At 39.4% G+C, this 288,358-nt stretch overlaps 3 long non-coding RNA genes and 2 pseudogenes across 3 annotated transcripts; 4 read left to right on the top strand and 1 right to left on the bottom strand.

Moving 5' to 3' along the window:
* The first annotated feature begins 67,407 nt into the window (after positions 1-67,407).
* On the top strand, positions 67,408-156,300 carry LOC147995661 (uncharacterized). The gene is made up of 3 exons (XR_015683756.1): positions 67,408-67,730; positions 152,380-152,591; positions 154,810-156,300. It is a non-coding gene; the product is annotated as an uncharacterized LOC147995661 (long non-coding RNA).
* LOC147995660 (uncharacterized) lies at positions 123,413-234,106 on the bottom strand. The gene is made up of 3 exons (XR_015683757.1): positions 233,931-234,106; positions 158,365-158,528; positions 123,413-124,380 (listed from the first exon to the last, which is right to left on the bottom strand). It is a non-coding gene; the product is annotated as an uncharacterized LOC147995660 (long non-coding RNA).
* On the top strand, positions 133,948-136,590 carry Eef2-ps2 (eukaryotic translation elongation factor 2, pseudogene 2; annotated as a pseudogene).
* Positions 164,381-165,176, top strand: Rpl7-ps19 (ribosomal protein L7, pseudogene 19; annotated as a pseudogene).
* Positions 192,520-195,267, top strand: Dmdl1 (dystrophin like 1). The gene is given in 1 exon segment (NR_176851.1): positions 192,520-195,267. It is a non-coding gene; the product is annotated as a dystrophin like 1 (long non-coding RNA).
* Positions 234,107-288,358: the final 54,252 nt, after the last annotated feature.

The following is a 288,358-nucleotide window of genomic DNA, read 5'->3' as shown; positions in this document are numbered from 1 at the left end:
CAAAGCAGGCAATTAAGAGGAAAGTAATGGGGCCTGAGAAGATGTGGGAAGTGGGTATAATAAGATGATGAGATAGAAAACCAGAAATGTTCATCCCTTATGGTACTGCTTGAGGGTCACCTGGAGTTGGGACAAGTTGTGGGTTGGATGAGGTTATTAGAGGATGACTATATTAAAAAGACATTATAGAAGTTAGGGCTGGTTCTTCCTCCCAACCTCATGCTCCCAGAATTAAGACTTGGGCTCAAAATATATTTACAAATACCTTGGTCATATTGCTAGACTCTTCTCCGACTAGAATCCTAAACCATTTGTTTTAACCTACATTCTGCTTCCTGTGCTTAGGGATGATATGATACATCTGTCTCCTTACATCTTCCTGGAGAATCTCTCTAGGCTCTGCCCATGTCTCTCCTTCATCTGTTACTATTTCCCAGAATCCTCTCTTTCCCTGCTAGTGTCCCACCTTCTATTTCCTGCCTCAGTTTATTGGCCATGTTGATAAGGGTATCTCTCTACAGGACACTTTCAGAGCATTTGTGTCAGGTTGGAGGCCCAGATTCTGTTCCTTCTCCTCGTGCCACAGTTTACCATTTTTAGCCAAGGTCTGCAGAGCCCAACACCAGCAGTCCATCATGGTATTCATCTCTAATGAGAAGAGGCCAACCAGTTTTCTTCCTGGGAAAGAGCCTTACAATGATAGTAGAAAACAGCCTAGGTAGCCATCACTGCCCCCCCACACTCATAAAAACTTGGGAGCCTACATTGGCCACCCACATACAAAGGTAATAATTTGCATTTTTAAGACATCCAATGATTTCGAGAAACTAACTGAATGTCTTTTTGTTATTGTGAAAAGATTTTTAATTTTCATTGAGCTTAGAAAAACAAGCCCTAAGGAATTGCTTTATATCTGAGGTATTTTGAAATATATGTATATTCCTCATTTAAGCTTGAGATGACGGGATTATGACTTTAATTAGCACAAGAAAGATGACTCAGGGCTTTATAGCTTTTTGTCACCATCTTCACATTGTACCCCAGCATATTATTTTGAGGGCTGCAAAGAAATAATTTTGAATGTGTTTGACATACAATAACAAACATCAGGTTGACAGACATATGGTGAAAAATATGTATGGATGCATATAGAGAAAGTTAATGGCATCATTTGTTCAGTCACAAACCCTTCAGGGAATAGACAATTTGGTTCTTCCAGCTCAGGTAAATTGGTGCTCCATGTGAGAGAAGCCCTCCCTTCACCCTGCCTGGAGTGTCATCAGCTCCAATACATTTCCCTGGAGGAAACCCAAAGGAGCACAAAGAGCTGGCTTGCTGCCTCTCTTCTGCTTCCCAAAAGACTTGGCTGGTCATGGGTTGCCATGTAACCACGGGAGAGCTTCTCTCTAGAGAAATAGCAAACTTACTTCTGGTTAGAAAACCAGAGTCTGATTCTTTTTTTAAATCTGCCCATGTACTCAATGCTATTTCTGATTTATCAATAGTGGATTAATAGCGCTAGGCTTATAAACTTCCTCTATAATTTACATATGTTTGTAACTGAATTTGGGAAATCTTGTTTCCAGAGTAAATACTAGTGCGCTACCCCTGAAATCCATGGTCGCCATCTCTGATTTCCTTCTTGCTCATGGTATTCAATTTGTAACCTTGTTACAAGGTATAACTTCTCTATGAATTTTCATTGGCTAAGCCAGAGTATGGCTCTGGGCATACTATTGTATTTAGAGATTTAATCTCTCATAGAAGTAAACAAGGGTGGATGTCCTATATTAGCATTCGCCTCCATATGAGGAGGTGTGATCCAGAGTGTAGATTCCCACAGAAGCCAGAAAAGGAAGCTAGACACCCTAGAGCTAGAGTTACAGGCAGTGTGAGCTACGTGAAGTGGGTGCTGGGAACTTTACTAAAACTGATCTCAGGTTCCATGGAAAAGCATTACTTGTTCCTGAACCACTGAGCCATTGCTTGAGCCCCAAACTTATATTCTTTTAATCAGTGGAAAAGCTATATTTTATAATCTCCTAATGAATATTATAGTTTAAAACTTATGACAGGCTATATAATGGCTACCAAACAGCATACGGGCTTTTTTTTTTTTTTTTTTGAACCTGTGAATGTTGTCTTATATGGAAAAAGTGGCTGCATCAAATGTTACTGAAGTAAGCTTTTGAAATAGGGACAGTATTCAGTATGAAGGTTTGTTTCATGCTTGAACACAGATATTCTTTCTTATTCACAAAGAGAAGTTGGGCATTGCATGTCTGAAGCAAGATCCAGAACCATTGACTTCAAGAATAGAGGCCAGGAGCCATGAAGGGCAATGGGGCTAGCAACAGCCTATCAAAGCAGAAAGATATGGAGCAGGTCCTCCTCACACAACTCCACAAGGAAGCCCTGCTGACACCATCACTGTAGGCCAGTGAACTGGAATTTGGACCTCCAGAACCATAGGAAAATAAAATTATGCTCCTTTAAGCTACTGAATCAGTGAGTTATCTTTAAGCATCGACAAGAAACTAATATAAACATAAATCGTCTTGTGATCACTGTATTGATGGCCTCTAAGAGTCCACGGCATTCAGCTAGCATATTAGTTGTGTTCCTCATTGTTGTGACAAAAAATGCTTCATCAGATGGGAAAGTTTACTTCAGCCTACACGTGGAGGGGACATAGTCATGATGGGGGACATAGTCATGATGGGGGACATAGTCATGATGGAAGGGAAAGCCCAGCAGCAGGTCAGGAAGCCAGATGGTCACACTGCTTTCAGGGTCTGGAAGAAAGACCAAGCAGGAAATGGTACTGAGCTATAAGAACTCAAAGCCCACAGTCACCCATGTGTCCCCTTTTCCAGTAAGACTTTACCACCTAAAGGGTCTGTATCCTCCCTAAACAGCATCATCAGCTGAGGACCAAATGTGCACAAACTCCAACACCAGTGTCTATGAAGGACGAGAGAGAGAGAGAGAGAGAGAGAGAGAGAGAGAGAGAGAGAGAGAGAATGTAAAATTAGATGGATGGGGAGACAGTAAGGATCAGGAAGGGTAGTTACAGGAGGAGAAAAAAGCATTATCAGAACACATTGTATGCAAAAAAAAATTTATTTTAAAAATGAAGAGGAGATAGAAGCAACCAACCTACTTTTGGGAAATAGAAGTCAGCATACAAAAATGACGACCTTCAAGGAATCGTGTATTCTTTTTTGGATAATGTCCAGATGCTCTTTCAAACTGAAATAGGGCACAACTCTCCCTACTATTAGGTCTCCAAAAAAGAAAAAAAGACATCAACTGGTCAATTTTGTATATAAATATGAGAAACAAAATAGGATATAACAGCAGCAACAACAACAACAAAAATACTTCAAATACACTTATTAGTAATATTACATAAGCACATCTATCTCCCTGTTCTGAAGTGTCCTTATTAGTCATCTGTAACATCAGTGGCATCAGATCCTATCTGGACTGGATTCTAGCTGAGATTTTTTTCTAATTTTAATATGCATAATATGCATATGAATCACCTGGGGATCTTGTTAAAATGCAAATTCTGATTCTGTAGGTCTGAGGCAGGACCCAAAATTCAACACTGTAATAAGCTCCCAAGTGAGGTGGAGGCTCAGGTCTGTACCTACACCTGAAGTAGCAAGATGCCAGAGAACAATCTGGAAATGCCAGAGTCTAAAGCAGTACCAAATCAGAAGCACCAACACCAAGGCAGTGTGCAATTCCCAAACTTTTGCCAGCTTACCTTGAAATAGTGATTCTGACTGTGGTGCTGTCTCTGTAGTTTGCACTTCTGGTCCTGTGTTTATCTTCTAAGGAGTTCCTGTGTGCCTCAACACACGTACCACCCTCGTGTCTGCCGTGGCCTTCTAAGACCTATTCCTGATGGTGAAGGCATTAGCTTTATAGAGACTCTTTTGTCAGTGATGACGGCAGCCCCAGTACAATCCTTGTTCGCTCTCTCACCTGTTCCCTTCCATATCCTGTTAGCATGCCTGTTTTAGGTTGCAAAGACTTCCTCAGCTTTTAGATAAAGATTTTTCCTCTTGATTTGGTTTAGAATCTAGGCAAAAGACCCTCCAGGTTATAGGTCTCATGAGTAGTTAAAAGACCCAGCTTCCTTCACCCCACAAACTGGCTTGCTGTTTGAGGACTTCAATAAATATCTGAGCATATGTCCATTGCTCCTGTTCGAAACTGACCCATCTTATTCAGTCCCCCACTGATCTCAGCTTCTCGTTTGAGTAATGATTCCGATTTCAAACATTTATGGAGCAAAGATAACTACATCCTTTGCTCACCATAAAGGTTCAAACATTTCCTCCTTCTGCGGCTGCCAAGAATTCTCCAGCTCAGCCGGATTTTTCTGCCCTGTGGAGAAACTCTTGCTAGCTCTCTGCTGCCCTCTCATGGTATCTGCTAATACAGCGTTCACATCTGCCCTGGAATGATCCCGATGGACTCCAGGGATGCAGCAGATCAAACTAGCATGGCCAACTGGATGTCTACCACCGTTTTTACTATTTTCTTTCAAATACAGAAGACGAACAGCCCTAACAGAGTTTTGCTTCTAACCTTGAAATTCATAAAAGCACAAAGGAGGGGAACTCTGGGGCATGTTTTAAAGATGAAAGAAAAGCCCATTTGGCTAACCAGTGCCTGCAGCCTAGCCGGAAGGATTTCAAGAGATCTTGTTCCCTAGGCCCTACTCTAGCTCAGAAGAATATAAATGTTTAAGGGTGGTCCTAATGGCTTATATTTCATCGGCATTCCTGGGGATTCCAATGAATATGACGAGTGCCTTTGTGGGACTGTATATAAGCATAAGCATGCTGGGAAGTGAATATGTAATACGTGAAGCTCACATATTACAGAAAGCTGGTCATATTAGATTTGTTAAAAATGGAAAAGAAAAAGGAAACCAACCAATTTTCATGAAACATTCCCCAGAAAAGACCAGAACAAAAAGAGATCTTGCTTTGTGTCTAGCAGTTCTTCCACCTCAGGCGACCCTCTTCCCCTGTACTGTTCAGACTACCTCTTTGCTCAGCATTAAATCTTCACGCTGGTGCATAAAGGACAGACTTGCGTGGGTGCTGCCCCTCCACTCTATTCACTTAGGAAAGAAGTCTCTCTCAAAGTCCTGCTCCTCTCCTCAGTCAGCTACTTCTGTGGAGCAGCCCCTGATGTCGCAAGTATGGGCTGGTGAGATAAACAGAGCCAAGGATGCACATGACACAGCTGTATTTCTCAGTCGGCTTGTCCATCCAGCTTTGTTCTCCAATTGGCCTGTCCTGATATGTATCTGCCACATCCAGACTCATAAAACTCATGTCTGTCCTAAACTCTGATCTTTCAGCAGTAACACTCCTCTCCCCACCCTGTCACCAACTCTTGGTTCCTTGGTTGTTTACAGTGGGTTGCATTCAGCATACCATCATTGTCTTTGCGTCAACACATTGGGTTAAATTCCATACCTCACTTATCTAGATTGCACTTCATCTTTCTTCTATTTCTGTGTAGCCCTGAAATGGCTATAGACAATACACTGCATGCTTATGCACAGTGGGGGTTCAGTAAATACTTGCCAAGTGTATTTTCTCCAAGTAGCAACAGTTCATTCCTTGGATATCACATCTAAGTCCTGCTTAGCTGATTCTGCTTCTGCGCCATCACAGATGCTTGCCCAGCATCCCTTACTCCTCTGAAGCCATACTCTTCTAAGCTTCTTGCTTCTTGTAGCACACAGGATCCTTTCAGTTCTGTATGTGACTTTACGCAACCTTTTCTCCCCCTTTGTGTTTACTCTGCTTAGCTGGGAGAGCTCTAGCAACTTCGAATTTACATTTTTAATTAGGCATTGCAACGGATTTCAACTCTGTTATCCTGAGTTCCTCTAGCATTTAAGCTACCAAGGACTATATGAACAGCTGTATGCATATGAATAAGACAGTATTTTTTTAATCTCTTAAGCTTTAACAGTTTATAAGAAGCAATGTCATTTCTTTCTTTTTTCCATGAAAAGGTTGCTTATTATTTTTTAAGGTGAAAACCAAGACTCTCCTCAGGTAAAACCAACTTTATTCTAGGCCCCTTCTAGCAACACACATTATTTAAGTCAGGCAGAGCACTGCCCAGGATGACCTTTCCAGAACAAGAGGAACACAACACTCTATTTTTCTTAGTCCTACTCTGCATGGCTTTACCCCAAGTCTTGCCCACAGTGGCGTCTCCTACTCCCCATGGGATGTTCTTTCTGGGCCAAAATAAATCTCATTCTGGTGACTATTTACTGAGCACCCACTATGCACAAGTGTGCAAAGTATCATCCACGACCTTTCTCAGAAGACACAGAAATAGAAAAAAAGATGAGAGTCGACCTAGTCAGCAAGGTGAAGAACTTACAAAGAAAATGGCAGTATGCTGAGTGTAACCTACTGATACACAAAAGAAGGGACCAACCAGAGAAAATGCTGCCGCAGAAGAAGAAGAAGAAGAAGAAGAAGAAGAAGAAGAAGAAGAAGAAGAAGAAGAAGAAGAAGAAGAAGAAGAAGAAGAAGAAGAAGACGACGACTAGGGTGAGAAAGATCAGAGTTGAAAAGAGAGACATGAGCTTTCATGGAATTTGGACATGGCAAATACATCACTAGTAGGATAAGGCAATTGGAACCAAGTGTCTGGGTTCCTTTGCAATCTAACTAAGCATCTTTCATGGTTCCCTTCCCTACATTTGGATTCTCTACTGCCTCTTCTTGTTCTCTTTTGTCTACGTTGGCAATCTGGGAGTTGTTGGGAACTTTCTCATCTTCCATTGCTGTACTGTAGCAACTCCAAGTCCATTAGCACTGATAAACACAGGATGAACCTGAGAATGATGTAGCAGGGAATATGTTTTATCTCTATTGTTCAAATAAACTGAGAATTCAGAATCACTGCCAACAAGAAACAGAAAGTTGGGGTAGACCCAGCTATGTGAGCAGCTGAGATAGGGGAAACTGTTCTCAGTATTCTTCACCAGCAGCTCTATCGGCAAGCTTACAAATTAGTAAGGTATTTCTCATGCCAAATTATTTAGCTATTTATATTCCACTGTTTATATTCACTAAATGTTACTAGTTATTTCCATGCTATTTTCATTAACAATTCTATTAGAGACTCTGCAAAGGCAATTATATATATTTTCTTTCTGAATCCTCCTAATTATCACAGGAGATAAAATGTATTGTAATCCCATTCTATAGAAGAAAAAGCTGAGGCACTTTAAAAATATTCGTGTGTACTGTGTTGACTGAGATATTAACACAGTGTAGCTAAGTAGTTAGGTAAGTTAGGTAGTGAATGTATAGACAAGAGGCTGGAGGGGCCAAGAGGTTAATGCCAAGATTGGGTACAGACGGACAAACAACTTCAGAGGAGAGGAACTCAGGGTCACATAAGTAGGGTGAGAAACAGTGTTAAATATCAGCTTCCCAAGCTGAAATCTTATTCTGCAATTTCTAGTTGTTCCCAGACACTCACCGTTTCTAATCTTTGTAAAATGAATATTAGAAATAAGGCTAATTCACAGATAAAATAGTTAGTAGAATGCCCAGTAAGCAGTCAGTGCTAGTTATTGGTATTGGCTTCATCCTTTGAGAATCCACATTCTTCTTTCAATAGATGAGAGATGATTGAAATTCACAGACCCTAGATATCACTTAACATGCAAATACAACTGAGTAGAATATTTTTAAGGGCACAATGGAAAAGACAGTTGGCTAGAAGCACAGTGTGAAGATCTTAGAGAGTGCAACAGGCAGAATAAAGGATAGTGCTGGGTGACCTTGCTAGGACAAAGTCCAGGGAGAACTAGTGGGGAAACTGGAGTTTTCTTGTTCTCACCTTAAAAGACACAATCACATACACACACAATCACACACACACACATACACATACACACACACACATGCTATATATGGGTATCCTTATCTGGCTGAGCTCACTGACTGACAGCCTTCTCCTTTAAACTTCTTCACATCTTAAAAGGTGTTCAGACCTTCACATTGACCTTGCAGCTCTGATAAACGTCCTCAAAGTACTAAATAGCAAGCAAAGCCACGCAGGGCATACAGGAGAGCAATGTCCCAACATCTTCAGCAGTATATGGCACAGGGAAAGCCACCATAAAACCAAGTCCTAAGACAAAATCAAGCCCTATCTCTGATGGGTCAATCCAGGCTAGCTCCCCACTTTCTACTTCAGGACTCCCTGAACCACTAACTTTGGCAGGGTTTTCCTTACTCCCTCATTGGTGTTCTGCAGCGTTTTTCCATAAATTCCTTGAAAAGCAAAAAGCAATGTATTTACGTCACATATAGGGGAAGAGGAGATGGTGTTAGGAGTAAGCTTTATATCCTTTGCCATCTCCTCCTTAACAGAGTTCATGAGGAAAGACACAGCTGCACATTTCAGCAAGCAACGGATAAGCTGGGCAGCTGCCAGCCTTCTCGATATGCCTCAAGTAAGCCTGAGGAGGGCTCTGAACATGAAGGGGAAAGAGTCAGCTGAGCGTCCTCTGCCAAAAGACATTCCTCTATTACTTCTGTGTAGAATGTCTAGCTTTCAGATGGCTCATGGGGAATTCCACTATTAGGAAATATGGCCTTATTAGAGTAGAGGTGGTTTTTTTTTTTTTTGGAGGAATTTTATCACTGGGCATGGCTTGAGCTCTTGAAAGCTCAAAGTGCTTTCAAGGTGCCTGTGGAACTGAGGCTGGACCAGCAAGAATGGAGTGCGCATCTCTCACAGTTCAGTGGTCTCATCTTTACACAATACGTACAGTGACTACCTACACTTAACTTCTTAAATTTTATTCTGTGTCTCTCTATCTCTTTCTTTTTCTCTTTCTCTCTCTCTCTCTGCTGTCTTTGTCTCTCTGTCTCTCTGTCTGTCTGTCTCTGTCTCTCTCTGCCTCTGTCTCTCTCTGCCTCTGTCTCTCTGTCTCTGTCTCTCTCTGCTGTCTTTGTCTCTCTGTATCTCTGTCTATCTATCTCTGTGTATCTGTCTCTCTCTGCCTCTCTCTCTGCCTCTCTCTCTCTCTCTCTCTCTGTGTGTGTGTGTGTGTGTGTGTGTGTGTGTGTGTGTGTGTGTGTGTGTAAGCAGGTGAGCACATGAGTGTGATGCTGAAGAATAGAGAAGAGAGCCTTGGATCCCATGGAGCTGAAGCTACAGGCAGTTGTGGGTTGTTTGCTGGTGTGGTTGATGGGAATTGAACTCTGTTCCTTTGGAAGAGTAGCAAGTGTTCTAACCACTGAGACATCTCTTCAGCCCCTGAGATTTTGTGGTTTTATGGTTGTGTTGTACTTGTAATTGTGTGCCTTAGAAACTGGAATATATTAAATACGAATAACCAGTTCTTACTGCCCTGTAAAAGGAGAACTCCCATCAAGACAACTCAACTCTCCTCTCAGAGACCCCCATTCCAAAGAAAAACTGTGACAGAGACCTTTCTATGTGCCAGGTTTGGTATCTGAGATCTTCGAGTTCCCTAAGAAAAAGTCTCATAGACTAAACGGCTTATGAGGAAGAGCAGTTCACTTCCTGAAGTCATGGGGCCAGCAGTCTAAGGTCAAGGCATTGGCAGAAGCAGTGTCTGATAAAGGCCACTGGCCTAATTTATAAAGGGAAGCTGTGTCTTTACATGCCAGAAGGAGCTGGCTGGCTCCCTGAGGTTCCCTTTATACTGATATCCATTGTACATAAAAGGACTCTATTCCTGTGTTTGATCATTTCCAAAAAGCTCCAGTCATAGATACCATGGTTTGGGGATAGCAATTTAAACAGATTCGGGTAGTCCTCCATATTCAGACTAGAATCAGGCTAGAATTATCTGTAAGAATAGCATACAGGTATGGGAGTCTTTTAGGACAACCTGCCTGGGTGGTTTACAGAGCAACCCTGAGGCAGAAGGAGGAGTTGGAAGGCACAAATCAAAGGTCAACTCATACATCTCTAAGCATACCATTTATACGGTAAATGCATTTGAATCCAAGCATTTTCAGGTCTAAATGTTAACAATGGGAGACCATTACAAATAAAACAATTTAATATTCTGTTGTTTAAAGGTAGATATTGTTATTCCTTCAGTGCCTAGACTGACCCCACAGCTTGGCAAATTAAAAATTTGCCAGCATAAACATAGCATGCAGCTATGTCAATAGCAAGCTCTTTTGGCTATGCACCCTAGAGCTGGTTCATACACTAGTTCTATTTTTAGTTTTGGGAAGAACATCTATACTGGTTTCTATAGCATCTGGACTAATTTACATTCCTACCAACAATGAATAAGCACTCTTCCCTTCCCCCAAATAACCATTATTATAGTGGTTCTTTTGTTGGTTCACTTGTTTTCAGAGATATGCCCAGGCTGTCCTCAAACTCAAAACAAACTTCATAACTCAGCCAATTTGTGACTTTTACTTTTGTTTGTTTTGTTTCGCTCTATCTTTCTTTTGAGACTGTTGTGAGCAGGTTTTTTTTTCTAATATCTGCTTTAGTGAGTTTATTATTGGCTTGTAGAAAAGCCACCGGGTTTTGTGTGCTGGTTTTGTGTCTTGTTGCTATTCTGAGAATGTTTATCAGATGTAGCAGCCTTCTAGAGTATCATTCGTTAAGTATAGAATTGTATCACCTTATGGCCAGGATAATTTTACTCTTCCCGTCACATTTGTATCCCCCTGCACATGATTTCCAGGCTTCACAGAGCTTGTGTACAGTAGTAATCTGTATGTATTCAATTTCTACCTTCGACATGGCCTGACCTCTCTGTCATCCAGACCAATGTCCCCAGTGGATGCCCATACCACAAGACATTCCTGAGCTCATAGTGATTCTCAGGATAAGTCTTTCCTTGGCTGTTGGAGATGAAAAGACTTGGGGCCAGTGGCATAAAAATTCACAGGATTCTGCTCTCTGTAACTGAAAGGTTTGACTATAAGACCTTTCTCAAGGTGGCTCACCAACGTAACATGAGTGAATGATGTGGGAGGCCCAGGGTCTCTTCTACAGAAGCTCCATTCTTTGCAAATGATAGATATCATATCTCTGGCCATGTTTTTGCAGAGTTCCAGACAGCATACCCATGAATGTCACTGGGGTTTCCTTTTCTCTTTTGCGTATAGCTCCACTGTGGGGTTTGTTAACCCCTCTCCTGCCGTTGCATCTAACTTACAGTGTGGAATCCACTTCTTCTACAGATCTGAAGTTCAATGTTCTGCATTTCTCCAAATTTCTATCTATTGGGTGCTGTTGCGCTCCTTTGTCTTTTTCTGCCATTTACTTTCCTGCAGCCACCTACTGTTTACTGTTTTGTGCATTGTTTCTCAGACTAGTGAAGCAATGAAAGTATTCGGTGTCTCTACACTGTGACAGTTAGATTTCTCAAGCTTTGATATTCTAAGCACTAATGTCACTATTATCAGTATGCCTAAGCCAGCACCACACACACACATTCCTTGTGTCAGGGTCTTTTACTGAACTCAGAGTTTGCTAACTGCACCTTTTCTAACTTTTCATTTTTGCCTAGAGTCCTTTGCCTTCTGAGGGCTGAAACCATAGGCAGGCTATCATGGTTGCCTTTTACATAGGTTGTAGGTGCCCAAACTCTTGTCTTCATACTTATTCGAGAAGCACTTTATCCACTGAGCCAGCCCCATTCATTCTGATTCATGGAAATAACCTTCAGTAATAAGTTATTGGTTGATTATATACTTATAGGTATGGTATTATATTGTGCATATATAAAAATGTGCCTGTACACAACATGCACACACATACACATACACATATACAACACACACACACACCAAACACAGATACAAACACACACACACACCACACACACCACACACACCACACACACCACATACACCACACACACACCACACACCACACACACACACACACACATCCCACACACCATACACCACACACCACACACACACACACACACACACACACACACACACACACACACAAAATGACCCAGGCCAGGCAGAAACTAAGAAACATAGAAACTTAGACATAGGAGAGTCTCTATCCACATAGCAGGTAAACTTTGTGAAAAGAGAAAGAATAAGTTAGTTCCAGTGGGCTTGAAGGCAGGGATTCTGTCCTAGGAGTGTGGTTTGTGATGTGGTTCTACTGGGATTAGTGACTTAGTGAAACAATGTTTCCCTCTGCCCATCACAAGGCACACAACCCCAGTTGCTATTCACTGGTAAGAGACCACCTGGCTTACCCCTCCCCCAGAGCGCCTGTTCTGAGCAGCAGAAGGTCATCTTTTGTGGACAGCTCTTTCTGCAAACAGGAGTTTCCCATGAGTTCTGTTCCCTCCAAGTGGACTTCTTGAAGGGCTCTTCTCTCCTCCCAGTCAGCTCACCCCATTCTTCCTCATCATAGCATACCATCAGAAACTGCTCAGGGAGGAATGTGAAAGGAGAGTGACAACAGTGTTCCCTTTTCTGTACCCTCCTGTAGTTTTCTTTTTGAATGATCATCCCAGGAAGTAGATCTTACCAGGTAATTCATCACTTATGTTATTATGTATTAGGCAGCAGTTGCACCTGACAATATCTCACATATCCTTTTTGTATCCTGGATACCTAGAGGTCCTCAAACAAGAGGTGGGATTCATATCAAGAATACCAGAAGAAGCTGTTAGAATTTAAGAGAAAAAAAAAACTATCCGATGTACATGCTTTTTTTTTTAATATATTTTTTGAAACTTTATTTTTGCTGAACGAGGTGTCTTGGTTTTCTAATTTAAACCAGGCACATAGCTGCTGCGTGTGTGCAATTAATCTTTTAATATATAATGAATTAATCGTGTATGTGGTGCTTCTAGTCATTGCAGGGCATAATTTGAAGTTCTGCAAGGAATATAAAGAAGAGAGGATATGTTCCTGGCTCACAGGGAAAAAGATGGATCTGCAGAAAGAACTAAGTGGGTCTATGAAAAGAAAATGTGCAGCAGTTAAAACCGAATGCAGCTCAAGTCATATAGAAAATCAGTTCTCCGGGGTTGGGAGGCAGCAGAGGCTGGTACTGTAAATACGGTCTCTAGCTAGGAAGGTAATATTTGAGTCTGATCTGAAAAGTGCTGGTTAGCATTCAAACCATTGATGACTGGGGAAATGGTTCCTGAATAGCCTAATAAAGCAAAATTGCAGAGAGGAAATATGGAACACTTTGGGGAGCAATGAGTAAATCCTTCAAGCGGCAATAGTATTTCCAAGCCATTCTTTAGGTCAAGTTCTAGCTGAGCCAAAGCAATCTGCTCAAGACTTGGTGCTCCTACACGTGTCAGCTTCTAAAGACATAAATAGGTAAGTCCTTTAACTCTATAGTTTGTCTGGTCCATTGTCTTAGATGGGTTTTATTGCTGTAAAGAGACATGATGACCACTATAACTCTTATAAAGGAAAACATTTAAATGGGGCTGACTTACAGTTTCAAGAGGTTTAGTCTATCATTGTCATGGCAAGAAATGTGGTGCTGTAGAAGGAGCCGGGAGTTCTACATCTGGATCCACAGGCAGCAGAAGGAGATGTGGGCCACAGTGGGCCTGGGTATAGCTTGAAGCTTGAGCATATAAGAACTCAAAGTCAACATCCATGGTGACATGCTTCCTCTGACAAGGCCACACCTACTCTGACAAGGCCACACCTCCTATTAAGACCAAGCCTGAATCCACAGGGGCCATACCTACTCTAACCACCACCTCCACCATTTCAATTCTTTTGAATGCAATCTCCAGGCCAGTGTCTCCAAAAGCCCTGAAGGCAGCTATCTAGCTCGGCTTGGCTCTGGGCAAAACATGCCTAGGAATCTACAGCTAATGAGTGACTGGAGAGCAAATGTGAGCAGTGATGGGATAGTTGTCACGTGCAGGCTCACTTGATAATGCCTCAGGGACCTGGTTCTCAGATCCCTGAGCTTTTCCACGATAAGTTAGTTACACTATTTATAATATGCCAATAGTCTAATTATAAGAATGTTTATCTCCTGTATGCGGAAGGTGTGTGCATTGACATAGGAATTGAAACAGGTCTCTGTGCCACTGCTAACTCCCTGTGCCACCTTGAAGAGTCACCTCCTCTGAGCCAAATTGCCTCATCTACAAAAACACTAAAAGGTTGAGAGTCTTTCTTAGAAAGGCTATGGGGGATCATTTTAGGGGAGATACACAAAAATCTCAAACTCTAAGGCGGTGTGTCTTGTCCATCATTTTCATCCTAATTTGTTAAACTCTTCATTCGTGATATTATAGAAATTCAACATTAGCATTCTGCAATATCAATCCCCAGGAAAACAAACCTGAGATTTATCTGGTTCGAAATGTACCAGCAATTGTCATGACTTGGCAAGCACTATTAAAATGGGCTCCCATGGACCATAACATTGACATCCTAACTCCATGACATGGGATCCATTGCCATCTCTATTCTGCTGATAGAAAGGGCAGGAGACTCAGGCAACTTGTGTAGGGTAAGAGCTGGAATTTCAACCCACACAGTTTGATTCTAACATCCAAAATTTGAGCAATATACTTCTCTGAATGGATACAGACACCAAGATTACTCAGCTTCTGTGAAGTTTTGTGGGCCACAAATTCATTTTGCAATGAATAACAGCTCACAGTTACTGTTTTCAGAATTCATAATTCAGTTATACATCTTTCTGATACTACAGCTCTACTCCAGGAGGCATAAATGCAGTCGCTGAATGGAACCTCTTAATCCCTGCTTTGACTCTGCCTCTTTCCAACATGAATACCCATGATCATCTACATTTGGAAGTGTTATGACTGGAGTCCAGCATCCTCCACTGTCCTCTAGCCCAGAAGCTTCCCTCTGTCTCCCAGACAGGTAACTTCTTGCAGAAAGCAGCATGGATGTTCAGAACATGAAGCTCTACCATCTTGAAAAGTAAAAATTATTCAGAGGAATGTTATTGTAATTTAGAAATCAGGAAACCTCTTCAAGAGCTACTATCTTGGAACTCTGTAACCATAAGGAAACTCACTGCTGAGAGAGAGAACGTGGAGCAGCTGTACTGACAGGAGAACAATCTTGGATAGTTGTGTCCAAGAAAACACACACACACACACACACACACACACACACACACACACACACACACTTTACCACTTAGACTTCTTCGGTTTCCTTCCTTCCTTTCTTCCTTGTTTTCTTGCTTCTTTCCTCTCTTCCTTCCTTCTACCTTTCCTTCCTTTCTCTTTCCCTTCCTCTCTTCCTCTCTTCCTCTCTTCCTTCTTCCTCCCTTCCTTCCTTCCCTCCTTCCTTCCTTCCTTCCTCTCTCCCTTCCTTCATTCCCTTATGAAATAAAACTTCTGGAGGTTCCTCAGAAAATTGGACATAGTCCTACCTGAGGACCCAGCTATACCACTCCTGGGCATATACCCAAAAGATGCTCCAACGTATAACAAGTACGCATGATCCGTTATGTTCATAGCATCCTTATTTATAATTGCCAGAAGCTGAAAAGAACCCATATCTCCCTCAACAGAGGAATGGATTCAGAAAATGTGGTACATCTACACAATGGAGTACTACTCGGCTGTTAAAAACAATGACTTCATGAAATCCATAGGCAAGTGGATGGAACTAGAAAATATCATCCTAAGTGAGGTAACCCAAGCACAAAATAACCACATGTGGTATACAATCACTGATAATTGGATATTTGCTCAAAACCTTGGATTACCCAAGATACATCCACAGACCACATGAAGCTCAAAAAGAAAGATGACCAAAGTGCAGATGCTTCAGTACTTATTAGAAGTGGGAACAAAAATATTAATAGGAGGAAATAGGAAGGCAAAGTTTGGAGCAGAATCTGCAGGAAAGGCCATGCAGAGACTTCCCCATCTGGGGATCCAGCCCATACACATACAGCCACCAAACCCAGACACTATTGCTGATCCCAAGAAGTACAAGCTGACAGGAGCCTGATATAACTGTCTCCTGAGAGGCTCTGCCAGAGCATGACAAATACAGAGGTGGATGCTTGCAGCCAACCATTGAACTGATAGTGGGGTCACCATTGGAGGAGTTAGAGAAAGGATTGAAGGAGCTGAAGGGGTTTTGCAACCCCATAAGAACAACAATACCAACCAACCAGAGCTTCCAGAGACTAAACCACTACCCAAAGAGTACACATGGACAGACCCATGTCTCCAGATGCATATGTAGCAGAGGATGGCCTTGTTGGGCACCAGTGGGAGGAGAAGCCCTTGATCCTGCCAAGGTTGGACCCCATAGTGTAGGGGAATGTCAGGGTGAGGAGGCGGGAAGGGGGGATGTTTGGGGAGGGGGAATACCTTATAGATGAAGAGGGAGGGGGAGAGGATAGGGGAGTTATGGATGGGAAACCTGGAAAGGGGATAACATTTAAAATGTAAAAAAAAATCCAATTAAAAAAAAAGAAAAGAAAGAAAGGAAACTTAAGCAGTTCAGTTCTTAGACTACCATAGCAGGCCTGGGTGCTCTGCTGTACACACACGAACCTTGGGAAGAGCCCCTACGGACCACAGGAACAGCAGAAACTCCAAAATAAAAACTCCCATTCTAGAAACTTCAGATTGTGTGAGATTCATTCTTACATAGTCTTTGTAGGAAAGAAAAGGACAGATTTCAAGAACATAAAACACAGCATCCAATCTTCTGTTCCCTAGGACAAAAATTACTGTGATCCAGGGTGTCAACTTTTCAGCTTGACAACATTTCCCCAGGTGAAATGAAGAATATGTCAAATAAGAAATTGAATGGCATTTGTGTAAGTGTTCTCCCTCATTCTCACTCTTCCTTCTTGAAAAGTGTTTAATAGTTCAAAAGAAGACGTGCATGATGACTGGGCTTTGGCCTGAGGAGTACGTGGACAGGTAAGGGAGAGGTTCTTACCCCAGCAAGGATGAACAAGGCAGGAGACAAGATATATTGGCCTCATCCGAAAAATAGCAATACCTCCACTATTACATCCTTCCATCCTCCCAATCACTTTAACGAGGTGATTTCTAATACTGAGAAACTCAGCACAGAATCTAAATGTTTTCTCCAAGGTGGTATTTCTAGTCAGAAGCCATGTTTGACACCCAAACACTCTGCCTACATTCTCCAAATAAATTTACTACTTCTTAACAAACAATTATTAATTTCTGGGTGTAGGCATAAAATTTTTGCAACCTATATTTAATAATGTGTTAAACCTCTCCTCTAGTCTACTACCCAGCAGAGGTGGTGGAAGAGAAAAGTTATTATGATATGGGGGGAAGTGGACCTGTTTAGCAATAGTTCTTTGGGGGCCAGCTTGATCTTTGGCAGTAGTTCAGTCCTGTAGCAAATACCAAATACAATTCAGTAGCTGCAGACCCGTCCCCTGGGCAGGCAGACCCCAGGCACAAACCAGCAGCTACAACCCAGTGCTTTGAGCAAGCAGACACCAAGGAGCTGTAGTTGAATCCTGAAGAAACTGCCAGGCTCACCAACCAGCTTAAGGCAGGGCTGTGGACACAGAATCCTCATGAGCAGTTCTTGGTCGTTTCTTTCGATGGCAACATTATCGCAAGTTGAGCTCAACACTATGTAAAGTGAACCAATGCATGGGTGTCTTTAGTGAAGAATAGTGAGGTAGAGCAACCCAAACCAAAACTCAGTGCTTGTCCCCCATTTTCTGTGAGCTCATATTTATACTCCTTCATCACGGGTTCTTCCACGTGTCTGCTATATCCAAGCATCCTTTCACCTGCATCTGTTTCAGGAAAACATTCTTTGCTGTGTCTGCTCCAGCAAAACACCCTTTCACCTGTGTGCCCCAGCAAAACATCATTTGACATAGCTACCTTTTCAAAGAACTAGTTTCCACCCCATCTGGATATGGTAAATCAAAGAAGAATTGGACCTTTAATGGATACTTCCAAGATGAAGTAACATTTAGTGACACTTTATTTTTGTTCATTTTTTTTTTTGGTAGAAAAGGTAGGAAGGTCAGAGGTTAAGAAATTGCCAACAGCCATTTTGCAGAACAACGGAGACATAATTTATGGTCTACCTGAGACACTGATACCAACATTAACAGTAAAATTGATGATTCTTTAAGAGGGTTTTGTTTGGTTTTTAGTGGCAGGTGGACATCGTCTTGGAAGAGGACTGAATAGTCAGCTGTGGCAAACATCTGGCAGGACTTCCCATGATCTACTCTCAGATTCCCTTGCTTTGACCAAAATTTTTAACTTGCCTTTGAATTTGGGCTTGCTGAGCTTCTTAGCTCTTCCCCATATTGTCTGTAAATCAGCCTTCAAAACTGTTAGCTTACTTTTTCCTTCACTCATTAGTTGATCTCCAGATATCCATTTACATGCTGCCACTCATGACTGCAGTCAGAGCTAGACACTGCTCCTGCCTTGTATGTATGGGCCAAGGGTAGAAAGCACTGTATCTGGAAGTACAGAGTCTAACACGAGATTCAGAATATGCATTCGGTAATTTACTGATAACAATGTCAAAATCACCTGCAAAAACTAGTGCTTGCAGTGTTATACACATATTAACTATTTACATGTAATGCATACTAATGTTAGCCTGTGTTAAAACTGAACAAAGAGTCAGGGTGTCCAAAGGCATTTAACGTAACTCAAACTGCTTTCTAAGAATGCGATGAAGTTGAGCCTTCCTCTAATTGACAAGCTCCCAAAGTAATGCAACCTCGCAGTGATAAGAATTTCATTTTCCAAGATCCAGGGGACAGCCAGATATCTACCAATGAAGGTATTTGAATGCTAGACTTCAGCAGGTGATATACAGAGGACGCCCACATGGGCAAAAATGTATATTCTATGACCTGTAGAGACGAAAAGAGTCCATTGTTTCTTTCTGCAGCTGACACTGCAGTAACATGGCTGAGAACATAACCTAGCCATGTCTCTCTCTCTCCTTCCTGTCTTGTCACACAATCACATCATTACCCTGAAAAGAATTTCTACTTTAGGGAGCAAACTTGCTGGGTGGAAGCTACAGTTTTAAAAGTCCCTTAAGGTTTCAGTTTGAAAAGTCATCTTAGGCTTTAGACTGACTTTCTAGAGGAGAAAGTTTAAGCCTTGTGCATTTGGGAGAACAAAGGAGAAGCCTTGGGAATCCCAAGGCTTCAATCGCCAACTGTCTCACACTTCTTGCTCTTTTTTTTTCTTCTCCCCAGCAAGATTAAGATGAGTGAAATAATTTTTCTTTCTAGTTATCATTGAAATGTTCACGTTTTCCATTACTGTCAATTTCTTAAAACTTGTCTCATTAGCATTTTTAGAACAGTTTTTAAAAAGAAAGCAAGAAAGCTTTCATCGAGAAAAAATGAATGTGCCTGATCTCTAAATGCAAGAGAGTCATCATGGGATGTCACTGACATCAATTTGTCCTCTCCCATCTTCAATTCTGCTCTCTCAGTTCCTCTTTTGATACTGTGGAGCCTGGGAACCAAACCCAAGGCATCTTAGAAAAGACAGGAAAAAAAGGTGGTCTATGTTAAGGCATCCTGGAAGCAGGGTATAAGAAGGGATTGTGGGCTTGCTTTGTGGCTCATAAAGCTTTCAGATGAAGCAAGCAACACCCACAAGTCATGATTTTCATGTCTGTAAAGGTGGTGAGGAGAGAGCAAACCCAAGAATCCCACTTCTCCTTCTGCCAGTATACCTAGCAGGTAAGGGCCCTCAGAGAGAGACGAAGACCTAATGGGCTCCCTATTTCTTACAACTTGAAATCATTTCCTGTAAATGCATAGATTAGTGCCAAGGAACTAACTAGTCATTTGGAATCATTTTTCCACGAAGGAAAAAAAGTTCCAAAATCCAGAGCAGAAACCCATTTCACAACATTTCTAGAAGTCACCTCAACCAACGGATGGATTTTCTTGGAAAACCTGGACATTGTCAGTCAGTAACTGTGGGTTTCATTGATGGCAGCAAGCAGAGGCAGAAGACAGGCAGATCCCCTTGGAACTGAAAAGGTAGTGTTGGCCTGATCTGGAGTTCCTAACCCTTCATCTCCATTTTCTACATATTTGCTGTCCATCCTTTTGTGTGTGCTCCAGCAGGATGTGGAAGACCAGTGTTTCTATCGTCAACTTCTACCTGCTATAAGAAAGGGTAAAACACAACATGGTCATTGCCCGGAATTAGAGAACGGCAACTTGCTAGCCAGTGCTTGCTAAGTATGGCAAACATACTTGGGGCCCTGGCCTTAGGCCACAGTCATTTCACAAGCCATTTATTCACGAATGTGAGTACTTCATGTTACTTAGGCTTTTTCCATTAACAAATGTGTTTTCCACTAAAATCCCCTATGTGATTTCCCTTACTTTATAAGGCATTATTTTGCCTAACAATGTAAAGTACCCTTCTGTCACTCACCGTGCACTTTTAAACTTCTTGTCCTTTATTAATTCAGAAAATAACCATTCAGCTCTGTTGCTACTTCAGCCATGGCTTTCCAGACCTGGGGTGCAATTCATTAACAAATCTAAGCAAGTCTCTGCCCCTATAGAGCTTCCAGGCAAGGGCAAATTTAAGATAAATTATTAAAATGTATAGTGAATTAGAAGGTGATAGACATCACAGGGAAATGAGCCTGAAAGGAAAGCAGGGAGGTGGCACATGGAGCCCTCATGTGTGTTCAGTGCTGTCCTGTAAGGGTGCCGTCTGCCAGGGAAGCAATTCAGCAGCCACCTGCAGCCAGGGTGACCCCAGCAACAGGATCTTTAGAAGAATCTTGTCTATAACACAATGCATAGGATGGGGCTGGGGGGACATGAGTAAGAGAATTAGCAGGTACCCTGGTCACGATGGATTTTCCTAAGACCTTGACTTTTTATCTGAAGTACAAGGAAACCCTTGGAGGACTTTAATGTGGGAGTAACAAGAACTACTTTAATGGTTTTTAAAGCCGTTTCAGATTCCAATATTGAAACAAAACTCTGGAGGACAGAGGTGAAGCTAGGATTTTGTATTTTTCCGACCATTAAGATAAAATACATTTTTGTAAAATAAATTGTGAGCTGTAGGGTGCAGACTGTAATTATGATATACATACATACATACATGCATACATATAAATATATATCAGATCTTTTTTTAACCAAGTCACCCCTTGCTCTCTCTTTGAAGCCTTTGAAGCTAGATCAGTATTCATCAGAGTATTTTAGGTGTAATGTTCATTGCTTTGGGTGGTAAAGTGAGAAGAACTGATGACCTTAGGTCTGTTTTCTTAATGTGAAAGTATTCTATGTTTTAAATGCAAGTTTTTCCAAATGCCTAAAAAGATAATAATTTTGAAAATGCTACTTAATATCACAATAACCTTGTAAAAAGAAAGTGTCTTAAATTACTCCCAGCAAAAAGTTTCCAATGAACCAGATACTCTAATAAGTGTGCCTATGGCCATAGTTCTGTGTACAGGAAAGTGACAGACAATCGAGGGACCTATCTCATTTACAAAGGAGGAAACAGCTCTAGCTTACACAGTTACAAAGCACCAGAGGTGGGATTTTGCTGAGCTGAGTAAAAATCTCCTTCCATCACTCTAAGTGGGGTTTTAGATGGACTTTCCTACAGGAAACATGTTAGAATCTGAATTATTTTCTTCCATGTTCTGTACTCCCTTAGAATATATTTCTGGGTTCGGTCCCCAGCTCTGAAAAAAAAGAATATATTTCACCGTCTTCAAAAGTTAAGTAAAAAATATTTTATTACTGTGAAGAGGAGGTGGAAACTGGTCAATATGAATCAAGTTCTAGTGGTCCGTCTCGATCCATTGATTTACAGCACTACTGTAGGAGCTACATGTCAGGTCCCATCACCCAGTGGTCAACTGAGACCTGGTGAGCCTCTGTGTTTGTGCTTACTGATGCTGCAGTTTGTTGGGTCTCTCTCTCTCTCTCTCTCTCTCTCTCTCTCTCTCTCTCTCTCTCTCTCTCTCTCTCTCACACACACACACACACACACACACACACACACACTACATTTTCTTTATCCATGCTGTGGTTTAAATGAAAAAAAGTACCATAGGTTCAAACATTTGAACACTTAGTTCTTAAGGGTGGTCTTTGGGGAGGCAATGGAACTTAGGAATTGTATTCTTGCTGGACATACATCACTGGGATGAAGACTTGGAAAAAGTTTTATTGAGTGCATTTTTTTCATTAATTAATTAATTTATTTATTTATTCACTTAATATCCAGATTACAGCCCTCCTCTCTTCTCTCTTCCCAGTCCTATCTTTACAAATAGCCCCCATCACTTGCACCCCTTTTCCTCAGAGAAAAAAAATTCCTCCTTGAGATTACCCATAGGAATGGCGAAGATCAAAACCTCAAGTCACAGCACATGCTGTCCAGGTTGTGAAGCAAAGAAAACACTCCTCCATTGCTGATGAGAATGCAAACTTGCACAGCCACTTTGGAAATCAATTTGGAAGTTTCTCAGAAAACTGGGAATAGTTGCACTTCGAGGCATGACTATAACAACTCTGGACGTAGACCCAAAAGATGCTTCACCATCCTACAAGGACACTTGCTCAACTGTGTTCCTAGAAGCTTTATTTGTAATAGCCAGAAAGTAGAAACAACCCAAATGTTCCTCAACTGCGGAATGGATAAAGAAAATGTGGTAAATCTACACAATGGAATACTATTCAACTATTAAAAACAAAGACCTCATGAAATTTTTTGGCAAATGAAAGAAGCCAGAATATATCATTCTAAGTGAGGTAACCCAGGACCAGACTTGCACACATGTTACATACTCTATAGAACATTCAATTTAAGCTTATCCATGACTAGCTTAAAAGTAAATGATATTCAGACTATGGTTATTTTATTTTGGCTTTGACATTACTGGGGCTAACCACTAATCAACTCTTCTAACTGCTCGACTGGCTATCTCCCCAGTGGTGAACCCCAGATTCTTACTGTTTCTCCTGGCCACGTGCTCATTGTGCATCTCCCCTCAATTCCTCTCTCTCCTCTTCTTCCTCCTCCTCTCTCACTTCTCCTCCAACCAGATCACACCAAACCCACCTACCTATAACCACTCCAGTAATTGGCTAGAACCATTTTTATTTAACCAATAGTTTTAAGTCAAGGAACATGGTTTGTAAACATGAGAAGACACTCATAGGCCTAGACATTGAGTATAGAATGTAGCTTTGCAATACATAGCAACAGACAGACCCTCAACAATTTCCCTTTTTGTCTATATAAAAAGCCCCTTTCTCTTATAATAAACACATTCTAAGAACAGTTATGAAATTATTGTAAAAACAATTAAATAAAAGTTACATTTGAACAATCCTGTCTGTACATACTTGGCAACTCAGAAGGAAGTATTTTATTTTCTATCCTATCCTGGTGAGTTTAGAGTTCTGTATCTAAATCAATTTCTATCCTATCATGTATTACACGCCTAAACTCACCTTTTTAGACCCAGAACGCCCTTTTAAATCCTAAACAACTTAAGCTTAAAATAAGACTATGAGTGTTTAGTCTTCAACCACATTAGAGATCTGAGAAGGAAATAAACATTACCTGAGTATTCAGGAAACACGAGGACATGCTTCCAAAAATATAGAAATGATACTCAGACCATGGCTATTTTATTTGGCTTTGAAATTTACTGGAGGAAACCCCTAATTGACTCTTCTAACTGCTCTCCTGGCTATCCCCAGTGGTATATCCCAGATATTTGCTGTTTCTCCTGGCCATGTGCTCATCGCCCATCTCCCTCTCACGGCAGCCTCCTCTCTCTCTCTCTCCTTCTTCCTCCTTCTCCCTCTTTTCTCCTCCTCCAACCAGGTCACTTCAAACCCACCTACCTCTACTCCCTCCAGTAGTTGGCTGTAGACAATTTTATTTAACAAACAGTTTTAAATCAACGAACATGGTTTGCACAACAAAACCTCATAAACATGAAAAGACAATCATAAGCCTAGACCTTCGAGTATATAATTTAACATTACATTGCATAACGGTAGGCCAAAGCTCAACAGTGTTCACTTATGAGTGCACAGTAGCCAGAAAGTACCATATAGCAATGCTGCAATCCACACGCCCAAAGAAAGTAAGGAGTTAGGAGGGCCCAAGGGAGGATTCGTGACTTTGAGAGTTTTATGCCCTTTCCCACATGCTTTCCTGGCTTCTTGAATGACAAAATGTAATCAGCCAGCTTCTTGCTTCTGACATCTGCTGCCATATTTTCAACATCATTATGGCGTTCCAGTTCAGAGCAATAATCCAAAGTTATTTTTTTTCTTCCTTAAGTTGCTTTTGGGCCCAGTGTTTCATCACAGAGACAAAAAGTAACTAATAGACACATGTTTGTTGATGAATGGTAGGTTGTTTTTGCAACTTAACTATTGTGAATGGTGCTATAATTAACAACGATGTGAAAATAACTCAGCAATGGAGTATTTACATATCAGGAGTGCTATAGCTCAATCATTTGATAGACCTATTTTTAGTCTTAGGGGGAACCTCCATACTTAATTGTCTAGACTGGAATTAATACCAGTAGTTCATAAGCATTTCCTTTTGTCTGCAGTCTTCATGCTTTCATGTTTGGTTAATTGGCTATTTGGTTTGGTTTATTTGTTTCTTTGTTTGTTTTTAATTTGTCTACTATTTTGACAAGGATGTGATAACATTTCAATGTATCTTTGATTTGTATGTCTTTGACAAATAGTGAAGTTGAAGATTTTTGTGCATCTCTTAGCCATTGTTGGTATAGAGAAAAGCTATTGTGCTGGCTAGATTTATGTCAACTTGACCCAGACAATAGTCATATAGAGGGAGCATCAATTGAGAAAATACATTCATAAGGTTATGGTCCAGACAAGCCTATGGGTCATTTTCTTAATTAGTGATTCATGTGGGATGGTCCAGTTCTTTTTGGGTGGGGCCGACCATAGGCTGATGGTCCTAGAAACCATAAGAAAGGCAGGTTGAGAAAGCCAAGAAGAGCAGCCCACTAAGCAGTACTCCTGCTTGGCCTCTGTATCTGTTCCTGCCTCCAGTTTCCTGCCCTACTTGAGTTCCTATCATGACCTCATTCGATGATAAATAGTTATATGGAATCCTAAGCCAAATAAACCTGTTTCTCCTCAAGGTATTTTGGTGAAGGTGTTTCACAATAGCCATAGTAACCCTAACTAAGAAAGCTCTTGTTTTTATATGTTATTTCATTTTCTGCTAGTATGTGAAAAGATGTGTCAACTCTAAGAAGAGTTTTCTAGATTCTTTAGGATATCTTATACAGAGAATCATATCATCTGAAAGCAAAGAATACTTATCTGCTTTTCCTATTTGTACTCCTGTTCCCCTTCCCTTAAGGGTTCAAGCACCATTAGAATAGAAAATGGAGACATCTTTGCCTTGTTTCTGATTTTAGTGGGAATGCATTTATTTTATTTTGCTTTGTTTGTTTTTTCCATTCAGTATGATGTTGATGTGAATGTTATCTCTGCAGACCTTCATATAATGAGCTGTCTTCTTTTTATTCATATTTTCTTCAGAGATTTATCATGAAAGGTATATTTGACACTGGTAAAAGCCTTTTCTGTGATCATTGGACTTTTGTCTTTGAGTTCACTTCTGTGATACACTATATTTGTTAATTTGTATATGTCAAAACATCCATGAATCTCTTGAGTAGAGTTAATTTGACCATGGTTGATGACCATTTTAATGTGTTTTTGTGTTTAGCTTGGAAACATTTTATGGCAAAATTTTGTGTCTATGTTTATTAGGAAGCTTAATCTATAATTTCCTTTTATTGTCGCTTTCTTATCTTGTTTGGATGCCAGGATAAATCTTCGTAAAAATGATTTGACAACATTCATTTCTATTTTATTGAATAGTTGGAATGGATTAATGTTAGCTTGCCTTTAGATGTCTGATGTAATTCAGCAGTGTATCCAACTGAAGTTATTACAAAAGGGAGAATTTTCATTATTATTTTAATCTTTTTGCTTGTTATAGATCTGTTTAAATTGTTGATCTCATCTTAACTTACTAGTTCATACACTTGAATGCAACCATTTTTTTTACAAAATTTTAAGTTTAGTAGAATAAGTAAGTCCTTATAATATCTAGAGTTTCATTGATGTCTTTTGTAGTGTTTACATTTTCTTCATGAGTTTTGTGAGCTTAACTACTCTTTTTCTTTTGATAAGTTTAATGAAGTACTTGTCAATCTTATTTAGTTTCCCAAAGAAGCAGTATTTAGTTCATTGATTCTTTATATTTTTCTTTGTTTCCATTTCATTAATTACTGCTCTTTTTTAATGATTTATTTCTATCTACTGATTTGAGATGTGCCTTGTTCATTTTTCTCCTGAATTTGTGCCCTCTTTGATATTTTTAAACATAATCATTTTTTTAAATTCTTTGTTGAGATTTCATCTAGTTTGGTCACATTGGAGGACATTACTGTGACATTTGTACTTTCTAGTGGAGTCATATTGCTCTGGATTTCTGTGTTCCTTTTATTCTAATGATGATACTTGTGCAACTTTGATGAACTCATTGGCTTTTTTCCCCTATTAATCTTAGTATTTCAGAAGAAAGGTTTACAGTGTCAGAAAGAGCCAAGGTTTGGTGGGATAAAGCATCATTTTTCTGTGCTAGACTGGTGTTGAAGCCAACCAGGCTCAATATCCAGTTCGCCCTGAATCTGCCACTCATGGACTCATTTAGGCTAGTTAGCCAGTAAGCTCCAGGGATTGTCTTTATCTCACTTCAGGTTTACATCCACACACTGCTATGCCTGGCTTTTTCACATGGGTGTCAGGGCTGCAAACACAAATCTTCATGCCAACATGGCAAGTATTTTAGCAGCTAGCCATCTCTCTAGCCCCCGTTCTTATGTTTGAGCATTTGTTATTGTTTTTGTTTTTTTGTCCACCTCAATGTGAAATAAATACTGATTGGGGAGATAGTCCAATTTTTCTCTAAAGCATTCCAGTTGTTCCTGAAGGACTTCTTTCTCTGTTTCCAGAGCATCTTCAATATTAGGAGCACAAGGAAGTACAAAATAGCAGTATCACTGAAATCCTGCCCATCTCAAAAGAAGACCTTATGCAAGATACATCCCCCAGGCCTACCTCAGTCAACCTTCTACTTCCTACATACCTCATCATAAATTTCAAGTTAATTTGTCAGAATATCAATAGGAAATCCTTTTGGGTATTGTGAGGAAAAAATTAATTTAAATAGAAAATAGTGATTATGTCAAGAAGGCCACTAGGCATCACAATAGCCATCTTGTTACCTGCTGCAAGTTCATGCGTCATTCTTCAGACTGGTTTTCCCACTGCAGAAAGACACAAAGAAAGCAAACCCATGCAGACAGCTGCTAGTATAAAACCAGTCACTTTAGGAAAAAAGATCCAAAAATCTGGAGCCAGAGCCACAGGTTGGAGTTCTCTCAGAGGTCTCCATCAAGACTACTCTCACCAGGACTGGGGTGGTTTCAAAGATGACAGTCTTGTGGGAGATGAGGCAAAGATGTTACCTGACCAAAAAACTAACTTTAAGTCTCAGGTAGACAGTTTTGGGATGATATTAGGCAAACCAGACTGTTGGAAGCTAAGATCATTAATGCTACTGGAGCAAACAGATAGCAACATCCTTGTCATGCTGCCACACAGACCTGCCAGCAAGGGGATGTAAGCTTTACTTATCCTTAAGAATGTGACGTGTAGCTATTTTCTGAAAAAAATTAGGATGGTGATTGATTGCTCAGTTTTTATCCTCTGAGACTGGCATCTATGCACACAAAGTATTTTCATTTTATAGATAACAACAACAAAAATATATGCTGCTCCCTGACTCCCCGGCTGCCACTGCAAACAATCTTTTGAAGATGAGAGTTTTTCTTTTCTGTTAATGTGTAGAATGAAGAACTAAAACGATTAATGTGTTGCTTTACTCCCAGGATAGGTAAACTGAAGGGAATTAACCAGGATTGATGTAGGGATACCAGGTATTACCATGCTCTGGAAGTATTTCCAAAATGGAAAGATCCCCAACAATGCTGGTATAAGGAGGGACAGAGCAACTGTCAAGAACCAAATACTCCACAATTGTCAAGTTGACACCTTTGGTTATCAGCTCAATAGGTAAGCCTCCCTGGGTTTGCTACTGTGCTGGTTTCAGTTCCGTTGCTGTGATCAAACACCCTCAGAAGGTCTGGAGAGATGTCTCAGTCGTTAAGAACACTGGCTGTTCTTCCAGAAGAAAAAGGTAGCTCTTACCTGTAACTCCAGTCTCAGAGGATCTAATATCCTCTTCTAGTCTTCATGGGTTCAAGGCGCATGTGGCACACAGACATACATGCAGACAAAACACCCATAAATAGGTCAAACTTTTAAAAAAATCTGAACACAAAATACTTAAGGGAAATGGGGCTTATTTTAGCTCACACTAAGAGGTGCAGTCCATCAGAGCAGGGAGATAAAGGCAGCAGGCATGCACAGCATCTGGCCACACCAGGTCATACTGCTGCCACAAACCACATAGTAGAGACCCTGGAACCCAAGCTTCTACTCCCAAGCAATCAATCACTATTCTATTTTTTTTTCTGCAGATAGCTACACTTCACCTTCTTAAGGATAAGTAAAGCTTAAACCCAAGCTTTACTCCCTTGCTGGCAGGTCTATGTGGCAGCATGACAAGGCTGTTGCTCCATTGCTGTACAGCCCAGGATCTCCGATCCAGAAATTGTCCTGTTCACAACTGAAATATGGGTCTTCCCTTCAGTTTCCTTCCAGGGCGCGACCCCCACCCCCACTCCCTGTATGTTAACCATGCTGTGCCTGTGGCTCTGTACCCATGTGAATATGGGCAGTCTAGTTGAGCTTTGTGAGTTATTAAATTAAAAAGGGCATATAGGTGGGAGGGGGTTAGATGAATGAGAGCTAGATAATGAGTAATTAGGTGGAATGATGGGTTGTGAATATAGCAAGAAATGCACTATATGCATTTATGTAATTCTCAAAGAATTGATAAAATACTTTTTAAATGTGGGTCTTCTCACATCACATAATATGATCAAGATATCTCCTATAGACATGGGCAAAGGCCATATCCCAGATGATTCTATATTCTATACTGAGTAACAAAGCATTACTATGCTTATTGATAGTAATGTAAGTGAATATATAACCCTTTTAACTTGAGACATAAAAAGATTAATGTTTTAAACTTTCACTATACTTTTATTTATTCATAGTGTGTAGATCTGTCTGTGGTAGGGTGGGGAGAGGAGAGAATAAACATGCCATAGAAATTGGTAGTGTAGATGAAAGAGAAACTTTTGGAGTTGGAATTGGTTTCTCCTTATAGCGCCCCTGGGGGGGTATCCAACTCAGGAGGTTAATCTAAATGTAAGTCATCTTTGTCTGCTCAGCCATCTTGCTGGCCCAGCAAAAAGTTTTAAAGATGATAGACAACCGGGGTGATAATTCCTGGTACCTGACCCTAATGGAATGGCTGAGTGCTTTTCTTTGCTACTGCACTAATGCATGCAGATATTAAGCAGAGCTCTTTTGATACCATGTGCAGTGACTCTAAGAGCTGACACACTTGACAGTATGTGGGGTAGCTCATCTTATAATCACTGGCTGAAAGGCAAGAAAGGGCTAAACATTGGAATTGATTTCTAATCATTCAGATACCAAAATAAAGCCAGCCAGCATTGTTTTCCACTGTCGTGTGTCAAATCCTGGCGACCTTGAGATTCTGATTTGACAGCTGCCTAGAGCCATTCCACCAGGTGGAGAGAAAATAAAGTCCACCTGAGAAAAATACAGTGGAACCCTCCACATTCAACTGGAGGGCCAAAGGTGCACACTATCATCCGATTATGAGAGTGAAGACTACCTCATGTTTCTCGGGTGAGGAATAACAAACCAGTGTGTAAACAAGTTTCCCTTGAGGATATGTAACCACAAGCTCGTTTTCACAAATATTTGTGGTTAGAAAATCCTCAAGCCAAGAAATCTATGTTATTTAAGCTGTAGGTTAAAAATTTCCTAGCCCATATCAGAAGGCAAGGTAACTCCTCTCTGGGGATGCTTGACATCAAACTAGTCCTTCCGTGACTCCCACAAATACTGTGCCAGGAAATACACACCTGAGTCAAGACCACAACAGGTCATAAGGAGTCTGCCAACCAGAGACTTGAAATGACAAGCATCGGAATCCCTCTTTCCAAAAGGAGGGAGGGAGGGAGGGAGGGAGGGAGGGAGAGAGAGAGAGAGAGAGAGAGAGAGAGAGAGAGAGAGAGAGGATATAATAAAGTATAAGAAATAATGAGCAACACATCTAAAAATGAAGAAACATGAAATCAAGAATGAGGAGCAAATCTGAAGAAATATGAAATCAAGAATTGGGAACAAAAAGTTATGAATCAAATAGGGTGTGGTAAGTTGGCTCAGAGGGGTAAAGGAGCACACATCAGCAAGCCTGGCCATCAGACTTTGATCACCAGAATCCACATGATAAAGAGAACAGAGTCCTGCAAGTTGTCCTCCAACCCATAAGTTCTCTCTCTCTCTCTCTCTCTCTCTCTCTCTCTCTCTCTCTCTCTCTCTCTCTCCTCCCTCTCTCTCTCCCTCCCTTCCCCTCCCCTTGCTTTTCCCCTTCCCTTCCCCTCTCCCTCCCCTTCGATTCCCCTCCCCTTTCTCCTGCCCCTCCCCTCTCCCTCCCCTTCCCCTCTTTTTATCTCTCTCTCCCTCCCCCTCCCCTTCCCTTCCCCTCCTCCTCCCCTTCCCTTCCCTTTTCCCTTCCCCTTCTTTTCCCCCTTCCCCTCCCCCTTCTCCTGCCCTCCCCTCCCTCCCCCTTCCCCTCTTTTTATCTCTCTATCTTTCTCTATCTCTCTGTCTCTCTCTCCCTCCCTCCCTCCCCCTTCTTCCCCCCTTCCCTTCCCCTCCCCCTTCTCCTGCCCCTCCCCTCTCCCTCCCCTTCTTTTTATCTCTCTATCTCTCTCTCTCTATCTCTCTCTCACACACACACACACACACACACGCATGAGCATGCAAGCACACACTTTTGTATGAGCACACATAAACATACACATACACATATACACACATACACATACACAACACACGCTGTAATTTTTATAAGTATAAAAATAAAGCGACATTATTAGAAATGAAAATATACTGAAATAAAACAAAAACAATGGGCAGATTCATTGATCAGGTGAAACTGATGAAAAATGTCAGTATAGTGAAATTTAGATCTGAATGTGTTATTTAGAATGAAAATAGTTGTGGAACAAAATTTGTGGAAAGATTAAGAAATATCGATGACAGGGGGAAAAAGTGCTAACATATGTCAAATTGAAGCTTCAGACAGAAATGACAAGAATGTTGAAGAATCAATAGCTTTAGACATGTTTAAGAGTTTACAGAAAGTTTAGAAAGTTTGATGAATTTGATATAAAGGATGGAATCCTCATCTAGGGTTAGGTCACAGTGGTAGATGACTAGAACCACTCTGTGTGTCTATCTTCTGAAATGACGGAAACAGATGAATGCTATAAAACCTCTTCAGGGCAGCTTGCAATACTCCTAGTTGATAATTTATGTATATTTTTATTATTGTTGTGTGTACATGTATGTTTGGGGTACAGATACTGCCGTATACCTGCAGAGGTCAGAGGGCAGCTTTATGGAGTCACTTTTCTCCTCCCACCCTTATTTGGGCTCCGAGGATCAAACTTAGGCTGGCAGGCGTGGGCAATCAGGGACTTAACTCACGGAGCCATCAAGTCCCTTTTTCTTCTTCTTTTTTTTTTTCTTTTTTCTTTTCTTTTCTTTTCTTTTTTTTTTTTTTTTTTTTTTTTGGAGCTGGGGACTGAACCCAGGGCCTTGCGCTTGCTAGGCAAGCGCTCTACCACTGAGCTAAATCCCCAACCCCCCCTTTTCTTAATTAAGAAGTATTCTATTGTACTTTTTATATTTTTCATTTATAACCTCCCCCTCTCCCTCCTCCTTCTCCTCCTCCTCCCCCCTTCTCTCTCTGTTGTGTGTTTTTGGTATGGGAATGGGTCCAGAATAATTCAAGAGATAATTTGATGGGGAATGATCTGCTCAAGGTCAAGCCAGGACTTCTCCAAGGCACTGCTCCTAGATCAACAGAGCACACAAGGTCCTCAGAGATTTTTTTTCTCTTCCACACTGCGAGTGAAGAACATACAACCTAGCTAAAGATGAGAAGTCCTTTGCCATTCACCTAAATAATTAGCATAGAAACACACCTGTGTTTTCTGGGTGACGCCATGTTCTGCTTGAAGCACCCTCTTTCTTTCACTCTTCTGTAGCCTGATGGAAGCAGAGCCAAGGGGTCTCTTCCTGTTAAGCATCCAGAAGAACCTGAAGCCAGCCAGCCAGCAGCCCTTTGCCACGGTGCTCAGTGAACTCATCCATGTCTTTGTCCTTTCAAGATTATGCTAGTCTCTGCCTGTTGTGATGCATGTTTTAAAATTAAAAATTGTAAAATATAGCCTTATCAAACCATTATGCATGGGTAAGTTACCTTCTAACTTAGAGAGACTAGAGGGAAAATAATAAATTCCTGAGAAGAATTTAACAGGTAGGAAAAGAAATGGGATGCAAACTATTGTTCAACGGGAAGATAAAATTGTCATTTGCAGCTTCAGTGTCAAGGAGCGTGTGTTTGCTTCATAAATTAATGAAGTCTTTGGCATCTACTGTCTCCTTTAGGATGTGTAACCATCCTTGAAATAGTTATCATATGTTCTTTCTTCACAGATGAGGCAAAATATTTCTTGCAAATAAATACAAAATCATTCTCTATGAAGGTGTTTTAGAACTAGAATATTATGGCTCTTTATAATTTGCCATTTGTGAATTTATGCAAATCCTTTCATAGCACGGGGACCTATGATAAAATGAATCCATGCCAGCTAAGTATGTGAGTCCACAAAAATAGTCCGAAATAGAAACAAAACTCCGTCATGTCATGTCCCTCCCTGCTTTCCCACTTCCCCATCCTCTAGTTTCTCTTCCTTCTTTCCTGTTTACCTGGAGAGGGTGCTGACAGGTGTTCAAGGTGTGCTTCTGATGGCCACTATTTCTAAGAGTTAGGAGTTAGATTGGCTTAGACTGACCTTTCAGGAAGCAGGAACTTTCGTCATTTAAATTACCTAAATACATCCTGCCTGTCATTTTCCTCTCATTAATTAAAGGATCTCACTTTGTTTCCTGACTTGAGTCAAAATGGTCCTATTGACCTAGATTTGTAGAAAATTCTCCTCAAGTGCTCAAATCTAAATCTTCATGAAAGGGAATGTTTCTGATAATTGTTAGTGCCATTTTGACAGATGTTCAATACGTAATAATGATCTACTGCTCTGAGTAAAACACCGAAATCAACACAGCTTCAGACAGAATCCAAAGGCCAGTTTGGGAACAATGCCAATATTCCAAGGGATTTTAACAATATAAATCTTTGCATGAAAAAAAAATGAGGATGTGTGTGAATCGTCAGGCCATTTCCAATAGCCAAGCAAGCATAGCACCACACAGCAAAAATACCAAGCAAAATCCAAAGCAAAACAGAAATATGACTAGCATAATAGTCCCCAATCCCAACGTTTACCAGTTTGTGTACCATCCGAGCCATTTCCTTCCATCAGATATGTGCATGGCTCTTTTACTCTCTGCAGACATTATCGCCATGACAACTTTATCAGACTAAACACTGAAATACAGCTTTTGGGGCGATCTCAATTTGGACATGGATTAGGATGCTATTTATAATGCTCTTCTTTCGTCAATATACTCAGTTTGCCTGACAGAGATGAGAACATTTTAAAATGATGATTAAAATCACAATAAAAAATGTAAAACTTTACAAAGAGAAAAGGAGTGAGTCATTAGGCTGAAAAATGGGCAATCAAAGGAGCCACTGCGCTCGGCAGCTGGAGAGCGGCAGGTGCTGTGGTGTGACGGGACCTTGCTTCTCATCATGCATGCTCTACAATGATGCAGGCTGACAGCGAGGGGAATTAATGTGTCAAAGCAGGTACTTCCTGTCCATTAGATGATTCCCTGTTGGTCCTCACAGACTGCTACCCGTGGCTTTTTGATAAAATGGCTTGTAGTCTACAACTCCAAAATTTGTGTGGAGAAACACAGCTGTGAATGGTGCTGCCCACAATACCTTGGCTTAACCCGATGTGAATAACCAAGTAAATATTTCTGCACCCCACACTGGGAGGGAGGGTTTCAGTCCATGAATAAATTATTCGCCTACAGATGCTGTGAATACATTAAGATGACCCAGGGCCACAGGGTCTCAGTATGGGGGGGGGGGTGGAAGAGGACAAACTAGCTCCCAAGCAAATGAGAGTTATCAGAAGTCCATGAGAATATATCCCTCCCTCTGATCTAGAGGGAAACATGCCAAATTCTGAGTCAGCGGCCTGAATCAGTGGGCCAGCTTAGACGACGCAGCATCCAGGACAGCAAGCGCTGGACCCTTGTCACCTGTCGGCTGCTTCCCTCTCTGGCTCAGCACAAAGTCTTTCCTTTCCTTTTGGCTTTTGTTTACTAATCATTATCGTTGTAGTCCTCCTCTTCCTCCTCCTTCTCTTCTTCCTCCTCCTTTTCTTCCTTCTCCTCCTTTTCTTCCTTCTCCTCCCCCTCTTCCTTCTCCTCTTCTTCCTTCTCCTCTTCCTCCTCCTTCCCCTATTTTTCCCCTTCTCCTGCTCCCTTTACATTCCTCTCCACTTCTAATCCTTCTTTGTAGTCCTACTCTTACTTTTCTCCTCCTCCTCTTCATTTGTCCATGTTGAATTGTTTTGTGTGCCAGCTCTCTAAACTTACCTGTCTGTGCTAGCTTGTTTTTGTTTTGTTTTGTTTTTGTTTTGTTTTGTTGTCAACTTTAGACAAGTTAAGTTCATCTATGATAAAGGAACCTCAATTAAGAAAATGCCCCCATCAGATTGTCCTGTAGTCAAGTCCATGGGGACATTTTCATGATTCATGATTCATGTAGGGGGACCCACATACACCATAAGCAGTATCACCATTGTTCAGGTTGTTCTTTGTTACATAATAAGATAGGTAGAGCAAGGCAAAGCAAAAGAGCCATCAACAGTGTTCCCCCATGGTCTCTGTTTCCGTTCCTACCTCCAGGTTCCTGTCTTGAGTTCCCACTCAGACTTCTGTTCATGGTTGACTGGAGGCTGGAAGATGAAGTAAACCCTTCACTCTCAAAGTTGCTCATTGGCCATTTGTTTGTTTGTTTGTTTGTTTGTTTTGTCCTGTTTTGTTTTTGATTTTTTTTTGTTTTTTTGTTTTTCGTCACAGCAACAGAGAACAAACTATACCAGTGTGAAATTTTGATTTAGTTTCAGATAAAAATAGAGTTTAAAATTCTGTTAGTGGGGTGGAATGGCTCAGAAGTGAAGAGCACTGACTATTCTTGCTGACAGTGTGGGTTCAGTTCCCGCACCCGTCTAGAGAAGCTCGCACCCATCCGGCTCCAGAGGATCTGATGTCTTCTTTTGAGTTTTGTGGCACCTTCGTTGCAATGCACACACTCAAATATACATACGCACGCATATACATAATTTTAAAATAAAAAACAAATAATTTTAAAATTTTTTAATTAATTAATTAATTTTAAAAGCCTTTTAAAATTGCTAAGATTTGCTCTTTCCAGATCTTTATCTAATTAATCAGACTGCTGGATCATTCACTAACTTTGGCTGAGATGAAGAAATGGCTGATTTGATTTTTTTTCAGCTAAATTAAAAAATAACTAAGGCTAGCTCTCCCACTCATTATGTGTAATTAGGAGAGAATGGAAGGTTAAGATAAGCTGACATTTATGTTAAAGCCTTGGAAATCAAGCTCATGTTCACACGTATTAACAGGTTCAGGAGTCAATTCTCGCTGTCTTCATCCACTAATTTCCACAAAGGACATGTTGTTCTGTCTCAAAAAATTTCTTCATGATTTTATGCCTGGTGCTCTTCAAATGCACTTATGAATAATTTTTATGTATTATCTAAAACTTCCACTAAAGAATAAAGAGATGTAAGATATGAGCAAGGGGGCAGGAATATCGTTACTATTGTATCCTCAGCAAATTCTCATCACATGGTAGAGGGTCAGAAAGCCATGGGGCAAGAAGGGTTTGGGAGATTGGTCAGTAGATAAAGCACTTGTCATGGTAGTTAGAAGACCAGAGTTCAGATCTCCAGTGTCCACAGAAGAGTCAAGCAGGCATGACAGTCATCAGTAATACCATCACTAAGGCATAGACAGGTTCCCTCCCTCAAGCTGGCTATTTAGAATAAGAAAAGCATAGAGCTCTGTGTTTATCAAGAGGAAGAGAGCCTGCTTCTGTAAATAGAGTGGAGAGCAACCAAGGAAACTACCTGACAATGACCTCTAGCGTAGGTATGCACCCACACGCGCGCGCGCGCGCGCACACACACACACACACACACACACACACACACATACACATGCATGCATGCACGCACATGCACAAACCTGCCAAACCTAACACAACCATATCTTCAGATCCAAAACAAATGTATAGAGCAGTAAAGATAAAGGAAGGAAGGAGATAAAATATAAAGAAAAAGAATGGTCCAAAATGTGGGAAATAGCCTTCATCATCTCTGTTCTTTAATGCCCCCTTTAGAATTGTGAACTGAAATTTCAAAAGGAAATAAACCTCCAGCACAACAAAATATCCACTTGTTAAAACTTATTCAAGGCTGGTTAATTGGTAAAACTGTTAGTGTGGAACATTGGAGAGTTACAGATAATACTGGGGTATGTTTAAAAACCTCCATAGCTGTCCCTCATCTACCTCTGTGTATGACCCCATGTTTCTTCAACTACCAAGGGAAAGCTTTGGGAAGCATTAACAGATCATTAGCTTTTGCCAAATATATATGGAAGTGTGTGTGTGTGTGTGTGTGTGTGTGTGTGTGTGTGTGTCTGTGTGTGTCTGTGTGTGTCTGTGTGTCTGTGTGTCTGTGTGGGTGTCTATAAAAAATCATGAGGTCACTTTCAGATGGCAACATTTTATTCAGAAAATTTGAATTCCCATTCCCAGGCTATGGTCACTCATATTTTTATTTTCGGAATGAATGAGCTGATTCCGTTTGATATGTGTTAGTTTTTCAACAGTAGAGCCCTCTATAGAAGTGTTACATTTTCTGTTATGCCTAAAAGAATTCTACACGGGGAACATCAGACAGAGGAATAGTATATAGAATATACAAAAACTGAACATCGAGTAAATAAGCAATGTAAATAAGAAATGGGGTACAGAACTAAACAAGTTCCCCAAAAATAAAACACAAATGACTGAGAAACATTTTAAAATGTTTAACATTCTTACCTATCAGGAAAATTAAAATTAAAATTACATTGAGATTTTACACCACCCCAGTCAGGATAACCAAGATGAATAAATCAGATGCTGCTGAGAATGCAGGAAAAAATAACACTTGTTCATTGTTTGCGGGAGTTCAAACTTGTATGAGCATTATGGAAATCAAGGCAGAGGGTTCTCAAACCGCTGGAAATAGACCTACTGTAAGACCTTTCTACACCACTTATGGGAATACACCCAAAAGGCTCAACATCTTACTACAGAGCTACCTACTCACCCATGTTCATTCCTTTTGTAATTATAATAGCCAGGACTCAAAACAGCTTAGATGTCCATCAACTGATGAAGGGATAAGGAAAGCACAGTGCATTCCCATCTCTTAAGAAAAACTGAAGTTAAGAGATTCACAGGTAAATGGATGGAGCTAGAAAGATTCAGCTCGAGTGAGGGGACAGAGACCCAGAGAGGCAGACATTGCATGTGTTCTCTTTCTTGAGAATGTACACCTTTAAGTATCAGACACGAAGGCTTCATTTAGAATACCCAAAGAGACTGAGGAGCTAGGAAGGGTCAAGGAAAGAGGAGAGATCTTCTAAGGAAGGGGAAATAAAACATTGCTTTATAAAGGGGAAACTATTGCAGGAGGATTAGATGGCGAGTGATGGGGTGGTCAAATAAAGAAGGGAATGAAAGGAGGGGAAAGTAAAACTGTAGGCCTCTGAAAAAACATGTGGAAATATCCTATTTTATAAGCCTCCTAAAGTACACACAAACACACAATATATGTATAATATATATAATATACATAATAAAAGTATATATAGGAGTTACCCTATAATGAGGAAGAAATGTCCCAACTATATATCATATGCTACCAAATAAAAATCCCAGTATAAGTCAAGGATTACATTTTTCTGTCATTGAGAATACTAGCTGCACAGTTGCTAGCCTCTGTGCCATGGTTATTAAGCAGTACAGACAGACAATATTAGAAACTCTTTCCAGCTTATCAAAACTCTCAAGAGAGTTAAATGATTCACAATCTGCTTAGACAGGAGGCCCCAGAGCTCTTGTATCTGATTCAGACACCATCACACCGTGTGTTTGCCAAATTAACCACAAGCTGCAGTTGACTCTAAGACCTGAGCCTGAGGGCGTGTGGTCCCTCTGAACACACTATGTCTGGGTAACCAAGGGACAGAGACTTGGTATGATACCAGAGCATCCATCTAGCAGCAGCAGCGTCCCAAGGTGCCAGGCCTGTGAGGGAGGCCAGAAATATCAGCCACCTCCCGAAGTCTCCAGAGAAGCTGGCTCTCTGGCTTTGTGTCATTTTAGTTTCTGTCAGTTTAAAAGAGACAAGCTTCTGGGGCTGAAATTGATGTACTCGTGTGCCTATTCCTGTCTGTTGAAATTGACAGTCTGGAAGTGAGGAAAGTAACCAATTTTTCAATTTCAGCAGAGGACAGCTTTGCAGGTGGGGCTTCATAAGTCTACACCTTTCTGTCTGATCAGAAAATTTAATTTTCCTCTCTCTTTAAAAAAGTTTTGTGTTCACTTTCAGAAATTATTTTGGACTCTTCTCTAGACACAACATGAGTTGGCCCAGCATGGAAACAGATGGTCAGTGCTGTCAAAATGCAATCCCATGCATTGTTCAGCAGAACTTTGCTCCACACTGGATTGATTGATCAATTTACTCAAAATGGATTTTGTTGTTGTTCTAAAACAAACGCAAAATACAGAATCACTTTCAATCATGTGGCTGGTGAATTTTGATGTGTTTCACAGAAAATCCACCTAGTTTTGATTAACCAGTCATAAGCCCCGTCAGATTACTCCACAAGTCCCTACTGCATCTTTCAAAGACTTGACTTTGAAAGGCTTTTGATTGATTACATCAAAATGGTTTGTAGAGGCTTAAAAGAATTTCACAGGAAGCATTGGAGTTAGAAGTTCTAAGGTCTACTGTGAACTAATTATATGACCTCATCCAGTTCCCAGACTTTCCTCTGTGAAATGAGGAAATTGAACCATAGCAGTACTTTGTAACTGTATTCTTTATAAAAGGGTCTTTTCATAAGCTACAAGTAGCTCTAATGACTGTGCCATATTTAAATAACTTTGGAAAACACTGAGTATGGTTATTTATGGCAGGACTTGACAGAACTTTGCTCATTCTAATAAGGCAAAGTGTTACACATCTTAGTCACCAATGGTGTAAGATAAAATTATTGGGGCTGGAGAAAAGGCCCAGTGATTAAGAGCTACCCTTCCAGAGGACGTGGCTTCAATTACCAGCGCCTACATGGCAGTTCACATACCTCCAGTTCCAAGGCATTAGGGTCTTCCTCTGGCCTCCACAGCCACAAGGCACACCGTTGGTGCACAGACATATACGCAGGCAAAATACCCAGACACATAAAGTAATAAAACAAGTGTTCAAAAGAAAAATTCACTATTATTTCCTGACTCCATCTTAAATATTTCGAATATTCTGTTGAGTAAGGCTAATGCTGTAGTTCTAGACTCTTTCTGAGGCTTAAGATGTCCTTAGTCATCATCCCACAGTGTTTATTTCTAATACTGTCTACATTAAAGAATAGTAAGCTTTATTTATCTATAAGTGGTAAAAATTTGAAAATAATTTAGAATTTAGACCATGTAGGGAACTTTGGCTCTACTGAAACTACACTTGTTTGCCACTACTCAGTGCTATGATGGGAGGCATTGCAAAAGCAACACATGAATATTTTCCTTTTGCAAAAAAATGTTTTAAAAGGTAAGGGAGAGCTAGAGGTGTACACACAAAAAGCAGAGTGGACTAAATTGCCTTATGGGATGGAGATGGACTCTAGTCTTCATAAATACTCCATTATAAAGTATAAATACTTCACAAATACTTGGACAAGAAAGCTTGCAAGGTGGTGGACAGATGGCTTTATCTCCTTAGACATATCAGATCCATTCCTTCTTGAGATCTTAGCATTCCATCATCTCTGTTTCCAAAGCCAAGCACTGGTTTGTTTTCTTCTGAGACCTTGCGACTCCACAGTGTCTAACATAACCGAGTTTTATCATCTTTACTTATCAGTATTCATGGGGAATTTAGTTTAATATCACATCTTAACCATACCTCTCAACTTCTTTCTCTAGGTTATTTCTTCTTCCAACCTCATATGATTCTTTCTGAGATGCTGAAAATAGAATTTGTTTCAATGGGGGCACAGGAAACCATGGGATGGGAAGAGAGCAAGTAAATCCCTCAGCAGTCATCTTTATCATGTGCACTTGGAGTTCCCAAATGCAGCAGAGCATCGTCCCAGTGTCTCGGCCTTGGAACCCTTTCCATGGACATTTTGTTTGTCATTGGATACAGGTTTGTGTGTCAGTAGCCCACAAGATGGTTGAGGTTTCTTACAGCCTTATTAAATACTCATTAGCATCTAGCATCTAGCGTTCTACAGAAAGAACAAAGTCAGATGTGTATATCTGCATTTCACTCACAGTCTCTCATTCTTTACTTCCAATAAACACTTTTCTCATATATAATTAACTTAGGGGTATTTTGTAGGAGCAAATAGCAAGATAGTCATAGTCATAGTCATGGATCGCCTATGCCTTTCATATACAGTAGTATAACTAAATCATTGACTATTTGTGTGTATGGATGATAAATGAGTGTTTTTTTCTTCATGCTAACTATATAAGCATTAGTCCCAGTTTCTTCTATAAATCACTTCTTCATTTAATTAGATGGGTAAGTCTGTATTGCTCAAGATTATCTCTAACTAGATATGTTATATGACCATTGGGATTTCATATAAGCCATTTGCCCATGTCTAAAAAAATACCTTCAACCTTTGAAAAAATAATATAAACTTAGAGGCAGTCTCATTCTGAGATCTCTAGTCATTAGGCATTTTTGGCAGTGTTTCTGTCTCCCATAGACAGGAACAAAGTCCTGTGATGACTCTTATACTATCTTAGAATTCAAAAAGCTGACCACATCCCACTTCAATTTTGTATGATTTTACTACTAGTTCCAAATGTCAGTTTCTTTTGACTCCCAACACATAGTTTGCTGATTCGTTCATTATTCATTCTTTTAGTATTTAATGTATGCCTAGAAAATACCATGTGTTAATAAGATAGAGGGTATGCAATATGAGCGAGGGTACAACAACCTGACCTCTGAGTAGCTTAATAGGAGGAGAGGTTCCAGAAGCAAACAAACAAAAACACACAGAAATATAATTCAAAGTTCTACCAGAAAAGTGACTGACCAGACTAGTATATCCATTTCTGCTCAACATTCCACATTGAAAGACTTCCCCTTTCTTCTATTGGAAGTACCTCCTGGCTATAGCAGGTAGCCAATTCAGTCTCCATATCCCAAATTGCTTGGTGTCTCCTTTAGGGTCACCTCATGGACTCCTGGAAACTTCCCCCATGACCTATGTCTCTGGCTCTTCCTAGAGATGTTCTTCCCCCACCCCAATTTCTCTTCTCTTTCCCAGCCTACTTAGGAGGTAGGAAGGAGTCACACCATAGTTTATGATGAGAAAAAAGATTAGATCACGTTCTGGGTAACTTATCAATCATTATCTGATGTTAAAAATATTTTTATTAAGCCTCTATTTTGTGTCTAACATATCCATAAAAACATTAATGCAATCCTTTATTTTAAAAAAACATGATCAATTGGGGAAGCCATTCTTTTTTTATTTTTTCAGGGTTAATTAACTGTATAAATTAATGGATTTCATTATGATATCTCATCTGTTTATAATACACTTGACATCTTTAGTCTACTATTATCTTATCCACCTTTCTTTCCCACTGCTGCTTCTCTTACTTCCTAGCCTTCCTTCTACAGTGTTACTCAGATAGATAGATAGATAGATAGATAGATAGATAGATAGATAGATAGATAGATAGATAGATAGATGGTAGGTATGTGTGTGCAGGGTGCATATAGGTTTTGTGTGTGCGTGTGTGTATGTGTGGTCTCTGTGTCTTTGTGTGTGTCTGTGTAAGGTCTCTCTTTCTCTCTGTGTGTATGTGTGTGTCTGTGTGTGTCAGTGTGTTTGTGTGTTTATGGCTAACCGTTGGGTTTTGGATGACTACTTAGGGGACTGGTTCTTCTGTCTCAGCAGTCATCAATTGCCTATAGTTCTTCATCTACAGGTAGGACATTGGGATGTTTCCCCTCTACATGTTGGTATGTGAACTGATGTCATTGCTTGGGTCGAGTTTGGGCAACCGTACTGATGAAATTTTATGAGGGCAGATGGCCCACAAAGATGACACCATCTCAAGGCAGATATTCTGGTGATAGCATTTGGTGCTTACAGTCTTTCCATAGTCATACAATCTACTTTAATGCAGTCATTCAGGTGCTAAAATAAGTTAATGGGAAGGAAAAAGTGTCCAGAAGTGAAGTAAATGCCTGGACCTATTCTAGCTTCTTCAGGAGTGTTCAAGCTTTTGTTTCAAAATCTGCAGTAGTCATTGCATTTGACCGCTGCTTAGAACTTCCACTTTGTGCTTTCATTTATCATCCTCTTCTGCTCGTGGGATCTGTGTAGATGCTCTTTCCAGACTTCATTCCATGTTCTCCCCAGATATAACCTTTTGATTTACATTTCTAATCTTACTCAGCATGCCTAGAGCAGTATAAAGGATGCAGAGGCATCTTACATACTCCAGAACCATAGGCTGTGCTCCTGAGTGAAGGGAAACACATCTGTCTTACTTAGGCTTCTACTGCTGTCATAAACACTATTTTCAAATAATTTGAGGAAGAAAGGGTCTATTTCTTCTTCCAGCTTATAACGCCATTACTGAGGGTAGCCTGGGCAGGAACTCAGGGCAGGAACCTGAAAGATAGGCTGTGGGGGAACAGTGCTTACTTGCTTTCTCACCATGCTTCGCTCAGCTTGCTTTCTTATAGCATCCAGGATCATCAGCCCTGGGTGGCAAGGCCTACACTGAGATGGGCCCTCACACTTTCATCAATCGAGAAAGTGCACACTCAAGCTTTCTCACAGGCCATTCTGATGAGAACAATTGCTGTTGTTTCCTTTTCCCAAATGGCTGGTAGCTCATATTAAGTAGCCAGTACAACATTCTTATTTAAACTCAAAGCATCCACTGTGCATATGGGGTGCAATCACAGACTGATGTTTAAAACTTGCAAGCTGATTTCATAAAAAAAGCCTTATATCTAAGAGTAAGACATTTGATCAGCTTTCATTAACAATACTGTAAATGAGAAGGAAGCTATTGACAGACATTTCTATTTCATGGAGTATACACACCATCATAATGAGGAGAAGTGTAGTTAGTAACTAATGTGTCACTGGACAGGAAAATCAGAATTATATTTCATTATTTTCCCTTGTGGAAAAGGACCCTCATTTAAATGTTCTGAGATTGTTCCCTACTGAGTCCAAGGAAGAGAACTGCTCTACAAATTTGCCTTTAGATACTATGATAATCTTTCAACTGGACACCAAATAATTGTATTTATTAAAATGTATTATTGCAGGATAGAGTTCAGTACTATCCAGGAGGTCTTCCAGCCATAACTTCTCATCCCAATCTCACCACCTCCATATATTTAACATTTAGAAAATGCTGTTTAAATGCAGATGGCTTTATAAATTTCCACTCCTAACTTGAAATATTTCCAGCAATATTGGATACGACTGATTTGCACTTTGGAGTGCCCATTTTTCCCAGAATGATAGGCTCTCCTCTGAAAATGCAATTCCCTCTGCCTCTCTCAGAGTAGCATCTCAGAGCAATGCAGAGCAACATCACGCAGCAATGCTGGACATTTCATCTTTATTCTTTATCACAGTTGAATTTTAAGCCACATGCAAAAGTTAGCAAACCTCTTGGTTTGGGAAGGTCATTGTCCTAGAGTTCAGAAATTCTGTCATTTTTCTCTCTCTTTTTCTTTATTATTATCAAAGGCTAAGCTCAGTGTCCCTGACTATGTTCATCACTGATGAGTGTTGACAAGCCACAAAACTGTCACTAACAGTAGTTAAAAATGTAGCTGGGTTAATGCTGACATACTGCCGCCTTCTGATGTGTGTTCATTTATAATCTAATTGCGTGTCCGCTTTTAAAAATCAGCTCCTAGTGTGGGATGGATAAAAACACAATTACCAAATGATACGTGTAATCACTCAGTGTTGTTAGTCCTGAAAGGTGATATTGCAATGACATTGGGGAAATTAGATCTATTCTTCTCACAATTGCCTAGCTACATGTTCACACCACTGTCATTCTAACTAGAAAGAAGCTGGGTGCACCACAGTCACAAATTATCACCAAGCAACTGGTTTTTTTTTTTTTTCGTTTTTTCCGGGGCTGGGGACCGAACCCAGGGCCTTGCGCTCGCTAGACAAGCGCTCTACCACTGAGCCAAATCCCCAACCCGCAACTGGTTTTTTAAGAAAAGACAATCTGCAGAATGCTCTGATAGTCCCTAATGCTCACAGTTGCTTCCACAGAACTGAAAGCTTGTTTTCCTTCTGCAAAATTGAGTTTGCTGCTGAAAGATGACTAGAGACTGCAGTGAATGTGAACTATTTAATCTGTGTCTGTCTGCAGAGAAAAACATTCATGTGAACATATGCCGCTTCTGAAGGATCCCTCAGCATGTGAATACCTGAGCCAAACTTCATAACAAAATGTGTAAGCCACACAAACATTCTCAGTGGCTGATGAGTTGAGAAGAGGAGGTGGTGGTGGTAGAGGAGGAGGAGGAAGAGGACAGTGACAAGGAGGAGGAAGAGGAGGAGGAAGAAGAGGAGGAGGGAGAGGAGGAGAAGAAGGAAAAAGAGGAGGAAGAGAAGGAGGAGGAGGAGGAGAAGGAGGAGGAGGAGGAAGCATATGAGAAGAGAGAGAAGAGAGGAAGAGGAGGACCTAACATGTGTTAGGACACGACTACATCAGTTGCCTCTGTGGACAATGTCTCCAAAGATTCTGGTTAGATTAGAATCACCTGTTTTAATTCAGTTGTTCAAGGCAATGGTGTTTTGATATGTGTATATTTATTCAAGATTCCCTATCCTTGAGAACATGTACTTATTTAACAGAAGGTATAGCTTCAGTGCCGTTAGAGCCGATCAGTTATTCTACTATCAGACTGAAAATACTAAGAGGAGCAAACTTGGTTGCTACACAGAAAGCATTGAAAAATAGCTCCAGACAGTCTGGGATGATACGTTCCCATTACATAATTCTAATATTTATGAATTTCTACTCCTTTACATCAGTGAGCATAGCCATGGCTGCTTTAAAGTTTTTGTCAACAAATTCTAGCATCTCACCTATTAGATATGACAGTCTAAGTCTTTATTGTCTATATTCTTACTTCAAAATATGCAACATTATCTTCATTTTAATATTCTGTTTTGTATCTGGAAATCGTGATTGCTATTTTAGGGACTCTGGATTTTAGTGTGTTTATTCATGCAAAGATTATCTAGATTTTTGGTTATTCTTGTTACTTAATAAGAACCTTGGCCTGATTCACACTAAAATTCTCTCCTGATTAATAAAATATCATATTAGTTCCATTAGAGGCTGGCTGCCTTGCAAACTGAATGCAGCTGGTGCTGTAATCACAGAACAACCTCGTTACCTTTTCTGGCCCTTTAATCAGAACTCTGCCTACCCTTTCTAATGACCATGTTTGCTCCAATTCTGTCTTTTAGTTATTGATGCTAGAGAGACCAAGTTTCCACAGTCATTTTGTTTCCTGATATATGTTTATTACGTCCCACATTTGAGCCAAAGGTAGCAACAGATAGGAAGCTCACACATGCCATTTCCTTCACCCACTGTCACTGGTATCACTTGAGAATCTGCCTCCCCTTTTCACTCCCCATAGTCTTCCCAGTTTATAATTTTTATCTGTAGGAAGGTTTTTTATTTTTATATTATATTTTACATGATAGAAATTAAGTTAAAAGAGGTTGTAGGGTTCATCTGAGGTCACATAGGTAGCTTTAATTCTCTAGTCATGGACACATGGCCATGTCCCTGGTCCTGAAGATCCTATCTTAAGATTCCTTTTAGCTGAGATTATTCTCCTTTGGGTCAGGGAGCCTACTGTGAGAGATCCATCTCAGATTAAATTTGTGTTAGGATAAAATTTAAAGATCTCTCCAGTGTACTCCCACAGCCTGAAGGGTGTTTCGTCTTGTTACTGGAGCTTAATTCCATAACTATAACCATGGTTTCCAAATATCCAACCAACAATTATTGGCCACAACAAATGAAGATATGAAGTGACCATGTGACTGACCCAGATGTTATCTCAAACAGCAAAGCAATCACACCTTTACCTTATGAATTTAAAATGTACTAATCAATATAATATAATAAATGTAATTTCTTCAGAATTACTAAATCATCACACTGAGAAAGTTATGGCTCTTATTTCCTCTTTAAAAGTGGAAAACTGGATTAAATAATATAATACTTTAGATCTTTAATTTAATACTTCCTCAAGCCTATAAATTTTCATTCAAATGCTATCTTTGGGCTCTTATATCCCAATAAATTTCTTCGGTACTATTCATAGATTCTGCTAGTGTCTGCATTCTCAATTCAGACTATAGGTCTAGAAATTGAAGATGAAAGAGAAAGAGACAAGAGAACTGAAAATGTTTGGTGTGTTTCAGGACAATCAGCAAGTAATCTTCTAATTAAATTACCTCTTTTCAAGATGCAGTGGACTGGTATACAGAAAAAAACAATAATCTTCTTGTTAATGTTTGCTATTGCACATATAAGCTTAGTCTTATTAGTGAATTGGTGAGCTTACTATTGTATAAGAATTTAACTGTCTCTGTGTGTTTCACTAAGAAGCAACTTCTGAATTGTTTCTGTTGTTATGCTTGAACTTTTATTTTATTATTATTATTGTTTTACATTCTATGAGCTTCTAACATCTTTTATTGGAGGAGAACTAACATATACATTAACACTAGAAATAGATCAATCTTTCAGCAATTTATATCCCTGTACAGATGAAGACATAGTAAAGGGCCCCATGGCTTGTATATAGTGCATCTCTTTGAAAGTAAAACGTTCAATCCTTAGTAAATGATTCAGAATAATCCTTAAGAAACAAAGGTAGGATATAATCACTAAAAGGTACTTTTGTGAAATGTTGTTGCTGTAAAATTATAAAAAATGCACTAGATCTGGCACCATAGTGCCCCAAGATATCTAGTAGATATCTTCATCTCGGTTATCAAAGCATCTCACCCGATTTGCTCCATCCCACTGCTGATGGCTACTCTCTGAGACTGGCAACAGTCTCTCTACCCATCTAGTCCCCAAGTCAGGTTGCCAGCATGCCAGACATACACATTCCAATTTTGTGGCGGGCTAGTGTGTCTAGCCACTACACACTCTCTTGAACTTAAATCACCACATGACAGAACACACAAAACAATAACATCTGATCCAATTGATAAGATATAATTGCCCACCTAGACATGCAAAGCCCTGTACACATCCATCCCTTAAGAATATTCATAACAACCTGTAAATGTGCAGAGAGGAATCTTAACATCCGCCTCCATGTTCTCTAGGCTGTTTCTCTCTTTCTCTCACTCCAGTCTCCTCCTCCTCCTCTCTAAAACTTTTCTCCCACCCATCATTCATTCTTGTCCAATGACAGGCCTTGTTCTATCTTGTACTTGCCTTCACCTGCATAATGACATCATCCTACAAAATGTAGCATTAAAATAGACACTGCTCATGAAGCCACATTCTTTCCTTGAATTTTTCATGAGTTATTCACACGACAACTCCTTTGAATATAAGATGCTGCCATCTTAGTTTTTAGAAACAAACAAACAAACAAAAAACCAAGCAAACTTTATGAAGTTTTTGTGATTTGACCACGGTCATTTGTTTGGTCGGTATCAAAACCAGGAATGAAATCTCATTTTGTGGACGACTAAGCCAACACACCTTTCAGCTTTGGTTCTCACAAACCCTTTGAGGATAACATCAAAATCAAAGGAAAGTAATAGTCACAACTGGTTGCTTTCTACAAGTCAGAAAAGGAAGATGTTTCTTCTTTTCTGGTGACTGCTGTTTAGGCTTCTGGAAGAACTCAATCTTCTCACAATAATTCTTTGCATCCCAAGTGAACTCTCAATGCTAAACTTCTCTCCGCATCATGGACAAACTCCCACAACATGTGAGTGACCTTCTTACTTGTAGGCACTGAGTCTTATCCTGTTCAGCCTACAGCTTTGGAGCATGTCTTTAGGAACATTGCTTGTCCTAGCTGTTTGCCTCATTTTCTGTTGTTCATTTGCTGGGCTCTGTCCCTTCTGCCTTAGCTCAAGGGTAGATTCAGTGATCATGGTGACTCACGCTTCAGATCCTATAAGAAAGCAACAACTCCAGTGTGACCCAGCCTGGTCAGACCAGCCCTAAAACTGTAACTTCAATTTCATGTCCATACTGCCAGACTAATCCTTCTTACATGACAATCACAGCTTGACCAGTAAGCATGTCAGCTCGTTTGTGAAACAAGAGGGATGAACTACATGATCTCTAATATCATATCTTTTCACTTCTCCTAGTATCTATAAGGATACAGGGTGAATGAGACTCCAAAATATATTCTTAAATACTGTCTTTGAATAAAAGTTTGACAAAAAAAATTCAGCCAGACAAATATGTCACAGTTTGGTTTTAATACAAACTGTTTAATCATCAAAGTACTTTAGTCCATTGATGTAAGTTATACTATATACTCTTTGTACTAGAAAATAAAATGAAGTGATTTTTTTTCTCTAAAGATATTTCCTGAGCTTAGGGTCCCCATGGGGAATGTAGAGTTCCTTGTAAAATGCAAACACATCCCCTTTACTAGTGTTCAGTTTTGTTTCCATTTTTAAGATTACCTTAGTGACATAGTCCTCCTTCAAATCTTGTCTTGTTATGAAAATGTTATCATTTTTTTCAGGGATTAGTGACTACAAGAAAGTGACTCCAGAACATGACATGACTCCAATTCACTGAAAATTCTGCTCTTCCTTGGAAGTCAGCTTATCCAGGAACACTGTCCTCTTTATCTAGCTAGTGAAGGTCTTCTGGGACTTGTGTCTTTGTGGTTAAACTACTTAACTGTCTAGGCACCATAGATACCTTCCCATATGCTGATGTAAACCTCCCAAGTGGATTATATTTTCAAATGCATTTGATATTTATGTCAGTGTTCTTCATTGAATTAGGTTATTGCACATGGTTTGCCTGTGTGTCATAGACAAATATCAACTTAATCAGGTTAATGACCATACATCTGCATAGTTGCCAAACCTAAAATTTGTGCTTGATGGCTACCATCGATTGCCACCTAGACTGAATCTAGACCCATCTAGAAGACAAACCTCTCTGTATTTCTTTAATGTAGATTCTAGATTTAGTTAACTGTGTTGCAAAAAGCCGTCAAAAAATGTGGTATCACGATTCTATGGTTTGGGGTTCCCAGATAAATGAAAAGGAGAAAATGGCTTGTGCATGAGCAATTACTGTTCTGCAGCCATTTACTGTGTTCTCAATGTGGATGTGGTATGACTGACTGCCTCATGATCCTGACTTCTTGCCTTCCCTTCTATGACAGATTGTGCTATCAAAGGGAAGGGAAAGGGGGACAAGAAAAGGGAGATGAAGATGCCAAATTAAGTTTTCTTGACATTACCACACCAACAAATCCTATCAGATAGTTCTTTTAAATGAAGAGGCTTCTTGGTGTGGTCTATGAATGCAGAACAAGCTGAAGGCCCAAAGCAGGGCAATCCTAGTGTTCTCATTAAATACTTCATTGGCCCCATACAGGAAGGGTAGCTGATGATGACTTCAAAAGTGAGCCGTGAACAGCATTCCTCTATGATTTTTTGTTTTGGGTCCTACCTCCAAGCTCATGTCTTGAAATTCAGTCTTGGTTTCCTATGATGGAAGGCTACCTCCTGTAAACTAAATTAAGCCTTTTCCTCCCCTAGTTATTTGGTTCATGTTTTATCACAGCAATAGAGAAAACAAACTACAACACTCTCAAGCTTGCACGGTGGGGACTACATGGGTGCGGCTGCCAAGATCTACTACTACCTTGGTGTCTGGGCCTTTTGGATCACATCTGCTGCAGCTCTCTGTGCTAGCCTTGGGGAAACACTTCCCTAGGCAACTATTTTCAGGAACAGAAAATTCCTTCAGCAGCATTTCTAAATGATGCTCTCTACTTTCAAACGCATTTGTTTTGATGGGTTGGTTCTTGCCCTCAGAAAATCTTTGCTGTTGTTTCAGTGCAGAACATCAGGCTTCTCCTCAACGGTTCTAATCTCTTTTATAGTCATACCTGCACTCAAACTTGCCCTGTCAGCAAAACTAACCATGCCCGTAATCTTTACACCATCAATGTACATGGTTCATACATCTTCTACTTTTTGTTCTTCTTCATTTTGATATCAAAATCACTAGACATGGCACAGACTGAATACTTTCTGAAGAATTTCTCCACCAAACAAATCAGTCTATTATCTCCATATTAAGGTTCAATCAACTTCTCAGGACAGGGGCAGAACAGAATACAGTACAGAAAGACAAGTCCCACATGATTTTAGTTATCTGCGGAACATAATAAAGTTGGTATCTGGAAGCTGAGAGTAGAGTAATGATTTTTCAGACGTGGAAGACATAGGAAGAAGGCATTCCAAATGCATTATTGTGAGGATTATTGTGAGAATTGAGTTTATGTAGGACTAAGAATATTTAGTGTAGCACTACACAGCTGTTAACTATGAATAACAACAACCTAATTGTGATTCTCACAGAGGTAGAAGAAATACACCAAATATTTACACCATAAAGGCATGGTAGATGTTTGAATATATCTAGCAATATATCTAACATAACTGAAACAGCACATATGTTTAACATACAGGGCATATGTACATCAAAATATCTATGATAACCCATTCATGAACATAGGGTTTTTTTTATAAATATCAGTTTAAAATGTGAAACCTAAAACAATGTTTTTAGAAGAGTAACTAAATATAAGCCTAGTGTTTCTGAGAAAGTTGACTAGGTTCCTGGCTGCTTCAAAATTACTTCTGTAGGCACTGTGACAAGGAGACACTCAACAGTGCTTCATTTCAATCACAGGTCCTGTTTTCATCAAACGTGTAGCCTGGATATTAGTGCATGGCAAATGGATTTCCACAGATCAAAAACAATGTGGAAGCATAGCACATAAGATGGGAAGCTCTAATAAGAGATGCTTGTGTTGCTGTGTCGCAAATTGTAAAAGAGTTCCAGGAGAAGCCATGTCAGGCAGAAATTGAATGTGAGCATATTCTCTGCCAACAGCCATGTCTAAAACAGAAAAGAGCTGGTTACCATGATGCAACAGGGTCAGTGGTCATGAGAGTCAGGCAGCCCTTACAGATTGTCTCCAGGAAATTATCCATCATATCACTCTGTGCTGATTTTATCTCGTTTTTTTTTATTTTATTGACACTTAAAAATATTTCCTCTTTTTATCTCTCAGTGTGCTTCTACTTGTAGTATATAAGCACTGCCTTTTGTCTTAGTATCACCTCTAAAGCTGAGGTATAAAATCATGTAAGAAGTTTAAAATATTCTAATTCATTTTATTCTATTTACAAAAGTTAGACTCCACAAGGACGAATTATCAGGTTTATAGGTGTGCAAGCACTGTTTGTGTATGTAAGAATATTAAAATGTCCTCAGTAAGTAAGGAGAGGTTCTTTTGAATGTCTGTATTTGTGAAAGATAAAATTTATTTAAATCTTAGTCATCGGGGGTTGACTTCATGAGATGTGATCAATTGGTGTTGAGTGCTTCATTTACAACACAGGTTGCTCACAACACTGCAGTTCTAAACTGGGCGCTAAATTAGGTGCCCTCGATCACACACCACAGGATCATCTGCTTTGCTTACCTCTTGCACTTTGACCTATTTCTTTGTGAATATATTTCATCCATTGAGAAGCACTTACACCCATGCTACCCTTAGTACACATGAGTTTTGTTTATTCTTGCAAAAAATAGGAATGTTCAGATTACCTTGTTGTCTAAAATAGTCCATGCAGTATTCTGCCACGTCTTTGTGCTTCTCAAATAAATATAGTACTAATGTAGATAAATATTAAGAATGCATTATTAACTTTATTATGACTATATTTTCAGGATTTCAGTATTTGGAGGTTATTAATGCTTATGGGTCTTTTGGTATTTCAACATTCAGGACTTGCCTATTCAATGTATTGTCCAAGTCAGTGTCCTAGAAACTGCTCTCACATTCGCAGCACATGTTAGCTTGGTTGCTTCAGTATCTGCGGTATCTGTAACTGTTTTCCATTTGCTGTGTTCTGTTGTAGTGTGGACATGAAATGCACCCCATGGGCTCATTCATTTTTGTATTTGGTTCCCAGTTGGTTCCCAATTGGTGTTGATCTTTGCAGGGGCTCTGGGAAGTGAGATCTATTTGAGGAAGTAGGTTATGAGAGATAGCTTTGAAAGTTATATCTGAAGGCCTGGTTCAATCTCTCTCTCTCTCTCTCTCTCTCTCTCTCTCTCTCTCTCTCTCTCATTCTCTCTCAGGACATGAGCTGTCCCTCCAGGCACCCCTCAACATGGAAGATTTAACTCACTAAACGGAGACCTAGAATTTGAGTAATGCAATCGAAGCCAGCCCATTCTTTCATCTTTCTGCCTTTCATCGTCTGCTTTCCTGCTTTTCCTGCTTATAATTGAACATATTCTAAGAACTTATTTTTCTAATATCTCAGCATGTCAACTTCATGTTTATGTTAGTGATGTTGATACAAGGGCTGTTTCATTATGGCATGCCCTTAATGCTTGCTATATACATTTTTAAATTATTTATGTGCTATCAATAACACCACACAGCTTCACAGGTGGCACAAGAACATTATAACAAAGGCCTCCCAGCTCTCCCTCCATCCCTGACTGGAGCAAAACTGAGTCAAAGGCAACATTTGCATATTGGTCCTCAGACTTTTCACTGCATGCTGAGACCCATCTGCTTAAAAGCCCACCAGGGTCAAAAACACACATCCAATTACTTAATAAATACTGCAAACAAATAGATTTTTAGCTATTTAAAGAAACTTGCTTTGCATATTACACGTGAAACTTTGCCCCCTGTTTGCCAGACATTGACAGAATAGAGCTTTGTGGTTGTAATAAGCTCTGGGACTCTTGGGGGACTCTGGCCTTGGGACTCTTTGCTGACTAAAACTGAAAATGCCTAGGAAGATAAGCTTGTTTACAGTTTCCTGGTCCCCATCCTCTGCAATTACCTTCCTTACCTAGGTAGAGACCCCCTTAGCCTCTGGACTAAGGTTTTTTTCCTCAGAAATCCTGCCAAGCTGTCACCAGTTGATTGTGTGTGGTCCAGTCATTGGAATCACGGTATCTTTCCTGGGCCATGATCCAAAAGAAGTATATCTCCTTCGAACACTGTCATTTGTTCCACTTAATCCACATGCTAAAATTACCCAATACTCCATTACCATTATTAATGTGAATAACTATGTCTTTGATGAATTAGAGTAAGAAAAGCAAAAGGGCTTAATTTCACTTATTCTTCCTGAATGATGTTCTCTATCATGCAGATCCTAATTTCCAACCTTTCCCCAATTTTTCCCCTGCAGAGACCTCTGTGCACAACAAACTCCCTGGTTTTGAAAGTCCCATGATGTATTCTCATTTACTTGTGAGACATGCTGCTGCTGACTACGACCTTTGCTCTCTCCTCTGCTCCTCTGGAGTTAGAGGATTTTCTTTATCTCCAGCTTCCTCAAGTTTCATATCTATGTGTAGGATACTTGGGTTTGATGCTTCTTTGTGTTTTCTGAATATGAATTTTCCTGGCTGTTTTCAAGATCAGTGACTTGTTCTGTCAGCATGGCCAGTTAACTGGGAACCCACTGAACGCTTTCATTTCTAGAACATCCTTTGACTCTTTCCCAGTCTTTTGCCTCTGTTTACATTGACCACTTGTTGCTACATTTTTATCAAAGTAGTTATGGTTATTTATGATTCTGTCAGATGATATCAAAATCTTTGCTAATTTGAAGTTCTTCCCACTGAGATTATGCTGATCTGTTAGCACATTTGGTCATTGATTATGGAAAAGTGAATGAGTCTTTAGCATCAGACTTTATGTTAACCTGACCTAGAGCATGTCTAGCTTTTGCAGGAGTTTTAGAGCTAAGACTCTTAACTTCCCCTTCTGTCCTTAGTTTTTCCTGGAAATTATTTTAAGTAGAAAGTGAGCCTGGAGTTTGTTCTGTGAACTGAATCCGATGCTAATACACTGGAGTTGATGTGAAGAAAGGAGAAGCATGCAGTTTTAGGATAATGATAACCTGTGTCACTTGTTTTGACCTTTCCAAGTATTTTTCATCTTTTATTTTTTTATCCTTGGCAAAATAAAAAAACAAAAGAGGGGACTACAGGTCTCTGTACCCAGATCACATGGGGAGAAAGATGGATTCTCAGAAGTACTGACAATCCTGAGAACACAGGTGAGACCACTACTTCTGCTCATATTTCTGGCCCCAGAGGAACCCTCCTGGACCCTCTGGACACAGGAACCTAGGAGCAGGCTGGGACAAGATACTTAGAGTTTCCAACTGCACCTGGAGCTGACCCTGTGACACAGCTCTCTGTACCCAAATCCACTGGGAGAAAGCCAGATCCACCGGGACGGTCAAGGCATTGTACGAGGCAGCAAGACTAGCTGACACCAGATATAAGCAGATGGCAGGAAGCAAGGGAAAGAACCTAAACATGAACCAAGGCCACCAAGAAAATGTAAAATGCAAAAAGTTTCTAACCCAAAACATTCAGGAAATCCAGGACACAATGAGAAGATCAAACCTAAGGATAATAGGTATAGAAGAGAGAGAAATTCCCAACCTAAAGGGCCAATAAATACCTTCAACAAAATTATAGAAAAAAAACTTCCCTAACCTAAAGAAAGAGAGGTCCATAAACACACAGAAGCCTACAGAACTCCATAGATTGGACAACAAAAGAAATTTCTCCTGTCAATAATAGTCAAAACACCAAATACACAAAACAAAGAAAGAATATTAAAAGCAGTAAGAGAAAAATGTCAAGTAACATAAAGGCAGACCTATCAGAATTATACCAGATTTCTCAACAGAGACTGTGAAAGCCAGAATATCCTGGGCAGATGTCATACCGACTACTATATCCTCTCAATTAATATAGATGGAGAAACCAAGATGTTCCATGACAAAACCAAGTTTACATAATATCTTTATGCAAATCCAGCCCTGCAAAGGATAATAGATGGAAAACTCCAACACAAGGAGGGAAATTACACCACAGGAAAAGCAAGAAAGTAATCTTCTTGCAATGAAACCAAAAGAAGATTGCCACACAAACATAATTCTACCTCTAACAACAAAAATAACAGGAAACAACAATCATTGGTCAATAATATATCTCAATATCAAGGGACTCAATTCCCCAGTTTAAAAAAAGAATTCTAACAGACTGGATATGTAAAGAGGACCCAGCATTTTGCTGCATACAGGAAGCACACCTCAGTGAAAAAGACAGACATTACCTCATAGTAAAATACTGAAAAACAATTTTCCAAGCAAGTGGTCTGAAGAAACAATCTGGAGTAGCCATTCTAATATTGAATAAAACTGACATTCAACCAAAAGTTATCAAAAAAATCAAAAAATTATCATATTCATTAAAGGAAAAAATCCACCAAGATGAACTCTCCATCCTAAATATCTATGCTCCAAATGCAAGGGCATTCATAAAAGAAATCTTAATAAACATCAAAGCACACATTGCACCTCACAGAATAATTATGGGAGACTTCAACGCTCCACTCACAGCAATGAACAGATCATGGAAGCAGAAACTAGGCAGAGACATAGAGAAACTAATAGAAGTTATGAAGCAAATGGATTTAAGAACTAGCTATAGAACATTTCATCCTGAAACAAAACAATATACCTTCTTCTCAGCACTTCATAGTACCTTCTCCGAAACTGACCATATAATCAGTCACAAAACAGACCTCTACAGATACAAGAAGATTGAAATAACCCCAGGTATCCTCTCAGATCACTATTGTCTAAGGCTGGTCTTCAATAACAACAAAATGACAGAAAACCCACATACACATGGAAGCTGAAAAACTCTCTACTCAATGATAACTTGGTCAAGAAAAAAAATAAAGACTTTTGAGAACTTAATGAAAATGAAGGTACAACATACCCAAACATATGGGACACAATGAAAGCAGTGCTAAGAGGAAAATGTTTATCTCTGAGTGCCTCCAAAAAGAAACTGGAGAGAGATTACACAAAAAGCTTGATAGCACACCTAAAAGCACTAGAAAAAAAATAAGCAAATCAAAAAAAAAAGAGTACACTGCAGGAAATAATCAAACTCAGAGCTAAAATCAACCAAGTAGAAACAAAAATAACTGTACAATGAATCAACAAAAAGAGGATCTGGGTCTTTGAGAAAATCAACAAGAGATAGAAATCTTAGCCAGACTAACCAGTGGGCACAAAGAAAGTATCCAAATTAACAAAATAAAAAATGAAAAGGGGGACATAATCAACAGAATCTGAGAAAATTCAAAAAACATCAAATTCTACTACAAAAGACTATATTCAACAAAACTGGAAAATTTGGATGAAGAAGAAAATTTTCTAGACAGATACCAGGATAAATCAGGATCAGATAAACCAAATAAACAGTTCCATAACTCCTAAAGAAATAGAAGCAATCATTTAAAGTCTCCCAACCAAACAAAACCTAGGACCAGATAGGTTTAGTGTAGAATTCTATCAAACCTTCATAGAAGACCTAATACCAGTACTGTGCAAACTATTCCACAAAATAGAAACAGAAGGAACACTACTCAATTTGTTCTATGAAGCCACAATTACACTTAGAGCTAAACCACACAAAGACCCAACAAAGTAAAAGAACTTTAGACCAATTTCCCTTATGCATATCAATGCAAAAATAGTCAATAAAATTCTCGCAAACCGAACCCTTAAACACATTAAAATGATCAAACATCATGATCAAGTAGGCTGCATCAGAGGGATGCAGGGATGGTTCAGTATATGGAAATCCATCAATATAATTCACTATATAAACAAACTAAAAAAAAAAAAAAAACCCAAACCACAAGATCATCTCATTAGATGATGAGAAAGTATTTGACAGAATTCAACACCTCTTCTTGTTCAAAGTCTTGGAAAGATCAGGAATTCAAAGCCCATACATAAACATAGGAAAAACAATATGCAGCAAACCAGTAGGCAACATCAAACTAAATGGAGAGAAACTTGAAGCAATCCCACTAAAATCAGGGACTAGACAAGGCTGCCCACGCTCTCCCTACCTATTCAATACAGTACTCAAAATCCTAGCCAGAGCAATCAGACAACAAAAAATGTTCAAAAGGATACAAATTGGAAAGGAAAAAGTCAAAATATAACTATTTGCAGATGATATGATAGTATATTGAAGTGACCCCAAAAATTCCACCAGAGGACTCATAAACCTGATAAACAACTTCAGCAAAGGGACTGGAAATAAAAGTAACTCAAACAAATCAGTAGCCTTCCTCTATTCAAAGGATAAAGAGGCTAAGAAAGAAATTAGGAAAACTACACCATTCACAATAGTCACAAATAATATTAAATACCTAGTTGTGACTCTAACCTAGCAAGTGAATGATCTGTATGACAAGACCTTCAAGTCTCTGAAGAAAGAAATTGAAGAAGATCTCAGAAGATGGAAAGACCTCCCATGCTCATGGATTGGCAGGATTAATACAGTAAAAATGGCCATATTGCCAAAAGCAACCTACATATTCAATGCATTCCCCATCAAAATTCCTACTCAATTCTTAATAGAGTTGGAAAGAGTAATTTGCAAAATCATTTGGAATAACCAACAATCTGAGAATAGTGAAAACTATCCTCAATAATAAAAGAACTTCTGGGGGAATCACCAGCCCTGACCTCAAGCTGTATTAAAGAGCAATAGTGATAAAAACTGTATTGTATTGGTACAGAGAAAGGCAGGTAGACCAGTGGAATAAAATTGAAGACCCATAAATGAACCCACACACCCATAGTCACTTGATTTTTGAAAAAGGAGCTAAAACAATCCAGTGGAAAAAAGATAGCATTTTCAACAAATGGTGCTGGTTCAACTGGAGGTCAGCATATAGAAGAATGCAAATTGATCCATTTTTATCACCCTGTACAAAGCTCAAGTCCAATTGGATCAAGGACCTCCACATAACATCAGGTACACTCAAACTAATAGAAGAAAAAGATGGAAAGAGCCTTGAACACATGGGCACAGGGAAAAATTTCCTGAACAGAACATGAATGGCCTATGCTCTAAGATCAAGAAACAAGAAATAGGACTTCATAATATTCCAAAGCTTCTGTAAGGCAAAGGACACTGTCATTGGACAAAATGGTAACTAACAGATTGGGAAAAGTTCTTTTACAATCCTACATTTGACAGAGGGCTAATATCCAATATATACAAAGAATTCAAGAAGTTAGACTCCAGAGAATCAAATAACTCTATTAAAAATGTGGTACAGAGCTAAACAAAGAATTCTCAACTAAGGATTATAGAATGGCTGAGAAACAAGTAAAGAAATGTTCAACATACTTAGTCTTCAGGGAAATGTAAATCAAGACAACTCTGAGATTCTACCTCACACCAGTCAGAATGGCAAAGATCAAAAACTCAGACAACAGATGCTGGCAAGGATGTAGAGAAAGAGGAACATTCTTCCAATGTTGGTGGGATTGCAAGTTGGTACAACCATTCTGTTCATCAGTCTGGAGGTTCCTCAGAAAATTGGATATTGAACTACCTGAGGACCCAGCTATACCTCTCTTGGGCATATACCCAAAAGACACTCCAACATATAACAAAGTCACATGCTCCACTATGTTCATAGCAGCCTTATTTATAATAGCCAGAATCTGGAAAGAACCCAGATTTCCCTCAACAGAGGAATAGATATAGAAAATGTGGTACATCTACAATACGGAATACTACTCAGCTATCAAAAACAATGACTTCATGAAATTCATAGGCAAATAGATAGAACTAGAGCATATCATTCTGAATGAGGTAACCCAATTACAAAAAAAAAACCATACTTGTTAAGTACTCGCTAATAAGTGAATATTAACCCCAAAGCTCAGATACCCAAGATACAATCCAGAGACCACATTAAGCTCAAGAAAATGGATGACCAAAGTGTGGATGCTTTAGTCCTTAGAAGTGGTAACAAAAATATTCATAGGAGGAAATATGGAGACAAAGTTTGGAGCAGAGACTGAAGGATAGGCCATCCAGAGACTGTCACACCTGGAGATCCAGCCCATATACATGCGGTCACCAAACCCAAACAATATTGCTAATGCTAAGAAGTGCATGCTGACAGGAACCTGAGATAGCTGTCTCCTGAGAGGCTGTGCCAGAGCATGACACATACAGAAGATGCTCACAGCCAACCATTGAACTGAGAAAGGGGTCCCCATTGGAGGAGTTAGAGAAAGGATTGAAGGAGATGAAGTGGTTTGTAAACTCATAAGAACAACAATACCAACCAACCAGAACTCCCACAGACTAAACCACCATCCAAAGAGTGCACGGGGACAGACCCATGGCTCCACCCGCATATGCAGTAGAGGATGGCCATTTTGGGTATCAATGAGAGGAGAAGCCCTTGGTCCTGTTAAGGCTGAACCTCCAGTATAGGGAAATGTCTGGGCGGGGAGGTGAGAAGGGGTGGATGGATGGGTAGGGGAACACCCTTATAGAAGAAGGGGTAGGGGAGATGGGATAGAGGGGTTTATGGACAGGAAACTGGGAAAGGGGATAAAATTTGAAAGGTAAATATGTCAAAAATATCCAATAAAGAGAGAGGGAGAGAGAGAGAAGAATAAGAGAGGGGACTATGATAGTGATTTAGTACTTAAGAGCACTTACTGCTTACTTTTCCAGAGGACCAGCAGTCAGTATCCAGCGTCCACATGGGCTAATCACTTACACAACTCTAGCTCCAGGTAACTGGAAATCTCTAATCATCATGACTACCTGCACATATCTACTCTGTCACATACAAAGCACATAGACACACAGAAACATTGTCCCTCCGCACCCCCACACATACATGCACTTATATTAAGGGCTAAGGAAGCTGGAACAAACTAATATCACTACTGTCATTGCTACTAAGGCTCTGGTGATGTCTCTTCCTTTGCTCGTCTGATTTTCTTCAGAATGCTCTAGTCAAATTTCCTCATGTTTCAAATGTCCTACCTTTCCCCTCCCCTTGCAGAAACAGGTTTTTCTCTAGCACTGCCAGTTGATCCTCCTGGGATAAGCTCCCCTAAAGCGTCCCACTCTAAAGCAAGATCGCTTTCATCTTCCAGAATCCTTCAGCGGTGGCCCATCAGTTTCTGGCATCATCAACCTCTGCTCCACTTAGGCTGGTCTCAGATGCAATCCGCTGTATTCACCTGTCTCTCCAAATACCATGGAAGCAGCTTGCCCTGAAATCTCAGTTTTCTGATGAGTCCAAGAAAAGCCATTGATTTTTTTCAGTTTGTCCAGCTTTTCTAGTCAAAAGGACTATACTGAAAATGTCAGAGCCGGAAATAAAAGTTCTCTTGACTTATTTCTGAATGATGAAACAATCTTGCAATTCAGGCATAAAGCCTTTCTTAATTATGACATATTACTATTTATTTGTATTACAGGATTAGATTTGCTAAGGCATATTTAATAAGATTTGCTTCACAACGGATACAATTCATGGTTTCCTTTTTGTGCAATATCCTCCTCTTCTATTGGAGCTGTGGGTTATCACCACGGGTTATCAGCTCTCGAAAATTAGTAGCTTGCTGTCCTCCTTAGTTCTGCGAAGTAGTTGGTATAGATTTTATACAAATTCCTCCTGAAATGTCTGTAGTATTAACTAGTAAATAATCTGAATCTGGTAGGAAGCATTTACCATAAATTCAGTTACCACCATATATACATGTGTGTACCAGCATTTTAAATAATATGGCCCCCACTCGTTTTATTTCTGTACTGTTAAGTATCTATCTCACAGCCCTGTGTTGTGTGTATGAGGAAAGTGCTTTACCACTGAGCTACACCCATCCTTCTAGCAATTTATTTCATTATAAATCTGTTTTAATAGTTTGCCCTCCCCTAGAATTGACCTCATTAAAATTAATTTATTGGTACCCAGGTGTTCACAGTCCTCCCCTTACTATTTCTTTCAGATAGATAACATTTTTATTCTCAATCCTAATACTGGTATCCTCTGTTTCCCCCTCTCCCACCCCTTCCCCCAGTCTTTCCTGATATGTGTTGCTAGAGAGTGAAGACTGCATTGGTTTTGTTCATTTGACTCTTATCCATTGTTCTGCTTTTGCTTACCTTTTGTATGATTTCTACTCTTACTATTTCCTTTCTCTCATATGAGCATTAATTTCCTCCTCATTTTGTTCAGGTACATACTGAGGTTGTTGACTTGATCACTTTTCGCTTCCCTGTACAGACATTTAGTGCTATTCACCCATGTACTGCATAGGTATCATACCTAAATATATCCTCTTTTTCCATTCAAAATATTTTCTATTTGCTTCTTTAAGTTCATATTTGAACCAAATATTTAGAAGAGTTATACTTAATGTTCAAATAGTTTTATTGTGGTAGTTTGAATAAAAATGGTCTCCATAGGCTCATAGGGAGTTGCACTATTAGGAAGTTGGACTTACTGGAGTAGGTGTGTCTTTGTTGGAGGAAGGACATCACTAGGGGCTCGACTTTGAGGTCTCAGAAGCTCAAGCCAGATCTCTTCCTGCTGCCTTCAGCTCTAGATGTAGAACTCTCAGCTCCTTTTCCAGCACCATGTCTGCCTGTGTGCTGCCATGCTTCCTGCCATGATGATACTGGACTAAACCTCGGAAACTTTAAACCAGCCCTAATTAAATGTTTTCCTTTATAAGATTTGTTATGGTCATGATGTATTGCTTAACAACAATAAAACCCTAAGGCATTTATATTGCCAACATATATTTACTATTAATTTAAGTTTCTTTATAGTCAGAGAATAGAGTTGACATAATTTGCATAATTTGAGTGTTTTTTTTTTAACTTATTGAGACCTGTTTTATGGACCAGAACAGGGTTCATTTAGGTAAAAATTTCCCAGTACACTAGAAAAGAAAGTGAAAAAATTATTTGATTATTTTTGACATAGTGTTCTATAAGTTTTAATTATTACTAGATGGTTGACAAGGATCTTAGTTACTCATATTACTGTGAAGAGACACGATGACCAAGGCAATTTATAAAAGAAAACATTTAATTGACTTACTTAGAGGGTTAGAGTTCATGATAATTTTGTTGGAAAGCATGACAGCAAGCAGGCAGACATAGCTGAGAGGTAATATCCCTATTGATCCACAAACAGGAAGCAGAGAGAGGAAGAGAGAGAGACAGAGACAGTGAGAGACAGAGACAGAAACAGCAGTATTTGGGAATGATTTGGGATTTTGAAACCTTAAAGCCCACCCCCAGTGACATATCTCTTCTTACAATCCATCGGTCTAATTCTTCCCAAACAGTTCTGCCAACTGGGAATCAAAATTTCAAACATATGAGCCTACAGAGTGAGGCCATTCTCATTTAAAATACCACAGTCCACTTCCTGACACTAAGACCACAAGTCTCAGAATGACCCTACCCACAATGAACTGGGCCCTCCCCCATCAATTACTAATGGAGAAAATGCCCTCCAAGCTTGCTTATAGGCAACTATTATACACAAGTGTTTTCTTATTTGAAGTTCCTTCCTCTCAGATGACTCTAGCTCGTATTAAGTTGGCATATAGTCAGGATACCGGTGAATGGTTTCATATAATGTGGTATTTAATTGGTTCCATCATATAATGTTGCTTCTATAGAACATTATGTTATTTTCTTACTTCAGAGATAACAAAATTAAAGATTAGGAAAAATATAGTTTTCCAAAACTCATTCTGCTATGCCCCTCAAGCTTAGCCATACCTGAGAATATTCTTCAATGAGAGGACTCACCCCTTATGAGGGAGAAACACAACTTCAAATTCAGTAAACCTGGCCAGGTGACTGGGAGGTTTTGAAATCATAGTATACCTGATGGAAAAACAGAAGGACTTTCAAACTAGAAGAGAATCGGCAGCACCATGAAAACCATCCAACTCAAACTATGTGAAGTAGACTCATGTAAGGGAGAGAATCTATTTGTTACACTCTACAAAAGCTTATGACAGGAAATATTGACATAAGAGTAACAAAATTACAGGGCATCTAAGAGGATATCCTCTATCAAGTAGTCATGTCCTACCCATCAACATTCAAGTGTTCAACAAACTTGGGTTCAGCCCAGCTGTTGCAGAAGGAATTCCAGCCCAGATGCTGCTTGCATTGGGTAACAATTAGGTTTATCTTTAAACAATCATATTTTAGAGCTTGCTATGCACTCAATCTTTCCTGGACAGAGATTTTTCCAGTACAGGACTGAAAAAGGTACTGAGAGTAAATGCAAACACCTTCAATTACATAAGAGTATCTTGTATGGGTAAGGAAATGGTTGAAAATCAAAATGCTTGAGTTCCCTGCATGAAGCTCAGGTAATCTGGATGAAATGTACTGACTTGCAGGGAAAAACAAACAAACAACAAAATCCGCTTGGTTACTTGGCAGCAGAATGAGCAGTCCAATGAGAACCTCTCTAGCTGATTCTGACCCCCTGCCAATTCTAGGTGTAAGTGGGTTATTACTCAAATAAAGACAGACCGCAAGCCTAGTGAGTCTCTCAGCATGCCAAGATGTGGTGAATTAGCTCTGCTTATCTATGACTTGCCTTCTGTCAGTTAACTCTCACCTAAACCTTTTTTTCCTGACACACCATAAAGCTAGGAGGAAAATATATACTTCTTCCTTCAGCCTTTGAGTTCCCACTGGGCTAAGATCAGAGAAAAGGTTGAGTAAGCGGTGTGAAAGGAACAATGCTTAAGACAGGCTCAGGGGAAGGAAGGAGGAGAAGACCAGTCCATCCTGACCAAAAGATTTCTTCAGCGTGTAATTTTCATCTTGCCCATGGGCAGTTTTCCTCAGGTGTACATTTAGTTTCCAAGAAAATGTGAAGCTTGAAATTGCAGCCCTGTTCTGTGGCTCCTGTTACTATGGCTTAAATTTAAGATGGAGAAATGAAGAATAGTTTGTTATTCTCCTGGAGTAAGACCCCAGTATTCTTCTATGGTTGTACAGAGGCTAAAAATCAACAGTGGTACAAACTACTGACAGCATGTGGGACAGATGGCATTTGATATCCATTTAGGATGCTTGTATGATACAGGATTTTTTTCATATGGCATAAAGGATAGATTGTAAAAGTTGAAAAGCTTAATACTTCAATATTGTTCTGAAAGTGGAGAATGGCATGAGGAAGACTGGAAAGACAGTGGAGAGGTGTCTTCAGGCGGAGCTCCAACCTTTTCCTATAATGACATATAATTTTAGCCACTCATCTTTTACCAGAAAAACTGCAGACTCTTCCCTGGCCTTTCTGACTTCAGATCCTTTACTCACACACACCCCACACCATTCTCTCTACCCTACACCCAGTGTTCCACCAGCAATGGTAAAATGATGGCATTGTCTTTGGTTAAAAACCTTTTGATATCACTCCACAAGATGTTTGACATGGGACTGAAATGCCCAGCATGACTCCCCAGTCTCCTCCACCTCCCCCACTTTTTATCTTGTTCATGATACATAGCTGCCCCTCTATCCTTGGAAGTTTGTGGGAAAAGCACACTCTCTCTGAGCATCTGCTATCTTCCCTCTAAGCATGTTCTTTTCCTGGCCCTTGCTCTACCAAGTTCTGCATTCATTGCTCACTTAGTGAGGCACCACCTATTTCCACCTCCTTGCACTACCCCTTCATCCTCCTGTCTTGATGAATGCCCATCCATGATGCTTTCAATGTGAGAACTTGACTGCCTGTCATTAAAAATATACAATGGTGTGTGTTCTTTCTCCATTCCTGTTACTGGAACTCAGGTTTCTCTTTGTATCTCCAGTCTTGCTGCTTATTATATGCCTAGCGAATGAATGAGCAAATGAAAATCCATTTTTATTACTTTAACAATACATTAATAATATTTTGCCAAATAGTCAAGCGAGGCAAGTGTAAATAAATCACACAAAGGAAATATTAGTGGGAGAAAATGTCACTAGCAATTAAGTACCTAAGTGAAAGACCGCGGATGAGCAATCAAAGGTATGTTTCATATTCGGTGATGGTTATCCTCTAAGAAGCTTCATTACTTCACTGACAACCACTACATAGACACAGGTTGAGGATCCCATAAAATGATGGTTCTGATTCAGTGCTATTACAATTTCTAAGACTCTGAATCTAGTATACTCTCACCTAATGTTAATATTCCTGGTTTTCAGGCCTCCTTTTATGTAACAAGGAGAGATGAGTGGACACTTAGTCAAGGGCGCCACCTCCCTTTTCAGCTCAGCTTCTGGTAGAAAACATCAGAGATCAACAGGCCCCATTGTGCTGAACTTTCATAAACAGATATGGCAAAATTTTGGAAGATGGCGGCACTTACCTTGGAAGATCTTCCTAAGCAACAGATACCCTCATTGCTCATCTCTTTTACTCCCGTGGCATAAAGTCTTTCTTGTGTTCTGAAGGATTTCCCAAAGACTGACTTGCTGCCCTTTCACTATATAATATGCCTCAAGAATTTTCAACAATGCTGGTTTGCTTGTCACAAATTGCTTTAATTGTGTTTATATCAAAAGACTCATTTCTTCATAGATATCTTACTGCCTAAAGATATTTCTGCTTTTGTTTGTGAGATGGCATTTTTTCCTTACTGATTTTGGTATTGTCTTAATTTTTTATTTTTGATATCTTCACTGAAGAAAAACCTTCAGTCAATGAGGGAAAGATGTCAACTTCTTCACCCCCATTGTGACAATTTTAATATACATTTCTAAGACTCTTGGAAGTTCACAGTAGACTTGATGTGCATGGTCAGTGTTCATAGACCGTTTACTACATATGTTTTACTGACTTTGTTTTTCTTCATTTCTCTACTCAGGGATCTGCCTTAATAGTTTACTTTACTCAAATTCATGATTGATATATGGTTTCTAGAGTAACTTAATTACTCTAGAAAACAGACTGTTGGAGAATCTAAAATCGCAGCATTTCCTAGCAGTTAGTCAAGTTTTCCATTGCTAAAGAGGGACAGTGGTAGATATTCACAGCACAATACCCTGTTGAGAGGCTCCCTGTAGTAGACTAAGAGAAAACAATAGCTACATATAGTTTCAACACATGCCTATGAGGGAAATGATAATCAGTGACAAGACCTGCGTTGTCATGACACTAAGAATGGGGCGTAGGCCTGCGAGATTTAAGAAGAAACATATACTCAGGTCATCCATGTTAAAAGAACACCCTCTCGGCTTTACTGAGATCTCCTTATATACCAGAGGGAAACGTCGTGGAAAAACAACAAAGCAGGTGAAAATCCCCAACCAGGGAAACAGGAAAAATCTGTGTCCTGGAAAGTCCCCACCCCAAAACAGGGGCGTAAACAATTTCTTAATAACAACAAGCTGAAAGACTCAGTGAGGGAGAAGGTGCCATGGAAAGTCCCTGGCCCAAATCAGGGCTGAGAGCAGCTGCCAAGGGTGTAAACAACTTCTTGCTATAGCAGGCTAAAAGGCTCAGAGAGGGGAAGGGAAACACCCCAAGACAGGGCCCAACAAATCAGGCTAATTCTGCTTTTCTTTAAATCTTAAAAACAAGCCATATTACCCAAATATTATCTTTGAGAATGCTGTGAAAGATGGAAGGCTCTTGACTGCATTTGTAAAGATTCATATTCTTCAGCCAGAAGGCAGAACCTGCTCAAAATCAAGGTAAAATCAACCATGAGGATGGCAGAAGGTAAGAAGAACTTGAACTAACAGCCATGGCCAGCATCCTAGACTGGAATGGGGATTTGCATAAGGATGAGAGAGGATTATGAAGTATGGGAAAGAGGTGTTTACAGGGAGCTTCTGAAATATCCAGAACTATCTGGGTCAAAAGACCTCAGGCTCTTTGGACGAGAAGAGCAGACTTCCTCTGCTCAGAAGGTATTAACAAGTGTAATGCTTACAGTCACCAGATGATTTTGCCCTCTCTAAATAGGAAATGATGAACTAAACCCAATGTGATAAGGTAAGTTTGGTGTTTCACCTCATTGACTATGTCTAACTGGCTGGAGCCAGTTCTGATGCCATGCCATGTGGAGCTTTTGATGTTTGGAATTGTTTTCACAGCAGCTTCCTTAGTCAATACGTCCAGATTCTTATAGATCCCAAACAACCTACCAAGAGTCCAGCAAGGACAACTGTTCCCAAAATAAATTTTGCCTTTGGGGTTTTCTTTGTTCTATTTTGCTTTATTCTGTTTGCTAATAGCACAGAGACAATGATATATACTTTACTTTACCAAAAGATCAGGGCAATGGCACCAAGCAGGGGTAATACCTTCCCATGCTAATTTTCAGAGACAGCTTTCATATGGCTATTGTTAGCAAAGCAGTCACAATTATTATTCCTAAAACTGAATCTTGAATGCACTCTGTTGTAATATTTCACATGTAAATGAAAATACAACATACTAAAATATGCTAGTTACCACAAAGAAAATTCCTTCTGAGTTCATTTCCTTTAAAGCTGAATATGCTCTTTTAGTGAAATAAAATTCTCCTTGAATTAACAGTCCAAAGACAGATGGGAGCTTCTCAGACTTAGTTGCCTGGCTATTGTTCTGTCAAAAGTCAGCAAAATAAGCTCTCCATTTCAAAGAAAGGGAGGAAAAGTTAACACTTTTTCCTAATAAGAACTTGAGGTTTTAATTAAAAGTGAAATTGTGATGGGTTTGTCTCCACACTTTGAGATCACTTCCTGCTACTGAAATGCTTTCTACAATGAGGTTACTTATATTAACTTAAATAATATGAATGAATAAATATTGTCAGGTAAATAGCATCAACATTTAATAGTTCTAATAACTTAGTGTGCTAAAATGTTCTGAGTGATCATTGCCTTATGTTTCAAGTCCATAGGAGGCAACAGAATTGACTGTTAGCACTTGATAGATCAATGGGTTTTAACGTAACATACATTCACAGAAGTCACTTCATACCTTCTGTCACAACTCTATTATAGGGATTGCCACTTGCTAAGTTTTAGTATACTGTTAAAGAATGGCTACAACTAACTGATAAGGCACCTTTTCCAATTATCGATTTTGTGAAGCCAGGTTTTCTGCATACACTTGAATCAAAATAACATATATTTTAGTTGAATTCATAAGCAGAACAGGACAAAAGAAACAAACATAGGGAATGGAGCCCAGGAAAAGTCACAGGAAAGCGATGATATATATGCAGAGGGCCTCTCATGCACACGGTCAAGGAACACACAAAAACACTGAACTGGAAGACATAATATAAATGCAAAGGACTTGTAGAATAAAAATAGAGAAGAATATATATATTCATATACGATTTTAAGACAAGGAACCTTGAAAGACGATGTTGTTTTGAGTTCATTTTCCCCCAGCCATCTACTGCTGGGCACTCAGCCTACCCTTAAGAGTACCTAGGTTCCCCAGTGAGACTTCCTTAGAGAAAACTAAATTTTTATTTGCAAGAAGATATCAATTGGAGATTGCTCCTTGGTTAGGGATGGGACATGTGTCCACTTTCCTTTCAACTCCAGGCCCCATTTGGTGCAGGCACAGGCCCTGTATATCTCTGTAAGTTCATATGGGCATGGGCCCTGTTGGTTTAGAGCCTTGTTCTCTTGGTTTACTCTGCCCACTCTAGATTTTACACTCTTTCATCTCCTCTCAGGCAGGGCTCACTGAGCCATAAGAGGAGGGATTTGATGAAGACCTCCTCTTTAGGGTCGAGTGTTTCAATGTTGCTCACTCAGCATAATGTCTGGTTGTGGGTCTGTGTATGGGGTCCCATCTGGTGTAGAAGAAAGCTTCTGTGATCATGACTGAGCTAGTGAGTGAGGCATCCATCTATGAGTATAGCAGAATGTCACTAGGAGTCATTTTATTACAACATTTTGTTTGGTTTTGTTTTGAACAGTAGTATTTGGTTTTACCCTAGGTTCCTGGCCTAGTTAGTCTCAGGGTTTTTTGTTTTGTTTGTTGTTTTGTTTGTTTGTTTGCTTGTTTGTTTGTTTTTGTCACCAGAACAGTGTCAGCTTTGGGTTCCATCTTGTGGAATGGGACTTAAGTCAAATCAGATATTGGTTGGTTACTTCCACAAGCTTTATGCTATCATTGCCCTACCATATCTTGCAGGCAGCACACCATTGTAGAGCAAATGTGTTTATAGTTCTCCTTTTCTAGCTTGCAGATTATGTTCATGTACCAAAGATGCTACTATAGCGTATAGGGTTCACGAAAGCTCTATATAGATACAAGCTCAACTTCTCCATGGTCAATGAATTGTAAGGGTGTTGTCTTAAGCAATGGGGTCTTATGATCAGCTTGTGGAAAGTAACTTATAGTTTTGGCAAACTATACGACCCCTTTGAGCAATAACTCAATTAGATGTAACCCAATCCCAGTATTGAACGTTTAGTGACAAGAAATGGCTAATTGAATCTGTCGCCTCCAGTTTGGGCAGTTTCATTTAGATCACCTTCATATTTGTATATTTTAGGAAGTTTCTGCTGTATTAGGTTTCCATACTACCCATCAAATGGCCCTTAATTTTACCTATCTCTATTCAAATTCTTTCCCCCAATCCTTACTTCCTCTCCTCCCAAATTGGTTCTCTAGCTTCGGTCATCCCGATCCCTCTGAAACCACACATTCTATTTCCCTTTCCTAGAGTAATCTGTCTACACACACACACACACACACACACACACACACACACACACACACACACCACACTCACATCCTTATTCTGTACAAAACCTCTGTGGTTCTACAGTGTATGCCTTGCTGATCATTGAACTAACAGTTAATATCTACATATAAGTGAACACACACCATATTTGTCTTTCTGGTTTTGGGGCACCTCACTCAAGATGATTTTTTTCTAGTTTTACCAATTTACCTACAAATTTCATGATTTTTTTTTGCTGGATTAGGAATGCTCTGCTATGTAAATGCACTACATTTCACTATTATTCTATTGAGGGACATATAGGTTATCTCTAATTTCTGGCTATAATGAATAGCGCATGTGAAACATCCTTTGGGTATATGCCTAAGAGTAGTAGAGCAAGATCTTGAGATAGATTCCCATCTACCTGAGAACCTGCCACAAGGATCTCCATAGTGAATGGAAAAGTTTGCCGTCTCACAAACAAAAGGTGAGTGTTCCACCTATTCCACACCCTTGCCTGTGATTTGTCACTTGTGTAATTGGTCTTAGCCTTTCTGACAGGTCTGTAAGACAAAATCTCGACTAGCATTTCTCTGATGACTAGCTATGTTGACTATTTCTTAGTGTTTCTCAGTCATTTGAGTTTCATCCTTTGAGAATCCTCTATCTAGATCTGTACTCCACTTTATTTGGGTTTTTTGTTTTCTCAATATCTACTTTTTTTAATTCATTATATATTTTGTATATTAGCCCTCTATTGGATGTAGAATTGGTAAAAAAAAAAAAAAGAAAAGAAAAGAAAAGAAAAAAAGAAAAAAAACAAAACAAAAGAAGTTTACCATTCTGTAGGCTGCTGCTTTGTTCAGATGATGGTGTCCTTTGCTATACAGAAACTCTTGAGCTTCATGTGGACCTGTTCATTAATTGTTGATCTTAGTGGCTATGTTAACAGTGTTATGTTCAGAAAGTCTTTTCCTTGCCAATGAATTTAATGGTTTTCTCAATTTTTTCTTCTATCAGGTTCAGTGTGTCAGTATATCTGGCTTTGTGTGAGGTCTTAGATCTATTTTGGAGTTGAGTTTGTTCAGGGTGGTAAATATAGATCTATTTGGATTCTTTTACATGCAGCTATACAGTTTGACCTGCACCAGTTGTTGAAAATGCTATCTTTTTTTTCCAATATGTATTTCTGGCCTCCTTATCAAAAATATTGTTGCACAGGTATGTGGATATATGTCTGTGTTCTCTCTCTCTCTCTCTCTCTCTCTCTCTCTCTCTCTCTCTCTCTCTCTCTGCGCGCACGCGTGTGTGTGTGTTTGTGTGTGTGTGTGTGTGTGTGTGTGTGTGTGTGTGTGTGCGTGTGTGCATGCTGGGTTTTCTTTTTGTTGTCTTGTTCGTTTTTACTACAACTTTGTAGTACAATTTGTAATCAGGGATGGTGATGCCTCCAACAGTTTGCTGTTGTTGTTTTGTGGTTTTGTTTTTGATTTTTACTATTCCAGATTGTTTTAACTATCTTGGGCTTTTCATGTTTCTATATAAAAGTGAAAATTGCCATTTAAAGATCTATGAGGAATAGTGTTGGAATTTTTATGGGGATTGCATTGAAGCTGTAGATTGCTTTTGATGGGATGACCATTTTACTTTATTAATCCTGCTGATTCATGAATATGGGATATCTTTCTATTTTAGATCTTCTTTACTTTATTTCTTTAATCTCTTAAGGTTTTTATGAAACAAGACTTTCACTTGCTTGGCTAGAGTCACCCAAGGTATTTTATATAATTTGAGGCTATTTTGAAGGGTATTTATCTGATTTCTTTCTCAATAAGTTTCCCATTTGTATATAGGAAGGCTACTAATATTTGTGAGATGATTTAGTGTACAGCTACTTTCTTGGAAGTGTTTCTTAGCTGTAGGAGTTTCTCAGTGACATTTTAAGGTTCATTTGTGTATACTATCATATCACCAGCAAATAAAGATACTTTAATTTCTTCCAATCCAACTTAATGTCTTCGATCTCTTTCATCTGTCTTATTGCTTCTGTTAAGACTTCATATTAAAGTCCAGTGAGGTACTTAATATAGTTCTGTAAAGTACTAAATTAAAGACATATGGAAAGAATGGACAACTTAAAACTGTTCCAGATTTTAGTAGAATTACTTCGAGATTCTCTTCATTTAAGTTGATGTTGGCTATGAGTTTGCTGTAAACTGCCTTTATTATGCTGATGAATATCCCTTGTATCCCCTAATCTCTCTAGAACTTTTATCATAAAGGGGTATTGGATTTGGTCTAAGGCCTTTCTGCATGTATTAAGATGACCATGGTTTTTGTTTCATTTTAGTTTGTTCTTTCAGTTTGTTTATATACTGAATAATATTCATCAAAAATTTTAACATACGCTGAATGATCTCTGCATTGGAATGAAGCCTACTTGATCATGGTAGATGATCTTTCCAATGTGTTCTTGGATTCAGTTTGGGAATATTTTACTGAGTATTTTTGTACCTATTTTCAGAAGGAAGGATAGTCTGTAACTCTTTTTCTTTGTTGGGTCTTTATAATTTGTGTTTAGGGTAACTATGGTGCTACAAAATAAGTTGGGCAATGTATCTTCTGTTTATATTTGGGGAAATAATGTAAGGGGTATTGACTTTATCCCATCTTTAGAAGTCTGGTAGAATTTTACATTCAAACCATCTGACTCTGTCCTTGTTTGTTTGTATGTTTGTTTGATTGTTTGTGTCTGGTGTTGTTTTGTTTTATTTGGTTTAGATAGTTGATAGATTTTCAATTGGTATTTCTACTTTTATAGAGGTAATAGGTTGGTTTAAATTACTTGTCTGATTTTTATTTAATTTTGGCAATTGATATATATCAAGATAACATCCATTTGTTTTTGATTTTCGATTTTGATGGAATACAGATTTTTAAAGTATTTTCTTATAAATCTGTATTTTCTTAATATTTGTCTTTATGCCCCCCCCCTTTCAACTCTAATTTTGTTAATTTAGACATTTTTAGTCTGACTTGTAGGTAATTTGGATAAGGATTTTCCAATCTTACTAATTTTCTCAAAGAACCAGCTCTTTGTGCCTTGATTCTTTCTAATTTTTATTGTCTATTTGTTTGTTTTATTGATTTTATCCCTGAGTTTGATTGTTTCTTGCTGCCTACTCTTTTTGGGTATGTTTTCTTCTATTCTAGAGCCTTTTGGTGTGTTTTAAGTTTGCTAGTATGAGATCTTTCCAATTCTTTCATTTAGGCACTCAGTGCTGTCACAACCTTCATTGTGTTCCATAAGTCTAGAAATTGTTGCATATTAATTTTCATTCAATTCTAGAAAATCTTCCATTTCTTTCTTGACCCATTTTCCATTCAGATGTGAGTTGTTCATTTTCCATGAGTTTGTAAGCTCTCTGTTGTTTCTGCTGTTATTAACACCCATCTTTATCTGACATGGAGGTCAGACAGGATGTAGGATGTTATTTCAATTTCCCTGTATCTGTTGAGACTCACTTTGTGGCTGAATATGTGGTTAATTTTGGAGAAAGTTCCACAAGGTGCTAGAAGAATGTAAATTCTTTTGCGTTTGGGTGAAATGTATTGTAGATATCTGTTAGGACTATTTGGTTTATAACATCATGTACTCAGGCATTTCTCTGCTTACTTTTTGTCAAAATGATCTGTCTATCAGAGAGAATGGAGTTCTGAAGTCTCTTACTTTAAGTGTGTGAGGGTCAATATATGATAATTTTTCAATTAACTTCAGTGCTCTTGTGTTTGGTGCATAGATGTTAAAAATTAAAATGTCTTCCTGTTGAATTTTTCCTTTTCCTATCTCTTTTAATTTGTTTTGGTTTGAATGCTATTGTCTGACTCTAAAGTGGATGTACCTGCTTTCTTTTTAATAATTCTTCTTGGAATATATTTTTCCACCCTTTTACCTAAGGTGATGTCTATTCTTGATGTTAAGGTGTGTTTCTTGGCTGCAGTAGAAGGATGGATCCTGTTTTCACATCCATTCTATTAGTCTGTTTCATTATATTGGAGGAATTGAGACCATTGGTGTTGAGAGATATCAATGAGCCATGTTTGCTTATTCCTTTTATTTTATTGCTGTTATTGTTGATGTTTTTGTTCTGATGGTGGGTGATTGTGGTATTGGTGGTGATGGTGGTAGTGGTAGTGTTGGTGATGATGGTGGTGGTGGTAGTGTGTGTGTGTGTGTGTGTGTGTGTGTGTGTGTGTGTGTGTATAGTGTGTAGTGTGTTTCCCTTCTTTTGATTTGCTGGTCTAGAATTATTTATTCCTTGTGTTTCCTGAATATGTTTAACCTCTTTATTTTTGGAGATTCCCCTTCTAGCACCTTCTATAACCTGGATTTTTTGATAGAATATGCTTGAATTTGTCTGCCCTCCATGTAATATCTTATTTTCTTCATCTGTTGGGATTGAAGTTTTTCCCACGTACAGCATTCTGAGCTGGCATCTGTGGTTTCTTATAACTGATTAGACCTTTCTGGCATTTAGTGTCTCCATTGAGAATTCAGGTATTTTCCTAATAGATCTGGTTTTATATCTTACTAGGTCTTTCTTTTTTCCTTTGTGGTTTTTAATATTCTCTTTGTTCTCTATAGTACATTTAGTGTTTTGATTATTATGTGTCAAGGGATTTTTTTCTGGTTCATTCTATTTGGTGTTCTGTGTGCTTCTTGTGCCATTTTTTGTTTGTTTGTTTGTTTGTTCATTTTTTCACTCCAGATTTTATTCCCTCCTCGTTCACTCCCCCTGAGAGTTCCACATCCCATACCTCCTCCACCCCACCCTGGGATTCTTCTTTGGCTAGGGAAATTTTCATCTATAATTTTATTGAGATATTTCTACATCTTTGACCTGGGTTTCTAACCCTTTCTTTACTTATATTTTGTTTTTTCATAGTGTCCAAGTTTTCCTAGATGATTTGTGGCAGGACTTTTAAGTTTAATATTTTCTTTGAACTAGACATTCATTTTTTTTATCATTGTCTTTCTTGCCTAAGATTCTCCATTCCATCCCTTATATTCTGTTGATGAGGCTCTCCTCTGGGGTTCTTGTTTGATTTCCTAAAATTTCAATTTTCAGATTTCCCTCAGATTTGTTTTTCTTTATTGAATCTATTTCCATTTTCAGGTCTTGAATTGCTTTATTTATTTCCTTCCACTATTTGCTTATGTTTTCATAGGCTTCTTTAAGGTGCTTTTAGTAGATAAAGTAATGAGTAAATATTCAAGAAAAATGAATTTACCATAGGAAGCTCACAAATCCCCAGCTAACTGTGGGTACTAGGAGGGCCCAAAGGATACTGTGCTCACTAAAGCAATAGGTAGGGCCTAACCCAGTGATGCAACTGATCACCTATAACTACAACAGCCCAGTCCATATTATAACCTTAATCACCATGGGGAAAATGACCAATGTTACTGTGGTAAACTAGAAGAATGACTTAGCCACTAGGGGTTCCTGACAGTGATCTTCCTTGTAGCTAAGGGACTCTGAAATTTATAGGAGAAAAGCTATGAGAAATTTGATCACAGTATTTCATGACTCATGCAATTAAACAATTTTGAAATTGATAACAGAAGGTTGCAATCAGTTGATACAACCTACTTTCTATATTTTCACCAGTTTTCAGATGTGGAGCTCACCAATTAAAGGAGAATGCATATGTAGAAAATATTCCACCAAACTACAAACAAAGGAACCTGCATCCATTTAGTTAGGAGACATAGGTCAAATAGAAAAGTTCCTTTCTTATGGTGGCTAGTGAGCACAGTACACAAAATATAAGGTCACCAGTTCTGCAATACTAATCTTGTTCAATTACATGAATGCAGAATAGAAGATGTATGACTAAATGGAATTCTGGGCTGGGTATACTTATGTTTATCTCACAGTGATCCTACTGGGCCATCAGTCTTTGTTCACTTCTCTTGTCCTTGAATGAGATAAGTATAACTTAGGAACTAAGTATACCCCCCTAGTTGATTTCCCACTACACAGAATATAAGAGCCTTTATAACAAAATGGGCTGGATGGAAGTGGTTGAAATTCCATTTCCCTTGTAAATATACTAAATTATACTACATATCACAACCCCGCTGGACCTGTAGAGAATGCTGCAGTCCTTAAGGATTAGAGGATATCAGGTTGGTGGTCTGCACAATATTCCTGCTCGATTCATTAGTATGGCCCTGCACCAAACAGACTGGTATGGCAGATGGTGACAGACTGTAGTAAACTTAATAAATGATTGCCCTAATTATAGATGTTGTGCTGAGGAAAGAATCTTTGCTATGGCAGATAAATACAGCCTTTCGTTTTCAGTAGCTCTTGGTTTCCTCAATGTATTCATTTTGATACTCATCAGAAGGGAGACTCAAAAATACTTTTTATTATATACCCATAGCAAATAATAATTCATTTTCACTGTCTTGTCTCTCCTTTATATCATAATGTAAAACAAGGGAAATTAGATCACTTTGGTACCTTTCAGGTCATTACAAAAGCCCTGCATATTGATGTCATACAAAATTGGCCCTATCATCATTGTAATGACATATACACTATTTGATCTGCTAAGGTACAGGCAAGCTAGAAGATGGAAATAATTTCTAAGGAATTCAAAGAGATTGATGAATACTTAAACATTTTTTAAAAGTAACTTGAATATGCCCTTCAGAACTCCTTTAAGAAATCTGACTTTAGACAGTACAACGGACCACATCCAAACTACCACCATCCAGTTCTACCAGGGCATCTGAGCCAGGGCTGTGTTACCCCACGTTGTTCTCAGTAAGTGAGCACCACAGAAGCACAAATACCAGAGCATTTCTACATGAAGTGCCCTGACTGCTTCATAGGTTACTTTGAGTCATAATATCCTTAAGTCAATACAAAACTTTCAAGATGTGTGCGCACTCAAGAGTCCTGCTTCATCGCTGTTGACTTCTCGTGTCCTGAGCATCAGAGATGCATCACAGCCTTGGGGCTGAATTTACACTGGCATCACCCTAACAAATTTCTTGCATCTTTAACGATATCCTACATGGCTGCTTCTCATGGGACCTGAGATAATCTGAATTCAGAGGCTTGAGACATATTCAGACTTTGTACCAGAATAAAGGATAATTTATTGAAAAATTTATTGCAACTTTGTACCTACAATCACAATGAATAAGATCTGTGTTTGAGGAATTATTTCTTCTTTGACAGAGTGTCTATATCACAAATGAGATATTCTTTCAACTCATGTAAAGTGCAGTAAAAGGCTGTCAATTTTCAGGGTAACTCCACGCAAACACTGAGTGACCATCTGCCAAGTATTAGTCATAATATGAGTATTTTTATGTCTAGAATCCACTAATATTGGACAACAGCCCACCATGTATTCACAACAGGATATTCAGAATCCAAGGGATACAAATATGTTATTCAAAGAGGTGCTCTGTGATTGTGGAATAGCATCTTCCAGACAGACTGTGGCCCTTGCTTTCTTTTAATATCAGAAAAATTGATTACCCAGATAAAGAGTCTCACAAGACTGACCCATTAATATCACAGATGCACCAGTGTATTCGTGGTCATACAAGAGGGTCTACAAAGACTTCAAATGGTACCTGGGGGAATGAGTGGCACATGGGGTGAAGTATGAGACTGCAGGCAAGGGTTCTCATGATCTCCCTGCTCCAAAGAGAAGCGAATGATCCCAAAGATGAGGAGATCATAGTTTCCATATGCTTGCAAGCATCTCCTCATCTGTGTTCCTATAAGTAACCTTAATTAAGTCCATTGGTGCACCTAGCTAAACCTGGGTAGAGTCTTTTCTTATGTCTGCCATTGGTGACATGTTCACAGTTATTGATCATTTATTTATGTATTTCCAAGAGAAATCAACACAACGTTCAGACACAGGGGCTCTTCACTTCAATTGCTGGATCATTTACTTCCCTGACATTTGTGGTGGCATTGGGATTTACTTATGGCCAACAGGTACAGAAAGAAAGAATGTACCTCAGGTCCATTGATGATGTGGCTCTGTCTATTGATATCAGTCCATTGTAGACTGTGGCCACACTGTAGTTACACTCAAAAGGGTATCTATGTGTCAGGATCCAAAGGGAAGAAACTAAGACGATCCAAGACCAGTATTTCTAGTGATGGGAAGGTCAATATGAGAAGGAATGAGGTGTGAGGACATATTTAATGGTCACTTGTCAATATAAACAGAAAAAAGGTACAAACAACCAATAGAAAGAGGTCATGCCACATGACACTCACCACTTACTCCAGGGCATACAGAGCGGATCTATGGATGCAGTAGCAAAGGTAATAAAAATAAGGGTTACTCATGGCTTCCTCAGCACAGTAAAGCTAACCTGAACACTGTCACCACTGTGTGTTTAAGCTAGAAGCAATGATATCTATGGGAATCTATCAGTCTGGAGTCATACAGGACATTTAGTCACCTGATGATAGAGTCAGGTGCAATGACTTACACTACCTGGAAGTGGCATGTCTTCTGGTCAAGGATTTAACACTCCTTATCACAACTATCTGAGGGCTTGCATGCCTTCTTATTTGTTAATAATAGAATCTCCATGCAAGACTGTTTGCAGAAAAACACCAACTGCCCTGCCACAGGATATGTCTTTCATAAATCACATCTGAGGGCTGATAAAACTTTAGCATTGCCCTTTATGACTTACTTAAACTATGATTTGGGGTACTAGCAAACCCTGCTTGCTGTGACTATTTGTCATATATAAGATAGGGAATCGGGGTGAGGAAGAAAGAAACAGGAGGGTATAGGCTCAGTCTAGATACCATCAACAAATGAGTGCAGAAAGAAGTTTTAGCTTAGGCACACAGTGGAATATTATTTGGCCATAAGGAACTGAAATTCTCTCTTCTGCATTGAATCAAGACGGAGTTGGAGGGCGCTGCATTAAGGAAAGCGAGCCATACCACAGGACGACAGACAATGCAGGTTCTTTTCCACCTCTGTAACAAGGCAGTCGAGGAGCAGTACCTACTGGACACTGGGGAGGGAAGTGCACAGAAAGAGCAGATGGCTTTGTCCACGATATTATGAGTGTGAATATGGCTATATCATCGTGAGCATACAGTCATGTGTGTTAATAACAGAAAAGGTTCTAACAGGAATAGATTCTACAAGGTTAGAGTTTTCTCCTTCCAACTGTATTGTACATGATAAGTCAATGGGCATTTTATAGTGTTCTAAAAATCCAAATAATATAGGCCTCAAATTACAGACTAGAAGAAAAATAAATCCCTTTACTGTTGGTGTAAGATGACCTTTGGAGAGTTTGATATTTCTATTCCAAATATATTCTCAGCTGCATTTTTTCTCTTTTATAAAATTCATTTTCTTTTGTTAGCATTACTGCCAGGCTCAGTAAGTATTCAACTAAACTTAAAACTATGAATGCCACCATCATGGTTTCCTTATGCCCATGGTCTACCTGACAGTAAGTGTTTTTTTTTTTCTTTAATTACATTTATTTATTAAGTGTCTCCTTTCCTCAGCCAAGTCCCCAGTATGCGTGATGGTACTGCCAAATAGATGTGTCTTTCTCCTCCTTGTGAAAGTCCTTACAGCCATAGCCAGACTCATGCCTCCCCATTTCCTTGACGAAATTACCCATCGCACTTTTTTAGTCTCGCAGATGTCTTCTCTTGTCTATACAATATTTACCCACCTCTTGCAGCAGCACCACTTTTGCAGAAGCTCTGGTTGAGAGAGAATACAGTTTCACTTTGTTGTTTTCTGGCTTGATCTTTATAAACCATAACTGCCTTCCCATGCTGTACACGGAAATCCCATTATTTCTCTTCTAGCCATGAGAACAACTTTCGTTAGAGACTGTCAGCTTATAATTAAATCTCTTTCTGAGACTTCAACCTATATTATTGCTTTGCTTATCTTTCCCAGCAGAAATGATATGCTTTCTATGCACAAGGCCAGTGTTCTCACCTCTCTCATGACTGCAAATAATAAGTAAATATTCAGATTTATACTCAAATTTCACAAGTTTGTCAAATCGGACCAAAGTGTTAATTGAGGTTTCTGCCAGTAATATAAAGGGGTTCTCTTTTCCCACCCCCAACACTTATTATAAATTTAAAATAGCGATCCCACTAATGTTTGAAATGATGGCCCATTGCAGTTTTTTCTTCTGTCTGATCATATTGTTGATCACATTGTCATGTACTTACATAGCATTCGTATTTCACGTTGGAGAAAAGTCTGTGCAGGTTTTTTTCCCCAATTACTTTGTAGGTCACTTCACTGATATGCTATTGAATTTCTTTTTCAAGTTCTCATGGAGAGAAACATACCAGCCTTTCCCTCCCTCTCTCTCCGTGTGTGTGTGTGTGTGTGTGTGTGTGTGTGTGTGTGTGTGTGTATGTGTGTGTATGTGTGTGTGTTGTTTCTGTTTCTCTTACTCTGTGTGTGTATATGTCGTGTACATGAGTGTGTGCATGCATACATGTGTATATGCATACTAAAAAATTTTCCCAAATGCAATCTATCTAAAGCAGCCAGATCAGCATCTTGAACTTTGCTACTAAGGAAACTGTCATATAAGACTGTGTACTCTCTAGAAATCATGAAGTCATTTCTATGGATGCTAACCCAGAAGGTTAATAATAAGTGGTCAATGTAATACTCAAACTTTAAAAAAAAAGACTCATACAATTCTTCACACCATGTTCCACCCCCAAAATTCAAAGTATTCATGTATTTGTGTGAAGACTATATCATGCCACCAGCAATAGAGCTTTCAGTCTTGAGAGGTTTTCAAATCACATAAAGAATGTATATGCTATATGTGGTTTTCCTAACCCCTCAAATGACAAAACCATAGGAGGCTTTGAAATTCACAGTGCTCGATCCAACTGTGCCACATGCTTAAATAGTTGACTTCCCTCCTGAATGTCCAAGAGCGCAAGGCTGCTCTTACAGTAAATACCATAAGCCTGGGAGAACTTGAAACGTTTTCTCAGTTGTAGGTTCAATTAACTTGTGAAATACATCCTAGCTATACATGATGAAAAATGATCAATAACTTTTAAGCAGCAGGGGCTTATTTGATGGAGGGCATCAGAGTTTCCTACATGTCATGACCTCAAGCACACTCCTTCCCTATCCACAACAGGAGTGGGAGGTGGTTCTTGACCTTAGCTAAACATCAGAGTCACTCGGGGAATTTAAAAAATAAACACCAATGCAAATCTCCTAACCCACACCAGTGAAGGAGGCTCTTTGTACAGGGAACAATTCACTTGTGGGAGAATGAGCACATAGCTATAGCCAGGCAAGGTTACAGTCTCAGAATCAAGGAAAGACACAGGGCTGGTGAGTGAAGTGTCAGGGAATGATGCTGAAAACTGTGGGAGGTAGAATTGATGTGCGGCACCGATAACATGTAACAAGTGCTGACTTAGGAAATGCTGAGGGGGTAGTAAGAATTTATAGGAAGATCACCAGTAAAGATAAAAAGAATCCTTGGTGGGATAATAAAGTCTGTTGTGATTAATCTATTTTGTTAGAGACTAGCCAGGAAAGAAAACAAGGACTCACAAAGAAAAGAAGAGAGGAAAGAGAATACAGCTATCCCATGGGAGTTCCCGGAATTGAGGTCCCATGAGAAGAGACTGGAGAGGGTTAAAGACTGTAGAAAACAGTGCTCCCAGATGAGAAGATAGCCTCCTGTGAAGGAAGTGGTGGAGTGCCTTGAGAGCACGCCAAGGGAGTCAACAGGGAGGAATTGCAGAGAACACGCAACTGCTAGCACACATCGCGGCATGAACCAAAATTGTGATGCAGCAGACATCAGAGCAGATTACGTCCCTGGAAGCACCTGTGTGAGTGGAGCTTAATCAGAAAGCTGTCCAGAAGCACCAGCAACTCCAGACTCGCAGGAGGGCTAAGCAGGCTCACTGCAGAGACAGTTAAATGCCAAAGGCTTGAAAGAGCCTTGTTAAAGCCCAGAGGGTCTAATTTAGTTTAGAGAGACGAACATGGTTAGAAGTGCCTGGAGGAGCCCTGCCTTCTCCTACCCCAATCTTTATGGGTAAGGAATCTTGTGGGAAGGACTAGGCATCCATTGGCTATTTGCTAGGGAAGATGTTCTTCCAAGGTAGCTAAAATTTCATCTCAAGAGAGAGCTTCTATCATGCCTGGAATGTATTTCAACAGAAGTGGACATTTGTAGGTAAAGTATTATTTTTAGCCATGAATGATATTTTTTATAGAATAATTTGAGCTTTTCAACCACCTAGAAATGAAAGTGGTGTGAGCTGAGACTCACTTTTATTTCCTCCTGGGCTTGGCTACCTCCCTAACAATGACACAGTAACTCCTGTTGTCCACACGGTGGTTCTTTATACTAAATATACCAAACGCTTACCTCACCTCTAAAAATTGAGGTCTCTGAAAACAGCAGGCTCTTGTCCTGCTGCCCACATGAGGGGCATCAGAGCATCCTATAAGTGGCCTGTGATGTGGGTCAGTGCTTGTGCACTTTGCATGCGAAGAGAATCCATAGCTTTTTTTTTTTTTGTCAGTTCAGTAGCCTTTGGCCATTATTTTACTAAGTAAAAGTATCCCAGGTTTGTCTGAATAAAATTCCAGAAAATGCTTTATGAGAGTAAATAGGTTGAGCTCCTGTTACATATGAAATGAAGACTGGTTGGAAGCCAACAGAAACAAAACAAGTAAGAGACTCCCAATAGAATGGGCCCAGCTTCATGACTTTACACTTTCACACTATTGAATTTTTCATTCACAGAGAAAGTTTTTCTTACTTAACAGATCACATAATTTTGTCAGTCACATGGCTGAGATTAAACACAAGCTCTCTTATTTCCATCTTTATTACTAATTTAATATTCACTCTTATATCACAAAATACATAGTAAATGCTCTCTACATAGCTCTCCTCATGATCCAAAAATCTGATGCCACAGAAATAAACACAGATTAGCATCATGGCTTCACTCGTGTAAGCTTACACTAATCAGAAAACTGTAGTGTATGTGTGGTGCTGTGTGTGTGTCTGTGTATATTTGTGTGTTTGGGTGTGTGTATTAATGTATGCATCCATTTGTGTCTGTATGTGTGTGTGTCTGTGTGTGTACCAGTGTGTAGGCATGCATATGTGTATGTATGTTTGTGTGTGTGTTTGTATGTCTGTGTGTGTGTGTGTGTGTGTGTGTGTGATGTTACAGGTAATTTAAAAGGCTTCAGCACAGTTTAAAATTTTCTGAGGTGAGCTCATAGAAATGTAAATAACATCTGTTATGATGAGATAAGAAACCCAAAGGAGCTGGAAGAAAGAAGCTCTCTCTGTAGAATAAGGCTTCTGTGGATCACAGGCTTGAGATGATAGGTTGATGGGGGCACATAGTGGTGACAGATGGCAGGTTGGTGGGAACTGCCAGCATCCCAGTGCTGAGCACGTGGCTCTCGATGATGCTCCAGCAAGGAGTCCCACCCTTTCCTGGTCTGGTTTTTGTGATAAGTTCTTGTGCCTGTTTTCTCCAATGTGATTTTAATACACCTGTGTCCAGATATCCTCCATTTTCCCTGATATAAGCATTGCTGACACACATTCTGCTTCCAGAAAGAAGTCATTTAACAGTCTGTTCTGCAGAGCTGAGGCTGGACAGATGGTGTGTTTCACCTGTCCAGCCTAGCATGGAGTCATTTCTGTCCTCAAAAGGGAATCAAAGATTGCTTGTAGAATGGAGTCTGCATACAAGACAGAGCCTGAGAGACCACTGTGGTGTGCAGCGTTGAGTAGCATGAAAAGAGCACAGTTTGATCTCAACAAACAGTCAGGAAGCAAAGACAAAGAAAAAACAGGAAGTAGAACCAGGCTATACCATTGCAAATCTTAACCCCAGCAAATCACCACCCCATGAATGGTTCACAACTCCCCCAAACAGAGCCACTCACTGGGAAGTTCAAACACAAGAACCTCTGGGAGACATTTCCCATTCAAACCAGAATGAAGAACAGACAGTCAAAGCCTGTCTGTAAAATTAAGGAATTCACATGAACATCTTCTCTAACCATCCTCAGAATCCTAACTCCCCACCCCAATCCCCAATGCTTCTGCATGTCCCTCTAGAGTATCTTCACCCTAGTCAAAGAAACCTCTAACCTATGTCACTTCTTGATTACTACAATGTACACTTCGGGAATCAGTCAACAGGGCTGACAGCTACTCAAATTGGTCATTCGATAGATATTTCAACACCATTTCTTCTATTATGGCTTTGGAAATTTCACCTAATTTTTAGGACACATGTGTTAGTATCATTACTTTTATCAAATATATAATATAAATTTGAACACATAGTCTTCTGAATTACAACTTGGATTATGTTTCTTGAGAAAAAAAAATGAGCAGCTTGTACCCAAGCCTGATGTTTATTACATGCATTCACCTACGTGTCTTACCCTGAATGCTGCAGGGTGGGTGACACAACTCAAGATGTCTCTAATACTCAAGGGTACTCCTTTCACAGTCACAATTCCATATAGTCTAGCATGATGTATAATCCTTCCAAAAAGGAGGAAAAGGTGGAAAGTAGGGAGCAGGCAGGGTGGTAATTATATCCCCACAAAAGGCATCAGGTAGGTGAATGAGCCTCTCCAGGGCCTGCCCTGTTATTCACGCTCTAGACACACAAACACACACACACACACACACATATGCACACACACACACACACACACACACACACACACACACACCACCTTCTTATCTCTAAAGAACTGTATCTTTCAGATACACTGGTCCTCTTGCTATTTTGTCTCCTGTAGGGATGATTCCTATGTGCCTAGACTTGGGATAAAGGCGTAGTGGAAGCATAAACACAGGACTAATTATTCCAAGGGGATGAGAATAAACCACTTTAGTTCTTGTGTGTGTGTGTGTGTGTGTGTGTGTGTGTTTTAAAATCTTTGCCTTGTACACTTCCTTAAGGTTTATCTCTATTTTCTGTATGAATGCATATCTGTATGGTAGTCATGTATACCAGAGTAAAGGTACCCACAGGCCAAAAGCGTTGAATGCCATGGAGCTGAGGTTCTGAGCTCCCATGTGGCGGCTGGGAGTCCCTCACAAGCACAGTGCACTCTTAATCACCGAGTGTTCTCTACAGTTCCACCTTACACACCTTCAACCTGAGCTCATATTTTTAATAAACTCCAATTATACAAAGTCATCAATGTGTAGCTTTTTAGAACTTGTATTTTTTCTATTATTTGTACTAATATTGATCAAAACATGCTATTTGTCATAAAAAGTGAAATATACTCATACTAGCTCAGAAGTCACTCAATAAAATTATATTCATAATTTGTAGACCTCCTATGCACATTCGTTTTTGTCAGTACTATTCTTAGTATGTTCTACTAAAAAAGAAAGTAAGCAAGGAATTTAATGAGGTAACCACACTTCTAATGGATTCTAGGAAGCCTATATGCTTTACACGTTGCTAGTATAAAACAACAGACAATAAGAAGTCAGGGATCTTGTACCAAAATCTGAGAAGGTGAAGTGTAACTGTGAAGCTAATGGACAATCTACCAGAGCCTTGTTGAAGGACAAAGTCAGAGAAATAGTCTTTTCTAGATTTATATGGATAACAAGTTTGTTTCACAGATCAAAGTGTAATTGTGAAATTAGCTACTTGTTATATCAGACTCCTGCTTAATCTGAATATCTGAAAACTTTGTAGAAGTTAACATAGTTGTCTCATTTGCAGTCTTCTCCCAGCAATAGATTCCCCTGAGCATGTGCCAGATGTGGTAGGCAGTGAACACTGTAGGCCAAACCTAAATGAAATCCAGGCTCAATTGTTAAACTCACAACCAACATCAGCACACAACTGACAATCGAAAGGTAACTATAACTCCATATATACCTTCTATCCATATATATGTATATATATAATTATATAAGTATATAATTATTTATAACATAAACATAATAATATGTTTTTTACTGTCAAGACCAGGTGAAGAGCTGGTACTCAGGGCTCACTTGGACTTGGGAGGAACTTCTAGCTTCTCTAGTCTTTCTTTTTTTTTTTTCTTCTCTTTTTTTTTTTCGGGGCTGGGGATCGAACCCAGGACCTTGTGCTTCCTAGGCAAGCGCTCTACCACTGAGCCAAATCCCCAACCCCTTCTCTAGTCTTTCATTTACCAGTTAATCCATCTATATAAGGTAAGTCAAGGCAGGACATATTTGACACTTATTTCACTTGGAATTGTGGAGGAATTTTTTTTTCTTTTTGTTTATTCTCCTTTGCAGACTGGACACTGGTTAAAAATCATTTAGTGGCATCTCCATGACATTACTGAACGAAAGAACAGCTCACTTCTACAATTACAGGATACTTTGAAAGATGTCCTACAGTCCACTGTGACTTAGTTAACCTTTGTAGAGCAAGGAGGAAAATATTCTACCTTTTAATTCCTCTGACCACATTAGTATCATCAGTTTAAACATTCAAGAACTGTTATTAAACATTCAGGAGTCTATTGCTCCAGTTTTGTATTTTTAACTATTGCATAATATTTAGCTAGAGCAGAAATAAACACTTTAAAGTAATCCTTGATTAGACATATAGTTCTACAACCATTACTTGTAGTGAGAATTCTGGAATTTTGGTTTCTTTAAAAACACAGAAATAATATAAGAATATGTCTTCATTTTAACACCAGGTGTGTGATATTGGGCTGATTCAGACTACCTATAGCAGCTGACTATGGTTTGCTTTGTACTCTAGCAGAACTATGATTTTTTCCAGCTGCAAAGAATTTCTGCAGTTTTGTGACATTTGGAGTTCTGGGAAATGTTTAGAGGTAATAAATTTTTAAATCCCTGATAGGTGGGTTTGATGGTTGTTGGTTCTGCAAGGGGGGGGGGGAGAATATGGTTTGTTAGTAGCCATGCTCAAAGAACAAACAAGGAGAAAAAAATTAGATTTGAAGATCTCTATTTCCCCCACACCACACCCTGCTGCCATCCTTTTTTTCCTATCTAGTGATAGGGGGAAAACCAGTGGCATAAGACTTGGAAAAAGAACACATCACAAGAAGTATCTAAATCAAGCTACAATTACATAAATCTCATCTTTTACAAACCTTCAAAAACTTACGTAGACCCTCGTCCCATTTTGAAAAATACATCTAGTCATTTTAATCTTTATACACAAGTTTTATTTTAATGAAAATATTTTTACTTTTATATTCCAGCGTTTTACTGTTTCTTTAAATACGATGAGACATAATAACACTAATAAATACATTTACCATCTGTTGTGAGAACTTTTTGGGTAGGATGAGGTATTAAGCCATTTCTATGTTTGTGTGCTTTTCTTCTCTTTGTTTTGTTCCCAAGACGATTAGTTTCTTGCTTCTTCTATGGTATAGCTTGCTTCCTTATCTTGGGCTTTACCATTTATTATCCTTTGTAGTGCTGGATTTGTAGAAAGATATTGTGTAAATTTGGTTTTGTCATGGAATATCTTGGTTTCTCCATCTATGTTAATTGAGAGTTTTGCAGGATACAGTAACCTGAGCTGGCATTTGTGTTCTCTTAGTGTCTGTATGACATCTGTCCACGATCTTCTGGCTTTCATAGTTTCTGGCGAAAAGTCTGGTGTAATTCTGATAGGTCTGCCTTTATATGTTACTTGACCTTTTTCCCTTACTGCTTTTAATATTCTTTCTTTATTTTGTGCGTTTGGTGTTTTGACTATTATGTGACGGGAGGTGTTTCTTTTCTGGTCCAATCTATTTGGAGTTCTGTAGGCTTCTTGTATGCCTATGGGTATCTCTTTTTTTAGGTTAGGGAAGTTTTCTTCTATGATTTTGTTGAAGATATTTACTGGTCCCTTGAGCTGGGAGTCTTCACTCTCTTCTAGACCTATTATCCTTAGGTTTGATCTTCCATTGAGTCCTGGATTTCCTGTATGTTTTGGACCAGTAGCTTTTTCCGCTTTACATTATCTTTGACAGTTGAGTCAATGATTTCTATGGAATCTTCTGCTCCTGAGATTCTCTCTTCCATCTCTTGTATTCTGTTGGTGAAGCTCGTATCTACAGCTCCTTGTCTCTTCTTTTGGTTTTCTATATCCAGGGTTGTTTCCATGTGTTCTTTCTTCATTGCTTCTATTTCCATTTTTAATTGCTTCAACTGTTTGATTATGTTTTCCTGGAATTCTAATTCTTTCAGGGATTTTTGTGACTCCTCTCTATGGGCTTCTACTTGTTTATTTATAATTTCCTGGAATTTTTCAGGGATTTTTGTGACTCCTCTCTATGGGCTTCTACTTGTTTACTTATGATTACCTGGAATTATTTCAGGGATTTTTGTGATTCCTCTCTGTAGGCTTCTACTTGTTCTCTAAGGGAATTCTTCACGTCTTTCTTGAAGTCCTCCAGCATCATGATCAAATATGATTTTGAAACTAGATCTTGCTTTTCTGCTGTGATTGGATATTCCATGTTTGCTTTGGTGGGAGAATTGGGCTCCGATGATGCCATGTAGTCTTGGTTTCTGTTGCTTGGGTTCCTGCGCTTGCCTCTCGCCATCAGATTATCTCTAGTGTTACTTTGTTCTGCTATTTCTGACAGTGGCTAGACTGTCCTATAACCTCACATCCAAATATGAATATAACAGGAAGCAATAATCACTATTCCTTAATATCTCTCAACATCAATGGCCTCAACTCCCCAATAAAAAGACATAGATTAACAAACTGGATATGCAAAGAGGACCCTGCATTCTGCTGCCTACAGGAAACACACCTAAGAGACACAGACAGACACTACATCAGAATGAAAGGCTGGAAAACAACTTTCCAAGCAAATGGTCTGAAGAAGCAAGCTGGAGTAGACATTCTAATATCAGATAAAATCAATTTTCAACTAAAAGTCATCAAAAAAAATAAGGAAGGACACTTCATATTCATCAAAGGAAAAATCCACCAAGATGAACTCTCAATCCTAAATATCTATCCCCCAAATACAAGGGCACCTATATACGTAAAAGAAACCTTACTAAATCTCAAAACACACATTGCACCTCACACAATAATAGTAGGAGATTTCAACACCCCACTCTCAATAATGGACAGATCATGGAAACAGAAATTAAACAGAGACGTAGACAGACTAAGAGAAGTCATGAGCCAAATGGACTTAACAGATATTTATAGAACATTCTATCCTAAAGCAAAAGGATATACCTTCTTCTCAGCTCCTCATGGTACTTTCTACAAAATTGACCATATACTTGGTCAAAAAACGGATCTCAACAGGTACAGAAAGATAGAAATAATCCCATGCGTGCTATCGGACCACCACGGCCTAAAACTGGTCTTCAATAACAATAAGGGAAGAATGCCCACATATACGTGGAAATTGAACAGTGCTCTACTCAATGATAACCTGGTCAAGGAAGAAATAAAGAAAGAAATTAAAGACTTTTTAGAATTTAATGAAAATGAAGGTACAACATACCGAAAATTATGGGACACAATGAAAGCTGTGCTAAAAGGAAAACTCATAGCGCTGAGTGCCTGCAGAAAGAAACAGGAAAGAGCATATGTCAGCAGCTTGACAGCACACCTAAAAGCTCTAGAACAAAAGGAAGCAAATACACCCAGGAGGAGTAGAAGGCAGGAAATAATCAAACTCAGAGCAGAAATCAACCAAGTAGAAACAAAAAGGACCATAGAAAGAATCAACAGAACCAAAAGTTGGTTCTTTGAGAAAATCAACAAGATAGATAAACCCTTAGCCAGACTAATGAGAGGACACAGAGAGTGTGTCCAAATTAACAAAATCAGAAATGAAAAGGGAGACATAACTACAGATTCAGAGGAAATTCAAAAAATCATCAGATCTTACTATAAAAGCCTATATTCAACAAAACTTGAAAATCTGCAGGAAATGGACAATTTCCTAGACAGATACCAGGTACCGAAGTTAAATCAGGAACAGATAAACCAGTTAAACAACCCCATAACTCCTAAGGAAATAGAAGCAGTCATTAAAGGTCTCCCAACCAAAAAGAGCCCAGGTCCAGACGGGTTTTGTGCAGAATTCTATCAGACCTTCATAGAAGATCTCAACCAATATTATCCAAACTATTCCACAAAATTGAAACAGATGGTGCACTACCGAATTCCTTCTATGACGCCACAATTACTCTTATACCTAAACCACACAAAGACCCAACAAAGAAAGAGAACTTCAGACCAGTTTCCCTTATGAATATCGACGCAAAAGTATTCAATAAAATTCTGGCAAACCCAATCCAAGAGCACATCAAAACAATCATCCAACATGATCAAGTAGGCTTCATCCCTGGAATTCAGGGATGCTTTAATATACAGAAAACCATCAACGTGACCCATTATATAAACAAACTGAAAGAACAAAACCACATGATCATTTCATTAGATGCTGAGAAACATTTGACAAAATTCAACACCCCTTCATGATAAAAGTCCTGGAAAGAATAGGAATTCAAGGCCCATACCTAAACATAGTAAAAGTCATATACAGAAAACCAGTTGCTAACATTAAACTAAATGGAGAGAAACTTGAAGCAATCCCACTAAAATCAGGGACTAGACAAGGCTGCCCACTCTCTCCCTACTTATTCAATATAGTTCTTGAAGTTCTAGCCAGAGCAATCAGACAACAAAAGGAGGTCAAGGGGATACAGATCGGAAAAGAAGAAGTCAAAATATCACTATTTGCAGATGATATGATAGTATATTTAAGTGATCCCAAAAGTTCCACCAGAGAACTACTAAAGCTGATAAACAACTTCAGCAAAGTGGCTGGGTATAAAATTAACTCAAATAAATCAGTAGCCTTCCTCTACATAAAAGAGAAAGAAGCCGAGAAAGAAATTAGGGAAACAACACCCTACATAATAGACCCACATAATGTAAAGTACCTCGGTGTGACTTTAACCAAGCAAGTAAAAGATATGTACAATAAGAACTTCAAGAGTCTGAAGAAAGAAATTGAAGAAGACCTCAGAAGATGGAAAGATCTCCCATGCTCATGGATTGGCAGGATTAATATAGTAAAAATGGCCATTTTACCAAAAGCGATCTACAGATTCAATGCAATCCCCATCAAAATACCAATCCAATTCTTCAAAGAGTTAGACAGAACAATTTGTAAATTCATCTGGAATAACAAAAAACCCAGGATAGCTAAAACTATCCTCAACAATAAAAGGACTTCAGGCGGAATCACTATCCCTGAACTCAAGCAGTATTACAGAGCAATAGTGATAAAAACTGCATGGTATTGGTACAGAGACAGACAGATAGACCAATGGAACAGAATTGAAGACCCAGAAATGAACCCACACACCTATGGTCACTTGATTTTTGACAAAGGAGCCAAAACCATCCAATGGAAAAAAGATAGCATTTTCAGCAAATGGTGCTGGTTCAACTGGAGGGCAACATGTAGAAGAATGCAGATCGATCCATGCTTATCACCCTGTACAAAGCTTAAGTCCAAGTGGATCAAGGACCTCCACATCAAACCAGACACACTCAAACTAATAGAAGAAAAACTAGGGAAGCATCTGGAACACATGGGCACTGGAAAAAATTTCCTGAACAAAACACCAATGGCTTACGCTCTAAGATCAAGAATCGACAAATGGGATCTCATAAAACTGCAAAGCTTCTGTAAGGCAAAGGACACTGTGGTTAGGACAAAACGGCAACCAACAGATTGGGAAAAGATCTTTACCAATCCTACAACAGATCGAGGCCTTATATCCAAAATATACAAAGAACTCAAGAAGTTAGACCGCAGGGAGACAAATAACCCTATTAAAAATGGGGTTCAGAGCTAAACAAAGAATTCACAGCTGAGGAATGCCGAATGGCTGAGAAACACCTAAAGAAATGTTCAACATCTTTAGTCATAAGGGAAATGCAAATCAAAACAACCCTGAGATTTCACCTCACACCAGTGAGAATGGCTAAGATCAACAACTCAGGTGACAGTAGATGCTGGCGAGGATGCAGAGAAAGAGGAACACTCCTCCATTGGTGGGGGGATTGCAGACTGGTAAAACCATTCTGGAAATCAGTCTGGAGGTTCCTCAGAAAATTGGACATTGACCTGCCAGAGCATCCAGCTATACCTCTCTTGGGCATATACCCAAAAGATGCCCCAACATATAAAAAAGACACGTGCTCCACTATGTTCATTGCAGCCTTATTTATAATAGCCAGAAGTTGGAAAGAACCCAGATGTCCTTCAATAGAGGAATGGATACAGAAAATGTGGTTCATCTACACAATGGAATATTACTCAGGTATCAAAAAAATGACTTTATGAAATTCGGCAAATGGTCAGAACTGGAAAATATCATCCTGAGTGAGGTAACCCAATCACAGAAAGACATACATGGTATGCACTCATTGATAAGTGGCTATTAGCCCAAATGCTTGAATTACCCTAGATGCCTAGAACAAATGAAACTCAAGACGGATGATCAAAATGTGAATGCTTCACTCCTTCTTTAAAAGGGGAACAAGAATACCCTTGGCAGGGAATAGAGAGGCAAAGATTAAAACAGACACAGAAGGAACACCCATTCAGAGCCTGCCCCACATGTGGCCCATGCATATACAGTCATCCAATTATACAAGCTGGATGAAGCAAAGAAGTGCAGGCTGACAGGAGCCGGATGTAGATCTCTCCCGAGAGACACAGCCAGAATACAGCAAACACAGATACGTATGCCAGCAGCAAACCACTGAATTGAGAATAGGACCCCCATTGAAGGAATCACAGAAAGAACTGGAAGAGCTTGAAGGGGCTCGAGACCCCATATGCCAAGCAACCAGAGCTTCCAGGGACTAAGCCACTACCTAAAGACTATACATGGACTGACCCTGGACTCTGACCTCATAGGTAGCAATGAATATCCTAGTAAGAGCACCAGTGGAAGGGGAAGCCCTGGGTCCTGCTAAGACTGAACCCCCAGTGAACTAGATTGTTGGGGGGAGGGCGGCAAGGGGGGAGGATGGGGAGGGGAACAACCAGAAAGAAGGGGAGGGGGGAAGGGGGATGTTTGCCCGGAAACCAGGAAAGGGAATAACACTCGAAATGTATATAAGAAATACTCAAGTTAATAATAATAATTAAAAAAGCCATTTCTATCTACTACTCATAAAGTCTCAATGGCAAGCCAAGTTTGCCTTTCCTTGGGGGACCATTGAGTATGTAAAGCTTATTTACAGGGCAGAGGTAGCGAGTAGAGGTAGCGAGTTACTGGCGAGAGCATCCCAAGGGCAGCCACACTGGGAAGTCTTTATTCAGTATTGATGATGGCTGTGCTATAAGTACATAGGTGGAGCCCCCTTTCCCTAGCATATATTCTTTAATTCTTCACCAAGACCACGCAACCATCTGCAAGTAAGGCAGAATTGCATGCTCTCTGGGAGGAGTGCCTGGATTCTCAGGTGAGGATATAAAAATCTCTTCCCTCCTTCTGGTCAGGAACATTTACAGTTAGCAAGTTCAGTTGTGATGGGTCTGGAGATGATAGGCACAGCTGAATTCATGAAGATGACAGTTGTGTGTCTTGAAAGATAATATTTTATAAAACTTCCTGAATAAAGTCAAGTAGGGTCTAAGCTACCTATGGAGAATAATATAAGGAATTGGGATTACATGAGCATATAGAAAAAATAAATGTTAGCAAGCATTGTGGCACATTATCAAAAAGACCTTGATGCAAAGAAACACCCTATGTAAACAAGGAAACACAAAATCTTTTTATGTTAACTCTGTAGTTGTAGTCTTAAATGGTAGAAGTCATTTACTTCCTCTGCTTTATCAAAGATAGATCAATGTACAGCCAATGACCAGGGAAGAAATATCACCTTCTCTCCCTCTAGTCCCATCATACAGTCTATCAAGGGTTTCTGGTGCAAACCCAATGCCAAGAAGTCCTAACTCCCCTAATTTCAAAGTCTGAGGATAATAAACTTTTACAGTCCAGAGAATGGTTGTCACAGACCAGCTTTTTGTTTTGAATGAATTCAATATCAGATAAAGAGAAGCACCAGGTGTACAGGGAAACTTCTTTCAATCCATGTTTACAACTTCCTCTAGAATAAACTTAGGAATCCCCATTATTATATAGGAGTTACTGGTTGGGTGTCTTCACATGCCTCTGTGGTTGAGCACTCCATTAACTGCTTTACCAATAGATAGCGCTGTATCATGAGATAAGGCATAATAACCTATGTTGGAAATACTTTACCCATTTTCTGTCCTTAAGGGCACAGTATTCTTACTTTCAAGACTGTTATGTTTTCCTTTCCTTGTCACAGAGTTAAAGGGCCAGTCTGACTCAGGACAGGGGTTTTGGAGGACATCTTAAGACAAAAATACTTGAATGTGTTATAGAAGGGCCATATGGAAAGCCAAATCCCATTGCCAGAGCAAGCTTCTCATTGATTAAACAGCACAGGATAATTTTCTAATATAGTATGTATATATGAGGCATTTACTTCTTTATAAAACTAAACTTAGTGGCTAACTGACAGGAAACTTGCTCTTGAGTCCTGACACCTGGCTGGACCCAAGCATTGGACCTCCTTATGACCTCCAACCAATGCTTATCTGCTGGGTCTTACTTTGGAATCAGGGGATAACAATTGATGGGAAGTAGTTTATTTCCTTTTAGAGGTTTTTAGAAGGCTGTAAGGGACAGAACATTTGATTTTCACCTTCTGGTTTCTTTAATTGTATAAGTCCATGGGTATATGATAGTCTATACTCATGATCATGATGACAGAGAGATCTGCCTTTACCTTGAGATCCTTTCTGACTAGCCTTAGGGTGACCGACTGCTTGTAATTCTCCACTTACAGCCAGTATGTATGAATTTGTAATGTGTATGTGGTATGTGTGGGGGGGTATCTGAAAATGGAGGTGGGCAACCTGAAAAAAACTTTCCTCATATGAAAAAAAAAGGACTGTTCATTTGCCCTTTCTTTGAGTAAAAAAGGAAATAAATATTTAGAGACTTAAGCTTTTGAACTTCTTGGGAGGTCAGGGTATTTCCCCAAGGGTATTTCTGTGAACAAAAATTTTTAGAGATTTTTTTTTTAATTTGGTATCAGGATTTGTTAGGATGTGTTTGTTCTTTCTGCAAGTTTTAAGCCACTTCTGGAAACCAGTAAGTACATAAAACAATGAGTCAGAATCAAAACAAAACAGAAAATTAAAACATTGCAAAACACAGGTTGGAGGCCTGGTACTACCTCCTTAGTCTGGTACAAAAAGAAATATAGTAGTATAGACTCCAAAAGGACAGGAAGCTACACAGGGACCTCCCTTTCCTTTTATGTCATATGGTTACACTAATCAAAATGGAGATGAAGTCATAAGGCATTTGCCCTTTAATGTTATCACTAGCAAAAATGGCAGCCAAGTCACATGATTTCCTCCATCTCAGTAAGGTAACTAGCCAATATGGTTGCTTTCTGCTCTTGGTGATTTCAACTCCACAGTAAAGTAAGCCCAGTCAGGACGCAGGTGGTATCCACATACTTCATAGACTAAATGTGAAATGTAATAGAATTTTATTTAAAAAAACATACTTTAGTTAGGGTCATAGGGCTATAGGAGGGATGGTTACTATAGCCCAGGCAAGGAGGTGAAATATAGCAAAATAAAGAAAAAAACAGAAGGAATTCCATGGTCTTAGATCACATAAGTAGTCTAGACATAGCTGTTTGAGTGTTTTGTTTTGTTTTGTTTTGTTTTGTTTCTTTTTCAACCAGCGTGAGGTTTCATCTCAGCTCACAGAGAAGGAGAGAGAAGAAATGACCCCATCCATGAATTTTAACTCACACTGATGCTTTGAGGAATCCAAAGATTAGTCAGACTCCAGGTGGAAAGTATGTCCCTGAATCTCCCTAGTGAAATCGCCTCCTTCTGGCCCCTGGATCAGGCTTTACTCCCACATTATGAGGGAGCATCATTGCTGACAGGCCCCAGGTTAATGTGCATTCTAACTTCTGTGCAGAGGTCTATAATCACTAGTTTTACATGCTATGGTTCACAGACATTAGAGTTAGGAGAAGTATCTATGAGGATCTTCCCTGATAAAGAGAAGTTAAAATCATCTGCCTGTTTGCCTGTTCTAGGGTGGGGAAAAGGTGGTGGAAGCTCAAGGGCCAGCTCTTCACATCCTTCCAAGGTCTGGCCTGCTTCATTGATTAGCCAGTAAGTCCTCAGAAGAAATCACAAAATGAGGTCCTCAAAAAATTACCATTTTAAGGTTCTTGATGTGGTTTGTTTTTTTTTCTGCCAGTTAAACAAGTAAAAGTCAGGTGAAGTCTGCATAGAGGGTAGCAGTGGGGGAATTCTCAGACACAGCAAGTAAAATCATCCAGTAAGGAATGAAGGAAAGGCTTCATTAGTTATGACTTTACATGCACATACACAGCAAAACCAACACAGAAAAAGATCTTCTAGAAAGTATGTGCAAGTGGGTGGGATGGGGAGATTCTAGTAGCTGGAGGTCATCGACTTTATTAATTTTTAATTGATGAAAATTGATCTTTAAGAATTTCACAAATGTACATAATACAGTCTAATTACTCTTACCTCCTAAGCTCTCTTATCTCCCAGTCAAGCCCATTAATCCCCCCACTCTTATCTACAAATCCCTTTCTCACATTCAGATACTTTTGCTTGGTTTTGTGACTCAGTGGGTTTAACAAGGGCAGCTAGGTAGCAATGGATTTGGAGCTATTCACAGAGGCAGAAACTCACCTTTTGACACAGAGTCCCTCAGTAGCTATCACTCATCATTTTGGGATAGATAGCCTGGCTGGCCTGAAAATTCTGAAGATGGCTGAGGTTTCAGGACCACACTGCCACACATGGCTTTTAAATGCTTCTAGGTATCCAAACTCAGGTCACCGTGCTTACATAGTAAGTGTTTCCCTCTAAGCCTCCTCGCCCCCAATCTGTGTATCAAAACCTTACCTTTAAAGCAGTGGAGTTGGGTCTTAAACGCTACACATCCCTGTGAGCCACACTCCCAGACATAGTGAGCAGGGTGCTTTGTTCCCTCCATTCAACATAATCAAGTTTCTGAGGTAATGTGACAAAGTCATGAGCAACTGGCAAGCAGGTGCTGCCTCTTGTGTGTCTGGTCCCATTATGGGTGTGTCCCCAACCTATGATTCCCTATCCATTTCCTCTGATCTATTTTGTGGCTCACTCAAAAGTTAGAGGAAGAGAAATCCTACATATTCTCTCTCTCTCTCTCTCTCTCTCTCTCTCTCTCTCTCTCTCTCTCTCTCTCTCTGTGTGTATTTTATTTTTGTATTTACATTTCAAATGTTATCCACTTTCCCCCCTTTCCCATCCCTCCTCCCCCTGCTTCTATGAAGATGCTCCCACTCCCACCCACTCATTCCCCTACATTGGGGAAGTGAGCCTTCACAGGATCAAGGGCTATTCCTCCTATTGTTGCTGGACAATGCCATCCTCTGCTACATATGTGGCTGGACTCATGGGTACCACCATGTGTACTAATTTGTTGAGGGTTTGGCCCTGGGAAGCTCTCTCTGGTGGGGTCTGGTTGGTTGATACTGTTGTTCTTCCTATGGGGTTGCAAACACCTTCAGCTCCTTCAGTCTTTTCTCTAGCTCCTTCATTGGGGTCCACTTGTTCAGTCTAATAGTTAGCTGAAACCATCCTCATCTGCATCAGTAGGGCTCTGGCAGAGCCTCTGAAGGGACACCCATATCTGTTTCCTGTCAGCAAGCACTCTTGGTATCAGCAGTAACTACCTGGTTTGGTGGCTGCATATGGGATGGAAGCCCAGGAGGGACAGTCTCTAGATGACCCAATTCCTGCTCCACTCTTTGTTCCTGTATTTCCTCCCATGAGTTATTTTATTCTCCCTCCTAAGAAGGAATAAAGCGTCCACATTTTGTTCTTCCTTCTTGAGCTTCATATGATCTGTGAACTTTTTCTTAGGTATTCCAAGCTTTTGGGCTCATATCCACTTGTCAGTGAGAGCATGCCATGTGTATTCTTTTGTAACTAGGTTACCTACTCAGGATAATATTTTCTAGTTCCATTCATTACATAAGAATTTCATGTAGTCATTGTTTTTAATAGCTGAGTAGTATTCCATTGTGTAGATGTACCACATTTTCTGTATCCATTCCTCTATTGAAGGACATCTGGGTTCTTTCCAGCTTCTGGCTATTATAAATAAGGTCTCTTTTGATATGCCAAGGATGTTCACTAAGTGTCCACTGGTGATCTTTCTCCAGAAAGCTCCCTGACAGCTTCTGTGTGCTCTGAACTCAGAGGATTCTGGAGCACTGAGAAGATACACCCAGAAGACCACATGATGCCTACTTATTTCATTTCTAACAATATGCTAGTTATACCTATGCTCTTTCTGAGCAAAATGTTCTGCACTATTCACCTGTTTTCCTTCTGTGGAGTGGGCAGAAGAGCTTCCAGTATCTCATTTTCTACCTCTTAGTACAAAATTCAGTAATTTCATTTAAGAATATGCCCATCATGTAAAAAATACAATGACTCGCAAGAATGTTGTTTCTTAATTGAAAATGGTGCAAAGGCATCTGATGGTTTATACAAACTTCCTTACGAATAAGGAATCATGGACAACTGCCAATTCAGCAGAATTCAATTTATAATTTTATTCTTTGCTGCTGTTTTGGCTGCTTGAACAAAAGAATTACATAAGCTCTTGACTCCACATAAAACCTGAAATACTCTGTTTGTGTTAAAGGCTTGTTAAATTCTTCCTAATGGTACTCTAGCTTGCAGGATTTCATTTTTATTAGAATGAAAGTATTGCAAAATATCCGTTCCTTTAATTGGAAATAACAATAACAAAGCATGCTTCAATTGTAGCTATGTAGCAGTTATGTAGCTACATATATGGATAAAGGGATGCTGTAACATCCTTACTTTCAGCTACTAAGCCCCTAGGATGCCAGCCTTATTCTAGAGCTCAGTGATATATTAGACCCTTGCTCCAGACATAATCATGTTCTACTCTCCATGTTTCTTGATGCCACCCAAACAATTTTCAACTGGTTCAAGAATGATTTCATTTCCAAATCCCTGAAGATACTGTGGCAGGAATCCGGTGCTTTTAAAAGCCAAATACCAACAAAGTTCCAAATCATTAGAAGCATTCAAGTGGACCATTTTATTTGTATGCAGCTTTATTCAAATTGAAACAGGTATTTGCAAAAAGAAGAAAGGGTTTATTGTAGATGAATACATTGTACTATTAAACCCCTATAATTTTATACATTTATGCATTGCACTGAACTAGTCTGTAGCCCTGCAAGTTTTAAATTATATTTTAGTCATGGTAATAGTAGCACATCATAAGTCATTTCTAGACTCTTAATGATTTCTCAACAATTTTTCTGGAAGACCAATAGGTTTTTAGATTTCCTGACATACAAGACCTATGTTTTCCCTATGCCCTCAAATAACTAGATGGATATATATATTAGTTGATCATTGCCATAAGACCACAGAGGAAACTAACAAAAACTTCTTTTTAATCAGGATTTGAAAGAAGATACATCCAATCAAATTTTCAGAACCATCATAAATTTGATTTCTAACATGATGCATGATGGACAAGTGTGTGAAAAGGTATTTGACATTACTAATAAGAAAGAGAATATAATTAAAACACAATGAAAAAAAAACAAGCTCACATCTCTTAGGATAGCTATTATCAAAATAAAGAAAAGATTACAAGTGGTGGTGTTTTGTGAGGCTGTGAATAAATTGGAGCCCAGGTGCACTATTGTTGAGACTATAGAATGGTTCAAGCCACTATGAAAACCAGTACAAAAGTTTCTCATCAAAGTTAGAACTTTGTATTCTACCGTATTAGAGGACATTATGTTAAATGAAATAAGCCAGGCACAGAGAAACAGGGTATTCATGATTGTCCTAGTTTGCATTAAATTGCTATTATAAAACACTATGAACTTTGAAGATTACAGTCCATTGTCCAGGGAAGCCAACCAGAAATCAACTAAGGAGTGCTGCTTACTGACTTTTCTTATATACCTGAGACCCAGTTGCCAAGGAATGATTCCTCCCACAGTGGGCTTGGTCCTCCTAAATCAATTAGTAATCAATAAAATTGTCTCATGGGTCAGTCTGATGGAAAAAAATTTCAATTGAGGTAACTTCTTCCAAATTATCTTAAGTTTGATGGCCAATACTATCAACTGCAGTGGTTGTCTTGTATAGAGAATTTGAATTGTCAAACCCACAAAAACAGAGAGTAGATGAGAGGTTACCATGGACAGGAGATATGAAAAACAAAGAGAGTACATGTTTGCAGTTATGAGTCTTGGAGATCTACTGCACAACAGGGTGATATATATATATATATATATATATATATATATATATATATATATATATGTGTGTGTGTGTGTATGTACATACATAAATATATGTATGTATATAATAAAGGTATATATATGTATGTGTGTGAGTGCATATCCTTGAAATTCTAGATCTTAAATGTTCTTATAACATACAATAAAATTAGTATGCAAATGAGGTGATGTTTATGCTAATTAGCTTAATTGTAATCATTTGGCAATGTATACGCAGATTATAATACTATATTTTACCTTGACTACATATGCTTGTGCCAACTATATTGTAATAAAAGTAAAAAGAGTGGGAGTCTTCCAGCAGCCATTGTTTTCTAATGTATCACTTTAACTGAGTGCAGAAGCACAACACCACCTGGGAAAACATGCCAAATCTGCACCAAGGACTTAGTAGTTTGAACAGGATGCTGATGCCTAAGGCTACTTTTGATTACTCATTATGAAGATTTTGGCTCTGACAGTGGTTCAGCTCAAATCTAAAAACCAACACCATCCTCATTCTATGTCCCTGGCTTGTCATTCCATGCTTTCTATGCCTCAAGAAATGTAGACATGATCATTCCCTATACTCTCTACCAATCTTTCAATTGAAAGTACTTCAAATGTATAGTCTTCTGAGTGAAAGGATTTTATTTAAAATCCCCCAGCTAAAATGGGATTGTCTTGGCTCTGCTAATACTCCAGATTTCAGATTCCTGTGTTAATCTCTGTTGGCAAAATTTTATCACATCCCATCTGTCTTCACTCTTCCAACCTACAACTGATGACACAGAAGAGTGGCACTATTGGATGTGGAATATTAACAACCACTGAGTTATTAAAAGGCATGTTGTTTTATGTCACCCAGTGTTTCCTTATGTAGCTTTATCTGAAACTACTGTGGGAGGATGGAACAGAACCAATTCCAGTTTAAGTGACTTGTAAAGGTCTTGAAAATCTCCCACTCCAAATACTTCACATAGTCCTGAAATTCCCTACCAAAATCTTTAGACCCTAAATTACTTCTGCTGAAGAAGAATAGTGTTTTGGTAAGTAAGATGAAGAATCCATTCCAACCCCAGTATTAATAAGACAAAGTGAATAATACAAATGAATAAGAAAATTCAATACTTTACCGAATTCTTCAAAAACATAAAGGGTATCAACCAACAGTAAGAGGAATTTAAGACTGAGGATATATCTCAGTTGACAGTGCTTGCCTTAACACCTACAAAGCCCTGTATTCAAACCTAGCACCTCATAAACCAGGTGTGACAGTACATGTCTATAATCCCAGAACTTGGGGAGCAAAGGCGGGATTTAAGATCAGAAAGCAGACAAACAAAAAAGGTTTTAAAAGAACTGAAGAATTAAGTACAAATTTCATCAAAATGAAGTCTTTGAAAATTTAAGGTGACAAAAGTAAGCACTATAATGTATACAAAGAAATAAAACTAAGTTAAAAGAAATTGTGTAATGAACATGTAGAATAACCTAAGAATGAATTTAGCAAAGGGGACTAAATGAATTTAGTAGATTGACAGTGGGAATGTTGAATGAATGGCAGATAACAAGGACATTTGTAACTGCTGCTCCAATCTAGTTTTCTTCAAGCCAGATCTTGGGAAACTTAACTAGATCCATGGATAGGCCCCAAAGCTTTGTACAGTTGGGTCATTTTGACCTTCTGAAGAGTTTTTCCAGTTTCTTCCCAGCAGTACAATGTCTTCAGGGCAACCCAGACATGTTCCTCTTCAATATTTAGACAGTGCTGAGCCTGAAGTACTTCCTCTGTGTGGATGAATATGGTTCTAGATCACAACTTCAGTCCTCCATGTGTGTGTGACACATCCATTTGCATGACACATCCATGTGCATGGGTATCCATACCTAGGTATGTTCACACACATGAAAACATACGACACATACGAATACACACCACAATCCACGCATACCCATGAAAATGGAAGGGTTTGAAGCTATGTATGTGAATAGACTCAAGCAGTGGAAGCTAGACAAAGGCACAAATTCCATGGAGTCCCTATAGAGAAGAAACAAACCTAATAATGTGTCTTAGTCAGGGTTTCTATTCCTGCACAAACATCATGACCAAGAAGCAAGTTGTGGAGAAAAGGGTTCATTCAGCTTATATATCCACATTGCTGTTCATCACCAAAGGAGGTCAGGACTGGAACTCAAGCAGATCAGGAAGCAGGAGCTGATGCAGAGGCCATGGAGGGATGTTACTTACTGGCTGGCTTCCCCTGGCTTGCTCAGCTTGCTTTCTTATAAAACCCAAGACTCCCAGCCCAGGGACAGCATCACCCACAATGGTCTGAGTCCTCCCCTCTTGATCACTAGTTGAGAAAATGCCTTACAGCTGGGTCTTGTGAAGGCATTTCCTCAATTGAGGCTCCTTTCTCTGTGATAACTTTACTTTGTATCAAGTTGACACATAATACCAGCCAGTACAATTGACCCCTTGTCAACTTGACACACAAACACATGACTATTAAGCCTCAACCCTTTCTTTCTAATTCATCCCCAAGGTCTAAATAACTTTAAGAGTCCCATAGTCTTTATAAATTCTTACATATTAAATTTTCAATCCTGTTAAAATATCCAATCTCTTTTAAAATTCAGTCTTTTTACAATTCAAAGTCTCTTAACTGGGGCCTCCACTAAAATACTTTCTTCCTTCAAGGGAGAAAAATATCAGGGCACAGTCACAATCAAAAGTGAAATCAAACTCTAACTGTCCAATATCTGGGATCCACCAGAGATCTTTTGGGCTCTTCCAAGGGCTTGGATCACTTCTCCAACTCTGCCCTTTGTAGCACACATCTTGTCTTCTAGGCTCCAGATGCCTGTACTCCACTGCTGCTGCTGTTCTTGGTGGTTAACTCATGATACTGGCATCTCAAAACACTACTGTCTTCCACTGCAACTAGGCTTCACCAATAGCCTCTCATAGGCTCTCTTCATGGTGCCAAGACTCAACTCCTTTGCATGATTTCTTTAGTCCTGGACCATCAATTGCAACTGAGGCTGCACCTTCATCAATGACCTTCCATGGTCTCTCCCAGTGCTCAGCCTCAGTGGCTCTTCATGACCCCTTCATGCCTTCAAAATCAGTACCACCTGGATGACTGTTATACATTACCAAGTCCAGCCATAGGATGAGGTACAACCTTAGCTATCTCTGTAACACAGCTCTCAAAAAAACACTTTCCAGAAGATTTCACCTCAATGATGCTGATCTCTTTTTAATCACCAATTATTTCTTAGCTCCAGCTGACCAGCGTTAATTGTCTCAGTAATGCAAAGATTTTGCTTTAGTAGTTCTGGTATCTTGTTAATCACAGCTGCTTCTTCAGCCCCAGCTAACCAAAATAACAGTATCTTCACAATTAAAATAGCAACATCCCCCAAAAGATTTTTTAATAATTCCTCTGGAATTTCACAAACCAGGCCTCCATCTTCTGCACTGTTCTCAACATTATCTTCCAAACTCCCACAGAACTTCCCACAGAACTCTTAACAGCCCAAAGGTCTTCTAGATCAAAGTTCCAAAGTCCTTCCACAGTCCTCCCCAAAACACGGTCAGGTTGTCAAAGGAATATCCAACTATGCTGGTACCAATTTGTCTTAGTCAGGGTTTCTATTCCTGCACAAACATCATGACCAAGAAGCAAGTTGGGGAGAAAAGGGTTTATTCAGCTTACACATCCACATTGCTGTTCATTACCAAAAGAAGTCAGAACTGGAACTCAAGCAGGTCAGGAAGCAGGAGCTGATGCAGAGACCATGGAGGATGTTACTTACTAGTTTGCTTCCCATGGCTTGCTCAGCTTGCTCTCTTATAGAACCCAAGACCACCAACCCAGGGACAGCACCACCCACAATGGACTGGGTCCTCCCCCTTGATCACTAGTTGGGAAAATGCCTTACAGCTGGGTCATGGAGGCATTTCACCAACTGAGGCTCCGTTCTCTGTGATAACTTCAGTTTGTGTCAAGTTGACACATAAAACCAAATGGCACTTGTAGTGACCTCTGGAGTACAGGTTAGAAAACAGAGGTCACACGAAATGTGTTTAGGGCCTTGGGAGAGAAGCACCCTGGTGATGGAAAGACTTGTAATGTAGTTGGTGGCTGCAGGAGAAGTGATAAGAAAGCACCAAGACTACCAGTCTTTCCTGTCAGTTTAGAGCTTGCCCTATTACTTAGTTTGGGGAAGAACTTTAAACAGAGAAAGTTGGGAATGAAACTTTTGTGTCAGAAGTCATCAATAGAAGCTGAAGGCAACAAATGGTTTTTTAACCTTATCACCTTGAAGCAAGAGGGAATAAGGGAAAATTCTAGAAAATTGTCAATCTATGTTTTAGATTGGAAGCAAGAGAGGGTGTGTGAACATACAGCTAGCTTGAATATTTTCTTCAGGCTCTGAAATGTAGAAGCAATTCCAGCTCCTTAGCACATCTAGATGTGCTAACTAAAGAGTAAGTGGTTGGGACCTGGGCATGAGAACACTCTGAGCCCAGTAGTGGAAGTGGTTGTGGGTGTGAGCTTAGGTGTGGTTAGCTTTTGTGTATGAAAAGCATGGATCTTATTAAGTTGTTCTCTATGTCAAGGATCTGAGTTGCCCTAAGAAGGTAGTATCCCTGTGATCTGTAGGATTATAGATTTTAAAATATAAAATAAGGGGCACGAGTGTTACAAAGGTAAAAAGAAATTTAGTATGAGACTGCTTTAAATCTTCTTGACACAAACTTCAGTACTAGCCAACCATGTTGATGTATTTTATCAAATGCAACTTTTGGCATCCACATGATATGCCCCTTACTCCCATTTGGTATTGGCAAGGCTATATATGAAAGATGACTTTAAAAACTCATTTCTCAACTCAGACATGCATCTGTTTTATCTTTAGCATTGCTCACTCCCAAGGCAACCCAAGAAGCTATTTTCTCATAGATAAACCCTTGCTACTTGTCAGTGAGTCCACAGAGCATCCCAGTACTGCTCATGACAGGGTTGGAGATCATGTCCAGAGCTAAAAGCTCCCAGCTTCTACTTTATACTGTTCACTCTTCTGTACTGCTGTGACTGGTGACAAGGAGAGATAGGACATCCTCAGAATGGGGTCATGCTGGTCTGCATTGGATGGGAATCTAGTACTCCGCCTTAGAATAAGGAGGACTTCGTCTTCTTCTATAATTACAACAGAAAAGATCCTCAGAATGAATTCACTAAAATACTTAGTCTTTAATGTACTACTACAGGGACAAAAGGATCTCTGAACTGGAAGAAACCATACTAAGAGGCCAACAATATGAAGTGAATAAAATCAGAGGTCTGCCTCTCTGATTAATAGACAAACTCCAATGCTTCAACAATATTAATTTTCTAAAGAATGGAAATCATGCCAGTGCAACAGACTGAAAATCAGTATTATAAACTCATCCTGAGGGAGGCAGCTTTCAAGACATGTCCAGCTCAGTTCCTCTGAGTACATTGTATGAAGTACTCTGTGAAGTACTGTGCTGAAGTCTCAACATTATGGACTTTACTTCACACCTCTAGGAGGCAGTGATAGCCAGTATTATTTAGGGACTTCCTTGGTTCCCCTGGCCAAAACCTCAAATGGTGGTTTATCATTTCTGTTTCTAGAATTTTGGTTACATGGTCTACAGCCCTTAACAGCTGTCTACTAAGACTTAATGCCTATTTGAAGGGAAATTGTGCCAGCTTAACAGAAGGGAAATAATGCCTAGTACTGTAAACCTAGCCAATTACCCCTGCCTAGTGAAGCCATGGGACTTAGAGGAGAACATTCTACTGCCACATTCCTAAACCAATATAATTCATAACTGCATTCTAAATATGTATACCCACAGCTCTCACCCGTGATCAAAGAAATTTCAACTTGTAGCAGAAAGACATCATCATGAAAAGCCACAACTGGTCAAAAATGCAAAGAACATTGGACCACAGAGCGTCTACTCCCAGCTGATACAACTACAGAACAATCCTTATACCTTAAGGGTGTAGGCAACATTATGGAAGGAGTGGTAAGGTTGTTAAGAACCAGGAAATCCATTGCAAAATTCTGTCTTTGGTATGTTACAGAGAAGCTACAGCAATAAAATTTTAACATGACTGTCTAAAAAAGAGCTGAATGATGACAACATCTGTTGAAATATCAATATGCATGGGAAATCTCATGGGGCAATAATGACTTCTGAGGAAGGGAAAATTAGTCTTCTTTAGGAGTGAGCCCTCTAATTGGTTATCCAACATCAAGTGGTTGATTCTAAAACATACGTATACAATCTGTACTATACAGACTCAGCAGGTTGTATTTATATATTTATTGATACATGTAATAATAATTAATGATAAAGAGGCCATAAATTTGATAGGGAGTGGAGAGGCATGGCAGGAGTTGCAGGGAAAAGAGGAGAGGAATGAAGTAAATAAAATTAAAAATAAATAAATGAAATAATTTTTATAATAACCAGAGTGGGAAGTCTTTGTAAGCATAGGACAAAAGGCACTTGTCTTAAAATATTAATTTGATATTTGTTGGCACAAAACAATCAAAATGAAAATAACAAATTCAATTCATGGAGCAGTTCCTCTTGTGGTTTTAGAAGCTTGAAGACTAGAGCCTAGATCTGGAAGGAAGGTGAACTTCATTAATGTCTTAGCCTCTTTTTATGTTGTTGTCATAAAATATTCTGCCAAAAAAAGACCCATAAGAGTGAAAAGATTTATCTTGACTTACAATTCAAAATACAGTCCATCATAGTCAGGGAAATCAAACATGGCAACAAGAGCTTGAAGCAGCTGGTCACATAGTGTCTAGGATTAGGAAACAGAGAGAGATGAATTCATGCTGCATTTTAGCTCTCTTCCTCCACTTACACAGTTGAAGATCCCAGTCAGGGAAGAGTAGAATAAAGTGTAGGAGATCTTCCTTTTTTATTTGTAAAATCAAGATAATTCCCCACAGGAATGCCTAGATGAACAACTCCCATGGGATTCTAGATTCTATCAATTGACAACACTATCACTATTGACCAAGGTTTGACAAAGTCAAACATTAGTGAGTTTACAACTCACTTGTAACTCAGTGCTGAAGGTAATGTGCATTTTGAGAGTGGGCATGTGCTGGGTGAGGAAACCTAGTGAGGGGTGTGTAGTATTCAAAGCTGAGTTAGGATTTTTATAGAAGTGATGATAAAGCTACAAATGGCAGACCTTTCATGAATTACATCTTCAAGAGTCAAAACAAAACAAACAAAACCAACCAACAACAATAATAGAACACATAAACATTCCTACTAAAGATGCAGAACAAAGAGAAAATGGACAAAACTGAGTCCTTCTCTAGAAAAGAAAGCAGTAGTGTCACAAACAATAAAGCACTTAAGGATAAAGCTAACTGGTACAATAGACTTGTAGAGACTTGTGTCATTTTATCAGGCTTTCTGATGCTTTCCTGTTTATGGTTTGACAGTACTTGTGGTAGCTTACCACTGAGCACACCAAACACCATCCTTTTTCCTGCAGCATGAACTGACTTTTGGTCTCTGTAACACTTTAGTAATTCTGAAAAGCTTTTAAGGAGAAATGTTATGATATTTGTTGTAGTGGTTTATAATCAGTGAACCATGATGGTTACAGCATAGGTGTTTTGGAGGTTTCATGAACTGATAATAATTTGACTGCTAAATGCATATCTTTTGAGTTTGCTCCTGGAGTCAATCCCTTCTGGCTCCAATTTTTTATGCTTCCTGACTCCCAAGAACACAATATTAAGATAGGTCCAATTAATAACCTTATAATGACCTGGAACTGTTCAAGTAAAAGCTGCATGCCTTTCATGTTAAATCAATGCTCAAAATAATTAAAGCTAGTGAAGAAGATATACTCAAAGCCAAACTGCCCAAAGGTAGACCTCTAGCACCAAATACTCATTTTGCAACAGTTCTCAAAGGGAATTAAAAGCATTAATTGCGAACACACAAAAGCTTAAAAAGCACAGTAACCTGACTGCTGACAGGCAGAAAGTTTCGTTCAGTGTCCTGAGTAAAAATCAAAGCTGCTTGAAACCAAGCAGGGACCCTGGAGGTGAGGAGCCTCAGAAGAAAGCTTTGACACTGGCAGAAACATCTTTGTGAACCAAAAGGGAAGAAGCTGTACAGCACATAAAAATGCAATGTGTGACAGCAGGTATTGATGGAGAATCTTAGGCAAAGGACACAGAGTTTCTCAGATAATTAATAAATATAGCTATACATGAAAACACATTCAGAATAAGAAAAAACTATATTAGATATAGATACTTTCTTCAACTCAGTTAGAAAGAAGTAAGGGTCTGGGTTAATTTTATAAAAGCCAATTCTCTTACAAAGGCTACTACAACTGTTTACATGGTAACCAATGTTCCTTTGCCACCATGGAAACCCTCCTATTCTAAATTATACAAACTCCACTCTACCAGTGTTTTATAAATGGAAAAAACATGGATGGTGGCAGCATAAGTGTTTACAGCACATCTTAATGAAAATTTCCAGCCCACTTTTGAGAGCTATTGCTTGAAAGAGAAATAAAAACTTCAAAAAAAGTTACTACTCATTGGCAATGTCCCCAGCAACCCAAGAATTACAATGGAGATACACAACAGAATTAATAATATTTTTAATGCCTGCTAATATTTGCTTTACATCCCATGGGTCTGGAAGCAGTTTTGATTTTCAAATCTGTATTCAAGAAATATATTCCATAAAGCTGCAGGTACCACATAAATAGTTATTCCCCTAGTGAATCTAGGGAAAGTGAATCTAACACCTTTGGAAATGGCTCATATTTCCAGATGTTGGTTACCACGCTCATGGGTTTTGGGAAATGACTTTCCTTAAAGTGATCAGCCAGGATAGGAGACTGCAAACAGGTGGATGCCCCAAGCTCACCAACGAGCCAGCCTAGCATAATTGGGGAGCTCAAAGTTCATGTACACAGGCACTCACACACTACCTGCACATACATGAACACACACCAAAACAGCACTTATGATTTGTGGGAGGTCAAAAACATAAACACTGACAGGTACATGGAAGCAGTTGATCCCAAACCTCAAGGATGATTAAGAATTCAAGTCTTGAGTGAAGGAAGTAACTATAGATACAGCAGGAGTAGCAGGAATTATTCTAGGTGAAGTAGGACTCATTTGTAACTGAATTGCTGAAACATCAAGACAAACTTTTATAGAAATTGTTACATTTATTTACACCCCCAACTCTCCCTCTCCCCCTCCCTCCCTCCCTCCCCCCCCGTGTGTGTGTGTGTGTGTGTGTGTGTGTGTGTGTGTGTGTCCTCTTGCTAGCACCAAAATGAACTATTAATGGAAAAGGAATTGCATCTGTTTCATTAGCTTTCCCTAGCAAGACGTGAATATTTATTCATCTGTAGTAGAGCACCAATGACAGACCAAAGTGTAATTCTACTGAAGTCCAACTTGTTGAATTAATGATTTTATTTTTACTTTGTTGAGAAGAGTGTGAGTCACTCATGACCCCCAAACTGTTACATCCTGAAAATTTCTACCATATCATGGATAACAACTTCGTGGAAGCTACATCAGAGAGTCCTCCCATCAATTAGCCTTCCATCCCCTCTGGATCTTAAAATCTTCCCACCTTCTCTTCTACATGATCCCTGAACCTTAAGGGGAGGAATTTGATGGAGACATTCAATTTAGGGCCAAGCATTCCAAGTTCTCTCACTCTCTGCAGTTATGAGTCTGTGTTATTTATCATTTTCTGCAAGAAGCTTCTCCAGAGACTGAAGGGACAGAGGTAGCAAAACAAGTTTCATTTTGTTATTAATACTCCATTCTAAGTTAACTTGCCCTTGGAGAGACATGGCCAATGAAGAGATGAAAAACGATGGGACAGTTTCCATCTTGTCCTCCAAACTCTATTTTAAGCTACTGTTCTTAGAGAAAGCTAATGTCTAGAAAGCTACTGTCTGCTGTCCTTGAAGTGATATGACCCCCAACCTTAGGCTCTGGGAAAGAGACCAACATTCTTTTACCCTTCCATGTAAAGCCAAGGCTTAGAAAACCCACTTGCATTATTTTTCCTTTATAAACCACCTTCACATAGAACTGGGGCTCATTCTCCTTCCTGTTCCATCAGAAAGGTATGTAGCCCAAGCTTAAGCTTGAATGAAGGCTCTGGGGTGCTTGGGTAGGAGATGTTGTCCAGGGTGGTCTCTTGGGGGGGTCTCATGAACTGGGCATAACAAGATGGTCGATCTGACCTATCAGTAAACCAAAAATGTCTCTATGGTCATTTAACAGAACAGTAAGTTTTCCTCTAAAGTCCATGGCCTATATATAGTCTTAGGCTCTTGGACTCATTAACAATACCAGATGTGGGTTCCATCTCATGGAGCAGGCCTTGAATCCAACTCAAAAGTAGCTGGTTACTATCATAACAGTTGTGCCACTTGAAACGGTGTATCTTGCAGGCTGTGTGCTGGTATAGTTAAAAGGTTCAGGTTTGCAGCTGAGTGATGATTATTCTCTCCTTTAATAGTTTATGTAGTATCTTACAGCACTATGAATGGTAGTCAGTAGGGTGAAGATTCTAGTTGGGTACCATCCTTACTTGTCTAAGTTTAGTGACAAAAGTGGTGTGTTCTCTCCTCCATTGTTGGTGGGATTGCAGACTGGTACAACCATTCTGAAAATCAGTCTGGAGGTTCCTCAGAAAACTGGACATTGAACTACCTGAGGACCCAGCTATATCTCTCTTGGGCGTATACCCAAAAGATGCCCCAACATATAACAAAGACACATGCTCCACTATGTTCATAGCAGAACATATTTATGATAGCCAGTTCATATTTATGATAGCCAGAAGCTGGAAAGAACCCAGATGCCCTTCAACAGAGGAATGGATACAGAAAATGTGGTACATCTACACAATGAAATATTATTCAGCTATCAAAAACAATGACTTTATGAAAATCATAGGCAAATGGATAGAACTGGAAAATACCACCCTGAGTGAGGTAACCCAATCACAGAAAAACACACAAGGTATGCATTCATTGATAAGTGGCTATTAGCCCAAATGCTTGAATTACCCTAGATGCACAGAACACATGAAACTCAAGAAGGATGACCAAAATTCGAATGCTTCACTTCTTCTTTAAAGGGGGAACAAGAATATCCTTGAGAGGGAATAGGGAGGCAAAGTTTAGAACAGAGGCAGAAGGAACACCCATTCAGAGCCTGCCCCACATGTGGCCCATACGTATGCAGCCACCCAATAAGATAAGATGGATGAAGCAAAGAAGTGCAGGCTGACAGGAACCAGATGTAGATCTCTCCTGAGAGACACAGCCAGAATACAGCAAATACATAGGCGAATGCCAGCAGCAAACCACTGAACTGAGAACAGGACCCCCGTTGAAGGAATCAGAGAAAGGACTGAAAGAACTTGAAGGGGCCGAGACCCTTTATGAACAACAATGCCAAGCAACCAGAGCTTCCAGAGACTAAGCCACTACCCAAAGACTATACATGGACTGACCCCAGGCTGCAACCTCATAGGTAGCAATAAATAGCCTAGTAAGAGCACCAGTGGAAGGGGAAGCCCTTGGTCCTGACAAGACTGAACCCCCAGTGAACGTGATTGTTGGGGGGAGGGCGGTAATGGGGAAGGATGGGGAGGGGAACGCTTATAGAGAAGGGGAGGGTTAGGGGGATGTTTGCCCGGAAACCGGGAAGGGGAATAACAATTGAAATGTAAATAAGAAATACTCAAGTTAATAAAGATGGGAAAAAAAGAAACCAAACAGATATGCTTTTTGAGAGGAGTCCTAACTGGCACCCCATGTGGTCCTGGACAAAGGTCTCTTACTGTATTCACAGCTGTGGGGATTCAGATGCAGTAGGCTGGTGTAGTTTTGGTGATGCCTTATAGGAACCCTATAAGAAGCATTTTTTTCTACACCAGTGGTTCTATACTTTCCTAATGCGACCCTTTAACATAGGTTCTAATGTTGTGGTGACCCCCAACCATGAAATTATTTCACTGCTACTTTATAACTGTAACTTATGAATTTAATGTAATGAATATCTGATATTCAGATATCAGGATATCTGATATCAGACTCACAAGTTGAGAACCACTGTTTTGCATGGTGTTTGCAAAATAATGGTGTGCTAGGGTTCTTCTGCTATGAAGAGACACCATGACCTCAGCAACTCTTAGAGAGGAAAGCACATCATTGTGTTGGCTTACAGTTTCAGAGCCTTGTCACCATGGTGGGAAGCATGGTGGCTTGCAGGCAGACATGAAAAAAAAAGTGATGTGTTCTGCATTAGGGCCTTACCCTCAGCTTGTAGAGAGTAAACAAGAGCTTTCTCAATAGCCTATTCGTAATGTTTGAATGGATTTACTCAACCCCTTTGACCTATGACTGAAAAATATAATGTCCTTCATTCCTGGCACTGGGTTTATGTTATCTACTTGAGGTATTATCTCCTTAATTATATGGTAACTCCATTTAAATCTCTTTTATACAGTTTAGACTGTTTCTAAAGTAGTAGGCTTCTATATGGCTTTTCAAAGGGCTTTTGGTGTTCGTTGTCTCTCCTCCCTTTCCCTGCTCTCCCCCTCCCCATTTAATCTCATTTCATTCCCCCTTTACCCCTTTATAACACCATATTTTATCCCCCGTCATTAGAAGAACCTGGTCCTTCTGTATGAAGTACTTAACCTCTGTGGTTATTTGAATTGGAACTCACATTTAAAGCTTAAAAGCTAAAATCTGTATATATAAGATAAAACATGGACTGTATGAGTTCTTGATTCCCCCATATTACAGGGATATAAAAATGAGTTAAAAATGGTTGGGTGGGAGGGACTCTGACCATAAGAATTGCAGGAAATGTGGATATTAAGACTGTCATCTGCCTGAAGGCTGTGCAGAGAAACCCAGGACTGCAGCTTTTACAAAGTATGAACCATGTGGGGTGAGAGGGGTATTTCAGTGGTGCAGCTCCTTTTGACACATTCTCCCTGTAATACTCCTATTAGTAAGTAAGCCTAATAAAATTTCATTGGCTCACCTGTAGTGAGCCATATTGGATTTGGGCCTGGATAGCTCAAAGTGGCTACGTGACTCTTGGCCACACATACTCCACGAGAGCCTCTCCCATGTATTTACGGCACAGGAAGAAAAGACCAAGTAGTAAACACCCGGTGTCTCCACTGCATGACCTCTGCTGAGCCCGCCTGAAGCATGTGGAACGGACACACCTGGACTACACCTGGGTGGTGGTCAATTTACTTCTGCCTTTTACTTCCTCAGCTTTTATCCTTGAGATTTAGGCTGGTCTTCTCGGATTTCTCCCTTTCGGGTCTCGTAGTGGGTCATGAGCCAGGGTTTCCCACTGTGCTTCCCAGATATTTTCTACCTGGGGAACTTGGGTATATAAGTGGTGAATAAAGTTACAGGAGGCTCTCTCTCTCTTCCTCTCCTGGCTTGACACGAATAACCTGTGTGTGTGTGTGTGTGTGTGCTTCTTTCATCCCGCAGGCTTTTGCCCGATTCTCGGTACCAGGTCGGTGCTGGCGCCAACACTCACCAAGTTAAACATTAATATATTTGTTATTTTTGTCGGTTGTATGCTCCATTTTTAGAGTGAAGAGGTGTGTGTGTGTGTGTGTGTGTGTGTGTGTGTGTGTGTGTGTGTGTTATATCTCCCTAGAGAAAGTCTATCACACAATAGTCTCTATTAGACTCCCCGCCCCCGCTACTGCATGGCATTAATAACAGATATCCCACTTCTCTGTCACTATCAAGCAGCATGGGTCACTCATTACTAGGCCCAATTTACCTACCTAGAGAAAACCTGACCACTGTCATGTAAAAGGAGTCACATGTTAACTAAGCCTGTTTTTTTATGGTACAGGTCCTCCCCCTCCCTTAACAAAAGGCCTTGTTTTGTTTCATGAGAGAGGAGAATAGGGGCTGAAATTATCAAAACCCTGTCATAGTGCTACTGTAAACATTAGCAAACCTCTGGCCTGAAGGATTATTCAATTGAACACCTCTCTAAGACCTAATAACTACCTAAAGTGATCTACGATCAGGTCAAACTTGTCATAAACCAAAGACATATTTTACAAAAGTAGGAAAAGAAATCCTAAAATTTGCATGAACTCTTAAAGGGCCGTGAACAGTCAAAACAATCTTGGAAAAGAAAAATCTGCATGACTGAAATTCCCTAATTCCCTATATTAAAAAAAACAAAACAAACAAACAAAAAACTTGATTTTGGTGTGAAGACAAATAGACAATGGACTGGATCAAGAGAGTCCAGAAAAATATCCTTATATCCACAGTCAAATAATTTTCAACAAATGTGCTAAGGCCATCCAATGGGAAAAATAGCAATGTTATCAACCAATGTTCTTTGGCCAACTGGATATGTACTTGCATAAGAATAAAGTTGAATCACAGTAAATACAATCAATACCACTAAGTGGTTAACTAGGGCTGGTGAGATGCCTTAACAGGCACTTGCCAAACAAACCTGACATACAGAGTTCAATCCCCAGGACCCACATCATGGAACAAGAGAACTATGGCCTACAAGCCATTCTCTGACCTCCACATGAGTGACAAGGTGTCAATATGGATTTTGTGATCCATGAGAATAGTGCCTTGCTTGTTTGGACACAGTGTTATCCATAGTGAGGAACAAACTTACAGTTGCCTTAACAAACATTCCTGTCTCGTGATGATGTAAAACACTTTTAAACATAATTTCAGACTTGAAGAGTTTTGGAAATATGATAGAAATGTAAGCTGGTATTTGTCATGCATCAGAGACAACCCAAGGACTGCAGATTAAATGGCTTCCCAGTTTAGTTAAAAGCTGTGATTTCCTGGGTGGCAGCAAGTACCTCTGGGAATTCTGAGGCAGTCCATCATGCTGAGCTAACGAGAGTGCCTTGCTCAACTTCATTAATTTGGATTAAAATGGGAAACATTTGGTTTATCAGCAACTATGCCTTCAACCACTCTGGGTAGAGACTTCCAGTTTTGCAGAGAAGGGGACAGAGGGTAAACCTAGAAAACAATGGAATGCAGAAACTAGATAGAGCTATAAGTCAGGTGAGTGTGGATGGCATGACTAGACTGCAAGTCACAGGCTGGTCTCCCACGTCAGACTGACTGGGCATCCGTAGCATGAAGGCAGGTAGATTTAAAACCACTATACAGTTAATATTTGCCTGTTATTACAGGAATAGCCTTTGTTCAGAACCTTATCTGTGCCCCAGCACCAAATTTTAGCTGGAACTTTTAAAATTAAATTGACTAAACTAAAATTGAAAATAAGTGAAGCAATCAGGAAGCAAGGAGAGAGCATCTACTCAGGACAGAGAGTGAGTGAAGCCTGGCTTCACTGTACCTCAGGGAATTCATCATTTAGGTAATCCTCAAGAAAGCCAGAGGGTGAGAACAGAAGACACAAGGGGTGGGGGCTGTGTAACTTAGAGGCATTAAAAAAGAAGCAAGGCAACAATGAGACCAGGATGCAAGGAAATGCTTGCAGACTTGGTTTCAAGATCAATAGAAGCAGAAAGAGTAAGACAGAGTAGTGGTGGGGTGGAGGATGGAGAGAGGGGAGGAAGGAGGGAAGAAGAAACAAAGAGACAGATAGGCAGACAGACAGACAGACAGACAGGCAGGCAGGCAGATAGACAGAGAGACAGGCAGGCAGAGAGAGAAGCAGGCAGGCAGGCAGGCAGGCAGACAGAGACAGATGGGGCGGGCTATGTTTGTGGATGTTTGTGGCAAACAGTGTCTAATATTGGGGAAACCTCTGATATTTAGGGGTACTAATAGCCATGAGCTTGTTTTAAAAAACAAGTATCTTCATGTGGCAGACAGCTTTATTTCAAACCTCAGTGTTAGGCTGTTAGGAACAGTGTTTGCTGCACTGTGGTTAAGTACCCAGAAGCTGCCCAGTGCTGCCAGTCTTTCAAATGAACCCCATTCTGTTTCCTGCTTCCTCCCATCCTTTCTGCACTTCTTTGTTTCTCTTTTCTTCCTGTCTTCCTGCCTCTCTTTCCTTTCTTCCTTCCTTTCCTTTCTGTCTACTTCTTGTCTTAGTTTGCTCATATTTTTCTGTTTTGTGGCTGCTGGCAGACCCTATGTTTTCACTTAGGAATGATGCTCGAATGCCTTTATGACACCTGTGAAGCAATGTTTCATAGTCTGATGTAATCTTTACACACAGATGATGTCATGTTTGGAAAGTGACATCATCTGTCTATTCTCTGTGCCTGCATCTGGTCCCTTTGATCCTGTTCCCCTGTCTCTTGTCTGTTCCGGAGTGAGGCTCTCACTTCCACTCCTATTCCATATATTCTTCTTACTTAAGGAGGGACCCAACTATTTCTGGATGTCTCTCCTTGGCTCCTTATACATTCTGGAGATACTCTCCATGGTTACCTTCATGCTGTCCTTCAGGACAACAGGAAACAGAAGCATTCTTATGCATAGCTACCCTACACTGGTGTGGACTCCCTTTGGTGACTCAGCTTTCCTCTTCTGAACCCCACTATAATAGAAGAGAATGACTTCCCACAGCTCCAAAAAGAGAAAGCCTAAGAGACAGAGATATGTTAAGCCTGTCAGGAAGTCACAGTAGTCCAAACACCTCACTGCATTTCCACTGCTATGAAGAATAAAGGGGGATTCAACAGAATTGGCTACCAAGATGTCAACCACAAGGTTTTAACAGTATATACAAATTGAATGTCGTTTATTTACATCTTTATTTTATACTTTTTATAAGGCTTGCTGCTTCCACAGAACTGATTTTCACCTCTTTGAGGTTCAATGATTCCTACTGAGGATGCACTCTACATAGACAGCTAAAATACTCTAATATCTATTTCTTCCAGCTCACTATTTGAGGGCCAGTATTCCTGAGTTTCTCTAAACTGAAAGCTCTGAGTAGGCCTTGACTGTTTGGCAGTGGACTTTGCAGTATGTATAGGCTGTCTCATGTTGGTTTGCTAAATGTATTCTTGAACTAAATAGACATTCTAGAGTGCTTAAATCATTTATCCCCAGTTTCTTACAAAAGAGGCTAAAGAGATAAGAGAAGAGGTGTTTCCAAAGCAGGGTGAGATGTGATGGTTTATATGTGAGCTGTCTCTCCTAAGTTCATGTGTTTGAACACTTGGTCCCCAGCTGTTGGTATTTTTTGGGAAAGGTTATGTGTGGAAGTTTCAAGAGGCAGAGCCTGCTGAATTGGAGGAAGTGGGCCACTGGGGACATACCTCGAGGCTTTCTACCTCATTTCCACTTTCTGTTTGTTCTTGGCTTCCTGACTTCTGATGCAATATGACCTCCTACCCTTCCTCCCAATGATGGATTCCATCCCACGGAACTGTAAGACAAAGTAAATTCTTCCGTTCTTAAACTGTTTCCTGTCAAGTGTTTGCTCTCAGGAATACAAAATAAAAAAACACTAATACAGAAACAGAAGACAAGCTAGAGGCAGATTATTTGCTTTGATTGGTTTAAAGTCCAGAATCTACTCTGAACAGATGAGATTGCCCCTAGTTCTTTCATATTTGGCTCAGCTCTAGCTGCTGTTTGTGATTGGCTTAGTTCTCCTTGGTCTCCTGGAACAAGTCTGCCATATTTCCTACATCACTCTCCCACATGATGGCCCTTAGCTCTGAGTAGGAAGGGCCTGAAAGAACTGGGAGAGTACAGAAGAACTCTCCACAGAAAGACCCAAGTACCTCTGAAAACCTTTCTTAGGGCAGTTGGATAAGGACTATGTCCAACAGCAAACAGCCACAGCCCAATGACTTAGGACAGCAAAGGGAAGAAAGCCCCAGACTTGTGAACTGTGCCCAGGCCCTGCATGTTCTACAGGCCAGGTCATATCAAAATTGTATGTCCTAGGGTTCTTGGATTAGGAGAAATAGTCTTTTGAAGTTTAGGACTGCTGTTCTGAACTTCCTTGTCTCTGATATTCCTCTCAAAGATAAATGCTATTTTTGTTTGATGAAATCACTATTAATCTATAGCCATTAAGTGACCAAAAGTAAATTGTGAAGTCAAATTAAATTCAGAACTGACGATTAATGCTTTCTACTTCAACCTAATGCCATTATCTGGCAAACTTTTTAGGTGATATGAGCAAGTGATTCTATAGGTCAAAGGGGGTGTCTACGCAGTGATGATGACATGATCCAGGGCTTACCTACAATGAGATCTCGTCTGTGCCTGCAAAAGACAGAGTTAACTAAAGCAAAAACTTGTTTCAGAGACAACTAAAATTGTTCACTCCTTAATGTCCACCTTGAAAGCTATTTAAAACCTGTCCAAAATCATGGAAGAGCCTTGGGCATGGATAGGACCACAGAGACACGGAGACAGCTAGAAGGAAAACAAGAGAAGATGATGTTACACAGTGAGATTGTTTTCTTTTAAACTGGGTGAACATTTCTCACCATAATTCTGTCATTTGAGCTGTTTTCTCCCTCCTGGACTCAAAGTCTATTTTGGGGGATGATGCACATTTTTGCTGACGATGCATCTTTCCATGATATTGCAAGGGTGCCAATGACTTCATTTCCTTTATAACTTTAAACCAACACCTTAGAACTAACTGAAATTCAAGTGATTCCAGTTTATCCGACAGTTGAATTTTCATTGCTTATTAAAAAAAATAGATCCTGAGATGGTAAATTTGAAAATCATACAGCAAAGTGTTTTGTAGTCACTCCTGAGCTACCAAGGCAGATAACTGGGAATGACAGGAGAGCCTTATCCAATCCCATACACGAAATGAGCATCACAGAACTTGACCTTGTGCCATTCACTACTTTTTATTATTATGTCTCCACTCATTCCTCAAATACCTTGGCAAGCTTCTCCTGTCTTTTTACAACTCCCCCTTGTCTATGACCTGCTACCTACAGTATATTCTTCCAGAGCTCTGCTTGGAGGCCATTCCTGTGTTCTTAATATACCAATGCCTCTAACCAGCACTGACCTCCAAGTGACAATTCAACCTTTTTCCTTTCTCATCCACACCTACTTACAGTTATCCCTGCACTAGCAAACCATGACAAGGAAACTCTCCATCACTGCAATGGGGAAGACAGAAACTTAGGCTCATGCACTCGTGGACAGTTATCACTTCCAAGTCTTTCATGAGGATGTTATCCCTAGAAGATCCAAAGATTCTTTGGCTTTGTTTACTATCTTTTGGTTTCTTCCCATTCCTAGGGTCAAGGGTAAGATAGGAGAGTCTGTGGCATCAGCAGGTACTAGGGCTGCCTGAAAAGAATGAGGGAAGGTTGTCAGCATCAAGGGGCTAACAGATGACAATTCAGGAATATACATATAATAACACACAGCATTGCTGTGTACTAAGGAAGTCTAGAACTAGTCATTCACTTGTTTGGGGATCTTGTGGTAAGGAAAGCCTCCAGCTAGCTCAAGGTATTTCAAGTGTGGAGAAAAAGCTACCTTCAGGTTACAAGAATGAAAATAAATCTGCCTCAGATAGGTTTATCCCTATGAAGATATAGATTATAATAGCTCTCCTTCTGGGTCACTGAAGTAGCTCTACCTTAAACAATGCTCATCGGTGTGTGGCTCTTGTTCATTGGTAGGACAGATGCAGATGAGCTCAGATTGTGTTCAGCCCAGAAACACTTGCCTTTGTTACATATTACACTGTCTAATTGAACACGGCAAGGTCAGCCGAGTTCTCGTGTATAAAGCCAGAGACGTGCTTGCATACTGATTTGAATTTAGTCTCCAGGGTCTACCAATAAAGTAAATGTCCACAACTAGTGCTTCATCTATCATGTATCATATTTTAACTGCCTTTGCCACAGGTTAAGGCCTGTTGCAGGCAAGAAGACCGATAAGTCAGCCTGTGGAAGTAGAACTGAAGCCCAGAACATATGAACAGGTAATCATGGCCTTTCACAGACTACCAGGCTTGGCTCCCAGCACCACAGCTCCTGTGAAGACAGGTGTCAGCATTACTTCCTCATGAGGAATGAGAAGTGCAGGCTTCTAAGCATCCTCACCACTATTCCCTCAGTCCTTAGCTTCCTGGCTATAAGTACACAATCTCAGCGGTGATAAACGTGGTTACTCTTTACTAGTCAACCCTCATGACACAATGTTATCACAAAGAATTATAAGCCAAGCAATGCCACCCAGATCTCCTTTAATCAGACTGTAGAACAGTATACAGAGGATTATAACCATGCCACTTTAGCACTTTGGACATTCCTCATTTTCTCTAGAACTGTATATGATACAATACATTGCTATGTGTTTTTAAACATAGAATTAAAAAAAAAAACGGTGATTCAGGTTTATTTGATGAACCATTCAGTCGTTCCACAAGAGACACTTTTAGATTCTAATGAAAATTGTAGGATTTTCAAAAGAATCTTCTGAAACACAGGTGACAGCATTACAATGTTCACCCTCATGTCTCCCTTGCATCTTCTGGATTCCTCTCGCCCCATTATGATTTGTATTTATTCAAGTTCCATCTCCCCAATATTGGGCATTTTGTTTATAGTTTTATACATGTAAAACAGATATCAAGCCCAGCCCCGTCTTTCTCTGCCTCTTGTTTATTTTTAATTAAATTAATTTTTAAATTATTTTAATTATTTACTTCCCAAATGTTGCCCCCTTCTAAGTAACCCCCAAATTCTTCACCCCATTCCCACTCCCCTTTGCCTCTGAGAGGGTGCTCCCCCTTCACCTTTGCCCCTGGACATTCCCCTTCCCTGGATCATCAAGTCTCTATGGGATTAAGCGCATTCTCTTCCACTGAGACCAGACAAGGCAGTCCTCTGTGACATATGTGCAGGGCACCTTGGATCAACCCTGTGTATGCTCTTTGGTTGGTGGCTTAGTCTCTGGAAGCTTCCAGGGGTTCAGGTTAGTTGAGACTGTTGGCCTTCCTATGGGGTCACAATCCCCATCAGCTTCTTTAATCCTTCCCTTAACTCTTCCTTGGGGGTCCCCAACCTAAGTCCACTGGTTGTGTGTATCTTCATCTGTCTTACTCAGCTGCTGGTGGAGCCTCTCAGAGGACAGCTATGCTAAGTTCCTGTCTGTAAGTACAACATGGTATCAGTATTAGTATCAGGGTTTGGTGCTCACTCATGAAATCAATCCCAAGTTAGACCAGTCACTGGATGGCCTTTCCTTCAGTCTCTGCTCCATTTTTGTCCCAGCATTTCTTTTAGACAGCAATAATTCTGGGTCAAAAATTTTGAAAGTGGGTTGGTGACTGCCCACCCTCAAACCAGGGGCCCTGTCTATCTACTGGAGGTAGTCTCTTCCCCACTATTGGGCATTTTGGCTAAGGTCACCCTCCCATTGGGTCTGGGAGCCTCTCACATTCCAGGTCTTTGGAACTTTCTAGAGGAACCCCCACCCCAACCCCTGCAGCTTCATATTTCCATTTGGTTTCCTGACCTCCTGCGCTTCTTTCCTGTTTCCCCTCTTGCCTGATCCTGTCCCATTTTCTCCTCCTCCTCCCCACTTCCACTCAGGTTCCTCTCTCCCTCTGCCTTCCATGACTGTTTTGCTTACATTTCTAAGTAGGATTGAAGCACCTTCACTTGGGCCTTTCTTCTACTTAGACTTCTTATGGTCTATGGGTTGTATCATGGGTATTCTGTACTTTGGGGCTAATAGTGTGATACACACACACACACACACACACACACACACACACACACACACACCACACTGGTGCAGAAGGCTCAACAGGACCTCAAAAGTAGTAAGCAGGTGTTCTACATCAAATCACATCTCCAGCTATTATGTAATATCCTTTAAAAATTCACTTCTATGTCCATACTCTATTCTAGATCTGTCCATCTACAGCAGACATAATGAAGTTTTTATTTGTAAACATGTGCATAAAGCACTCCATTCATAACAATTCTGTTTATATATTTATATTACAATGTATGTGGATTGATGAATCTGCTATATAATTCAATCATAATAGCAATATTTTGAACACGATTTCCACCAACTTTATTTACAAATATCCATATTTTAAAGTATACAATTTGGATATGTGTGTGTGCATCATGTGTGTGTGTATGTGTGTGTATGTGTGTGTATGTGTGCGTGCATGTGCACGCGTATGATGTGTGTGTGTATGTGTGTATTGAATAACTACCATATTAGAATCAATCTCATTCAAATTTCTATCATCTCATATAATTCTGTGTGGTGAGAACATTCAAAACCTAATCTTACAACAAATTCTAAGTATTCAGGAGGATTCGAATGTATGAGTTCATTCTAGGCATTAGACTTCCAGAATGTTTTCATTTTACACAACTGAAAGATTTTCTGTGTAAATCTTTTTCCCCTTCTCTCACCCATCTCCTGGCAACCCCTATCACAGTCTGTTTTTCTGTGGCTTTGACTTAAACATAGATTCCACAGGTAAGTGACATAAGGCGGCATTTGCGGTCCTGTGCCTGGTTATTTTGTTTAGTAGAACATACTCCTTGTTAAAACAAAGCCAGAATTCTCTTCTTTATTAAGGCTAAGCAACACCAAGTGTGGGATAGATAAATAAAAATGCAGATAATTGCCCATGTTCTGTGCCCAATTCCCCATCAGTTGACACTTAGGTTGATTCCAAACCCTGGTTACTGAAAATACTGTTGCAGTGAACACTGGCTTTATTTATTTGCATTCATTTCCCTCATGCCTTTATTTTGATCTTAGTCATTTGACTTAAGCAATTCTTATAAAACGTATATAAATGAGTTTCATTTTCTTAATCCAGTGTGGCAAGAACCGAGTGTAGCATATTTAATGGAATGAGTCAGTAGTCTCAGCTTTACTCTGCATTCTTTTCATTCTTTCCTTGGTGTTTTCTGGTGTCATATCTTACTACCCATTAGTTACTTTTCCAATTTAGTAATATTTGCCATTCCTTTCTTCTCACAGTTGAACGATTTCTCCTACAGAAAAAAAGAAGGAAAGAAAACTTAAGAGAACAAATAGATGATTCTCGAGCTCAATAAGGTCTACAGGACAGTTCTTATTTTTAATTTCTTTTGTCCTTTCTTCCCACTGAATGCCTTTTTACCTTCTCACTGTGTCCTCCCTCCTTTGATGCTTCTAGATTTGTCTGATGTGGCTCAGTGAACAGTCAATAGCAATTACAGTTTTAGCTTTCCTGATTCGCCATTCATTTTGTTTCAGGTGACCTATGAGCTATTTAATTTAAATCCGTTACATTTCATTTTTCACTATTGCTTCCTGTATGCATCCTTTCCATCTTGCTCAGAGGTTTGAGGATTATTTTCAAATATTTTTCTTCCCAGACATGAAATGTATGTGGTGTTAGTGGGCATGTATGAATTCTGATATATCTTCCTGTTTTCTTATGAGATGAAACGATTGTAAGCCGAGAATCCTATATAAACAAAGAATGCCACATTAAGCCTGTATATCCTTCTGCCTACCCGGGAGCCCTGAGAAAATAATAAACAAAAGCTGCATGGCAGTTTCTTCTAAATAGATGCCTATCTTTCCTTTGTGTTTCTCAAGTTTTCTAGTCAAAGTCCTTTGAATATGGGTTTTAATGAATATGGATAAATAATGTATAAGTAGGTGTTTTATCATCAAACCATGCTTGAATTGAATAATCCTCAAACACTTCCAATCTTGATTTCATGAAAATCTTCCTCTATTAGTATTGCTTTCCCTATATATCAATAGTATACACCCATCTCTTTATAATTAAGACTTGAGCTATTCATTAGTTAATTCATAAATTCTACATATATATATTTCTATTAGAATATTATGTTATCTGTAAATTAAATTCATATAGTTCATATAAATAAGTACATGCATCCTCCAACGCTATTCTTTTCCTCTTAGGATGTCTTTCTTCTTGTATTTTATGTCTGTGGTTTAAAAAAAATTAGTACATGTTTACACCTTACATGGAGGACCAATCATCAGATTTATTATCACTTACTCAAGAGTTTAGATAGAAAATCATGGCTTTAAGTTCCAGAGAATGACTTTGTGACTCTTGAATATTCCTGAGAAGAACAGACCTGAGATGACTTAATGATTAATTTGCCATCATTCTCCTCTAGTAGCATTGATTCACTGAAGTTTTAAGTCACTCTGGTGGAGTAGAACATATGACAGCATGGAGCTACATGCTAATGACCCTCCAAGAAATACCTTGCACCATGGAAGGAATTACTTAGAATTGCCTGCAGAGGTCAAAGCAAGGCCATGTGCTTTCTGGGAAGCTGCCAGCCATTGCCCTGATGTGACAGGAGTACTGAGTGTTGACCGTGACAGTTTTGCATTCACCATCTGGATGGTCTCAACCCTTGCAGTGGAGAAAGACACTCTTAAGAGTTGCATCCTGGGCAGTTGCTTGTCCCTGCATTCGTCTTTCCTTTGATTCCCTTTTACTGTGGTCTGAAGTATTTCAATTTCTCTCACAGCCTTCTCTCCTTCTTATTTTTCTCAGCATGTCTATCTCAGAAGACAGGAACCTAAAGCATTGGTAATGGTAGAATTTTGAGAATTGAGAAAGTAAGGTAGAATATGAAAATAGTTCATAGCTTTTTGTTTCTTTTGACTTTAGAGTTTTGCCAGAGTGGTATATATGACCTTGCCCTGAGTGGAATGTAGAGCATAGATGGTCCTTGGTATATGACTGAAGCTGTATCAGCAAGAATTTTACTCTAATTAGTTATAAAATAACTAATGTGGTTGCTGGTATGATGCTTGTTTTTGCATTTTTGTGCACTATTCTCTGTATTTTTAGAATTACATACGTGTAACCACAAAAATAATAAGATATACTCTACAAAAGACTGATAGAATGTAGGGTAGTTGAAAATGGTTAAAGTCTAATTGAGGGCCCAGGAAGATCCTTCTTAAAATATTCTCCCATGGTGGCAGGCAGTGATCACTGTAGAGAAATAAGCTAAGGATCTGGTAATTGTTGAACTTCTAAGAAGGCAAGACAGTTACACTAAACTTAGAGTCCTGGTTAGGAAAGAACTGAAATTTGCCATAAAGAAGAGGCATTAGTAAATATTCCTGAAAATTGTGACTCTGTAGACTTCCATAATCCTTTAGAGTATTCAGAATTAGTGCATCCTCTGTTTGGAGCTGATTCTCACCCCTAGTGTGGATGAACTCACCTCCATGTATGGTGTAGAACCTGCAATCAGAAACTGCAATCAGAGTTGTGGCATCATAATGGCCAATCTCTCAGCTGTCAACTTGACTTCATCTGGTACCAAGTAGAAGATAAGCATCAAGCATTTGGTGCATGTGTGAGGGATTAAGGTACTTCAAGCAGAATAAACCACTATAAATGTGGACAAAGCCTTTGAGTGGTTTCCCAGGTATAGAACAACCATGGTAAAATCGTAGGCGCTTTTGACCTGTTTGTCTTCACATCATACTAGTGGGTTCATCTGCCCTATTTATATAGCTATGACTGCTTGTAACATTCTTTGGTGACATCAAAACCTAACTTCTTTAGCCTTCCAATCTGAACACCATAGTTTAGAATCCATCCAAGCCACGAGCACTAGATTGAGACTTCTGATCATCCAGGATGGTGGACCTAGCAGTTACTGATTCTCATCCACCCGTGTTATAACAGCCATCAACCAACAGCCCCAGACCACATACTGTAAGCCTCCTAGTATATCCTCTTTTTTTTTGTCACTCCAATACTCACATTCCTCATGAGCATTTATTTATATTTGTTTCTGTTGTAGGTATTTTATTTTTATTTTTTTTGGAGACAGGGTCTTGCTGTGTAGCACAGGCTATCTCAGACTTTGAAGTGTTGCACTTAAAGGAGTCATATTTAATATCTGCTCACAGATGCATTTAAAAAATATTTGAAGTTAGCATATATTAATTATAATAGGCTACAATATAATATAGCATTTCCATACACATACATAATATATTTTGATCATATTCATACCCTTTGTTACCGTATCTTGTTCCCCTTTCCACTCCTTTGTTTTTTTTTGTTTTTTTTTAAATTTAGAGAATACTTTATTAGTTTTTGTAATCAAACCCACGTAGATAAGACCGTACATATTTAATACAGTGTGTTACCCCTGTACAAATGGAAAAAACTTAAGTTCAACATTTCTAGACCAATATGGCTGTTAATTTCTGTACAGTGCCAACTCAACACAATAAACGGGGATACTTTTTTCCAAAGTTGACAGCACAGCTAAAGTTTCAAAAAATTCAAATTATATATCTGTATATATATATATTTATATTTATATAAAAAGACCAATAATAGCAGTGTGTTATGCATCAACAGCAGCAACAGCTTTTCCAGGTTCTGCAGTCATCTGAACAAAACTGTAGAGACATCCAGCACACTCCATTAAAAAAAAAAAAGTAAAAAAACAAAACCCGAGAAAACAGCACAGTTCTGTTACTCTTGTGGTACCTGGCACCATTTTTTTTAAATTAGCTTCTCAATCATCATCTGGAAAGAAAACATTCTGAGCAACATCATTAAAAACAGCTCTGATAAAGCACGGTCACTACTACGTATCATAAAGCAGGTACAAGCTATTTTACATCCACAGAGGTATGATACAGTACTGTCCTACATCTATAATACTAGAGGATACAATTTAAAAGGCATTATTTGAGACTTGATTCTACTTTTCCAGCAGAGGGCCCAAAGGATGGTGTGACACAGCTTTGTAAAGAAACATACTCTAGACAGGATTTCCTTTCACTAGTGGCACAGTTCTAAGGATTCATTCTCTCCATGAATGTCAGCTAAAACCGTTATAAAAAAAATGAAATATCCCTAGAACAAAACCGTATAACCACCGGATTCACATGAAGATGACCTAGTGGAGACAAGCTGGACCTCACCTTACCAACAAGCTATCAAACCTGTTATGTTTAAACAGTGAGACCTCCAAGGAAGGAGATGCCAAGTAGTGCTTCAAAGCTTCGGACCACAATCAAACACAGCATCCTTTTCAACAGAAGCAGAAGCTCATCTGAATATGCTCAAGAATGCTGACATCAACATTTAATCATCTCCTCACTCATCCAGGAAGAAGGGGAGATCAGTTACTACTGTACTTTATTGTGTTCAACCAAATCACCATGTTACAAAAATAGCAAGCTGCCATAATAAAAAATAAGGCTCCTCTATCCAGCACCAGATAGCATCATTTTACTTTCAAGCCTAGAAATTGCACACTTGTATATAAACCAACCGAAGATGAGGATTGAGAGTTCATCTTGGTGGATTTTTCCTTTGATGAATATGAAGTGTCCTTCCTTATCTTTTTTGATGACTTTTAATTGAAAATTGATTTTATTTGATATTAGAATGGCTACTCCAGCTTGCTTCTTCTGACCATTTGCTTGGAAAGTTGTTTTCCAGCCTTTCACTCTGAGGTAGTATCTGTCTTTGTCTCTGAGGTGTGTTTCCTGTAGGCAGCAGAATGCAGGGTCCTCATTGCGTATCCAGTTTGTTAATCTATGTCTTTTTATTGGGGAGTTGAGGCCATTGATGTTGAGAGATATTAAGGAATAGTGATTATTGCTTCCTGTTATATTCATATTTGGATGTGAGGTTATGTTTGTGTGCTTTTCTTCTCTTTGTTTTGTTGCCAAGATGATTAGTTTCTTGCTTCTTCTAGGGTATAGCTTGCCTCCTTATGTTGGGCTTTACCCTTTATTATCCTTTGTAGTGCTGGATTTGTAGAAAGATATTGTGTAAGTTTGGTTTTGTCATGGAATATCTTGGTTTCTCCATCAATGTTAATTGAGAGTTTTGCAGGATACAGTAACCTGGGCTGGCATTTGTGTTCTCTTAGGGTCTGTATGACATCTGTCCAGGATCTTCTGGCCTTCATAGTTTCTGGCGAAAAGTCTGGTGTGATTCTGATAGGTCTGCCTTTATATGTTACTTGACCTTTTTCCCTTACTGCTTTTAATATTCTTTCTTTATTTTGTGCGTTTGGTGTTTTGACAATTATGTGACGGGAGGTGTTTCTTTTCTGGTCCAATCTATTTGGAGTTCTGTAGGCTTCTTGTATGCCTATGGGTATCTCTTTTTTTTAGGTTAGGGAAGTTTTCTTCTATGATTTTGTTGAAGATATTTAATGGTCCTTTGAGCTGGGAGTCTTCACTCTCTTCTATACCTATTATCCTTAGGTTTGATCTTCTCATTGAGTCCTGGATTTCCTGTATGTTTTGGACCAGTAGCTTTTTCTGCTTTACATTATCTTTGACAGTTGAGTCAATGATTTCTATGGAATCTTCTGCTCCTGAGATTCTCTCTTCCATCTCTTGTATTCTGTTGGTGAAGCTTGTATCTACAGCTCCTTGTCTTTTCTTTTGATTTTCTATGTCCAAGGTTGTTTCCATGTGTTCTTTCTTGATTGCTTCTATTTCCATTTTTAATTCCTTCAACTGTTTGATTTTGTTTTCCTGGAATTCTTTCAGGGATTTTTGCGATTCCTCTCTGTAGGCTTCTACTTGTTCTCTAAGGGAGTTCTTTATGTCTTTCTTGAAGTCCTCCAGCATCATGATCAAATATGATTTTGAAACTAGATCTTGCTTTTCTGGTGTGTTTGGATATTCCGTGTTTGCTTTGGTGGGAAAATTGGGCTCCGATGATGCCATGTAGTCTTGGTTTCTGTTGCTTGGGTTCCTGCGCTTGCCTCTCGCCATCAGATTATCTCTAGTGTTACTTTGTTCTGCTATTTCTGACCGTGGCTAGACTGTCCTATAAGCATGTGTGTCAGGAGTGCTGTAGACCTGTTTTCCTGTTTTCTTTCAGCCAGTTATGGGGACAGAGTGTTCTGCTTTCGGGCGTGTAGTTTTTCCTCTCTACAGGTCTTCAGCTGTTCCTGTGGGCCTGTGTCTTGAGTTCACCAGGCAGGTTTCTTGCAGGGGAAAAGTTGGTCCTACCTGTGGTTCCAAGGCTCAAGTTTGCTCGTGGGGCACTGCCTAAGTCCTCTCCGTGGCGGCAGCAAACGGGAAGATCTGCGCCGCTCTTTCCGGGAGCCTCCGTGCACCAGGGTTCCAGATGACGTTTGGTGTTTTCCTCTGGCGTCTGGATGCGCACAGGGTGCAGTCTCTTCTGGTCTCCCAGGTGTGTCTGCCTCTCTGAAGGTTCAGCTCTCCCTCCCACGGGATTTGGGTGCAGAGAACTGTTTATCTGGTCTGTTTCCTTCAGGTTCCGGTGGTGTCTCAGGCACAGGGGTCCTGCTGCTCCCGGGCCCTCCCCTACGGGAACCTAGAGGCCTTATACAGTTGCCTCTTGGGCCAGTGATGTGGGCAGGGTTGGGCAGTGTTGGTGGTCTCCTCCGCTCTGCAGTCTCAGGAGTGCCCACCTGATCAGGCGGTGAGGTCTCTCTCCCACGGGGTTTGGGAGCAGAGAGCTGCTGCGGGCCAGGATCCGCGGGTGTATATCCTCTTTTAATATGCCCTTACTATATTGTTTATGTTCCTCTGAAGAGTCCCTGACTAATATACCCCTCCAATATGCCTGGAAAATCTGAGGCAGAGGGGAGAGATTATGAACATTGGGAGTTGTGACCAAGAGCACTCCTGTAGGATTGAGTTGTAAGAATTCTTGGTCATGAAGACTAGCTAACAAGACTTAAGAAGCAGAAGCTGATTGATTGGGTTGCATAGTATTTGGACAGTGTTTTCTCCATTCCTAGGGGACAGGGCAATCTCAGAGCTAACATGGCACTTAGAAGCCACAGGAAGATGATCACCCTTGCTGAGCAAAGCTGGATTGCCTGAGTTGCCATGGTAGATTATGGGCTGTCTCATTATGTTCTGCAAAAGATGGATCTTCAAAATGACTGTAGAGTGCTGAAAACTTAGCCAAGCAGAAACTATAATTGTGCTTGCTGTGCTGAAGAATCTTTGCTAGAGCAGACTAATGGGTAAATTATATGCAGCCAGACCTTATGGTTGTGTTTTTGGTCTATGGGACCCGGGAAAGCATATAATACACAGCCCTGGGTAAAATTCCATTCACATGGAGTAGACAGTAATAGGCACTCATGAGGTGTGACAACAGATCTTCATTGCCAAAGGATAATCAAAAGGCAGAGCCATGTGGCTATATGAAGAACTTATTCATCCACTATATCCATGTCAACAGAGCTAGGCTGTGTTAGAGGTGGCACACTAGGGGACATAGAAAACAAAAGAGGAGTCCTTTCAAGACATATGCATGTGCCTTTAATAGAATATCTGAGGACTTAGTGGCCACAGGATGCTGGAGAAAAATACATTTTGTATGCACCCCTACAAAAAAGGAAGCAAAACAACTTTCAATTTTTATAACTGTGCATTTGTAACTTGACTTTCATCTGACCCATAAACTCATACAAAAGCCTAGCAGTTTGAAGTGGTCCTTACAGCAGAAATGTGTTCTTTGCAGGTCTGGCCTGTGATGCAAGCAACTTTAGATCTTCCAACCAATGACTGTGCAGACAGTTGCAGAGAGTAATGTAGCATTTTCCTCTGAATTGAAGCACTCCATCCTGGAAAGAAGTTTATTAAGACTCAGGAAATAAGGAAACTTACATGTTTCAGGGAGTTCAGAAAATAAGAATCTTTAGGTGTCTCCCCAAGGTTACATAAGCAGTAACATCTGCTGCCAAGGATTCTGATCACTAGATTTGCCTGTGTGGAGATCATCCAAGGTTGCAGCTTTCCTGAGCTGTGACTCGCCATGTCTTTGTTTTTTCTGTGATGCAGCTACAATTTGATTCACCCATGCTGTATGTAACTCCTTACCCATGTTCCTGTGACTTGTGACAGTAAGGCCAATGTTTTATTCACCTAGACATGTATAGAATTCTTCCTTTGGTGTGTTGTTGGTGCCCTGTGGATGGTAGATGGGTATTTGCTCGCGTCACTCAGGGAAAGCTAAAGAACACAATGGTATGAATTGTTTCATTGTAGAATTTATGAAGAGCTTCTGAGGTTCTAAAATTACCTCATGTTATCTTCAGTTGATAATTAAACACCTTAAAAATTAATTCCTGACAGAACAGGATGCTTATCAAAATATAATTTTAGTCACAGAAGTCAAAGCGATGTTATCACATAGAAGGGAACTTCAGCTAGTTCTCAAGCTTTAGATCACAACCCTATGAAGGTTGCATATCAGATTTCCTACATATTAGATATTGTGTTATGAAGTAATGACAAGTAATTTTATGGTTGGTGGTTGCCACAAAACATGAGAAACTGGAGTAAGGGATTACAGCATTAGGAAGAGTAAGGTGCACCTTAGAGGAATGCAACCAGGACAAACACACACACACACACACACACACACACACACACACACAAAGAGGGTGGGGCAGAGGGAGAGAGATAGGGAGATGAAGAGGGAGAGGGAGACTGACTCCTTTCTGTCTGGGATTAGAGAGATGTATGTCAACAAGCACATTGTTCTGTGGGAGTCTCTATATGATTGTTTATCCCAATAAACTGTGAACTTTCCAGGCACTTGCCTCAGCATAAACTCTGTGGTGCCCTTTAACCTAATCTAATAATTCCAAAGTTCTATACCAACCTCCTTGTAGTATAACTCCCCCCACTCCTAAAAGCTGAAGTTTCACTTAGACTCTGAAGTGCTGTTGGTGACATTAACAACCCTTTCACCTGAGAAACAATCTGATTTCACCCTTCTCTCAAACCATATCCTTCTCTACATGAAACCTAGCAAAAGTAATCATTAGTTTCAGGACTGTTGTGCCAAGTTATTTCTAACCCATCATAGTCACAGTTAGTGAGTGCTGTTTGTCCAACATTGCAAAAATGAGAATAGTCACTTTAAAACTAAGCCTGAAATGTATTATACACATGATGTGGCCCTCAAGGATGTTGCCTTCAGTCTCATATACTGCCTCAGAGAAGGTTCACTGAAAACTAAACATCCAGCCTCCACTTAATCTAGTTACCCCACCCCCAATTATCCAAACACAGTCAATAAGAGCATGTTTCTATAAAAAGATTTCAATCAGTATGTGTCTATCAGTTTTGTCATAATAAGCCAAATATGAAAACAATCCAAATGTCCATCAATGGATAATTTGTTAAACAGATTATAACATATTTACATAGTGATATTATTTAGCAATGACGAGGAATAATCTGTAAATATGGCAACATGGATAAGTCTCAATGTGACTTCACAAAGGGACTCAAGAGATATGCACAACTTTCCACTCAGCAGCAGCAGAATACAGATTCTGCACATAGCAAGCAGGGATGAACAAGCAGGGATCATGTTCACACACAAAACAATTATTATCATGTTTATCATTGTCAAAATATTTTTAAATTTTCTAAACATGATAGCATGAATCAGTTATTGTTAATAGCACAATTGGAAAATGCCATAAATATATGGAAATAAACAGCACCCTGGAACAAATAATAAGTCAGGGTAAAATGGAAAAATATTTAAAAGAACTAAAGTGGCTCTTCCACTGTAGCTGCTGCCATCATTGGCACACTTCCCTGTTCACCTCTGTCTCTGAGAATCCAACGCCATCCACCACCATGGTGAACTTCTCAGTAGATCAGATCCATGCCATCATGGACAAGAAAGCCAATATCCAGAACATGTCAGTCATCACTCACGTCCACACTTACAGACTTCCTTATGTGCAAGGTGGGCATTGTCACCTCTGCTCAAGCCGAGCCGGGGAGACATACTTCACTGACATTTTCAAGGATGAACAGGAGCGCTGCATCACAATCGAGTCCTCCACCATATCTCTCTTATATGAGCTCTCTGAGAACCACCTGAACTTCATTAAGCAGAGCAAGGACAGCTTAGGCTTCCTCATCAACCTAGTCGACTTTCCAGGCCACATGGACTTCTCCCCAGAAGTGACCGCTGCCTTGCATGTCACAGATGGAGCTCTGGTGGTGGTGGACTGTATGTCTGGTGTCTGTGCAGACAAAGACAGTGCTGCAGCAAGCCATTGCTGAGCGCATCAAACCTGTACTGATAATGAACAAGATGCAGCTGCAGCTGGAGCCCAAGGAGCTTTACCAGATCTTCCAGCGCATTGTAGAGAATGACAATGTCATCATCTCCTCCTATGTTGAGGGTGAGAGTGGGCCCATGGGCAATATCATGATCAATCTTGTCCTGGGCACCGTAGGCTTTGGCTCTGGCCTACATAGCTGGGCCTTCACTCTGAAGCAGTTTGCAGAGATGTACATGGCCAAGTTTACAGCCAAGGGTGAGGGCGAGCTGGGTGCAGCTGAGCAGGCCAAGAAAGTAGAAGACATGATGAAGAAGTTGTGGAGAGACAGATACTTTGACCCAGCCAATGGCAAGTTCAGCAAGTCAGTCAATAGCCCAGACCAGAAGAAAGTTCCCACACCCCTTCTTCCACATCATCCTGGACCCCATCTTCAAGGTGTTTGAAGCCATCATGAACTTCAGGAAGGAAGAGACAGCCAAGCTGTTCGAGAAACTGGACATCAAACTGGACAGTGAGGACAAAGACAAGGAGGGCAAACCACTGCTCAAGGCTGTGATGCACCTCTGGCTGCCCATGGGGGAACGCCCTGCTACAGATGATCACCATCCACTTGCCATCCCCTGTCACTGCATAGAAGTACCGTTGTGACCTGCTGTATGAGGGGACACCTAATGACGAGGCTGCCAAGGGTATTAAAACTGTGACCCCAAAAGCCCCCTTACGATGTACATTTATTTCCAAGATGGTACCAACCACTGACAAAGGCCACTTCTATGCCTTTAATGGAGTGTACTCTGGGGTGGTGTCCACGGGCCTGAGGGTCCAGATCATGGGCCCCAACTGTACACCTGGGAAGAAAGAAATCCTGTACCTTAAGCCTATCCAGATGACCATTCTCATATGGACCGCTATGTGGAGTGGATTGAGGATGTGCCCTGTGGAAACATTGTGGGACTGGTCAGAGCCAGTTCCTTGTGAAGACTGGGACCATCACCAACTTTGAGCAAGCTCACAATATGTGTGTGCTGAAGTTCATCATCAGCCCTGTTGTCAGGGTGGCAGTGGAATCCAGCTGACCTGCCCAAGCTGGAGGAGGGTCTGATGCAGCTAAGTCTGACCCTGTGGTGCAGTGAATCATTGTGGAGCCTGGAGAGCACATCATTGCTGGTGCTGGTGAGCTGCACCTGGAGATTTGCCTCAAGGACCTGGAGGAGGACCATGTCTGCATCCCCATCAAGAAATATGACCCTGTCATGTCATACCAGGAGACAATCAGTGAGGAGTCCAACATGCTGTGTCTGTCCAAGTCCCCCAACAAGCACAACTGGCTGTACATGAAGGCCAGGCCCTTCCTTGACAGCCTGGCAGAGGACATCGATAAGGATGAGGTGTTTGTCTGCCAGGAGCTCAAGGCATGTGCCCGCTATCTGGCCAAAAAGTATGAGTGGAATGTCGCTGAAGCCCTCAAGATCTGGTGCTTCAGACGTGATGGCACCAGTCCCAACATTCTCAGTGACATCACCAAGGGTGTACAGTACCTAAATGAGATCAAGGACAGTGTGGTGGCTAGCTTCCAGTGGCCCACTAAGGAAGGCACTCTTTGTAAGGAGAACATGTGTGGTGTGCTATTTGATGTCCGTGATGTGACCCTGCATGCTGATGCCATCTACTGAGGAGGTATCCAGATCATCCCCACAGCATGCCACTGCCTCTATGCCAGTGTGTTGACCACACAGCCCTGATTCATGGAGCCTATTTATTTGGTGGAGATCCAGTGTCCTCAGCAAGTGGTGGGAGGAATCTGCAGTGTCCTGAACAGAAAGTATGGCCATGTATTTGAGGAGTTCCAAGTGACCGATACCCCAATGTAGGTAGTTAAGGCCTACCTGACTGTCAATGAGTCCTTTAGTTTCATGGCTGATCTTCAATCCAACTTTGATGGCCAGGCCTTACCTCGGTGTGTATTTGACCACTGGCATATCCTGCCTGGGGTACCCCTAACAACAGCAGCTGTCCCAACCAAGTGGTAGCTGAGACCCACAAACGCAAAGGCCTGAAGGAGGGCATCCCATTGGTGGACAAATTCCTGGACAAACTGTAGTCAACCTAGTACTGCCACACTCTGCACAGTACCTGCCCATCAGAAAACACCTTGGGACTGTCCCCACAGTGCCGCTCTGGAGGCACTCACACTTGGTACCAATTCTATTTATTTCAGAATTACAAGGCAGTGGGAATGGTTCTCTGCAGGCTGGACTGGCAGGTCATGGGGTGGGCCTGCCATGTTTCAGAGGGAAACATGCAGATGTCCAAAAGTCTAAATAAATGCATTCAGAGGTTTCTGGGGTCCATAGTCAAATGGAGTTCCCCCAGAGGGGTAGGTGGGGTAAGTGCCTCCAGGAAGGCAGCTTGCCTTAGACTTGCAATCCGGCTGTGCAAATCACTGGAGTAATAAACTCTACTTCAGTTGAAACAAAAAAGAAATAAAATGAATACAACTTACCAAAATGTATGAGATATATTCAACGCAGAATTTTGTAGGTAGAAATGCCAGATTAGGGTAAAAGGAAGATCTTAAGGAAACAACCTAAAGATGCACCTCAAGAAAGTAAAACAAAATTAGCCCCAACACATCAGAAAGTCAGAAACCACCAAGGTTTCTGCAGGTACTAGAAAAATAATTGAAACAATCAGATTAAGTCTGATTGTTATTTAAGATGAACAGAATTTACATTATTTTTAGCCTAGGAACAAGAGACTCAAATAGATTATAAATGAAAGAGAGGGCAATTCAATTCTACCAATATCACAAATATTAGGATCAAATTAAGTACTATAAAAGATTTACCTCAACAAAATAAACCACCTAGGAGAAATGGTCAATTCTTATAAGACATACAATCTGACAAGGAATCACTATAAAGAATGCAACCATAATAAACAGATAAGGAAATTTAATCAGTAATCAAAAATCCCTCAAAGAAAATCTCAGGAACTGATGATTTCACCATTGGATTATAATAAATATTAAAGAAGTAATATTAATGTTTTTCTTTTGAGACAGGGTCTCTGTGTAACCCTGACTCTACTGAGACTTACTATGTAAATCAGGCTTATCTTGAATTCCAGAGATCCATCTGTGAGTTTGGGGCTTTAGAGGGTAGAGTTCATGATGGTGAAAAAAACAAAAACAAAAACAAAAACAAAAACAAACAAACATGGTAACTGAAGCTGAGATCTGAGGGCTAACATCTTGAAATGTAAACAGGAAGAAAGACAGCAAATTAGAACTGGTGGAGTCTTTGAAATATCAATTCCCATCCCAAGTGTTCTACTTCCTTCAGCAAAGCTTCCCTAAACAGCCACCAATTGGGGACTAAGTGTCCAGTGCCTGAGCTATGGAACACATCTCATTCAAACCACGATACTTCTAATATCTTTCATCTGCCTAAATTTCCAAATTATCACTTCCAGCACTATGTTGGAAAAAAATAGTTAGTGGTCTTGATTTTAGGAGAAACTCTCATTTCTGTGCTGTTGAATATTAGCCATGGGAAGCCCTTGTCATGTATGGTTGTTATTAAGCTCAAGAGCTGTTTTTCTGTGCTTTTCCTCTGTGCATAATTGGGTGAGTGTTTTTAACATAAAAGGGTGTTGAATTTTGTCAAGTGCTTTCCCTGCATCTACTGTAATAATCATGCCAGTTTTTCCTGTCTTCTGTTAATATATCACATTTATTTATGTATGTTGAATCATCCTTGCATCCTGGGCATAAATCTCACCTAATCACTGCTTGTATTACTTTTGTCATATGCTATTGAATTCACTTTTCTAATATTTTTGAGGATTTTTTTTGAATTTGCACTTATCAGGGATAATGGCCCGTGCTTTTCTTTCCTTGTAATGACTTTGTTTGGCTTTGGGTATCAGCTAATGCTGGTCTTGTAAAATGAGAATGACTGCTGTTTGCTTTCTGGTGCTGTGATAAACACCATAGAACACACAACCAAAAGTAACTTTGGGAGTAAAGGGCTTATTTCATTCTTTAGGTTAGAGTCCCTCATCCAGGGAAGTCAGGCAGGAAATCAAGCAAGGAAGAAGCTTGAAACAGAAGCCATGAAGAATCCTATTTCTATTCTCTTAGACTCGCATTCAGCTTCCATTATTATATAGCCCAGGCCCACCTACCCAAGGTTGATCCACAATGATCTGCTACTCCAGTCACCATGCTTTGTTCCACTACCACCGACTCTAGAACCTCAAACTCAAAATAAGCCCTTCCTTCAATAAATTGCCTCGGCTATGGTGTCCACAAAAACAACAGAAAAGTAACTAATCTGGGTATCCTTGGGGTTAAGGCCTTCTGCACTTTTCCATCCCCTTTGCTAGGTCTACTGTTCTTGTCTTTATCCCACTCATGTTTAGGCACTCTTGCTAGCAGGACTTTATGAATGGAACTTCTGATGTCCCTAGTAGTCACAATCTCACAACAATTTCCCTGTTCCCCTGGCTCTTAAAATCTTTCTGCCACCTCTTTCACAACGGTTCCTTGAGTCTTCATTACAGGAGTTGTGTTGTAGTTGTGGTGGGACTGGGATCCACACTCTCTGTTTGATTGATTATGGTTTACTACAATGATCTCCATCTGTTACAAAGAGAAGTTGTCTTGATGAGACTCTTATCTGTAAATACAAGGACAAATATTTAGAATACAGATAAGAAGTCTTCTGGTATATAACAGTGGCAATTATAGATTCTCCTCCAAGATCCATGACTTCACTTATGCTATACAAGGAAATACAGTCATCTAATGTTGAAAGCAGGAAAAATAGTCTTCCCCATGAAAGAGCATACCAACTGGTAAACCAATATCTACTTGTCAGCCTGAAAAGTATGTGAAAACAGGTAACATTATACAGATTGAACAGGTTACATTTATATACTATGAACACATTAACAATTAAAGAAAATGAAAATTTAAAAGAGAGTAAGGCAGGGGAAGGAGAAGCACATGGGAGAGTTTAGAAGGAGGAAAAAGAAAGGGGAAATGGTAAAATTCTATTATAGTCTCAAAAATATTTTAAAAGAGACAACATATGGGATGATAGAAAATACTTTTATGTCTCATCTTAACTTTCAATAAGTATAATAAATTCCATGTAAATGGCCTGCCAGTATATGACAAAACTCAAAGCACCATTAGCCATTGGGATATTCAAAATTACTAATGAAATATTGCCTCATACATGCTATGATAATAGCCAAAAAACAAAAAACAAAATAAATGTAAGCAAGGAGATAAGAGGAGTATTTTGTAGAGTGTTGGTAGGAATGTGAATTCTTATAATTGCTATTAAAGAAGTATGGAGAATCTTCACAAATTAAAACTAAAGCATATATATATGTATATGTCTACATATATATATACACATACATATATATACATATATATGATCTGTCAGTAGCACCTCATTAAGGTGTTTACCAAAGGACTTAAGACAAGGACATCCGATATCCCACTGTAACATGACAAAATTCACAAGAGCCAAAACATATAGAAATATTTTGTTTATCAACAGATAAATATATAAATTGTGGGAATGAGGCATAATTTTCCAGAAAAAATAAATAATATGGATAGATATGTGATATCCATCTATCTAGAGATTCAGATATATGCATTATTGTTTGAAAGTTCTTATGTCATTACAGAGTCTGAGGAGTCTCTTCACAGGCCATCTGTAAGAGAAAGAATAGGGAAGTGTCATAAGTCTGTCTGTGTTCAAAGGCCTGAGAAAGAGAAGATCTGGTCTAGCTGTGCAGCTTAGCCCAAGGTGCAAAGTGTAGTGGTGAAGCTGGCCCCAGAGTGTGAAAGGAAAGAGAATTCTACTGTTCAAGTGTGAGTGAACAAGGATGCAAAGAAATCTTCCATTCTATGGAGGAAATATGGACACAAAGTGTGGAGCAGAGAGGGAAGGAAAGGCCATCCAGAGACTGCCACACCTGGAGATCCTTCCCACATACAGTCCCCAAGCCCAGACACTATTGCATATGCCAAGAAGTGCATGCTGACAGGAGCCTGATATAGCTGTCTCCTGAGAGGCTCTGACAAAACCCGACAAATACAGAGGCAGATGCTCACAGCCAACTATTGGACTGAGAAGGGGTCCCCAATGGAAGAGAAAGGACTGAAAGAACTGAAGGGGTTTGCAACCCCATAGGAAGAACAACAATATCAACCAACCAGACACCCCAGAGCTTCCAGGGACTAAACCACCAACAAAAGAGTACACATGGAGGGGGCCATGGCTCCAGAGGGGAAACCAGGAAAGGGGATAACACGTGAAATGTAAATAAAGAAAATATCCAATAAAAAAGAAGAAAAAAGGAAATCTCCCATCCTTAATGTCTGCTTCGCATGGGACCTGGGAAAAAGCATGAAGCTTATTCACATTTAAAGAGCAGGTTGTATTCAGTCTGCCAATTCAGTGGCTAATTCTCTCTAGAACCACTCTCACAGACATCCCAGGAATGATTGTTTGTGTCAGTGGACTTTTATGGGAAGACGCATGAAAACATTTAATTGCCACAGAAAGAAAAAGAGTCCAGTGTGAAACTGTGAAACGATGCATTGCTGGAGCCTGAGTGGCTGGGGCAGCTGAAACACTGGGGAATCTGACCCCGGTATGAACAATGTAGGCAAAGCTGAATGGCTAAAGAGCTCCACCGGACCAACTTTTTACCTCTTATGTAATCTTGGGAAGGGAGGGGCCTGCTATGTGGTAGAGCCTCCAACTCTACTACAGAAAACCTGCTAATAAGTCAGATCTTGAGAGGGACGCCTGAGAGTGATCACAGCTGCTATGACTCAAGATGACAATGGCCATGTCTAATTCTGAGGAAACAGCTAAAAATAAATTCTCTAGCTACTTAGGTTGTTTTCTTAACCCATGAAATAGCCATGATCTTGGGTGGTGATGATCATGTTTAACCACTTGCTGCAGTCTGAGCAGACCTTCAGAACAGTGTGCCAAATAAAAACACTCAGACGTAGAAAATTAAGCACTATGCTGCTATATGGTGGGAACACCTTAAGACGCACCCAATGTCCATCCTGTATTTCATTCTTCCAGACTGTTTTCTCCTAACAACTCAGCAACACCACCCTCTCCTTCCTTACTGCCTCAGTAAGTTCATATTTCCCCCAAAAGTGTAATATTCATGAAATCTCAGGAAATGAAGCCTTATATGTTCAAAGTGACAGCAGGTATATGGTATTTAGGTTGTGTGTTAGAGAGACACTACGTCATCCCCACTTAACACTGTTAGTATCTGTTAGATAAAATGAAGAATTAAGAAGAATGAGAGATACCCGTTAAAAAGTCTATTGATACACTGAACAAGCAAAGAAAGATTCACCTAAGTGATGGGCCACTCCTTGCCTTGGAAGGCTACCATCAAGTTGAGACTTGTGGATTAAACTTGTGTCAGATTATCAAACTAGCACATTCTTAGAGAAAGTCTGCCTCTCTCTTCTCTTGCCTTCATTGCATCTCTGTAACTTTTGCCTTCTAGGTTCTGAACCAGTGAAATGTAGCAAGTCATTTGTTAGCTAAAATTTCTTTCTGAAGTTCAGCAAGCATTTATTTGACATACAAACTTGTCAAATCTGGAGGGCAAATGAGGACTAGACTAAGGTACCTTTCCTCAAGATATTTTCAGTTTTACAAATGCTGTTACAATATAATTATAGTATTGTGAATGATTTTGAAAAGGAAGACAGTATGAACAGCGAGAATGCTGTTGCCAATGGCTTTATTCTTTAGAAAATGATAAACTGTAGTTAAAATGAAGAATATGCTCACACATATGAATGTATGAAATGTATCATAACAAACCTGAATTTATTCCAGCAATAGTCTATACACAATTTGAGAATCTATTGATGTAATTTAGCACACTAACAGATAAAAGAGTAAAGATTTATTATGTATGTATGTATGTATGTATGTATGTTACTGTATGTGGCCACTTCACATACAATAATCTGTGTATATGAGTATAGTATCTTTATACAGATGAAGAAAAGCAGTTTTTATTTTAAAGGTTAAAAGAGTTTAGCCGACCATATAGCTCAGTGGTAGAGTAGCAAGTGCAAGGCTCTGCATAGTGTCAATCGACAGTACTGAAAAAGAAAACAAACAAAACAAGCAAACAACAAACAACAAACAAAAAACCACCACACTAGAGTCTTTAGTTTAGAGGTTAAAGGAAACAGGAATCTTAAAAAGTCTATTTAACTCTGCATTTTTAAAAATAAGTGCCTGGGTCTTCCTGGATGAAACAGAAGGACGCCCTGCATATGCCAGCATGTAAAAACTTCCAACATTGTTCTGAGCTTTCATAGTTGATATTTCCACTAGTGCTTCAGCCTGAGGGAAGGGGTGTGCGAGCGGCCTGTGTCTGCACAGGTTTCACTTCTTGACGAAATATCAGAGGTGGCTCACGTTCCTCAACCAGTTTGCTGAACCTTCAGGTGACGCCTGCACCTCATCTCCTCCCAAGAGCTCATCAACATCACTAGAGTGCACCATTGCCTTAGACCTTAAATCTGACCTCCTTTTACCCGAAGTAGTCATTGCTATTCAACTGTGATGGCAAGGTGATGGTACTTTGGACATCCACCTCTTCCTCATGATTAAATGTCATCAACCACTTCTGGAAGTTTACCAAATGTTGTTCTTAGCTTTCTCTAATGTGTTTTTCCCTTCTTCCTCTCTGAGCATGTAAACGAGTTTTTGGTTTTGTTTTTTGTTTTTTGTTTTTGTGTTTGTTTTTGTATGTCTGCAATGGGTGAGACAAGAGTTCCATTCTGAACAAATTGCCTTTCCCTGGAGCTTTAGAGGGCTCCTTCAAGCACACATAAAAGTTAGATTCAGTTTGCTATGTCCCTTTCCTTCTGTTATGCACACAGCTGCCCACTGGGACCTTTTAAGGAGCTTAGAGCAAATTCAACCATTCATCCATAGCAAAGTATAAAAGCTCAGTTTTCCTCTTTACCACCCACAGTTGTGCAGCTAGAGAAGCAGAGAATGCACTTAGCCCCAGGCTACACTCCTGGCCATACTTTCAAACATTGCTATACTGCCCTTGCACCCATGCATGTATCCTGCTTTCAATCAATTTTTGGGAGCATGATTGATCTATTTTTCTCTGGCAGACAGACTTTCTTGAAGCAGGTATATCCTTGGCACTTAAGTTCTTAATAAAAATTCATGTTGTTTATAAATGGGTGGGTAAAATGTAATAGGAAGAAGCAACAGGTGTGTGACTTCTGTGCTACCTGACAAAGTAGATATCACGTACCATTTGGATCTGCTAGGCTTTGATTTAGTATTCTCCAGGTGGCAGTCATGTTGAGATTGATGTTCAGGTTATGACTCACTCTCTCTCTCTTTCTCTCCATATACTACTCCATTAGATTAAGTGCTTTCATTTTTATTAGAGAAGGTAATAACTTTATCCAAAGGGAGACATTATAATACTCATTTCATTACTCCCTGCTGCCCCTACACCCTGTTTTCTAGGAAACCAGCCTAGAGCAGATAGGCTTTCAGATAGAAATTAAGAGGGAGGAGGAGTATTGGAGAGGACTTTGGTGGTCCTCACATGTAGAAGGGGTAGGATGCAAATGGGATTGATCAGAGTGGGCTTCAGTGCAATACTATACTCAATACAGAGGAATACATATGTTACACTGGTTGGAAGATGCATCTACAGATAAAGGGTAGCTCAGACTTGCCTAGAGTTAGGGCAATAGGGCTGGGTCTTTTTACTCCTGGAACAATGGATTATTGGTACACTCCATTCTACGTGGCTGTAGAAACATCTGCTCTCTGCCTCAGGAGAATCCTTCCAGAAGGCTGATGACATTGGTTACATTACCCACACTCCAGGACAGGCCCTAGGCCCAAAAGTAGTTGGCCAACAAAAAAGAAACTCTGTGTGTGTGTGTGTGTGTGTGTGTGTGTGTGTGTGTATGTTGTGCATTTGTTTTATTTTGGTATTTTTTGGTTTGTTGAAGTTGTTGTATTTTTTAATTATTTATTTATCTATTTATTTACTTATTTATTTATTTATTGTGAAAGAGACAAACAGTTGGGTGGCTAGAGAGGTGGAGAGAACCTGGAAGGAGATGGTTAAGAAGAAAGAATATGATTGAAATAATATTAAATAATTTTTTAAGGAAAAAGAAAGTGGATGTCTGAATGATCTGTCCCTACAGTGTTCTTGGCAGTTCTTAGGATTAAGTGCTACACCTCTTAGGAATTATGATAGCAGCAGAATACAGTTTATGCCAGACGTACCTAACATGGACTTGCCGAGAAATTTATTTTTAGTTTTCTGAGAAGTTGAACTTATAGTTTGAAACAAAATCATTATGACACTATAAACATATGTGAATACATGAATGGCTGAACATAGTTGAATTGTAATCTCATCTTAATTGGGCTGTGATGTTTGTGTTTCCATGTGTTTTTAATAGACAGAATATTTATTATTATTCAAAGGAGAAAATAATTAACTAGCTCTTTAAACAGTTATTCTTAAGGAACTCATTGGCCTTTAAGTGTTTTTTTTAACACAAGGTCTCACTAAATAGCCTAGAATGGCCTTCAAGTGAGGTCCCCCTACATTAGCCTCCCAGATGCTAGTATTACAATACACACTGATATGTTGAGGTTAGCTATGCCCTTGTAATTCTATGCATACCTTTGTAAGGAGACTTGGCAAAAGACATAGTTTCTGGTGTATTCTTGTGGTAGCAAAGTTGGATCTTTTCTTTCTAATGAGTTGAGATGTGGGGATAGAAACTCAGCACTGACTTGTTTATTAGTCATATTGAATTATAAAGAATGTAGTAGAAAACATTTTATTTAGTTTTGGAATAAAGGGAGTGATTGTTTAAAAAAGACTAAAAAAGAGGAAGGGTTTTTAATCCATGGAGAGGCACAAAATTGGGAAACAAGTGGGATTATACTGTAAGCTGGAGCAAGGCTGAGGAGACTTGGAGCATTCTGAGAAATGACTGGAATCCCCCAGATGTATCAACTTGTAGAGAAATGAAAGGAAACGGCATCCACATGCTCATTTCTTTCATTCCCCAAACAAAACACCAACAACTTAAGAAGGACACATACCTGCTAAGAGAAATACCCTATGAAGAATAACCCAATAAAGTGGGGGATAAGTTAGAGAGTGAGATAGATTAGCAAATATATGATTTCTGGGCAGGAGAAAATGGCTGCATTAATATCAGCAAGGAGAGAAGAGGGCAGAAATAGCACAACATGTATTTTTTATCCCTGTTGATTCTTCTGTAATCAGAGACACAAAAACCTATGAATTATAGTTTTTACTGTGATACACATAGCATGCTAGTACAGTTGATAAGATCAATCCTTTCAAATACTGTTAGCTTACTCAATCCTTTGGGCTTTAGCTTTAGGACATATACCAAAAAGGCATGTAGATAAGGTGTAATTTCCCATCTGTAGCCCCTGCTCCTCTTGCCAAAGGACTGGAAGAAAATATATTCTGAATGTAAAAGGTCAGCTAGGGTATTTAAAATTATGAGTCCACAGGAGAGGAATGACCAGTGGGTACTTTTGTCTCTGCAACTTAGAAATGACATTCCAGTGAAAGCTGAGATTTAATGGGGTCCTCTATTATCTGAAAACAATTGATCTCAGAATTTAAAAATTAAATGTGCTAGGATATTGGTTTTCTACAAATCCCAGTCAGCAAGGATGTCACTTAAAAGCCAAAGCAGGACTGTAAGGGGAACCATTGAACTTTCTCTGACTAATAAGATCAATTTCTTGTGTATTTGGCTTCTAAGTTAGCTCTACTCCAGTATAAAACATAAGACCGTGCCTTTGAGGGTGGCATTCTTTGCTTCTATTTTTTCTGGCTAAATAAACAGACTGAACTTTCCGGGCTTTATTGTCTTGTTTATAAGAGTGAAGATGACATCTGTATCAATAGGAACAAAATGTGTTTATAAGCTATTTCCCATTAGAGCATGTATGGTTTGAACTAGCAGACGTTATGATAAGCAGGTATCTTAGATTGCTTTTCCTGAAGTAAGAAACTAAGAGGATATTGTAGCTGTATATTGGTGAAATAGAATGAACACAGTAACAGCCACATGCCAAACGTGAGGATCCATGATAATGTGTTCTGCTGACAATGTGCATCATGTGAGTAACAAAATGAGAATGGTCCCTCACTTCTGCCATCTTCCTGACATACAGCACTCCAGGCAAAATTTCATGCTAAATATTACATATATCTTAACTGAATAACTTTCTGAAAAAATCTGATTTGTACTCTTCAAACCTAAGGGGCTAACAAAAAAAATAAAGAAATTCTGGCTAGGACTTCAAATACTATATTGATTAGGTAGGGAGAGAGTGAGTAGCCTTGTCTAGTCCCTGATTTTAGTGGAATTGCTTCAAGTGTCTCTCCATTTTGATTGATGTTGGCTATCGGTTTGCTGTATATTGCTTTTACTATATTTAGGTATGGGCATTGAATTCCTGATCTTTCTAAGACTTTTGCCATTTGGTCAAATGCTTTCTCAGCAGCTAATGAGATGATCACAGAGGTCAAAGAGCTACAAATTGGAAAGGAAGAAGTCAAAATATCACTATTTGCAGATGATATAGTATATTTAAGTGACCCCAAACAGTCCACCAAAGAACTCCTAAACATGATAAACAATGTCAGCAAAGTGGCTGGATGTGAAATTAAATCAGTAGTCTTCTTCTACTCAAAAGATAAACAGGCTGAGAAAGAAATAAGGGAAATGACTCCCTTCACAATAGTCACAAATAATACAAAATAACTTGGTGTGACTCTAACCAAGCAAATGAAAGATCTGTATAACAAGAACTTTAAGTCTCTGAAGAAAGAAATTGAACAAGATCTCAAAAGATGGAAAGATCTTCCATGCTCATGGATTGACAGGATAAATACAGTAAAAATGGCCATTTTGACAAAAGCAATCCACAGATTCAATGCAATCCCCATCAAAATTTCAACTCAATTCTTCACAGAGTTAGAAAGAACAATTTGCAAATTCATTTGGAATAACAAAAAAAAATCCAGGAGTATGAAAACTGTTCTCAACAATAAAAGAACTTTTGAAGGAAATCATCATCCTTAACTTCCAGCTGAATTACAGAGCAATAGTGATAAAAAAAAAAAAACAACTGTATAGTATTGGTACAGAGACAAGCAGGCAGATCAATGGAATAGAATTGAAGATCCAGAAATGAACCCACACACCTATGGTCACTTGATCTTTGACAAGGGAACTAAAACCATCCAATGGAAAAAAGACAGCATTTTCAACAACTGGCAGTATGCATGTAGAAGAAGACAAATCAATCATTTGTATTGCTTTGTACAAAGCTCAAGTCAAAGTGGATCAAGGACCTCCACATAAAACCAGATACATTGAACCTAATAGAAGAGAAAGAAGGGGAAAGCTTTGAACACATGGGCACAGGGGAAATTTTTCTGAACAGAATATGAATGGCTTATGTTCTAAGATCAAGAATTGACAGATAGGACCTCAAAAAATTGGAAAGCTTCTGTAAGACAAAGGACACTATCAATACAACAAAACGGCAACCAACAGTTTGGGGAAAGATCTTTACCAATCCTACGACTGATAGAGAGCTAATATCCAATACATACAAAGAACTGAAACAGTTAGACTCCAGAGAATCAAATAACCCTATTAAAAATGGACTACAGAGCTAAACAAAGAATTATCAACTGAGGAATATCGAATGACTGAGAAGCACCTAAAGAAATGTTGAACATCCCTAGTCATCAGGGAAATGAAATCAAAACAAACCTGAGATTCTACCTCACATCAGTCAAAACAGCTAAGATAAAAAACTCTGGTGACAACAGATGCTGGCAAGGATGTGGAGAAAGAGGAACACTCCTCCATTGTTGGTGGGATTGCAAACTGGTACAACCACTCTGGAAATCAGTCTGGAGATTCCTCAGAAAATTGCACATAGTACTACCTGAGGACCCAGCTATATCATTCCTGGGTATATACCCAAAAGATGCTCCAATGTATAACAAGGACACATGTTCCACTATGTTTATAGCAGCCTTATTTATAATAGCCAGAAGCTAGAAAGAACCCAGATGTCCTTCAACAGAGGAAAGGATACAGAACATGTGGTACATTTACACAGTGGAGTACTACTCAGCTATTTAAAAACAATGACTTCATGAAATTCTTAGGCAAATGGATGGAACTAGGAAATATCATTCTGAATGAGGTAACCAAATCACAAAAGAGCACATGTAGTATACATTCACTGATAAGTGGATTTTAGCTCCAAAGCTTAGAATACCCAAGATAAAATTCACAGACCATATAAAGCTTCAGAAGATGAAAGACAAAAGTGTGGATTCTTCAGTCCTTCTTAAAAGTGGGACAAAAATACTCAGAGGAGGAAATACGAAGACAAAGCATGGAGCAGAGACTGAAGGAAAGGCTATCCAGAGACTGCCCCACCTTGGGATTCATCCCATATAAAGCCACCAAACACAGACACTATTGTAGTTGCCAAGAAGTACATGCTGACAGGAGCCTTATATAGCTATCTCCTGAGAGGCTCTGCCAGAGTCTGACAAATACAGAGGCAGATGCTCGCTGCCAACCATGAAATGGAGAACAGGGTCCTCAATGGAGGAGTTAGAGAAAGTACTGAAGGAGCTGAAGGGGTTTGCAACCCCATAAGAACAACAATATCAACCAAGCAGACCACCCCCCCCCAAGAGCTCCCAGGGAGTAAACAATTATCCCAAGAATACACAGGGATAAACCTTGACTCCATTTTCATATGTAGCAGAGGATGGCCTTGTCAGGCATCAATGGGAGGAAAGGCCCTTGGTCTTGTCAAGGCTTGATGTCTGAGTGTAGAGGATGATCAGGGCAGTAAGGTTGGAAAGAGTGGATAGCTGGGAGATAGTACATGAGTGGGTAGGAGAGCACCCTTATAGAAGCAGGGGGAGATAATGGGTTTCTAAAGGCAAACCAGGAAAGGGGGAATTTATTTATATTTGAAATGTAAATTAAAAATATCCAATAAAAGAAACAAAAAGAAATTACAAACAAAAAAATCAAATTAAATTAAATCCAGACAGCTGAAATGAGGAAGGAAAAAGACAGAGACCTGTTTTGCCATGCCACTCAGTGTTTGTTAGAAAAGATGCCCACAGACCTGACCTCTGTCCACAGCCCAGGCAGGCCATAGACACACAGAGTCCTGGTTACCACCATGCAGACCTTTGGACTTCCCTGCCACCCACAGGTCCAGATTCAAGGCTCTGAATTGGCCCACCCTGAAACCTCTATCATATGTGAATGATTGGAACAAGTGAAAGGGCTGGTCCTGCTGGTCCGAAGCTACAGCATCTTCATGACACAGGGAAACAACAGGGTAACCAGGAGGAGTCTGTTGAAGATCCAATATTGATAGTATCACAGAAGCCAGAGACCCTAAACCAAACCAATGAATGACTCATTGCAATGAATATTTACAAGTGAAGATGCGTGGACATAGGGATATACTGTGGGACACACTATGACACAATACAGCGTCCATGATGTAATGTTTTCCTATTCTTTGTTTTATTTTATGTTATAGTGTGTGTGTGTGTGTGTGTGTGTGTGTGTGTGTGTGTGTGTGTGTGTCTGCTATTTTTGGAGGCATGTTGCAAGAACCAAGGGCAGATGAGATGGAACTGAAAGATGAGTGAGATTCGAGTGCATGGTATAAAACTCACAAAGAATAAATAAAAGTTTTATTAAAAAAGTTATAAACTGATTTTGTTAACTTATCCAATAAAGAGCTGACCCAGTAAAATAAATAAGTAAATATGTGCAAATAAATACAAAAATAAAATAAGTAAAAGTGAATATGAATATATATAAATAAATTAGTAAATAAAAATGAAGATAAATCAATTAAAAAATAAAGAAATTCAGAGAAAGTGTCCCAAATGAGAGATGCCAGAGGAGGTAAGACAACAAACTACAATGTGATGACTTTGTCAGAATCATAGAATCATAGCAAAAGAACAGTAGGTAGAAACTGAGAGACTCTTAATAAAGCATGGACTTTAACTGATGTTAATGTATCAGACTTGGTTCATTAACTGAAACAAACAGATCTGAGTTAATGTGAAATGCTATTAGTGAAAATGGATTTAAGACAGATGGGAACACTCTACAATATCTTCACAATTGTTCTTTCACTGTCAAACTGTTCTAGCATAATTTATTTAAAAGTAAAATACAATAGTTCCTTGTGGAAGCACTCCAGGTCTTGTTTAGAATTGCTAAATATTCTGACACACTCTTCTTTCTGGAGGTGCTGCTTCTGCACGGCTTCAGATTCAATTCTTACCTCAGCCCTTCTTCCAGATATGTAAGGATACTAATCTTGCTTTTCACAGGTTTAATTTTATGTATTTATGGTTTCCTAAGAAAAGCCTTGGCTTTCTGTGGCATCACAGAATGAGCTGCTCAAAGGGGCTCTCTGTTGGAAGCTCAGAAGAGACCTTTCAGCAGATGTAGCATGTACTCCTGACTTAGTTAGGATTTCCATTGCTCTGACAAGACACCATCACCAAAACAACTCTTATAATGGACATCATTTAATTGGGGCTGGCTTACAGATTCAGAGGTTCAGTCTATTATCTTCAAGGTGGGAGCATGGCAGCATCCAGGCAGGCATGGTAGAAGTTGGAGCTGAGAGTTCTACATCTTGATCAGAAGGCAGCAATGAGAAGACTGACTTCTAGGTAGCTATAAGGAAGTTCTCAAAACTCACCCCCATAGTTGCACATGTCCTCCAACAAGGCTACACCTTCTAAGAGTACAGATCTCTGGGCCAAGCATATTCAAAGCACCACATTCTACTCCCTGGCCTGCACAGGCTTGTTAAAACATATGAGTCTATGGGGGCCATACCTACACATAGCATAATGCAACTTCAAAATTCCTATAGTCTATTACAGTCTCAACAATGTTAAGAGTCCAAAGTTCAAAGACCGCTTACCTAACTCAGGAGTGAGGGGCTCTGCTCATAAATCCTTACTCTTTTATCCCTTTCTGAACAAGAGACACATCCTGCTTTAGGAATCCTTGCAGATTATACATGAGTTGTCTATGAAGGTGAAGGCTTCATCTATCAACTCCATTCCTCATTGCTTGAAGTTTTTCTAAGAGTATTTTCCTAGCATGTCTAAACTCCTAGGTATGTGGACTTAAGTCTCTGATGGCACTAGCCTCATGGTAGGTATGCAAAGAGATTACTGAATTCAGACATTGTCAGGAAGCCTATAAACTGTCCATCATGGTCTAGCTATATCTAAAGGTTGGCTTGAGGATAGTAGACATGGCTACAGTAGTGTTTGTCCTTCTGGACAGGCTTCTGAAGTCCAAAGCTTCATCTCATATCTCTGGAATCTAACCTTTGGTTTTCAGAGTGCCTAAGATGGGGCAATTGCATGTTATTGTGTGATAGAAGCGGGTAGTTCTAGAGATAAGGAATGGGTGGTAGAAGAGATGAAAGAGACAAGAAAGAAAACAACTATTTACCTCTGTGACCCAGTTGGGTTGTGAGACCCTTTGATGATCAACAGACAAACAAGGAAGTAAACATATAACTGATTGCTATAAATAAATTTCCCCAATATCCATACAAACTATATCTGAGAATTCCAAGTGAGTTGTGGGGAAAACTGGGAGACAGTGTGATATATTGACCAAGGAGGATGAGCAGATATTTGCATTGTGTTAACTCTGTTTTCTTCCAGCAGAGACATAGGACTTCTAAAATGGTTAAAGGAAGATAGCAAAGAAAAGAATACTAATCAAGAATCTGTCGAATGGCATCTGTGTCAAGTCGGTCATACCTCACTCAGAGTAACTGTGGCATCTGTAGCTCATAAAATGGAAGTAAGACTTGAAGGACTTTAGAATGAGAGTCATCTAACCAGGAATCTGAACAATACAGACTAAAGCATTGGTAAGAACATGAGCACTGAAGGGAGAGACACTGAGAATTCTTCCCATCTTTATCCTCTACCCCAATCAATACAAAGTCTAAGATCAATCTCCCTCTAAGTCAATATTCATGTTAACAAATAAAGGATAGCAGTAAATGCTAGCTATAGGATCAATAAATCCCAGACTAGTTGAAAGGAAAAGGGATTATAAAATCCAATCAATCCAAGAAGCCATGACAATAATTAGGGGTGAAAAAAGGTCATAAAATCCATAAGACTGTAGAATTACCAAGTGTAATAATTAAACATAGCTTTAAAAGATCCAGAATCTAACTATCTTCTAAAACTACTGGCTAAGGTCATATGAAGGAAAACTGTGAAAAGAGACTGATGGAAGAGATACATGAAGCAAATGCCAAATAAAAAAAAATCATAATGTTAAAATAGTCAGTACTGAGTGAGCACCTCAATATCAAACTGTAGTATTCATCCTTAACAATAACTTTTTACTAATGGAAAACATATTTTGACTTGTTGCATGTAATAATATGCATACATCAATACTCAAAATAAAGTAAGTCCTGTCAGACTTACTTGAACAAGTGAATCAATAAGTTAAATAGACATACAAATATTAGTATATAATATTTGCCAGTTTCTCCTTATATTTATGCTACAGTTTTTCTCAAACTGATAAAATAATCAGTGAACAGAGATGAAATTTTAAGTATTAGTAAAATTTATTAAAGATATCTAGAAGAAACTTACAGCTAAGGAAAATTTGATATTTGTCCCTTTACTCCCTACCATCTACTTTCCCTCAATAATATATGTGTGAGACAGAGTCCCAAAAAATCACTATGCCAAACTGACAGCAGTACAATTACAATTAAATAAGAGACCCATGACACTTTCTACAGTAAATGTAAAATAGCCTGTGCTATTTGCCAACTTTTATACTTAATGAACCCATACAATGCAGCTTCATTTATTAACTCAAAGCCACTTCTATTTCATCTATATTCTGTTTACTTCCCCAATGCCATATAATTTTAAAGCAAGTCTAATAAATCAACCTTGGACGTACATGCTGAAATATTTATGAGGAAAATAAGCATTATAACCTATAGGGTGTTAGAAATCATATGTATCCCACTAGCTTGCTTTTGCTGTTTTTGTTCATGATTGTGTTGAAGAAGACTCAGATACAAAGAAACAAGCCAATGAAGGGAAAACATATTTCTCTGATTTATGATCTGAAAAACATGTCCTTCTTCTCTTATAACTTATTTTTGTTAGATTTAATTCTTAATTAAAATTTTATCGATTGATTCATCTAGTTAGGAGGGTAGTATGAGTGCCACAGAGGACATGTGTAAGTCAGAGAACAACATGAGTCAGTCCCTTCTTCCTGCCATGTGGGTCTCAGTGATTAAATTCAGATTGTCAGACTTAATGACAAATTCTTCAACTTTATCCACTCAATCATCTCACCAGCTCTACTCTAAGACTTTTAATGAATCATTTTCAACAATAAACACATTGTTTTTACTCAAAATTAAAACTTAAATATAATCACCTATATGTCTAATATTGATTGTCGGCTTAACAGGATATAGCGTCACCTACAAGACACACTTTCATGTGTCTGTGAAAGGTTATCTATATTCGGTCAACTAAGGTAGGTTATGTGCAACATTGTCCCATGGCTTGGATTCCAAATTGAATATAAAGGAGGGAAATGAGCATTAGCATTCATTTTCCTCAACTTGCTGACTATGAATGCAGTGAGATCAGCTGCCTCAACTTCCTGACTTCGTGCATTTTCCACCATGATAGGCTGGAACTGTGGGCGCAACAGTGTAATGGCACAATGATAGGATGTGTAACTAATACTACACTGAATTGTATGTTTGAGAATGCTTATGCACAATGTATATAAATCGAGAGACACTATTTAGTCCACATGTTTACATACTTTCTGTGTAAATAAGCATAAATATAGATTTCTCCTTTGCAGAAGGAATAAAAACACCAAGAAAACCATCTGGAAATACTAAAGTAAATATGTTTAAATGACTTTAACAAGATTATGCAGGGATTTTCTTTTATGAAGCATACAAATTTCCATGTAGAAATACTAAGGTCTCTTAATCCAATCTATCAGTCACTATATAGCCCAGGAAATACAAAATATCATAAAAATGATAGTGACTAAAGAAAAATGCTTTGTTCCAGATGCTGATGGCCATAAACACCAAGAGCAAGTCATTGTGTGCAAGGTCTGAGTGCTAAGGATGGAGAGGGGGCTAGAAGACAACTTCTTTCTTGTCTCCAAGAACTGTAGAGACCAGACCTCAGAACCATCGAGAGCTGATGGTGAAGCAAAGGCTGACAGCTCTTTTACTTTTCATAAAGTGAATAATGAATAATTCAATAGAATTTGTGAACATGGCTTCTAGCCAACAGCAGTTATTTTTCTTGGGAAAGTTGAAGCACAGGATCTTATCCCAGTTGGTATAAACGATAACATAGTCTTGCCAGGGATGTTTTGTCCAGTGGCAGGGTAAAGGGCTATACCAATATGAAGCTGCAAGGTATAGCTAGAGTATAGAGCAGGAGCCGAGAAAGTATACACGGGATGTGATGGTTCTGTATCAAGGGAACCAGAAAACTCATTAGCTAATGAACTCTTCACCTCACCTTTAACATGCAAAACAGCATAACTATTGCCTACTACAATTTATTATATATTTCAAGATAACTGAAGGGTCTTAGAGTTCTCAATGTATAGCAGTGATGAATATTTGAAGAAATAGAAATGTTAATTGTGCCGATTTTGTTATTAGCCATTGTCCTAGTTTCATTTCTGTTGCTATAATAAAATGCCCTGATAAAAAGTAGGAGTTTCTTGGCCCATGAGTTCAGGTTGAAGTCCACAACTACACAGAACTCAAAGCAGAAACTTAAGTCATTGCCTTCACAGTCAAGAGTGGGGAAGAAATAAACTGTGAGTCCTTGCTTGTTTATGCTCATCTAGCTTTCTTCACTCATAGACAGTTCTGGCCCAGCCTCTGAAATGGTACAAACTACAGTGTGCTAGTTCTTTCTACATTAACAATCAAGACAGTCTCCTACAGACCTTCTAACAGAACAACCTGATCTAGATAATTCCTCATTAATATTCCTAGCAAAACCAACAAAGTCAACTAACATGGACCCTTGGGCCTTTCAGAGACTGAACCACCAACCAAAGACCATACATGGAATAGACCTAGGCTTCCTTGCACATGTGTAGAAGATGTGCAGCTTGGTCGTCATGTGGGTCCTGAGCAACTTGAGCAGGAGCTATCCCAAAAGCTGTTGCCTGTTCATGGAATATGTTTTTCTAGCTGGGCTGCCTTGTCTGGACTCAGTGGAGAGGCTGATCCTAGCCCTGCAGAGACTTGATGTGTGAGGTGGGTGGGATGCCCGGGGGGCCACCTACTCAGAGGAGAAGGAGATGGGGGATGAGTTAAAGGATTTTGGGGGGACAGTCAGGAGCAGGGTAGTGAGCAGGATGTAAAAATGAATAAGTGATTTTTTAAAAGGACTCCTTCCAAGGTCATTCTAGGTATGTCAAGTTGATAGACAAAACCAATTAATACACCAGTGTATACATACACTGAATTAACATACTGTGACTCATAGACACATACAAATAGTATAAGTACATTTAAGTGTAAGGGGGAATTATTAAATATATAGAGATACTATTGGGCAGGCCTTGCAATCCTGATATCTATATGTAAATTTGGAACTGCCATTACAAAGTTGTCTGTCTTCTGATCACCTCATGCATGTCATGGCACATGCCCAGCCTGATTCTACCTACAATAATGATAATGTTTGATTTCAATGCATATTTTAGTTGTAAAGATTTTAAATAACTGTATAACAAAATGGGTACCAGGAATATAGCTTAAACTAGTTATGTGGCCCACTATATAAATCCCAGTGCTTGGAGGAAACACTAAAAGATTGTGAATCTAAGGCCAACCTGGGGTACACAGTGAGGGAGGCTTTGTCTCAAACATCATAGAAAAATAGTAACAAACATAATAGAAACTAATGTAACAATAATTTCAGATACACTGGATAAGAACACTGTTGACTTTGGAATAATTTCCCAATATTCATAATTTAACATGTTAGCAAAAATTCCAGGAATTATGGAATATAAATTTGATATGGAATATGAAAAAGCAACAGTGTATTCTAAAGAAGTTCCATAGAAGACAGTAAAAATGCATTAAAAATCTGTGGAATTAGCATACAGACTGGCTATGCTGTCTTCTACTGAAGATCTGCCTAACAGTTATGTTTCACAAGAACACCTGCTACAGACACCATGCTCCAGGCCCAGAAGGAGTGCACAGTTGCAAAGAGCAAAATCCAATCTGGCCAAAAGATTAAGTAGTAACTGTATCTATAGATTCAGAGTGATGTTTGGGAAGATAGTTATAGCACTTTGCTCAATTACACTAACTGGGTTATAAGATCCCAATCAATGGCACTCAAAAGATAAAAATGTATCACAGTAGGAATAATAAGACTGAAGGAAACAATGGTGCCTAACCCACAGGACACTATGAAAAGAATTCATGCAAAGTAGACAGGTAGCCAACAGGGGTAGTTCTCAAGTTGTACCAACAAAGGCAATAAATGATGGATGCCACCAAGTCTCAAGAAGACTCCATCAAAAAGCCATAATCCACTGTGCAGTTTCTAAATCTAAATGGCTTTCATCCCTATTTATTGAAAGTTACCCAAGTCTCAAGAAATGGATGGTACTGAAAGTCCATGCAAGTGTACAGTGTAATAACTCCCACCCAGAATATCTTTTAGGCATTTCCTTTGACATTTCCTAATTTTCATTATTCACACAAATTTTGAGTGTTTTTGGATAAAATGATTTAATGATGAAAGCTGAAGACTAAAAGAATGAGGGTAGTCCTATGTCACAGCTTAGCCATAGGAAGCCAATGGAAGAACCCTTACTACTCTATACTACAGCGAGTCAACACCATACTTTGAATATGAAATATCCCCAACAGGCTCATTTGATGAAGATGTGGACCTCAGTGTACCACTGTTTCAGAGAAAGTAGAAAGTTTAGGGGAAAGGTTATACTGGAAGCTATGGGTCTTCAGGATCTGCCCCATGAGGATTATACCTTGTCCTCATCCCTATTCTCTTCCTCTCTGTGTCTGTTCCCTAACCACCATAAAATGAGCAGCTCCAGTCTACCACATTCCTGCTACTATGGTACTCTGCTTCACCACAGGCCCCAAGAAATAGAGCCAGTCAACTACAGACCAGAAGTATGAGCTAAAAGAAATAAAGCCTTTCTTTAAAATGTGCCCATAGGTATTCACCAAAGCAATAAAAACCATGCCTACCAGAGTTAACCCATTCTGCAGACCACATTCCCACCTCCCACATCACATGGATAGAACCCATTCATTAACACATAGCACAAGTTTCCTAACCGAATCAGTGTCTCTCCTAGGAAATTTATAGTCTTATAAGCTAAATAGAAGCTACTAAAGGTGCCTCCTCACCCCGACCCCTGCTAAAGTAGCAAACATTATAACCTTGGGATGGTCACAATGGATGCCAGTGCCTTTAAAGAGTTCATGTATTTTTAGTTAATTCACTTTCCCATCCCTGCAAACTCTAAACAGATCTTTGTCGATGGCTGTAAGCTATCAAGATCCCTGCTAAGTCATAATTCAAATCACAGCTACTTACCCTAATGTAGTGACTTTTGCTTCATTTCTCTACAAGTCTTTGTACAGTAGCATCTGGAAAGGTCTTTTTGCACAGACTCATACTTTTGCAGAAGGAAAGCTGGAGCTCCATTGAATATTAAGCTACAGTTGGTTCACAGGTACTTTGGCATAGGTACCTAGAGCCTAGCAAAGACAGAAATGAGTCCCAGTCATGGCAGTTGAAACAGATCAAAAGAAAGAAGTAGGGTTGTTTTTACAAGAGTGTTCTACTCTGGGGGACTTGGGGGACACAGTTGGCCACCTGTGACACTCACTAAAGCCCAATTTTCAGAAAGGTGTGATAGACAAGGATTCAAATACATCAGTGGAAAAAGTACTGCATAGATTAACATTAAACGTATACTTAATTCCTACCATGGAGACCCTAGGGTCACTTCTTTTACAACTGTGACCATAACCATGTATTGGTTATTTTTTATTATAAAATTTGGATTCATTATTGGATACCTTGTAATGTTAATGGGGGAAGCATAAACACTGCTTTCTGCATTTATAAACATCATGACTTTTGAAGAGCGGCATGATATATATATCATATCATATCATACTAAAAGGCAGTCTGTGGCACCTTATTATTTAGAAATATGTCTGTTAAGTAAAGAGAATCACAAAACTGAGCTCATGTTTTCAGAATCGCTCTTCTTTGAAGGTCATATCCATACAACTGGAAACTCAACCCTGACATCTGTATAAATACTGACCAGCTGTTTAATCTTCTCTCCAGAGTCAGAAAGTAAGTGCAGGGGAAAGAGGGGGCTGGGAGCCTTTAGATAAACATCATACATTCAGATGATGCCCCCTAATGGCCAATAAAATGTGAGTCCAAATTTTTCCCTGCCCAACCTTTCCCAAATTTTAGTAGAAACTTTGCGGAAGTGCTACTATCCATCCCACACCCATCCTTCAATCTCCAGATCCTTACCACTTCGCAGTATTCTAGTTCCCACCTTACACCTCAAATCTGCACACCCCTGGGCATCCTGAAAACCATACCTCAGACCCACTGAACATGGGCAGTCCAAGGTCATCTCTCCATGGTGTTGGAAATACACAACCTATCCTCCAGACTTTTTTTCCTGAACCTTTGTTTTGTGTTTTACAAGTGCGATTAATAGATGCATTTAATACTCTTTCAAAACTACTCCCTGACCAAACTTTTATATCCTTGAAAACATAGATTCTATTTTGATTAATTTCTCCCTGATTTGTATCATTCTGCCCTTCGGTATATGCCAAATATTCACAAGAGTATTATAATATGGTAATTTTATCAGTGAAATATTGGATTTATAAGGTTTTACTAACTAGGTTTATGGTTCCAAGAAGTATTCGACAACAGAGCCTGTGGTTCAAGTTGAATGGAGTTTGATTGAACAATTCTAATTCACGTGGAGAAAAATTATTGATTGTAGCACTTGCAGAAAGCAACATTCGCAAATAGAGACCACATCTTGTGAAAACAACCTGTCTCCAAGACTTCTCCAACTTCTGTGTAAGAGCGAAGTTCAAGGAACTTAGTAACTTTTAAGATAAAAATATTGATCTTTTAAGAAACACTTCCTGTATTTTAAAACCCAGAAAAGATACAGCTTAAAAACTTTGAAGATGCATTCCGTGTGAATACTAAGTCACAGCGTAATTAAAGACACAGTCTGATTGCTATGCCTTGCGGTGACAATCATGCAAGGGGCAGGTGGCAGTGCAGACACCTAAATTCTAAGATATCTCATGACTTGTGGCAGGCAGTAATCAGGAGTAAAGACACCTTTGGAGTTACTATAGCAACCCCAGGAGCAGACATGTTGGAAAAAGAGACTTTAATACTCATAACACCAATCAGTACTCTCATGAGTCCTGTTTGGTCAGTAAACTCATATTTTCTTCCTAGCAGTTTGTACAGTAACACTGGTCAGTCAGGGTCATCTCCAAAGCCTTGAACCAGCTCCAAGCAAGAGAATAATACCTCAGTGTTAGATATTTTTACAAGTTGAAGAAGCGCCACTTAAATTGAATTATTTAACTAAAACAGGTTAAAAATTGAGGCTATCGTGGGTTCTGTGAGAATTTACTACATTTTTCCTTCTGAAAAGGACTGGACAAAAATGCCCATTTCCCTTCAAAGCGGGTTATATGAAATCTTATTGGCTTATATGTTGAAGTGGTTAATTATAAATGAATACTCTCATTTGCCTTATTCATAATTCGTTAGTAGAACAGAATCTTTTGACCATCCATGGATGTTTCAAACACCCATTATTATCAATTCTCAATGTCTATCAAAAGCAATCTAGCAACTTTATTTTTTTTATGTCCAGATAACTTTATTTTTTTATTAACTTGAATATTTCTTATTTACATTTCGAGTGTTATTCCCTTTCCCGGTTTCTGGGCAATCATCCCCCTAATCCCTCCCCCTCCCTTTCTTTGTGGGTGTTCCCCTCCCCATTCTCCCCCCATTGCCACCCTCCCCCCAACAATCACGTTCACGGGGGGTTCAGTCTTAGCAGGACCAAGGGCTTCCCCTTCCACTGGTGATCTTACTAGAATATTCATTGGTACCTATGAGGTCAGAGTCCAGAGTCCAGGGTCAGTCCATGTATAGTCTTTAGGTAGTGGCTTAGTCCCTGGAAGCTCTGGTTGCTTGGCATTGTTGTTCATAAGAGGTCTCAAGCTCCTTCAAGCTCTTCGAGTTCTTTCTCTGATTCCTTCAACGGGGGTCCCGTTCTCAGTTCAGTGGTTTGCTGCTAGCATTCGCCTCTGTATTTGCTGTATTCTGGCTGTGTCTCTCAGGAGCGATCTACGTCCGTCTCCTGTCCGCCTGCACTTCTTCGCTTCATCCATCTTGTCTAATTGGATGGCTGTATATGTATGGGCCACATGTGGGGCAGGCTCTGAATGGGTGTTCCTTCTGTGTCTGTTTTAATCTTTGCCTCTCTATTCCCTGCCAAAGGTATTCTTGTTCCCCTTTTAAAGAAGGAGTGAAGCATTCACATTTTGATCATCCGTTTTGAGTTTCATTTGTTCTAGGCATCTAGGGTAATTCAAGCATTTGGGCTAATAGCCACTTATCAATGAGTGCATACCATGTGTGTTTTTCTGTGATTGAGTTACCTCACTCAGGATGATATTTTCCAGTTCCAACCATTTGCCTACGAATTTCATAAAGTCATTGTTTTTGATAGCTGAGTAATATTCCATTGTGTAGATGTACCACATTTTCTGTATCCATTCCTCTGTTGAAGGGCATCTGGGTTCTTTCCAGCTTCTGGCTATTATAAATAAGGCTGCTATGAACATAGTGGAGCACGTGCCTTTTTTATATGTTGGGGCATCTTGTGGGTATATGCCCAAGAGAGGTATAGCTGGATCCTCAGGCAGTTCAATGTCCAATTTTCTGAGGAACCTCCAGACTGATTTCCAGAATGGTTGTACCAGTCTGCAATCCCACCAACAATGGAGGAGTGTTCCTCTTTCTCCACATCCTCGCCAACATCTGCTGTCACCTGAGTTTTTTATCTTAGCCATTCTCACTGGTGTGAGGTGAAATCTCAGGGTTGTTTTGATTTGCATTTCCCTTATGACTAAAGATGTTGAACATTTCTTTAGGTGTTTCTCAGCCATTCGGCATTCCTCAGCTGTGAATTGTTTGTTTAGCTCTGAACCCCATTTTTAATAGGGTTATTTGTCTCCCTGTGGTCTAACTTCTATATTTTGGATATAAGGCCTCTACCTGTTGTAGGATTGGTAAAGATCTTTTCCCAATCTGTTGGTTGCTGTTTTGTCCTAACCACAGTGTCTTTTGCCTTACAGAAGCTTTGCAGTTTTATGAGATCCCATTTGTCGATTCTTGATCTTAGAGCGTAAGCCATTGGTGTTTTGTTCAGGAAATTTTTCCAGTGCCCATGTGTTCCACATGCTTCCCTAGTTTTTCTTCTATTAGTTTGAGTGTATGTGGTTTGATGTGGAGGTCCTTGATCCGCTTGAACTTAAGCTTTGTACAGGGTGATAAGCATGGATCGATCTGCATTCTTCTACATGCTGACCTCCAGTTGAACCAGCACCATTTGCTGAAAATGCTATCTTTTTTCCATTGGATGGTTTTGGCTCCTTTGTCAAAATCAAGTGCCCATAGGTGTGTGGGTTCATTTCTGGGTCTTCAGTTCTGTTCCATTGGTCTATCTGTCTGTCTCTGTACTAATACCATGCAATCTAGCAACTTTAAATCCCACTACAAGCCCTTGTATTTCCTGCATTTCCTAAACCACCAGTTATATATGTATGTTATAAGAGCCTACAGGTTACAGCTAGAGGGTATTGGGAATGTCAGCTTGTTTTGCAATAGCTGTCATCTGGGTGAAATCTCATCTGGGATATGTTTCTTAATCACAGAATCGTGGCCTGTTTGACCTACACAGAAACCTTTAACATAAAAGAGCTTCTTTAGAAAGAATGAATGATTTTGCTGAATCCAAAACATCATTGTTAATGTGCACAGTTAATGTACACCAGAATTATGGACATTTGAGCCTGGTAGATGACAAATGTTTTCACATTTCTGTACTCTATCTAGAATCCCATGAGAAGCCTTTAATATTAGCAGATAAGTTGTGGGATCATGACAGTCTTGATATACTAAAGAGCTGGAAAACAAATGTACCTTGTTTGTCTATACTATTTGGACACAGAAACTGTTCACCTGGTTTTTCCCAGACCAGCCTGGAGTGCCAGCTTTCTGGTGCTCTTAAATTCTGCCTGCTAATCCCTTCTTCCTTCACGTTTCCAAACCAAATCCAGACTTATCTCACTCTGCCTGAATGTGTCTCTTGATTGAGTGATGTTGGTTCAAGAAAAAAACACGCAAATCAATTTAATGCAAATTCCCATTCACAGCCTGGTTGACCCATTGGGATACTGACAATAATAGATTGGAGTGCTTAATTCCTAAGGCATATGACTCATGGAAGGCTTAGTAATCAATTTCCATTGCAGCGACTGCATAATTTGTCTTTGGTGCTCTTGGGCTCTGGAATACCAAGTGCCTCCTCTCTCTCTCTCTCTCTCTCTCTCTCTCTCTCTCTCTCTCTCTCTCTCTCTCTCTCCCCCCCCACCCATTCTCTTCCAAATAGCAAAGCCCTTTCCATGTCTCTGCAATCATTTCCTTATCTAAATTTCCATATGCTGCCCTGGCAAGGTGTCCTACCTATGAAGGATTTAGATCAATAAAAATAATTGGCATGTTTTGCCTCTAGTTGCAGATGCCTGGAATAGATTACTCTGCACTCTGGCAAACAGTAGCAAGATGAAATGAAGGCTGCTCACTGCTCCAGCCACATTAGCTGTTAACTCTCTGTAGCACAGCCAGCAGGGAAGGGATTCTGATAGCTGGAACTCTATGCCCCCAGAATGCTCCAACCATTACGTCTTCTTCTGTGCACTGAAGTGAAGGGGAATATGCATCAGCAACAGGCCGATGTCCTTTTCTTTTCAAATGTCATGTTTCATGGTCATTCTTTTTGGTGTCTCTTCTCCTTTGACAAAGCATTGTTTCGATGACAGATTATTCCCTAGGAGTTCTCTCTAGTGAGCAATCAAGATTTTTCTCTAAATTCTTAAATCTATAGGTAAGGAATTTATCAGAATTGAAATCAGATGTGTTTATGGAAGACAAGCATTTGTCAGTAACTTCTTTTTTTGTCTCAAGAACTAAGTCTTTCCCATCAGCATCAATCTTTTCAGGAGTGGACTTGTGTCTGGTATGTTCTACTGATGATGTTTCTCAGTCCTTTAAAGACTGACTGCGGTGCCTAGCATCTGTGGGGGCTGCAGTGGGCATGTCATATGGGGAACAGCTTCTATGCCTTTCTAAGCAACCAGTAAAGCAGTCAAGAACTGCTGCACTTCCCCATACCTCAGCCCCATTTCTTCTGCATCCATCCCCCCTGTCACAGATGAAAAGCTGATGCTCAAAAAAAGAACCAGAGCTCTCCTTTTCCGGCTGGAACCATGAAGGCTGTCCCAGAGAAGAAAAGGGTTGCTGCTGACAGAAGGTTGCCAGAAACCCTTAAGAAAAAGGTTCCCTCTGAGCCAGAAACCCTTAAGAAAAAGCGAAGGAATTTCGCAGAGTTGAGGATGAGGAAGAAGTTTGCCCTGAAGACACTGTGAAAGGCAAGGAAGAAGCTCATCTGTGAGAAGGCAAAGCACTGTCACAAGGAGTGCAGACAGATGTCCCGGACTGAGATTCGCATGGCTAGGGTGGCAAGGAAAGCTGGGAACTTCTATGTGGCCGCAGAACCAAATTTGGCCTTTGTCATCGGAATCAATGGAGTAAGCCCAAAGGTGGGCAAGGTACTGCAGCTGCTTCCTCTTCAGCAGATCTTCAGTGGCACCTTTGTTAAGCTCAACAAGGCTTCAGTTAACGTGCTGAGGATTGTAGAACCATAAATGCATGGGGGTAACCCAACCTGAAGTCAGTAAACGAGCTCATCTACAAGCGAGGCTATGGCAAAATCAATAAGAAGATTGCCATGACAGAGAATTCCTTGATTGCTCAATCTCTTGGTAAGTTTGGCATCATCTACATGGAGGATCTAATTTATGAGATCTATACAGTTGGGAAATGCTTCAAGGAAACAAATAACTTCCTATGGTCTTTCAAACCATCTTCCCCACAAGGTGGAATGAAGAAAAAGACAACTCACTCTGTAGAAGGTGGAGATGCTGGCAGGGAAGACCAGGTAAACAGGCTTATTAGACGGATGAACTAAGGTATTGCTCGTGGTATGTTTATAATCTGCTCAGTTAATAAGCAGTCACAGCTTGAAGAAGAAAAAGAAGAGGAGGAGGAGGAGGAGGAGGAAGAGGAGGAGGAGGAAGAAGAGGAGGAGGAGGAGGAGACAGTCTAGGTAGCCAACTCTCCCATTTTATTTTGAGTCTGCCCACATAAACTAAGAAGTGTGAAAAAAGGATGACAAGCTCCTCAAATTTCAGTGGACCTCACTAGGAGGAAAAATACTTGAATTAACCCAGAATTAACACATACACACACACACACACACACACACACACACACACACACACACACAGGCACACACGCACACACACGCACTTATGTATGTGTGTCTGTGTTAAATCTGAATATGATGAATAAAATAAACTGAGTATATTTATATGTAAACTTCTTTTTCATACAGCTTAAAGTATAGTGAATATAAACATCAGATTTTTGTCTATGTACTTGGTATGAGATATTTGAATGACATACTTTATGTCACAGTTAGTTTGATAACATCCCTATGCTATTACTATGTGTCATTTGGCAGGTATCAAAAAGAAATTTTCCTATACATTTATATAATAAAATTAATACATCATTTTTTAAAAATAATCAATAAAATTATTCTATATAACACCATTGATCTGATGTGAAATTGAAAATACAATTATTCTATTTTTAATCACATTTAAAAATCCTTACTTCTCAATTAATTCTTTGAAATGGCGGGTGATAGGACATGACTTACCATCTTGGAGTAACTTGTAAACCCAATGTTCTTGAACAACCTAGACTGCGCACAATAAGCACAGCATTGAGCCACTTGTGTAATGTGAGTGCAGCACTCATTGCATACACAACTTCTATCGTTTTATCTGTGCATCATTTTAGTAAATTTCATCCAGAAAGTAGTAGTTTCTTATTATATCAGGAGAAAATGAGTAAACTTATCTTCCCTTTGAAATTTTGCCTTTAAAATCAAGAAGCCTGAACACTGCATCACTAAACAGCAGAAACACTAGAAACAGCTTTGATGCTAAAATTTTCCAGAAGGGAAAATGTAGTTATCAAAAATAGAATGAGAATCAGATCAGAATTGCTTTGAAATATTAGCACTAGATAAATGAAGGGAACAGACCAGTACCCTGGTGAGTCTAAAGAAAATATAGTCTCCTTCCCTTAGCCTTATACTACATATGTGGGAATACACACACACACACACACACACACACACACACACACACACACACACACACATATATATATATATATATATATGCAGCAGTAAAATCCAGGTTGAAAAAGAAGTTTTCAGTCCTGTCACTGAAATATGCCTCACCAACACCTTTCCTCAATGCTCCTAGAGTATGCAGTCCATCAATCTAGAGTTATAAACAATCATGACAGCAAAAATAAGATATATGGTCCAGGGAGGTGGACCTGAATATTGGAGAGGAGAGAGTCCCAGTTGCATAATAATTCATGCCCAGAGAGTAACTAGGCTGCTTGGTACTAGAGAAGAAAGACCTGCCAGAAGATGTTACTGAGAAACAAAGGACACTGAGAGGTTTTAATTCTTGGTGTTTAAGAAAATCACGTTGGTATCCTGTGGCTCTTTAAATGGTTTATAAAGTAGATGCATATGAGGCTGGGGAAGCAACTCAATGGTTTAGAGCACTTTGTGCTCTTCCAGAGGATCTGCATCTGGTGGCTCACAACTGCCTGTGACCCAGCTCCAGGGGCTCAACGTCCTCTTCTGGCTTCAGAGGGCACGTTCATACACATGACATACACTCACACAGGTGCGGACACGCGAATACATAAAATTGAAGCTAAAAGGCTTAAAAATAAAAATGAAAACAAAGCCATTGTACAAGGCATGTGTTAAACATTCTACACTCTGTCTCAGCAGAGAGCAATGTCATGGTATCACATTATAAATCCTAGCCTTATTTGACTAAAGATAGGTTTTGGTAGTTATATTAAAAATCTATGGAGTAAATGTACTAAGGTCAGTCAACAATAGGATCTAATATCCCACCTGATGAGTCAAGGAGAAAGAAACATTCTTGTGCTAAGGTAAATTCCAAATGAATCAGTTCAGTGTTAGTGTTTCCACTAGAGAGTGACAGAGAGGAAGGGGTTAGTTAGAATAAGGATTTTTTTTCCTAAGATCTTTTAGGTTAAGTCAGCCTACTTCTGTGAAAAATGTTGCTTGATTAACATTTTAAAATTGATTTTAATTTATGATGTTCTGATTGCAGAAATCCCCCAAGGACTGAGTAAGGTGAGCATGGTGCAACTCAGTGGAAACTGCATTGTCTTAGAAATTTTAAATTAATACTCTTTTCAAAAAATTATTCATATCAATCCTACTTGGCTTTAGATATTTTGATGACAATGTTTATCCATCACAGTTTGCTCTGTATGATTAACTGTGTGTTTGATGCCCAGGTTTATCCATCAAAGTTTGTTTTGTGTGATTATCTGTGTCTCGGATGACTCAACAATGGTTATGAGGAAAGGCTTGAGACTTTTACCTTCATGTGTAAATGTCAGAATGGCTGGAATACACTCAATAGCAGTTCATAGGAGGAATGAGTTTGAACATCCAAGTGAGGTTAATAAGAAGATAAGACTATGGACAGGACAAAGGAAACAGAAAAGGAATCTGTGGTGTTCTCTGGATTCAGCCCCGGGACATTCCACCTCAAAAAGATGTATGAGAAGGAGATAGGAGAAAACACAAAAACTAGGTCAAAAGACACTAATATGGTGTATTTAACCTTAATGCTCAGAAGACTCTCCCCCAAGCAGCAATATTTCAGTAATCTAGGATTGTCTGCTTTAGTAAGAATCCATTCATATTAATTGGCTTTAAGAGAACATTTACATAATATGATAAATGCCATTCATTATCTGTGTGTTGGATCTATAAACCAAAGCATGGAAGACTTAGTTATAATTTATTTTTAAATCAAGCTTTGACATTTACAATCTTTTCTGTAACTATAATTAACAGATTTCATAAGAGATGAAAGAGCTTCAGTAAATTTAGTAAATTCTTCATCTTTTCCAGAAGATACAATAAATCCTGTCCAAATACTCATTCTTTATTTTTTGATTTATCAGCTCTAAAGCTATGAGGCAAACAATAAAATTAATATTTAGTAATTACCTCATGGTAGTGGGTCTAGAGACAGGAATACTAGAAATTCATATTTGTATGAATTTGTGTAGTATTCAGGTAGTCAATGAATATATCCAAGAGCTATTGTGGGACACATGTGAATATTCCATTGCCTGCAAGTGTGCTCTTCTCTCATGGTTGGATAAAACCATTGCCATTCTGAAGTAGAGCAATTGTGGTTATACACCCAAGACCCTCAGAAGGTCTGAAACAATGACTATTATTATCATTGCAGTGCAAGGAGAGAGGAGACAGCTTCAGCAAGCTTTGGAACACTCTTACCACTCCCCTCTCCTTACATAGGTATTTAGCAATCTACTAGGATAGGGCTTTGCAGAAATGTAGCTACTAGAAATATTTCCAGAAGACATTCCCATGTCATAGGTTTTTAAGGGTTGCCCTTGCTGTGGGTCAATTCATCTGTGACGCAGTTGTCTGTGCATTGCCCAATAGACTTACAAGTAGTGTAGCAGTCTTTGAATTGGCAATCCTCCTATAAGTGACTCTAAGAAACATTGGCTGACCAAAATAGGATGTGTAATCTTCCTTTTGGTCTGTTGATACTCTTTCTCTGGGGCAAGTAGACAAGGCTCTCAATCTGTCCAGGAAAAGTTATGACACATGGGCACAAACAGCTCAATCTGCCCTTTGTCTCCAAATTCTTAGGGGTTTTTCAAATTCTCTCAGTTTCTGTGTCATCTTAGCCAGAGACACATAAAAGAAGTTAAAAAAAAGACAAAATCCTAGAGTTATGTTTATTTATTTAAACCTAGGGTGGACAAATAATTTAATGGCTTAAGTACAAAGTGTTCAGAGTATTTTAATATTTATACCCGATGGGGACTCAATAAACTTCATTTCAGTACCTTTGATATGTGATGACCTTGGATGTTTAATTAGACCAGATGTTCCTACGATCTCCTCGGGTGGTAACTTACCACCCAGGCCTATCTTCAGTGAGATGCTTGCTTATTTTGGTTTAGGGAAAAAAATCTCTCCCTCATCTCTCCATGTCTCATCTCAGTAATTTTCTCTCCATCCACCCACCCTGCAGCCTGCCCTTGCCTGTTAATCCCTGTTGCCTGTTGTGTTTACTGTCTTTGAGTCTGAGCCCCACTCCTTTCCTGGACTGCACCTCAGCACATGTGGAGAGGGTGCTGAGTAAGCACTTATTGTCTTTATAATAAGGAATGCTATCTCCTGATAAAGAAAAATAGTAGCTGACTGAAGAAAATCTCTGATTAACATTTTTAACCAAGACCAACTGACTAACATAGCTATTATCCACTAGCTTGCTGTTGTCAATATAATTGCAAAGCTTCTAAAGGAATCTCAAAAATATTAGTTTCCTCTAGATATAACTGCTTTCAAATTTGAATTTTTCATCCCCTTTTCCAAATTTAAAATTTAAAATCATTAGCAAGTTGTATACAATCATATCTAGGCTTTCTCCTTCATACCCAAGATTCCTCACCTGTGCACCCTCCTATCATGCCTTTAGTTTAAAGTTCCACACATAGGCAGGCCCATATTTGATCCCATACTGTTCAACATGAGACATGTGTTAGTCATGGGAAAATCAGGGTGTATTGCTATTTAAATTATGTACGGCTTTGTTTTAAGATCCGAAATGGATAAGAAGAGGAGAGAAGAATTTGTGTCAAAAAAAGAAAGTAATTTTAAAAATTCATATGAGGTTCCATGTTTACACATTTGTTGTGACCTGTGTGTTCCAAGCCTGTCACTCCTTGGAAATACCTTTAGAAACATTATGGGTGAGAGAGAATGAAGGACATGAGGCATTAATGCAGGTGGCCAGAAAGGGGAGGGGAGCATGACCCAGTGCAACATTACAGTGGACTCCTACATACCTGGGCTTACTCTCCCTTCGATCATAGAAACCTGTGAATATGAGCTTCCTGTGGAGAATAGCTTTCTTTTGCCCTTCCAATGATGGGAATATAATCACTATATAATATAATCATGACAGCTCATAAGCACAAGGCCCTCTGAGAAGCCAACAATGAGGATGCTATGGATGCAGGGCAGTCTAACATCCAAGCACAGAAAAACGCTTGAGATCCTAGCTATAAAGATACTGTTCTAGCCATGAAGAACAAAGGCTGGACTGAGAATGCTGCCTACCAGCTACCTCATTACCCAGGAAGGCTTCCTACTTCAAGAGAATCCAGTCAGGAATGCTTTATGAATAGAGGTTTATTTTTCTCATGTAAGAACTATAGAGGTGTGCTATTGATGATCCCTGGCTTACTTATGGCTCTTTAATATGTTGGATTTGGCCCACAGGTTCTCAATTTGTGAGAGTAGGTGGCTTCCAGGTAGCTTCCTTGCATTCCAGGCAGAAGAAATGTGCTAGGCAACGATTGTGCTTCCTCTGCCCAGAAGCAGACTTTCTGATGAAAAGACCAGGATTCCCCCTCAGCTTATCTGCTGAAGCTGAGTCACAGCCCCCATCCTCCTCTGTGCACTTCCGTTAGTCTGAAGAAATGAGTCCACGTCAGGTTGAGACAAGCCACAGTTCATTAACTGGGGTCAGAGCCTAACTACCCACTCACAGCTCACAGATCTCTGTTTACTTAGTGAGGGGTGGATACTTAGAAGGAAGGCAAAAGGATGTGTGTGACTAGGTAGCATCATGGCCACTGGACCTCACCATTCTACCTGAGGTTGATGAGCAAATGCCTTACAGCATAAAAATGCTCTGAATGCCTATGCCAGATTTTACCTCAGCCATTCTGCTTCACAGGTAAGGTCCACAAATAAGTCTCTCGTAATGATCAGTCTTTATCTATTTATGAACTCAGAATGACATTTGAGAAGGAAAATCATGTGGTTGACAGCTAGCTGAAACTGACACAGCCCCCTGAAGCGAGCTGACAGGGTCTGAGGCAGAAGAACACAGCAAGAGGAGTTAGCTGAGATTGCAGGTGAGTGCAGGTGACCATTTTTTTCTTCTCCCCGAATGAAAATGGACAGCTACTATAAGCTATCAATACTGATTTATAGACCTTATAGACAGGAGGGAGTAGCAGAAACTTTGTGAAAGCACTTTGAAATATCATTGCTTGGGAAAGACATCTGATATTATCTGATAAGAGAGAGAGAGAGAGAGAGAGAGAGAGAGAGAGAGAGAGAGAGAGAAATGTGGTTATCTGATATAATTGCCCAGTATATCTGCCACTAGATCAATTGCAGTTTGCTGACAGTGAATCTCCCTCACGATCTAATAGCCACCTGCTATAACTTTATATGTAAAGTCAATGAGCTCCAGAATTTGAATTGTGAGCTTTCAAGAGGCTCATATGTGATTTCTTTCATTACATTAACTTGTAAGCGAGAGATAGAGTTTTTATAATGTAGGGTAAGTGTGGTCTTGCTTTTTGATGGAGTTTCAACAATAGGAGCAGTTTATTACACCCTCAAGCTACATCCCTATCGGAGATGGTATAGTAATGAGAATTTTAATACTTATTAACCTCATGAATTTTGCAAACTGATAAAATTGAAAAAAAGAAACATCTACTGTGCATCGCTGAGCCTTTATCTAGTGGCTCTGTGCCCAGTACATTAAGGATATGATTGTTTCTACCACTGAAAAGTTAAAGAATAATTTTGAGATATTACTTTCTTTTGTGACACAAATCCTATCAAGTATCACTCTTCTCATCCATCTTGGATCTTACAACAAAGCCATACATTCTTTAAATAGCAATACACCCTGATTTTCCCACAGCTAACACATGTCTAATGTTGAACAGTATGGGATCAAATATGGGCCTGCCTATGTGTGGAATTTTACACTAAAGGGATGATAGAAAGGTGCACCGGTGAGAAATCTTGAGTATGAAGGGGAAAGCCTAGATATAACTGTATACATTCATTCCTCACTTTTAATTTTAAATTTGGAAGCAGTTATATCTAGAGGAAAATAGTATTCTTTTTGAGTTTCCTTTAAAAGCTTTGTAATTATGTTGACAACAGCAAGCTAGTGGATAGTAGCTATGTTAGTCAGTTGGTCTTGGTTGGAAATGTTGATCAGAGATTTTCTTCAGTCAGCTACTATTTTTCTTTATCAGGAGATAGCATTCCTTATTATAAAGACAGTAAGAGCTTACTCAGTACCCTCTCCACATGTGCCGATGTGTAATGCAGGAAAGGAGTGGGGCTCAGATTCAAAGACAGTAAACACAACAGGCAACAGGGATTAACAGGCAAGGGCAGGCTGCAGGGTGGGTGGATGGAGAGAAAATTACTGAGATGAGACATGGAGAGATGAGGGAGAGATTTTTTTTCCCTAAACCAAAATAAGCAAGCATCTCACTGAAGATAGGCCTGGGTGGTAAGTTACCACCGAAGGAGATAGTAAGAACATCTGGTCTAATTAAACATCTAAGGCCACCAGGTGTCAAAGGTACTGGAATTCTCCTTCAGTTGACAGCAGGTTTCTTGCTACAACTGTTTTGGGTGTGTAAAAATAGAAAATGGGGTCAAGGTCACATCTTAGTCTAACAGAGTCCAAATTAAATTTGTCAAGTAGAATATAATGTACAAAATAAAAGAAGCAAGAAGACTAATGCCATGATCCCTCCGATGTCTGAAAAGTTAAGACAGATGAGTCCCAGAGAGCCTCATTTTCCACCAGCAAGGCAAGCCATCTTGTAATCTAAAATTCCCTTGCCCCAACTCCCTCCCCTTGGTCCTCTCAAGACTGAGCAAACTTAACATTTACATAAGAAAGAAGAGCTCAAATAAGAGTTAGGACAGAAAACACAAAAGGATGGAGTGCACAGGAGGTGGAAGGGAGAAGTGTTCTCCCTACTTAACCCCAATGGTCAGGGTGCTGACCAGCTGCTGGAATCTGGCCGTCTCTGCTCTTTCCCAGTCTTCCATTCTGGTTTGCTGTTGGCTTGAAAAGACAGAGTACACCTTTGCTTCTAAGAGAAAGAGAATGAATTGAGGATCCACAATCAAAGAATTAGTTAATGGGACCACACAATGCTGCCTTCATAGTCAAGCAGAGAAGTATTGCCTTTGTATCTGTTCCCACAAGGGCTCAACCAAGAGAGCACTACAGTTATTTTCCCTGTGCTCAAGCTTACAGATCCTGTTCACTTAGAGCTTGGCTTCATGCAGTATATCCTGTCCCGGCAGCTAGTTAGCTTCTGATGGTCAGCAGTACCAAGCACACCGTGCTCATGTAGAACTGTAGGAGTGAAAAAAGATCCCTGTTCTTATAAGAAGTTGAGATGGTAGGGATGCTAATATCCACTCCAAATGGGCTGGGTCTACCTGTCTCTTTTTGTCTTATACAGAAGTAATAAAGTATGGCTGGCAATTAGGGAGTATTCCAGCATAACTGTGGGTGACCTGTCCTCTTGCCAAGCCTCTGAGCAAACCTACACTTGCAGACCCTGTCTCTGTTACCTGTTGGGCTACCTATGGGCTACAAAAGAGACTTCCCATTCTAGCTGCTTCACCTTCAATGTTGAGGTTCTGAAATTTCCTAGACATTCATATAGGGTCAATTTAAAAAAAAATAGTATACCATTTCACAAACTCCTGTCTAACTGCACAAAATTAAATATGGATGGGTGGGCACACTTTACCCACTTCTTGTAGCAAATATTTGCAAACCTGCACACATACAAGCTCCATGGAGCTTTTCTGAGATGTGTTCAGAATACTTTATGCTAACCAGTTTGTATTGTATTATAGTAAATATGGTAAGCTTTAGAAGGTGATTTAAATTTACAGTGGATTAAAAAATAATTCTCAATAATATCATGGTAATAGTCTGGAGTGGGAAGGAAAAACTGTATTTTAGAACCACACCTGTAAGGAAATATCACTTTATGTTCATTTTACTCAAACACTAAAACAGGCGGCCAGTGGGTGAAAAGGCAGAAACCTTGAGCAAGATAATGGGATTTCTCTTAATTTGATTTGCTATGGAGAATAGGCCTGTTTAATACATCCATGTGGAGTTGCTGTTTATATTTTGGTTTCTAATTAGCATAGTCATTCTGAAGCCTCTAGCTGACTTCCCCTCCCATATAAATCTAATTTGGCCTTGAGGAGGGTTATTAGAGCAGAGAGCACACAGGGAAATGTCTGCCAAACAGCAGGCAGGCTTAATGGCTGTAGGCTAGGCTGAGGCCAGCAACCAGCCCAAGTGAAGTGTTGCAAGCAGTGCCAGGGACAGCACCCACACAACACAACCACCTCAACCACCTCCACCCCACCTGCCCAAGCCCACCCCACCTCAGACTGGTGGCTTGGCCAACACAACTTCATAATAAAAACGGATGATGTGGAGGGACCATGAAAACTATAAAGCAAAGATTTAAAATTGATTTTGAAAGTTGCTAAACTAGGCCCTAGAATGGATGGTCTGAGCTGAGGTAAATGCTTAGTCTCCCTCCTAAAACTCCTTGTAAAGAGTGACATTTCAATTTTCCCTGGCTTTGGGGAACTTGATTTTTTTTTAACAGCTTTACAACTCAGCTTGTGAGAAGCACCTCTAGCGGTGATAATAAAGTGTACAGAGTAGGGATATGGACAACACTGATAAAGAGTCTCTAATCCTTATTCTCTGTGAAAAATAGTCTGAAGGCAGATTCTATCCCAAAGGGGAAGAAAGAAGAATGTTAAACATGACTCGTACCGACCTATTTCTCACCAAGCAATCAGGGCTCAAGTACATTTTGACTAAAATGTTGTTCACAAAGACCAGAAAAAAAAACCTAATAACTCTATAAAAGGCATTAAAGTCATCTTTTAAGCATGCAGCTGTGTGACGGCTCAAAAAAAAAGAGAGAGAGACAGAGATAACAAGGTTATTCTGAAAGATTCCAAGGTCTAACAACATTGATCCAGCAGGCCCTTGAGAGGATCTCCACTGCTGCCACAGATTTCCTCTTACCTCGTATCTACATCCTTTATAAAGTTGGGAGAGCAGTTACTAAGGACTAGAGAGCTTGCTCATAAAGGTCATGGGAAGTCTGATGAATGGAACTTATTGCAAAACGTGTCCCTACTGTGAGGAGAATGATCAGATCTGCTTCAAACAGAGCAGTGAGAACTACAACTCCCCAAAGAATGCACTGAAAAGTCTCAAGGATTCAACTTCAGAAAGATGCAACTCTGTCACTCCTGTATATTCTGTATTCTATTTAAAATCTGTGCCTACCAATAGTTTAATGAATCCTGACACTGTTTCAGGTTACAGGGGTATCAGCTTCGCGTGTCCTATAGCAAAGAGCTACCTCAAAGAGACAGAAATAAGACATTTGTTTAAACCTCATACAGCTATACAATCTATTTTCTTCATATTCACCCACCACCACCTATCCCCTCAATGTATACCTGTCTTCCTCCCAATGTCATATCTTTTAAAAATTATTATAATCCAGTAAGTCGAGTTAGTACTTCCCATATGCCTGTGTGTGTGAGAGGGGGGATTATCCAGTGGGAAACCTGCCAATGGCTGCCCCCTTATGAAGAAAAGTGACTCTCCCTGCCTCAGCAACCATCAACTGCCTCCCATTAACATCTCAACTAGTGATTGTGCATGAGTAGACCTCTACACACACACACACACACACACACACACACACACACACACAAAATTCTATAATTTTTAAATATTCTTGATCTTGTAGGGGTCTTGTATGGGTAACCACAGTTGCCATGACTTTGTAAATGTGACCACAATGTCATGTCTACAAGTAGCCTACAACAACATTCCTCCCATCGTCTAACTCTTAAATTCTTTTGCCCCCATCATCTGTGCTGTTTTATGAATCATGGAAGAAGAATTGACATAAACATTACTGTAGACTTAGATTTTTTTTTAAAAAGCATACTTTTAATAAGGGTTTTTAAATGCTTCAACCCTTCTTCTAGCCCATTGTCCAAAGGTGGTGGAGAAAAGATTGAAAAATAGGATAAGGGAATGTGGACTTGTTTAGAAGTAGTTTTGGGGGGCTGTAGAGATGGCACAGTGGTTAAGAGCACTGACTGCTCTTCTAGAGGTCCTGAGTTCAAATCCCAGCAACCACATGGAGGCTCACAACCATCTGTAATGGGACATCTCTTCTAGTGTGTCTGAAGACAGCAACAGTGTATATAATAAATAAATCTTTTTTTAAAAAAAAAGTAGTTCTTTGAGGTGATTCTAATCTCAATTTGTCAGGATTCCGGCAGTCCAGTTCAATAGTGTCAGGATACCAAACACAAATCAACATTGGTGACAGAAACCAGCAGAAACAGCCAGGACTCTGCCAAATCAGCACAGGACAGCAGAAGTGACCGAGACCATCTGGGATGCCAGGAGAAGATGTCATGCCAGATGTGAGACAAGGGAGCATTGCAAGGCTAGCTATTCAAGAATGCCATCACTGCCCACTGAATCCTATTTATACTCTTTCCAAACATCGTGTGTCTTCCCACAGGTCAGTCAAACACCACATGAGTCTGCATCACATGACATATCCAGAAACTTCACCTCACGTTATTTCTATGACTGAGTTCTCCCAGTCTCTTGTTCTCAGCCTTCGTAATAGTAATGAGTTTCTGCAATAAAAAACCTTTCTTACCAAAGTCGAGAACAGCACAAGTCTGTGGATATAAACACAGATATTGCAAAGAGGGCTTGACAACATGACAATTTAACACAATATCAATAGGTTTTCTCCTGGGGGAAAAACCCCATGGCTTCCCTAGCCTGAGGTTTTGACCATGTATGCAGTGTTGGGCATGAATTATTCTCCTGTGGAGCAGGCCTCATACCTGATTCATATCTAAATCTAGAGATCAGTTGGTTAACCCCATGAACAGTCTTGTCACTATTGTACCAGTGGGCACATCTTACCTGGTCATGTAAATAAACAGGAGGAATCCTGGAAATAGTAAGTTTGAAGCTGTAGTTGGGTGCTGGGGATGGAGAAAGAGGTGGGGAGGAAACAGTTAACCAACTGAAGTATGGATTCTGAAGGTACATGGAAACCCATGATCTCGTAACCACGTAAGAAAAGGGCATAGTAGAAAACTTGACATTAAAGATTGGGCAAGTGCGAGTACTGACAGCCAAAGGTTTATTTGTGCATAGAGGGAGAGGCTTCACATGTAGGGTAGGAGGTAAGTTAATCAAACTAAGAAAGTACGAAGCCACCTTATTAAATCCCACTGCTTCATAAGCTAATAGAAGCATTATTTTAAAAAACAAAAACAAAAATCAAGGCATTCAAACAAAGGTATCCTGCCCATAAACATTATTCTTACAAAATATGGATTATCAAATGAAGATCTCAATGCCAGGCACACACTGATTCCTTATGAGTTAGTAGTCAAGGAAGAGGCACATAAAACAAGACAGGTTATTGCCATTGTTTTTGGGCACACACCAAAACCAGATGGTAAGTGCATATTTGCTGAATATGTCACACACCTGGAACATAGACTGGAACAGGAGACTGGTCACTAGCTAACTTTCACAGCACTGGGGAGTGCTGTGCAGGCTGCACAATTTCCAAAGCCACCGAGTCTCAGCTTCTCCAATATGCAAAGTTACTCCCTATGTTGTACAGTCTGATGCCCATGAAGACCGTCCCTGTCACCTTCTTTCTGTTTCTGTCCACTAGCAGAACGATTAGTGTCTGAGTGTAGAAGTTGATTAATAAATCTCTTATAGGAGGCATTACTAAGCAAAAGTCTTAAGTTTCTTGGCACTTAATGTAATGAAGTAAATGGATGCTTGTCAGTTGGTGAAGTTTTATAGAGAAAACATGAAACAGGGTGAAACGTGCAAAGAACAAGGGGGAGGGGAACATTGCTATCTACACTGGGAAGACATGAAATTCTGACAATGAGTAAATCATGCATGTCAGCAGGAGCACTGCAGACAGAGCCAGCAAAGGTCAGGGTTCTACAACACAGCAGCCGGAGTCAGGGGAGGAGCACAAAGGCAGTGGGTGACAGTAAAAAGTGGCTTGCAGGCCATTGTATGGGATCTGGATTGCACTAGAGAGTGGAACATCATCATGTGTTTTGAAAAGCAACAGACGTTACAGAATGACTCTTGCTGGGGTGAAAATGGGATACAAGAACGAAGTGGAAACAAGAATCAGTTAGGAGGACTCTGCAGTCAGTCCAGCACTGGTGGTCAAGTCGGAATAGCCTTAAGCATATCAGCTGTGCAGGTCAGGAAGCAGCAAGGCTCAGGATCCATCTCAAAGTGGAATGCGAAGGACTCACCGATGTCCTGGATAAGTTCTGGCAGCTTCATTTTTCAGAAGAAGCTCATGTAAATATCTTGACCTTTCTGATTACCTTTAACCCCTGCTGACTCCTGATGGTGAAGCCCTAGCCAAATCACACAAAGAGACCACAGCAGTTTCTGTCCTGCATTCCTTCTGAACTGAGCACAGCGGTTCTTGGTCTGGGTACTTAACTGCACAGTGCTGATGTCCAGCTGGCCAGACCCACGAGCATTTAACTTTAATAGTTACTTTATTGTACTTGTCTTCAAGCACAAGCAGGCATTCTTAAAACTCTGACAAGATTAAAAATAGTTATTGAATAATTACTTGAATAGTGCCTATTAGAGTACTTGATTTTTTTATAATATGGAATAATAATACCTTTCAAACACTGAGCAACATGCATGCATGCACACTAGGCTAATCTACATTTTAATAACACATTGAGTTAACTACACAGACACTACATAGTCTTTTCCCATGCTATTAGGATTAAGGGATCATCCTGTTCTCCTATGAAATCATCTGTATTAATGATACCTATGACAGTCTTATTCCCAGAAAAGCACATTCACAGTCAGTATACAACCTTGGAGGACACAACTGGACCAATAGCAGAGCCCTGACAGTGAAACTGGAAGTATGTCTTTATTATAATTTTTAAATATTTTAATGAATAACATATACCCATTTATAAAGTATGCAATTATCGTTCAATTTAGGTACTGAGGCTCTCTAGATGAACACAACCAATTGAATGAATATATATAGTAAAAGAGGGTTTATTAGATTAGCTTATACAATACAGTCTTGGTAGCCCAAATATGGCTATCTTTACACTAGAGAGGCTGGCTGGAGCCGAAAGATTTCTGGAAAGTTGTGGTATTCATTCCAGGTTGTAAGGCTGAAGAAATTGGTTCTGATGTCATAAAAAGATGACAGCGGTTGTGGAAAAAGTAGCAGCAGCAGCAGCAGCAGTAGCAGCAGCAGCAGCAGCAGCAGCAGCAGCAGCAGCATAGATGAACTTGCCAGTGAGATCAAAATGCAAATAGGCAAAAAGCAAACACTTTTCACTCAGAACTCCTTCCGTGTAGGCTGCTGGCAGAAGGTGTCACTCACATTAGATTGGGATTTCCTATTTCATTAGTCTGTTCAGGAAAATCTCTCACAGCTCCACCCAGAAGCTTGTCTCATAGTTGACTTCTGATCCAGTCAAGTTGACCAAGATTATCCATCAAGATTTTTAAAAATGCATATTGATCAGATCAGGATACTACTATTCCTATGCCTTCAATCATTTCTGTGACTTAGAAGGCATCATATGCTTCTCCTACATCTACTTTAATCTGTATAATTAATTGTATCTATTGGCACCCTGCCGTGCTGTGAAACATTAAAACCACTTTTAGCTCTGTTAACTGTCCTTTGCTGCTCTCCTTGCCCTCTACATTTCCCTGTCCGCCAAGCCCCGCTCTGACTCTCTTGGGCCCTTTTACCCTATCTAACTATAGCAAGCCTCTCTAGTCTACTCTCCCTTCCACGTGTGCATCACTTTTCGTTTCTAGTAACGAGCATTACTGCTAAGAGCTAGCCCCTTAACATACTGATAGCATAATCCAAGTCTCAAAATACTTTGTTGTAAAGCTCTCTATGGGCTTTACAAATAATGAAATCTTTGTAAGTAGGAGGCTTTGGGATTAAACATAATGAGAGATGCACAAGAATGTGAATCTTCCAGCTTCATTTTCCAGGCAGTAAATTAAAATAGAGGTGGAACATGTGTATTGGAATGTGAATACTAACTTCCGTTTAGAGCACATATCTCTGCCAAGTGTTTTATTAATTGCATGGAGCCGTATAGAGTGGACATCATGTGATCTACTTAAAGATTGATCCATTGGTGGGCACTTAAGCTGATTTTTTGCATTATCTATAATGGTTTGCTCACCTATGTATCCTTATATTGCTCTAAACATAAAAATAGGCATGACTGATTCCCACATATCACTGCTCCACGCTGGACCCCTGGTAATCTCGGAACTGGGCAGTCACTCCCTGGCATTAGTTCTGGCACTACAGGCCCATATAGAACTAACATTAATTTATCTCTGATTAGCATCTCTCCTGGCTGTCTCTCTCCCACACTAGTTCTGGCACCATAGCGCCATATAGAACTAACATTAATTTATCTCAGTGGTGGCTGGTTCCAGTGAGGCACCACACCACATTAGCCTAGCTATCTTCTAGCCCTAGCGATCTCTCTGCCCCCATTGCTAGTCGCCCTTGCCAACCCTGGCCAGCCGGGAACTCTCTGATCCCAGCTACCCAATAAAATCAAGACTCAACAAATTGTAACCCAACAGATTTATATGTTAAATTCTCAATCCACAATACATCCACACAATAAATTTACAACCAATTGATAAAGATATAAACTGCCCACCTACATAAGATAAATTTGCCTATAGACATCCATCCCAACTACTTTGGTGATTCAAAACCACCTTAATCTGGGTCATCTTTCTCCATCTCCATCTTGACTCTCCTTCCTTCTCCCTCTCCCCGCCTTATTTTTTTTTTTACTGTCCAATCATGGCCTTGACCTAATTGATGCCAGCCCTCACCTGTGTATTGACATCAACCTACATCCTTACATATATGCATCAATTTCCTCTAGTTTCTATGGAGATTTGGCTTCAAAACAGCCTGAGGATACCATGATCCATTATATAAATAGCATATTATTCACACACAACCTAAGCACATTATCCCATATGCTTTTAATCATCTTTGGCAATCTATGCTATGTAGCACAACGAAAGTGCTAGGTGAGTAGTCATTTTATTCTCTTATTTAAGAAACAATGAGAATAGAAACATAATAGAAGCATGTTCAATAGAGTTATATTTTTCCAACACGATTTTGTTTTCCGGTTTGTTCAACAAATAAATGAAGAAACTCGATTGAGAGGGCAGTGGAAAGGGCACCGTAGGAGCTGTGCGGTTTTTCTGTAGGATTAATGCCCACATATAGAACCGAATGTGAAGAAAACGCAGTTTTTTATTTGTTTGGAAAGATTAGCAAAATTAGCTAATGGATTTTACCTACAGTTTCTATTATCTCTCATCTCTGTAGTGGTTTTGTGCCAAACTTACCCCATGCAGATAACAATGTGATGCTTTATTCAACAAGAGGGAGCTTTGAATCTTTATGCTCAGAAATTATTTAAGTAGATTTAAAACTGCTTATTGACACTATCAGGTATCAGCCTTCCTTTTTCCAAGCAGACATTTAACTGTCTGTGCTGTTGGTGGTTCTGATCATCTGTAATGACACAGAGAGACACAAGTCCAGAGGAGCTGCAGCTACTCAGGTGTGAACATTTCCCACACATAAGGGGAGTTGAGATGCCACTAACAGAAAGTAGACATGCTACACGTGGGTCACCTTGACACAGACGCTGCAGCTTTTGTGCCGCACACTGTTTTATACCACTCTAGCCTCGTGGCTTTAAGACCTGTATACCTGCTCAGCTGTTTGCCTTTCACCAGCCCAGAGGACATATGGGCATCTTCCTTCAATAGCATACACTGACCTTAACTAATTTCCAGAGGGGGTTCGGGTGAGATGTCAACCACTCTATACCTTAATTTTTAAGTCCAAGTCTCTCTCTGAACTTTATCTGGCTCAGCTGGTGTGGCTTGCCAAATCTCCACGGAGGTGTCTCCCCTAGTGCTTCCCCAGCGCTGGGATTATAGGCCCATGATGCTGTGCACAGCTTGTTTAGTAGGTACTGGGAGCCCAAACTCAGGGACTCATGCTTGTGCAAGTAATGCCTCACGGATGAAGTCATCTCCTCTGACTATTTTTATAATTTAATGACCAGTCATTTGTTTCTCATATCTTCAAGTTCTGAAACTTCTAGTCCTTGTGTGTATTTAATTCATTTTTTATTAACTTACTTTGTATTAATTGCTACCTCCGCAAACCCCACACAAAGACACTTTTTAGAGTTCAATATTTATTTTTGCCTTCTTCTCTAACAAAGAATAAAGTTCCACACACTTTCCTTTCTCACACTACTATAAACGTGTCCTTAAAAATATATATATATATATATATATATATATATATATATATATAAACTTCTGAATGAGGTTAAGAAAAAAATTAAACAAACAAGCCACAACTGTTTATGAGTGATTTATCCCAAAGAACTTCTTTTGTTACCTTGTTAATTAATAATGCATTACAATGTACTCAGACTGAAATTTTTGTATTTTGTTGTTTGTGAATCAAGTTTTATATTAGGGAATGCTTGTTAAATTACTCTAATCATGCCTAATCTTCTTTGGGCTTACTTGTATTATCCAGTTTCTACAAGAAAGTTTGCTAACATCACAGTCTGACTGGTTTTGCATATTTTTCATGACAGTTTGTTAAGAAATTCCTAATATCGATGTCAGATTCCCTTCTTAATGCTCTGTTATACAGACATGCTGTGGCAGGGATCATTTTAGAAAGGAAAATGTCTTCTCTTCATTTGTTAAGTATGGGGTGTGTGTGTGTGTGTGTGTGTGTGTGTGTGTGTGTGTGTGTGTGACTATATCGTTTTGCTTCAGTTTCTTTGTTGTTTCATTGAAAGGGTCTCATTCCCTGTTTCTTCATATTTGTCTACTGTTTCAGAAATCCTTTCATCAAAACTGTTTCATAATCTCATTATTCACAAGTACTTAGGTATTGAGTTTAATTTTTTTCTTTTCCTGTTGCTCCCAGAGTCTGAGAAATAATAATATTCATGCACATCCTTCAGAATTCAAGAAGTATGGAATAAACCAGTGCTGTATCTAAAATGATCTATGCTACCTTCATACTTAAATAATTTTGATATACAGTAATATACTCAATCATTTTTCTAAGAGCTAGTTTTGAGTACTTGTGATTGCCTCCAAGGAAATAATCAATCAATATCTTAGTTTGCATCTTTAGGAAGCAGAATTTAACTGTATAAGATATGATATATTATTGAAAGCACAAAGCTGTTGCAATAAAAGCAAGCATTGGGGGTACAACAATAAAAAGGAGTCAAGATCCTATACCATGGGTCTCTGTGCTACCCCCACCAGTGGGTGAACCATGGGAATGAACAGGTACTTTGCAGGTACTTTTGCACAAATTTCTCAAGAAAGTTTGCATGGGTGACATGAATCTTTGAACAGTGATTTCATGGGATCTCTATGGGGTAAATTTATCCTTCTGGGAGCTAGCTCTCTTACACTATTGAAGGCTCTATCCTCTTGCCTCTTGGACACGGACAAAGTCAAGCTCCCTAAGAACCTTGCACAGCATTACAAGATGGGGGGGGGTTGTATAGCTTCCATGCCACCTTATACCTGGAATATGTCCAGGTTAAGACCTGTTATACATTTGTAGCATGTGGGTCCCTAACAAGTGGAGCAGGGACTGCCTTGGTCAATGTTCCCTGCAATTGGATCACCTTCTCCTAGCTGCACTCCCTGGCTGCACCTCAGAGGAGAGGATGTGCCTACTCCTGTTGGGATAAGATGTCCCAGTGTGGGGTAGTACCCAAGGGGGGAATCCTTTATCCTGAGGAGGAGGGGAGGGGCCCATGGGGAGATTTTTAAGGATAGGACTTGGAGGAGAGGAGGGAGGGGGCTGTGATCAGGATGTAAAGTGAATAAAAACAAAAGAAAAAGAAAAAAAGAGTACCTAAATTACTTGTCCTCAAAAGGATTCCAATATCAGATTTTACTGACTAGATCTCAGGGGTTAGTATTTAATATCTCAGGATTAGCATTTTTATGGTTGTAAATTTTATTTACTCTTATCAGTTTATGAGAACCAAAATGCTCATAGGTATTTATTATGCTTTCATGTGAAATATTCTCTATCTCTGATTTGCAGTCGTGGGTCCTGATTTTAGCATTGCTGACAGCCAATCTATTGAATTATAGAAAACTTTAAATTTCTATTTTTGCTTTCTTCCTGGAATATATGGGACTTTTCCCAATGTCTTCAGTTTGCATTTCCCAGAAGCAGACTCTGAAACAGGAATGCATATGCACACCATGTATTTAAAAATCTGTTTCTGGGGGAAATGAGTAAAGAAGTGGAATAAAAAAACCACACAAGACATAAAGTCAATTCAGGAACACTGAGGGCTGTGATAAAATGAAAGTCTAGGTCTCTTGCCTCACACTGGCCAAACCTTCAGAGGGAACTTATATTCCACTCACTAAGCAGGGTACTGCACAGAAGCCAGGGAGCAAACAACCAGACACTTCTAGCTTTCTGAGCCTGCATTTGAACATTTGAAAAATAACAGTTCTGTGAATAAGAGCTGCAGGCAGAGGCTTTGTGTAACATCTCATCGTATCTAAGAGAGCCTCAAAAAAGAATCTAAGGGGACCTGGATAGAGTGCTGTTGGTTTTCACTATAGACATCGTCTTTGCTGTCTACAACAACAAGTTGTTTCCCATGTAAAGAATATAACTCCTGGAACTCCTGGGGGAAATATCTGGATTCATAGCTTAGTCAGGAACTGATAATTACCTTGAAGATTAAAACTCGAACTGAAGTGTGTGTGTGTGTGTGTGTGTGTGTGTGTGTGTGTGTGTGTGGGTGTGTGTGTGTATGCTAGACAATAGTGATTTTTATTACTGTCAACTTTGCCTGTGAATAGCTAATGCATTTTAATCAACAGAGCTAAGAAATCAAAACATGTAGTAAACAATACATTCTAATTCCAATGTTTCTTTTCTTTAATATTTGTCTTAATTGATATCTAATAAATAAATAAATAGATGATAGATAGATCATATATAGATAGATGATAGACAATAGATAGATAGATAATTGATAGATATATGATAAATAGATATAGATAGACATATCTAATACATTTTGACTACTCTTACCCTCGCATTCTTTTATCTCTCTTCTCCTGTCAATTTTCCCCCTCCTCTCTACCAATCCTCTTCCTATGTTCCTCTCATGTTGTTTGTTTTGTGAACCAGTGAGTTTGTCCAGGGTCATCTGTGTGACTATGGGTTTTGAATTCTCCAGTGGAGTTGGTGGACTTATCAGTGGAAGAGCTAATGACTCCATCTTCCCCAGAATGAATCAGTAGCCAACTGATCATGGTAGACTGACTGGGCTCTGTAAGCCTTTCCCCTGTGAACTGACTTTTGACAGGCCCAGTGCAGGCAAATTGGGCTGCAATGAGATCATGATTACAGTGGCTGTGTCAGGCCCGGAAAACATCACTTAGTAACATTTCTCCTTATTTTCCAGCTCTTCTACTTTCTCTTCTACAATGTTACCTGAGCCTTTAAGAGAGTTACATAAGAGTCCCTTATTTTCATCACCTGAAAGTCAAAAGTCTGCAATCGCCACTATTCACTATTCACTGAAGTGGAAAGTTTCTCTAATTACTTCTCAGAATAGCATTTGTTAGTGGGTACACACATAAATGTTGAGAAGGCCATTTGATGCCATATCAGCTTAGCTAATCAACAATAGTCCGTTTCTCCTCTATAGTACATAACCTGCCCAGCCATGGCCTTTTGAAAATGTTTATAGAACCAAGAATGGATTATCTTCTATGATACTGGCCTCAAACCTAAGCAAAAAGCAGCTGGTTATACCAATGACAGTGTTATCAGTACTATAGCAGTGAGGCCACCCCACTTAGCTGGGTGATGTTATAGCTCACAGGGTGCACCACTGAGTGAACTTTATGCGTCTCTACCCCAGAAATCTGAATAGCACTTTCCAACATTTGAAAGGTAGCTAGCAGAAAGGGAGATTCCAGTTGAGTTCTACCTTGATTTCTCTATTCCTTTTAACCAAGGTTTTAGTGTCATCAGCAGTAGTGTCTTCTCATCTAATTCTTGAAGGTAAACAAAAGAAGTGGCAAGAACTTGTATGTTTTGGGACGTTGAGGTCTCCCTAACCAACAATTCTTGAGGAGAAATCACACACTTGGCACTGTTTGGATATGTCGCTCATTTGTAATTTGGTAGTTTGTTTTATAGGTATTATTGTGGGTATTGTGGGGGGGGATGCTTTGTAGCTTCTAGACACTACTCCTCTCTCATACATATCTGTCGAAGATTTTCTTCTCATTCTCTAGGCTCTTTACCTCATCAGTGACTCTGGAATTTGTATTACAATATAAAGTAAGACATACCACCATCTCCAGAATGACAGGGTGCATATCCCTTACATCCCAATCCAAGACCTACCCACCGATCTCAGTGGATGTGTTTGTCTACTTGTTTTCTTCTCTAGACGTTTTTCTCCCCTATTCCCTTTTGTCATTATATTTATAAATCCTATTTGCATCAATTAAACAGATAAATAAATAAGAAGTATCTCAAATGCAAAGGGAGAGATGGACTCTCTTTGTTTATACCTAACATGATTATTCACGTAAGAAAACTGTTGAAAGTAAGACACTATAGCAAGTATTGGGATACTGAGGGAGAAAAGTTGACTGCTTTCTAACATTAGCAGTGAAAAACTAGAATCTGAAATTTAAATTGTAACACAACTTATATGAGAAAACCTCAGAAATTCACAGGTATAAATATATAGGATGTAAACAATATAATATGTTAAAATAAATCAAAAAGAATGAAAGAAATGGAAGGATACTCTGTGTTTATGAACATTGAGTCTCAATGCTATCACAATGCATTTCTTTCAAACTTCTATAAATTGATGTATTCTCAATCAAAATACCAGCCATTATTATATAATTACAACTGACTATAAAGTTCATGTATATGGTATATGACCCAAAATAAATGATACATTATTGAAGAACAACGAAGTTGGAAGGACTATGCTACACAACTTCTATTTCAATATAATCTTCAGCAATAATAACAATATGGCATTTATGATAGAACAGATAAACCAATCAACGGACAGAATTGACAGCCTAAAACAGACACATATTTTAATTGATCTTTGATGAAATTGCAAAGGCAACACACTGGAGCAAAGAAAGTTTTACAATAAATGGCGATCCAACTATATGTGCAGAGCCATCAATCTCACAACATCCCTTGTCCATTTCACAAAACTTTCCTCAGAACAGAAGAAAAGTATACATTTAAAATTCAAAGACATAAAACTCTTAGAGGATAACAATGGAGAAGAACTAGATGACCTTAGGTTTAGTAACATCTTTTCCTATACAACACCACAGGCACAAGCCATGAAAAGAAGAATTAATAAGATGGACTTCATTTGAATGTAAAATTCCTCTTCCGTGAAAGACACTTTCAAGAAACTAAAAGACAAGCCTCCGAAGGGAAGACAATGTTTGCAGAAAGCTTTCCAATAAAGTATTGTCACTTAAACATGTAAAGAATTTAAAATCCAACAGACAGAAATTGATTTTAAAATAGGAGCTTCATCTGATAATACCACAGTAGAAATGTGGCAAACAAACACAAGAAAAGATTTTCTATATCATAAGCAATTAGAAAACACAAATTAGAGCTCCTACTACACTTACATCCCTAAATGCTAGCAAAGATGTGGATCAACAAAATCTCTTCCCATTAATGATGAGGACATTTAATGATATAACCATTTTGAAAGGCAGTTTGGTGATTGGCTACAAATTTAAAGATAATCTTACCGTATACCCAGGAATCAGGCTTCTCGATATTTAATTAAAACAAAAACAAAAGTCTGCTTGTAGTGATATATGCAAGCTCTATTCATAACTGACAAAACAAGGAAGGAACCAAGGTGTCCTTGGGTATATAAACCTTGTATACCAGAATGTGTTTCGTAGCTATAAGAAATGAACTCTCAAGTTATGAAAACTACAGCAGAAATAAAAATGCTCATTTCTATCGTGGTTTCCTTTATTGTGATAAAATATTCTGACAAAATCAACTTAGAGGGAAAAAGGTCCCCATCATGGTGGATAAGTCAAGAAAGCAGGAGCTTGAGGATGCTGCTTACATCACATCCATAATCAGGAAGCAGAGAGTGAGTGGTTGAACTCGCCCTACTTTCTTCTTCATATATGGTCCAGAATGTGCTGCCCATTTTTAGTGTGATGCTTCCCCCTTGTAACCTAACCATCATGGTCCTTTACAAGCATGCTCAGCAGCTAAATAGCCCCGCATATGTATACCTTCAGGAAATAGCAAAGCATCCGAGGTTGGCAGCACCTAATCATCATGATTACTGAGGAGAAGTATCCAGTTCTAAGAGAGCACATGATGGAAAGGGAAAACAATGAGCACAGGTGAAGATCAATCATGTGGAAGTCCTAAGAGGGAGAAATGAGTAAGCAGAACACAAAAGCTCATTCGCAATGTGAAACAGTCCTGTGTGAACTACAATCGGAACGGATATCACAGAAAACGTGTGAGTGTCCAGCCCCATGAATGTAGACCCTGATGTAGTCTATGAACTTCAGTGTCGATGACTGTAACAAATGCACTCCCTGCTGAGGGGGTGTTGCTAATGGGAGAGATATATGCAATAAGCAAACAAGAGGAGATAGATCAGTTCCCTCCTTCTACAGGCTTGACCTCTCTAAAAATCATCAGAGAAAATCATCACACGTTAAAATTAGACTCAGACTCTCCTAATATCACCAAGTACAAAATCTCATTGATTTTTATGCCTCATAGATGTCTAAAAAGAAGTAGTTCCTACTTTGAGTTTGAGTATTAACCTCTGTAACCAATTTATGTGGCTTCCACACGAGTGAAAGCAAGTGTCATGACGTAGTAGAGATTGAGTTGTATTCTAACTGGTCATCCATATGCAAATGTTTTCTCAAATAATTTGAATCAACTAAATGTGCAATTTAAAAATGATCGGCTCAGGACTATCTAGAATGCCACTGTTTTATGGGGTGTGGCTTTGTTCTCTTAGAAATAACAGGCCTGACACTTCAGATGTGGCTGGTCCGAGCTACTAACCAATGAGCTTTCATCCTCTCTACTACTCCCTGTGACCCATGTGGCATGAATAGTAACTTCGGGGATCTTTATCACTTGTGGTGATACATCTTTATAAAATTATCTTTTGACTCACAAAAGACTGACTTTTGGTCACAGAGAAGCTAATTAAAAAAAATTTTGAGACCATTTAAGACACTTAACCTGTTATCTTACTGTGTACTCAAACTACTAAAGTTCATCCTGTCTTCACAAGAACACGATAACCAACCTTAGTTTGCCTTCAATTTGCCATGCAATCACCCTTTACAACCTAGGCTAATGTAGAACTTTAATCATAAATTATGTGCTGATCCAGAGTAAAGTATTCATGTATGTGTGGGTTCCTGTAGTCATTTGCTGAAGCAGCCAATGGATTTGAAGCAACCCTATATAGTAACCATCTTTCATAAATGTTTCAGGTAACATGGATATAAGTTGGCAACATCTGTTTGCCCCATTGTCTGCTATTCTGAGTCAGAGGTCAGTAATTTTTTTGCTTTGTAAAATGTTGTTAAAGAAAAATTCCCACATTCTTTTCTCTTGTCATTTTTCTGTGCTGTTCAGTAACTACAGAGAAAAGCCTTTTGTTAGGGACAGTCATGGATTCAGGGGCTCAACAGACATACAGACAATTCACTGATAAAGGAGCCGAACTGATCAGACATACAGCAGGCAGAATACAGTCAGGCCAGTAACCACACTGTAGAAAGACGGCTTAGGGAAAAAAGTCCAGAACTCAAATTTGGGATTCCTTTTTGTCAGATTAATCCAAGAGGAAGTGCTTTGTTTTCATTTCTTAATGTGTTAACTGACATGGTACCCATTATGGTTAGTGTTAATTATCAACTTGACACAGTGTTTATCAGCTTGGCACACTGTGGAACCCCATGGGAGAAGGCCCTCTGTGGGTGACTCCATTCCCTAGGGCGTGAATTCTTTACTGCCTATAGTGGAGAAAGCAAGCTGAGTGCTGCAGGGCTGTTATCATAACTAGTTGCTTCAGGCTTCTGCTGACTTAATTTTCTCACCATGATGGACTCTTCTTTTATCTTGAACTGTGAGATAAAATAAACACTTGAGTTGCTTTGTCATGGTATTTTTGTCATAACAACACAAAGTAACAACCGACCCCTACTTAAATCTTCATAATTATAATACAACATAGCACAATAATAAACCCAAACATCAATCTTATCCCATGATAACATTAACAGCCACATTATTTATTCATGTTACAATATCATAACAAATGGACTAAACTCCTCGCATACCCACACACAGAGTCTCATTTGGAAATTCAAACATGTAAGTGCTTCTACTTAGTTTCCTATCTGAAGGGGATGGTTAATAAGTAGCTATTTTTTTCCTTTATATTTCCGAGTATTCTAGATAAGAAAATGCATAAAGTTCTTATGAGAATAAACTATGTCTTTGTTAGCAACCATTTTCAACTTAGCAAGACCCAAAATTTCTGAGAGCATCTGATCTGGAGATCATTTCAATCATATTGTCTGTGAGACATTGTCTTAACTGATAATAATGTAGGAGGGCCTGGCCCACTATAGGCAGGATCAAACCTAGGCAAGTCTGCGCTATGAAGAAAAGGTATCTAAACAAGTCAGGGAAGCAAGCTAGTAAGCAGCATTACTCTGTGGTTTCTTCTTCTAGCTCTTGTCTTGAGTTCTTGCTCTGAGTTCCCTCAATGAAAGATTGTGTAAGACAAATACACCCTTTCCCCCTGCTAAGTTCTTTTTAATCATGATGTTCATCCCAGTAATAGAAATTAAGCTAGAATACCTTAGTAGGGAAAACAATTGTTTTAAAAAAAACTAATTATTAAAAATTACATTTGAAATTTTGTACATTGGAGGTAAAGACACTCTTATTACTAAATTCTTCCACACAAACACCTTCCTCAGTAACACCAGTTTTCAGAGGTAGCACAGATCTTGATAAGGGTCATTAACAAGTTACTCCAAAACAGTTAAGGAACACTACCAACCATTTCATATTATATATTCCCACCATGTTAACCTTGCAGAATACTGTGGCCACCTTAGAACATCGTCATTTATATCACTTAAAGAACAAAATATGAACAGCAGGGAGAGGTGTTGATATCAGACTGATAGCCACCCATATCTGAAGATGAAGAAAACATTGAGAATCACAGTCTTTGGTTCTTGACTTCTCACACACATCCTTTGTTATAAGAATACTTCTTTAATAATAGGATTTTACTCCCCTAATTTAGTTACATTATTGGCACCGATGACAGGATTTTACATATATAATTAAGGTTCCTGGTAAGTTCATCAGAAAGGTGTCTGGGAATGCTTGCCTAACCAATGAGGACGATGCAAAAAGAGTAAAGAATCTGAGAAATGCGAAGGCAAGGAGATACTTTGATGCCATAAAGAAACAAACTGCCATCACAAGGAGATGGATTCATGGCATGGGAGAGCAAGCAGCCTCTTGGAACTGAAGATCTGAGGTCCACAAACAGAGCGAGCCTTTGAAAAGCAGACTCAAATGGAGTCACCAATACTTTGATTTCAGACACAGCAAATGTATGCCCACAACATCCACCTTCATGATAATAAATTTGCCCCACTTTATGCATATTAACTTGTTATGCAGAAATAGAAGACAAGGATAATTCACGCAGAGCTCACATATAAATTCAGGGTGATGCTCACCTAAAGAGCTTTCACTTGATTTGTGGTTATGCATGGCGGAGGGTAAGCCTGTTTCTTGTAATAAAGACCCATGTTCTATAGAAAGACCCAAGCAACCAGAAATCAATAAGATGTAATGATCAATAATTGTGAGTGCAATGAGATGGGGGTTCCTGCCACATTAGAATCTCATGTGAAAGAACAGAATATGATGAATGCCGCCCTCATTTGATATCCACAGACTCAAAAATGGATTTTCACTATTTGGCATAAAAGCAAACTGTAAATGGATTGAACAGTTGTTTCCTCAGTAGTGTTGGGAAGCTCCTCAAACACTGAGAAAATTATCCTGCAGCTGGCTTATTTATCTAAAACTACTGTCACAAGCAAAGCTGACAGAAAGAGTTCAGTAGGAAGAGGTTTGTTTTTTTTTTTTTAAGATTCATTTTGGTTTGCGTGGGTGGGTGCATGCATGCGTGCGTGCGTGCGTGTGCGCGTGTGTGTATGCATGTGCACGCGCATGCCGGAACATGTGCATGTGTGCATGCAGGTGTCCATAGAAGCCAGGAAAAGATGTTACAGTCCCTGGAATTGGAGTTGAAGGTGGATGAATATAGTGTTTGGAACTGTACTCTGGAGTTCTACAAGAGGACAGAGCACTCTTACCTGCTGAGCTATCTCTTGATCTCTTCTCAGGAAGACTTTTGCCATGACAGAAGTGAAATTTAAAAACAGAGAGCCATCTGCTGGTATGTTAAGCAGTGTACCAATTACTTATGCTAGATAGTGAGTGTCTGCATAACTAAGCATAAAGCAATAAAATGGTATGCTTTATAAGAGACATTAATCCAGAAGATGTCAGAGGGGAGACCAGACTGGTACAATATGTTCTGAGAGTTTGTCATTGAGCCAGACCAGAGTTCCAGTGAACTGAAGACCTTAGGAGGAAAAAGGAATTATAGCTAAGCTCATTCCTAGTGACTTGTTAGAACCAGACTTCATCTACAGTCCATTTCACACCACTGTTACAAAATACCTGGCTGAAACAACCCATTTAATAAATTACAGGAGTCAAGACAAAACAATTAGACATTTTGTAATGTACTCTTAGCAGTTGAATTCTATGCCTTTTGCCATATCCAACAAACCTTAAAGATGGGTTTTACCATAATGTGGAAGGAAACTGACTATGCACAGGTATCATTGCCAGAGAACATAGAGTGTAATTTCCAGGTTAAAGGCCATATACTTCAGCAGGAATTTCACTCAAAAATTTGAGTCAGGCCTGTAGAGGGCCACAATAACATGCGCCACCACTAGATGGCGCTGGCTTCCACTGCGCCCCACGTGGAAGGCCAAGTCAGTCAAGATGGTGCCAGCCTTCGCTGCGCCAGCTGGCCCCCCTCTCAGGAAGTTAACTGTGCACATGTGCAAGAGTGCCTTCCTGCCAGGTCTTTGCCCATTCCGGGGCGTGCCTGATGAGATCATGAGTAAGCAACCAATCAGGTGTGGATGCGTGCGCGAGGGTTAAATAGGCGCGCCTAGCCTGCGCGCGGGGCTTCTCCATGAGATAGGAATAAAGTATCACTCATAGCAAGAATTTCTATGTCTCGCGTGCTTCTTGCCGGCGGAAAGTCGCGCGTGGGACATTTGGTGCCGAGAAACCCGGGACAAAAACATCGCCGGCGCTACGAGAGGCCTCCGTTTCACGGAAGAAATTCAGAAGCTATGGAATACAGGTAAAAAACTCTGAGAGACCATGGCTAGCCTTGATCTGCTCCAACTCAGTCCCCTGCCGGACGCGGCAGGTGCCGCTGTGGTTGCTCTGGCAACCCTTGGGCTTTTTCTATTGACCTTTGAGTTTCTAGCTACCGCCAAACGGCTTCGGAGGTCGCGTGGGAACTGCTCAGCTATAACAGCAAAGCGGAGAGCGTTGGGGGAAGGGCGAGACAGTGCGTCAGAAACAGGGTTAGAGAACGAATTAAAGAGTTTTAAGGGAAAAAGTGCACTTAAGAAAAGAGACCCTCTCGAGGACTTTAGATCCGAGGGAGAGGGAGAGTGGGGAAAAAATGCCCCGGGAGAGAACAAGGGAGGAGATAAACAGAACACAATATTTTGGGAGAAAAATTTTGTCTTTATGCCTGTAAAAGGTGTACTTAAGCTCCGGCGCCGGCTCTCGGGACGCCACGGCGTCCGTGCACTGACGCGACAGCTTTACAGAGTCATACTGATCAGATCTGATCGAGGCAGACCGCCTGAAAATTTATTCAGGAGAATCAAACAAAAGGACATCTCAGTGCCCGTGCACAGCCTGATAGAGTTAATGTAATTGGGTTGTGAGTAAAAATACTCAGGGCTGTGTTTCACTTCCATACCATTGGCGAATGTCGGTCATACTGCTCAGATAATATCTCTCAGTGTCTTACAGAATTGGGTTTCAACACGTTGGTGGACTAGTCCAGGAATTGAGACAATCCATCGCCCATATCAACTCCACTCGAGTGGATAGTCGCCGTGAACACCATCTGGCTTTTTCCCCTCTTTGTCTATTGTTTGTCTCTGGTGCACCAGGATGTCCCCATGTCTGTCAGTGTATGTCTGTGGTTTTTGTTTCTCGTTGTCTAAAAGTTTTATGTTTCATGTTCAAAAGAAAAAATGGTAAAAACTTTACCTGCTGGTCGTGCACACCTTAACTTGGTTTTAACTCATTTCAAAAAGGAATAATGAATAAAAAACAGTTTTAATCAGGTCTTTGAAGCCCTGTGCCTAGAGCCAGGTGTCTAGATTAGCTGGAGAAGCTGACCAGAAGCTAAGCGTCTACACGAGCTGATCTTAAAAGCGCCAACAGCGGTTGGGGATTTAGCTCAGTGGTAGAGCGCTTGCCCAGGAAGCGCAAGGCCCTGGGTTCGGTCCCCAGCTCCGAAAAAAAAAAAAAAAAGAACCAAAAAAAAAAGCGCCAACAGCTTCTTCATACAAGAGTTGATAGCTGTTTCTCTTCAAAAAATCCCTGACTTATTACTTGACTCAGCAGGTGACAAGGTGCTTCTCTTAAAATCATAGGTAAAAGGGTAAAAATGATGTTTGGTCTATATGTTAAAGATAGGTGTAGCCACTTCAATTTTGTTTCTCATTGGTTTTAAATGTATAAATATGCTCTGCTTGCCTTGGTTGTGGACTATTGGCTTTCAAGTTATTGGATATGGTTAAAAAGGTATAATACTGGTAACAGAAAGTTGACATAAAGCTGGTAATTTGGATGAAGTAATTCTAGACAACTTGTGACATTGGGCCACCCTAGTGAGACAGGTCTAAATTGAGGTAATGTTTTTATGGAATTCTTATGCTAGAAACCAAGCTTCTACAAGAATTTAGGAAATTGTCCTTTTGTTGAGGTATTGGAGAGAATTGACAGTCAAACTTTGTAACATAATAGATAGACCTGGGGTGCCTTGGAGACTAGATTGTTTGTTGGAGGTTGAGTTTTACTTTCCAAAGTTGTGGCTTGCCCTGAAGTTATCTGTATTCTAATGCTAATTTCCACTGCCCGGAGAACTGCTGCCTAGTCACGTACTCAGAACTCAGGTGACCTCGTGGCTGTGTTCTGGTGTTACAAAGAGAACTTAAAGATTGTGATTTAGGATTGCCAGTGTTACACTGACTAACTCAAACTTATTTTTAATTAAGGAAAAATCAAACAGGTAGAGATTGTTACAGGATTTATAAGGATTGATGAGGTTTTAGAACTTGTGAGAGCATTACAGCCAGTTTCCTTACTCCAACTGCCATTTCAAGACAGATTTAGAGGATTGATTTTATACAATTTGTTTTCGTCATAACAATTGTGAGTTTTCATTTCGTGAGCTTGCTTATAGTTTTAGAGAGCCCATAAAGTGATATCATTAAGAATGGCTAAAAGCCTTATATTATATAATTTTGTTGCTTCTTCAGTGTAAGAAGTTAGAACTTAAATCTTTCAATGTATATGGAAATTTTTATTACAAAACTTTGCTCTCAAAATGAGCTTTAATATTTGGGGAGTAGCTGTTACACTACTCCGGATAAGAATATTTAAAGCTAATTCTAAGCTTCTAAAGATATGTTAATTGGCTAAGTACCTCACCTTACCAGAGGACTTAGGTCTTTGTTATGCACATTGGAGATAAAACTTCAGCTGTGTTAATACAGAATTGTAGGCTAGAGTCATGGAAGTATTTTAAAAAGAAACCTGGTGAAACATACCTTAGTCCAAACAGCAATTTAATTGGTTATTACAAAATACTGATATTTGGCCTATTACATATACAAATTTTTCAGACAAAATTGATAATTTTACTCTTTACATGCTTTTGTACTTCCTACATATTTGTGCGTACAACCCATAGGAAATGCGCTTAGTACATTTATAGGTGGTTCATCTAATGAAAAGGCTACAGATATGATTGGATCACTTGCTTATTCTCTTGAGTTTCTGCTGCTTCAGCACAGATTATTAAATTCCATGCTTTAGCCGCTGTTTTTAAAATGTTAAAAAATCAAGCTTTCTATTCATATACTGATAGCCAATGTGTGGCTTGTGGTTTACAATTGATTTAAATTACTTAATGGTTTATTAGAGGCAAGTTTTCTACATGAAATCAGTGAGTGATTTCAGTGTAAATGTCTGACAACTCACTGTCCCTTCAGTGCTCTGGCTCAGACAACTAAACAAAATCATAGACCCAGCTCTTTAAAAATGGTAATAGAGTTGATAACACACCCTCAGGAAAAGAGGAAGACTCCATTTGTTTACTTTCAACTCCCAGCCTCACCCTGCCAGCTCAGAGATTTCTAGTAAGACTGAATCTGGACAATATTTACAAGATTTGACATTTCTAATTAATGCTTATGTTTAGGTAAATAAAGTTTGTGAGGTGCTAGAGAAATGGCTTAGTGGTTAAGAACACTAAATACTGTTCCTTTATAGGACATTTAAGAACTCAAACTGGATTGCCTGGGCTCCTTAACAAGGGAGGACAAGATTCCAGACAGATTATAGGCCTTACATAAAAACAATTAATCAAAAAATCTTATTCTTTATATATTCAAAACAATAATGCTGGAGACAATAATTTGGTATACAAGTCAATTTATAAATACAAGTGCTCAGTGTCCTCAATTTAATCCTCGAGGACTTACCTTAATAAATAATATCTTTACTATATCTTAATAAATAAAAAGGGGGAGTTATCCATGTATGCTAAATAATGCTCCTTTTATTTCAATTTTAAAAATTTGGATGCCAAAGTTTATGGCACCCTACAACTAGACATACTTCTGCCTAGGTGAAATAGAGAGATCCACTTATTGACGTGTTCCTGTCCAGATATTTTATATGGGGAAGAGGGAATGTTTGTGTTTTTTCTACAGGATGCTACAAGAGTGTGCCAGCTGCCTAGGTGGTTGCTGAGACTTGCTGATCCTGGTTATTCAGCTCTCCTGGTTCGGGTCCCTGGAGTCATTCCTCTGCCCTGAGAGGAAGATAGAAGATTCCCCTTCATCCTTTGTCATCACAGAGATTTTGCCGTTGCTGCAGTCAGTGTTACCGCTGCGTGTGTTCCCGTCCCATTGTGGCCTACGCTCAGACTCTATACACTGCTGCTTCCTGGAGAAGACTGGACTCCAGCTGTTACCCCTGTCCTTTCATTTCCCTGGTGACTCTTGCTGCCTTAACTGGTAACTGGTGTTGTCATTTTATAGACTGTAGCTTCACAGAAAGCCACCTGTATAAAGCTACAGTGACTAGAGAACTCTGTCCTGGTTATACGGATCTCAGAAATGGTTCCATTGTCTGCTGGTTGTTCCAGAGAAGAATTACTGATCCTGAACTGTCCTGGAAAAGACCTTGACACTTTCGCTGCTATTGTAGCAGCCATTACTGCTGCAGCCATTGTGTCTGCAGTGTCTGGAGTTACCCTCCCCCAATCTATTGTTAGGCAAGTACAGTGGGTGAACTTTCTGGAGTAGTTACTAACAATTGGGAATTCAAAATTTTATTATAGGAGTGGCTTGACCACGGCCCTTGGTGGCAACAGCTGAGGAGGACCATATGAGGTGCCCACTACTTATCGGGAGTGGCTCTGTCTGATGCAGCCCTATGCTGTGGATCAGTATTCACACCATGGTTGGTTTACAAACTCAGATCTCAACAGTAACGTGACAAGGCCGTTATTTCACTCATACACTTGTGGCCATTGTACAAAGGGCCTCACCTGGAATTTGGTTATCTTGTTCAGGATTTACTCTGTATCTGAGTTCCCTGCTCCTGCACCCCATGGATCTGTGGATCCATTGCACTGGGAGGAGAGGGATACTCTCTGTATCTGAGTTCTCTGCTCCTGCACCCCATGGATCTGTGGATCCATTGCACTGGGATTGAGAGAGACTCAGTGTTCCTTTGATCAGCCCTTGCACATCGCTGAGGTTTCCTCATTGCACGCGATAGGGTGATCATTTCTGCTATAAAATTATATAAATTATAAGGGTGAGATGTAGAGGGCCGCAATAACATGCGCCACCACTAGATGGCACTGGCTTCCACTGCGCCCCACGTGGAAGGCCAAGTCAGTCAAGATGGTGCCAGCCTTCGCTGCGCCAGCTGGCCCCCCTCTCAGGAAGTTAACTGTGCGCATGTGCAAGAGTGCCTTCCTGCCAGGTCTTTGCCCATTCAGGGCGTGCCTGATGAGATCATGAGTAAGCAACCAATCAGGTGTGGATGCGTGCGCGAGGGTTAAATAGGCGCGCCTAGCCTGCGCGCGGGGCTTCTCCATGAGATAGGAATAAAGTATCACTCATAGCAAGAATTTCTATGTCTCGCGTGCTTCTTGCCGGCGGAAAGTCGCGCGTGGGACACAGGCCCATATAGCTACTATGACTTGGAATTTTTACCAAAACTAGCAACACAATTTCTATATCTGAACCTAAAAATACTTAATGGGGTACTTGCTTTAGGGGTGTGTTACCTTAGGGGAAAGTATACAAATTTTCACCAAGTACAGACAATTAATACCGACCTTTTTCCAACCTTGGCCACTATTCGCTCCATGATTAACAATCTTTCAACAAAACCATGAGTTCACTTGAGTCTTCTCAGTTGGTAAACATGACCCATCTTCCTAACTAACAGTTGGAACTAGTCCTAACAGTTCCTATGGCTTCTGTGTTAGCCTTCTTGAGTTTCTGATGGTGTAACAACTTTCTGGATTAAAAATTACCATAAGATGCACCAACATATAACAGACACATGCTCCACTATGTTCATAACAGCCTTATTTATAATAGTCAGAAGCTGGAAAGAACCCAGATGCCCTTCAACAGAGGAATGGATAAAGAATATGTGGTACATCTACACAATGGAATATTACTCAGCTATCAAAAGCAATGACTTTATGAAATTCATAGGCAAATGGATGGAACTGGAAAATATCATCCTGAGTGAGGTAACCCAATCACAGAAAAACACACTTGGTATGCACTCATTGATAAGTGGCTATTAGCCCAAATGCTTGAATTACCCTAGATGCACAGAACACATGAAACTCAAGAAGGATGATCAAAATGCGACTGCTTCACTCCTTCTTTAAAAGGGGAACAAGAATACCCTTGGGAGGGAATAGGGAGGCAAAGTTTAGAACAGAGGCAGAAGGAACACCCATTCAGAGCCTGCCCCACATGTGGCCCATACATATACAGCCACCAAACTAGATAAGATGGATGAAGCAAAGAAGTGCAGGGCAACAGAAACTGGATATAGATCTCTCCTGAGAGACACAGCCAGAATACAGCAAATACAGAGGCGAATGCCAGCAGCAAACCACTGAACTGAGAACGGGACCCCCATTGAAGGAATCAGAGAAAGAACTGGAAGAGCTTGAAGGGGCTCGAGACCCCATATGTACAACAATGCCAAGCAACCAGAGCTTCCAGGGACTAAGCCACTACCTAAAGACTATACATGGACTGACCCTGGACTCTGACCTCATAGGTAGCAATGCATATCCTAGTAAGAGCACCAGTGGAAGGGGAAGCCCTTGGTCCTGCTAAGACTGAACCCCCAGTGAATGTGATTGTTGCGGGGAGGGTGGTAATGGGAGGAGGATGGGGAGGGGAACACCCATAGGGAAGAGGAGTGGGAGGGGTTAGGGGATGTTGGCCTGGAAACCAGGAAGGGGAATAACAATTGAAATGTAAATAAGAAATACCCGGGGCTGGGGATTTAGCTCAGTGGTAGAGAGCTTACCTAGGAAGCCAAGGCCCTGGGTTCGGTCCCCAGCTCCGAAAAAAAAAAATAATAATAATAAGAAATACCCAAGTTCATAAAGATGAAAAAAAGAAAAATGACAAAAATTACCATAAGAACTTATTTATGAAGCACAAATCCAAAGCCACATAGAAACAGAAAGGAAAATTGTGCTTGGAAAGGTGAAAAAGGAATATCATTTTAGCTGTTGATCAAGAAAAGTCAACGAAATGCTCATTTGGAGAATCTGTTGGGGAAATATGCAGAATGTGACTGGAGATGTACAAGCAGGTGAAGGAAAAGTTCTGAGAGGTGAGTACCATTAGCGTAGCCAGAGATTGGCTCTGGATATGACATGTATGTTGTCTTCTTTGTTCCTCTAATGAGCCTCAGAAGAAAATGAACCCAGTCAAATACATGTCTTTCACACTCAATGCTCCACTTGCCCTGTTCCCAGTGTGATGTATGCTTAATTGAAACTTTCCTTTGTTGCCTCTGGCTTCTAGTGACCTCTGCCTTTATCAATGGGACAGGAATTGCCAGGCTAGACAGTCCTAAGAGAAGAAATCTAGGGCCAAAATCCTCACTCAGAGTGAGATGTGTGTATGGTGGCTGACATGAGGCAATACTCCTCTAACTGTACTGCTTTAAGCAATGTCTGGAGGTTGGTTCAGCATAAACTGAAAGTTTAAATTATCAGCTCACTATTAGTCTTTGTAAGATTTAATGTGAGGAGCTCATTCAAAGATTCTTTCTACATCCTCTTTCTGCTAGCAACACCTTACAGTAGAATATTTCTATTAAACAACCTGTATGGGTTAGCTGATGAAATATGAAAATATTCTCTAAATAACACAGTACCAATATTTATCTACAGCTATGTCAAAAACATGTTTCAAGTGGTACCATAGTGCATATTGCGTACCAGCTCACACCTTTAGGTATAATATTCTAATACTATGATATAAATGTTCTCATTTCATAGATTAGTTTTCCAAATCAAATTTCTATGGTAGGGAAAGATTCATACTTCGATAGGAAAACCTGCCATAAAATTCTATGTGGACAGTAATTCCTAAAGTGGACACCAGTTTATATCCTGTATTTTAAAAATGCTTCCCACACTTTGAGCAATATTGCACACCTTGGTTTGAGAATAATAGAATCAAAATCTACAACTACTGAAGTTAACTATCTATAGACAGCACGATATTTCAATGTTCAAAAAGCAATTTTGGAATTGGTTCTCAGCACCGAGTTTTGTGTACCTCATTGCAATCTGTGTAGGTGATTGCAATCTGATGCCTGGCATCCTTGAGTGTCACAGCGGAAGCTACTTCATAGAGGATTTATCACTCAGCTTTAAAAGGTCTGGCTGGATGACCACCCCCTGGTATTCATTTTTGCATATGACTGTTGGAGGATGTCATGGTCTTTTCAGAACAGACCCAATCAATAGTGAGATAAGATTGTGGTAATATGCAATTTTACACTTAAGACACAATATTTCTTCTGAAGATTTGAAGCCTTCTGTGAGGTTGAGTTCTCTCTTGTTCTGACACTGTTTTCTGCCCTGCTTCATTTTTTCCTTCTACCAAAACATGAACATGGGATACATTTCCATTCTCTGGTATCCCTGCCAATCTCTTTCTGCAGACATTTGAAGTTTGCGTTGTAAAATTCTTTCAAGTCTTTGGTTAGGGTTATTCCAAGACACTTCATTGTCTTTGATGATATTGAAAATGATGATATAGCACAATAATGTCTCTTTCTCAGTGTATTGGTTGTTAGCATATTCAAAAGCTTTATAACTTGATTTTATACTCTTGCTTATAATATTGATTGTTTCTAGAAGTTTTCTAGTAGAATTTTTGAGACTCCCTTCCATATAATATCATATCATCTGTAATTAGGGATAATTCAGCTTATTCTTTTTATATTTGTATGTCTTCAATTTTTTCTTGTCTTATTGCTCCAGCTAGTGCTTCTAGAACTATATTGGAAAAGAGTGGAAAAATGGACTTTTATTGAAAGTTCTTTAATGTTTCTCAATCTAGGATAATGTTGGCTGAGGGTATATCATATCCAGCCTTTATTATGTATATTCCCTCCAATCCTACTCTCACTAGGACTTGAAAGTATGTTGGGTTTTGTCAACTGCTCCCTCTGCATATTTTGACATGTATTTTTATGTTTAAGTTCATTTATATAATTCATTATGATTATTGAGTTACATATATTGAACCAACCCTGTATTTACAGGATAAAATTGATCATAGTGGATGAACTTCTTTATATGTACCTTTCTTTAGTTTGCTAGTATTTTACTGAGAATTTTAGTATATCTCTTCATCAGGGATTTTGCTCTATAATTTTGTATTTATATTTTTGTTGAAACATTACACAGTTTAGTCCTGGGTAGTACTGGTTTCATAGTACAAGATTGGGAGTTATCCTCATTTGTTGTTGTTGTTGTTGTTTTGTTTTGTTTTTTTTTTTTTTTTTAGTTTAAGACACATTAATTAAAGCTCTTTAAAAGTCGGTAAAATTCTGTTGTGAATCTATTTGGGTCTGGACTTTGTTTTTTTTGGTTTTTTTTTTTTTGGTTTTTTTTTTGTTTGTTTGTCTGTTTGTTGTTTTGGGATGTGGAAGACTTTTTATTAATATTTCAGCATCCTCATTTGTTATGGGTCTATCTAAGTTGTTGATTTCTTCTAGGTTTAATATTGATTGTTTGGATGAATCAAAGAATCAATAAACACTTCTTTCAGATTTTCCAGCTTACTGAAATACGTGTTTTAAGTAGTCCCTTATAATATTTTGTCTATCATAAATGTTTCCTTGATTATTTCTAATTATATTAATTTGAGACGTTTACTTCCTTTGGATTAATTAAGCCAAGGGTCTGTCATATTGTTTTCTCTTTTCATATTTCATTAATCTCTACTTTTATTTATATTTTCTTTCATATACTGAGTTTGGATTTGGATTAAGTTGGATGGTTAAATCATTTATTTTAGTACTTATTGGTTTGTATTTATTTCTTTGTTTATTTATTCACTTTACATCCCAATCACAGCCCTGCTCTCTCCTCTCCTCCCATTCTCACAAGTCCGTCCCCTAGTACCCCCTCCACTTCTCCTCAAAGAAGGAGAAGCTCCTCATAGGTTCCAACCTGTCCTGGCACATCAAGTCTCAGAAGGGACTAAGCGCATCCGCTCCCTCTGATGCCCAACAAGGCAGTTCAGCTAGGGGAAGGGGATCCAAAGCTAATTTCATGTAGATAAGTGTTTAAGGCTATAATCTTTCCTCTTAGAACTGCTTTTAACGTGCCCCGGAGGTTTTGTTGTGTTATGCTCAATTCCATTTAGTTCTAGAAATATTTTTATTTCTGTCATTATCTCTTCTTTGACCAAATCATCATTCAGTAATGAGTCATTTAATCTTCATGAATTTATACACTTGCTAGAGTTTTAATTGCTAATGATATTAAGTTGTATTGCATAATGGTTAGATAAAATACATGGAATTATCTCGATTTTTCTGTATTTTAAGATATATTTTGTCCCAGCATTTGGTCTATTTTAGAGAAGTCCCCACATGTTGCTAAGTAGCAGGTGTATACTGCTGAATTCAGGTAGAAGTATCTGTTAGGTCTATTTGATGTAAAGTATTATTTAATCCTAAGGTTTCTCTATTTATTTTTTTTTGTATTTGTTGGAGAAAGTGTAGTGCTGAATGAATCATCTGCAATTATTAGTTTTATGTTTATTTATATCTTTGATTTCATTAGAATGCTTTTTATGAAATTGAGTGTACCAGAGTTTGGGTGCATATATGTTTAATACTGTGATATGTTCTTGAGTAGGTGATCCCTTGATTAGAATGAAGTGACTCTTTTTTTTACTTTGGTGTTTATTGCTTATTTGTATTTTTCTTTTGTTTTTCATTAGGATTTGGTTTCTTTTGTTTTCATTTAGAGTCTCTTGGCTGTACTTATTCCTCTCATCAGTTTGGAATAGTTCTGCTAGTATTCTGTTGAGCATTTTTGTTATTCTAGGAGAAGAATTTTTAGGCTGTTTGGATCGTAGAAAGATTTTCTTTCTCCTTCCACTACAGCGGATAAATTTTCTGGTTCCAACAGTCTAGTGTAGCAGTCATGGTCTTTTAGAACACGAAGCTCATTGCTCTAGGCTGTTCTGGCGTTTGGAGTTTCCACTGAGAGATTGGCTGCTATTCTGATAGTTTTTCCTTGTGTTTTGTCTCTTGCAGCTTTCCATACTTTTACTATATTCTGTATATTTATGTTTGGTTATGCTGTGAGGTACTTTTTAAAATTGTCTTGTTGGGGTTCTCTGTACTTCTTGTATCTATTTGGGTGTTTCTTCTATCATTCTGTTAAAACTCTGGTCCATGCCAAAGTATTCATTTAGACCTTCATTTTTGGCATATTCTCTTCAATGTATGTATAATTTTACTGAAAATTTTCAAATCTTGAATTATCATCATTATTTCATTCATGTGTATATTTGCATTTTCTTGGACATCATTCAAGTGCTTAGTGTTACCATGTTGGAATTTAATGAGGTGTTTGTTCATGTCTTCTTTAAATTACTTAAGTATTTTATATAATTCATTAATGATTGATATTTTAAATTTTGTGGCCTGGTGTGCATCTAAGAAAGTCTCTTTAGAAAACAGTGGTAGAGGTCTTGAGAGCTTTGTGGGAGAGATGCCGTTTGAGCCATTTCTACTGTTTTTGTATTTGTGATTTAACCTGAGCACATGGACTTCTTTCATGAGTTGTGTGTCTGATGTGATAATTTGGCCATTCTTAGACTAGGCCTGTGCAAGACATGCACAACTGGCATTGTTGTAGTCATGTAATGATAATGGAAGATCTATTCAATTGAACCAAGGAAAGATGGCTCCCAAATCATAAGTTTATAATGAGGAATGAAAGAGACTCTTGAGTGAAGAGGATTCACAGCCACAGGTCTGGAGCTAGGCTGTAGGATTTACAGATGACAGAGGCTAAAGAAAGAGGAGATAGGGAAGCAGTGACTCACTCAGGAAAAGCGGCTCAAGTACAAAGTATGTTTATGGACTGTGGGTCTGGAGAAGACTTGTGCAAACCTCTGTTGTTGCTATCCTGATTTTCTTCACGCTCTGAGTGAAGGGACTGTCCCTGCAGTCTCTGCAATCTCCACATTGCTCTGAGATTTGGGATGTCTCTGCAGTCTTCTGCTCTGCCAACATCTGCTCTGGATCCTCTCCACAAGTCAATATGATCTTTGTAAACTTAATTTACTTTTATCCTGTTTGGCAAAACAACTTCTGTGATTGCTATAATTAAAGAATGATAGCTCTGTAAAATATTTTGGGGCCAATTCCATGGCACTGAAGCAGATGAGCTATTATTCCCAATCCACGGGTTCTTAATTAGCACAAAGTAGTGAGCTATACTTGAAATTCCTGACAGCGAATGCAGAAAGATATTTAATTTTGAAAGTTAACTATGTGGTATTGAGGTCTTGCTTACTAAAAACTTTAGGATCCTAGTCTTGCATTTAGTTGCTTATTGATATGTTTTGGTTTTGGATAGAATACATTGAGGTAACTTTATATTTTATTTATAGACCCTGATAGGCCTTGCACATTTGTACAGCAAATGAGAAATATTGATTCTCACTTGCTAAGCCATTCCATGAGGCCATTGATAGGAAAGTTTTGAATTACCTGAAAAAAAATACTTTTCTGACTAAAAAAGTAACAAATTAATTTCTAAATGGGCAAAGCGTAAAAGAAGTGACTATACTTTAGTCATACAATGCAGACCTTTGTGGTTATAATGTAAGTGAAGATTCTAAAACTATCCAATGTATAGTTGAAACCAAAGTACAAAAGCATTGACTAGAATTTATTCAAAAAATACCTATAGGATATAACAACACTAAAAAATATGATGAAACATTCTCATGAAAATGAAATTTTCAATTGTCAACCAAAAGTTATCTCGTGGCCTAGAGATCATAAAATAAATAGGAAAGGCCTTGGAGTCTCAAACATTTGGCTCTAAAACTTGTATTTGGATATAAGCTACGAATATGCAAAATTCATAGGGTGGAGAGGGTAGAAGGTATTCTGTATGAACCAATGATACTAGTCCTCAAAAATATTCAGTAATTTCAAATATGTTGCAGCAAACTGGACCAGAACATACATTCTAATAAAAAAGTATTACCAAAATAAATAAATTAAATATTATTCATAAAAATGTAAAGAAAATGTATACTATGAAAAGATTCTGTTAACGTTTTTAAGACATTAACCATGTGGATAAGAAATTGAGCCCTTGCTTATACAAAGTCATCTCTGCAGGCTTTTCAGGCAAAAGTGCTTAGAATCACATTTTAGGGGAACAAACTATGGTAGGGATAGGGCTGTTCTACAGGGTGATTGAGAAAAACAGTAAGTAAGTAGATATTTAATCAAGAATAAGGAAGTCTTGCTGGTTTCTGGCAGTCATTGAAGTAGTTTGATTCAATGTCCCGGTTAAAAATCTACTTCAGACAGAATCCACCACAGTTTCCTGAGACTCCTATATTACAGAGAAAAGATTTATTAAAACATCATTGTATAATATAAATATAGCACTAAAAAATAACAAATTAGGAACTACAACTGTTAGAACCAAATCACAAAATCATAAGCCAAACTTTTTTTACTGTATTTTTCTCTCCTGTAATTTGTCTGAATATAAAACCAGCCCCAGAATCCTGCGGTGAAGGCAGAATAAAGTCGCTTCTGTGAGTAAAGAACTAAGGTTGAAGCCAATCCTAAAGCACTCATCATTGAGTCGGGAGCTTATGCAAAACCATTTCCCTTCCTGCTGAATCTGACAAGCAGGTGTGAGTGGGACTGCATACAATCTGTACAGCACAATCAGATGTATCTGTAGCTAGAGAAAAAGCTCTCTTTAGGCTGTCCTCTCTCTAACCATTGAAATCATAATGCAAATGTACATATCATTATATCCCCAGTGAGGTAAACTTTCTAAAACAAATCATTTCTATTACATTTGGAAAATTATTTTAGGGGAAAAATATATGTAATCTTCACTAAAAGGCATGGCCCTGGGGCTCGCAAAGAGTTGGAACAAAGTCATTAGAAATACAATTGTTAAGATGAGAAAAAAAAACTTAGAAATGAAATAGAATCATTTGAATCTGCATCAGAAGAAGAAAAGAATAACATCCACCCCGCAGATAATAGAACCGATGACACGGAAGACATCCCTAATAAAGACTCCCTGAATGCAGGCCAATGCAAATGCCAGTGTGAGAGAGAAAATTAGGCATCTGTGTTTTGTTTCCCATTTTAGTAATTACAAATCATCAGGAACAATAGGAAAGAATAACAAAGTAGAAGAACCAAACTTTCCTGAGAGGAGAAACTTCTTATGGAATTTAAAGTGTTTCTTAAAGTTCTGAATAAAAGGCAATATTTATACATATTCTCGCAAGAATTCAGTGTGAAACCTTACACAGCTATGGTCATATATAACTAAAACAAGTACTGACTTTATCCATGTCTTACTGCAAACTTCGTCATAAGTTTCAGGAATTTTATTGACAGCTACAGAGGCTTCTTTATTAGTTGCTGATTTGTCTTGCAAATGGCCTTTATAGGCTTCTGTGATGGCTAGTCAACTATATCTGGAATTAGCTAAAACCTAAAAGTGGAGGGTACACCTATGAGGGGTTTCTGCTTAATTTGAAGTGGGAATGTCTACTTACAATCCTGAACCTTGAGGTAAGGAGAAACACCTTTAATCCAGGTCTTATCTGAGCCATGCCTTCTGCTGAAAGCCTACATAAGGACTTGGAAGAAGGAGGCTTTTGCTCTTTACTCGCTTGCTCTCCTCTTACTGGCAAGCTTATTCCTTCACCACATTAGAGCACACTTCTTTGGAATTTCAGTATATAGTAAAACTCAGATGACGTGGATTGAGCAACTACTGGATTCGTGCACTTTCCATTTATAGCCAGCCATTGTTGGATTAGCTGGACTTCAGCCTGTCATTCATGTAAGTCATCTAATAAATCACACATTTGAAACTCCTGCACATATATGACATAAATTTCAAATGTAAGATGATTCAACACTGAATGAATGTTATACACCTACCCAAAGAACTATCAAAAGTAATACAGGTAATATATGTGCAAAAACATTCAAGAAACCCTAACATAAGAGTAATAAAGATTTGTTTGTTTGTTTGTTTGTTTTCCTTTTTTATTGGATATTTTATGTATTTATACTTCAAATGTAATCCCCTTTCTCATTCCCCTCCCTTATCCTCCATACCCCTGCTTCTTTGAGATGCACCCCTTCCCATCCACCCACTCCCACCTCAATGCCCTGGCATTCGCCTACACTGGGGTATCAAGCCTTCACAGGACCAATGGCTTCTTCTCCTATTGATGCCAGACAATGCCATCCTCTGCTACATATGTGGCTGGAGCCATGGTGGTTTAGTCCCTGGGAGCTCTGGGAGTCTGGTTGGTTGATATTGTTGTTCTTCCTATGGTGTTGCAAATCCCTTCAGCTCCTTCAGTCCTTTCTCTAACTCCTCCATTGGGGTCCCTGTGCTCAGTCTGATGGTTAGCTGCGAGCATCCTCATCTGTATCAGTAAGACTCTGGCAAAGCCTCTCAGGAGGCATCCATATCAGGCTCCTGTCAGCAAGCACTTCTTGGCATCAGCAATAGTGACTGTGTTTGGTGGATGCATATGGGATGGATCCCCAGGTGAGGCAGACTCTGTATGGTTTTTCCTTCAGTCTCTGCTCCACTCTTTGTCCCTGTATTTCCTTTAGATAGGAGCAATTCTGGGTTAAAATTTTGAGAAGGTTTGGTGACCCCATTACCAACTGGAAGCTATGCCTAAATTCTCTAAATGGTCTCTACAGGTTTTCTTTCCCCTTTGTCAGACATTTCAGCTAATCTTATCCCTGCTGGGTCCTGGGAGCCTTCCTGGCATCTGGGGACTTGCTGGCGGACTTGCTGGCAGCTACTCCCAGTTCCCCATCCCCCATTGCTACACACCTCTGTTCAAATTCCTGACCCTCTGTATATCATCCCTGTCTCCTCTTAAACCTGATCCTGCCCCTCATTTTCTGTCCCTGTCCCCTTCTTCTCTTCCTCCCAAGTCCCTCTCACCTTCTATCTTCTGTGAGTGAGTATTTTGTTCCCCTTCTAAGAAAGACTAAAGCATCCACATTTTGCACTTCCTTCTTCTTGAGTGTCATATGGTCTGTGAATTGTATCTTGGGCTTTTGAACTAATATCCACTTATCAGTGTGTACATATCATGTGTGTTCTTTTGTGACTGGGCTACCTCATCCAGGATGATATTTCTTTTTTTTAAGATGTATTATTTCATTTACATGAGTACACTGTAGCTATCTTCAGACACACCAGAAGAGTGCATCGGATCCCATTACAGATGGTTGTGAGCCACCATGTGGTTGCTGGGAACTGAACTCAGGACCTCTGGAAGAGCAGGCAGTGCTTTTAACCACTGAGACATCTCTCCAGCCTGTAGGATTATACTTTCTATTTCTATCCATTTGCCTAAGAATTTCATGAAGTCATTGTTTTTAATAGCTGAGTAGCACTTCATTATGTAAATATACCACAATCTCTATATCTGTTCCTCTGTTGAAAGACATCTGGGCTCTTTCTAGCTTCTGGATATTGTAAATAAGGCTGCTATGAACATAGTGGATCCATATAAATATTGTCAACCGATCTTCAACAATGGGCTAACAGCAACAAAGCAGCACGAAGACAGATACTTTGACTCCTGTGACTATAAGTAAGCACTCGTATACCAGAAATGAATCTGGACAAAAAGCTTACACTGTTCATAGAAAAAGCAAAGTGATCACAGACATAAATGTAAAACTATAATACTCCTAAAATTTAACACAGAATAAAATTTAGCTGACTCTGGGTTTGCTAACAGCTACATTGACATACCAAAGGCATAAGCCTTGATAAACTAGACTTCACCCAAATTCTAAAATTTGGGGGAAGGGAGGATCTGGGTGGAAAAGAGGACAAGGAGGAGAAGAAAGAACATGATCAGGTATTGGGGGGGGCAGTACTGAAGCCCTGAGGGCCAGCAGAGAGAGTAGAAACAGGCAACCTCAGGAGGTAGGAGATAGGGGGACCCTCTAGAATGTACTAGAGACCTGGGCGCTGAGAGACTCTCAGGACTCAAGGGAGGGACCTTAGATGAAATTCCCTACTGTGGGGAGAGGGAACTTGTAGAGGCCACTTCCAGTAGAAAGACAAGGCATCAAATGGAGGGATGGGGTTGCCATCTCACAGTCAAAAACTCTGACCGAGAACTGCAGGGTTAAAGATGGAGAAGAGCCTGAGGCAGTCCAGTGACAGGCCCAAATTGGAATCCAACTCAAAGGGAAGCCCCAAGGCTTGATACTATTACTGACACAATGGTGTTCTTACATACAGGAGTCTAGCATGACTGCCCTCCAAAAGGCCCAACAAGCAGCTGAAAGAGTCAGATGCAGATATTTACACCCAACCAATGGACAGAAACTGGTGACCCCTGTAGTTGAATTAGGGAAAATTTGGAAGAAGTTGAGGAGAAGGGTGGTTCTATAGGAAGACCGCCAGTCTCAATTAACCTGGCCCCTGATATTGCTCAAATACTGAGCCACCAGAGTATACACTAGCTGACATGAGCTGACTGAGCCAGGTCTTGACTCAGTAAGAGAAGATGCACCTAACCCTCAAGATACTTGAGGCCCCAGGAAGTAGAGAGGTCTGGTGAGGTGGGGGTTTGGGGATTGGGGGTGGGGACATCCTCTTGCAGGTGGAAGGTGATTGAGGGGGTGGGGGGAGGTAGTATGGGATGTGGAACACAGGGCAGACTAAGAGGGGGATAAAGACTGGACTTCCTCTATACAAAAGAGAAACAAGCCGAGAAAGAAATTAGGGAAACGACACCCTTCATAATAGACCCAAATAATATAAAGTACCTCGGAGTGACTTTAACAAAGCAAGTAAAAGATCTGTACAATAAGAACTTCAAGACACTGAAGAAGGAAATTGAAGAAGACCTCAGAAGATGGAAAGATCTCCCATGCTCATGGATTGGCAGGATTAATATAGTAAAAATGGCCATTTTACCAAAAGCAATCTACAGATTCAATGCAATCCCCATCAAAATACCAATCCAATTCTTCAAAGAGTTAGACAGAACAATTTGCAAATTCATCTGGAATAACAAAAAACCCAAGATAGCTAAAGCTATCCTCAACAATGAAAGGACTTCAGGGGGAATCACTATCCCTGAACTCAAGCAGTATTACAGAGCAATAGTGATAAAAACTGCATGGTATTGGTACAGAGACAGACAGATAGACCAATGGAATAGAATTGAAGACCCAGAAATGAACCCACACACATATGGTCACTTGATTTTTGACAAAGGAGCCAAAACCATCCAATGGAAAAAAGATAGCATTTTCAGCAAATGGTGCTGGTTCAACTGGAGGTCAACATGTAGAAGAATGCAGATCGATCCATGCTTATCACCCTGTACAAAGCTTAAGTCCAAGTGGATCAAGGAACTCCACATCAAAGCAGACACACTCAAACTAATAGAAGAAAAACTAGGGAAGCATCTGGAACATATGGGCACTGGAAAAAATTTCCTGAACAAAACACCAATGGCTTACGCTCTAAGATCAAGAATTGACAAATGGGATCTCATAAAACTGCAAAGCTTCTGTAAGGCAAAGGACACTGTGGTTAGGACAAAACGGCAACCAACAGATTGGGAAAAGATCTTTACCAATCCTACAACAGATAGAGGCCTTATATCCAAAATATACAAAGAACTCAAGAAGTTAGACCACAGGGAAACAAATAACCCTTTTAAAAAATGGGGTTCAGAGCTAAACAAAGAATTCACAGCTGAGGAATGCCGAATGGCTGAGAAACACCTAAAGAAATGTTCAACATCTTTAGTCATAAGGGAAATGCAAATCAAAACAACCCTGAGATTTCACCTCACACCAGTGAGAATGGCTAAGATCAAAAACTCAGGTGACAGCAGATGCTGGCGAGGATGTGGAGAAAGAGGAACACTCCTCCATTGTTGGTGGGATTGCAAACTGGTACAACCATTCTGGAAATCAGTCTGGAGGATCCTCAGAAAATTGGACATTGAACTGCCTGAGGATCCAGCTATACCTCTCTTGGGCATATACCCAAAAGATGCCCCAACATATAAAAAAGACACGTGCTCCACTATGTTCATTGCAGCCTTATTTATAATAGCCAGAAGCTGGAAAGAACCCAGATGCCCTTCAACAGAGGAATGGATACATAAAATGTGGTACATCTACACAATGGAATATTACTCAGCTATCAAAAACAACGACTTTATGAAATTCATAGGCAAATGGCTGGAACTGGAAAATATCATCCTGAGTGAGCTAACCCAAACACAGAAAGACATACATGGTATGCACTCACTGATAAGTGGCTATTAGCCCAAATGCTTGAATTACCCTAAATGCCTAGAACAAATGAAACTCAAGACGGATGATCAAAATGTGAATGCTTCACTCCTTCTTTAAAAGGGGAACAAGAATACCCTTGGCAGGGAAGAGAGAGGTAAAGATTAAAACAGAGACTGAAGGAACACCCATTCAGAGTCTGCCCCACATGTGGCCCATGCATATACAGCCATCCAATTAGACAAGATGGATGAAGCAAAGAAGTGCAGACCGACAGGAGCCGGATGTAGATCGCTCCTGAGAGACACAGCCAGAATACAGCAAATACAGAGGCGAATACCAGCAGCAAACCACTGATCTGAGAATAGGACCCCCGTTGAAGGAATCAGAGAAAGAACTGGAAGAGCTTGAAGGGGCTCGAGACCCCATATGTACAACAATGCCAAGCAACCAGAGCTTCTAGGGACTAAGCCACTACCTAAAGACTATACATGGACTGACCCTGGACTCTGACCTCATAGGTAGCAATGAATATCCTAGTAAGAGCACCAGTGGAAGGGGAAGCCCTGGGTCCTGCTAAGACTGAACCCCCAGTGAACTAGACTGTTGGGGGGAGGGGGACAATGGGGGGAGGGTGGGGAGGGGAACACCGATAAGAAAGGGGAGGGGGGAGGGGGATGTTTGCCCGGAAACTGGGAAAGGGAATAACACTCGAAATGTATATAAGAAATACTCAAGTTAATAAAAAAAAAAAAAAGAATATTTCCCTTCTCCCGTCCAAAAAAAAAAAAAAAAAAAAAAGACTGGACTGTAAGAAAAAGATTAAAGAATAAAAAAGTAAGTTGATACTATGATAATTAAAGAACAAGTTAGAAACCAAAAGAAGATATTTGTAAATAAAAAATCTGATATCCAGAATAAAAAACACCTCAGACTGAAAAATAAAAAAAATAGACAATCCAAATAAGAGGGAGCCCAAAGGAATGAACAGATATTTCACCAAACAAAATAAGCAAACAAACAAATAAACACATGAAAAGATGTTTCACAAGGTAAGTCATGAGGTAAATAGAAATTTCAATAAATATAAAATACAACTACAAATATATTTAATAGCCAAAATCTGGAAGAAGGACAGCACCAAATGCTTCAGAGCCTCCCCTTCAGAGCCACTGAAGCACAGACTCCTGCAGTATATGAGAGTCTTTCTTGGACATACCCTAGGATGCTTTCTTGGAAAACTAAATAGACTTTTACTCTATAACCCAGGTAAGCATGATTTCAATAACAGGAATTTCTATACAAAAACCGGTACGCAGCTTATGATAGTAAGTAACTGTCAAAAGTTGGAAATGGATAAGATGCCATTCAGTGCACGAGTGGATAAAGTACCCAGTACTCATACAGGGAACAGAATGCACATACAGGAATAGGATGTTGCTAGCACCCCAACTAAACTATGATTTCATGAAAGACATGAAGGAAACCTAATGCATGTGGCTTGAGTAAAGCAAACCAGGCTACAAACACTGTATGGCTCTGATTATATAATATTCTTAAAAAGATAAAGTATAGATTAAGTAAAGTTACTAATTACCATGGATAGGGACTGATGGATAGACAGAGCACAAGAGTTAGGACAGTGACCCTTATCCTGGTGGAATCAGGTAAGTTTGAATTAATGAAATTTACCCAAACATATAAATTGAGCAATGCCAAGAGTAAATGCTAGTACATAATCCAGACATTGGGTAAGAATGAGCTACCAAAGCAAACTCACCAACTTAAAAATACATCAGTCTATTGGAGAATGAAGACATAGAAAACTACATGTGTGTAGGGAGATGGTATCTGGGAAATCACATTATATACTACCCAGTCTGGATGTGAACAAAAAACTGGTCTAAATGTTATTCTTTTTTCCAAAAAAAAAAAAAAAACAAAAAAAACAAAACAAGTCTACATAAGAACTTTTCAAAGTCATGTTCTTGGTTTCTTTTCATTTCCAGGAAATTTTAACTAAAATTTATTTAATAAAAATAAATTAGTATCACTAAAAACTATACTTCATTGTACTTATATAGTTTATGATTGTTTTAACTTATATATATACATATATATGTATGTATTCTGTCTCATATATTTTGTATAATGATGAGATCGTTATCAACAAGTAAAAGATGGAGGAAAACAACTTTGACCATCAAAATGTTATGGAAAATTGAAAAAAAAACATTAAAATTTTAGCACAGCCAAAGTTCTATTCAGATGAGGATAGGAAGGGTCAGACACAGAAGAATTACATATTCTTCCACTGTGGGAGGTTGAGATAAATTCAAGTAGTTGCCACAGTAAGAGAGAGAGAGAAAGAGACAGAGAAACAAAGAGAGACAGAGAATGGGGGGGGGGAGGGAGGAAGGGAGGGAGGGAGGGAGGGAGGGAGGGAGGGAGAATACAAAACAAGTTGTGAGAATAACACTTAGGAAAACATTAGCAATATCAAAATAAATAAGATCAAGTTTGTAAGTATAGAAAATACAGAAGAGATGGTTTCATTATCTTTGGTTTTCTCTCAAGAAGAAAATAACAATACAATCAACTATATACCGCACAGACTTTGTTGTAAGGCATAACTTTAGATGTCTTTAATTTTGTATTAACATGGAGGAGGAAATAGAAGTTCACCAAGAGAACGATGGAAAGAGCATAGTAGATAATTGAAATTAGGATACCCATGTATCTCTTAAGATTATCTGATGAACAGAAGTAAATAAACAAATGAATTGGATATGTTTAAAATAAATATGCTTGCAATAGTCCAAAAAGTGTCTAATTTCATTTCAACCTAAATTATTCCCCCAGAGAAAAATAGGTTAAAGATAGTATCTTTTTAAGGTTGAATATTTAGAAAATCTTAAAATATATATACTTTTGTTGTTATCATCCATTTATTGTCAACTTGATGAGATTTATCATCAGCATGGACACATGCGTTAGCATGTCTGTGAGGAAGTTTCTAGATTATGTTAATGGAGGTGGAAAGACCCACCTTAAATGCTAACAACACCAGTCAGTGGGCTGGATATTCTAGATTGGATAAAAGGGGGAACTGAACTGAGATGAACATCAGTATTTTTTACCACTCTGGTTTCTGATGCAGCTTCTGGGGACCAACTTCCTCAAGGTCCTGCCACCATGGCTTTCCTGCCATGTTGAACTGTATCCTAGAACTGTATGCAAAAATAAACTCCCTATTCCCTTATGCTGTTCAGTCCAGCAACAGAGAATTAAATGATACAACACCTGAAGCAGAAAACATGGGACAAGGCTACGACACAGCTAAAGCTAACAAGGGTTTCACAAAAAAGATGAGCAATGGAGGAAGATGTTGAAAACACTAAATCCATGTTTTCCAAGTCACTGTGTACCCAAAAACATAAGCCTCTTACAGATCCTGGTGAAGTAGAAAGGCAGTTAGGTCTTACAGAAGTGACATGAAGAGTTTGTCAGCCCAACTCCATAAAATACCAGGGCACCAACTCCTGCTTGTCTTCTTCAGCACTCAGCTCAGGAGTCAACACTACTTCCTTCTCAGGAAAACCTGAGAAGTGTCAGTGAGGATGCCATGGACTGTGAGAGTTACTAATCTTCAGGGCTAGTACACATGAGAGTCAGTGTCCAATCAGTTGTTCAATGTTGCCTACATGTATGTTTAGATAACCTGTCTAGGCTTGGAGTACTTCTTTGTGTTGAGCCACTCCAATTTTATGTGTGGAATCTAAGCCCAGATGGTAATAATTATGCTCCATGAGTGCTAATGCCTTTTATAGATGTACCTTTATGGATTCAGGCACTTTGGCACAAACTTGGGAATAACTGCTTTCTTAGAGAAAGTTGCTTGTCTCTGCACTGACATGGGAAGGAAAATAAATACAAGACTGGGTTATTGAGTAGACTTATTTCTATAAAAAGTTGATGTAAGTATGGTGGGAACAACCATGGCATGGTTAAAGAATCAGTGAGAACTGGCTATCCAAGCTATAAAATAAGCATTTATCCCATCAACCACTCACACTTCTAAAGCTATTATGTAAATATATCTACCAGGCAATTATAGGATGCCATCCTAATGGCATTGAGGCTGGGGCTTCTATGATAAAATGAAGGGAGTACCATGGCCACTTTTTGTCTTCCATTTCCTCATAAAAGTAGCTTACTTCTCCTCGCCTGCAGTGAATTTCTCTTTCCCATTACATAAGGAAATAGAGGGATGGTAGACTCACCCCAGTCAACCAACAACTGCTTGTATACCTGTCACCAAGATAAGAAAGACATACACACATACACTGAAGCTGCTTCTATGAGTGTGCACCAGGGCAGAGGATCATACTACAGTTATTTCAATGCACATGGACAGAGACAGGGTCCCAGATTCTATAGCATAATGGATATGTGGACAACTTGAGAAAGATAAATGAGAATGGGGAGTCACCAGGACTGAGGGATACCTGTTCTTAACTCAGGTTCCTAGACACTGCAGCTCCATGTCCTCAGGACCTCTCTAGTCAGGGAGTCTTTAACACTTGCTAATAAACTCCTCTGCTTTTACTTTGCTTTGCCCTGTTTCCCTGTCTTTTAATTCCTTAGTTCATAGAAAAAAAGAACTCACCAACTCAGTCCATGTCAACAGAAGAAAAGCCAAGTCGGAGGCCAGAGATAGATAGTGCAAGTTGGGTGGATGATACTGCTTCAAAGCAGGTCATAATCGTGGTTAAACTGTTCCCAAGTCCTCTCTGAAGTCAGAGACAGGGCAGCAATCACAAAGCACTTTACTTGGGAGGGCCCTGATACAAGGATTTTGAAATACCCATTAGTTCAGTGTGAACAGTGTCCACAAAGTCATTATAGATGCCCATAGAATTAATACAAAAAGTGAATGTATTATGATAAACTCGCCCCCCCTCTGCCTTGGGTTGATGCAATATTCCTTTCACTTCCCCACCATATACTTTAAATAGCTTCTTGTGAACAAGCTCTCCTTAAATCATCCTACCTTGAAGGCACCACCAGCATCTTTAGACTTGGGCCGCAACTTCATTGTGGCATGGGCTCCATTTTTATTCCCATGACTGGCAGACTGTCAACACTAAATTCGATACACTTTTTACCACTTGATTATTATTGGGAGGATTCCTCTTTGATATGACAGCTCAAGATTTAGATTGTTAGTAATAAAGTAAAAATGATGGTGCTTCTTCCTCACAGTGCCACATATATACTGAATGGGTATTGTCCAAGTATAAAAGTAGATTATTAGCCGACAGGTACACAACATTAACTGCTTTGTCACGATGCCCAATATGTCTCCTTAATGAGGAAACTGTGCCCGTAGCTCGTCTGTCTGTACGAGCTTGTGCCCACATTGTGAGTGTTTTTACAAGCTTCTCGGCAGTGTGCATTGCATTCATATTTCCCATAAGTACTGTAACTCTGGCTGACACGATGATGCTCTGGGCTCTTCTGCCTTAGGGACAGTTAATAAGTTTTGTACTTTAAAGTGTTGTTTTATATTATTCTTGAAAAAGAAAAAAACCCACTTTTTATTGTGCCATGTTGGCAACTCTACTGCTGGAAAAACAACTCTAAAGCTTCACTAAAAATTCATAGCAACCCCAAAATCTTTCTCTCTGTGTCCAAAGAAGGTCAATATTCAGACTATTGTCCTTAGTTCCCCAGATATTTATGCAAAAGTTACCACCTAAGGCAATTCACGTGTTTAACTACGTACTCATTTTCCATATTCATTGAAATAGAATAGTATGAATTACTATAAATACTCAGCATTATTTTGAGTTACAGCACTTGCTCTTATTTTATCACTGTTTCATTTGCTTCAATTTATTAGTGAGTTTTTCTATAGCTGAGACTTGAAATGTTTCCCAAAGACCCGTAAATTAAGCAGTGGCCACCAAGAATGGCACTATTAGAAGGTTGTAGGACCTTTAAAGTGATCTGACAGAGGTGTGCCAGTCATGGTGGACATGCTTACAGAGAAATAGTGAGACTCCAACCCTTTGCCTATTCTCTTTCCCTTCCTGGTGGTGAAGAAAGCAGCTTGACCCAGCCATGTTCCTCCACAAAAAGTGTTGTCTCACCTTAGGCTCAAAAGCGACAGAGGCAACCATGCATGGAGACCTCTAAAACCAGGAGCCACAATCAAACTTTTCTGTTTGTAAAGTGATTGTGTCAGCTACTTTCTATATTCACGGTAGCTAACACTAATTGCTTTTGCATCATTGTGGAATTGAAAATGTTCAATTGTGGATAGAATAATAATAAAGACAAATTGCCATTTATTTTGCAGATTAAATTCTTCCTCATTGTGTTAAATGCAATCCATCTTATATTAAATTTACTACTGCCGGCTAAGTGTTAACAGGGTACATTAGATAATGGTTTATAATTAATTTAAGTATCACATCTCTAGAAGACTCCCCACAAATTGCTCTGTAGGATACCAAGAATTGGAAACTGTGTTTCTTCACACCAAAGAACACTAGTGTGCTGGTTGGTCTTTGTGAACTGGATAAAATCTTCGACATATTAGAGAAGAGAGAATTTTTACTGAGAGTTATGTTTCCTTAAGACTGACCTGTAGGCAAGTCTGTGGGAGATTGTCTTGATTAATGACTGATACAGGAAGGCCCAGCCTACTGTGCTATCCCTGGCAGATGGTTCTGAGTTGTGAAAAGCAGGCTGAGCCAGGTGTAGAAAGCACCCCATTCCACCGTAGCTCTGCTTTGGTTCCTGCCTCCAGGAACTCGCCAAGACTCTAGGCTGATAAATACTTTTCCCAATATTTCATAATCTTTGTATTTACCAGGGCAAGTGGGAATAAATACAGAGTCAGCCTTTAAAGGCCTCATGAAAGCTATACCTGGTGTTATGCCTTTCTACCCACATTTTGCTAGCTAAAGTGAATCTATGGACAAATGCAACTTTAACATTTACAGAAAAGAACAACCATAGAATTGTAAGAAGAAAGGCACAATAAAAATGAGCTCTGGGGCAAATTTCCATTGACTAGTATGTTAGCATTTAGGTAGTCAGTTGTGAATACATGCCCCTAAAAGAGGTTTATCATTTGTGTGTGTGTGTGTGTGTGTATGTGTGTGTGTGTTGACAACATCCCATTTCTCCAAATATTCAATGTTCCATAAAGACTATACCTGTATTAACGTAATCCTAGCCATATATGTTAAAATTCTGCTGTCTTTAAACAGAGATGTCTTTTCCTCAAGACTTAGCCTGCATTGTCCTGATACAACATAATGTACAAGAGAAGTGTATAAGGACAAAAGAATGAAAGAATTGGGTAAAGACAACATGAGAAATGTTCACTAGCATGGCAGACAACTGATATTTAACACATACAACTTTTAGAGCTGTCCACCCAGTGGTCAAAACAAGTGACATTTTTAACCAATCTTTTTGTTTTGCTTAAGGTGACACATGATATTGAGTCTCCTTCATTTCCAGGTCATGTTTCACGTGTGCACTCTTGGGAGTGTCTGCCTGTACCTCTGGCATTCCAGGTAGTAGCATCAAAAGACACAAAATAGGAAACAAAAGGTCAGATTCATTGAATCTGTGCCTATACAAAACTGGCCTGCCTAGTTTATGATTTCAGCCCAGAAAAGTCAAGAAATCGTTCATTAGTGTACAAGCATTGCCCAATAGGAGCACATACATAATGACATGGGAAGTTCACCTGGCTGTTTGAACGTCTCCTTTCATTTGGTTCACATATAAATGGCCCCAGCTATGTAACTGCTGTTATTAAGTGTCTACTACACAAGGAACATTTACGATATGAAATATACAATGAATGGCTATTTACCCAGAACATTTAAGTCTTACCTTTTGCAGTCTCAGAGTTCATTTGTTTTATCCCAAAGGGCTTTTGGAGCATTTTAGGGCTGGCTGCAGCCTGGTCTACCGCTTCTGAGAATTGTGTTTCCATGGAAGCTCTCTCTGCCCTGTATCCTTTCACAAGTGTCAGACCCGAAGTTTTATGTTTTTGTCTGAAGGCTCCTCCCTTCTAGATAACTTGCTTCCTTTCCTCTTTATTAATGCAGGGTTTTTCCTTCCAATGTCTTACTTATATAAAGTTGAAAACTATCAAAAATAGCAATGCATTTTGCTTTGTTGTATCCCTACTAATAGATGAATGAATCTTTGCAGTATGTACCCTCCCGAAGTAATTCAATAGAATAACTGCTGTTATTTTTACATTGTGTGTTTATCAGTTGCAATAAACATCCTGATACCAAAGTGATTTCATTGTAATGTAAATTATGATCTGACTTAGTAGAGTTAGGAGTCCTGCTATGCACTTTGGCTTGTCATTTGTCAAAAGAATAGACACATATATTTTAGCAAATAATCTATTTCACAAATGCTTTGTTTAAAACAAATGTTTACTTGATCCAGGGGTGTTCCTTTGAAGGTTGAGGCAGCATTGTTTATGTATAAGTAATATGATAATGAGCTGTTTCACAATGGAAAGCTCCTAATTTATAAAGAAACTAGAATTAGAAATACTGAGAATGTTGTGTCAGAAGCAGTTCTCCAAGATCAGCAAAACTGCACACAGGCAGACCCTGAGAAGCCACCTCTGTTCCTCTCTACTGACAGCTTGTCTGTGATCAGTGTGGGGGAAAAATCTCACAGTCAACAGAATTCCCCGTGCATTGTTTACTTCCCCTGGATCACATATTTGGATGTGTATGGCCTCTCTTCCTTTGATTGCTACAAAATCCTAGATAGATAGATAGATAGATAGATAGATAGATAGATAGATAGATAGACAGACAGACAGACAATAGAATTAGAGATAGAGATGAATGTAGATATATGATAGACAGACAGGTAGACAGATGAGGAGGGTAGATGGAGAGATGATAGATTGGAAAAAGGAGTAACTCTTCAGGGGGTCATTATGAGTTATCATAGTGACACTTTAACTAGAAATTTCATCAGAAATGAGCAAGGATATTGAATTATTGAAAGTTTGATTAAATTTTACTACATATTAAATACAACTTTCCAATTAAAACCTGGGAATATTTACATCTATCTCAAGAATGTATAAATTACCCTAATTTACTAAGCACCTATCATGTGCAGTATTTTCCTTATCTTTCAGTGTAAGGTACCAATTGTTTTTATTTTGTCAAATTTAATGTCAATATTTTCCATAACATAGAGAGAGGGGAAAGGGGGAAGAGGAAGGGAGGGGGAGAGGAAGGATATATATATATATATATATATATATATATATATATATATATATATATATATATATCCAACTTTGCTCTTCATTATTGGAGCTAGGAAGTTCCTCCTTGAGAATCAAGAGCTCTGAGACTACTGCTAGATGCTGGCTTTTCCAAGATGTCTTTGTCTTTCTCTTGCTGTGACCAAATCCCATGATACCACACAGAGTTCTCTTGGAGGAAGCCTGCCTTCCAATAAATTTGTCTTTGAGATGTTTCTATTCCTATATAATTGCTTGCTAAAATGTAGGCATTCTATCCCTTTCTTAAAGGATTCTTGCAAGTACCAATCAGACCTATAAACCCCAGTGATTTGGGAGAGCTTTAATTAGGGCTGCGGACTAGTCACAGCTGTGAGATGGGGAAAGTTTAACTTGGAGGAATATGAGTAAAGACTCACCAGACGATGGCAAAGTCTAAACTGTTCTTTGCATTTATGCATGGAAAATGCACTGTGGAAGCATCCTAACTAAAACTTGTGAGTGATTAGTTGAAAATTTGACATCTGTCTCACTGAGCATGCCAACAAACAGGAGTCTGGGCCTCTTATGATTTTATAATTTTGTGGGAGAAGCAGAGGAATCCTGACCCGTGGCAGACTCACAGCAGATGGAGAGGAAGGTATCTCAAACCCAAGACCGTAGGGATGCCCAGAGTTAAATAAATAGAATCCTGCCCCTTTATCTCCAAATCAGTAGAATTTGTCCAGAAGTATTGGAGATCCTCAAATTAATACCAGTCCAGTTCCACAGACAACTACAGAAGGTGGAAATAAATTAAGAAGAATGGGAATAAAGGGGAAAGCTTTTTATGTCACAGATTGAAAATGTTCATGATTGAAAACATATTGTCTAGGAGTTGGGGATTTAGCTCAGTGGTAGAGTGCTTGTCTAGCAAGCACAAGCACAAGCAAGCCCTGGGTTCAGTCCCCAGCTACGGAAAGAAAAAAAAAAAGAAAACATATTGTCTAAAATGGCAATATTCCTCACACTAATTGATCTTATCCAACACAGTCCACAATCAAAATTTTAACTTGCCTTTTCTTTTTGTCAAAAACTGGTAAACAGACTCTGAAATTCTTAACCAAATGCAGGAGATTTGGAACAGTCCAAAAATCCTAAAGGAATCAAGTTTGAAGACTTTTGAAAGTAACCCTCAGAATTTAAGTCGGTATGCCACTGGGCTAAAGATTAGACACATAGAAAAACAGAACTGACTAGAGAGACGAGAATTATAATGTCAACCTTATGTTGCTGCCATTTGGTTATCCAGCCTGGCAGTGAAGCAGGAAAGGTGTAACCATTTCAATCGGTGCCAACAAATAGAAACCACTCAGAAGAAGTAAAGTTACACCCTCAACTTCTACCATTAAAAAATGATCTCAAATGCTTCCAGGAGCTAAATGCAAACGCTGAAATTATAAGCTACCTCACAGAAAATACCTTCGGAGCAAATCTATATGACCTTAGGTAGGCAATGTTATGCATTATGTCAGGAGGTGAGACACAGTCCAGCATAAACAACAGGTTACCTTATTTAAAGCCAAAAGAGTAGCTTACCAAAATAGAATGCTGTCATGATGCAAAGAATCTCACCAAGAGAGTGAAAAGTCATTGCACATGATGACAGACATTTGAAAAGCATGCATCTGACAAACAGGTACAAGATACATAAAGAGCATTTTACAGCCCAGTAATAGAAAGATATGTAACACAACTTAAAAATGGGCAAGGATTATGGGTAGACATTTCTCTAAAGATGATGTACAAACAGTGCTAAGCACATGAAAAGACAGCAAACACCTTTAGCCACTGAAATGCAATGAAAAGCTCACTGAGTTGACAATTCATGTGAACATGTGGAGAAAGCAGAGTCTCCACTTAGTGTAGCCATTGCTAGCAGCAATATAAGATGCTGCAACAATCTGGAAGAACTTTGTAGTTAACATTAAAGAATGTTAAGCAGAGTTACCACATCATCCATCAATTTCACTGCTAGACACATACCATGTGTGCCTATTTCCCTAGAGTCAAAAGAAAAGAAAAAATGTATCCACACAAAACTTCCACACTTATCCTAACAGAAATACTGTCCCCAAGAGGAAAACCAAAATTTTAAATATTCACCTCCTGAGAATATGTTTTAAAATCTGATACACTGTTTATTTTTAGAAAAAAATGAAATATTTTAAACTCATCTTGCAATAATGATCTCACAGTTGTGAATACACACACACACACATACGCACACACACGCACAAAACCTCTAAACCATATACTTTAGATGAGTCATTTTATAGCATACAAATTATAACTCCATAAAGAAGTTTATTTAAAATGAGAACATACATGAAAGCATATTTAAATGGACAAGAATCACATGAAGCAAAAGATTTTTTCTTAATCCCTTTCGTGAGAATGATCTTCTGAGAAAACTAAAAGCTTCTTCTGCTTGGAAATCTAGCCTCACTCATCGCATATCCCATTATTATTATATTTTTTGGCCCACAACGCACTTAAGCAAGCCCCAAGAGATTGGAAAAACCATACCTATCTGAGGGAGTTTTATGTGTAGCCCTGTGGGAATATCTATTTGTTCTTTTCCTTGGTTTCTTGGAAACTCTGGAGTGATTAGTGTCTCTTGTATGCTAATAAAATGATTGGCTACAGGTCTCTAGACAACTTCAGGAAGAGGGATAATCACTAAAATACCATGACTAGACACTTAGAATTTTCCCACAGCTAAAACCCTAGACACAGGAGAGGAACTGGGGTTGAGATGATCAACAGTGGTCAATGATGCAATCGATTATAATTAAATGAAGTCTTCATGAAACCCCAGAAAGAATTCACAAACCTTCAAAGTTGGGGAACACATCACCCATCCTCATGTTCCGAGACAATGGCGTATCCCAACTCCAGCGAGGCAGGTACTCCTGTGCCACAGGCCTATTGCCCTGGCCTTATTCATCCTTCATCTCTCTGCCATCAGTATTCTTTCTTGCTTCCCTAATTAACTAGAAATATAGGAAATGTTTCCCCTGAGTTCCATGACTCATGTTTCTAAGTTATAACCCAAGAAGGGAGCAATGGGATTCCCAGCTCACAGCTAGTTGATCAGAAGCATAAGCAACAGTGCCCTTGGCATTGGAAGTTGAGGGTATCCTTGTGGTACTGGAGACTTTTTCAAAGAATGATGTCACAACTGAACTGCACCAAAGTGACCTAGATTGTACTGCATTGCACTTAACATGCCCCAACATGATCAGACTATCTCAGAAGGGACTGGGCTATAAAACAAACTAGCAGCATGGTGTCTATTGATAAATTGCTGTGTATGGAAGAAAACCCACACACATGATACATGAGGCAGTATCACAAGTGGTAAATAAACATGAGGGGGAAAAGCCACTTTAGTTCTTCCTGCCTGCGAGGCTGTCTTTTTTAGACTCCATAAAGCTATAATTTAAAAAAATCCTCACTTTCTCCCCTTTTGATATGCATACGTCTCCAACAAGGGAAGCTGATATACAGTTTGGATTTTTTTTTTTTTATTAACTTGAGTATTTCTTATATACATTTCGAGTGTTATTCCCTTTCCCGGTTTCCAGGCAAACATCCCCCTCCCCCCTCCCCTTCCTTATGGGTGTTCCCCTCCCAACCCTCCCCCCATTGCGGCCCTCCCCCCAACAATCTAGTTCACTGGGGGTTCAGTCTTAGCAGGACCCAGGGCTTCCCCTTCCACTGGTGCTCTTACTAGGATATTCATTGCTACCTATGAGGTCAGAGTCCACGGTCAGTCCATGTATAGTCTTTAGGTAGTGGCTTAGCCCCTGGAAGCTCTGGTTGCTTGGCATTGTTGTACATATGGGGTCTCGAGCCCCTTCAAGCTCTTCCAGTTCTTTCTCTGATTCCTTCAACGGGGGTCCTATTCTCAGTTCAGTTTGGATTTTAATATGTTGTTTTCACACAGAAGGAATGTGCTTTGGCTGCACTAAATATAGACCTACCAGCCCAAACAATGTATGTATGGTGGAGATAGTCTCTCCTCAAAAGGCTTACCTCAATGTGTAGGATCACAGACCTTCTCACTGACAGTACAAACTCACAACAGTGTACTACTCAGGTTTTTATGGTGTGTTATATGGGAAGATTATGAGATTTCTAATTGCACTGGTTTTTAATCCTTGCTTTTCCAATTATTAGATGTTTGATCTTAGGAAAGTTATACAAAGCCTCTGTCCTTTCTGCCTAGTTTTTAGTATAAAGAAGTAAGGGGAGTCCCTCATTCAGGTGCAAGTGAGTCAGGCAACACAAAGAAATTCACATACTTAATGTCCTTCATACCTCCCTCCCATGTGACAGTACACTTCCACATGGGAATACAGTAGGAACCTCCTCGTCCTTGCGTCTGCTTCCCAATAGACACAATATTACCCACCATGTAGTCAACATCATTCACTGGGTCTTCACTCCCTGGAAGTGAGGAGAAAGCCAGTCTGCAAGGAAGCATGTCAAAGAACGATTACCATAAGTATACCTGCAATTGTGAGCCCCCTGGACAGATGGCAGTTAGTTCCAGGATGCGGTACTAGGCAGGTTTCTTCTCTAAACCTCACAGAGCTTCAGGTAGCACCTCTCCAGTGTTAACCTCTTCTTTAAATCCTAACATGAACAGGACTGCCCTCCACTCACTTAATCTTTGAGCAACCTTCCTCCAGTGACAACAGAATTGGGGATGAGACCAACTCCTGGTCCCCTTACAGAGCTGCGCTATGGCCCATCTTAATTAGAATTGCACAAAACTGATTTATCCAGGTGCAGAAAAGCAAATAACAGAACCTTGTTTACCTCTGCTCAGGTTCTGATTAAAGTAAAATAATGATTTTTTTTCTGTAAGTGCTTTCAAATGTGATGACCTAAATTTTTTTTCCTTTTTACATTCCTACCTGGATTAGCATTCTGACCCACTCATATAAAATATGATGTTATGATCTAGGGAGCTCTGAGATCATTAATGTACAAGGAGATCTCATGATGATTTGCTTAGAGATGTATGAAGACATAGCTAAATTAGGCTTCTTTGGCCAATGCCTGTTACTTTAATGTGAGAGTAAACTCTATGGCCTGGCAGAGAACCATGCAGAATTAAGAACTCATCCAACTGGGCAAAGTTATGACACCTAAGAGTTCCTTAACAGACCATATTTGCCAATTACTCCTCAACTTAATGTTTTATTTATGAATCAGGTTTAATTAGCATAACAATAAAGGACCCCTTGAAAGGCATTTTGAATAAAATTGACTTTTGGATTTTTACTACCTTCAACTCAGACACATCAAAAGTTTTTATTCATGAAAGAAAAATACCTACTTTTAACTTATTTACTATCTGGAATTCTTTTCATCTTGTTTTCTTAGTTAATATACCTCAAAGATAATATTTGTATTTGGTTTTAAAGGTTATTTTTATATAGATTGGTTCTGTATTTTAAGCTAGATTGTTCACTAGCTATGCTAATTTTATCTCTAAGAAACTAAGGCAGTTTCTCATTAAACACATATGCCAAAGACAGAAAGACTTATTCATTCACAAAAAGTGGTTTTAATGCAAAATACTTTGAGCATCGTATCAGTAAGCTACTGCTGTGTAACAAGCCTTTCCTAGCAACTCATTTAAAAGTATCATATTTCATGCTATTTATTTGTTTACATGTGGACATTTTTTTCTATTCCCAGTATGAAGTAGAAAACTTCTGGTTTCTTTGGAGACTCAGTTGTGTCATGTGATGTTTTCCTGGGAACTGTCTTATGAGAGAATGTTTTCATACGGAAAGATTTTTTAATAAGAACAGACACATGGTGTTTTTCTGGAAGCTACCTGGAAAAAGGCATCTGATGTTATGCTAGAGCACAGTTGAGAGGGTCTAAGATAAACCAACAGTGGGTGATGCTGTGTGGTATTGATTCACCTTGCCACTCTTTGCTGGTCTTATTAGGCCGTGCTGATGCAGGTCTTCACTGACAAAACTGTGTGGTAATGATTCACCTTGCCTTCTTTGCTGATCATTGATTTGATATCATAAAAAGAAATACACCAAAGAGTTTCTGGTGGTGCTCTGGTGGCTTCTTGACACATCTGTGGACACAGGCCAATTGGCAGAGCCTTGTGGTTTCCTCTGGATTGAACTGCCAATGCTGATTTGTGAATGGTGTTTGCAAGTGGATCGAGCTACTGCTGCTGATTCTTGTGAACCGAACTGCTGATATCCTGACAATGCAGATTGGACTCATCCCAAAGAACTACTTCTAAAAATGTCCACAACCTCCTTTGCCCTATCAACCTTCACACTACCTCTGGTGGGTGATGGGCTAGAAGGGAGGTTATAGCATTTAAATACACTTATTAAAGTAGATTTTAAAAAATATAAGCCTACACTGGTGGATTTGTGAATGTTAGAACACTATGGCTTGAAGCTAATCTTGGCTTGGATCTTTCACTAATCTGAGAGTCAACTGGTCTCCTCATCTAGGATGGCTTCAGCTCTTTCCTACATTGTCTTGGTGATATTCAACTCACCCCATTAGTGCTGTATAAACAGGCCAAGGCTAATTTAATGAAAGGAAAACTAAATATGCAGGGCCTCTGGAAGCTTTCATTCAAAAATTGTCTCTCATATTGCAAACTAGAAGTCAAGCTAGTTCAAGAAATTGGAAACTTGTGTTTTCTCCCATTAATAAGAAGCCTCTATATAATTTTGAAAAGGGGTGAATGCAGGTAAGAGAAAATGTCTGTTGAATTCTGGTACCAGATCATTAAAGCATCATCATCATCACCCACCATCACTATCATCATCACCACCATCACCATCATCATCATCATCATCATCATCATCATTGTCGTCATCATCATCCTATCACACAGTATGAAATCCTTGAGGTCATAGGTTAGGAAGAAATCGGGAACACAACTGTAATAATATGCCATGGGAAGAAAAATATATGGTAAGATTACAAAGGATCAGGAAACTTCAGCAATGTGAGGACACATACCACTGCCTTGGATGACTATCAGTCTATTCCCTAGCCACTTTCCAGACTTTTCTGTCAGTAAGCATATAATTTGGGGAGATGGGAGAGAGATTTAAGACATAGTAGAGACAGACATTAGGGGCAAGATTTTTGTTTGTTTGGGTGGGTGGATTTTTTTTTAAAAAATATGTATTACCAAAACTCCCTTTAACTCCTGTCAAAATCAGCTATAAAATGGAGACTTTTAATATGAATTTAGTGTTTGTCCAACCCACTCAACCATAACTCCTATTGGAGACACCGTTGGTTGTGTGTGTTCACACAACTGTTCACACTGCTTCAGCTGTTCTCTATCAGAAAACAAAATTCATAAGAGATTAAGCATAGAGACATTGGAGATGGGAGATGGACACTTTCTCACTGAAGAACAGACGTACGCCAAGTCCAGCCAGACTCTCAAGAAAGAAATTATCTGGAAGATAGGTTTTCTCCCTAGTTACAGTATGTTAAAAGTATGCTGAATTGTGAATGAAAACAAGAAAGAAAGATGGAATCAAATATTAGACCAATGCTACTTTGAATATGTGTCTATTTAACTGGCATTTAACCAGTAGGTCATTATACAGGGATGGATACTAAAAACACAGAAATAAACAATATAGATTTGGTCTTTCTTGAAGTGCAGTGAAAAAAAGATGACATAAACAATCATATGTCACTATGATAGTTGTAGACAAATTTCCAGGGTATGCTGGAAAACAGAATGTAGGTCAAGGAAGTGGTCCATGGAAGGACAGAATTTAAAACCTATGCCTGCTGGTCAAATAATCATTTTGAAATCAGTGTGTGTGTGTGTGTGTGTGTGTGTGTGTGTGTGTGTGTGTGTGAGAGAGAGAGAGAGAGAGAGAGAGAGAGAGAGAGAGAGAGAGAGAGAGAGACCTCAAAATATTCACACAATTACATAAAGACTCAACAAACACTTGGCAAGAACTTTGAAAATTTTAAGCTTACTTGCCATCTATTCAAACTCATCCCTTCTGTTTCCAGCCACGTTTCCTGGCCCTCTCCAGCATTTCTCACTTGACCTTGTTTTCAAATTTAATAAATTTAGCTTTGGCTTTCATTTCTATCTGGACCCCAGAGGCAAAGTTAAAGGCACAAACAAGAAATGCTTGTTCTGTGAGCTCTAGAATTTCATTAATCTTCATTATGTAAGAAACGCTTAGTGCTAGAAAGCTAATGAGATACTTTAGCTCCCATCTCATTCCAGTAGGTGACAGGGGGGTTATTTAGCATGGAATTTCACTGGGAAACTCTTGATTTTTGTGTGTCTACAACAAAAATGACTCTATTTCTTGGCCAGTGAAATCGTGTCTGAACTAATCTTAGAGCTCTAGGGAGCATCCTAGATTTTTAGTGGAGTCCAGTGAGCTTTGGAAGCATAAGGCCATAGCTTTTATCTGAAAGAGAGAGAGGACTGGGGTTATTTAAGATGGTTGTGATCCTGATCTGCCAGTTCAGTAGACCAGAAAAGATCCTTCCATAAATCATGAGGGACCTTGGATATCTTGTGAAGGACACCAAGAATTATCCTTTAGCACCTAAATTTTTAAAGAGGATGATGAAATTATCATATTTATATTTTATTAGGTAACACTTCCCGATTCCTATCTCTGTCAGAAGGTCTGTTCTAGAGAAACCTAGGCTTAGGCAAGGTCCTAAGAGTTCAGTTTACATGAACAATGACATCTAAGAGTATCTTGTAAGGAAGGAAAGCAATAACAAGGAAGGGAAGGGTATTAATGAAAGGTATTGTTCAGAAACTTACTAAGTATAGCAAATTAATGTTCAAATTTCCAGTGACTTCAGGGAGTCCATGTAAGAAATGCCCACTTTGGTATTTTCTCTCAATGGATGAAGGCAGACCCTGACATGACTAAGTCTTCAGCATTACCTATCTTACCTTAGCACAAACTATTAGGCTCCAGGGGTCAGGTCAACCCCTTGGGCAGGAAGTTTAAGGTGAATGAATCTTTATGTCATGGGAACAGTGAATGTCAAGGGCATGTAGCAAGACACTGATGAGTAGATAATAGTTAAGTGATCTAATAGTAAATCATAGGACTGCTGTCCTTATCAAATGAGAATGAGTGTCTAATCCATGACAGCAGAGGGAATGAAGAGAAAACATTTGGAAGTAAATTTGAAAAAAGTCAATGTGACTGACAATCAAAGGAATAATAGTGAAAGAGGATCTAGAAAAACTCCTGGGTCTCCAGCTTGAAGCTAAATAGAGATTCCATGGTCTCGTTAACAAATGCAATAAAAGTCTTCATCCCCTTGTGTGAGATTTTTAGACATAGCATACTTTAAATATGTGTCAAAATCACAAATTGGCTTTCCCAGAAAGTTGACTCTAAAGTAGAGGTTAGCATGCAATGGGTATTCATTTGAAATCATTAGAATAGGATCCTTTGGAACCAACTCAGAATAAAGAGACTACAAGCAGGATCAGTGAAAGCCAATGCAGATTTAGTGAAAATCTCACTCTGCAACGATGGTACCCACTTGAGCAAGCTGATCAGATTGTCAGTTCACTAGAAGAAGGCCTTGAGAAAGCACATGAGATCAGATGAGATGCCTCTCTTTAGCCAGGGCAGTCTGAGAGAAGAGCTGACAACTTGACAGCTGTGAACACCCCTACACACAGCGAAGTTAAGAGGTACTCTGTTCCTTAACAGGAGTCTGGACAATTGATCCCAGAATCCACCACAGACAGGACTCAAGAATCAAGTTACTAATTCCCTCTCAGGTCTAGTGCACAGAAGAAATGTCTGGGCTAGCAGTATATTTGAAGAGCTTTCAGTTGAAATTAGTTTCAATAAACAACTTAGGCAGATGGTATGTAACATATACTTCATTCTGAAACATCCCAAATGTGATTTTTCTGTGGCAAATTATGACAACTCGTTTGCCTCAGAAAGATGCAAATAAAGTCATTATGCCATGTACAACAGACTGTAAGTTACCTGTCAACAATAAAATGGGAAGAAGTGTAGCAGAATTGTTTTATTCAAAGGTGAATAATAAAACAGTAGAAATGTGAAGACTGTTAGTCCACATGTAATGATTGTGTTTCCCTACAATGTATATGAGAATCACAACAAAAGAAATTATATAATTTTCCATCAACCTCTTTTTGATGTTAGATTATGCTAATAAATAAATATGTGACTAGAAAAATATACAAATTTTAATGCTGATGACAAGGATAATATTCTTAATAGAACTGTTTCTCTACTAAATATTATGTTCCATCTGACCAAAGCAATGTAAAAACTTAAAAATAGGGTCTAGAAAGCACTTGTTGCTCTTTCATAGGATTCTGGGTTTGATTACCAGCACTTACATGGTGGCTGACAACCATCTGTAACTCCAGTTCCAGGGCATCTGTGCCAACTTTTGACCTCTGCAGGCACCAGTCATACACATGCTGCACAGACATATGTGCAAGTAAAGCACTCATAAAATAAAATAAATAAATATTTTTAAGATGAAAAAATACTGGCACATTGCAAATTATTCCCCAAAGACACCTCTATAAGTAGATAACAGATAGATAGATAGATAGATAGATAGATAGATAGATAGATAGATAGATAGATAGACAGACAGACAGACAGATAGGAGATAGATGAGAGATAAGTGACAGATAGACCTAAGTATTAAAATAGTTTTGCCTCACAATTGCCTTCTATTGTATCCTCAGTGTCCTTCCCCCAAAGAGCCTCTGCATAGAAAATGTTGTATACCAGTCAACACTGCTGATCTGGGAGTTACACTCCCTACTCACTCATGTATAACTGACCAAGATCTATGAATGCTTTTCAGCTCCTCTGATTCTTTGTTTTCTCATCTGTAAAATGAGTTTCATAAAAAAAAGCTCATTCCCTCCTACCCTTACAAAGTGTTTGCTAGAACAAAGAGCTTTAAATTTTATTGCTATAAAGTAACATAAGAGTACATACAAAGCTACCTGGTTGCCTAACTTGTACCCTCAGAGCTTACCAGAAAAAGAGTCAACCACTGGCAAACCACCCACCAAGACCAGAAAGTCAAGACCCTCAAGTTGCCAAAGCAATCTCTGTTGTGAATGATTTACAGTGACATTCCCAGTGTCCCAGAACAGAGACAATGTAAAAAACTACATTTTCATTACACCTGCTCAAGACACCATAAATCTATGGGTCTAGACTTCGAAGTTCTCTTTTTTACATCATCCCAGAAGCTCACTTGACATAAATTATGGCCTCAAAGCAGCAGGATACTTGTGAGAAACGCCTCACATTAGAAGCTTAGCTGCATATTAAACTACAGCTTAGTCCTAGGAACTCACCAATTGACTCATAAGCTCAGAAATTCCCAGAGTGTCTCCTGGTATCATGATCTGCTCGCTCATAATTCTCTCATAAGTCTAAATCTGCATGAAAAGGAAAAGTGACAGCAACAGCACCAGGACATCCTGGATATTCCTAAGCAGCATGTGGCTGCCTCCTACACTTGACTTCATTCAGGAAGTCCAGTTAAATTAAGAATCTGAAATGGGCTTGCTACTTATTTATAACTATATAAGGATACCCTTTCTCCCAGCTTGGTTCCACATTCTTGAATAAAAGCCATAGTCACCCTCTGCCTATCCCACAACTAAAGAATCCCTTCTCTAAATGTCTCTCCAGGAAATTTCACTCACAGAGTTTCCTCATCTTCTCTAGGAAACACAACTCTAGAATCCATGCCATCTGACTATTTTAGAGTTCCTTAAAATGTGAAGTTCATCAAATACTATAGGCAAAGAGATGGCTGAGAGGAGCTGTCTCAAGCCTCAAAGACTATCTGTACAAAATAGCCAACATAGAACTGACTCAGACTATGGAACTATTTATGCTGTAGAGTATTTTCTTTTAAATACTTGGGAAGTCATAAAATTTTAGGGACTAAGAGATGTTTGTAATACAGGTAGACAAAGCCAGATGAAGAATCCACCAGGATCAACAAAGAGAAACTGGCTGAAACGGAGAGGTGAGACAGAAACACTGGCAAAGCATTGTCTCAATGTTCATCCTTCTAAGAAGAAATGTTGGAGACCAAACTTGGGAACAGGAGGTGGAATAGATGTCATTGAAATAATCCAAAAATGTCAGTAAGCAAATAAATAAGAATTTTTTTAATCCTGTCTCGAGGGGTGAGTATTCAGGGTCACTCCAAGACAGTATCCAAAATGTTAGGCTCTAGCAGACTCATTCTCAAAGCTCTCCTTGAAGTGCTTCATATCATATGCACATAAACAGTATCCTGGGACATCTCACATCCCCTCCCATTTAGATCTATTTCCCCAATCAACAAAACTGACAGAAAAACACAGACAGACACACAGACAGGCAAAGAATAAAGAAACCAGAGGTACCCCCATGGAGAATTAAACCAGAGGTTCAGGGACATCTCATTTGGCTCCCAGAGTTAGGGCTGTGTCCAGCCTTTCTTCAGTGTCCTATTCAGAAGCCTTCATAAACAGACTTACCTCTGAAGATGACAGATTTAGGAGACTTTCTGTAATTTCTTTTTCTTTCTTTCTTTCTTTCTTTCTTTCTTTCTTTCTTTCTTTCTTTCTTTCTTTCTTCCTCCTCTCCCTCCCTCCCTCCCTCCCTCCCTCCCTCCCTCCCTCCCTCCCTCTCTCTCTCTCTCTCTCTCTCTCTCTCTCTCTCTCTCTCTCTCTCTCTCTTTCTTTCTTTCTTTTGTAGAGGTACCAGGATCCTCTGGAATGTTAGTACTGCAGGCAGGAGAAGTTCATGGGGAATGTCCCAGAATGTGAGTTCCCTAGAAAAAGTGTTTCCCATGCTGTCACCCCAGAAAGAATCTAAGACAACTCCTCACTGTGTCCTGGTGACTCAGTCTCTAGGAATCTTGCCTATCAGAGATTCCTACCCAGACACTCTTAAGCTAAATAAGAAACCTTTCTTGCTAGCAGGTAGTTGCATGGGGAACTTGCCCATATTATGCAGGTACAACAAACCTTGTGGCTCTTTGTCTTTTATGCACAAAAGACACATTCTGGTTGACACACTTCAGTTAGGAAGAAAAAGGATGACAGAAACCAAAAAGCAAGGATCTTTCCTGAATCTATGAACTAGGTCTTTGTTTCTGTTTTGGCAGGAGTTGGGACACATGTGCTGGGTTTTAAGATCAGAATGGTGCCTCTAACATGGCACCAGTCATGCTGAGGTCCAGGGCCCTGTTTCAGAGGTATATACATGGAGGAATACAACAGACTGTATGAATAGATTTTCTTTGTCTTTCAGTTAAAAGACTAGTATTCTGGTTATTTGGTTTGTTGATTTGCAGTTTCTTGAGTTCTTTATATATTTTGGATATGAGCCCTCTGTTGGATATAGGCTTAGTGAAGATATTTTCCCAATCTGTAGGCTATGATTTTGTCCTGATGACTGTATCCTTTGACACACAGAAACTTCAATTTCATGAGGTCCCACTTATTAATTATTGACCTTAGTGCCTGAGCCATTGGTGCTCTGTTCAGGAAATTGACTACTGAACCAAAAAGTTCAAGGCTATTCCCAAATTTCTCTCTATTAGATTAAATGTGTCTGGTTTTGTGTTTAGTGCTTTAATCCATTTGGACTTGAGTTTCATGCAGTGATAAATATGGATCTATTTGTCTTCTTCTACATGCAGACATCCAGGTAGATCAGCACCATTTGTTGAAGATGCTCACCCTTTTTTTTTATTTAGAGAATACTTTATTAGTTTTTGTAATCAAACCCACGTAGATAAGACCTTACATATTTAATACAGTGCATTACCCCTGTACAAATGGAAAAAACTTAAGTTCAACATTTCTAGACCAATATGGCTGTTAATTTCTGTACAGTGCCAACTCAACACAGTAAACGGGGATACTTTTTTCCAAAGTTGACAGCACAGCTAAAGTTTCAAAAAATTCAAATTATATATCTGTATATATATATTTATATTTATATAAAAAGACCAATAATAGCAGTGTGTTATGCATCAACAGCAGCAACAGCTTTTCCAGGTTCTGCAGTCATCTGAACAAAACTGTAGAGACATCCAGCACACTCCATTAAAAAAAAAAGTAAAAAAACAAAACCCCAGAAAACAGCACAGTTCTGTTACTCTTGTGGTACCTGGCACCATTTTTTTTTAAATTAGCTTCTCAATCATCATCTGGAAAGAAAACATTCTGAGCAACATCATTAAAAACAGCTCTGATAAAGCACGGTCACTACTACGTATCATAAAGCAGGTACAAGCTATTTTACATCCACAGAGGTATGATACAGTACTGTCCTACATCTATAATACTAGAGCTCACCCTTTTCCATTGTATGGTTTTGTCTTCTTTATCAAAATTCAAATGTCAGTAGGTTTATTTCTGAGGGCTTCAATTTTATTCCATTGATCCACCTGTCTGTTTCTATACCAATATCATGGAGTTTTTATTACTACTGCTCTGTAGTACAGCCTGAAGTCAGGCATAGGGGTACATATCCATAAGTTCTTTCATAGTTCAGGATCATTTTAGCTATCCTGAGTTTTTGGTTTTGGATATGAAGTTAAAAATTGTTCTTTCAAGATTTGTGAAGAACTGCGTTGGAATTTTGATGGGGATTACATTGAATCTGTAGATTGCTTTTGGTAAAATGGCCATTTTTACTATGTTAATCCTACCAATTCATGGTCACGGGAGATCTTCCATTTCTTTCTTCAGAAACTTGCATTCTTATCGTGCAGGTCTTTCACTTGCTTGGTTCCAGTTACTCCAAGGTATTTTATGTTATTTGTGGCTATCGTGAAGGGTACTGTTTCTTTTAATTCTTTCTCAGCCTATTTATTGCTTGTGTAGAGGAGGGCTACCAATTTCTTGGAGTTAATTTTGTATCCAACCACTCTACTAAAGGTGTTTATCAGCTATAGGAGTTCTCTGGTATAATTTTTAATGTCAATTATGCACACTGTCATATCATCTGCAAATACTGATAGTTTGAACTACTCCTTTCCAATTTGTATCCCCTGGATTTCCTTTTGTAATCTTATTGCTCTAGCTAGAACATCAAGTACTATATTGAAGAGATTAGGGGGGAGACCAGCCTAGCCTTGTCTCTCATTATAGTTGAAATGCTTTAAGTTTCTCTCCATTATATTTGATGTTGGGCATTGGCTTGCTGTATATTGTCTTCATTGTGTTTAAATCTGCACCTTATTTTACACCTTTTCCAAGATTTTTATCATGAAGGGGTGTTGAATTTTGTCAAATTCTTTTTAGGCATCTAGTAAGATAATGATGTGGGTTTTTTTTCTTTCAGTTTATTTGTATGGTAGATTATGTTGATGGATTTTCATATATTGATCTGCCTCTGCATCTCTGGAATGAAGTCTATTGACCAGGGTGAATGTGTGCTTGGATTTGGTTTACAAGTATTTTATGAAATATTTTTGTGTCAGTGTTTTTTTACATGTTTGGTTTTGTGTCTTTTTTTTTCTCCATCTTTATCAAATTGGGAATTTATTATTTACATTTCAAATGTTATTCCATTTCCCGGTTTCCAGGCCAACATCCCCTTAACCCCTGCCCCTTCCCTTCTATATGGGTGTTACCCTCCCCATTCTCCCCCCATTACTGCCCTCCCCCAACAATCACATTCACTGGGGGTCCAGCCTTGGCAGGGCCAAGGGTTTCCCCTTCCACTGGTGCCCCTACAAGGCTATTCATTGCTACCTACGAATGTAGAGCCCAGGGTCAGTCCATGTATAGTCTTTGGGTAGTGGCTTAGTCTCTGGAAGCTCTGGTTGCTGGGCATTGTTGTTCATATGGGGTCTCGAGCCCCTTCAGCTCTTTCAGTTCTTTCTCTGTTTCCTTCAACGGGGGTCCCATTCTCAATTCAGTGGTTTAATGATGGCATTCACCTATGTATTTTCCATATTCTGGCTGTTTCTCTCAGGAGAGATCTACATCCGGTTCCTGTCAGCCTTCACCTCTTTGCTTCATCCTTCTTATCTACACTGGTGGCTGTATATGTATCGGTCAAATGTGGGACAGTCTCTGAATGGGCGTTCTTCAGTCTCTGTTCTCAACTTTGCCTTCCTATCCCCGCTTAAGGGTATTCTTGTTCCTGTTTTAAAGAAGGAGTGAAGAATTCATTTTCATTATCCTGAGTTTCATGTATTCTGTGAATCTTGGTAATTCGAGCATTTGGGCTAATAGCCACTTATTAATGAGTGGAGTGCATACCATGTGTGTTTTTCTGTGATTGGGATACCTCACTCAGGATGATATTTGCCTATGTATTTCATAAAGTCATTGTTTTTGATAGCGGGGTAGTAGTCCATTGTGTAGATGTACCACATTTTCTGTATCCATTCTTCTATAGAAGGGCATCTGGGTTCTTTCCAGCTTCAGGCTATTATAATTAAGGCTGCTATCAACATAGTGGATCATGTGTCTTTGTTGTATGTTGGAGCATCTTTTGGGTATATGCCCAAGAGAGGTATAGCTTGGTCCTCAGGTAGTTCAATGTCCAATTTTCTGAGGAACCTCCAGACAGATTTCCAGAATGGTTGTACCAGTCTGCAATCCCACCAACAATGGAGGAGTGTTCCTCTTTCTCCACATCCTCGCCAGTATCTGCTGTCACTGGAATTTTTGATCTTAACCATTCTGACTGGTGTGATATGGAATCTCAGGGTTGTTTTGATTTGCATTTCCCTTATGACTAAAGATGTTGAACATTTCTTTAGGTGCTTCTCAGCCATTTGATATTCCTCAGCTGTGAATTCTTTGTCTAGCTCTGAACCCCATTTTTAATAGGGTTATTTGTCTCCCTGCAGTCTAACTTCGTGATTTCTTTGTATATTTTGGATATAAGCCCCCTATCAGTTGTAGGATTGATAAGGATCTTTTCTTTTTTTTTTTTCTTTATTAACTTGAGTATTTCCTATATACATCTCGAGTGCTATTCCCCCTCCAGGCGTCTGGGCAAACATCCCCCTCCCCCCTCCCCTTCTCCATGGGTGCTCCCCTCCCCAACCTCCCCCCCTCGCCGCCCTCCCCCCAACAATCTAGCTCACTGGGGGTTCAGTCTTAGCAGGACCCAGGGCTTCCCCTTCCACCGGTGCTCCCACTAGGATATTCATTGCTACCCATGAGGTCAGAGTCCAGGGTCAGTCCATGTATAGTCCTTAGGTAGTGGCTTAGTCCCTGGAAGCTCTGGTTGCTTGGCATTGCTGTACACATGGGGTCTCGAACCCCCCCAAGCTCCCCCAGTTCTCTCTCTGATTCCTTCATCGGGGGTCCCACCCTCAATTCAGTGGCTTGCTGCTGGCATACGCCTCTGTGTTTGCTGTATTCTGGCTGTGTCTCTCGGGAGAGGATCTTTTCCCAATCTGTTGGCTACTGTTTTGTCCTAACAACAGTATCCTTTGCCTTACAGAAGCTTTGTAGCTTTATGAGATCCCATTCATCGAATCTTGATCTTAGAGCATAAGCCATTGGTGTTTTGTTCAGGAAATTTTCTTCAATGCCCATGTGTTTGAGATTCTTCCCCACTTTTTCTTCTCTCAGTTTGAGTGTATCTCGTTTGATGTGCAAGTCCTTAATCCACTTGGACTTAGGCTTTGTACAGGGTGATAATGGATTGATCTGCAATCTTCTACATGTTGACGTCCAGTTGAACCAGCACCATTTGCTGAAAATGCTATCTTTTTCCATTGGATGGTTTTGGCTCCTTTGTCAAAAATCAAGTGACCATAGGTGTGTGGGTTCATTTCTGGGTCTATCTGCCAGTCTCTGTACCAATACCATATAGTTTTTATCCCTATTACTCTGTAATACTGCTTGAGTTCAGAGATAGTGATTCCCCTGGATGTTCTTTTATTGTTGAGGATAGTTTTAGCTATCCTGGTTTTTTTGTTATTCTAGATGGATTTGAAAATTGTTCTGTCTAACTATATGAAGAATTGGATTGGAATTTTGATGGGGATTGCATTGAATATTTAGATCGCTTTTGGTAAAATGGCCATTTTTACTATATTAATCCTGTCAATCCACGAGCATGGAAGATCTTTCCATCTTCTGAGGTCTTCTTCAATTTCTTTCTTCAGAGTCTTGAAGCTCTTATTGTATAGATCTTTTACTTGCTTGGTTAAAGTCACACCGAGGTACTTTATATTATTTGGGACTATTATGAAGGGTGTCGTTTCCCTAATTTCTTTCTTGGCTTGTTTCTCTTTTGTGTAGAGGAAGGCTAGTGATTTATTTGAGTTAATTTTACACCCAGCCACTTTGCTGAAGGTGTTTTATCAGGTTTAGTAGTTCTCTGGTGGAACTTTTGGGATCACTTAAATATACATTCATATCATCTGCAAATAGTGATATTTTGACTTCTTCTTTTCCGATCTGTATCCCTTTGACCTCCTTTTGTTGTCTGATTGCTCTGGCTAGGACTTTGAGAACTATATTGAATAAGTAGGGAGAGAGTGCGTAGCCTTGTCTAGTCCATGATTTTAGTGGAATTGCTTCAAGTTTCTCTCCATTTAGTTTAATGTTAGCGACTGGTTTGCTGTATATGGCTTTTACTATGTTTAGGTATGGGCTTTGAATTCCTGTTCTTTCCAGGACTTTTATCATGAAGGGGTGTTGAATTTTGTCAAATGCTTTCTCAGCATCTGATGAAATGATCATGTGGTTTTTATCTTTCACTTTGTTTATATAGTGGATTACATTGATGGTTTTCCGTGTATTAAACCATCCCTGCATACCTGGGATGAAGTCTACTTGATCATGATGGATGTGTTTTGATGTGTTCTTGGATTCGATTTGCAAGAATTTTATTGAATATTTTTGCGTCAAAATTTATGAGAGAAATTGGTCTGAAGTTCTCTCTCTTTGTTGTGTCTTTGTGTGTTTAGGTATAAGAGTAATTGTGGCTTCATAGAAGGAATTCGGCAGTGCTCCATCTGTTTCAATTTTGTGGAATAGTTTGGATAGTTTGGTATGAGGTCTTCTATGAAAGTCTGATAGAATTCTGCACTAAACCCATCTGGACCTGGGCTCTTTTTGGTTGGAAGACTTTTAATGACTGCTTCTATTGCTTTAGGAGTTATGGGATTGTGTAAATGGTTTATCTGTTCCTGATTTAACTTGGGTACGTGGTATCTGTCTAGGAAATTGTCCAATTCCTTAAGATTTTCAAATTTTGTTGAATATAGGCTTTTGTCGTAGTATCTCATGATTTTTTTTTTTAATTTCCTCTGATTCTGTTTTTATGTCTCCCTTTTTGTTTCTGACTTTGTTAATTTGTGCACACTTTCTGTGTCCTCTGGTTAGTCTGGCTAAGGTTTTATCTATCTTGTTGATTTTCTCAAAGAAGCAGCTTTTGGTTCTGTTGATTCTTTTATAGTCCTTTTTGTTTCTACTTAGTTGGTTTTAGCTCTGAGTTTGATTATTTCCTGCCTTCTACTCCTCTTGGGTGTATTTGCTTCTTTTTCTTCTAGAGCTTTTAGGTGTGCTGTCAAACTGCTGATATATGCTCTCTCCTGTTTCTTTCTGTAGGCACTCAGAGCTATGAGTTTTCCTCTTAGTGCAACTTTCATTGTGTCCCATAAGTTTTGGTATGTTATACCATCATTATCATTAAATTCTAAGAAGTCTTTAATTTCTTTATTTCTCCCTTGACCAGGTTATCATTGCGTAGAGCATTGTTGAACTTACATGTATATGTGGGCATTCTTTCCTTATTGTTATTGAAGACCAGCTTTAGCCCATGGTGGTATGATAGGATGCATGGGATTACTTCTATCTTTCTCTACCTTTTGAGGCCTGTTTTTTGACTGATTATATGGTCAATTTTGGAAAAAATACCATGAAGTGTTTTAGGATAGGATGTTGTATGAATATCTCTTAAGTCCATTTGGTTCATAACTTTTGATAGTCTGTATATGTCTCTCTTTAATTTCTCCTTCCATGATCTTTCCATTGATGAGAGTGGGGTGTTGAAATCTCCTACTGTTATTGTGTGAAGTGCAATGTGTGCTTTGAGCTTTAGTAAGATTTCTTTTATGTATGTTGGTGCACTTGTATTTGGAGCATAGATATTTAGGATTAAGAGTTCATCTTAGTGGATTTTTCCTTTGATGAATATGAAGTGTCCTTCCTTATCTTTTTTGATGACTTTTGGTTGAAAACCAATTTTATTCGATATTAGAATGGCTATTCCAGCTTGCTTCTTCAGACCATTTGCTTGGAAAGTTGTTTTCCATTCCTTTACTCTGAGGAGGTGTCTGTCTTTGACTCTGAGGTATGTTTCCTGTAAGCTGCAAAATGCTGAGTCCTCATTACATATCCTGTTTGTTAATCTGTGTCTTTTTATTGGGGAATTGAGTCCATTGATATTGAGAGATATTAAGGAATAGTGATTTTTGCTTCCTGTTATCTTCATATTTGGAGGTGAGATTATGTTTGTTTGGTTCTCTTCTCTTTGTTTTGCTGCAAAAAAGATTAGTTTCTTGCTTTTTCTAGGGTGTAGCTTGCTTCCTTGTGTTGGGCTTTACCATTTATTATCCTTTGTAGGGTTTGATTTGTAGAAAGATATTGTGTAAATTTGGTTTTGTTATCTTGGTTTCTCCATCTAAGTTAATTGAGAGTTTGCTGGATACAGTAACCTGGGCTGGCATCTGTGTTCTCTTAGGGTCTCTATGACATCTGCCCAGGATCTTCGGGCTTTCATCATCTCTGGTGAGAGGTCTGGTGTAATTCTGATAGGTCTGCCTTTATATGTTACTTGACCTTTTTCCCTTACTGCTTTTAATATTCTTTCTTTGTTTTGTGCATTTGCTGTTTTGACTATTATGTGACAGGAGGAGTTTCTTTTCTGGTCCAATCTATTTGGAGTTCTGTAGGCTTCTTGTATGTTTATGGGCATCTCTTTCTTTAAGTTAGGGAAGTTTTCTTCTATGATTTTGTTGAAGATATTTACTGACCTTTTGAGGTGGGAGTCTTCATTCTCTTCTATACCTATTATCGTTAGGTTTGATCTTCTCATTGTGTCCTGGATTTTCTGTATATTTTGGGCCAGTAGCTTTTTCCATTTTACATTATCTTTGACAGTTGTGTCGATGATTTCTATGGAATCTTCTGCTCCTGAAATTCTCGCTTTTATCTCTTGTATTCTGTTGTTGATGCTTGTATCTACGGTTCCTTGTCTCTTCTTTTGGTTTTCTATATCCAGGGTTGTGTCCTTTTGTGCTTTCTTTATTGTTTCTATTTACATTTTCAATTCCTTCACCTGTTTGATGGTGTTTTCCTATAATTCTTTTAGGGATTTTTGTGTTTCTTCTCTAAGGGCTTCTACTTCTTTACCTGTGTTTTCCTGCATTTCTCTAAGAGAGTTCTTTATATCTTTCTTAAAGTCCTCCATCATCATGATCAAATGTGATTTTAAATCTAGATCTTGCTTTTCTGGTGTATTTGGATATTCAGTGTTTGCTTTGGTGGGAGAATTGGGCTCTGATAATGCCATGTAGTCTTGGTTTCTGTTGCTTGGGTTCCTGCGCTTGCCTCTTGCCATCAAGTTGTCTCTGGGTTACCTTGTTTTGCTATTTCTGATAGTGGCTTGACCTTCTTATAGGCCTGTGTGTAAGGAGTGCTGTAGACCCGTTTTCCTGTTTTCTTTCAGCCATTTATGGAAACAGAGTGTTCTGCTTTAAGGCATGTAGCCGTTCCTGTCTACTGGTCTTCAGCTCTTCCTGTGGGTGTGTGTCCTGAGTCCACCAGGCAGGTCACTTGGAGCAGAAAAGTTGGTCTTACTGTGGTCTCGGTTCTGAAGTCGTTCCTCCGTGCTGGGTTTCAGCTCTCCATGAGGGCAGCAACCGACTGGAAGGGCCTGCCCTGCCTTTTCCAGGTCCCTGTGCACAGGGGGCCCAGATGGAGCTAGGCGTTTTCCTCTAGAGTCAGAAATGTGGGCAGAGAGTAGTCTCTCTGGCTTCCCAGGCATGTCTGCCCCTGTGAAGGTCTAGCTCTCCCTCCCACGGGATTTGGGTGCAGGGAGCTGTTTGACCTGGACCTTTCAGACCTGGGTGCAGTCTGGACTGCAGGGCTCCTGCAGCTTGAGTGCCCCATCTTCTTGTTCACAGAAGCCCTATACAGTTTCCTCTTGGACCAGGGGTGTGTGTAAAGGTGGGCAGTACTCGCGGTCTCTCCTGCCCTGCAGTCTCAGGAGTGCCCACCTGTCTGGGCGATGAGCTCTCCCTCCCAAAGTGTTTGGGAGCAGAGAGCTGTGGGCTGGGATCAATGAGGTTTGGGCTCCAGCTAGAAACTGGAAGTGTTTGGTCCCAGAGGAATTTTGCCTTTGTGTGTCCTGAGTCCACCAGGCAGATCACTTGGGGCAGAAAAGTTGGTCTTACCTCTCAACTCAGGCCTGAAGTTGCTCCTCAGGGCTGACTTTCAGCTGTTCCTGTGGGCGGGAACCAGAAGGGCCTGTCCCTCCTCCAGGATCCTGTACCCAGGGGGCCCAGATGGAGCTAGGCATTTTCCTCTAGAGTCAGAAATGTGGGCAGAGAGTAGTCTCCTCTGGTTTCCCAGGCGTGTCTGCCCCTCTGAAGGTCCAGCTCTCCCTCCCACTGGATTTGGGTATAGGGAGCTGTTTGACCAGGTCTGCTCAGATCCAGGTACAGTCTGGACCTCAGCGCTCCTGCAGCTTGACTGCTCCTAACTTCCCGCGCTCAGAGGAACTATACAGTTTCCTCTTGGGCCAAGGATGTGGACAATGGTGGGCAGAAGTGGAGGTCTCTCCTGCCCTGCAGTCTCAGGATTGCCCACACTTCTGCGTCAATGTTCATAAGGAAAATTGGTCTGAAATTTTCTTTCTTGGTTGAGCCTTTGTGTGGTTTAAGTACCAAGGTGACTGTGCCTCATAGAATGAGTTTGGCAGAGCTCATTCCGTTTCTATTTTATGGAATAGTTTTAAGAGTATTATCATTAGCTCTTCTTTGAGAGTCTGGTAGAATTATATACTAAAACCTTCTGGCCCAGGACTTTTGTTGGCTAGGAGACTTTTAATGACTGCTTCTATTTCCTTAGGGTTATAGGACTACTCAGATAGTTTACCTGATCTTGATATAGCTTTGGGAATTGATATCTGTATAGAAAATCATTCATTTCATTTAGATTTTCAAATTTTGTGGATTTCAGGCATTTGAAGTAAGACATAATGACTTTTTTTCAGTTTCCTCAGTGTCCATTGTAATGTCTCCCTTTTCATTTCTGATTGTACTTTGGGTAGTCTTTCCCTGTCTTTTAGTTAGTTTCACAAAGTGTTTATCTATCTTGGTGATTTTCTCAAAGAACGAGTTCTTGGTTTTGCTGATTCTGTGCATTTTTTCTTTGCTTCTAATTGATTGATTCAGTCCTGAGTTTGATTATTTCGTGCCATCTACTCCTCCTGGGTGTGTTTGCTTTTTTTTTTCTTCTGGAGACTTTAAATGTACTTTTAATTCATTAGTATGAGAACTCTCCAACTTCTTTAAGAGGGCATTTAGTGCTGTGAAATTTCCTGTTGGCACTGTGTTCATAGTGTCTCATAATTTGGGCATATTGTGCTTTTATTTTCATTGCTGCTAAAAAATCTTTCATTTCTCTCTTTATTTCTTCCCTGACTCAATGATCATTGAGTAGAGAGTTGTTCAGTTTCTGTGAGTATGTAGGCTTCTGTTGTTTCTGTTGTTAAAGTCCAGCTTTAATCAATGGTAATCTGATAAAATGAATGAGGTTATCTTAATCTTGTATCTGTTGAGGTTTGCTTTGTGACCAAGTATATCGTCAATGTTCCTTGAGGTACTGTATTTTTCCTTTGATGAGTATAAAGTGTCTTTCCCTATCTCTTTTGATTACTTTTGGTTCAAAGTTTACTTTATTAGATATTAAAATGGCTATTCCAGATTGTTTTTGGGCTCCATTTGCTTGGAAAACCTTCCCCCAGCCCTTTATATTGATATAATGGCTATCATTTTTGCTAAGATGTGTTTATTGTATACAGAAGAATGATAGATTTGTTCACACATCCATTTTATTAGCCTGTGTCATTTTACTGGGGATTTGAGTCCTTGATGTTGAGAGAAATTAATGAACAATGATTATTACTTCCTTTTATTTTGATGGTGGTTGAGAGAGAGGGGGGGTACTTTTCTATTGGTTTTAGTGGTGTAAAATTATTTGTTTCTTATGTTTTCTTGAGTATAGATAGCCTCATTGGACAGGAGTTTTCCTTCTAGTACCCTCTGTAGGACTGGGTACTGGAAAGGAATTGTTTGAATTTGGTTTTGTCATGGAATATCTAGGTTTCCCCATCTATGGTGATTGAAATGTTTTCTGGGTATAGTAGTCTGGACTGACTTCTATGGTCTCAGGGCCTGCAAGCCATGCCCCAGGCCCTTATAGCTTTTAGAGTCTCAGATGAGAAATTGGGTGTAACTCTGATAGGTTTGCCTTTATAAGGTAGTTGACCTTTTTCTTTTCTGCTTTTAAAATTCTTTCTTTGTCCTGTATATTTAGTGCTTAGATTATTTGTGGTGGGAGGATTTTCTTTTCTGGTTAAATCTTTTTGGTGCTCTGTAAGCTTCTTATACCTTTATAGGCATCCCGTTCTTTAGGGTAGGAAAATTTTCTCCCATAATTTTGTTGAAAGTATTTTCTGGGCTTTTGAGCTGGGAATATTTCTCCTCCTCTTCTTCCTCCTCTTCCTCCTCCTCTTCTATTCCTATTATTCCTATGTTGTATCATTTCATAGTGTTCCAAATTTCCTGGATGTTTTGTGCCATCAACTGATATATTTACTTCTTCTATCCCATCTTTTGTACCTGAAATTTTCTCTTCCATTTCTTGTATTCTATTGGTGTGGTTATGTCTGCAGTTCCTGTTCTCTTTCCTAGGTTTTCTATGTCCATGACTGCCTCAGTTTGTGTTTTGTTTATTGCTTCCATTTCCCTTTCCAGGTTATGTGCCGTTTTATTCACATTCTTCAGCAGTTTGATCACGTGTTCCTGCACTTCCTTTTGTTAACTTCTATTTTTTTATAGTCCAGTTATTACCCCTTCTCATTTTGCCCTCCTACAATTTCTCATTCCAATCCTCTTTCTTCCTGTTTCCAAGAGGATACTCCCCCACCCTACCTCCATCAGGCCTTCCCACACCCTAGGGCCTCAAATCTCTTGAGGGTTAGCCACTTCTTCTCCAGCTAAGGCAAGACAAGGCAATTCCCTCCTGAATATGTTTCAGAAGGCCTCAGACCACCTTACGTATGCTGCTTAGTTGGTGGTTCAGTGTCTGAGAGATCTCAGGGGTCTGGGTTTGTTAAGACTGCTGTTCTTCCTTTGGGGTTACCCTCCTCCTCAGGTTCTTTCAGTCTTTTCCCAATTCAACCACAGGGGTCTCCCATCTCAGGCCATTGTTTGAGTGTAAGTATCTGCTTCTGTCTCAGTCAGCTGCTTGTTGGGTCTCTCGGTGAACAGGCATGCTAGGTTCCTGTCTGTAAGCACACCATCAGGAATAGTGTCAGGTCTAATAGCCTCTCCTTGAGATGGATCCCAAGATGGGCTGGTCACTGAACCCCCTTTCCCTCAGTCTCTTCTCCATTTTTGTACCTGAAGTTCTTTTTAGACAGGAATGAGTTTGAGTCAGAGTTTTTGACTGTGAGAAGGCAACCCCATTCATCCACTTGATGCCCTATCTTTCAACTGGAGGTGGAATCTACAAGTTCCCTATAGGTTGATGTCATTATGCAGGTGAAGGCAGACAAAATAAAACAAGGCCTGTAATTGGACAAGAAGGAAGAGATTTTAGAAGGAAGGAAAAAGAAGGAGAGAAGGAACTGGAGTGAAGAAGAAGAGCTGGGAGAATGTGGTGGCAGATGTTAAGATTCTTCTCTGTGCATAGACACAGGTTGTTATGAATATTTTTAAAGGATGGGTATTACAGGATTTTATGCAGTCTATATGGCAAATTATATCTTATCAATTGGATCAGAGGTTATTGTGTGGTGTGTTCTTTCATGGGGCAACTTAATTGAGTTCAAAAGAATGTGTGGTGGTGGGAAACACCAAGCCAGTCATGGAATTGGGATGTGTATGCCTTGGCAAGGTGCCAAGCTGGAACAGCTCGCTGATCACCCAGGCCAGAGAGAACCCGGGAGAAAAGTGCAAGCACAGAATGGTAAGCGTAAGAACCAGTCACATTCTTCCTTTTTTACCACAGCAATTCCCCCTCCCCACTGTTGGGCACTATTGGGAGGGCCCTTTGGGTCCTGAGAGTCTTGCACCTCCAAGGTCTCTGCTACTTTCTACATGGTCCTCCCCCCTTCCCCCCACCCCCGACCCCTCAGGTAGCATATTTCCACTCATTCTGCTAGCCCTCAGGGCTTCTCTCCTGTTTCCCCTGACCCCATATCTTATCATGTTCCCCCTTTCTCCTACCCCTACTCTTTTCTACCAATGTCCCCCTCTCCCTCTGCCTCCCTTGATGACTTTCTCTTCCCCAAATGGAACTGAAGCATCCTCACTTAGGCCCTACTGCTTTTTAACCTTGTGTTCTGTGGTTTGTATTCTATAATTTTTTAGATAATACCCTTATCAGTAAGTACATAGCATGCATGTCTTTTTGGGTCTGAGTTACCTCACACAGGATGATATTTTCTAGTTCCATCCATTTGCCTTCAAAACTCATGATGTCCTCATTCTAATAGCCAAATAGTATTCCATTGTGTAAATGTACCACATTTTCTGTATTTGTTCCTCTGTTGTGAGACATCTGGGGTTGTTTCCAACTTCTGGATATCACAGATAAGTTCATGAACATAGTGGAACATATGTCCCTATGGTATGATGGGGCATCTTTTGGTTATATACACAACAGTGGTATAGTTGTTTCTTCAGGAAGAACTATTCCCAATTTTCTGAAGAACATGGAAATTGATTTCCAGAGTGGTTGTACCAGTTTGCAATTCCACCAGCCTCGGAGAAGTATTGCTTTTTCTCCACATCCTCACCAACATGTTCTGTTACCTGATGTTTTGATCTTATACATTCTAATTGGAATAAAGTGGAATCTCAGGGTCATTTTGATTACTCCGATCACTAAGGACTTTGAACATTTCTTTAAGTGCTTCTCAGGCATTTGAGATTCCTCTGTTGTGAATTCTCCGTTTAGCTCTATACCAAATATTTTGATTGGGTTGTTTGGGTTTTTTTGTTTGTTTGGTTGGTTTTGGTTTTTTTGGAGACTAGCTTGAGTTCTTTATATATTTTGGATATTAGGCCTCTATTAGTGAATATTTTTCTTAATCCATTTTGTTTCCAATTTGTCCTATTCACTATGTCCATTGTCTTACAGAAGCCTTTCAGTTTCATGAGGTCTCATTTATCAATTCTTGATCTTAGAACCTGAGCAATTAAGATTCTGCTTAGGAAATCCCCCCTTCCTCCAGTGTAAATGAGTTTGAGGCTCTTTCCAACTTTCTCTTCTATTAGATTCAATGTATCCGCTTTTATCTTGAGGTCCTTGATCCACTTGGACTTGAGCTTTGCAAGGTGACAAATATGGATCTATTTTTATTTTTCTACACACCAACTGCAAGTTAGACTCTACCACTTATTGCAGATGCTTTCTTTTTCCATTATATACTAGTTAGATATTTTGTCAAAGATCAAGTGTCCATAAGTGTGTAGTTTTGTTTCTGGGTCTTCAATTCTATCCCCTATTCTATTTATCAACCTCTCTGTCTCTATACCAATACCATGCCATTTTTAACACTGTTACTCTGTAGTACCATTTAAGGACAAGGATAGTGATTTCTCCAGAAGTTCTTTTATTGTTAAGAATTATTTTCATGGCTAAGATCAAAATCCCAGGTAACAGCAAATGCTGGCGAGAATGTGGAGAAAGAAGATTCCTCCATTGTGGGTGGGATTGCAGACTGGTACAACCATTCTGGAAATCAGTCTGGAAGTTCCTCAGAAAATTGGACATTGAACTACCTGAGGACCCAGCTACACCTCTCTTGGGCATATACCCAAAAGATGCCCCAACATATAACAAAGACACGTGCTCCACTATGTTCATAGCAGCCTTATTTATAATAGCCAGAAGCTGGAGAGAACCCAGATGCCCTTCAACAGAGGAATGGATAAAGAAAATGAGGTGCATCTACACAGTGGAATATTATTCAGCTATCACAAACAATGACTTTATGAAATTCATAGGCAAATGGATGGAACTGGAAAATATCATCCTGAGTGAGGTAACCCAATCACAGAAATGACATGGTATGCACTCATTGATAAGTGGCTATTAGCCCAAATGCTCGAATTACCCTAGATGCACAGAACACATGAAACTCAAGAAGGATGATCAAAATGCTAATGCTTCACTACTTCTTTAAAAGGGGAACAAGAATACCCTTGGCAGGGAATAGGGAGACAAAGTTTAGAACAGAGGCAGAAGGAACACCCATTCAGAGCCTGCCCCACATGTGGCCCACACATATACAGCCACCAAACTAGATAAAATGGATGAAGCAAAGAAGTGCAGGCCGACAGGAATGGGATGTAGATCTCTCCTGAAAGACACAGTCAGAATACAGCAAATACATAGGCGAATGCCATCATTAAACCACTGAACTGAGAACGGGACCTTGGTTGAAGGAATCTTAGAAAGGACTGAAAGAGCTTGAAGGGGCTTGAGACCCCATAGGAACAACAATGCCAACCAACCAGAGCTTCCAGGGACTAAGCCAATGCCCAAAGACTATACATGGACTGACCCTGGGCTCCAACCTCATAGGTAGCAATGAATAGCCTAGTAAGGACACCAGTGGAAGGGGAAGCCCTTGGTCCTGCCAAGACTGAACACCCAATGAACGTGATTTTGGGGGGGTGGGCAGTAATGGGGGGAGGATGGGGAGGGGAACACCCATAGAGAAGGGGAGCGGGAGGGGTTAGGGGGATGTTGGCCTGGAAACCAGAAAAGGGAATAACAATCAAAATGTAAATAAGAAATACCCAAGTTAATAAAGATGACAAAAAAAGAATTATTTTCACTATCCTGGGGTTTTGTTTTTCCATATGAAATTGAGAATTGTTCTTTCAATGTCTTTGAAGAATTGCGTTGGAATTTTGATGGGGATTGCATAGAATCTGTAGATTGCTTTTGGTAGGATGGCCATTGTCACTATGTTAATCCTACTAATCCATGAGCATAGGAGATTTTTCCATTTTCTGAGGTCTTCTTAGATTTTTTTTTCTTGAGAGATTTCAAGTTCTTGTCATACAGATTTTTCACTTGCTTGGTTAGTGTTACCCCCAAGTAGTTTTTTATCATTTGTGACTATTGTTAAGGGTGTTATTTCCCTATTTTCTTTCTCAGCCTGTTTATTGTTTGTATAAAGGAAGGCTACTGATTCGTTTGAGTTAATTCCATATCCAGCCACTTGACTAAAGTTGTTTATCAGCTATAGAAATTCTGTTAAAATTTTTAGGATCACTTATGCATACTATCATTTCATATGCAAATAGTGATACCTTGACTTCTTCTTTGCCAATTTGTATCAACTTGGTCTCCTTTCCTTGTCTTATTGCTCTAGCTAGACCTTAGAGTACTATATTGATTAGATACGGGGAGAGTGGACAGCCATTTAATTGGATATTGGCTGCTTGTTTGCTGTATATTGCTTTTATTATATTTAGGTATGGGCTTTGAATCCCTGATCTCTCCAATACTTTTAACATTAAGGGGTATTGTATTTTGTCAAATGCTTTTTCAGTATCTAATGAGATAATCATGTGATTTTTTTTTTACTTGAGTTTGTTTATATAATGGATTTTCATATATTGAACAACCTTGTATCCCTGGAATGATGCTTATTTGATCATGGTGAATAATGGTTATAATGTTTTCTTGAATTGGGTTTGCTAGAATTTTATTGAGCATTTTTGTATTGATATTCATAAGCAAAATTTTTCTGAAGTTCTCTTTCTTTGTTGGGTCCTTGTGTTGTTTAAGTATAAGAGTAATTGTGGCTTCATAGGATAAATTAGGTACTGTTCCATTTCTATTTTATAGAATAGTTTGCAAAGTGTTGGTATTAGCTCTTCTTTGTAGGTTTTGTAGAATTCTGCACTAAAGCCATCCGGCCCTGGGCTTTTTTTACTGGGAGGTTTTTAATGACTCCTTCTATTTCCTTAGGGGATATGGTGCTGTTTAGATAGTTTACCTGCTCTTGAGTTAACTTTGGTACAGGGTATCTGTCTACTTCATCTAGATTTTCCAGTTTTATAGAGTATAAGTTTTGTAGTAGGATGTGAAGAGTTTTCTAATTTCCTCACTTTCTATTATGCCTCCCTTTTCATTTCTGATTTTGTTAATGCACATACTATCTCTGTGCTCTTCAAATAGTGTAGCTAGGGGTTTATCTATCTTATCAATTTTCCTCAAAGAACCAGATTTTGGTTTTGTTGATTCTTTGTATCATTCTGTTTCTCTATTTGGTTGATTCCAGCCCTGAGTTTGACTCTTTCCTGCCATCTACTCCTCTTGGGTGTGTTTGTTTCTTTTTGTTCTGGAGCTCTGAGGTGTGCTGTTGAGTTGGTAGTGGAGAATCTCTCCAATCTCTTTCGCAGGGCACTTAGTGCTATGAACTTTCTTCTTAGCACTTCTTAGCACTTTCTTCTTAGCACTGCTCCATCGTGTCCCATGGGCTTGGGTTTGCAGTGTCATCACTTTCATTGAACTCCAGGAAGTCTTTAATTTCTTTTTTTGTTTCTTACCTGACCAAGTTCTCATTGAGTAGAGAGTTTTTCACTTCCCATGGGTATGTGGATTTCTATTAGTTTTGATGTTATTGAAGACCAGCCTTAATCTGGGGTGATCTGATAGGATACATGGGATTATTTCAATCTTCTTATATCTGTTGAGACTTGTTTTTCTAACTGATTCTATGGTCAAATTTGGGCAGGGTACCATGATGTGCTGAGAAGAAGGTATATTCTTTTGTTATAGGGAGAAATGCTCTGTTAAATTCATTTGGTTCATAATCTCTATTAGTTTCATTGTCTCTTTGTTTAATTTCTATTTCAATGACTTGTCCATTGGCAAGAATGGGATGTTAAAGTCTCCCACTATCATTGTTTGGGGTTTAATGTGTGTTTTGACCTTTAGTAAAGTTTCTTTTATAAATGTGGGTCCCCTTGCATTTGGGACATAGATGTTCAGAATTGAGACTTACACTTGGTGAATTTTTCCTTTGATGAATATGAAGTGTCCTTCCCCATCTCACTTGATAACTTTTGGTTAAAAGCCTATTTTATTGGATATAAGAATGGTAACTCCTAATTATTTCTTGGGACCATTTGCTTGGAAAACTTTTCCCCAGCTTTTTACACTAAGATAGTGTTTGCCTTTGTCATTGAGGTGGGTTTCTTGTATGTAGCAAAGTGCTGTATCCTGCTTGCTTATCCAGTCTGTTAGCATATGTCTTTTTAGGGGGAATTGAGTCTATAGATACTGAAGGACATTAAAGTCAGATAATTGTTAATTTATGCTATGTTTGTTGTTATAGGTGGCATTGTGTGTGTGTGTGTGTGTGTGTGTGTGTGTGTGTGTGTGTGTGTGTTGGTGGTGGTGGTGTGTGTGTGTGTGTGATTTACTCCTTTGAGATGATTAATTTCTTATTTTTTCTTTGATGTAGGTACCCTGCTTGTGTTGTAGAATTCCTTGTAGAATTCCTTTGTAGGAATGGGTTGGTAGATAGATAGTGTTTAAGTTTGGTTTTATCATGGGATATTTTGTTTTCTTCATCTATGATGATTGAGCGTTTTGGAGGGTATAGTAGCCTGGGCCAGCATTTATGTTCTCTTAGGGTCTGCAGACCTCTGTCCAGGCTCCTCTGGCTTTTAGCATCTCTATTGAAAAGTCTGGTGTAATTCTGATATGTCTGCCTTTATATGTTTTCTCTTACCATTTTAATATTTTTCTTTGTTCTGTGCATATATTGTTTTGATTATTATGTGATGAGATGATTTTGGTGTTCTATAGGTTTCTTGTACATTCATGGCAATCTCTTTCTTTAGGTTGGTAAGGTTTTCTTCTGTGATTTTCTTGAAGACATTTTCTTGTCCTTTAGGTCAGGAATCTTTGCTCTCTTCTATTCCTATTATTCTTAGGTTTGATCTTTTCATTGTGTCCTGGATTTCTTGGATGTTTTGGGTAGGAATATTTTATGTTTTGGATTTTCTTTGACCATTATGTCAATATCTTCTAAGGTGTCTTCTATGCCTGAGATTCTCCCTTCTATCTTTTGTACTCTGTTATTGATGCTTGCAACTGTAGCTCCTGACCTCTTTCCTAAGTTCTCCATTTCCAGGGTTGCCTCCATTTGTTTTATTTATTGTTTCTACTTCCTTTTTTAGGTCTTTGACTACTTTGTTCAATTCCTTCACCTGTTTGAGTTGTCCTTTATTTCTTTAAAGGATTTGTTTCCTCTTTAAGGAAAAAAATTTTTTTTATTTCCTTCAGTGAGTTATTTAAATCCTCTTTAAAGGACTCTATCATCTTCATGAGATAGGGTTTTAGGTCAACATTCTGGTTTTCAGGTGTTTGGGGGTATCAAGGGCTTCTGTGGTGTGAGAACTGGGTTCTAATGGTGCCAAAGTATATTGGCTTCTGTTGCATTTGGCCTTGCACTTGACTCTCACCATCTGATTATTTATAGTGGTAACTGTCCTGGGGTCTCTCTCTGGAGCCTGTCTCCTGTGTCCCTGGGTTGCTACAGGTCTCCTGGGAGACTGCCACCCTGGCTGTAGCTGATCTCCTAGGAGGCCTTCAGAGTGTAGTATCTTCAGAGGAGCAGACAAGGTAATAATTTGCCCTTGCAGAAGGCATAGGCTGGAAGGAGGGTGAGGTTCAAGCAAACAGGATGAGTTCTGAGGCTGCTGGGATCCTTTGGGCAGTGAGGAATCCTAGCTGCTGCAGTTTTTGGAAGGATCCCTTACCCTTTGCCCTCCCTGAGGGTCCATCAGATCTCCCTGGATGCCTTAGACTGTGGGATCTTCAGGGGGATCAGACATGTGGATGATCTGCCCCAGTGGAAGGCACAGGCCAGAAGGACCCTATATTTCTTTATATTTGTTTGCTTCCTCTTTTACTGCCTCTGCCTTTTCCTGTATTTTCCTGTATTTTTAAAGGTATTTATTCATGTCCTTTTTAAAGGCCTCTATCACCTTTATAAGACTGGATTTAAATCCTCTTCTTGTGCTTCAGTTTCATGAGGATATCCAGGGTTTGTTGTAGCAGAATACCTGGGTTCTCATGATACCATTTTGCCCTGGGTCTTGTTGATTGTTTTCTTAGGTTGGCTTTTAACCATATGGTTTTCCCTGGAGTTGTCTGGATAATCTTGATGGCAGAAGGACTTCTCTGGAAAGTGAGGGAAGCCAGGGGCCAGACAATAGAGACCAGAATATCCTACTCTGTTAGCTATGCCTCAGGTAGGCTGTGTCATGAGTGAACCCTATCCTTCAGGCTGTCCCAATCAGAGCCAGCTGGGGTAGTGCGCAGATCCAACTAGGATGAGTGGTCAGACAGGGTTCCAAGTTGGTTAGTTTGGGGCCCCTGAAGGTTTTCACAGTGAGATAGGATGGTCTAGGTGTCCCACAGGCTCCTCTGCAGGCTGTCCTGGGCAGAACAGCTGAGATGGTGGGCAGATCCCACTAGGATGGATAGTCAGGCAAGGTTCCAAGCTGGTTAGTTTTGGAGCGCTGAAGATTTTCATGGAGAGGCAGGATGCTTCTGGGGTCCTGCCAGTTTCCTCTGAACTGAGGCACAAGGCCAGATCTAGACAATGGGGCTCAGAGAACCATGTAACCCACCTCTCACAACTGCAGCTGCATTGTATTTTTAAGATATGTTATGAATATTTATGCTGTGTATGACACCCTCACTGGGTTCAGATGATCCTCTTTCTAGCTCATGTCATTGTAGACCAGATCGTCATGTGAAGATATTTCTTCCAAATCTTTAAATCTTCCCCAAACCTTAAAGGAAGGACTTGATTTTCTTTCTGCCATCTCTCAATCTGCCCCACAACCCAGGGCACCTATTGTTTACTGTCACCTGAGTACTGACTTTGTGTCCAAGAGAAAGAAACTAACTGAAGCACACACCTCCAGAGCTGGTCCTGCCTTTATAAACACCTTGGATTTCCAATAGCAGAAGTGCTTGTGGCCAAGACTGAGGTCGGAACTGTGTTCTCTTTGTTCTCCTTCTGAGCAGAAGCAGGTGTGACACAGGAGAATGTACAGTCAGTAAAGCCGTGACATGCAATCCCTGCATCTTTCATTTATAACTCTTAAGTTATTTACCAATTTTGGAAGTAGCTTTTCAATTGTAAATAATGAAGAGATTCGATAAAATGATATTGTAGTTGTCTAATTCTAAGTGTCCTGAGCTTCATAAAGAACTTTCGAGAACACCACTTTTTAACATAAAGCTTTGTGGTCCTGGCAATGTCCTATATCTGACCTGTACAACATGGTAGCTGCGAGTCATCTGTAGTTATTAAGCAATCAAAATGAGACCAGTGTAACCAAGGGACTCAATTTTTCATTTTGTAGAGTTTTAAATAAGTGTTTTTTGCTTAACATTTTATTTGCTTGTGTTATCCATGAGTGTATTTGTGTGCCCTCCATGCCATGGCACTTGTGCACAGGTCAATGAGTTGTGAAAGTCTGTTCTTTCCTTCCATCCTGTAGGTTCTGGAGCTTGAACTAGCTCATCAGGCTTGGCAGGAAGGACCTTACTCACTGACCCATGTTCACTAGCCAAATTTTAATTAATTTTAATTGGAAAAATTGTAACTAGGAGTTACTTGCATGGAACAACATAACTTTAGAAACATTAACCAAATAGATAGAGGAAATAATTGCGTTCTTACTACTGTGAGATCAAGCAGCTGTACCATTCTGTTACTGTTGTAAGAATTAATGAAAATGGGTTTTGAGAACATCAGAGAGTACCTAGTCCATGGTAAATGCAGAATAAAAGTTTGTTCTTCTAGTAATGTTCCTCTTTTATGAAACTAGTGTCTAAATTTTTATTAATAATTAGCTTTTGTGGTGATAAGATAAACAATAGATTTACCTATTAATACCTGTCAATGAGAAGCAGGCAAGAGTGAAGTGTAGTTTGATACAGTGAAGGCTGGCACAAGTTAAGGCAAGGCCTGTAATTGGACAGTAAAAAGTAAGGCAGGTAGTCATGAATATTTCTTAAAGGATGAATTTTTAGGTTAATTTATCTTATCTAGATGGGCAGTTTTTATCATTAGCAATTGATGGTGAGTGTATTTTGTGGACGTATTGTAGACTGAGAATTAAACATATAAATCTGATTGCTAAAGTATAAGTTTATTGGATCTTGATTTTAACGGGTTGTTTATACTATAACTCTTAGGGGTGGATATTGGGAATGTGAGCAGATTCCACAGTAAGAGAACTATGAGATAGGCAGTTTCTGTATGAAACTGGCATGGCAGTGACTCACCTTGGGGGCTAGATGGATAGAAAGATTGCTGCCAGGCTCATAGAGTAGCTGTCAGCAGCATGAGATGGGATGGAGCTTAGCAGGTGAGATGCTTTGCTGACTAAGATGAAAATACCCCGCAGACACCAAGTGGCCCTGTGGTATCAGCACTAGCATGGGATAAAAGATTCCACTATTTAATAATTACTACAACATTTACCAAACTAAGTTATTATCCAATTTGGACCAGTGATTATCTTAATAGGGAAGTAGGGCTTAGAAGATGATTGACAAAGTCATAAAGTCCCCTAAACTCAGACTTAAACTTTCTCCTTCTGTGGGATACTTTCTATTCTTTTTCTTCTTTATTCTTCTTTCATACAATACAACCTAACCATGCTGCCTTCCTCCCTCCCCTCCTCCAGTTCCCCCCATATCTCCCCTCTCTACCGTATCCTCCATTTCCCTTCAGAAAAAAACAGGCCTCCCAAACATGGCATAACAAGATGCAATGAGACTAAGCATAAACCCTCATATCAAGACTGCACAAGGCAACCCAGCAGAGTCCTATGAGGTAGCAAAACAGTCAGAGACACCTCACCACATTAGGAGTTCCACAGTAACCTCAAGCTAAAAAACCGAAGTATGTTTGCAGAGGGCCCAGCGCAGACCTATGGGATATGTTCAGTCTGTGGTGGTGTGCTGTTCTTTAAGCTCCATTTCCTTTGAGACTTTAAAGAGTCTCGACCTCCTTCTCTGTGGCTTGGTAGTTTTACAATCATTGAAAAGAGCTCATTTTACCTCTTGTTAGGTACCTTTCCAACCAAGATAAGATGGCTAATTACATATGCCATTAACCAAATGCAATTCTAACTAATTCACAAAAGTATTATACAGCAGCAATTTCTGAAGAACAAAGTTATATGAAGTGCAAGGTCATACCTCAGAAGTTTATCCCCAGGAACCAAGAGTTCTCAGCATTTACCGTCTGGCTGGGAATTCTACTAAAATCACTGCTTATTAGGTGGTACCTAAGAAATACAGTTCATCATTTATCTAAATTGCACCAAGTGCTGTAACATCTCCACAATCCTTCTGGACATCAGGAAAAAGGTGGATGTGTCTGATATGATCCCTATCCCTCAAAGAGCGCTCTCTCTCTCTCTCTCTCTCTCTCTCTCTCTCTCTCTCTCTCTCTCTCCTGTTTCTGAGTGTTGGTGTTCTCCTTTGCCCAGGACACCATGACTTTGACACAAGTTACAATCAGACATCCTCTCATCCCAGGCCTCCTGTGCATCCTGACCTCTCAATCTCCTCCCTTGTGTTCTATGCTTTACCCTCAAAAGCATGCTGCACTTTTTTCATGTTACAAAGCAACTCATATGCTACAGACTATTTTAGATACAGTCTACCCTTTATATCGTGGATTGTGCAGACATAAATTCAATTAACCACAGATGGCATACAGTCAAGGTGCATCTCTTAGCTTGTGCTGAAAAATACATTTTAAGGACCATTTACATGGTATTTACATTATACTTCGTTATTATAAACAATCTAGAAAGAATTAAAATATATGGGAGAACATGTGCAAGTAATCCATACATGGTTTAAAGCATATGGGAAATTATGCACAGGCCACATGCAAATATTCCATCTCACAAAAAGGATGAGCATCTGCAGAGCTGATATCTGAGAGAGTGGGATCCTAGAACCAGGACCAACCTCCTGTGGATACCAGGGGATAATTAAATAACAATACCTGGTAATAAGACTGGAGGAAGAAGACAATAGTCCTTACCTCCAGATCACTTAGTATCAAAAAGAAATTATTTCTCTCTATTAAAAACATTGTTCAACTTAATTTATTCATTTAAGAGTTCACAATACTTTTTCTTCATTAGCCATGCTTATATTGGATTGCACAAAAAGTAAAATAAGGGATAGGGAGATGGCTCAGTGCTTAATACACAAACAGGAGTCCTGAGTTCAGATACTTAGCACCTAAATAAAAGCTTGGCATTGCAGTACAGCCCTGTAGCCCAAGCAGCCCCTACCACTGATGGAGGAGAGTGACAGATACATTCCAGCAAGCCCGGCTACCTCTAGTGGCAGTCTACAGACTCAATGCAATACCTAGTATTAAAGCATAAGGAGGAAAGCAATTAAAAAAGACTTCTGATGCTGACCTAGGGCCTCTGCATGTAAGAGCACAGGTGAATTGACCTGCATACTTATGAGCAAACAGATGCATATACTACAGATTGGAGAGAGAGAAAGTAATCAGGTTAGCTTATGAGAAATATATAAAGTACCCCATTACATATATATCATAAAGCCTAAATATATACATTAAAATATAAACACTATGAAAAATATGAATCTATCTTTAGGAGAAGAGAAAAGGGGACTGGAGTTACATTTATTGAACTAATATGTACTGTGCTTATACTATGAACAAATCATTGCTAAATCTAAACAATACAGAGACTAAGGCATCATCTTTCACAAATATAACTGTCAGGTAATAGAGAAGCTATGGCTTATAAATGCATGTTCCAATTGCATCTCTAACAAATGGAGTTGATGTTTGGAATGAACACAAAAGCTGCATAAAAGCTGTGTCTTTGACAGAGACTCTCCCTTTAGGTTATATCTGTTAGTGCCCCAAAAACCATATGCTCTGTTTTCTTAGGTTTGTATTATAGTTGGCGTAATTGTTATTCCCATTATGTGAATAGAAAAGTAAAGGGATAGATCAAGAAACTGTTAACAATGTGGGAAAAAAGAAAGATAAAGCTTGATCTCAGTATTTATGGACATCTGACATTCAAAATGTCATTGGGCAGGATGTGGTAGAGCATGCCTGTCATTCCAGCACTTGGAGGCAGAGACAACAGGATCCTGAGTTCATTGGATAGTTGAGGTCATCCTTGATTGCAGGAGACCTTCTCAGAAACAAAATCAAAACAAAACCAAAGGACCACTGATGGCTGACTGATGATGAGGCACTAATTTTGGGAATTTAACTTTTTTCTCAACACAACAATTGCCATCAAATTGTGCTAAAATAAGCTTCATTAGGAAAAGAAAAGACCTAGACATCCATTGTCTTCCTGTCTCTGAAACTATATAATAGACATAAATTTGAGACTTCCTTTACTCCCCTGTTAAGGTAGAATAAAGTTTCCATAATTTATGTGCAAATACTAATTATGCTGGAAATACATTCTATAAAGAAATTTCAATCCTGTAACATGGATGCTCTAGTAAGGGATTACATCACTTCCAGACCATATGATCTGGCTGGAATACAGACATACCCATAGTGCACACCTTTAATCCCTAAAAATGAAGGTAAAGTTAGTTTATAGAAGGAAGCAGACATATTTGAAAGTGATCTTTAATTGAGGGCAGACAAAGTGATGAATCACAGAAAGATTTGACAGAATGAGTTGAAGATAGGATATGCCTAACTCAAAGGAGAACAGAACAGAACAGAACAAGCTACTTAAAGAGCAATAAGAGAAAGAAGGTGAAATGTGTGAAAGGCAGTTTTATTGGGATATTTTACAAAGAAAGCTTGTAGGGAAAACAAGCTAGACACAGGTAAAGATAGAATGAACCAGAGGATGAGAAGGAGCCAGAAGATAAGATCGTATTCCCAAAGTTAGTATGAGGCCAAGCCGAGCAATTCAGTCAAAAGCCAAGAGAAGCCAGATTGAATCAGTCAGTTTGGAAGTTTGGAATCTTCCAAGCCTAAGCCTAAGCATAGACAGAACAGAGAAAGAAACACTCTGGACTCAGTCTATATTCATACAGTTTGGGTATGGCTCTTATCTCATCTCATCATATGAGGAAGTAAAAACATTTATAGTATTCAAGCTGGATCTCTCTGGATGCCAAGCCAGCCATGCTTCTGTTAGATAATCTCTATCTCTCCTTACCTAGAGAAGAAAAGGCCTGTTGATGCTGCTTAGTGTGACTTTTGGATTTACCAACAGAAACTAGAACTCTAAGGTAGAGCTAGCTAGACCTTGAGTAGATAGCACAGTCCATACACCTTATAGATTTAAAAAATGACATTTCACATAGTCTCAAAGGTGTTTAGCCTTGACAGCATTTGGTGACTATCATTGTTGATACTGGTAATGTTGGCGTCACTATCTCCTCTGCTACAAGTAGCATCCCTTTTTTGCACAGTGCAAATATGGTTACATTCTTTGCTGAAATATCCTTAAAATGTATGTAAGGAAATCAATTAACTAAAAATGAATGTCATTATTATTTTAAATGCATCTCAGGTAAAGAAGAAATCTACTAAATCTTGCCAAAAACAATACCCAGAAGGTTCATCTCTGAAGATTTTTATATAAATGCTAAAGTCAAGAGAGATGTTGGAGTATCTTTAGCTAGAGTGAGATTTCTGCATTATTTATTATCTCATTATGAACCTACATTTTTTAATGAGTTTATTTCTCCTGAGGCCCACTCACCAGAGTATATGAAAGGAAAGAGGAGAAGGTCATAAGAAAAATCGCAGAGAATTTGTTCATACTGAATCAAACAGGAAGCCCCAGGAGCATTCTGTTCAGGTGCCTACTCTCTCTACCCACTGCCAAAATAAAGAGCAAGGGATACAAACCTAAATATCCTCCCCACACCTAATAACTTCATGTTTTAGCAGCATGTCTAGGACTGTTTTAACCATCAGTTATGCTCTGAGATACATTTTAGCATTTGGGTCCAAATCCTTAAAATTAGAGCTCTCTTTACAAAATGAGGAAGGAGGAAATCAGCCAGAGTCAGGGGTGACAGAGGAGACTAATGACAAATATAAAAGTCATTGTGATACCTTGTTCACATGTCAACATTAAAAATTTTTTATTTAAAAAGTTTTAATGGGCATCACATGCATTTGGGGAAAAGCTCTTAAATTCTTTGGTAGTTAAAATGGTCTCTGGTGAATAAACGTTCTCCCTTCCTACAAGTCATTTTCTTAATTTTACCATCAATTCCTCTATCAAATTTGAACATATTTTGAGCCTTAATCTTTCAAATTCATTCTGGTCCCTATCCATGCTGACTTAAACCAGTTTCCACTGCGATGTTAATGGCAGTACCATTATTCTAAAAGCCGGAATTCACTAACTCAGAGAACTCCTACTTTCCACATTCAGCTACTAAGTTCTATAGCTTTAACCTGAGTGAATGCACAGTATCTTCCAAAGATCTTACATGAGTTTCAATACCACTTGTCTAAGCAGCCTCACCTAGACAGCCTTGCCTAAACAGTCTTTAAATTGTCTCAGTGATCCTAGCTTACTTCCAATCTTATAAAGTAACAGTGAACAGGCCAGATTAATTTCTCTAGATTAAAAACATCATTATGTTTGGTTAAAAGGCAGAAGTACTACACAGGACAGTACAGACACAGTAGGTAGCTTTTTATGCCTACAATCTGATAATAAAGGAATGCTTTTAGAGATCTTGATTCTACTACCCACAGAGGCAAGTACTTTAGCCAAGTACAGAGACTCTAGGAAAAGGGATTTGGAAAAGAGGTCCTCCCTAGTTAAGCCCTAGTTCTTTAGAGAAGAGAGAAAAGTGGAGAAGGAGGCACAAACAGATAGATAACCATGGCAGAGGGAAAAGGTGACCCCCCAGCTCCTTCAATAGCAGAAAATAGTGCTGTAGATAAGAGAAGCGTCAGGTCCAGATATTATATATCTAGAATTCTATATGCCATCACCAGTGCAGTGTCAGCTAGACACATTTGTTACCCTATCACTGGGGTGTTTGCCAGTCTACTTTGAGGAGAGCTGGTATGGCTAAGGAAAGCAATCTTTGATAAAATCAAATTAATTTTCATAGCTTTAGTCAAAACTCTCTTGCTTTGCCTTATCTAAAAAAAGAAATCTATTTATCTATCTACATTGGAAAACTAAATGTATTTTCAGTATGTTATTACCCACCCTTCAATATGACCACAGTGTTATTTCAGCTATTTCATCCTTCTTACCAAATTAGCTGTCTTGGTTCCAAAGCTACATCTGTGAAGACACACCTGTCCCTCCATATCCCAGCCCTAGGGAGCTACCTTCCTTCTGTGAACCACCCCCATGTTTTCCTTTTGTAGTTGGTTTTTACACAGCCTTCCTGGTATTACAAGCATCTGTTCATCTTCCTCTTTATATCATCTTTGCAACTTTATACTTAATCTTAGGAGAAAAGTCACGACTCCTTCAAATTTAAAGCCAATCGCATGATGCACCCATGTAACCCTTATAACCCATATAGAGTAAAAATGCTTGTGCTTTGTGTTTGTTCAGGTATGCGTATATGTAATCCAAGAGACCGCCATGGTGATGACCCTTGGTTATTTTATTATTCAGCTCATTGGTTCCTTCCTCAATCAGGAACCAGAATGACAATTATGATTCCATGACCACGATCACATATCGACTAGTCACATCTCATCAGGAAACAAGTGGCACCCTCTGAAGACATGACTGGACCATTTAAGAAGGCCATAGGGATGAGTTAAGGAAAGATTACAATACAAAGTGGTGACTCTTTCTCTTGTTCCCTTGTCCCAAAGGGTAGTGATGGAGTCTTCCTATCCCTAAACATAATGAAATCTTTACCCATAACCAGAGAAGAAACCTCTTCTAGACACCATGGCTTTGGTCCAGAGACACAGCCCCTGAGAATTTCTATACTGAGAAAGAAAAGGCAAGAAATAACTACTCTTGTCTCATTTTTAATTTTAATCTTCTAATGATTCCTCCCACTGGTCAGTACCACTGGAGGCCAGTGCCATGAAAGTAATTAATTCAAATAAAGGAGATCATCATTCTTGGAACCCTAACATGGAGGATAAAGATGAATAGTGATGTCAGAAGTAAATTTTTTTTTAAAAGTCCTTCATGGCATTCTTCCTTTATGCATTTCTATAAAATGGGAAGAAGAGTAAGAAGAAAAACATGCATATGCACATACATACACACACACAGACACACACACAGACACACACACACACACACACACACACACACATACACACACTCCAGATGGCTTTCTTTCTTTTTGTTGCATTTTTATTTACATTTTAAATGTTATCCCATTTCCCAGTTTCCCCTCCAGAAACCTGTTATCCCACCCTCCCCCTGCTTCTATGAGGCTGTTCCCTTACCCACCCATCCACTCCCTCCCACCTTCCTGCTCTGACATTCCCCTACACTGGGGCATTGGGCCTTGACAGAACCAAGGGCCTCTCCTCCCATTCATGTCCAATAAGGCCATCCTCTGCTATATATGCAGGAGCCTAAGAGGCTCTGCCAGAGCTTTACAAACACAGAGGCAGAGCTCACAGCCAACCAGATGCTTTTCTTAGATTCTCTTTCTACATAGCAGGATGATCACAGACAGACAGACAGACAGACAGACAGACACACACACACACACACACACACACATGCACACTCATATATCCACATACAATTTCATATCTATATTTTCTCAGTCAAGAGATAAATCCTAAATCATAGTCTCCATCTCAAATACAGATTCCTGAAAAAGAATGTTTGTCCAGCTCCCATCAGGAACACAGTTCTCAGTCCCTTGTGATGTGGGGGCCACTGAGCGTATGACTATGACTGCCAAAGGGCCCTCTCGGGTTCTTAGGAGGAAGTACAGACAACCTGTCACAGACCTCCCAAAAGATTCTGGAATAGAATCCTCAATGATAATCTCTCCAAGCAGTGTCTTCATTCTATAGGCGTAGCCAACAAATTTCTTAGACTCAAATTCCTAAGTAGACAATATATTGGCAGTGAAGGTCAGCCTACTCTCAGGGTTTTATTGTTAATACTGCTCAGCATGATGCCCACCCCATTAGGCCTTCATGCACTGAACGTGTTAACCAATCTGAAAGGAATGTTTTCACTCAGCAACAGAACCTGGAGTTTAAAATGCACTTGGGCATTGTTTCTGTTTATTTGCCTCAAACTCTGCCTCAGGCTCATTGAACACTGATCAACAAAAGCAGCACTGCAGAAGCAGTTCAAGGCAAAATTCCAAGTTTAGGAAATAGATTGACAATTCTTAAAAAAAAAAAAAAAGGAGGGGGTATAGGCCTGAATTTCTGTGTTCACTGTGGAAGGAGCAGGTAAAACTTTTGGGATTTTATTGCCTCGAGATGTGCTTAAGTAAAGAATGTTACAGGAATTGGGAGTCTCTTACACTCTAGAGTCCCTTACTCCCAAGTGCAGATGTGGTTAATTAAACACATTGAAAAAGGGAAAAACAAATGGTCCTTCTAGTAGTTAGATCAACTCTGTTTTAAAGAACAAGATAATCTGAAACTCCTTGTCCATGTCCTCCTAAGTGGTCATTAGAGAAGAAATTACTTGCTGACTCTATTGTGCAGATACTTTCCACATTTTGAATTCAATTACCTACTAATGAAATAAGGTATGCTGAAATCAATACATGCTTTGGCAAGTAGACTTGGACACATTTGTATATACTACTAGTCACAAGACTGACTTAGCCCAGTGTCTTCAGAGAGCAGAACTTGGAAGATGGTTTCCAATCTTATAATATTCTCTTTCAGTGTTCAAGACCAAGGCAGGGAGGACAAAAAGAAAGAAATGACCTAAGTGTTATATGATTCATTACCAAGGTAGTTTACTGCGAAGTAGCTCAGAACTAACAAACCAAGCCAAACTAAGGGTGTTCAACCTTGGCCATGGTAGCTGCTTTAGGAGAGATACACATAAAATCAGAATAGACCACTCAGAGAGAAGTGCGTGCGACTTGTGTTCATCTTCCTCCCATCTTCCTCATCAGTTCACTGACCAGCATGTAGCACCTCATACTTCTAAGGTTTATTCCACTGTAGTCACTCTGGAGTTCAGATCCCACGCAGTGAATGTTTGCTCATACATTGACATTCTGCGGCAGTAGAACAAAGTCTAACTGACTAAGCTACTTGAAAGAGCATGAAACCATCTCACAGGGTGCGTGGGTCAGGGTCCTAGCATGTTTTAGCTGAGTCCTTCTTCTCTTTAGGGGCAATAGGTAGGAATCAAGGTGTCAGCTGGAGACATCCCTCATCTTGATGCTGAAGTGGAGGTTCTTCTGAGTTCGTCTCTCAATGGCTATGACTGAGACTTCAGTCTTATTTGTGCGCTTGCCTATCCGGTTTGTTTTATCTTGCTAGTTGTTTACACCACTCCAGCCCTTGGAGGCTCTTGTAAGCCTTGGCCATGTTGCTTGCTTCACATCACAGCAGTTTTGCTCTTCAATGCCAGCAGAAGAAATAGTATCCAATGTTTCATCTTTGCCTAAAGGTCTCATTATTAGACATCATTTGTGTCCTCCCATCTGTATGCATTTGTATTCAACCAGAAAGTCTGGTCTTTAAAGCAGTCCATGTGAAAGTATATGTGCATGTGCGCCTGGGCATGTAGAAGCCTGAGGTATCTTTTTCTACTGTTCTTTATTTGGGGGACACTGTCTTACTGACCTTGGAGCTCACTAAACTGATGTCTAATAGGCTCCATGAATCATCTTCCTGTGCACGTGAACTCAAAGCATATGTTTGCTAGATGCTAGTGAGTATGGGGACACACACACACACACACACACACACACACACACTAGCATCTAGCAAACATGTGTTCTTTTTTAAGTACACAAATAGAACAAGAAATCCTTGTTTTCCTTTTTCTCCCACCCAAAGTACAGAACATTACTCATAGCCTTACATTGCAAGGAGTCAGTACACCTTCCAAAATACAAATTCAAAACTTAAAGGAATCATTGTATTTCATTGGGAAGAGTCACTGTGGTCTCCCCCATCCACCCACTCTCCTTATGTGAAATCAGGATTTTTCAACAACTCAGATTCTTCTTCAAACTCCCACATCTGAGTTTTGCTCCATACCTTTGCTGTGGTCTGGAAAATGAACACAAAACACTAAAGTGAAGACATTATAAGAATGAGATCTTAAGGCAATGTATATCGTAGTAATATTCCTACCAGAGAAAATAAGTAGACCCTGATATTCTTCATCTCTAAACACTCTTGCAGAGGTTTGCACGGCCTTGGGTCTGCTGGTCCTGGACTCGGGTTGTTTCCAAGTGTTGTTGGTGCTGCTTGGGGAAGGAGCAAAAGAAATCTTCATGAAAGTTTTGCTAACCTCCTTTGGAACCCCAGGAGTGTCCATATCAGTAGGGTCCCATCTGCCACTGTTTTCTTTTTTAATTGATTGCTTTGAAATAAAGTCTAGTACTTGTTTTTTTTTTTCTTCAAAAATTGGCTACCATATTTCTTTCCTGAAATTGTATTTATTTACAAACATTTATCTTTTTTCAAATTTTCCTCTTCCCATCTTCAAATTTTCAAACTTTTACTTAGATTAGTGTTTGGTAATCAGTGTGTAATAATGGCAGTATCATTACTCCTTGTGGATCTGTTTCTGGTATTGATCTTGCACATCATTGTCTGTGCCTCCTAATATGTCTTGTACTTTCCAGTCTGCTTTCACTGACTTGTAGCTGCTGTATCCCGTCCTCTGTACATCAGAACTCTTTTTTTTCAGAACTATGATTATCCCTGTTGCCTATGTACATGAAAACGTAGAAGTATCACAAGTTCATGATGAGCACACTGGAGAACCCACCAGCCAACAGTCAAGCACAATGATCATATGAAGGTAGGTCAACTCACCTTTCAGATGTGGCTATTAAGATGTGTGCTTTCACACACCTTTCCAGAGTTTCCTTGTGAATTTATCAAATTCTTGGTGTCTGCTTCTGCTTCTATTAAATATCTCAATATGGTTTCTCCATTTTGCAATTAGGGGCATCTATATTTTCCAAGAAAACTACAAGATATTTTATCATTGTTTCAATGTCTATTGTCTTAATGACTATTTTATAAAGCCAATTCTCAGAGCCAAGGATAAGATTATATCTACCCAAAGATTTAGAATTACTTTCACTAAGCTTTAGAATTACTTTCACTAAGCTTTATGACTTGGGCTACCAAAATGAGTCAAATTAAAGACAGTAAGTTCACTTGAGGGCCAGCCAATGCCACACTTTGTACCTCCTAGCTCTCTTCAGTACAGGTAATCTCCCCTTAGTTCCCTAGGAGTAGACAGCAAAGGATGATTTAATCCTGGATCTCCCTGTAGAATGGTCCTTTGAGTCTCAACTTGATTAAGAGACTTATTTTAAGTTTATACATCTTTATTCTGAGATGTCTTCATTAAAGAGTATTTTTTGATCTAATATATGTGTTTTAAATATGAACAATAACTACACCTATTACTGGTGATAGATTTACACTCCTCTTGTTAAAACACAGCTTGAGGTGGGTTTTCTGTCACCTATACATGAGAAAGGTTCAATAATTCAGATGGATATTTTTCAAATGATGTACTCTAAGGGCCTCCTACATATAAAAGAGACACTGTTACTATGTACTTCTTAGTCAACTGATCATTCCTTGAAATATGCTTGTGGGAAACTGGGATACCTGGTTTCTCTGGTATATTCTATATAAAGTATTGATTTATTTATGGGTTTTATGTTCCCATGTAAATTATTACAACCCTGAAGCCTATGCACAAGAATTTGTCTTATTATCCAGTCAGTGAAATGTCTGTTTATCTTGTACAATCTCAAAATATACAGCAACAAAGGCAAAGAGATCCCTCTTATATAGTTCACATCAAATGAATAAGATGCACATTGATAACAAAGACATATAGGACATGTTATGCATAAGCAAGACACTGATTATATACAGTAAGTGGGACCCCAGGCCTGAAAAAAAAAAGCACGGCAGTAATCACAACTCCCACTTAGGAGGCTGAAGAAGATAGACTGCAAGTTCAATAACAACCTAGGCAACTTTGTGAAAATAAAAATGAGGCCTGGTGATACAGCTCAATAACACAACACATTTCTTCTCCTTATATGAGTCCTTCATTCAACCCCCAGTTGAATCAGTCAATCAGTTAATCAATCAATGAAAGTTCTAGAAAACAAGTCAGAAAAGGCCATTGACATATTGATAATCAGAATTGCTTCCTTCTATGGGAACATGTTACTATATGACATTTTAAGAAATTAAAATCATAGGGTAGAAGTTTGCTCTCCCCACAAAAATTCTATTTAACTGCTGTAAACAAGGACATTCATAAACATAGGGATGTAGGTTGATCAGTCTGATTCAACGAAAGGGATCCTTTTAAGCTTTCCCCATGTCAATAAATTCATTGGATGAATTTCAAACAAGAGATACTTTCAAACCTCAGACACCCACCACAACAGTAAGTAACCTGGAACATGTGATCCAGGTTTCTACTTTTGTTGAAGCACTGTTGGCCATGGGTTCATTTTGCCTGTTAATCTTGGGAAATCAGTCACTGGGAGAACTCCAGGAGCTCCCTTCTCTTAACTTGAAACAGAGGATGTAGTGACCACTGTACTCCAGACATACTTTTCAATGAAGCGTTTAAGATTGATAGAGTTTTTTGTGATTACCTCTGTTGTTTTCTGAGTACATTCAACATTCCAGAACTCAAAGTAGCACTTCTGACTCAGTAAATCATGCCTGGATCTCATAATTCACTTTACCAGGTAGCTAACTGAACCAGAACCATTTTGTGTTTCCTCCTTAAAAGCAAGATTTGAGAAGTAGAAAACTTAGTGTTTGGCACTTTAATTTTTTATAAAGGTCACATTGAATTTTCAATATCACAATATAGAGATTTAGAGTATGTGTGTGTGTGTGTGTGTGTGTGTGTCTGTGTGTGTGTATGTGTGTGTGTGAATGTGTGTGTGTGTGTGTGTGTGTGTGTGTGTGTGTGTATCCTCTGAACTCCATACATATACTGTTTATGCATGTGGGTGCACACACATTTGCATAAATTTTTAAATGTAATCTGAAATGTGATTGGCCTAGATCAAGGCTTAAGTTTAGACACTAATTATTGCATGGATGGGGTGAATTTAACTTTATTTCATGAGAAATAAAATTCCTTTAGACACATTGCGTGTAGTACAATACCAAAATAATAACTATATGATGTTATAAGATACCTAAATTATAAGCCTGCAAGTCAAGGAAACAGTCTATGTTCATATGTCATGCTGTATTTTATCACATTAATTTCCAATGAGAACTGATGGTTCCGACAGGTAAGCTGATGATCATGTTATTTTCTCAATTTCTTCACTGATGCTGTATGTGTATAATACCAGGCAAAATTTCCTCAAGGTCATGGAACATGTTTTCCTTGGCATAATGTGAATATGCTTGTCAATGGTGTAACCCATTTTCATTATGAAACTCTTCTTTACTCTTCTTATCATTCAGAGAAACTTTTCAAAACTTTTGCTCATCAGCTTCTTAGGGATACATATCCTAGAAGTTTTAGTTAAAAGTGGAGATAGTTTATGTGTATTGACACAGCTTCTGTTAGTTCTACTTCGTGACACTTAAAAGGAAAGGTCTATAAATCAATCACAGGACAAAGATATCAAACAATCAGAAATGGAATGAATAGGCAGGCTGAGGTTTTTATCTGTACCTTTGAACAAGATGGGTGACTAAAATAAACCAGCCATAATCAGTTGTAATTGACAAAGTTAACTAGAGTGACATTTTTGTGGGACAAAACAACACTCTGTGATGTTCTGTGTGTCGTTTCAAGTCTCTCTGGTCTATCTACGCAAACCACAGAGATCAATAACTCAGACTTGAAAGTAAAACTTAAATCATCTCCCCTCTTGGCATTAATCTCCCCTCCTGAGACTTCATTTCTTCCACTTCACCCCCAGTTCTTATCAAAAATATCAGAAAGGTCTAAAGGAGATAGAAAGCAAGTCTAGCGCAGTGCCTGAGTGCCTTAAAGGTGCTATTATAAATTAAACCACATTAAATTCACTAACCCAAATGAGTCAATACTTACTTTAGCCTCATCTCCACGATTTTTTGTGTTCTGCTGTGCCTTTCACCTGTCTGGCCTTTAAGTGTTTGGCAGTACTGTTTGGAAACATGATCAGAAGTTCTGATCCAGTCAGTCTTATTCCTTCCTTTCTTAAGGAGGATTAGAAATACATCCATGACACTTATAAATATCCCTGGCTTCACTTTTGAAAGTTCTAAAAGGGGGGAACCTTAGATGAAATGCCTGACAGTAGGGAGAGGGAACTTGTTGAGCTCATTTCCAGAAGAAAGACAGGGCATCAAGTGAGGAATGGGGTTGCTATCCCACAGTCAAATCTCTGATTCATAATTCTTCCTCTCTGAAAGAAATGCAGGGATGGAAATGGAGACAAGCCTGAGGAAAAGAAGGTCCAGCAACAGACCCAAAGTGGGATCCAGCTCAAGGGGAGGCCTCAAAACCTGACACCATTATTGAGGCTATGGGAGCTCACAAAAAGGGACCTATCATGACTGCCCTCCAAAAGACCCAACAAGCAGGTGAAAGAGTCAGTCAGATGCAGATATGTGCACCCAACCAGTGAACAGAAGCTGCCTACCCCTCTGCTGAATTAGGGAAATGTTGAAGGAGGCTGAGGAGGAGGGTAACCCTGTAGAAGGACCAGAAGTCTCAATTTACCTGGACATTCAAGATCTCTCAGACACTGGATCACCAAACAGGCAGCATATACCAGATGAGATGAGGCCCCTAATATTTACAGTAGAGAATTCCCGGGTCTGGGTTCAGTCAGAGAAGATGCACTTAACCCTCAAGAGACTGGAGGTCCCAGGGAGTTTAGAGGTCTAGTGGGGTGGGTGCAGTAGGGACATCCTCATAGAGACAGGTTTGGGGGTGAGAAAGTATGGGAAGTGGAGCAGTCGGAGTGGACCCAGAAGGGAATAAAATCTGAAGTGCAAAAACAAATAAAAGATTTTTTAAAAAAGAAAGCTCTAAAGCCACAGATGTTTCCTTCTGTGTTTTATCTCTACTTGGGCAGTGAATCAGCCTTCATGACTCCCAAATTTAAAATGTATAGCAATTTTGCCCAAGACTTGTTCTTAAGAGATCCCCAAATAAATTTTTTAACTTGTGAAATTTTTATCATTAATGTAACTATGCTGGATTCACTGTTCTCTGCCAAGATAGGTCTACAGAAATCCCTCTGGGAAAACATCTGAGGAGGAAGAGGTTGCCATAGCAACATGATGCTGATTGAGGAAGTGTTGCCAGAACCTGAGGAAGTGCATGTTTCTCAGCCTTGACAAATGTGCATAGGCAAGGGCATTTGATCACTTCATTATGCCAGGATATACTGGCATTAGCTGGAATTAAATATGACAAAATTGGGTTTATGACAGTCTGTGATTGAAGCAAGCTATAGGTCAACTCAGTTCCGCCTTGAAAATGAGTAGAAGACGGAGATGCGGCTCTGTGTGTATAATCAGTGCATCACTGGGATCCTTCCCATACCAGCTGGAGGGGTTTTTATATTCAAATTCAACCATATATTAAATGAATGGATCAGTATTAGAATACTGCAGGCAAAACTATTATTACCAATGACAAGGGACTATTAGCACTTAAATATTTATCAACTATTTTTTAACCAGGAATGTTGCTAGCTAGCCACAGAAGATACAGACTAGAGAAAAGCCTCTTTCCTCGTGAGGCTTACACTTTAATGGGAAAGACAAGTAATAAACAAAAAAGAATTAATTAAATGTTATGTCACAGAGTAATAATGCTAAACGGGAGGAATAAGGAGGAGCCAAGGTGGGAAATCTCAATAGGATGTTTAAATTTTAGGAAAGACAGGAATGAAAACACTTAATCTAAGGGTGCCTTCTGATTCTAGATCTAAATGAATCAAAGAGAGAGGCCAAACCTACTCTATCTTAAAGCCAGCTTCTGTCTTGAAAGAAAGAAAAAAGAAAGAGAGAAAGAAAGAAAGAAAGGAAGGAAGGAAGAAAGGAAGGAAGGAAGGAAGGAAGAAAGAAAGAAAGAAAGAAAGAAAGAAAGAAAGAAAGAAAGGAGGAAAGAAGGAAAGAGGGAGGGAGGGAGGGAGGGAAGGAAGGAAGGAAGGAAGGAAGGAAGGAAGGAAGGAAAACCTGAGAACACAGCCTATCCCACAACTAAACCCAAGCTATACCCAAGTAACAGGAAAGCCTCTGGCTACTTCTTAGCAACAGTTAATCAAAGATTAGTCTGATTGTTCCACATGTACTTTCAGACCATTAATGATTGTATACAGTCTTGCCTCAGAACACCCACCTGTCAGCTTACAATAGACATTCAGTTAGATGCTTGCCAAGCTGAACACACACACACACACACACACACACACACACACACACACACACACTTCCTCACTTACTTCCATTTCCTATGAACCTTGTCCTGATGAAAATTCAGGTCTGCTTCACCAAACCTGTCCTGTGGGTTGGCAGTGAGTAAGCCCAAACTCGAGTTTATAGTAAGAGACCCTAATGTGATTACATCAGAAACATCTCCTTGGTAGTCTTTTGGGGTTCACAAATGCTTCCTGGCACAACAGAAGAACCTGACCATACATTTCTTGGACAGATAAATTACAAGAAGAATAGAGAGCAAATGGGAAAATTGAAGACAGAATACAATATATAAGAAACACTAGAAAAAAATAAAAGCAAATATTAAAACTTCTTCTATAACTTCTCAGGCCTTGTATATACAAAGCATAAATAAAGCAATTTACTGAAGGATTTTTTTAAATATTAGAATGACATCATCAGGCAACTATTTTCTCTTTTTTTCCCTCCAGAGCTGAGGACCAAACCCAGGGCCTTGTGTTTGCTAGGCAAGCACTCTACCACTGAGCTAAATCCCCAACCCCCAGGCAAGTATTTTCAAAGGACTAGTCTGAAAAGCTAGAATATTTAAAATATATCTACAAAGATATCAAATCACTAAGAATTATTAAAGAGGTCCTATTAAAGACAAAACTTAACACAAACTTAAATAGAAAGAGAATGTGTGTGGGATTCAACAGTCATATGTGACTACAATAAAGAGGGGCTAAGGGAAAAGTCATACATTCCCATTGGGAGCATCACTTTCTCCCTGCTGAATGATGCAAACATTCCCACAGGAAAAATACAGATTATTTTATAAATAATAATTTATAACTCAATAACTACAAGTAGCAACAGAAATCTCAGAAAACTTGAAAAACAAAACCAATGAGTCATTAGATAGGTGTCCAGACAAAGAATTAAAAGACTGATTCAAAGTATTATTCAAAGAAAATTTAAATGTCACAAGTAAACTGCTAAATAATTTCAAAGAAAGCATAGTTTAATTAAATAAGAAACTCAATATAGAATGTGACTATAAAGTTCAATAATGAGATAGATTTAAAAAATCCCCACAATACAGCAAATGAAAGTTTAATAAATCAAATGAATAGCCTTGTGAAATGCCTCTGTAACAGAATGGATCACAAAGAAGACACATTATCAGGGCCTGAAGGAAAGGTAGATGGACTAGAAATCTGAGACAATGGCAAGGATAAAATAATTAAGGTGAATGAGTAGAATATGCTGTGATAGGTCTTTTGGGTTCTTTGAAAATGCCAAATCTGTAAGTCATGGGCATATAGGAGAATGAGTTCATGATAAGACAAAAATATTTCAATAAAATCATATTAGAAAAGAGCTGTACTTCCAGAAGCAAAAGACATTTAGAATATCAAACATTCAAAATAGAAAAGAATCTGAACACCTCAGGATATAGTTAAAACACAAAGTATATAGAACAAAGAAAGCATATTGAAAGCTATAAAAGAGAAGTACCAAGTCTTGTATAAAGGGCACATCAGAATAACAGCAGATTTCTCAACAGAAACTTGAAAACCCAAAGCCTTGACATGATATACTTTAATGGTGTCTAAAAGACAGTGCTTTCAACCCAGACTACTATACCCAGCAAAAGTATCTGTCTCAGTTTAAATTATGTCACTGTTCACTTGCCCTTTCTTGTACCTTCTGTTGCTCCACCAGTGCATGAAGTAATGTTGAAGAGTTTCATTGAATATTTGAAGCACTACAAAAAAATTGACTTCTTGGAAGAGGAACAGTTCCGAGAGTTTGAAACTGCACCTGTATGTATATATTGTTAGCAATAAAGCAGAGAATATGCTGAAAAAAGGAAAGAAAAACACAAATAAAACATAAAGGTATTCCTAATCTCAAGGCCAAATCTAAAGAAACCACCATGAGAAATCATTTGGATTGAATGGAAAGATAAATGTAATCATGAAGTTATAGAAAGGAATGAACCATGCTACAAGTAGGTAAGTAAGTAAAAGATGAATTGGAAAATCTCAAACAATACAGAACCAACAAAATAGCAAAGTTTAATGCATATGTATGAATAATTCAGAATGTTTTAAAATATAGTTTATTTATTCTTACTTTGTATGCAATGTATTCATTATATACAATGTATACAATGCACACACATGTGTGATGTGTGCATGAGAGATAGTGTAAGTATGTGCCTCAGCACACATGTAGAAATCAGAGGACGATTTGTTTCTGAAAGGATTCTTCCCTTAGATGCTGTCACAAATCACATAAAGAATATAAAATGCCATTTAACAAAGTAACATTCTAGTACCCTTACTATACATCCTTACTTTACAACATGAACTGACATCTACTGCAAAGGTGTAGCAGCCAGAGCCAATGTCACCACTGTCCAGTTGTAGGCATGAGGACTCACTTCATCAAAAGTCTAACTTTGTTTTCTCAAACTTTAGCTTTAAAAAATGCTCGGATAACCAACTGTGTTGAACAAATGTTCTTTCTGTTTGGGTCCCCCAGGTGCCAGAGAAGTCATTACCAACTCCCCTAGAAGTGTTTGGTTAAATACATGATTGCATCTACTTGATAGATTGCAAACTTGTCCTAAATTGCCCAAAAAGCTTCTTTCTGCTTTTACTCTGAAAGTTAATTAGAACAAACCCTCCCCAGCTTCTCTGATGGACTTCTGTACTCTCTACTCCAGGTGATGAAGCCTTAATAGAATGCAAACTACTCCCCAGGTGGCCCCTGAAGTTCCAGCTGTCTAATCTCAGACATGGAACCAGGCCAAAGTTCTATAGTTGTTCCTGCCATTTGGATCTGGAGATGCTTTGGCAGCATGCAGGCATGGAATGGAGTTCTGACCTAGTTCCTGGTCATTCTGGGTCATCCCGGCTAAGTCTCCAAGTTCTCTGCAAAGTAATTCACGTTTCAAAGATGTGTATATGATAAGAAAAACTTTTAACATGTAATACATGATGCTTAGGAAGTGCACAAATGCTGGTTGATTAATTCTACTCTTCCATCCCAAAGATCAGTCATGAATGCCTAAGGAGACAGTCATATATCGGAGTCAGGAGACCTAAAGGCAATGGGGACCCAGAACCTTGGCAGCCCCTACCTAGCCGAGTTCTACCCAACTGACACCTAAAACTGCGGATCCAGGGTTGCAGCCTTTTCCCTTAGAGTAAAAACTCTTACATTTTATGTGGAAACATGCTCATTTTTAACTCTTGGCTGAAGGTTTTAAAAAACACTGTATAAATACAATAAAACTGACCTACCACACCAGTTTCAGCTGCGGGCCTTAGGCTTGCAAAGAAAGCTTTATATCTTTTTTCTTTGTTTATTTCTTCACTCAGTCAGAAACAAAAGCAGAAGCAAAGGGGGAAATGATACCACAAGGTACAAAAAAGTCTATTTTAGTAGCATGAGCCAGAGACAGGGAGGTTTCCCACACCTCTATTAAGGAAACACCCTCACCAACACAGGCTTGCTTTGTAGATCATGGATTCCACAAACTGGGACTCATCTAAGAAACCATTCTTTCCAAGTATGAATTCACTATATGGATTCTCTCCAGGGCCTTTGTGAAATGCTAACACCTAGTCCCTCCATTCAGAAGTTCTCATTTTTGATATGTGATGCACCGCTGAATAGAAACTTCTGGCTTCTTTACTCCTCACCTCTATTCTGAATCTTCAGTTAAGGTTAAGAAACCAGCTAAACCGTTGGTTTTAAGCAAAGCAAAACAACAAACCTTGCATTGTATACTTACAGAATTAAAAAAGAAAATCTTATAGCTAGAAGTCCAACGTGTGGCTCAGGATGGCCTAGGAATTTGCTGTGTTAATTTCTGCCTGGTATGACTCTAGTGCAGGTGGTGGGGAAAAAAACATCTTAGAAACTGCTGATGTTCAGGTTACAAAACAGTGACAGTATTTCATTCAATTGTTAAAAAAAGTAAAAAGGCAGCATCTGTTGGTCTCCAGAGCAAGCTGAAGGAGAATTCCCTTCAGTGGGGTATATTTTAATTCGGGAGCCTCAGGGCTGCATATGGGCCTTTTAACAAGAGGGAGAACATTAGATGGAAATGATGTAATAATATACAGAGACCTAAGTATGATGGGGCCTTAAAGGGAAAGTGAGGCTTCCCTTTAAAGTCTGAAAGGGAGCACAATAAGAAGGATGAGTGAGACAGCCAGAGATGGAAAGAGAGACAGAGAGAGACAGAGACGAAAAGTGATAAATGATAGGTAGATAGATAGATAGACAGATAGACAGACAGACAGACAGACAGATAGATAGGCAGATTATAGATAGATAGATAGATAGATAGATAGATAGATAGATAGATAGATAGATAGTAGATGAATGGACAGAGAGATAATGAAATGAGTAGTGGTAAGAAAAATAGTCAGGGTAGGCCAGAAGCTATTCACTGAGCAATTTTCCTGAGGAGTCTCAAACTACTCCTGAAAGGAAAGATCTGATTTTCATAAACTTTAATAGGTGACTGGCAGTTTCACATCATGTGATTTAGTTCAGTATAATATATATAACAGGAAACATGGTGGCACTGGTACATTAGTTTTAAGCTATCAAGTCACAGACAGCTTCTTAACTGTCTGTCTTAGAGGCAGCTGCACGGAAGCTTTAGCCTGATTCAGGATGTGGACCTAAAGGTGCAGGCCCATGTTCTAAAATATTCTCTTCAGCACATTCAGTATGTGTGTACATTTTTTCTACAGGCTTTATAATTCTTAAGTTTCTTATATGTTATTAGTACTTCAAAAATTTCATAGAATATATTTTGATTATATCCACCTCCAACTTTTCTGAGATCTACTCTATTCCATACTCATCTGTCTTTGATGAGCATATAATTACATATTATAGAATATCAAAGATTCCAAAATTCACTCATGGGGTATGGTGGTGGTGGTTTTGGAACAAGATCTTACTGAATTGACCTACTAAGGAGTATGTCTAAGGAGAAAGAAGGTATAGCAGATAGTTGGACAATTGTTGGTAGCCAGAGGTCCTCGCCAATGCAAAGAATGCCTAGAAACACTCACAACGGGCCACACTTGTTATTTGAAAAGGCGGTGGCTATTTCTGAGAAAGCCACCTACATATAGGATCTACATTGCACAGAAGGACATTAAGGATTAGAGGTAGTGCTGGGATATGTAAGAAGGAGTGGACAGGCCAAGAAAGATGGTCCATCGAAAGTTAGATAAAAATGGTACAACATGGCCCAGCCTCTGAGTGCTGTTCATGACAGGGCCTGAGTCTCAGCAAAACCTATTAGTAGAAATAAGTTAGAAACTGAGGCAGCACTTCATAAGAACAAATAGGTATCTAACTTCATCTACCTTCACTCTCATGAGAGGGCTGAGGACTCTGTTTGGGAAGCTTTAAAAATTCTTGAGCATTTTCCTGTTATCTTCCCAGAACAGCATGCTGATTACAGGCTTATGGTTGGTTAGATATATTTGGCCTAGTCAATAGATTCAGCTTACTTATAATTCATGTGCATGTCATATGCTTGTTAAGTATCAAGTCACTCCTAAAATGTTTGCTTTCAGCAGATCTCTCAATCAGCGTGATTAGCTTGAACACCTGTTATAGACATTACGCTAAGACCCTGGGTTATAGTGTGAGGAAGAGGAAATAAAGAGACAAATGAATCTGTCTTGTGTCTCATCAGGCCCATCAACTAAAGAAAACGGAAAGTGGCAAGTAATCTTGGTCAGAGAAATGTGACATTTCGTGAAACCATCTGCAGCACACAGCCCTCTGAAGACATGTGCTCTGGGATTGCTGCCAGGTCACGAAGTCCCCATCAACGTGGCTCTTGGAGACTCAGCTGACTCTCACTCCTAAGTATTGGAAGACGTATAACTGAGGAGAACTCTGGACGAAGGCCTCCTCCGAGAACCACTTCCTCACAGAAGAGACGGGAGAGACTCTCTCCCAAGTGACTAGTGTTCTTCCTCAGTGACACTAAAGCAATTCTGCTCATGTTCAAAGGAATCTGAGACCCACTTCTGTGAAATGTCTCATCAGTTTCACAAAGAAAAAGGTTAGAGGAGACGGAATGTCTGCCACTTAGTTTTACTGTCAACTCCACAAAATTTGCTGAATGCAAAGAACCAGAGAAAGTTGAAGGCAGAAAACGATAATCAAATATATAGGATGAGTGGCCTCTCAGAAGCTTTTTGCCTGTTCACTCTCAGAAGAATAGCTTCCTTGGTTCCCTTGAACTTTGTCTTTCATCTTACGCAGCAGGAGAATTACTGGCTTTGTATACATGATTCTTGAAAGACTTCAATTTTGCCTTTGGCATGGTTCCTCTGGTTTTGAATTAATTTCACGCAATGAGATTCTGTTCCCTTTTTAGGAGGGGGTGTCCTCTGTCAAATTATTGCAGTAGTTCTCAAACCAGAACACATCAGAACCAACTGGGACAGTTGTTATAAATCACTTTTGGGTTCCTTCACTAGCAGGTCAGTGGTAGAAGCTGAAAATTTGGATATCTAACAAGGGACCTCCCTAGTGATAAGAAGACAGGTGGTCCAGGTCCTGCTCCTTGACACTGCAGCTATAAGCTAGAGTTTGAAGACTGAGTGGTTCATCACAGTAAACATGCAAATGGTGTTGGGAAACTACTATAAGGATTTAAGATGCATATATTCGTCCCGTTCATAGTCCCATTTATTCCCTAAACATAAATAATTGTCTATTAAAAATAAAAGCTTAGGTTGGGGATTTAGCTCAGTGGTAGAGCGCTTGCCTAGCAAGCGCAAGGCCCTGGGTTCGGTCCCCAGCTCCGAAAAAATAATAAATAAATAAATAAATAAATAAATAAATAAATAAATAAATAAATAAATTTTTAATAAAAACCCTCAAGAAAAAATTTAAAAAGTATAAAACTTTCAGAGAGTTTGGCTATACTAAACTTACCAGAATACACTAGAGGACTAGAGGAAATACACCACACACACACATACACACACACACACACACACACACACACACACACACACACACACACACACAAATGCACACACCCATGCATGCAAGCAGGAGACCCGGCTTGATTTCTAAAATGGAAGCCTCAGGAGAACCACTGTGGTAGGTGATCTCTCACATCCTCTCCAGGTCTGCACTCATTGTTTATGTATTCAGTGTGAATTCATGAGACATGGCAGAACAGATGTGAAGCACCATAAAGGGCTTTATGGGTTTACTGCATCGTCCTTTCTTTTGTTCTGATTAGACCTGATTAGCTCAACCAGGTGAGAAATTTGAGGATCCTTTGCTAACTCCAACCTGCCAAGGTTTACCTTCCACACCTGTCTAGACTGCACCCTCAGTTAAGGACTCCAGACCTCAGCATTCACTAGCCCTATCTTTTGCTAAATCTAGGGGAGAGTATCATGAATAACCCATACATTATCATTATCATATCCTTATTTCTCCATTAAGTCAGAGGAGAAGTTGATGGGGCCTCTGGTATTTTAAATAGTTCTAGTCCATGTCACCATCACTTCTCTTTGGTGTCCTACCGTGGGTCCTTCTTTCCTCCACACCCACAGTCACTCCTGTTTGATTCCTTTCAACTGAGAAATTTGAGTGATCTTGTCAAAACGGGATTGTAATGACTTGTCAAAATACTTTAATAATCTCTGTGGCTCTTTAAACAAATATTGCAATACTTGGTATATCTGATATAGCTTTGTATGGTCCAGACTCTGTCTTCATGGCAGCCTCCTATCCTTCCACCCTGAGCTGAGACTCAAAATAAGGGCTGTGATACTCAATAATGCCCTTCGTCCACACGCTTCCTGTCACTGGGCTTAGGACTAGCTGTTCACTGCACTCCTGAGGTGTCTTTACCTCTCACCTAAGGACCTTATACTCAAACTCCCCGAGGTGGAAGCTGAAGCCTTTCCTCCGGATGACTGACTATACTCTGTCCTCTCCTGTTAGTGTACTTTTTCTTTCCTTCATAAACCTAAGAGCCAATCATTTCAACACATTTCTTTTATTTTTATATACAATATGCTGAGTGAAGTGTATTTGATCAAGGGAAACTACCTTTTCGTTCTGAAAAACTATTTTTTAAAGATTTATTCATTTATTATTTATAAGTACACTGTAGCTGTCTTCAGACACACCAGAAGAAGGCATCAGATCTCATTACAGATGGTTGTGAGCCACCATGTGGTTGCTGGGGTTTGAACTCAGGACCTCTGGAAGAGCAGCCAGTGCTCTTAACCGCTGAGCCATCTCTCCAGCCCCCTGAAAAACTATTTTTAATAATTTTGTTTCAGCATACTGTGGTCACTCTGTGCTGACAGAGATCAAATATTTTTTGTTTGTTTTATCTGTTCAAGAACTAACATAGTGTTTAATATTCAACCTAACAGACATTTCCATTTACAGCAAGTCTGTCTGCCTGGAAACTTTAGCTTATCTTCAATACAAACCCACTATATATTATTAACTCCACAAATGTATAGTCACATGCTGCGACAGGTTTTAATGCTTCTTGATATTTCTGATGAAACAGCCTCTTGTATGGAGTTTTCATAGAAAACCACTCGTGAGTTTTCTGCGCATAGTCCCAACACCATTGTAATTGCCGCCTCATCACTCACTAAAGTTCTGTCTTGTCCCCTTGATGAACAATTATAGAACTGACCAGACATACACTGAATTTTTACAAATCATTTTTTTCTTATTCAATAGAGAGTTTAGGGTGAACTTGAGCTGTTTAGAGATAGAAACTAACTCCAAACCATTTGGATGAATTAAATAAATTGTTAGTTTCAACTAATAATCATCACTTTCTTTGACCTTGTCTAGAGTCACAGTATACTAAATTAAATAGACATCTACCCAGGTTTTCACAAGCACAAGAATCTTGACAATGTACATGCCTCATACTAAATCATAATAATGTTTTCTATGTGGACATGACTTAGCTTTGCTTATTTAAGTGTATTTGACACAGATATGTAAATCAATTACCACATGTTTGCAGCTACTTTTGAAGGGAGATATATATATATGTACATATATATATGGATATATATTTTGAGGCATAGCACTTACATAATTAAGCTAGATTGTCAGATGTTCCCAGAAAGAAAAACTGGCCTGACCCACAAACAAATTCAACCAATCTGGATTTCTTAAATGTCTGTCACTAGTGATTACAAGGGTGAATGTGCCAGTGACTGGAACTAAGCTATAATAATACTTGCTATTATGTTTTCTAAACATGTGCCTAAAGGACTCCACTTCCTACTACAGACACATGCTCACCAGTGATCATTGCTGCTCTCTGTCACAAAACAGCCTAGATGCACATCAGCTGATGGATGGAAAATGAAAATGTTGAGCCTATATTTAATGAAATTTTGTTCAGCCTTAAAGAAAAATTAAATTTGCAGGTAAACGGATGGGGCTGGAAATGATAATTATCCTCAGTGAGGTAACTCAATCTTCAAAAACAAATGTTCCATGTTCTTCCTCATATGTGAAACTTAGCATTGACTTTTTAAATCTGTGTGTTCAATTTGGAGTACTTATAGAATCCAGGAAGTTAGATTGAGACCATTGGTGGAAGAAGAAAGGAGAGGGGATAGTAGTATCTTAAGGAAGGGGGATGATAGAACATGGTAATATGAGGAAAGGGGGAAATAGTGAGGAGGAAAGTTTACTAAAGAAAGGGGTGGGAATGTGGGGAAGGAGTAAGGAAAGAGATAACAAACATTCAGAATGTTTGAAAAGGCTTTGTGGAATTCTATTAATTCTAAGCTTCATAGATAGTTACATACATACATAAATTCATACATCATATATACATGCATATATACATACATACATGATAAATACATAGATAGATAATACATAGATAGTATGGTGGTTTGAATGGGAATGACCCCCATAGGGAGTAACACTATTGGTGTGGCTATGTTAGAGTAGGTGTGACTGTTTTACTTATTAAAAGTTGCTGTGGTCGTGGTGTCTCTTCACAGCAATAGAAGCCTTAATTAAGAAGGACAGACAGATGAGAGATGACAGGTGGGTTACCCTACTCAGAAACTTGATTGTTTCTCCCAGAATCTCAGTGCCAAGTGTAAGATCCCTTACCTAGAGGTGTTGGTCAGAGGCGAGCAATCAAGTTAGTACTGACCAGAAAGCTTCTTCGCTGCTTGCTAGCTTTCATAGAATTAGAAGGTGCCATGCAGGTGTGGCGGGCAGTTGGAGGGGTGGCCACTGACATTCTTATCTATCTGTGAACTCTATGAACTATAATCTGACCAGCATGGTAAGATACGCACATGGCTGAAATGGTGGTGTGAATATTATGAGAATAATTAACCACTTTCTAATAGGTTTGTTTTTAAACCAACACCACAAAAGAAAATACATCTTGTACTGTGAATCTATCCCAAGTGGTTGGGAAGCTCAAAGAGCCTGGGGATAAACGTACTACCATTATTCTGCCAAATGGACATAAAATCAAACTACCTTTCAAATTCATATCTCTGTACCTATACATTAGTGCAGCTCTCATACATCATCAGAAAAGTTTTTTAATGTGTACTCCACAGTGGTGAAGGCAAAATTTCACAACCTGTCTAATCATGGGGAGTATCAGTGGGGCCCTCACCCACAAACAAAACTTCTATCTTATTGCTTCAGTATCACCTCCAAGGTCCTGGACACATCACAGAAGGTCTTATAAATACTGGAAGAGCTGGACAAGATCAACAATGCCCGATGGACATAATAAGAATGCTACATCCCTGGACTCACAATAGTTATTGTTACCTGCTCAAGACTTTCACAAGATCAAGCCAGTCTAGCACGGAAGAAAGAGATTCAGCAGTCCCTGCCCCTTGCTGAGGAGTTAGAAACAATTGATAATTTCTAGAGGAAAGAACATCAGTGTCCTTTAAGAATGTGGATCCTGGTAGAGATCAACTACACTCCAATATTCACACTCACACCCAGGGATATACCAGCAGCATGTGTGTATTCAATGTGCTATTTAAAAAATAGAGAAAAATGTAACGTTTTGGGGAGTTTGGAAGTGGTAGATTTGGGGGCATTCAGAAAGAGAAATTGGGGGTGAATGTTATACAAATATATTATGAAAAAATCTTAAATAATTGAAAAAGAACTTAGACTTCAAGAATCCATCTACGTTTTTGAAAATGTTGATGGTTAAAAACAAGGATGCACTTCAAACAGAGCAGCCTTGGAGACAATGTTTCCTAATTCTCCTGCTACTTTCCCCAAGGATCCCAAGACTGCAGTACTAATAGAAGTATATATTAATGTTCCATGTTCCCACCTATTGGCTTTATGAGTAAGTAAATGAAAGCTATCCATAAAATGAGGGGTGAGGGGACATGGAGAGACAGAGAGACACGAGAGGGAAAAAACAGACTTCATAGAGCTGGAGATTCACCACTGTGGTCCATGATTGACTTAAAGATATTTGTAGACTCCCACTGCAGATGAAGCTTATGAGAGGGATGTGCAGTGTATTGACTTTCTGCTGCAATCAAGATGATGAAAAGGAATAATAGAGATTTAATTCAATGGTGACAGGACAGAGGACTCTTTGCTTCTTCAGAACCCAGAGCATTTTGAGGAGTTGGGTTGGGACAAAAATGGCTTCATATATGTCATGTCATAGAAAGAGTTTTGTGGATCTGTATTGATATGACTTGTTAGAAGGCCCCATCTCATCACAGATGCCTGCCTAGAACACCTCCTACATCACGGTAAAAGGCTTCAGACACACATGATTGCATCTCCTACCTGCTCAAGAAAGCCCAGTGTTAAGGCTAAAAATAACAAGATGCAATACATTACTTTTCTGTACGTCTTGAGCCATAATCAGTAACTTAATTTTATTAGTGAGAATAATTTTATTATTTATTTTTTTTATTAACTTGAGTATTTCTTATATACATTTCGAGTGTTATTCCCTTTCCCGGTTTCCGGGCAAACATCCCCCTCCCACCTCCCCTTTATTATCGGTGTTCCCCTCCCCATCCTCCCCCCATTGCTGTCCTCCCCCCAACAATCTAGTTCACTGGGGGTTCAGTCTTAGCAGGACCCAGGGCTTCGCCTTCCACTTGTGCTCTTCCTAGGATATTCATTGCTACCTATGAGGTCAGAGTCCAGGGTCAGTCCATGTATAGTCTTTAGGTAGTGGCTTAGTCCCTGGAAGCTCTGGTTGCTTGGCATTGTTCATAAGGGGTCTCGAGCCCCTTCAAGCTCTTCTAGTTTTTTCTCTGATTCCGTCAACAGGGATCCTATTCTCAGTTCAGTGGTTTGCTGCTGGCATTCGCCTCTGTGTTTGCTGTATTCTGCCTGTGTCTCTCAGGAGCGATATACATCCGGCTCCTGTTGGCCTGCACTTCTTTGCTTCATCCATCTTGTCTAATTGGATGGCTGTATATGTATGGGCCACATGTGGGGCAGGCTCTGAATGGGTGTTCCTTCTGTGTCTGTTTTAATCTTTGCCTCTCTATTCCCTGCCAAGGGTATTCTTGTTCCCCTTTTAAAGAAGGAGTGAAGCATTCACATTTTGATCATCCGTCTTGAGTTTCATTTGTTCTAGGCATCTAGGGTAATTCAAGCATTTGGGCTAATAGCCACTTATCAATGAGTGCATACCATGTGTGTTTTTCTGTGATTGGGTTACCTCACTCAGGATGATATTTTCCAGTTCCAACCATTTGCCTACGAATTTCATAAAGTCATTGTTTTTGATAGCTGAGTAATATTCCATTGTGTAGAGGTACCATATTTTCTGTATCCATTCCTCTGTTGAAGTGCATCTGGGTTCTTTCCAGCTTCTGGCTATTATAAATAAGGCTGCTATGAACATGGTGGAGCATGTGTCTTTTTATATGTTGGGGCATCTTTTAGGTATATATATGCCCAAGAGAGGTATAGCTGGATCCTCAGGTAGTTCAATGTCCAATTTTCTGAGGAACCTCCAGACTGATTTCCAGAATGGTTGTACCAGTCTGCAATCCCACCAACAATGGAGGAGTGTTCCTCTTTCTCCACATCCTCGCCAGCATCTGCTGTCACCTGAGTTTTTGATCTTAGCCATTCTCACTGGTGTGAGGTGAAATCTCAGGGTTGTTTTGATTTGCATTTCCCTTATGACTAAAGATGTTGAACATTTCTTTAGGTGTTTCTCAGCCATTCGGCATTCCTCAGCTGGGAATTGTTTGTTTAGCTCTGAACCCCATTTTTAATAGGGTTATTTGTCTCCCTGCGGTCTAACTTCTTGAGTTCTTTGTATGTTTTAGATATAAGGCCTCTATCTGTTGTAGGATTGGTAAAGATCTTTTCCCAATCTGTTGGTTGCCATTTTGTCCTAACCACAGTGTCCTTTGCCTTACAGAAGCTTTGCAGTTTTATGAGATCTCATTTGTCGATTCTTGATCTTAGAGCATAAGCCATTGGTGTTTTGTTCAGGAAATTTTTTCCAGTGCCCATGTGTTCGAGATGCTGCCCTAGTTTTTCTTCTATTAGTTTGAGTGTATCTGGTTTGATGCGGAGGTCCTTGATCCACTTGGACTTAAGCTTTGTACAGGGTGATAAGCATGGATCGATCTGCATTCTTCTACATGTTGACCTCCAGTTGAACCAGCACCATTTGCTGAAAATGCTATCTTTTTTCCATTGGATGGTTTTGGCTCCTTTATCAAAAATCAAGTGCCCATAGGTGTGTGGGTTCATTTCTGGGTCTTCAATTCTGTTCCAT

The sequence above is a fragment of the Rattus norvegicus genome, chromosome 3 (genome assembly GCF_021556685.1).
Source record: "Rattus norvegicus strain SHRSP/BbbUtx chromosome 3, alternate assembly SHRSP_T2T, whole genome shotgun sequence".
Taxonomy (NCBI): domain Eukaryota; kingdom Metazoa; phylum Chordata; class Mammalia; order Rodentia; family Muridae; genus Rattus; species Rattus norvegicus.
Note: the sequence above shows the minus strand (reverse complement) of the source record. Positions and strands in the feature narration are given on the sequence as shown.